At 39.4% G+C, this 288,358-nt stretch overlaps 4 protein-coding genes across 6 annotated transcripts in view; 2 read left to right on the top strand and 2 right to left on the bottom strand.

The window, feature by feature from the left end:
• Nucleotides 1–19,241: 19,241 nt before the first annotated feature.
• DDX10 (DEAD-box helicase 10) lies at nt 19,242–172,623 on the bottom strand. Its single transcript, XM_041487417.1, has 18 exons — nt 172,378–172,623; nt 167,972–168,032; nt 167,603–167,733; nt 165,905–166,063; nt 165,330–165,450; nt 164,007–164,196; nt 161,820–161,946; nt 160,381–160,543; nt 158,970–159,054; nt 146,368–146,469; nt 139,578–139,665; nt 133,995–134,083; nt 124,894–125,365; nt 75,432–75,545; nt 73,060–73,221; nt 60,864–60,920; nt 30,678–30,811; nt 19,242–19,935 (listed from the first exon to the last, which is right to left on the bottom strand). Exons 1-18 carry the CDS (start codon nt 172,561–172,563, stop codon nt 19,746–19,748), a joined length of 2,631 nt encoding a protein of 876 aa, XP_041343351.1. The 5' UTR covers nt 172,564–172,623; the 3' UTR covers nt 19,242–19,745.
• A 52,861-nt stretch (nt 172,624–225,484) lies between these two features.
• EXPH5 (exophilin 5) lies at nt 225,485–238,984 on the top strand. The gene is made up of 4 exons (XM_041487432.1): nt 225,485–225,744; nt 228,354–228,402; nt 229,951–230,077; nt 231,637–238,984. Exons 1-4 carry the CDS (start codon nt 225,692–225,694, stop codon nt 236,949–236,951), a joined length of 5,544 nt encoding a protein of 1,847 aa, XP_041343366.1. The 5' UTR covers nt 225,485–225,691; the 3' UTR covers nt 236,952–238,984.
• A 3,342-nt stretch (nt 238,985–242,326) lies between these two features.
• On the top strand, nt 242,327–257,519 carry POGLUT3 (protein O-glucosyltransferase 3). Of its 3 annotated transcripts, none has more exons than XM_041487306.1 (9): nt 242,597–242,734; nt 247,010–247,104; nt 247,511–247,708; nt 248,085–248,371; nt 249,138–249,354; nt 250,657–250,853; nt 251,801–251,995; nt 253,045–253,149; nt 254,000–257,519. In XM_041487306.1, exons 3-9 carry the CDS (start codon nt 247,612–247,614, stop codon nt 254,123–254,125), a joined length of 1,224 nt encoding a protein of 407 aa, XP_041343240.1. In that variant the 5' UTR covers nt 242,597–242,734; nt 247,010–247,104; nt 247,511–247,611; the 3' UTR covers nt 254,126–257,519. The 3 variants fall into 3 exon arrangements, with proteins under 3 accessions (XP_041343238.1, XP_041343240.1, XP_041343239.1); XM_041487305.1 differs by having other exon boundaries at nt 242,598–242,734; nt 247,007–247,104; XM_041487304.1 differs by lacking the exon at nt 247,010–247,104 and having other exon boundaries at nt 242,327–242,734; nt 254,000–257,518.
• A 13,869-nt stretch (nt 257,520–271,388) lies between these two features.
• ATM (ATM serine/threonine kinase) overlaps nt 271,389–288,358 on the bottom strand; it is a 56,719-nt gene continuing 39,749 nt past the window's right edge. Inside the window, exons 47-63 of the mRNA XM_041487390.1 lie at nt 288,146–288,313; nt 286,480–286,599; nt 284,904–285,121; nt 283,977–284,184; nt 283,280–283,393; nt 282,738–282,896; nt 281,446–281,584; nt 281,004–281,086; nt 279,612–279,752; nt 278,550–278,666; nt 277,178–277,327; nt 276,286–276,451; nt 274,994–275,080; nt 274,802–274,916; nt 273,178–273,241; nt 272,387–272,523; nt 271,389–272,257 (exon numbers count right to left, since the gene is read on the bottom strand). Of these exons, the coding sequence (XP_041343324.1) occupies nt 272,074–272,257; nt 272,387–272,523; nt 273,178–273,241; nt 274,802–274,916; nt 274,994–275,080; nt 276,286–276,451; nt 277,178–277,327; nt 278,550–278,666; nt 279,612–279,752; nt 281,004–281,086; nt 281,446–281,584; nt 282,738–282,896; nt 283,280–283,393; nt 283,977–284,184; nt 284,904–285,121; nt 286,480–286,599; nt 288,146–288,313 (2,370 nt within the window). The 3' untranslated portion in view covers nt 271,389–272,073. The remainder of the gene's footprint in view (nt 272,258–272,386; nt 272,524–273,177; nt 273,242–274,801; nt 274,917–274,993; nt 275,081–276,285; nt 276,452–277,177; nt 277,328–278,549; nt 278,667–279,611; nt 279,753–281,003; nt 281,087–281,445; nt 281,585–282,737; nt 282,897–283,279; nt 283,394–283,976; nt 284,185–284,903; nt 285,122–286,479; nt 286,600–288,145; nt 288,314–288,358) is intronic.

A 288,358-nucleotide genomic window follows, 5' to 3' on the forward strand; every position in this document is an offset into this window, starting at 1 on the left:
ACTCTTCAACACATTTTTTAGCACATGGAGAATTTGCCACCTTCCTCTGCTGGAATTTTGATCATAAGGAGGGTATATCTTGTGGGGCAATTCCTTTTCCCCTGTGCTCCAGACTTGGTCTAGGGCTGAGGTGTTTTAAAATAATTGAGAAGGGGAAAACAGGAATTTAGTGAAAATTTATTTTCTTCTGATAGCTAGTAAGGCAAGAACAAAGGGGGCCTTGCAGGATTATTTTCTATTGAAACCCAGAGTGTGCCACATCCAGTCACAGCCCACTGCTCTTTTGATATGACACAATATGCTATCCAATGGACTGGCAGCAAATACTGGACCACAGGTCAGAGGACATTTTTCCTACTTTTTCCATCAGGAGTAAAATAAGCAAGGAAGCCGCTGGCTGATTCCATGCTACCAAGGGTTGCCCATTTCTCTGGTCATCAGCTATAATTAACAGTGCAGTTATGCAGTTTGCTGTTTTATGCTTCCTGACAGGCTAACATCATTTTATCTGGCGCAGAGGGTGCAAAGTGGGGAATTTAACTGCAGAGCCTTTTGTCAAACAATTGTCATTTCTTCCACGTGCACAGTCTTTGGGATACAGTAAATCCAGTTAAATGAACAGGCAACAGGTTTTCTCTCCATGTAAACCAGAGAATAAATGTAACCAATGCCATCTCTTCTGGTGCTTGCGCACCAAAATTAGAGTTGGTAACCAAAAGCTGAAGAGGGATCTTTACTTCATTAGCACCTGGAAACCTCAGCCAAAGTGCATGTGCCTCATGTGAGCGAGGTCCTCACCAAACAAATAAACACACCTCAGTCTTCAAGCATGCACAGCTTAGACAGCTGGACTGGGAACAGAAAGTAGATGGTGTAGTCTGGGACCAGAAAGTGGATGTCAAATACTTTCTATTTTGTTATGCCTCCATAAACTCTCTGATTGCTCCTGTTGTATTGATTTCTTGCTCATTAAACATGAAGGATATAATTTTCAAACATGTGCCTTTATCTAAGGTTCCCAAGTCCCATTTATAAAGGGGATTTTTGAGATACTTGTGGCAGACAGCTGTTTGCCCAAGGCACTGAGACACTTTGAACATTTCTACCTAGACACTTTCTTAACCCAAGAGGTGCCACACTGACCTTGCAGCCTTCCTCTTCTTCACCCTACCACTGGCCCTCAGGTTTTGATCAGAGAAGACCAGGCTCAGGTTCACAGCGCCACAAGTACCAGCAGAGAAGTCCAGCTCAGAGCTACTAACAGAGGAGAGCATTCAAACCCTGCCTGAGGCCACAAGGGTTGGTGGTAACCTGGGGTCTGGAGGGCTGCAGCAAAACCAGAAGTGATGCTCAGACAGCTCAGGCTCTTGCTGACCTTCCCTTGGCTTACTGGAGCAGGGCTCCTCTCACCTGGGGAGAACACTTCTCAGACAATGCCTCCTCTGAAATAGTCATTGGCACTATTTCTCCTGGACACCTGATTACTCCTGTTTGCCCACCAGCACAGTAAGGAGCTGTGTTAAGCCTTGTTGCCTAATGCATTTTTTTTTAGTGCAATACGCTTATGGCCTTGCACCCTTCTACTCTTTTAATACCCAAAAGATGTCAGGGCAGAGCACCAGCACAAAACAAAAAGATCCTAGCAGGGCAAACAGAAGCTGAACATCCCTGGAGCCCTTTTCTCTGCTTCTGTAGGAGAAACCAAGCAAACTCTTCCTCATCCATGCCCTTTGCGCCATTACGCAGGCAGCCTGGCTCACCAGAATGGGTCACACTTACACCTGTGCAGTCATGCTCTAAAATCTTGGGCACCACTGTGTCCAAAAAGTGGGGAAAGAAACCTGTCAGATCCTTGTGCATAAAGTCAGCTATAGGATGAAATGGTCAAGTGAACTACAGCCACCCTGTGGAGCATTTATGATAATCAGGAGGGAGTCTAGTTCTGCTCTGAAGTTGCACAGCGTCATTACTGTCACAGGCACATGCAGTGGGAACAAGCAAGGGGATGAAAGTACACATAATCTCCATTTCCCATTGCTCCCCGTGGCTCAGGAATCCTCAGAGAGCTGCCCTGCACTGCGCTTTGTAGGAATCAAAAGAGCTATCTCATTCTTAACCCATATGCCACAGCTTGGCTCTTGCATACATCGTGGTGTTATCTGTCTCCTTGTAGAAGGACAGAGATAACATCCTCCTCCAGCTCATCAGCACCCGTGTGTCCCCAGATAAATTAACTACAGCAGCCACTTTTGGTTTTCTCAAACAAATTAAGATTTTGTTCTTAAACTAGGCTAAAGGAAGAACATGTACAACATAGGGACAGAGAGATTATGGGCTTCATTCTCAGGCTGCTTATTGCTGCTCTGCTCCAATGTCATTTCAAAGGATTTTCTCTCAATTTCCAACAACATGACAGTGATCAGAATCTCAATGTGTCCCAGTTCTCCTCCTGGAGAAGGTCAATGAGCTTCTGTCCTAACCTCTGCTACATAAGAAAGAAGATGATAGTTCACTCCTGTGATGATAAATTGTTCCTACAGAGTCATTCAGGGTTTGAGCCTTAGAGTCAGATCTGGCATTAATTTCCTCAGATACAGAGCATGACCCTCACCCTTATTGTTGTGCAAACATGAGACCTCTATTTGGTAGAGACAATGCAGTGCTTAAATATTTGAAATTCACTTCTAAATAAGGCTGCCTAAAGCTTAAAAATTGCCATGCTTTCCTGTTAGTTCAATAGCATAAGGAAATGCTCCTGGGATAAATGGAGTGGTTTGTGTCTCTAGGAACTAGATAAGCAAGATATTTATGGTGACTGTTGTCCTGGAGTGCTGAGGTCACTGCTCACTGCAGCTGTTGTGAGGTGTTTTTCACCTCTCTATGGGTAGGCTTTTGCCTGCTGCCTTTTCTTGAACAGTGAGGCTTGGCAATCTCCATCCTTGGAGATGTCTGAAACTCAACTGGACTGAGCAACCTAACCTAAGTGGAACCACTTCAAGAAGGGGATAAGACTAGATGATCTACAGAGGCCTCTTTTAAATTACTTTGTGATTTGTTCACCAGCATGTGGAACAAGAGTTGCCAGTTCTTTAATTTGCCAATGCCCAGTTAACCGGTCATTTATTGACCCCAAAGTCAGGTAGTTTTCTTTACCTGACTCAATATCATGGGTGTAAGTGAAAAAAGGTAAATCAAAGAGTTTTTTCAGGGAAGACACACTGCACAGCACATGAAGCAAACCATACATATCAGTATTACTGAAATTAGAAACAATAAGGCTCATAGAAGAAAGAAAATTATGGACTATGAAAATGGATTCCATCTGCCAAACCCAATAATTTTGTTGGACACATTACCTGCAGCACTAGACACTGTTCCCAGTTTTGCCAAAAGGCAAAACTTCACCTGAGCCAGAGCACTGGGTCAGCACTGTACAAAGTACCACGGGTCGATCAGTAAAGGGCAGCCTGCCTCCAGGTGAATGCTGAGCTACAAATGATGAAATGCTATGAGTTCTGCATTGTTGTTTCCACCTTTGCAGAGCTGTGCTCTGTGTCCTTGTACTCAGATTGATTCACCTCATCTAACTTCAGGTATCTCAAATCAGTCACCTGTTTGTCCAGGCTCTACCTGTACCAACTGAAGAGTGAAATACCTTCAGATTCCTCCCTCAGTTTGGCTGAAGTTTCCCACTGATGGTGCCTGCCTCTCACCCTTCACCCTCCCCATTTCTGCACTGGGTGTGGGAGGTGTGTGCTCACCCTGCCCCCTGTACTGGTCACTTCTTGTGCAGCTTCTGTCTGGCACACAGAGGAGCCTTTGTCCCTGGCTGGACACAGCAGGACACAGCACTGCCAGGACCACGAGCAGTGACCAGACCCACAGCACTGCCAGCTCTGTCAGCAGCAGGAGCACAAACCCCCAGGAGAGGCAGCAGGAGACCCAGCGCGGGGGGAGGCACACACCCAGCATCCCACAGCCCCCGGGCCTGCACACTTCTGCTGTAGAAGTGAGAGCCAGCTAAAGCTTTACTGGCAAAAGGACTGGTCTAATTCTATTTGATGTTCAATTACTTTGCTCTTAAAAAAAAAAAAAATAATAAAGCTGGAGTAGAAGACATTTTGGTGTTCAGCCTGAAATGGTGCTTTATCATAAATTCCCTGCACAGTACCAGAAATGTGGGATCTGCACTTTGAATAAATATTTAACACCTAAAATGGGGACTCCAACTTTAATCAGAGACCACACTTGGGAATAAATTGTCATTGCTTTTAAATTGCTGCAGTTTAGCTATAGCAGGTTATATACAGCAGTTATATAAAGCTATATACAAGAAACAGTTTCTATGCCACCACACCAGGAGCAGAGTATGAGTTATACAACACTTAAACTGAGACACTCTGTCCAAGGGAAACCATATTGCTCATTCTGGGATTTCATATTGGACATTTATACCCTGGGTAAGAAAATGGAAATACATATATTCATGGAAATATGTATTTGTAGTCTTATACTCTTATTCAAACAGAACATAAAAATGTGCAAAGTATTTTTAAAGCCAAATTAGAATTGAATTGCCTTAACTGTTCTGTTTCTCTGAAAAACCCAAACATATCCATGATACTGTGGGGTTTCAAATGTTCCAATTCATCTACTGCTTTTAATTGAGGATATGCCAAAGTAGCCATAGTGTCTGTTATTTAAAGAGCACTGGTAACTGGTAATGAATACCAACATCATGGTCACTGAATCTGGATCCTTTCATGACCATAACTCCCCAAAAAACCTCCTTTCATACTCTCTTACGCATGTGGGAAAATAACCAGTGGGAGGGAAAAGCCAAAACAGCTGTGATGTTGCATCACAACAGTGTTCTGCATCACAGAACTCCCACCTGTGTTGGCAGTCCTACCTGCCAACCTGCCCCAGCACCATTTCTCCTGGAAAACTTCAAGGAGGAGAGAAAGAAACGAGTAAATATTCTTCCCTCTCTCTCCTAACAGAAAACAGGCACTAACTGAGGGCACAGTGCTAGTGGGTGCTCAGCAGCTCTGGAGTGAAGAAATCCCTCAAGCCATTTCCAGCGAGGGAGATGGAGGCATGATTTAGTCACACCTGCCCCCATTCCAGGGACAGAGCCCCACAGCACCCAAAGCCACCTCACTGGGACTGGCCGGGGGACCTGCTCACCTCCAGGCTCTCCTCTGGCAGAGGCTTCCTCTGAGTCCCATCAGCCAAGGAGGATGGAGCCATTTGGGAGTGCCTCTGGTAACATATTCCAGCTCAGGAGCTACAAGCATAAGAGGAGCCCCAGGTCTCAGAGGACTTTGGAAAGGCACTGGGAAAGGAATGATAGTATCAGCTTCCTGAAGATTTACCAAAAGAGAGCGTTGCCAGGAAAAAACATAAATGCAGTTTCACAAACAAATTCCTTGCCCAGACAAACAGAACCAAAATCTTTTCTTAATGGCTTTTTGCTGTTGGGCAGAAACAGAAAATCTTTCTGTAAATATTGAGGAGATTATCTCTCCTCTTGCAGCTGCTCAATTGTCAGAGTGATGAGATTACATATGAGAGGGAGAAGAGGTTAAGTATTAGCAGCAACTAAGGAGCAATATCTCAGGAGGATGCTGCAGCTACCTGCCAGAGTATGGACTGATGCCAGTTCTCAGTGATGTCCTGTGCAAGACAGTTCTGCTCTTTCAGACTCCCTCTCCAACAGTAACTCCTGGAGGCACAACTGGAATTTATCAAAATCAAGAGGGCTGCAGCAGAAGCAACCCTGAAATGAGGATAAGCTCAGCTCCTAGGAAGGTAACCAAGCCTGCAGGAGCCAGTGAGCACTTCCTTTGGTGCCTGCTAAGCACCAGAGTGTGCCCTTATTAGAGCAGTAAGAGGTGCAGAAGATCTCCCTGGGAGCCTGGAATTACCTGCTGCAGGTAAGCTGACTGGAAACAGAGACGCCCATCCAGGCTCAGAGACACTTGCAGGCTCCCCAGTCTGCTCCAGGTGCTGCTTGACCCAGCACAGCAGCACGGCACGAGGGTACCAAATGGAACGAAGGAATCCCAGCAAAGCTGGCGTGGTGCACAGCTCAGGGTGTCCCAGGGAGCAGGGGAAGCGCGGGCAGTGGCCAGGATGCTGCGGGCAGGCGCTGGCAGCTGGGCAGAGGCAGCTGCTGCACAGCCACTGCAGACACTGACAGAGCTCTGCAGAGCAAAAAGCTCATCCGAAGGCAGGTGGGGAGAAATGAGAACAGGAATCAATTACAGAAAAACAGATAGAGCTCATACCTGCCACAAATGAAAGAAAATTGAAAAACAGTCACAGCCTTCAATAGTAATAAAAAGAAAATGGTTTGGTCTCTGGATGAGAGGCTGAGAGCAGACCTTGCAGAAGCACACAAGGATAAAGCAGGGCTGCTTGACTTTGCTCTTTGCAGGAGAATGGACATGATGTGGGTAAAGCTCACCTGCAATTTTCAATTAAATCCTTTAACCTTGTCATCAAGAACACCTCCCCTCTAGAGAAATCAAATAAAAGCTGTGACATGATAAACTGAAAATACTGGGAATTCTTTGCCAGAGTCATCCAAAGTACTGGAAAAAATTTGGAAAGATAATTCTTCACATAGCAAATTGGGAGGCAGATGTATAAAAGATCAGACAGCACAAAATTAGTGTTTGGATCCATCTGATGAGATGCAGATGTCTACACCTGAGCTAATCATCCCAGGTGCTCTGTGTGTTCACTGCTGAGTTTTCATGGCAACAGGTTCCTCCTGTCACTCTCTCTTTCCCTGCCCTGTGAGCAGTGCATAGAGGAGATTACATATATGAGTTATGGGGAAAAAAATTGATGTTTTATTTTATAAGGTGAGAAACACAATCATATCAGAGAAGCTGTACTGTGAGATGCCACGAGTGGAAGAGTTTAGGTTTCCTGATTCACTTGTACTCCTTTGTGGGACTTTAATAACTCCTTCTTCCGAGTTTCCAGACAAGGCTGCACATGGCACATGCACACACACGAGTCTGTGCTGGTTAGAGGGTGATGGACACTGAATAATTAAAGTGCTGCAACCTCTCTCCAGATACCTCACTGGCTGACAGACAGACAGACAGAGGTGTGTGTACGTGACAGAGCACAAAGGGATTACACACATCTAGGTCTTCGCTCCTTCTGGTCTCGGCTTCTTGGCAGTTTCCTCAAGTAGTCTATGTCTGTAGCCAAGTTTTAATCACTGTTAAATCACACCATATGACTTGTGCTTTGGAGCACTTTGTCAACATCAAAAATAAATATTATTCCCCCAAGGAATCCAGCTGGCCTCTAATTAGCTTTCAGAATATATCAATTAAAGTATAATGTGCTGTCCAGTGATGAAAGCCTCTGTCTCACCAGCTACTGGAAGATCAATACAACTGTATTATATGAAATATCCACCAATTTATTTTAATGGCAAATGAATCAATATGGCAATTTTAATGGGACCGATCACCAAATAAATATTATCAGTCCTGAAGAAGTCCCAAAACCAAACAACATCAGTTGTATAGATTCAAGCAATATTTTTCTTTCTGGTGCTTATTATTGAAGAAAAATTACACTTGTCTTAGCAGCAGAAAAAGCACTAATGTATATAATCACTGTCCTGAGCTTCAATCTATGCAATACATGGCAAAGCTGTCTATTTTTCTGAGAAACTCTCTTCCAGTGCTACTTTGAGGCCAAAGAGATCTGTTTGTAATACCAGGGGGAAAAAAGGAAAATTACAAAAGTTTGCATAACTAACCCTAATGACAATCCCTTCGCATCTGCCCCACTTCCCTCCAGAAGTAACCATACTTCTGATAAGAGAGTGACTATTAAAGCTCACTTCTTTAGAATTCCATGTGCTTCATGGCCACCTGAGCAGCATTTGAAACTCCTTGAAGCCAGCTTTGCAGCATTTGCACTTTGTTTTGAGGCTCACCTGGGTCTGTTCCAGATGTCTGTTCCTGTCATAGCAGGCATGAGCTCAGCACAGAAGAGCCTTGCTCTCAGAGCGACACCGTCCAGGACACACAATTAGGGATCAGCCAAGAGGTTGTTGCCCCATAAAAATATCCCACAGAAATGTATCTACCACTAAAGGAAAATCCTGGAAAAATCTCTCATCAGCCCCAAAAATGGATCACGAGTCAGCTCAGCTAAACTGAGTCAAAACACTGCAGCAGCGAGTTGGCTGTGTCAGGGCCTGTTATCACCTGCTATGAAGTACTTGTCAAACCAAAAGAAAAGCTGAGACAACAGCAGATTTCTCATATTTCTGGTAAGAACACATTTGCATTACTGCTAGCAATGAAGGATCATTAGTATGAAGTGTTTGAATACATGCTGAGAAACAGCAACAAGTGCACAGGCAGGGCAGGAACATCACAGATCACAGAAATCAGAGGGCTTCAGAGTGTGCAAATCCCAGCATCCACTACAGGGCATCCCCTTCCCCATCTCTCCTTGCTCCCTGGTCATCTGTTCTCCCTCCAAGCCGTTTTGATTTCAGTCCCTTCATCTCCTGCATGGAAGACTCCAGGTTTTTCCTAATGTTTCACATTAACATATTGAGCGGAAAAACCCATGTCTGGTCTAAAATGACACAGCTCCATTTTGGGAGATGATGGTGGATGCCAGTACACTTCTGGGTGGAGAAGAAACAACACATAAGTCTCCTGGCCTGGGCAAACAGGGACTATTACCTTGTCAATATTTTCAAAGGCTGTTCTTTGCAGCCTGTTCCTCAGAGGTTGGAAATACCCCTCTGGGACATGGCCATCAGTGCCACCTGCCCTGCAACTTTCATCTAGGTGGAGAATGAGCCCAGAAACAGCCTGACTGAATTCATGTCTTCTGTTTGGCAGAGCCTCTCTTATGTTTAATAAATAAAAATTAAGACCAGCAGCAGAATGGGGATTAGGATGGGTTTTTCACACCTGAGCTCAGGTTTTTCAAAGGCAAAAATCAATCCCTTGTCTCATTCCAAGAGTTTCTGCATCCTTGTCTTGCCAGGCACCAGCTTCAATGATAAACCTGCTGTTTGCTCCAAGAGAGAAAGAAAAATTAACTTGGATTGAGCTCATTCAACTACATTCAACTCTAATGTAGGCTGCTACTCCCTACAGTAGCTTCAGAGCAAGGTCCTGCTAGGAATATTTTCAGACCATGAGCTAATCTGCTTCATAACCAAAGAAACTTTCTTTTTCTCTCCTGAATATAAGGCACTTTTGAATAGCTTCTCATTTCTAACATTACTATGAGTTATAACCCCTCTGTGACTCCATGTAATTACTTTTGCAGTTGAATCGCATATGTATCAAGTGTAAGTTCCTGAAAGAGTAACAAATACGGAAACTGTTCCTAAACAAAAGGTACAGGCTGGTAAATTTAACCAGTCAAGTTGCATTTCTAAGGGTACAGTTACAGTCAACATGTGCCAGAAAACAGCCAAGTACTTTTTCCTCATTTAAAAACCCTTTCTTTCTACCAAATTCAGAAAATCACTTTGACAGGTTACCAATAAGTGATGAGAAAGGAATCAATGGTGTCCCTAATGATTTACAGGTTATTTTGGTCACTGGCCATATATTGCTGAATTCTTGCAAGGCATTGAGAAACTTCAAAGGATTTCAGCACACAGCTTGACCTGAGCACACACACCTCCTAATTCATTTTACACAGCAAACAGTTTCCTCCCTAACAGCTCTCAAACAGCCTGTCACAACCTGGCTGATGCTGCTGCTCAGATCAATACATTAAACTGAGAAGTGTTATTCAAGCAGAATGTGGTTTATAAAATAAAATTCTTGTAATGAAAGCTGAAATCCTGCTCCCTCCTCCATCTGGGTCTTCCCACCATTGCTGATACAACTGAACCCCTGCCAAGAAAACAAAATCAGTTCCCCAAAGCTGCCCCCTAGACATCCTCACTGGCTGGTTTTTCACTAAAATGTTTTGCTAAATATAGATCCTTGTAGGCAGCTCAAACCAGTAAGTGCTGCTCCTCGTGAGCACAGGTGACAGGTCACAAGCTGGGAGATCATTTCTACAGAGTTGGGGTCAAAAGTGAGGTCTTTTTTTCAGCAACATCAGCCCTGAGGCCACCTCTGCTCTTAACAAATCAGCAGGAATTTTATCACCGACCTTGAGGCACAGAAAGTACCGAGCATTTCAGAGGCAACCCAGTCCCTTTCAGATGCCCCAAGCAGTAGTTAAAGCACTATTTAAATACACAGAGAGTTCCTCCTTCATCCTGCAGGTTCAAACAAGGCTAGGCTGATACCAGCACTTCTCCATGCATGATGTGCCCAAGAAGGAATTACCAGCAGACTCTCCCAAGGCAAGACCTGATGTCTTCTTTAGGAACAAAAGCCAGAGGCAGCTGCAGGCTGTGCACCTAAAAGACCACTACACAAAGACCTGTGTTCTCTTCCCAGCTCTGTCTCTAGCTCAACATTCACCTGGGGGCAACAGCCCTGCCCATACCATCCTTAAAACCCTCAGCAGAGACACAGAGTGCACTTTCCTTAGCCACAGCTGAATCCCAGATTGGCATTAGCAACAGCTGAATCCTAGACTGGCAAATAGCAGCTGAAACACCTATTTTTAACTGAAATGATGTGGCAACCATTTTCTTAATGATGTGGCAACTCAATTAAACACATTTCATAAAGTGAAAACTTTCTCTTCTTTCTCCAAGTGAGTTGCTGCTCATTTCCATTCTCAGCAGTCTTTCTCACACTGTGCATAACATCAGCCTCTTAAGAATGCAGATCATTTTCTTGAGGCTTGTCCAGGAGTCTCAGCATCCATGTAGGGCATCACTTATCCAAGAGCACCTGTTGCAGCAGGGATACACCGTGGAGTTGCAAAATAAAACCAGGATGTTCTCTTAACAGTTCTCACAGTGGACCAGAGATCACCCAAGGACAGCGGCCCTGCTGGAGGGAACACTGTGTGTTAGGGAGCACATCTACTCCTCTGCCCATTAGCTGCTGCGTCACTGAGTCTTACACACTTTTCAGATGACATATGATGGGCAACAGTGAGAGCTGGCAGTGAAGAGGGGACACGTTTCTCACTTCAAGCACACATGAACCATGATGAGCCTGCAAAGTTTTATGTTGTTATAAATTGAACACACGGATAACCAAAGCCACTCTCCACAGATGGCAAATTAACCCTTTGCAGACAGACCATGAGCTGCCTGGAGACTGACCCTGTCACTGAAGCATGCAAGGACTACGGTGGGAGAAGACTTTCCCCTGGTGAAAGGAGAATTCACATCCCTGACCTGGGAGGCAGTGACCCCACATTTCAGAAAAGGTCACCCTTGCACAGGCACACAAATACAGAGCACTGCAGAAGTCTGTAGCACCATCCTCTGCCCTGCACAGCTCCAGCCATCCTCAGAGGGACCCCTCAGCCTGGCTTGGATGGTTGCACTTGGACAGGGACACAGCAGTTCCTCGGGGAACAAATCCAGACAGCCGAGAGAAGCCAGGGCAGTGGCAAACACGCTGGGGAGGGTGGACAGGCAGCCACCAGCCCCTCACTAGGGAGGACCATAGGCAATTTTTTGGGCTGTCACTGAGCAGACATTTCCTGTCAAATGTGCAGTAATGCTCAATAACACGTAGAAGATTAGAAAATAGGGAGGTAGGGGGCTGAGAAGAGGGGAGGGGGTATTTTAGAAGACTTAACATAGGGGATCAAACACTGAGCTTTGCATTTCCCTAATAAAACACTCAGCATGTGATTTTGTGGTGCTGCTTGTTCCAGCAGAATCTGTGCCTGCTGCAGCCACATACATTAACTGAACCCAGAATGAATGCTAACATCTCTGCAGAGCTAAATAGACAAGCTCATATTTTCACTTAGTGGAGAAAAACTGCCCCTCTTAATGCTTTATGACTTGAGTGACAGAAAGGAAATTTCAGTGCCTGTGCCAGCAGACAGGAATAGATGGGGAAAATAATGAATATTTACAATACAGAGGAGAGTATTTAGGTGAGGTATTGAATATTAAACAGAAAAGTGAGTGGAATTGTTGTTAAATGCATAAAATCTTATATTAGCACAGAGGGAGTTGTATTTTGAAAATTCAAAATAATTCTGAATAGCTAATTCAATGAAAGAGCTTTTGCAAATGGCATAGCTGGACAATCCCACTCATCAAAAAACCAGAGAGGATTTGATTGGATTTTGGAAAAGACTAAGCGACCATACTGGCACTGGTCACCATGGCAGCCCTGTGGGATAATTGCACCCACAGCTACAGCCACCCCAGGGCAGGCAATCCCTGCCAGCCAGGAGAGGAACGTCCCCATGGCCAAACCTATTCAAGCCATCTCTTAGGGGCCCAGTCAGGTTTCTGCAGGAGGTGACAGAGGCCACCTCCCACCCCAACATCTCCCTGCTTCCAGCTTCCCTCTCCTGGGTGTTTCCTTACTTTTTGTCCCCACAAGGGTTCTCCCAGTGCTTGAGATTTTCCTGTGCTGTTTGTCTGTGTGCAGACCCCATACTGCTGCCAACACCACTGGCAGGAGCTTGGGCATCTTCCTGGTGCTGTCCCTCGGCAGAGCAGTGCTACTGCCAAGGTCCCACCACAGTAGGATTGTGGCAGCTGGGCTGAAGGTGGCCAAGATTTGCACTCCTTTGCTTCCACATCAAACAGAGATGTGAAAACTACAACCTCAGATGCTTGGCAGGAGAAAAAAAAAAAAAAAAAAAAAAGAGAGAGCTGAATGCAGAATTTCACTCTCCCTTGATTCTATTTAGCAAGTTTATGGAGGAGAGCTGTTCTTTTAGCCAAGGGAATTCTGCATCACAAACAGATTGGCATTGTTTATGCTGAAATTGGGTGCTGAAGAAGCAAATCAGTTTGCAAAAAAAATGTATCAGCATCTACAAGAAACAACAGAAAGAGTAAATGGGCTTAATTAGTCATTAGACAAGGAACTGGATTAGCGTGTTCTTACATATATTTAAGAAATACAAGCTCTTAATCCTACCCAGTGCACTTTATTCCTTGTGCTGGATAACTCATCTTTACAAAGAGGACTCTTTGAACAGCTGTGTGGGTCAAGGACCATCTCTCCCAGGAGCCACAGCCACTGAGCAGATGCTGGACACGAGCTTAGCCCGAGGGAAGGCAGCAGCGGAACTCTCCCCTGCACACCCAGCTTCCCCTGCACGCTGCTCCTTGGCAATCCACTTCACTGCCTCTCTGCTAGGCATTGCAACAGGAAAACAAATTATAGAGCTAAAAAAATAAATCAAAAAAAAAAAAAAAAAAAAAAAAAAAAAAAAAAGCTGTCAGTGAGAGGCTCGGAAAAAAGGCTGCTGGGCCAGCCCCTGACAGCTGACATCCTCATGTCACCTCTTCACTGCCTTACAGTGTGGCACATGGGTTTGCCAAGGGACATCAGCCAGAGCACTGTGCTTCTGCCTGGCACTGCTTCTCCCCTGCGACAGGCAGGGAAAGGTTTTGGCAAGAGAATGCCAAAGCCAAGCTTGGTAGCTCCCCACAATGTTCTTTTGAATGTTCTTATTTTCCTGATGGGAGGATGGAGAGATTTACAAAGGAAAAGTCCAAAAATAGCCAGATAAAGAGAAGTATCATTCTTTATCTCTAAGAGGACAAAAAGGGCTCATGTGCACTGCCCTGTGCATTCCAGACAGCGTTAGAGTGAAACAGGATGATTGCTGCTCACTGTAACCTTACTGCTAATTCAATATTCTGATCCTCAACCATGTCCCAGGTCTTCACCAACCAACAATCCCCACGGGTCAGGGCTACTGAGGACAAGCTTAGCGCCATCCATGCAGAAATTTCGCCATTTACCATTACCTGGGATTTGAGAGCAGGACATCTGGTTTCTCTTTGGAAACAGGGTCCATCTGCAAGCTGACTTGCCATCATTCGAGTGTGTGATATTGAGTGGGGTGACACCAATCATTTACTTAATTCCCAGTATTTCTCTGCTTTCTCTGCACACACTAATGAGCATTTCAGTCAAATCAATCAGGTTATGCTTGCACAGACACTCTGGGTGTTTGATTAAAGAAAAAACCCTAAATTTCTGAGGAACAGGCACAGGGTAACACTCACATGGGGAATCACATCTCCCAGCTGGATGATTATTCGCTTTCTGGTGGCAAAAAGTGTCTCCATTGCAAGGGTCCTCGTGGCAGCCTCTTCCCACCCATGAGGAGCTTTTATTGGCAAGCAGGGCACCAGTTGGAAGCACGCTGGCACCTTCCTGAGTGCAACTGAGAGTGCACTGGAGTAAACTCCCCTCATTGCTAGGGAAAGGATTCACATCTACTTTAAGAAGTAGAAAAAGTCCTCTCAAAACCAAATTCCACAAAGGACTGGTAGCCTCTTCAAATAGATGGGAACTGTACAAGGGAAATGGCATAAAAAGCCTGTAACCTGCTGAAGTGTGATTTCTTAAGACATTTGTAATGACTAGCAAGCCCAAGTTAGTTTCTAAACCATATTCATTAGCTTCCACTGAGCTTTCACTGAGCTTAAAAACAAGTTGCATTTCAGTACAATCAAATGCATTTGGTGGGAAGGATCACATGAGTATGGCCATTAACCATCCAGACCAGAGGAACTGTTTCACTTCCTTAGGAAGTGAAATGTATATATGATGAACTTGCAAAAAACTGAGCTATATTCAATTTCACCTTAAGTGTGACAAGCTCAAGCACATCAACATGCTTAACAGCAAGTTCAATTTATAGCAAGTTCAGTTTACAGCCTGTACTTACACATAGCTTTTTTTTTTTGTAGAAGCTTAGGTTTATCATCAGAGGGACAAGCTGTGCATGACAGAGAGGACTCCTCTAGTCCCAGAGAGGCCATAGCCAGGAATGTTATCTTCCTCCAGAACCCCATACGTGATTAGGAGAACAACGCTCATTAGTTTCTTCTTAACAGTTCTCTGTTTTTCTGAAATCTCAGCACAGCTACATCTCAGCACGAAAGGATTTCAAAAACTGCTCAACAAAACTAATTTAGTTTAATTAAACTTATCTACATTTTATAGACAAAGCACATCTCAGACAATGTGCAAAACTTACAGATAGTATTGACCCAAGAGATTCCACTCCTGGGTAAAGCTGCTAGCTGATAGCCCAGTGTAATTTAAGCAATCATTTTTACATGACTGAATCTGATTAATAGTTTTCTTTGTGAAAAATGGCTTCTGGCCAGACATGGACAAAAATAGACAATGAACAAGGCAAGGCATTCTTGGAACAGATCAACTCCTCTCTACTGATTTAATCGTAGCAATACCTCCTAACAGACCTGAAAAGAATGTTCTTCTGCATTAGGCTTTCTAATTCCTTGATGGTTTTGACTGACTGATTTGCCTTTGAAGTTGGGGGAGCATTTCATTATAAAAGTGTGCACTACTTTATTATAAAATATCCACATGGTATATACACTAACACCTTGATAGCAATTTTTTTGACTTACAAAGATTATGGCAATGCATTTTTTTTCATCTACTTCCACCTTTAAAGATAAAATTTGCAAATCTTTCTGAAAATAAACCATCAATTTGGAAGGATAAGACTAAATTCAGAGGAGCTACAAACACTAGAGAAGAGAGCAGTGTAACAAACAAATCGAATGGAATGTGGTCCAAAAGTGAAGGTGATAGTCTTTTCTCACTAGAACTGTTTATTGCAAATTGATGTCTCTTGGAGCTACCTTAACTGTGTTCTGGATCTTGTAGCTCGAAGCATGCTGGGTGCAAGGTTTGGCTCCACTCTGCACAGGGTCCCTATCAAATTAGCAACAGAAGTGGCTGCTGCCCAAGTGTTACTGTCCTTCAGCTGCCTGTCACAAGCCTTCTGCCCAGCTCTCAAAATGAGCAGCATAAGGAGTCATCTCTTCCAGCACAGAACCAACCAGCTTATTTTAAACCTCAGGTTATTTGCTACAGGAAGGTCCCAGCTGGGGCAGTGACCTGCAGCATAAAGGCAGTAGCACCCTGAGCCACAGTGGCCATTTCTGCAGCAGCTGCAGCCTACCACTGCTCAGCATCCCTGCCCCAAGTCATACTCCATCTCTCACAGGATATCAGCATCAATCAGGTCAAACTAGAGAGCAACACGATAAAGAAAAATACCCATTAGCAGCCTTTACTAAGAGACATTTTCTTCTTGTATTTAGTATCAGTTTAGTCATATATATCCAGGATTACAGGAACCCACAGGGTCACTTCAGTATCTTTAGATCTTGTACTATGTTTTATAGTCTGAAATTAATGTTCTCTACCACAGTTCCCTGATTTTTAATGTGTTGCTTCAGGCATTTCTCTCTCTTTATGAGTATGGCCAGACGGCAGGACACACCAATCAATGCTCCAGCTGAACTCAGTCAGTGGCAGGAGGAATTATTTTTTATTTCCATTCATATAATATTTAAGGAAAAATTCCCATGTAAAATGTTTAATATTAATTTGCAATCCCTTATGTTAGCGCCTAAATTTCTAATACTCTTCACATAATTTAATGTGCAGCATCAATAAGGTTAAGGTCTTTACAAAGTGAACACTGAACATAAACTTCTATGATGCTGAGGTGAACACTACCTCTGCTATGACACACTTTATGTGCCTCATGAAAAAACTGCAAGCTGGGGGTCTTCAGTAGCTAGTACATCTAGTGTCAGTCTATTTAACTGATCTAAAAAACCCAAACTCTTCCATGCTCTCCTTTTATCTGACTTCCAGTTTTCATCCAAAGAGGCTTGAAACAAATTGCAATAAATTATCTGGCAAACAAAAGTCTTCGTTATTTTGTACACAACAAAGAGAAAAACTGATTCTGAATAAAAGCTAACTAAACTATGACATTACATAAAAGCCTAATGTATATCTTGAGAATTAGCTACATGTAATAGATCTTAATACTAGACCCAGCTATAAATCAACATGCTAGAACCATTCTAGCAGCAGAAGGACATCAACCACTATTAATATAATACAAAAAAGCAAACTGGTCTGAAAATGCATTAATTAAAAAGACTTCCTGCTTGGCAGTTTAAGAATGTCTCCTGGCCAATGGCCTTGGAAAATACTCAGCAACTTACTCAGACTCCTCCATAAGTTCTGAAGGAGTCTCCAAAGGGGATTTTCCACAGGCTGCAACCTACGGGTGTGAAGAAGCCTGAAACCCATCCTAGCAGACAGTGCAACACCTGAAGGTTACAATTCTGCACAGAAGGCAGCTCAGATGCCAAGTGGGAGGCGGCTCTTGGTAAATCACAAGTCATTTAGGAGTTGTAGATCAACTACATAAAAGTTATCAAGGAAGCCTTTGGCTATGATTTCCCCGCTTCCACTTCTCCTGTGTAAGGCTGGGACTATAATGTTTATGAAGTACAACCTTGCAAAAGCCTGGGATTTATTCTGATGCTACAGTGGCATGCCTGGGACCAGGAGAAAAGGAAATAGATGATGGGCAGCATGCCCAGCCAGCCCTGCTCCACCTGCCCATTAGCCCTGGACACACATACCAGGTTTTTTGGCATCAGATTGAGAGGCCCCCACATGTGAACTGAAATAAGCTCCCTGGAAAACATCCTTCAGTCAAGTCAGTCCTGAGACTGGTATTTGTTTTGTCTATTTGTGCTTCTTTTCTTAGACCAGAAAAACACAGCTAAAAGCAGGGCTGGTGAGGAGCCCCTTAAAGCAGACCTACAGCTGATTGGGATGATAACCTAGAACCACAGCTGCTTCCCAAAAATGCTGAATGCTGGACTTTTTGTCTTACCATTTCCAGCATATGCACCAGTTACCTGGTCTTACGTATACTCGTGGCATGAAGCATCTGCCTTAAGCCCCTTCCCTCTTCTTTTCCACATGGCTTCATCCTCTATATACACACCACACCCTCAAGGACAGACACATTTGAAGTAGATGGGCAAATTCACAAGGATTCAAGAAACACTGGCTCTATATCAAACAACACGAATACATTAGAAACTTCATTATACAGAAATACAAAAGTAAAAGCACTTGAAAAATTATTTTTAGGCAGACAAAAAATCATCACAAGAAGTGCACCACAATACTTACAACATGTATAATTTAAATTTTAGTCTTACTGTTTAGTAGGTAAGAACAGTAGGTAAGTGGTCTCTCTCCCACTTCGGCACTCAAGTAAGAATATTCTAGTCAGAAAGAGTTAAGTCTTTTGGTTTTTTACTTGCTTGCCTCAACAACAACTGTTCATGTTTCTTAGATCAAAGCTTTGATTTGAGAGACATCAGGTGATGTACAAGACAACAGACCACCACCAAGTGCACACACTATGGATCTCTGATCATCTCCAGGAAGTACACACCACTGTATGTACCGTCGTCCACACCCAAATCATCTTTGAGCAGCTTTCTGCTGCTGGAGCGCTCTGCACTGCAGTTTTCTGTCTTCCTCCACAGCTACAGGAGCAGGAACTCTGCTATCCCAGCACAGACAGGTATTTTGCTGAGGCTGCTCATTACATTCACTGCAGCCATTCACACGATGGCACATGGGACACATGCACCAGTCACAGCAGCACCACGGCAGATCCTTCTTCATTAACAGATTCGTCAGTGATGCTGGTCCCAGATCACAACATTTTCCAGGCCCGCTGGGGCACTGTAAACTAAACAAACACTGTGCATCAGCTGCCAAGCAGGTCCCATCTTTCATGTTTAGCTGTTTGTGAAACTCAGTCATTTCTTCTCATTCCACATTGTCAGGAAGGAGCAGATGGCAGATGTGCTCTGCCTATAATATTGTTTTTATGATACCCTGCCTGCTGGCAGAACAGTAGAAGAAACATTTGGAAGCAAGAATTTGCAGTATATTTTCAGTTTTGGGTAACTGAGCTAAAAGATAGCATAGAGTATAGGGAGAGGAGGAAAGTGTTGTACTGAATAGGTGATGATAGATTCCTGTGACAAAAAAAGAGTGTTATTGACAAAAAAAGGAGTATTTAATATGTTCATATGGAAAGACCAGATACAACCATGAGACAATGTGTTCTCACTCATATGGGATTCAAAGACAAGACTCAGTTTTAGCTTCTAAATGTTGTTTCCTGAATTGCCTAACACCAGTGACAGAATCATAACAGAAGTGATACCTGAAGGATAAATATAAGCTTTCGTAACAAAGCTGAAAGAGACACAGTTAAGTTTACATCAAGGCTCTAGAAATTTTATTAAAATATTCTTAAAATATGTGCCTTATACACAGAAGAAAGTACATACTTTGTTTTTAAGTAATATGATCTGAGCTGCCAACAGTATTTCTTCCTTAAAAATTTTAGTACACATATATCTTCCAGAATAACAAACCTGGCATGGTCAAGAAAGGAACATCCTGTTTGCATTTAAAGCAAGATGAAAATAAAAGAAGGTAATTGTTTCAAAACTGGGAGATTTAAAATTACGAACATGCTACTGCAAAATGACACCTGGAGATTCAGGTTGAAAAGTTCATTTAGAAAGCCTTATAAATCAAACTAAATATTGTCTATAACCTATGAGCCAGTCTAAGGCAATCCCATTGCACGTTGAACTCATTTATCTACATTCACGGGGATCCAGCTGCCCAGATGCCAAATTAATTTTGTGTGAACTACTGACAAAATTGTGGAAATGTCCCAGAGAAGAAAACCTGCAGAAAAAGTAATTAGTTGTGACTGTTGAGCAGATGCAGTACAAGCTCTTCATCCTCTGCCAGAGAAAGCCCAGTATCTAACGGCAAACAGGGGTCCTCCTCTTGGCTGAAATGCATCTTTTTTCTTTTCAGTGGCATTTCTTCTGCTGTGGCACTGTTGCTATAGCTTCTCTTCTTTCTTCCAGTCTTCTCCTCAAGTTCACTGCAGAAAAAAATCAATTAGTCTTTTTAACAACTGTGGTAATCAATATCATCATGTAATCTAACAATTCCTTTTAAACAAGGCAAATTTGTGTCAAGATAAGGGCAAACAAAATTACAATTCAAAAGGGTGAAGCAATGGAAGCTGATGAACTCTGAATGTCTAAATCAGAGCTGCCCTCAGACAGAGGTGGTGGTGGATGTTCTGCTGTCTTAATTGATCAGGATATTGCTGTAAGTCTTATCTAATATTTGCTGCCTAATACAGCAACAGACAACTTGACAGAACTGATTTTGTGATGTGTCAGTGAACCTTGACATGCATTCAAGATCTTGCCTACAATAAATATGTACCAAAAATAAAAATATAAAAACTGTCCTTTCATTGGAAAATCCTACACTTAATACAGTTTGGATCTGGGACTATCTCACTTGATCACTCTCTCCCCTTCTTTCATACATTTCCCTTGGAAGCTACTAAACACCTCTTTGCCATGAGAGGAGGAGGAGGAAAAGCCCAAACCCAGTAATTTTCCCTGGTGAATTCCTATTTATTTTGCTGGGTTTTTTTTTTTTTTTTTTAAATACTTGAATGAACTCCTTTTGCAGCCTTCAATCTGGATGAAACAGCTCCCAATCTGTTTTATCACCCTGGGTTCTACCACATGGCCATATGACAACAATGGGAGAAAAGACAAGAGCTTTCATGTATCTTCATGTGGTTTTTGTCCAAAACATAGGAAAAAATACTATACATCTTCTTATCTAACTTTAAAACAATCTAATAAAATCTATTCTAAGATCTATCTATGAACCAGATTGTGAAGAGCTGGTTGTTGTGTGCTGTAGGGTAGCATTCATACCCCAAAACCAGTAAGATGCAAACCTCCACATCCCAAATCATTCCATCCAAACAAGCTAACTGGAACAAAACAACATTCTCAGCTTCTCATGTTTGTATTTCTTAAAATATAATAAAAATTGAAATGGAACGTCAGAAATGGAGTTAAGGCTTTTCTAAAAAAGCTGGTTAAAATTCAGATTTTCAATTAAAATTTGTCAAATTTCTACTCCAAAAACTCAGTTTCAGCAAGAAGCTGAAAAAAAAAAAGTCTCAACAATAAATGTTTTTTCTCTATAATTTTTACAATTGCTTAAGTGTAAATGTAATGCTTGTGAACTGTTCCATCCAGAAATACTGTTTAGACATTTAACAATTAGAAACAGCAGTTACAATAAATAGCTCTAATTGGGGAATACTGTCCTTAGAATCAACACAGCAAAGGAGCCCAATGCCCAATTCAACCCACCTTCAGCTGCCCACCTTATTTTTTGTCATTAACAGGATTAACAGTCTGTGAAATGCTGCTTTCACCACTCACTGGAAACCAGGCTAACCCAAACATTAACCCCAAACACGGCCGTTTCCAGCAAGTTCCCAAATGCTCTCTGAGAGGGATCAGCAGCACAATGCAGCTTGTATACTGTGCTTTCTGGCTGCCCCTCCATAAAGATGAAGGAATTATTATAGGAGATCTGATGGCCTTGTGCTGGTGGGCTGCACAAGTATGACCTGCTTCCCTCTCTCATCCCACCCACCTTTCATAGAAGCAAGGTGCCACCTCCTGCCTACTCATTACAGCCCAGAGGAAGGGGGGAAATCCTGTAAGAAACACCCTGCATTCCCACAATTAAGGCAAATGAAATACCCTACCTTTATATTGTTCTTCTCTGCCTACCCAAGAGAAAAGAAGAAAAGAATGTAAAGAAATGTGGTCTAGTGAAAAGGGTCCTTGGCCATGGCAGGGACTGCTGGACCTAGATGATCCAGAAGGTCCCTTCCAACTGAAAACATTCAGTGATTCCACGAAGAGATGATGACTGCTCCAAATACTCACTCTTCCTGTAATTCACAGGATATAACAACTTTGCTGGCTTTGAGCTGTCATTTGCATGGGGGTGGCTTTTCAGGCCTCGCTACCAACATGCTATTCCTTTTCTGGGAATAGGACTCTTACATTTCTCTCTGTAGTGCTTAAGATATTCCATAAATGCTGAATCTATACTGACAGGATATGAAAACATACTGAAGCAGAAAGAATTAACACGTTTCCAAGCAGACAGTGTGGGTCTGGGCTGGAGTTTCATGGTGTTCACTTTGACCAAGACATCTGTAGGGGTTCACTTTAAAAGCTCAAGAAAGTCCTCATTAAGTAAAAGCATTTTAGCTTGTTTGCAAAAGAGCCAATTATTTCCAGTCTTTGAATGGACTCTGAAGCTCAGTTTGCATTCATAATTGACTAATGCTTCATCTAGGACATTAGTTAAAAACATCTTAGCAATTAAAATATTGCAGAAACCTCACAAGCCATGCATTTCTACCTACAAGCTATGAAACAGCAGACTTTAAACACCAAAAAATATCATCACTTCTGGAGTTTCAGAGACCCATAGGCCTAGATATCTCTAAGGTAAAACATTTAAATATAAAATACGTTCAGAAAGAACTGAACTGTGAGATTCCTCAGCTTTTTCCACAAACAAAGCACATCAACACAATTATGAATAATTATCATCATAAATTTTGTGGGATGATTCTGCTGAGTCAAGCTGCTCCTTACTGTTATTGAAGGATTGTGCAGCTTGATTAGCAGTGTAGACAGAAGATGCATCTACACACAGGCAAGTGTATTTTCACACTAATTTGACCCCAGCTGGGCTGTGAACTGGAGAAGTGAATAAAGAGGAATGTATAACACAGGAAGCAGCAGCAGCAAAAGCAACAAGCAATGAAGAGAGCAAAATAGTTGTGTTTTCATGACGCAAGAAAAGTGGACGGGAAACAGTATTTGATAATGACAGCTTTGGAAAGTAAACAGAGAATCACGTGAAACGTGTGAATAAGATGTTCCTAATTTTGAGATGCAGAAGGGAGACAGACTGACTGTCCACAGAATGATTTGGGTTAGAAAGGGACCTCTGAAGAACAGCAAGTCCAACCCCCATCCGTGTTCCTCCAGGATGGATTTTTACCAGCACTGGTTCGGGTGGTGAGGAAAGGGGCTCTGAAGGAGCAGTCAGAGTTGTAGCTTTTACAAAAGGTGATAGTGGCAATTTTATAAGGGAGATGAAAAATGTGTGGCATCACGATGCTCAGAGATATCCTGTGCTCATTCAGGGTGCTTTTCCTTAGCTGTATGGACAGAAAGCTCTTTGGAGGAGCTGTAACAGGTGTAACTCTCAGCTCCACATGTGAAAGGACTCAGTGTGCAAAAGCAACTGTAAGGGAATAACTTCTGCACTTACTGTCAAATGAATTCCTCCTCAGTCTCCATTAACTGAAGGCCTGTCACCCTGCAGAGCCAGTCCTTTTATTGTTTCCATGGACATAAATGGCCCCTCATTCCTCACAAACACAAAAACTGATGTACTACCAGCTAGTGTTCACAAATAACCAACACAAAGTTATGCTAAGGTAAATTATTTTCTAGCTGAACAACTCATTTAGAAAGCAACCCCCAATTCAGATCCAAACCAAGGCCAGTGCATCCTTTTGTCTTCTACATTTCAAAAGTGGCATGTGAATCTGGCTTACAATTCCTTCCTTTTACCACCTCGTAAAATTAAGCTTTTCAGCTGCCTGAACAGTCCATGCAGTCTGAGGCTGCCTGATGAAAGGATTCACTTTGTGTTTACACAGGTGAGGAGCTATCAATAGCCAACTTATCAACAGGCACAGTAATTTCTGTGGCCACCATTTGCTCAGCTGTAACACCTAAGATGCTATCGTTTGAGAGAAAATATTTATTACTCAAACATTAAAGTACAGTTTATGAATCCTGTTCCTAAAACAAACACCAGTGTGTCTGAATGGCATCTGGGAAACGGGGCCTAACTATGACCCTGACAGCTATACACAAAAAAACTGATTTTAAACTACCACAAAATAAACTCACAAGTATGTTTTCAGGTAATACCAGGGAAAAACAGAAAGCTTTAACTGTTAGTATTTAACTTGCTTCTGGGTTTTAAGCAATGTCTTAACAAGCTGCAACATTTAGATTTTAAATGCTTGAGAATCAGCCATTTGAAACGTGCAGTCATACAGCCAAGTAGCTGTTGTTTAAACAATGTGGTTCTGGCAAGATCTCTAGACAGGCTCTGCTTCACTTAACATTTATCAGAGGATGCTTTGGAGCACACGTTTACCAGCATTCCTCTGGAAACAAACCACCCTTGCTGCTGAACTGCAGGCCATGAGTCAAGTTTCCAGGCTGCAATAAAGCACACAAGCTCTTTTCAAAGAAATGTACAGGAACAATGAATGAATCTGCTAGTAAAATACAGTTCAGAAAGTAAGGAATAAGTTATCCCATAAATATTGGCATTCTGCTAATCAAACATGCTGTGCCCAAAACTTTTTCCATGTAATAAATTTTAATTCACAAGGCCATGGCAGCAATCCTAATGAAGATTAATTACTGCAGTCCCTTCCATAAAGCCCAGTGCAGCTTCTTCCTTACTTGCTGTCAGAATGCTACAGCACATAAAAATGGTAATTAAAATATATTGTGCTGTGTTATTTTCTAGAGCTGGACAGGCTGGATGAATGGGACGAGGACATCTCCAGGAGGTTCAGCAAGGCCAAGGTCAGGTCCTGCACTTGGGTCACAACTACCCCAGGCACTGCTGCAGGGTGGGGGCAGTGCCTGGGAAGTTGCCTGTTGGAAAAGGACCTAGGGGTGCTCGTCAACAGTGGCTAAGCATGATCCAGTGTGTCGCCAAGAAGGCCGATGGCATCCTGGCCTGGATCAGCCCTGGTGTGGCAGCAGGAGCAGGGCAGTGACCGTCCCCCTGTACTCAGCACTGCTGAGGCCACAGCTCCAATCCTGTGCTCAGCTCTGGGCCCCTCACTGCAGGAAAGACATTGAGGGGCTGGAGCGTGTCCAGGGAAGGGCAACCATGCAGTCTGAGGCTGCCTGATGAAAGGATTCACTTTGTGTTTACACAGGTGAGGAGCTATCAATAGCCAACTTATCAACAGGCACAGTTATTTCTGTGGCCACCATTTGCTCAGCTGTAACACCTAAGATGCTATCGTTTGAGAGAAAATATTTATTACTCAAACATTAAAGTACAGTTTATGAATCCTGTTCCTAAAACAAACACCAGTGTGTCTGAATGGCATCTGGGAAACGGGGCCTAACTATGACCCTGACAGCTATACACAAAAAAACTGATTTTAAACTACCACAAAATAAACTCACAAGTATGTTTTCAGGTAATACCAGGGAAAAACAGAAAGCTTTAACTGTTAGTATTTAACTTGCTTCTGGGTTTTAAGCAATGTCTTAACAAGCTGCAACATTTAGATTTTAAATGCTTGAGAATCAGCCATTTGAAACGTGCAGTCATACAGCCAAGTAGCTGTTGTTTAAACAATGTGGTTCTGGCAAGATCTCTAGACAGGCTCTGCTTCACTTAACATTTATCAGAGGATGCTTTGGAGCACACGTTTACCAGCATTCCTCTGGAAACAAACCACCCTTGCTGCTGAACTGCAGGCCATGAGTCAAGTTTCCAGGCTGCAATAAAGCACACAAGCTCTTTTCAAAGAAATGTACAGGAACAATGAATGAATCTGCTAGTAAAATACAGTTCAGAAAGTAAGGAATAAGTTATCCCATAAATATTGGCATTCTGCTAATCAAACATGCTGTGCCCAAAACTTTTTCCATGTAATAAATTTTAATTCACAAGGCCATGGCAGCAATCCTAATGAAGATTAATTACTGCAGTCCCTTCCATAAAGCCCAGTGCAGCTTCTTCCTTACTTGCTGTCAGAATGCTACAGCACATAAAAATGGTAATTAAAATATATTGTGCTGTGTTATTTTCTAGAGCTGGACAGGCTGGATGAATGGGACGAGGACATCTCCAGGAGGTTCAGCAAGGCCAAGGTCAGGTCCTGCACTTGGGTCACAACTACCCCAGGCAGTGCTGCAGGCTGGGGGCAGTGCCTGGGAAGCTGCCTGGTGGAAAAGGACCTAGGGGTGCTCGTCAACAGTGGCTAAGCATGATCCAGTGTGTGCCCAGGTCGCCAAGAAGGCCGATGGCATCCTGGCCTGGATCAGCCCTGGTGTGGCAGCAGGAGCAGGGCAGTGACCGTCCCCCTGTACTCAGCACTGCTGAGGCCACAGCTCCAATCCTGTGCTCAGCTCTGGGCCCCTCACTGCAGGAAAGACATTGAGGGGCTGGAGCGTGTCCAGGGAAGGGCAACGGAGCTGGGGAAGGGTCTGGAGCACAAGTGCTGTGAGGAGCAGCTGAGGGAGCTGGGGGTGCTCAGCCTGGAGAAAAGGAGGCTCAGGGGAACCTCATCACTCTCTGCAGCTGCCTGACAGGAGGGTGCGGCCAGGTGGGGTCAGGCTCTTCTCCCAGGTAGCAAGTGGCAGGGACAAGAGGAAACAGCCTCAAGGTGCACCAGTAGAGGTTTAGATTGGATAACAGGAAATATTTCTTCACCAAAAGACCTGCTGTCAAGTCATGGAACAGGTTGCCCAGGGAGGTGGTGAAGCCACCATTCCTGGAAGTATTTAAAAGACTTGTACATGTGGCACTGAGGGACATGGTTTAGTGGGACTTGGCAGTGCTGGGTTAACAGTTTGATCTTAAAGGTCTTTTTCACCCTAAATGATTCTATGATTCTCTTACTGGCCACTCCACTGATATAAATCAAAACACCTCTAAAATTGAATATATAAGCCTCTATCTAACTGTCCAATTTTGCAGCTAATCAGAATGACCAAGGCTTTTAAACTGAGACCTTTTATAATGTCTCTCCTATGGTACTTTTCTGGCCATCACAACATTTAGTTCTGGCCTTCACAAAGTCACAGATATAACCTGAATAATCCATTTTAGAAGGAGCCCCATGATTTGCTCATGAATTCATGAGCAATGATCATCTCAAAAGACAATGTAATGTCAACCTCATCAAGGATGACCTAAAACTTAGCAGGTCAACAACAGCATCCTGTTGTAAGAGGAGGCTGTAAGAAACTGCAATTTGCCCATAATTTTCATAAATAAAGGAAAGCACACAACAAAGCAGCACTGACTACTAACTTGCACACTTGTCACCTGGTGACTGTCCATAAAGTCACAAACAAAACAGTACCATAACTAAGACATTTCCCTCATGTCCAAGATTTTCTCCATGATGATCTAGGAGTTAATGTGATCAGTCACACCCATTAAAGATTTAAAGATAATAATGAGGTCAATTTGCTCTTCCTCAACACTTTTATTTAAAGAGGTTGAAGAATTAGAAATACCAAAACCTCAATCTGACTGCAAAATGAATATTTAAGAAATCCAGCTACTTTTCTTTCGTCCTGTTCTATATTCTTAGATTTTTCACCTCATTAACAATTTACATTTGATAGCCTTAAACCAAATATGATGAATGTTGCTAGATATACAAAAATTAATCTCATATTACATGCTTGAAGTCATTAATTACTCTGCTTATAGAGGTATGGCTGGAAGGGAATTTTTATGCAAAGGCAAATTTAACTCATGATTTGTACAGCTCTCCCAGTTTAAAAAAATTCTGTGGGAAGACAGAGAGAAGATTAACAATGGTTTTCACTTCTGAAACCATGGACAGATACTTTCTTTTTTAAGACTCTTGAAGGAAGACACCCTAGATCTCAAACTTACTATGAATTATCCCTTTTAGAAGCTTTTTCCTCCCTTTAAAGCAAGGAGCAGCTAGTGTAGCTCAACATATTTCCATTTTAATCCAACACTTTGAGCAAAATCTCTGGATTTTGGAAATATAAAACACAATAGAGTTGTGTTTTCTAATCTCAAAGTCCAATTTGACTGTCCGCTACTCTCAGCTGATTTGTTTTTGTTAAAAAAAATCATCTACATTTCCCAGCCCCAAAAGCAACTTATCATACAATTCAATAGCAATTCTAAGAGAGCTGCATGAGGCACAACTGTTGATTTAACATCCTCAAATTAATTTCCTTCACTGTATCTTGCTCTTTCTCAAAAGTGTTCTACAGGGTGCTCAGAGCAGCTCACCAGACATACCCACATTGAGCACCAAAGCTGACTTTGGAGCAGCTGCAAACAGCCTTTCTGTTTCTAAGGGTGCCTGAGGTGTGTTGGAAGGCAGCACCATTGGTGACTCCAGTGACAGTGCAGCATGTGATGGATAATCCTGTGCTGGCCATGGCCTGCCCAGGGAGTATCAGTCATGTTGGTACAGGCTAAATGGATTTGGGCACAGTGCGGGCATGAGTATTGGCATGAGATTGTCCACAACTGCTGCGACTTCACATGGTGCCAACTAAAGCTCTTCTGGGAAATGTCTCAGTATTTTGGTGCAGTAAGACAGGCCAAGGACTGTTTCCAGTAAGCAGTGTTGACGAAACCACATTCCTTCAATGTGTGTAGTGGTCTGTTCTCCAGCTCCAAAGGCAGCTTTGATAATCAGTGTAGGTATGTTAGAGATACACTAAAGGAAACCTCCCTGGTTTCCTTCGGTGTATGCTCTTTCTTTCCTAATCTACTCCACAGGAAGGGAAGATTATCAAGGACCTTGACTTTCTTTGAGTCCTTGCTCTCCTTAAGAGCACATGACCTTACTCTAGGGGGGCCAGATCAGCCACTGATCCAACAAAAGTCTGCACTTACTCCCACTGCCAAAAATCTGTCCATCTCTGTCAACTTTTATTCTTAAAATGCAGCTAATCTTGAGTCTAGCTGACATTCTGAGGAAAGGATCAATACAAAACGTGATGTATGAATACATACTCCCCTCACACAAAGAAGGAGCGATTCACTGCTGCTCAAAAAAAGCAATGCTTTTCCCCATCCTTGTCAGTTCTATTGGCATTCACTGGTGAACAGGCTCTCCAGAGGACATGGCCAGCAGCCTGTTAACTTAGGGCTATGTAGGCCTTAAATCCATGTCCCACACCCAGTCCTGTATACTGACTCCACAACACACTGTGACACACAGGTAAGGACAATCTAGACCCTAGGATTCACCGATTCAATGTGAAAAGCAAGAGCTTTATGAACTTAGACATCTGTGCTCCCATTTAGGTTTCAAGACCATCCTTCTCAATCTGTTACATGATACAGCGTTTGTTAGAAAGACACAAGTGACCTTCTTATTGCAGTGAACCACACAGGACTTCATGTGGTATCCCTTCATCTTCCCACAGTATGCTGGCATCAATTACAGATCCTCATTCCCACCCTGTGCTTTTCTACTAAACTACATGAAACAAATTATTCTGGTTCATACAATTATAAACACTGATTTGAATTAACTGAATTGATTATGATACATTTACTTCTACTCAGAGTCCACTTCACTTGAGTCTTGAAGAGTCTGAACAATATTGAATCATAGAACTTATCAAGTTTTACCATACACAAATTTATTTAATACATCACAGGTGCAAAAGGATCATGAAATCCTTAAAGTACTTCAACATTTTTCCTTCCACACAGAAAGAACCTGCCTTGTGACAGAAGAGAAATGCATTTCTGAAACAGGACAGACCCACCACTGGCCAAGGCTGAGCCCATCAGTGTTAGTGGGAGTGCCTCTGGGATAGCATAGTTAAGATGGGGAGAAAAAACAGTGCAAAAGCAGCCAGAGAGAGCAGTGAGAATACATGAAAGGAACAGCCCTGCAGACCCCCGGGTCAGTACAGAAGGAGGGGCTGGAGGTGCTCCAGGTGCCAGAGCTGAGATTCCCCCACAGCCCATGGAGCCCCACAAGGCTGTGATCCCTTGGGAAGCCTGCACTGGAGCAGGCTCCTGGCAGGATCGGTGGCCCTGTGGAGAGAGGAGCCCATGCTGGAGCTCATCCACATTTGCTGGCAGGACTTGAGTCCTCCCTGGAGGAACCTGTCCTGAAGGACTGTATGCCATGGAAGAGACCTATACTGGAGTAGTTCACAAAGAATTGCAGCCTACAGGAAAGAGTTGAAGAAGACTGTGGAAGAAGCCCCCTGTGGGAGAGACCCCACATGGAAGCACGGAAAGGATCCTCTCCTGAGGAGAAAGGAGTGGCAGAAACAACATGTGATGAACTGACTGCAACCTCCATTCCCCATCCTTCTGTGCTGCTGAGGATGAGGATGTAGAAGAAATTGTAAGTTAATCCTGAGAAGAAGAGAGACGTGGGGAAAAGGTGTTTTAAGATTTGGGTTTATTTCTCATTACCCTACTGCCATGTGATTGGCAATAAATAAATTCATTTCTTCACAAGTCAAGTCTGCTTCACCCACGACAGTAGCTGGTGAGGCATCTCTCCTGGTGTTATTTCAACCCCTGAGCTGTTCACTACATTTTCTCTCCCCTGCCCAGCAGAGGAGGTCAGTGATAGAGTGGGTTTGGTGGGCACTGGGCATCCAGAGAGGGTAAACCCACCACAGAAACACATGAAACCTCCAGTATATTAGACAAGATTTTTTCATGTGAAACAGTCTCACCCAGATCCCTTCAATATGGACTCAAAAATCATTCTTATACAACTCCACAAAAGAAAATAATAGTCCTTATCTCAGATTTCTGTTCAGCACCTAACACACAAATGTTTATAAGTCAAATACTAAATCCCATGGACTGTAAGACAAATTCCTAACACGTAAACAAAACAGTTTATTAAAAAAACATCATTTTAAAATGAACATGGAAGATGGTGCATACCTATAGCTGTCTTCACTTTCTGAATCCTGCTCTGCATCAGAGTCTTTGTATTTATCAGGATCTGGAAGAGTGCTTGGATCAAACTCTTCTTCACTTCCACTGTGATCAAGAAAGGCCACTGTTTCCTCTTCAGCCTGTGAGGTGACAAATGGAGAGTTACATGACAAGCAAACCAGTCCATGTTACTTGTCATAACCCCATTAATAGGGAGGCTGTAACAAAAACCAGTGCCCCCAAGCAGTCAAACACCACCAGTATTATAGCCAGGAAAAGAGAATAATTTCTGTCATCATCAGTACTCTCCTCCAAGGCTGTTTGTTAAAGGTTGAAGAGAAGAAACATTATTAAAAAAGGAAGCACAAGGATTTATGTTCAAATTCTACTTTCCAATATTGTAATCTTAAATCTACGAAATCTAGGAGAGATCTGGGCAGGCAGCAACTAATCAACAGCCATCTGAGTGCAAGTGTCTAAGCAGCTTTACTGTCCCTCAGAAACACACTGGCAAAAAGATACTCACAGGTGGACACATAAATCACTGCTGTTAGGTGAATTTAATTAAATAGTCTGATTTAAAACTCATCCGGATGTCCTCGCAGTTAAAAACCAAAAAGCTGCTTAACCTGAATTAACTGCTCTAAGGGACTTTCAACCATCCTCTGCAAGAGATCCATGCTCTTCAGGCATCTTCCCAGATCCCCTTATCCCTCCTCTCCGGGACTCAGCTTCCCTCTGTCCCCACAGCACATCTCAGGATGGGCTGATGGCATTGGCAAGCTCCCCAGGGTGCGGCAGTGCCTCACTAATTCTTTAACGAAGAGAGCACAGAAGATGCTGCTCCATAAAAGTACTGGATAATATAAAAAAGCTGGCTAATTTTGTAGACACAGGTTCTGCTCTACTTCATCCTGAACTGATGGTACCACTTTTTGTAAATTTTTGCTAGTAGGCACAAAGCAACCAGATACACTGGAGGGCAAATGCAATTGCAGACAGCAAGCTTTTAGGCATTTCTAAGCAATGTGAACCCCAGATCCATGCATATTTATGCTGGAAAGCAAAAACAAATTCCAAGAAATTATAATTAAAGACATTGCTACCTTTTGTTTATATATCTAATCAACACGCACACAGCTGAGTTTCTAAAACAGTACTCGTTTAAATGATCTTTCATTCTATTAATAACTTCACATCATTATATATTTAAAGTTAATTTTTGTTTTGCTTTTTTGTCATTTCTATCATCAAGTTTTCAAAGAACAGTCTTTATGTGCACGTACCTTCCTGCAATAAAAATAAATTTAAAAGTCAAACAGAAACCATACCAATGGTCTCTTTTATATTGCATGTACAGTGGGTGAAAGGCAATGAGCTGGTGAAGGTAAGATTAGTCACCACTGCAAGAATCCATTCTTGCTTGACTAGCAACACTTCTGCAGTGTACTGAAAGCAAGTAGAAGAAAGGGACAAAAGCCAGATTTGCAATCTGGCAGAGGAAGGCAGAGGAAAAACATATAGAACACACATTTTGTTCTTCACCACTTTAAATACAAATATATATATATATATATATATATATATATATATATATATATATATAGGTGTATAAAATGACTAAAAGCATTGTCAGACTCCAGCACTACAAGCTTCCTAAGGTAACAACCACCAAAAGAAAAGCATGTTGATTCTCAGGAACTTCAGGTACCACTTCACAAGAAAGCCAGTTTTGGTTTTGCAGGGTTTTTGCTTATAAAAAAATGTCTTCAAGCTCATCTCTTAGTACAGTATTATAGACCATTACTAACTCCACAGAAAACTATTCTGAAGGTCACCTTTTTGCTAATGAATTTTCTTATTTGAAAATCGTTCTGCATTAAATTATAGCTTATTTTAATTTCTAACAACATTAAATATTTGCTCTTTACTTGTCCTCCCAATTCACTTACTCTTTTGATATAGCTGGTGCATACCAATCTTATATTGAAAAAGAAAAGAAGAAGAGAAGTAGCATTCAAAGCTGTTGTATGAAACAATGTATTTTTAATATGTATGCATGACACGATGCAACAGAGTTCTGTACTAGTAACATTTATTGGCAGTCATCTTTTAAAACTTGGGCTATTCATTAATATTCTCCATTATGACACACAGACCAAACCCTTGCTTTAATTACACATTCATATTAATTTTGTCCAGCAGAAAATATGCAGAGAAGTGCTAAACATAATGCTTGCTATAGCAAAAGAAATAATTGGCAAAGATGCCTCTTTCACTCATCAGGAATCATGAGGTTGTATTTCTTGTAAGTATCACTGCTTACATATTCATTAAAATATTTCTAAGACCCTGAAAATGTTAAGAGCCTGAGCAGGAACATTTATCATCCACAGCTGAACAACAGAAACTCATTATTTTTCCTCTCTCACTTCAAATTTTTATCAGCCAGTCAGGAAGAAGAAATCTTGTGACTTCACATTACTCACCACAAGAGCTGCAGAAAAGAAGTAAAATCATAGCTCAAAATGACACGTGTAAAAGTTCTTCAGACACAATTAGGATGCAATTTACAGACTCAGGACTAGACTTGTCCTAAGGCAACTGCCATCAAAAGACATTAGAAGAAGAGATTTTGATGGCCTGTACTTCATGTCTAAGGCTGGCTGCAATGTAACACACACTTCGGAGTGTGTATTTATTGTGAAGCTCAATTGTGTGGAAGGAAACTTGCCATGCTTGACATCAAAGACATCAAATCAGGCTAGCCAGGAGAACTGAATTTAGTGGCAATCATCTTTTGATTCTGCTCAGGGATTACAAGCTCTCTCTTTGCACCACACCAGCCCACGTATTTTGTAATTCTAGTTCCACAGAAACCTGCACAAAGACTTTCAGTTTGAACATGACACTGATATGCAGTCATTTTTGCATTCACACAGTCTCCCTCTGAAGAATAGATTCTTCTTATGCAAACTTAACATTTCAGAAAAATTCAGCAAAATTTCTGTACTGCAAGTTTTGGAAATCCTGTTGCCTTCAACATTCCACATTGTACCAAGCCAGCAATCACATCTGACCTTACTGCAGTCATTTTGAAAACATGCACCCCGTGACACAGACAGGACAGGCTCCTCTGGAGCTTTTGCCATCTTTATCAACAGAATATGTCCAATTCACCTTCCGACAAGTTACAAGTCATAATGACAACTTCCCCTTCTCCTGAAGGGGCCTGAATGGCTGATGGAGCTCAGGTAAACGAGTCAAGCAGCCTAAGAGAAACTTAAAATGAACAAACTGATGTACCTCAGACACCCAAGGGACTCAAATGTTCAAAACCACCAGAATGATGTCTCATTTCTACCAAGCAATAGGCACTCAGGTGGCAATTACCTGACTATCATCAGAAGAGAAAAAAAAAAAAAGGAGAACTGAAAAAAACACCATGAAGACCTGTACATAGAAAAATATTGTATTCACCAAGATTTCATTTCTAAAATACGTATCTATTGTGGTAATTAATTTATATCTAATTTAATACGGTTTTGTTCCCTCCAATTAAATTGTCTAGAGTTGCATTTTTGATGTTCAACTCTTTAGGCAATTTATCCGTTTCTAGCAACCAGGTTGAGAGAGGAGAAATAATTGCTTAAGCATTATCAGTTCTGTCAATAGTACTTTACAAAGCACAGTGGGAGAATATTTCCAATTAGCTGGAAACAAAATTCTTAAGGTTTGCTTAGAATTTGACCACACTTAGTTTGAGTCCTTCACACTTACACAATAGTCAGTCCTTTTTGAGCTATGCCACCCTTTAGTTTTTGCTACCACGGCCTCTCCCAATAAGCGATGCCTGTGATTGTAATGCCAAGAAAAGGTAAGTTCTAAACACTGCTGGGAGGTTACCCAACACAGGTGCATAACTTTTCAAAAGTTTAGCACATTATGGCTCATATAAGAGGACATTTAAAAATGAAATATCTTGTAAGACCTGACAGCATTCCAAATTTTCTTCTTTTTGACAATTTTTTAGATAAAAATAGAAGTTGCTTTTGCATCATGTTTATGATGGAAGCCATTAATATATACAGAGCGATTTTATAGCATTTCTTTTAAAATGTGTTACTCTGGATTCACCTGATCACCTCACAGGGTTGGGTTTTTTTCATAGCCTGTACCCCCAACCCATCACACCCCAGCTGATGAATGATTGCTCTGATATTTCATCATCTACATTGCCCCAGAGGAATACAGCTTTTCTGGCAGTTCAAAAATGAAACACAGCCTTTGATGTTGCTAGGGTGTTTGATCCAACAGTTGTTCTGAAGATCAAGACAAAAGCCTCAGTATATACTGAAAACTGACTGGGAGCAGTGAAGCTAACTACGCATGATCTGACAAACACAGAGCTGTCCAAGCTGTGCCAAAACTCAAAGCTCCCTTCTTTACCATGTAAGGTGCATCCATGTTCCATGGCTCTGGCTAGATAGGCTGGTAGCCAAAAACTGGGGAAACCAAGGTTCCAGGTTAGTCAGCCAGACACGATCCTTGCACTAAGATGATCTCACTGATCTTTGGACTCTGGAATGAGTCGGTCATAGCTCCTGGCTTTTACAACACTTCAGAGAATTTGATTCTTGGTTTTCACTAGAAGGGACAGATAACTCTTAGCTTCATCTTCAATCATTCACCATTCCCAATGACTAGCAGTTACAGTCACATTGAGGTTCAATTTCACGCAGTCATTTTTTATTTATTTTAAGCCATCCGAGATCCCAAACAATACAATATGCCTCGTGTAGCCAGCAAAACCTCTTCCCACTGCTCTCACATAATGCACATGAGAATACTTAATTTTCTTTCTTGGCTTTCCTAAATGCCCCACATTTTATGGTCAGTGAATGGGTAAGCCTGTGTTCCAAACTAGCAGACATTGATGCATGTATTCTGACATTCAAATTTCTGTGTAATTATAGCAAAGCAATTTGTGATGGAACTGGCTCCTGCCACAAGCACAGTTCAGAAGCACTGAAAACACAAAACTCATAGATAGTGGTAAGAAGTTTTAAATCTACTCAGAGACCTTTTGTTTTAATGTATTTGGATTTCAATTATAATGGATATGTCTCAGAACTAGACCTTACACTTCTCCTTTTCTAATTTGTTCTTCAACGACACGTGTAGAATACTTATTGTAAAGACAAGTCATTATTAGTCACAATTATCAAGGTGATTTTAGCAACAGGGAAGACTAGTATCAGGATAAAACAACTACACTGTTACCTTAAATGTAATTCATGTTACAGACATGAAAAAATAACAGAAAAGAAACTAAGTTACTAGGTAGGTAGCACTAGAAGCAAAATATACACTGAAATAAGTTGTATTCTGTAAAGTAGCAGTGTAAATAGAAATTACTGAAGTCTGAGAGAATTAAACATGCCAGCATACTTGTCCAAAAGTCTATGGCCATATCAAAAAAAAAAAAAAAAAAAACAAAAAAAAAAAAAACCCAGCTAAACTCCAACTACAAAAAAAAAAAAAAACCAAAAAAAACCAAAAAAAACCCAGCTAAACTCCAACTAGAAAACTACAGTGCAGAACAATGTTTTTGAACTTATATTCTCAACACATAACCCTTGGACTGTCTTTACACTCCTCCTTTCTCTCCAATTTCAGGTTCACAGCAGTCATGGCTGTCACCTCAAATATGCAAAGTAAGTCTCTAGTGTAGTGTCTGTGTTCAAACATTTCAACACATCCACCTTCTCAAGGGAACCGTGGCATATGTCCCGAGATGGTACCTACACGAGAGAATCTTCTCTGTATCACTGTCCAACACTTTTACACAAGCCTGGGGGAGCTGCATCCCTGCTGAGACACAGCAGTATCCCACCACCTGCACTACTCACAGCAGAGACTGCAGACAGGAACCACTCTTTGCTTAGTGACGGGTGTTCTTCAAAAAGGAACAGATCAACAGCAGCACTGACATGAAATAATTAGAAGGGAAGCCTTTTAAGTCACGTAATTCTGTAAACTGGTTAGTTCTGCTCTTTTCTTGAAACAACTGATTTGTATTCAGTACACAACAAAAAGCTACACTGCCATTAAGTGTTTGTCCAACGACACAATTTTTATGCTTTCACTGTACTGCTTAAGTCACGTATTCTAAATGCTTGTACAAAACATGCATCTAAAATAGCATACTTACAGGGAGAAAAATATGAATCAAATTAATTCCAGGCAGTGAAAGTTATATTAACTCGTTCTGGTGGTTTGACATGAACTGAGGAAAAGAAACACAGAAGAGGCGTCGCTGCTCAGGGCACTGACTCAATTGCTCGCTGTGAGAACAAGACCTAGTGTGCCTTTGCTCCAGACCTACGTAGCAGCTGCAACAGTTTCCTATTTGTTCAGATTTCAAAACAACTAACCAGTAAATCAGAAAGAACTACTTGATGCTGCAAAATTGCAGGGTCATTTATTATTAATTACTTCTGTTGTTGTTGAATTCACCTTCTTAAGCCATGAATCTCTTTCTGCAAAAGACAACTACTGGCACAAAAAGTGTAAGCACTACGTAGAAGCCACAAGAGAACAGATGAATCCAGACTGATGCATGACAAGGAAGCAAGCTGCCTGGGGAAGATTTGAACAATGGGCATGACACAGCAGAGACCTGCCCTCTGGTACTTCCACAAGCATTTCTGCAAAGGGGAACTTCAACGAGGAAATTGAAAAAGATTCTGAGGCAGACTGGCAGCCATCCAGCAGCAGACAGAAAATTATAATATCACCTGATAACAATTTTATCTACATGAAAAAGTATGATAGGCATGTCTTAAAAATGACAAGTATGAAGAACATGAAAGATTTATGTGAGGCAAGATCTTTAGGCCAACTAATTGAAAGAAACAAATTTTCAGGTCTAAAATAATGTAAAGAAACTTCAAAGCAATAAATTCAACCCAAATTAAGAATAATTGCTGAGTTAGCGTTACTCGAGGAATTGAGTAAAATGCCAAAATATGTGTGCAGCAGGCTTGGGGAATGCTAGTACAAGGAGAACCTACAGGAGAACTTTCAGGAAGGAGAGAACACATTTGTCATCTGTGGTAAATGAAAAGACAAATGGAGAATTAGGAAGGATTTAGATAAGCACCAGAAAGTGACCATGGCAATGCTAAGGCATAGGCTGAAGTGAGATAAAGTGGTCATACACAGAATGACTGTGAAAGAAGGTAGCAAAGAAGCTCGAACTTTTTTCTTGAGTATTGCCTAATCCATTAAATTCGTCAGCTAAGATTTTAATTTAGGCAGAAAGGTACAGCTGGAGTAGAGAAACTGAAATAAGACTCCCGAGTACAGACATGAATTTGTATTTTTCTCTGTAAGAGAAGTGAAAAAAGCAAAAGGCTGTGCAAAACATCATCACAGAAAGAGACTGAATATTGTGAGATTGCAGAAATTACAAAGGAGGAGCTAGTAGAGAAGAGAGACACCAGAACAGAGTGTGGTCACATCTGCAAACCCCCTAAAACTGGAGTGGATATGGAAAGGCCAAATGAATGACCAACAAGTGAGAGCAAGGCTGATTAATGTATGCTGAGCAGAACTAGAACTGAAACATGTTTACACTGCAAACAAACAGAAGGGCATGAAGAAACGTGGCAGCTCAAAAAGTACAAAAGACCAGTGAAAGTGGGAATCAAAGACAAAGAGGGAAGAATTGTAAAGCAAAAGTGAGAGGGCCTAACAGAGGAAGACTACCAAGAGAAGATCTGATGGAGATGACAGCGATGACAAATGGAGCCAAGGGGGAGAGAAGAGCTGTCCAAATCTATTTTAAAAATGGAAGAGAATAGGAAATGAGGAAAGTAAGAAGGCATGAGAATGGCACAAGAGCTGACTGCATGACTGCAAAGGATGCAGAAAAACAGCCAAGAGGAAGAAGTCCCAGGTGCAGAAGAATGAAATCAATAGCAACAGAACTAAAGAATACATGGTGGAATACGCAAAGGCACCTCTTCTCTTTACCAAAGCCATGAATGTTTCCCAGAAGTATTCAGGAGTTTACATGGCCTCAAAAAGCACGTAACTTTTTGAGTTAAGGTAACCGTAATAAAATATACCAAGGCATGGTAAGGAACAGCAGTGCTTTGCCAATAACCATGGAAGTCTCTCAGCTTCAGAACTCTTCAGCCACGGAGGGGTAATGATCACAACTTGAAAATCATTCTATACAGGTTATGACTGCAAATTTCCCTTCAAACCAACCAAAATATCTGACAGGAAGAAGGGAAGCAGGTCACCCTCATTCCATGGAAGCAATTATTTCTTCCACCACCATTCTGTTTTCTATCAGTCTTTTAGGGCTTCTCATACAAATACAACAGCTTATTAAATGAATGTGGTGAAGATGACTATCTTGTTCTCAGCAAAACCAAAATGTGTGGAACAATGCAGTGAGGGAAAAATTGAAAGCTGAGACAATTTTCCATCAAAAGACCGTGCCTGATTATATCCTATGCAACGGTTCGCTGAAGAACCTAAAGTGTGCTATCTCTCAAACAGTCTTTGGGTTTTGTACTGCTGCCAAAAAGTTTTACCCTATTTCCAATGACTGAGTAACAACTCTTGGATTCAGTAAGAAATACAAGTGGTATACAAATAGTCATCTGTACATGTAATTGACATACCACAGACTTCTAACAGAACTTTTGCTGCTCCCCAAACTTCCACACTTGCAGCAAATCAGTTTCTAACTTGCTGCAAGCATTGAAGGCATCGATACAAATTTTAACCTAGGAAATTGCAATTTTCAGCTCACGTAACTTATTACAACCTAGAGTTGTCATGTGCTAGCCTGTTCATTTCAACAACATCTAAAAAAAATCTTTATACTGCATAAATAATGTACTATATCCATAACAACAGGATGCAGTACGCTGTATGATTGATTACCTTGGCATTTAGCTCCTGTGGGGACAGCTTTTGTGAAACATGGCTCTACCTAACTCCCTGAAAATTACCTTTTGGTAAAAGTATCTGAATGATCAAACTTAGGTATGGTTAGACATAATGTCATGAACATTGCACAGGCAGGTATAACTTTCACTCTTTATACTGTACTAAAGCAATGCTATTTTACATCCATTTCTCAAGGAATCAGAGAGAGCAACATCGGGGGAATCAATTTAAATCCGTGATTTTTTTTTTTTTTAATGCCAGTATTCTGGGGCACAGTTGTTTTACACCGGACTTAACACAAAATGTGTACCACTATTTTATGCTAATCATTTCAATTCCTAGTTTTTCCTTTTGCATAAGCAAATGATAGAAGAGCAATCACTTTTTTGCCAATTTATTATTACTCATTTTTTAACCGCCATTAGTGTCAAGCTGATTCCTATTCTATCTCAAATTGAAACTGATTCCAACCAGAATTTTAATTATTTTCTAAAATATGTATATTATATGCATATTATTTAAAACTTACTAATTAAACAGGATCATCTTAAATACAGCACATACATGTAGGCAAAATTAAACTGATCCAAGCAGATGCCGTATTTTAAGTTTAACATTTATTACATGTTAAACATTCTCTGCTGCTAGCAAAATTTCCTACTTCTAAGCATCGTATCTTACGAGATTTTGGTACGGCTAAAAGACTCAAACCTAATTTACATTCACTGGCTGAAAGAGGATGGTTAGAATAAACAAAGATAACCAGTTCCTCAAATCCTAATATGTTTTTCAAATTTTAATGGCGCCTTGAATTTAACTTATCAAATGTATCAAATAAATAAAGTATTTCAGAATGAGGAAAGGATACAAGTAGTTACGAAAAAGCAGTTAATTTTCCCTGTTACTGACTGTTCTCTAAATCACATCTCTATCTGAAACTTAATCAGCAACTTTATTTCTTGAATAATTTTTTAGATTTTTCTAGCAAATTTTTTCATAGGTCATTCCTTAACGTCTTCATTTTAGCCACCATTTTAAAGTTCTCAAAAATAAAAAATGTACCTAACAATTTAAAATATGTATTTTAATAACTCTTTTTGTTATTGTTATTGAGTCAATTATTTTTATCTATCATGTTATTAATAAATATAACATTATTTTTTCCCCATTCCCCCAAATATTTGCAACATATATAGAATATGTGAAGAAAATGAAAAGAAGAAGGATAAATATTAATCTCTCTGATTTGAAAACAGATCACAACATGCTTAGAAAGCTGTCGGGAGAAGTCATTTTAGCCTAACTTCACTGCTCACTCTGAACTCCAGTGCAAACAGCTGAACTGCTCTACCAACTTCCTGGTGCTACACAATCCACTTGCAATCACCACTTGCCATCCATCAGTAAGCACTGGGGACAGGAACAGCAAACTCAAACAGCAGCCACTGGCTGGAGTGTAGACACTGCCAAGTATAACCCTGCTGGGGTGTTCCATCTCTAGCAGAAACAAATGCTTAAACTTATTTTGCTTAGTATTTCTGAACTACTGAGGGGTCAGGCAGGGCTTCCTGTGGCCACATTAATTCTCCCCTGAGACCCATCCTCAAGGATGAGTTAGAGTCATTGGTCCTTAGTATTTCAGTCTTGATGAAAATCTGAAGGGAGCAACCACAACACACCCCACACACAGTAATTATATTCAAATGCTACTTTCTCCACTAGCTGCGGTGGATGATTTGTATTTGTGTAATCCTTCATTCTTGACCTAATATGAAAGTCAACACTTTTTTTCCTTAGAAACCTTTTGCATCTGTTATAGTAGATAAAGACTGTCAAACAAAAGAACTGTGACTTTTAAAGTGATTTCAGAGACATTGCAGTATTTCTCCACTGAGAAATGGTGGGCCATAAGTGCCTGGTTCTCTTTGCACAGTCACACATCTCTGCAAGGGGAACATTTTATTTTCAAAGTAGGATTTTTGCTTTCCTCGGGACTACAAGTCTTTGCCACGGAGAAGTGTAGGATTTCAGCATTATGGAGTCACTAAAATTATTTTTGCCTCAGAAAAGCAACCTGATTATAAAATCCAATTATTATTTGATTGCACTCACAAACCTATCTCCTCACGCATGTATTTTAAATGGCTTACGCTTCCTTTTTAAGTTCTTGCAAATTCACAAAATTTTGAGGATAAAATTTAATGATCTATTGAAAATAAATAAATAATTTGTTATATCACATTGTACTTGGCATACAGCATTAGCACAGAGAACATTTGCTAGAGGTACTGTTAACTGAATATTCTTGTTACATTATGCATGACTTCCCAAAGCACTGAGTACATAATATCCATCATGAAATTCAGAATATATAACTAAATTTAGAAAGAAGTATATTCAGACCTATGATCAGCATTCTGACATCTCCAGTTATGAGTTTAATTAAACTTGCTTTTGTATTAAGTCTATTTTTATTAAATAAGTACAGAACCCTGCTTTATACATTATGTATAAGTAAAAAAAAAAAAAAAAAGATTAAAAAGTAATTTGTAGATGCCTTTTTTTAAAGGCATAATTAAAGTCACTATTCCATAACTCCTCTTCACAGTTGTGATGAAGAGGTACCACTGCTGAAGGTGATCAGTTTCTTTGAGAGCTTCAGCACCTTGCTGGCAATCCATTTTAGCAGACCAAATACTGCTTCCCGTGACAACAAGCTGATAAATGAGATCAATGGGTAACAGAGGGCACAGATTATTTGTAAATTTTGAAATATCTAAGACAGGCTGTGCTCCCAACCATTCTTTCTTTGAAAGCACCTTGGACAGAAGAGATCTGTGCTCTTTTGTTGTTTAAATGTTTCTAGCTTCACACTAATTAAAATAGAATTTAAATTAGATCACCCCTATTAAATGGTCTGTGATTTAAGACTCAAAAAAAAAAATTAAAATACAAGGATATTTTAACTTCATCTTAAGAAATCTAAAGCCTTAGTCAGACACCACGTGACCCAGTCAGAGGTGTCAGGTTCAAGGCTTCTCTGCTAGGAAGTCCACTGTGTCTCACTGAAGAGGCAGCTACAAGAATCAGCTGAAGTATTATTTAATTTATAATGTAGCAACACTCCAAGAAATATACTAGAGAGCAGTTTTTTTATTAACATCTCATATAAGTAAAATAAATTTAAAACTGTTACCAGCATACAACTATTTTAGTGCAGTTATAATTAATGAAGCTGCCATGACAGCATACATAAAAAATAGTATAATTTGTTAAAAAATTATTCAGGACAACATTTGGATGACTGGAGGCCAGAGCAACACCTTCAACTAAATGCATCTGCATCAAGCCACTTGCTTGACAACTGTGCTTTCTCTTTATTTCTGTGAAGTGCTACCCTGTAGACTGATGGTTGTGCATTCTTTTCAACTGGAGCAGAATTTAAATAGGCAAGGTCACAACTACAGAAGAAATAAACCATTTCAAAGTGCTAGGGCTTTTAACAACAACAAGAAATCACCTACCAGTACACAAAAATAACACCACAATTAACCATTTCAGGTTTTTTCTTGTCTGATTATATATAGAAATGGGAAAAGTGAGAAATTAGAACACCAACTCCAATCATGATTTCAGGTAATTGAGATTAAAGTACAGAATATATGATGCAACTGGTTGTATTTTTTAGTTAAACCACTGAAACACTGAGTATCACATCCAGAGCAATATTTATAAGCAGCACTATGTCAGAAGCACCACTGCATCATCAACATCTTTATCTTTTACTATGTAGAAACAACTCAATTGCTTGAAACAAAATCTAGATAGCACCAAAATTCAACTGACGCAGGAATGGAAGGGACAGACAGGCACTCCATAACCACCTTGCTGCCACATGCTAGAACACTTAGCAGAACTTCACAAGGGAAACCTCAGATCCTGTACAAGTACCAGAAAATACAACTATGAAATAACTCAGAAAGATTTTTCCTAGCTCTCATGAAAGCTAGGAATTTGCAGAGGGACATTTTCAGAGGGTGCTGCTCCTCTAATTACAGAGCAAAACAAAAAGAAATCCTTAATCCTCATGATTCAGACTGAAAGAAACAGATATATAAAATACCTGGTGACAGGTTGAATCCTGAACCCAAGAGCAAAATGTACCCCTGAGGTACGTCCAAAAGACTTTTAAGTTCTCAGCAATATACTCCAGTTTCCAGAGGAAGCAGAAAATCACAAGCAAAATTTAACACTGGAATGTACCACTACTCTATTAATGTGAAAGACAAACAAATAACTTGCTTTTAACTTTAGCCCTAACTTAGTGACCTGATCCTGGAAGTCAAACCAATGTATCTCATCCTGATTCTGTTAAATGCATTTTAGTAACACAGTTTTTGATAGCCTCTCTAACCTCTTAACCATGGAAATAAATGCCATTGGTATTAATCATTTTAATTACTTTTTAAGACCATTTTCAGCTAATGAATCAGTATTGTTGTTCAGAGACAGCTGTATTACTACTATTAAGCTACTTGAAAATATTTTTTGTACAAGAACATATAATACAAGAAGATTTTGATTTGGAAAAAACCCAGCCTGTTGCTGTCCAAATTAATACTTTCTACTTCTTTTGGTAAAAATTAAAGTTTATCATCAGATATTTAAAAAAAAGTAAAACTATATTCAGGCTCTCTTTTCAAAAGCTCTTTAAAAAGAGCTTCCATAAAGTCAAAGCCTTATTTCCAATAGTGCATTAGGACAGAATTTATCATTTTAAATAGCTTTCACAGCTACAAGACAGGACAGATGAATAAACTTACAAAACAGAAACACAATAGCCAAAAATTTAAAAAAAAATCCAGTTGTTCCTCAAACTACTAGATACTGTCTGATGACTATAAAGAATACTCCTATGTAATCTATTCCACTGCCTTCTAAAAACCATTCCCAGAAAAGATGACTCATGAGGATGCTTCACAAACAACAGGAATGCACCAAAATTTCTAGTGGTCTGACTTCCCTGAAGAGTTCCAAAGAATCCTCATCCAAAGGAAGAGTTCAGAACATTTCAGAGAAAACAGTAAAATATAAGTTACGGCCTCTATCCTCTCCTTCATATGTAGTACAGAAGATGCCTCTCTGTATCCCAAGCCTTCAGAGTTTTTCAAGCATTGCAGCAGCCATTTTCTATATCTTTGCAGTTTGACTCTCCAAGTGAAAGTAAAATCTATTACTGACCTTGAGCACCATGTTTTTTTCTATTTTTCTGGATTGAGACTGTGATAAACGAACCTTACTGCTATGGCAGTATTCAGGAATAGTGTCATAAAAACACTGGCAGTCAATTAATGAAAAGCTAAGACAGCTATAAAGTATTCTAACTGGAAAAGATTAACACATTACAAAAAACCTTCTTGTTTTCAAGAAGCCACCATAATCCATACTTAGACTTTTAATTGTAATCTGCACACATCTGACAGTTTATATGGTTCATTGCCAAATAAGTGACAAAGCTGTTAAAATTCTGATGCCCTCAGTGTAACAATATGGCCTGGAAAACACTTTTGGAAATACCACTCAACAGGAAGGTGATGTTACCAGCAAGAGATACAGAGAGCAGTGGAAACCTGACTTACCTACAGTTACTGGAAGAAAAGCTTGTACCATCTTCACATCATGTATACATTGCAATTTCTTTTTAACTCCATCTTTCTATTGTTTCTCTTTTTAATAGCCCTTCAGATAAGAGAGAGGAAGGACTGTCAAGCAAGCAAGCAACTAGCATGACAAAAGTGGGAAAACCTACTCAAATCTCTGCTCCAGCCCCAAGTCAAAAAAAAAGTCTAAGGAATTCACTCAATATGTCCCACTGCTCTTGCCGGCACACGTGAACAGAAATAAATCCTAATTACAGATTGCTGTGAGGAAAAACACGCTGAAAGATCACGAGGCACTTAGTACTAGTCACAAAGTCAGCAAAAGGTAGTATGCAAGGAAAAGCTCTTCAGAATTCAAAGCTAAATGGCAATTTAAAAATTCAGTCCACAAGGACTTACATAACACTATTTTAAATAACACTTGCATTCACCAGCAAGGAGTGTTCTAGAAATACCTTCAGTTAAGACTTATGGAAGACTCATTCAGTTTAGAGGCTCCTTACAGTAAGAAAGCTTTTCTAAGGGCAGCCTGGAAAATATTACTAGAATTACAGAGAATATTTCCTACTCCCTCACTAAGTTAGATGTAGAAGTAGTTTATCACCAGCCTTTGACACAATTTTCCAATAGGCAACTTTTTATCTTTGCTTACAAATACCACACTTAAAGTACATGTATTTTAATTACAGTAAAGTCACATCTGTTGTAGTTGATGGACAAAGACTTCTGTGCTGGCATTTGCAGAATTTTACAGCAGCCTAAAAGCAAAAAGACTGAAAATATTTCTATTGAATGGAGAGGGTAACAGATGAATAGCACTAGCAGCTATAGATCTACCTGATGTTTCAAGCTACCAATTAAGAGCCGGGAAGAGAGCAAAAGGTTCTGGAAAGATGCTGTGTCGCTTTCTTTTATAGTGAAACACATCAGGGCAAAAATATCAGGGCAAGCAGATCATTCTTTTTAATACTGTTTATGACACTATTTCATTCTAGTATTGAGCTTGTGACTCAAATATCTGAAAAATGCTTGAGCTAGAAGTGTCTTTCTGAGGATAGTACTATATTAAGACAACTTCAAACAGGCTACGCATCTTACTGTCAAAGGTAATTTCAGATATCAGTATGCAGAGGGACAAAGCAAAAGTCCTACTCAACATCACCACAAAGCAGAATAAACAAGCAAACAAAAAAAAACAAACTTAAAAATTGCAATTTCTTTCTGTGTGTTTGAAACTATTCTCTTGTGCATATTCTGGAGATACTATTGAAAACAGTTGCAGTTTGCTTTGAGGTCTACATGATATACACTAAGAAAAATTACAGAACTGCTGAACAATTTATGTACAACATAGATTTGTCATTATGGCCAAATCATCTTTGTCCAATAGCACACATCATTAAAAAATACTCTTCTTTTTGGAATACTTCCAGACTTACTAGAAGATGTTTCTAGAGAAGTTGCGGATTCCCCATGGCTGGAAGTGTTCAAGGCAAGGGTGGATGGGGCTCTGAGCAACCTGGTCTAGTGGAAGGTGCCTCTGCCCATGGCAATAGAATTAGAACCAGATGATCTTTGAAGTCCCTTCCAACACAAACCATTCTTTCATTCCATTACTTCAGCAACCAGGGAAAGCCTAACTGCCGCTACCTTCTGAAGAAATAGCTTGCTCTTCCTCCTGGGACCCTGCTGCTCAGGCTGTAGCCAGAAGACACCCAGAATGCATGAAACTAGAAGACTATGGCAGCATTTCTCACACACAGCAAAAGTACAATGTTTATGAGAACTGGTATTTTATCAGTACTATCATTAATATTTTAAATTCAGGCTTAAAATGACACAGGAAACAACAGATTGATCAGTAGAAGTCACTGTACCAGATTAGAGAAGGAACTAAAACTCACTATACAACAACTCACGCTGGCTAGAAAGCTTACTCTGTACTTTGCCTTTCTCTGGAAGTTACTAAAAGAGAACATCAACAAGGATTAAGTGAATCACTCTCCTAGTTCCTACTTGTCAATTAGAAATGCTTTAGCAGATCCATTTAGACCAAAGCTGCTTATCTGCTACCTCAGCCAGGGGCACTCCCTGTGCACCTGTAAAGTCACTTTGATCTACCTCATTTCTCCAGAGGGACTCACAGACCTGCTCCAAAACTGGCATACCATTAACAGTCTGGAAAAGGCCTCACTAGATATTATCCATAAGTGAGCAACGAGTAACTGAGTCAGCCATTATCTTTGTTCTGGCTATCAAGAACCAGAACTGAACAAGATTTTTCTGATTCCTCTTGCTAACATAAAAAGCTAAAAATCAGAAGCAGAAAGAGAATTCTTTAACACAGAAATCCATCCTTATATTCACAGATTTTAAGATGGAAAGCCTCTAGAATAATATAGGTCTCAGATGGCCACAAAATGATCCTTACATTAAGTCAATACCTGCTTATTGAGACAGATCAGAGCCTTGGATTATACAGTAATTTATCTATCTAATATTCTTTTAACCATCTTTTAGGCAGTTTTACAAAGGGATATCTTTCCAGAAGCTTAGAATATTTTGATGCTTTTAGTGACAGAAAAAAATCCCCAAGCACTTCCATATATGCAAGCTGCATTAATCTTTTTAATGCTCTTTATGTTCCTACCAAGAAGCCTTCTAGGAGTTTAATTCACTCAGTCTCTGACAATCAAATGCAGTTAGCAATTTGTAAAACTACAGAATCTGTAAAAATCTGAAAGCAATTTCAACTGAAGACTGGGTTTGAAATGCAATGCCTAATGAATTACACAGGGAATTGTCTTCCAAATGCCTTTCAGAACAAACAATACAGGATATTTTCTTTAGCACCTGAAAAACTAATCTCATTGATTTGTAGTAATGAATTAAGTATGTCAACTCATTTTAAGCAGAGCAAATTAACAGAATTCATATTTCAGTCGGTGAATCAGATATCTAATCTCTTGCTCTCTGTCTACATTTAAGTGTTTTCTAAATGTTTTCAGTATCATTGGCATTATTATGAGAACAGAGACATTAAAAAATAGTTCAAGATGAACTACAGCAGGAACTCACAACAACCCCTCACTGATTACCCAAAAAGTGCTTTCAACCTCTGGCAGTCAGAGCAGCCCAGTCTCAGAAGAGCAATGACTGTCTAATAAACACACATACAGTGAAGCCAGCATGCTGCAAAGTACGGCCCCAGGCTTACTCCTCACCTGTGTCCACATGGCAACTCTGAAAAAGGGAGAACAAATACATGACCTGTCTTTCTGCCATGGTACAGACAAACTCTGCATTCACTGACAACAGAGGGAACTGGATGGAATTCCCTCACAAATACGGTCATAAGAAAATTCCTTTTTGTGATGCAATACTAGGACATCAAAAATCCTTTCACCAACTGTATTATACAGTTGAATACTTCTGATAGGCTTCTAAGAAAACTACCTTCAAAGTAAATAAATAATTTGCCTTCTTGTCTCGAGGCTGAAACAGTGATCTGGTCCTTCTGTCTTGGGACAAATCTGAACAGTCTGCCATATCAACCAATTTTAAAAGACATCTCAATTTTTTACAGCCTTCAAAAAAAATTTTAAATTAATGTTTTTCAGCATGAAACCTTTTGCTTTTCTGTGAACTTTGTTGAGCCACAGTCTGACCTAACAAATACAGCAAACCTAACTGACAGAATTAAGCATAAATGTGTTGCTTGTGAGATCAATCAGACAGATTCCCATCCTCTATTTTTACCTCTTCTAATTTTAGCTCTTTCTTTGTTTTACATTTGTCAGCTGGGTCCCTGTCTTGGGTTTGCATGACAAGGTTTTGGTAGCAGGGGGGAACTACAGTGGTGGCTTCTGAGAGAAGCCAGCAGAAGCTCCCCTCCCTGTTTGACAGAGACAATGCCAGCGAGCTCCAAGAAAGATCCACCACTGGACAAAATCAAGCCCATCAGCAATGGTAGCAGTGCCTCTGGGATAACAGAGTTAAAGGAAGAAAAACTGCACAGCTGCATCTGAAGAGTGAGAAAATGTGAGAAAAACAGCCCTTCAGACATTGAGCACAGAAGGATGGGGAGGAAGTGCCCTGACACCAGAGCAGAGATGTTCCTCCATTCCATGGTGCCAACCATGGTGAGTCCACCTGCAGCCCATGGAGCTCCATGAGGGAGCAGAGACCCACCTGTAGCCTGTGAAGAACACCAGGTCACTGCAGATGGATGCCTGAAGGAGGCTGTAAACCCTGTGGGAAGCCCACACTCCAGGAGGCTCCTGGCAGATGTAGCAGGGCTCTTGGAATGTGGTCAAAGAACTCAAACAATGCTCTGTCTTGCAATCTATCAGTGGTGGGCTGAGAGGAGGCATCACGTTCTGGGTTTGGTATTGAATTATGCTAAAACCAGTCTGTCTCACCAATCCCAAATTCAAACCCTGACAGCAAGCCAATGACTTGGCAGGTAAGTCCCTAAGATGACCTGAAGACATGACTGGCACTCAATCACTTTACACTGTACCAGTCCAGTCCACTTCCGTAAGTTGGGTTCTTTTAACATATTCCTTCTTGGAGTGTGTATGAAGCTCCCTTTGAAGTGGGAATGTCCCTTCACAGATACTCCTTATGGCTGAGTGAAAGAGATCTGCCCACAACTGTTGGTATGGCAAGTTACATCAATCTCTATTTAATGACTGTTTCTTTTGCTAGCTTTAATATAATTGCTTTGACATAGAGCACTGTACTGTACTAAATGGTACTAGTATTTTTAGCTTTTAAACTGTGTAGTAAATAAATCTGATTAAAATATTTTATCTAATCATTTGTCATAATAAATAATTCATTTGACATAAATGTATATGATTTGCCATCTTTAATCCTGCAGGACAGAGTAACTTAAAGCACTGACAGTCTGGGGCTAAGATCAGATCCAGCCTCACCGAGGCTTCTCTCTGCAAAGGAGTTCAGAAAGGAAGGAGGTCCTCTCTGCAACTCGTGACTCTAATAAACTTTGTCTGAATGTCCCCCTCTCACCCACAACAACAGGACCTGAGGCCCCATGGAGAGAGGAGCCCACACTGGAGCAGGTTTGCTGGCAGGACTTGTGGCTCCATGGGGGATCCACACTGCAGCATCCTGCTCCTGAAGGACAACACCCTACGGAAGGGACCCACACTGGAGCACTTTGTGAGGAACTGCAGCCTGGGGAAAGACTCATGCTGGAGAAGTCCATGGAGGACGGTCTCCCCTCGGAGGAAACCCATGCTGGAGCAGGGGAAGAGGGTGAGGAGTCATTCAGCTAAGAAGAAAGGAGCAGCAGAGCCAATGTGTGATGAACTGACCACAGTCACATTAACAGCCCACTCATCCTGCCTGGGGTAGAGAACTCAGGATTGAAGTTAGGCCCAGGAAGTCGGGAGGGGTGGGAAGAAGGTGTCTAAAGATGTTTTAATTTTCTCATGATCCTACTCTGATTTGGTTGGCTATGACTTAAATTAATTCATAAAGACAAAGCTTTGGTTTTATTCATAGAGTTATGCTGTACAGGTACCTAGGAAGGATGAATTTCGTAAATTCTATGCATTTCTTAAGTTAGTAAATACCTTAAATAGTTATAGTGATCCTTAGCTAATGACTACTTTTGTAGATACGTAGTCTGCTAGAATATTAGGTGATGAGAAATTAAAAATGCTAATAACTTTTGGCATTTTTAACAGTAATATAAATTAGCAAAGGCAATGGACTGAGATTATTATGAAACTTAATGATCTTTATGAGCTTTCACCTTAAATAGCCACTCACGTACATCATGTAAATGTACGCTTACTGTGACTGTAATTAATCAATCACCTTCCCTTGTCCACCCAGAATTTTTCTTGCTAAAAATTTCAAAGCCTTGGCAGATTGTCCAAAAAGAATGAAAAGAGGAGAGTAATACACTTGTATAAACCAGGTCTAATCCTATTACATGCTGCTGACTGCCTTACTGACATATGCTCAACTTACCTTATTATCAGTTGTAACAGTTTGCTTTGCAAAGCTGCTTATAAGAAAATTCTACTTTATTTGTAACTATTTTCCTTAAAGTATGAGGAAGGATCAGTTGTCAATCTACCAAAATTCCCACCATGGCAAACTGTGAGAAAGGAAGCAATTCCTCATACACATGCAGCTCCAGCTGTAGGAGCACATCTACACTCTGTGCAAACCTGGGACCTGGACACTGTAGAAGTGGTGCCTCCATAAGAACACTCCAGGACCCCCACCACGGAGAAGACCAGAAGAAAAAGGGCCAGCAGGATGCTGCAGGACCCATATGGTGGTGGCTTTATTTCTACTTATCTCTCTCTTCACCCTCCACTCCTCCCTGTACCTCACACTTACTGTTAAATAAAATCTGTACTCTTGCCTTTGGCATATGGTCTCATTTGCACCTATCATTTGGACAAGGCATCTTTTAAAACTTGAATCCTAGCAACAGCCCAGCAAAATATTACTAAATATTCATTTGAAGGAACATCAGAAAAATATTAAACCTTACAGTATGAAGAAAACAAAGCTAACAAAAAAGCCCCTCAAACTTTTCTCTAAAAATATTGAGCTCATTTCCTAAGGCTTTGCTACTAGACGATGCTATTATCTTTCTTCCTGTTATTCCCCTTTGCTTCTGCTCTTGGTTTCCCCACAGCAGAAAGTAACCAAATAGAAGCAATAGCAGCTTGAAGTTAGCTCCTTCAAAAGAAACAGAAAACAGGATAAGGGAACAGCAACAGATAAGAAACCTCTAAGTCCACAAAAAAATTAATGAAAGACCAGAGGGAAAAAACAAAACAATACAAAAAAGAGTGCAAGGAAACATTAGGCCTTAAAGAAAAGGAACACTGAGGGAACCAATACAGAAAGACCCAGGTCCTAATGGACTCCATATACAAGATGAGCTCCATTTGGGGGAGTATGGGCTTACCAGATTTCCCATGAGGTATTAAATAACCACCTGTTAGTTACTAGCTTGGCATTTCTTATTAACAAACTGCTTGGTTTACCAATGCAGCTGATAGTGTGAAAGAATAGAAAACTTATTAAAATCTCTGCACACTGTGGTAAAACAAGGGATAGTGCACTACTCCTGAACTTACATTATATTCGGCATGGGAGATCTGACAAAATATGTATTATAAACTCCAAATATATATTTGGCACGGAAGAACTGACGAAACACTAAATCTTTAAAAACTTCAGAAAAAAATATATTTGAGAGAACAACCAGAAATTTTTTCTCTCTCTTTTAATGCTCACTTAAGATTCAGCATAAAGGAACTGAAATCCTGGTGACTGCACGACCCCAGAGCATCCTGAAAAAACAACCATCAGAAGAATTTTAAGATGTTGGTAACTGCAGCATTATCAGTCAGAATGCAGATAATGGTTTTCTGATTGCCCAAATCAATTTTCATCACTAGCAGCAATTACAACTGCTATAGCAGACTATGTACAATACTGCAAGTAACACATTCCAAGAACAGAAGGGGGGATGCTGAGAAAACAGAACTGCTAATTTAAAACTAAATACCACTGCATGCTGTATGGAGATGTCATCAAAACATATTTGAAAGATTACCCCTGCTCATCAGCCAATTAACTCTTTCTGAAGTTCACATCTGAGACATGGAGCAAAGTAGAACTCCTGTATCTGAAGTCTGCAATCTAAGAAAGTTTCAAACACATAAGAAAAGCTGCAGAGCAGCTCAGAGTACTACCAGAATAAACCAAGGTAAAAAATAAACAAGTTTGAACTAACTGATACAGCTTACTTGTGAAATGAAATCACTTGCACAGTACTTATACAGATAGAACTGAGGAATGTGAATACACCTGGCTTTTCACAATGGAAAACACCTCTCAATCCACAGAAAACACCCACTTCCCAAATAAAAGCTTTGTGTGAAGGCTGCTGTAAGCCTAAGGTCATTATGTCTGCCTTGGCTGGAGTTTCCCACTTCTTTAGGATTATGAGCAGAGGTGGAAAAGAGCATGAAGATCTCCAGAAGTTCAGTTGCAGCAATTCTTCTGTACTGTGCTGATTATGGCACCAAAGGACTGTGGTGAGGCAAAGGCAAGAAGAACTCCACAGTAATATACAACAATTTGCTGCTTCACTCATGTATGGAACCCAGCAAATGAGCTGGGAGTAACAGCTTTAAATTTTGTGCTTTAGAGGGAGAGAAATTTCAAATACTGGTCACTAAACACTATTAAGGAGTAACATAGAGCAGATAAATTAAGTATCATTACAATTAATTTCATATAGTGGTCTATTTACTAAGAAGAAAATGCTCAAAGAATGGTTTATAACATTTTAGAACAGGTTTATTTGTTGTTGTTTTTTTTTGTTTTTTGTTGTTTTTGTTTTTGTTGGGGTTTTTTTTGTTGTTGTTGTTGTTGTTTGTTTGTTTTTTGTTTGGTTTTTTTGTGTTTTTTTTTTTTTTCCATACTGGTGGGTCTGCTGCTCCAGCACTGTCTATTGCCTCTTATTCCATGGCCAGAGTCAGGGAGGGCCAAAACAATTTTCCATGTGCTGCTCAGACAGAGACTATTGATGAGGTTTTTAAATCAGTGAAGAAACTGAACAAGAAATTTTGGAAGCCAGGAAGAAATTATGCCACTGTGCAAGGCTAGCAGAGCTCTTGACTTGCTTTCCCTGTGCTCCACCACACTGCCACATGCAGGCAGAAACCTGATGGTGGAATCCTGCTCCTAATATCCACAGAGGCAGACAAAGTAAAAATGAAGCAGAGTAACGTATACCTCCTTTGCTCTGAAGAGGGATGGATCTGAAGCAGCAACTCAAGTAAAGATTCACTTCTTTGCTGAGCCCCATCCAAGAGCTTTGGTGGAATGGTGCCAAAGCATTCCTCAATTCTACAACTACCAAGAGTTATTTGTAACTATATGATACAAATAAATGATTAGAAACCCACGTAAGTAATGAGGAAGAGTGAAATGCATACTTACTCAATTTGCAATTTTTATAGCCTAAACTGTTAATAAGAAAACATAAGTGTTTCTTTTCCCCCTAAAAATGCCAATTTATTATTGATTGTGAAATAAATAAAATTGTGTAGTCTTTAACACGCTGAAAGGTCTGAAGCTCAGCAGTTGTCTCCAAAAGCTTTGTTCCAATCAAACTTACACAGACATTCTAAAAACAAAAGATTTCCCCAAAGAACAACAAATTAAGCAGTGTAACATTCCTAGAGTCTACTGGAGAAATTTCATCAGTATTGCCCCAGAAATTTTAAACAATCATTTACAATCAAGTAAGACAATAACCTTTGTCCTCCCTAACATGCCAGAAATTCTGTTACTCTGCTCTTAAAAATCCATATTACATATTTCATCAAAAGCTCCCCTAGAACTGTAAGCCACCAATATTAGAAAAAAAAAAAAAAAAACCAAACAAAAGTTTGAAGAAAAAAGAAGCTTCCTCTCCTCACCATAAATGTGCAAGTGAACACAACAAGAAATAAGGTATAGGTATATCAGACACGGTAATGAAGATGCACTTGTGTTGATCCACTGCGCATCAACCTCATCCCAGCAGACATTCAGGGAATAAGAGAGTATTTGCAAGGTCCACAGTCCCACTACTATGCTTCTGTGCCCGGTCTATGAAAAAATCACCTCAGTGACTGGTAAAACATCAGCTTCTGGCATGTAGAGCAGCAAACTCTCATCACATACCACATATGATTAAAAATAACAGTTGTGAACATTATACTCAAAAAATTCAATTGCTATAGCCATGGTCAATCAGTTTAAATGGTCAATCTGATAAATATGTTTGAAATCTTCACTGTGCTGTTGGATGCAATGAAAAGGTTTACAGCAGCGTGGGTAATTGGCAAATCAGTCCATCAGAATCCTTACTTGTAACTTGTTCAGGGTCACCGCACAGAAATATTGGTTTAATCATATAAATTCTTAATTGCAGAAAAGACAGGACTTATTACAGCTTTACTTAAACCAATTCAATTGTTATATGAACTGGAATCAATGTTATTTTCAAAAAGCAAAATACAGGTAACATTTCCATACAGGCACATAATTCCCATTTTCAAATATTAACTTTAAATATTGTAGAATACCTTGATTTTAAAAAATGTTTCAGCATACAAATAGTTCATAATCAGGAATTCATTTTCCATTTCATGACTTGACTTTGAAATGAAATTCCTAAATTAGTATGTTAAGATGTTGATATCCCAAATTACTCTGTTTATTCACAGAGCTTCTCAAGGAAATTCAAAACACTCACACCTTGTATTGAATAAATAATACAGGTTTTGGATGTGCATATAGAAGGCAAGAGTTAACAGACCAGAATTACTTCTAAACTAAGGTTAATGAGATTGTTTTAAGAAAGAAGTTTGATTTATTAAAAGGGATCAAATTGACATGGTAATTTCAGCTGTAAGCTCCTAACATTAAACATACTGCAAGTTTTTGTAGATGAACATGACTTCATTTTCTGCTGCTCTTTCTGGTTTTCAGAGTCAAAAAGAATTACTGATGAAGAATAAAGTTAAGTCCTTTGCAGTGATTGTCAAACAGCAGTGACAAGACATAACCTGTCCTGAGACTACACCAGCACAACAAAACTCTCTCCTCCTTAAGAACCACAAATTCCACAATCTCAACATCCTCCAGACCATCAGAATGATCTGGCCCTGAAACTCTGCTCCAGCTCCAGAAATCACAGGGAGCTAAAGCAACACCTCCTCAACATCATCCACGAGAGAGTCATGAAAAGTGACCAGAACAATGCATCTTCACCATTAACTACCAGTTATTCCATGAGACTTTCACAAGAAAACTCAGTGACCCCAGTGATCACAGGGATTTGGGAACCTGGATTCACAGGAGACACAGACCAAATACTTCCTTCACTCCTGTAAACCTCTTTTGCACACTGAAATTCACACTGAATCCAGTGTCTCTAGCCTAAGCACAAGCTGTGGGCTAGATCTCAAGAAAAGGGAAATTCAAGGCAGAGACAGAGGTGATATAAAGCCAGTAACTACAGGAATTATCCAAAATGGATGAAGAATTTTCACAATATTCTGAAGTGTATATTTCTATGAGTGGATTATCAGTCACACCTACTCAAGGGATTTGACTTCCCCCTTCCTGTTTAAATTTTCACACATGGTGCAAAGATTTCTTGAGCTACCTTTGGCAAGCGTATCTCAAATTCCATGGGGGGGGGGGCGTGCTGGAGATTAAAACACAATGGTGGGTTTAAGCATTTTTCTGGTTAAAATCTCAAGAGAGGCACAAGGCACAGAAAAGTGAATGCTATATTGAGCATTATAGCTTGCAGTGATGTGATATAGGCTAGAATCAATGCCTGAATCTGCCACATCTTTGAGTGTATGCCCCTTGCTCACTCACATGTATTCTGAAGATATGCTCACAGCAGAAAGACTGTGACTCTGAAATATCTTAAATTACATATATAGTATATATTTTGTAAAATCTCATATGCAAGCACTAATTCCTGTGGGAACAGCAAAATATAGGGAGAGATCAGGAGAGAAAGGGAGGAGAGAAGTTAAAGCATATTTATTATCCTGCTGTTGCTGTTGATCTTTTAATGTTCTATAATTATACAGCAAGCATTCATTCCCGAGAAAAAGCACCCCTGACAACCAAGCTCTTGGATTTCTTCCACAAGTCAGTTTTCCAGCTGGGTAAGAATCCCCATCCTCAATTTTGTTCAGTAAAAATAGGAGAAAACATCTCAGTAAGGAAAATGTGTTCAAGCTGGATTTCTCTAAGTTTTCAGCAGGCTACATTTTTCTTATGGATCTTGGATAAACAGCTTTTGCTCTGCTAGTCAGAGCTTTTTCAGGTTTTTGTTTTGCTTTGGACACCAGCATGGTGGAATCAATGCACCGAACTGTCATGACTGAGCAAGTTTTACCTCCTGACACTGCTTACAGATGACATCCAAATTATTTCTAGCAGACAGCAATCAATGCCTTCTTTTAGGGACCAGGTATCACTTCCTGCACGATGCTGGAAGCTGATATTTGAGGATCAACTAGCACATCAGTGCTGGGCAGGGAACAGCACCTTCTCCTGACTCCTGCTCTGCTCTCCACCACTGAAGTACAGACTGTTTAGATGCTCCCAGAAAATTCCTTTCTCATGAAAACAATTTTTTTTAAAAGAAATTAAAATCTTCCTCACCTCATAATTCTCAACACATCAGTAGTGCTCTAATGCATCAGGGTAGCAAAAGACTAAAATCACTAAAGGAGAAATACAGTCCTGTAAGCTTCATTGCAGCCAACAGTTGCTAGCAGGGCAAGGACCTTTAAATAGTGGTTGAAACCTGAAAGTACTTTAAACAGATTAAGAAATCAGTATGTGTAGATTATAGAAGAAAAAGTGAAAAGCCATGAGCACAGGGATGTCCTGCTTGGGGCCAGGGGCTGGCTTCACCAAGTAACACCCAGCTCCTGTCCTGGGGCAGCTGTCGCTTCCTGCTGCTGCTCAGAGCTTTACTTCTTGCTCAAAAGACTACTTCTTGCCTAATTTTCTCCAGACTCTCTTTAAGTAAACAGTATTGAAATTTGTTGGAGGGTTTGAGGACTATAATTTAATCAGTACTGAGTGAGGACAAAGCATGTGCTTCTTTTCATCTCAGAACACTTCATTTGTACATATCACATCAAATTCTCATAAAATAGGAGATAATTAAACATCTTAAGATTTAAAAAAACTCTGAAACACTAAATTTCCAGTTTTTCTTCAATAAGAATATATGAGAAGACTTCTTTTATCTGTTTTCACAGCCTTTTGCATGAGAAATTAATTAATGGTCATAAATACCTAGAAATACTTTCTCCAAAGCATTCTTTACGAGTCTTTGTTTCTTACTTAGTTTATTTATTGCATGGAGATTTATCCAAGGTGGAGTCAATAACACTGCAGCTACCTACTCATCTAATCTCCTGCTCAGGCACACTCAGCAGAGCATGCCAAAATCTGGTTAGTCAATTCCAGTTGCAGCAAGCCTGGCCTGCCCCAGCACGACAAAGGCTCAGCAAAATATTCCCTGCAATTGCATCTGCAGCACAAGAGGAAAAGAGAGGACATCCTTCTCTCCTGTAATTTTTCTTGTCTTTTTTTTCCCCTAAATTCACAAAGAATTATTATTTAATACTAAGAACCGGAAAATAAATTTCTGGTTTCGTCATGTCAGAACTGGTGGGCTGTGTACTAATGAAAGACAGCAAAATAATACTTTGTAACCCAAGGAGTTTGTAACCTGAGGGAGACGGTTAATAAAACAAACAAGAGGATAAAGCAGATAGATGTGGAAAACAAATTATGACCACAGCTGCTCTGAAGTGACTGGCTACTCATAACTGTTGATCTAGTCCTTTTTTCCAGCTGCTAAACTGCATTAACATGGCTAAAAATACCTTTTCTACTTTTTTTAGCTCTCCTTATTGCTTTCCCTTTCAAGAAAACATTACTAATTACCAAAGGAGTAGTGTATAGCAGAGTAAGTGGGTCACAAGCCATATTATGCAAGCACTAGTGAAAATGTTAACATTTTCTGAACTCCTGATTTAGGCAGCATATATTTTCTAAACTGGTTTACCTTCCAATAATTTCTGTGTTTTACCGTTTTCTCCTTCTTTATTCCCCTGGGTATCTTGTATAAGCTGCTTGAGTCATATCCCACACAGACTATGCAGAACTTTAACTACTATGGCCTCATGTCTAAGATCCTGAGAAGCAGGCAGTGTTCTTAATTAATTCCTCAGACACCCAGCAGACAGAAACTGGCACCTTTATCTACTGTCTACTGCTCCCTTCCACTTCCAGGCGTGAACAGCCCAGGTCCAAGCTGGCAGCCATTCCCAGTGGAAGCATTTTCCCTGAAATGAGCCACACTGAAAATGACAGGACTTGGCTGCACAAGAGTTCTGGCAAGAATAGCCTCTAAACAACAGAAAAAGCCCAAAAGTTTTCATCAAGGAGACATGTCAGCTCCTGAGGCTTGCACCTTATTGCAGAGAGCGAGACAAGTGCTTCCGGAATAAAATGAAGCCAAAGCAATAGCAGCTTTGCACAGCTGGTACCCTCGAGGAGAGCATGTGCCAGTCTCACACCAGACCAGCACTAGGAAATCAGCTTTCCAAATGCAAGTGCTATACAGAAGAGAGGCAAGAGTGTATAAAACTGTGGGGGCTTGGGGCTAAGGCTCCACATTTAACCCATACCATGCCCAGAGACACACAACCCCCACCGCAAAATCATTCCTCAACAGGGATCAACTTCATTCGCTTTCCAAAAGCATTGACACATTCATTCGCTTGGCCAAGAACAGGATAGGAGATGTACTTCAGCAAGCAGATAATTTTGAAAGAAATGGATTTCTTTCCATAGCTACTGAATAACGTTTTATTTCCCTAAAAAGAGGCAAAATTAACAAGCAGTATTCATGAATGTGATTTGATCAATGTTTTCTCCCTTTATTAAGATGTTTGTTAATTATTCATTCCATAATTTTCCTAAAATGCTTGCTAAATGTATTAAAAAGTATGCATCTTTATACATTCAATTACAGGCAGAAAATTTCTATTGCTTGATTGGGGAGTCATGATGCCAACAGCTCTCATAGCTTGCCATCTTTGAAGGCAGAATCATACTTAAAACTGAGCATAACTAGGCTTTTCATCTGAAACTGTAATTACTTTCCACTTCAGAGTTACACAATGCAGCGTCTTCCTACACTTAAGCCTCTCCCAGAGCACAGCCAGCTTGCAAAAATCAGACAAAGAACATTATCGATTTTCTCAAGGGAATAAGATATTTGCCGACTGTCAAGAAGAAACTGTAACTATTCATGTGTAGCAAAAGTAGATGCAGTGTCACACATCACCATGTCCATATTCCAGAAATCACTGCAGCTGAATGAAACCTCAGTTTATTGCAAACCAAGCAACATGAAAAACTAGAACAGCCTCTAGGAAATTAGCAATGTACACACGAAGAAAAGGATAACAAAGGTTTTGTTTGGGGTGAGGGAAAGGAATGAACTTCAATGTAAATACTTGCTGTTTAAAAAAAAGTTCAGCAGAAAAAGGTAGGTGTGACATTTGGCACACAAAAAAAATTAACTCACTGCCTACAAATTATAAACATGACCCAAGTCAGAGAAAAAAACAGCATCAGTACTTCAGCTGAAATTGCAACTCACCTGATATACATAATGAAGAGGATGAAATTCCAAAAGGCTTCCACACATTTTATGTATTTATACACACAAAAACATATATATTCATGCTTTATCAGAATCCTTCTATACCAAGTTATTATAGCCACATCAGTGCAAAGGAGTAAGAAAAGACAAGCAAACAGAAAATGCCTTTTAAAAGGAGTTAATCACAACAATGTTTATTAAAGGAAGGAATGAAACAACTTAAAAACAGTTTCAAACCTCAACCAGTAGCTTGATCAAAACAACAAAACCCCTTACCTGTGCATTCTTATTCCTGGCTTCTCTCCTTGCTGCTTTTTCTTTTAGCCTCTTCTCCTGAAATAAACAAGATGTACAGTTTTAAAGCAAACTCCTTTATTGTTTTTATTTTTTAATATTTTAAGATTAACGTTGAGCCATCTAGGTATTTTTAATGTACATATGTTAGACTGGTGGTATTCACTCTACATGTTATTGAAAACAATAAAGGAAAAATCTGAATGAAATACTATTAATTCTTCTTGCTCTTAAAGGAAATCATAAAACTACAGGAATGATTGAAGCTCGTATTTTATCAAGACTTATTACTCTTAAAGGAATAATGCAGTTAAATAATTTAACAGTTAGTATTTGTCTCTGAAATAAGGTAGTTAAAATGATACTAAGAGATCCAATTCTTCTTATTTCTCAGTGACTTAAAATGAAATCAAATCCACTTAACAAACTAAAATGAAAATTTTCCTAACTTCAGAATTGCTAAAGTAACTGGGGAGTGAAAGCTAAAACATCTTCTCCCTTTCATATTCCATTACCAACAAACACTTTACAAAAGCATTTGCTTAGTAATTGCATCAATTCAGAAACCATAGCAAAGTTCTCTTAACCAAAAAGATTCTGCTACAGGAAAATGACCTAAATGCAGTGATAAAACCATCCAAAGCTGCCTGCTAGATCTGTCAGCATACAGAAGTGCCCAAGATATTTAAGTCAAATGACATTTATTGCTGCTTGTTTGGTTAATTCTTACATCAACTGAAGTATTATCTCTAATTTATACAGTCAGGTCCTTGTAATTGAACATCCCTTAATTCTTTATTTCATGAGCAAAAGACAAATTCAAGTGAGAGCACATCCTCTAGAAAAGCACATAGCTCCCTCTTCTTATCTTAGTGATCCTGATGACATTGGTATTGAAACTCTTTTATGATAGCACAAAAATATTTCTGAAATACAATTCAGTTTCTCTGAGCAATACAGGCCACCCTGGCATCAGCACATTTAGACTCAAGTCCACATAAAAGGAGACATTAACATCAGTCCAGGATCAGCACCTCAACACAGAGAAGTCTGAACTGCAGTTACCTATCAGCTCACTCATGGGAGTAATGAGAAAGCTACAGCTTCAGCAGTCCTGGTGCCATTTCACCACAATGATGCTGCCAAAACATACTGGTAGATATTACACAAAGTTTTCAGAAAAGCAGTGTTTGACTGCAGACATGGGAAAAGGAAAACACAGCCACCAAGATTTTCAAAGTTGGTGTCTAAATTCAGGGCCTTTTGAGACATTTGCCAGGTATGTGCCATTTTCTCTTCTCCCAACTGCCCAAACTACAGAAGTGTTAGCTTTTTTCAAAATCCCTTTCTGAGTAAGTCAGCCTCTTCTCTCCAAATCAAAATGAAACAATTCCCCAATGCTTTCTGCAAAGCTGACTCAAACAACTCAATACATTCAGGGCATTTAATGCATGCTGTGAAACAAAGAAAAAAGAAAAAAAAAAAAGAAAAAACACCCAAACCCACACCACAGATACAACACAGCTGTCTTATTTCAGGTATGTTAAAGTATAGAAAAGAAAAAAAGAGAAGAAAAAAAATACATTTAAGGCCACAAGTGCACCACATGGGACAACAAAAGGCACCAGGACCAAGTACTGTCAGGTCTACATGGAGTTCCTCCAACAAAGCAGACCTATGCATCATGGTCATAACATGATCATCTGTGTTACGATTCCTTCTCTCCCAAGTCAAATTTATATAAGTTTCTGATCACTTTTACTTATGCTTTTCTAATTATTTACTTAAGTTTTCCATTTCCTCCACTCCACGTGGTTTAGCTGCACATCCTCCACTCACTGAGGTAACCATTGGGGTTCTCTCATTTTTCTGCTAAAACTGTGGTAATATTCAAACTTTACCCCTAAAAAACAGAGAGAACACAGGTAGAAAGTAATACACCATATGTTACAAAGCAGCTTTTGACTTGGACAGTCTGGAAAATTTTGGACAGAAAAATTCTGATAGAAAAATGGTGTATGAAATGTCAGCGTTTTAACTACAGCTACAGGCTTGAGCAAATATAGCAGCAAAGTTCCTGCTCAAGGGATTTATAACAGAGCCCTGAGAAGACAGCTATGAAAGCAGAAGATTGACATAAGGACACAGGAGCACACAGGCAGCATTATAAACTGTAGTCTCTAAAGAACGAAGACGACACAAAGAGATTCTGAAGTTAATAGGTCCAGAGACTGAAATAAGGAGCACAAGAGAAAAACAAGACAGAGAAGCAATCACCAGGAGATGCTGTCAAGACCTGCTTTTTTTTTTCCCCAAGCAGGGGGGAGAGAGGGTTTGGATACTTGGCTGTCAAGACCTGCTTTTTTTTTTCCCCAAGCAGGGGGGAGAGAGGGTTTGGATACTTGTCAATGGAAAACAAAAGCAGCTTTTGCAGAGGGTGCATGTATGCTGGCACTGAGCTGGAGCTGGGAGTGCATTTCAGAAGCCGATGTCCTAATCAGGCTGCTCCTGCTGCTTGACACTAACACACTGAACAACACTGGGCATTCACAGGGTCACAGGATCATTCCAACTGGAAAGAACATCAGGGGGTCTCTGGTCCAACCTCCTGCTCACAGAAGAGTCAGCTCTGAGATGAGGTCATGCTGCACAGGGCTTCATCCAGCCATGCCAAAACCCCAAGGCTGGAGACTGCACATCATCTCTGGTCAGCCTATGCCACAGCCTGACTGCCCTCACACAGAAAAATTCCCCATAAATCCATGCTGAATCTCTTGTTTTAACATAAGGCCATTGTCAGAGGTCCATTTAATTTGTAACATGTTAATTTACTAATCTGAATACTCAAGCAAAAAGCCATGTAGAAATTTTAGTGTATTCCACAGATGTATTTACAAACCAGGTTCTGCTCTGACCAAAATATATAAATATAACTCACTGTACATCTAATTTCCACAAACTCACACTGGCTAGTATTATATTCTTCTCATTTAGTTTTTCATTAATAGTATTCTACAGCTCAGAGATCTTCTTAATCAGCTTTTCTTCACTCTTACAAAGCTATTTTAAAAGGATGGTTATAACCTCAGTAATTAAAGGGATGAAAATTTTTAGTCATCAACATGTAATATGGCTAAATCACTTGGCTTTAAAGAAGAGTTGCAAACCTTCTACCCTTTTTGCACTGGAACTGACAAAAGAAACAGCTCTGCCTAAAAGGAGCCCAAACCATGGATAAAGCCATGTCTAATGTATGGAAGAAATACTCACTGTTCTTAACCATGAAGCTAAGAAGTCTGACACTGGCTTCTTTTTACATTTAATCTCCCCTTCCTTCTACTGTTGGGTTTTAAAACAGAAACTCATTTAATTCTTAAAACTCTAACACAAATAAATATTCTAACATTTACATTCTATCTTCTCAACTTGAGACAAAAAAATAATAAACAGTAGCACAGCAGCTCTCTCTAGCTGGTGAGGTCAGGAATATGTGAAAGACACATTAATAGAGAGCTTAAACCCCAAGTTTTTAGTTATAACAAAGATTAAGTCCAGCAATTTTGAGAATTCTTTCCTCCCAAAGGAAATCCCCTCCTCTGTGGACTCTCTTCTCTCTACATTTAAGAGTTTATTTTACATTGTACAGAGGGTTTATATAAAATAAACAATATAAAAAAAAACTGCATTTATTTCTGTTATTTCTATTACGAACAGTTTTGTTTCATACAGTAATTTTTCTTTTAGCTTTTTTGATATGTAAAAAATTTGTACAATAAAAGTCTCCTTTCTTTCTTTTAAAGAACTTATGCATAGGTCAGATTTACATTCAATAAATTCTTTTAGCTGGTGACAAGCTGCTGTTTTTCCACCCTAAAAATTCACTGACCTCTTATATTTCCTTACCTGAAGGCAAATAAAAGTTTCACTCAACAAAACTAATGCATATTACAACATATTTAGCTCTGAGAGCATTAAAAAAGCCTGTGGCAAATCTATTTCCTGGAAAAATTTCATGCTCATCTGAGTTCTCTGAAGTATTTTTATTTAAATACTCAAGAACTCCCTCAGGTTTTGATCCATCATTTTAACACTAGATTTTTAATAACTATTCCTTTACGTACTGATGCCATAATTTGGAGCTACCAACCCATTCTATTTAACAGCTGAGGTAATGGTCTGCCACATGATCTTCACAGGTGACCAAGTTCTGGAACAAATCACTCCATTGCCTGGAAAATCTGGCTTTCATTTGCAAATACATGTTGGTGAATACTGGAACCTTGTCCTGGTATCCAACTATCTCTTGTTATTTTAGTGGGACACAGCTAAATCAGTCAGTTGTGCTGCAGAAAACACAGAGTGGTTCAAAAGTTCAGAGCAGCTCTCATACAGTGGCATTGCCATAGTCAAGAGCTGGTTTCCACCAAAATCTTGAAGACCAAATATGCTCTGAAAACTGACTTAATAAACATGTTTCCCACATTTTTATTCTCCAAGATTTCACACCAAGCTTGAACTGTTTACATGCTCATGGCTCACTGCTATATTTATATTGCTATGTATTGATCCTTACAGAGACTAGAAAACCATCTACATCCAAGCGCTTCTCCAACTAACGTTCCTAACAAACATTCCAAAACAAACTAACATTCCTAACTCAAACATTAAACTGAATAAACTTATTAGTATTTCTTTGAATACTATTTTTTTAAAAAAATCTGGAAATTAAGTACAATTTTGGTAACTATTAAATAAATCTTAATACCTTCAGGAAAAAAGCAGAAGCATTTTTATTGTTTTGTGTTTGTTTTGTTGTGAGGGTTTTTGAATCTTGATGTTTGGTTTTAGAAACCTATTAAATAATCCCTTCGAGCAACAAGGTACATAAGCCTCATCTGTAAAGCTGATGTTTATTTAAAGGTAGGGATACTGAAACACCTAGTAATCACCAATTTAAGGCAACACAGAGTAGGCATCAAAGGCACGTGAAAAACAGTACAGGGACAATCTTAAACATTAAACAAGCACTGGAAAAAGTCTTAGAGGCAGTGGAAAAAATTCTCATTAAAAAGAAGAAAAGAGAAGCCAGCAGAAATTGACCCTTAAAAGGACATTGTTGGAACAAAACCAATACAAGAAACCAGTGGACAAAGATCAAAATGATTCCTTTCTCACTTAGACCTGAACACAGTGAGTAGGTTTTAAGGATATGAAAAGTTTTTCTAGAGCTTTTAAGTGAGTTGGTTTAAATATGTACATGATGATGGATGAGAGGCTGGCCATGAGCTGTCAGTGTGCTCTCACATCCCAGAGAACCAAACGTGTCCTGGGCTGCATCCAAAGCAGCATGGGCAGCAGGGCCAGGGAGGGGATTCTGCCCCTCTGCTCTGCTCAGACCCCACCTGCAGGGCTGCTTCAGCTCTGGGGTCCCAGCACAGGGAGGACAGGGACCTGCTGGAGTTGGTACAGAAGAGGGCAATGAAGGTGATCTGAGGGCTGGAACACCTCTCATATGAAGACAGGCTGAGAGAGTTCTGTGTTCAGCCTGGAGAAGGCTCTGGGAAGACTTAATTGTGACCTTCCAGTCAGTCAGCTGGAAAGGAACTTTTTACAATGGCATGTATTGGGCAGGACAAGGGGTAAAGGCTTTAAATTGAAAGAGATTTAAATCAGTTTAGATTGAAGATTACAAATAAATTCTTTACTGTGAGAGTGGTGGGACTGAACCTACACAAACACATACAGCGCACAATAAAGGCAATACTAATTCAAAATACAGTTACAACAGAATTATATGATGAATGAAGTTAGTTAACAATGTTTAAAAGTAATGCTTACTTTGTGAACTAAAATCTTAACAAGAAGCCAACAGAAGTTACACTGCAAATCATGCTAATACATTCTAGAGAAAAGTAGCAGAAAATGGGCAATGATGCCCTTCATCTCATTTTGTGGCTGCTTTAGCCTTTGAAGGGATGATGCCAGTGGAAAATTCATTATCTATAGAGGCCACAGGCTCCTGAGCAGTAACCCATAAGGAAACACCCAGCTCAAACACAGGTCTGAGAGAAGGCTGAGAAGCCCCACATGTATCTGTGCCTGCTCATGCAGGCACCCAGGATCCTCAGCAAGCAAAGGGTGCAGCTCTGCCAGAAGCTGCAAGGGTGCCTCACAGAGCCTGGCACATAGAGGTCAGCATTTTGGGCAGCTGTTCCAGTACATCCTCCAGCAGGACAAGCAGCCTGGCATGGAAGCTCCCTTACAGCACTAGGGCTGGTAAAGGCCCACTTTAAGGTTATGCCTGAACTACTTCAGCCTCCACACACAGCTGTGTCCTCCTGGCATTCATGTGACTAGTGCGTACACAGACCAGCTGGTTGGAGCCTGGTGTTAGCAACATCAAGGTTGTGGGATCAATTGCCATATGGGCCGTTCACTTCAGAGCTGGATTTAATAGTCCTTGTGGGTCCCTTTCAAGTCAGAATATTCTGTCACCTGTGATCTCATTTTCTTATTTTTCACATCAATAAGATGAGATCAAGAACTCTGATTTTGCTGCAAAACTCTTAGAAAACACCCAAGGACACTTTAAGCTCTAAGTGTAGCCCATTCAGCTGTTGAAGTGAAAGATAAGCAAGCCCTTGCCTCCACTGGCACCACAGGGAGACCAGATGGATGCTGCTGCTAAGGCTGAAACAGGATGCTTGTCAACCCACTCCTCAGCGTCCATCCCCCTTATCTTAATAGCTGTGCATCTGGAGCATAACAGCAGCACAGCCTGCACACAACAGCTATGGAAGAGCTCAGAAAAGCTTTCTAATAAAGTAATACTCCCTGATTTATTTTACGTATCTATCCACCTATACTTTTCTTTGCTGTTCAGCTGAGCACTCCTCTCAGCAGTAACCTCCCTCCCTTTATATTTTGCTCCTATGCTGGCATACTCTTTACATGAGAGAATTTTATCATTCTCACCCAGCACTACATTAAACCAACGGTACACATGGTAATCTGACAAATTCCACCTCAAAGTGCTGGACTATTCAGGTGCTTTATTTAATAAAGAGCATAATCCTGCATTGCAATTTTTTACCCCTTCAGATTACTTCCTTGGAAATATAATGCAACCTTCTTTTAGAATTAATCTAATGACTGAATTCAAACTAAAAATACTGTTTTTCATGGGAGCATTTATCTTCAACCATATTAAACAGCTTGTTTTATATAACATCTATTTTATAAAATAAATTTTTAAAAATCCCTGGGGAGTCTTTTCCATTTTTTGAGTATGATATATGGTATTCAATGATTTACTACAATACACTACAACATTCATAATTATTTTATAAAACTATAAACCATGTTTAAATTGTAACTACTCAGTCATCAACAGAAATCACTTGCAAAAGCAGGGAGGTGGAGCCTAGAGTTCCATTTGGAATGGGGCTGCCAAAGGAAGGAGTAAGTCCTAGGGATTGGACACACTGGTGGTAGGGATACCCTGAACGTAAAAGTGTGGTTTGCAATGATATCCTGTTATGACTGAGACAAAGACAAGAAGGAGAAAAAGTACTAAAGGGAATATGAAATACACTAACCCTAATGAGCAGTAAGGCAGACAGTAGCAAAAAATGTGAACTCATAAGTCACTGACAGAAACACTAAAGGAACCACACAAGCACAACTTTGGGAAGGTTCACAGAACTTTCTAACTGTTAAGAAAAAGAGAAAACAGGTTACCTATGTTTATCAGCCTCATGGGAAAGAGCAAACTGAAAACTGAGTATTTGAAAGGCACTATGAGACTGAGCAGAAAGACCAGCATATGGAAAATCCCAAGGGCAGTGACTACACAGGGGCCCTATGATGTAGGTATGAAATTAGATATATTTAGGATCCACTCTACTATTTAATGTATTAAATAGTGAGTGTGCTTATCAATCAAAGGAGTGAGATCTCCTTAGTCCTGCTGGTAAACATCAGCCCTTAAGAGCCAAGAAGAAGAAATAAGCTTGTGCTGCCTGTGCTGTGCATGTTAATGTGAGTGCAGCCTCTCTTCTCTCTGTGGATATCCACAGAGTGTGCCTTGCGTAAAAAAAAAAAAAAAAAAGCGCTATTTTGGAGATGTTTTGATTTCAAGAAGTTCACTTTTTTTTTTTTCCCCAGAGACCTCCTATCTTCAAGATTACACTGCAGAAACCATAAGAAAGGGATTCTCAATTGAAGACTACCTATAAAAGTACAAGCTTTATGAAAACACTGCTTTTTCTACATCCACTCATTATCTCATTATCAAATCAAAACCTGAACCCACCTGTAGATAAAAAAACCCGGATCAAATAACATCTGCATTTATAGCCTTCTGTAAATTGTTTTGTTATTGTAAGTCACCATTTCAAAGCCAATGTAGAGACTTCAGGAATTAACACACATTCAGCTCGAGGGGACTTTATGATTACATCTACATAACTGAGTATCAGACTGCTACATTTGATTTATACAGAATGAAAATGCATTTGTCTCTAGTGGTCTGCTAATCTTTATAATTTTAATAGATTTAGCATGTTTCAAAACTTGATTTAAAGAAAAAAAACCCTGACTGCTACACACACAGGGAAACTACACCAGGTATCAGCTGGAGTAGGGAAGAAACGGAATTAAGGAGAAAAAATATGAAACAAGATTTATTTGAAACTTGATATAAATGAAGAAACAGAAGAAAGTTAAGTTGATGCAAATGTTAAGCAAAAGCAGAAAGGAAAGATTCAGCCACGGCTTTTTCAAAATCTAGGAAAAAGAGTTGTAGAAGAATTCAGCAGCTGAGGCAGATTTGATTGTCACATCTGATATTGGAACATGTCAAATGGACAAGTATCTTCAGCAGTCTGCTTGCAAGAAGGAAATTTAAACAAAGATGGGAATTAAACAATTAGCATTACTGCAGAAAGGACAGGTCAGATAACTGAGTTCATGTTACGACATGATGTATTTTGGCTCACAGTGAAGCACAGAGGATTTAAAAAGAAGCAATGACAGTCACAAGTGATGGATTTAGGACTTGGTATAAATGGTTCTGCTGAATGCCAGCAAAGGGATATATAAGATGGGATTAAAGTATGTGACTTTAAAAAGCTCCTCTTTCAATGACACAAGAAAGGGCACGAAGAACATCCACACTTACACAAAATCCAAAGTCATGAAAATAGTCTCCTGATCTTTTTACTGCTCTCACATCCTTTACTGGTAATACACTTGAATATTTATCTTTTAGGTTTCACCCTCTCCCTCCAAACGAGGGTAAGAAATAACTTAGACCACTTGCTTGTCAGGCTCACATGAACAATCAAACTTTTAATAGCAAATACAATCATCAGGCACTGATCAGGCTTCTGCAGCATAGTCATGACACACAGACTTGCATAGTTCTTCTTTCATACCACTGAGATGTAAGCCAAAGATTCAAACTCAACTAGTATCTGCTGCTGAGTGATTATCTTTTGGGAAGGGAAATCTTATGAGGTGGGAGAATTTTTAAATACCATCTGGAAGTCACTGTGAAAATGGCCATGTAACCTACTTTTATTGTGAGGCAGTTAAATTTTCCCCTGGCATTCTGTCGTTAATGAAGGACAGACGACTTGTCCCATCAACAACACAATAAATTCCAAAAACATCAGTGAAAAAACAATGGCTGAAATAGCAAAAATAATGTTTATCTATGACACTTACCCATGATTTCTGAATTATGCCATAGAACTTCCCCCTACAGTGTGAATTTTAAAAATTACACATTTTCTGGTAATGAAAAAAATTGAGTAATATCTTCTCCACCTAGTAACTATGTAGCTTCATCATGAATCACTGGAAGAAGGCATCTTCTGATCACAGGACCAGTTTAAGATGACCCAAAAAGAAGGAGGTATACCTGTCTTTCCTTGGATGAGACAAAAGAGCAGGGCTCAGCATATTTTCCCTATAATTACTACTCCAGCTGTTTCCTAAGCAGCAACAGTTGACTGGCAAGAATCCCAAACATAAATGGATGACTTAGTAATAAGGAAAAGCAAGAGAATCAATCTGTATGTCAGCCTTACCTTACATAGCCTGTATTAATTAATACATGAATTAGTATCCTGAATGCCTTTTGTAGCGAGGAGAGAGATTCATTTTTAACCACAAAGGTTACTGAGACAATGGGAAGGCAAAAGAAGTTCTACCAGAGTAAAACCTATTACCTTCCTGCCCCTTCTTTCTTTGCAAGTTTCATCTCATTTAAATTTGGACGTTAATATTCTAAATTGTTATAAGACTATTCAAAAAATTAAATTACAATCAGGTAATTGAATACTTAATTATGTACAGAGAATTTACATGTGGAGTATTTTTCATCTCAAACCGTAAAGTTTCAAACAAAAAAATCTGAACAATGTCCAGATGTATGTCAGTCATGCAATGACTGAATGGCAGCCCTTAATACTAGACAATCATTTCACAGGATGTCAAACAGAAGTCTTCCTTTTTATTTAATATATTTCCTTCTTTTTAATATACTATCATTTATTTATTTTATTTCATTTCTTAAAGGATAATAGGTGGAGTGTGAAAAATACTCATGCACTAATCTCCAAGAACCTCCACATATGACACTTTCCATAACTAAAAAAACCCCAACGACATTGATGTGGCCAGTCTGTTAATTTTGTCTGTCTCAGTTTTGAAAAGAGGCATTCTCTTTTCATAGTATCTCCACAATTGAAGTATTTTTCTTCAATGCAGGGAAATGTCTGGTCAACATCATTTGTTCTCCCCAACACTATAACAATGAAGCTGTGTTAACAGACCAAGAGATGAAGTATTTTATCACTGAAGTCTGATGTCAAACCTACAAGGGTGTTACTCAAAGTGTAAGAATCTGCTAATGAATAAGAGATTGATTGCAAAGTCATAGAATCAGTCTCTCCTTCCCTGTTCATTAAGTGCATCCTTGAAATCTGATTGCATTGTTTTCTGTAAACTTGACTATTATTTCACTTAGAGCACAGCAAACATGATTTCTTTTCACCTCCTATCAAGTGGAACCCTTTGCTAAAAATGATGTGAGATTTTTTGCATTTGTCAAATGACTGCAACAGGACTAGAGGAGCAGACTCAAATTAAATGTGTGAAGTATGCTTTGACATCAGCTAGGATACTTCATAGCTGAAACATGACTTGAAGCTTTCACAAATTCCTTCCAAATTATGTTGTTCAAATTCAAACCCTCACAAACACTGGAAGATCTTGCACTAACCACTTACAATCAGTGGAAAGTCAAACTCAAGTCAGCATTTACAGAACAGGACAATAAAACAACGCTTTCTAACACTTTGGACATTTGAAGCTTTGAGTATAAATCAGGCTTTTAACAACACCTGTTCCTGGAATCTTGCATGTATCTATTATCTGGAGAATGGCATACCCATTTCACAATCACTAACAGAATGACCCCTGAGCTCACAGACATACAGCTGTGTTCTATATGACAGGTACACAGCAAGGTCAGAAAACCCTCCTTTGGTCTATAACAAATAATAGAGAAGTAGCTGGAAAACCTGTGCTCTGCAAACCTTTTAAATGTTTTTAAACACCAGAGAGAAGCCAGACTGCAGATACTGATCATTTCAAGTCACAGCCAAAATCATACCATGTAGTTTGAGTAATCCATGAAGTAAATTCTGATAGCCCTAAGCACACTGACACAAAAAGTTAACACTTCGGCCTAGCAGAAATGTGACACTAAATGTTGAGCAAATGGTAGTCTGAAGACATTTCAGAGATACTCTTTCACTGCCAGCAGGTTTTAGAGCATATATGCCTAAAAACACCTTTTTTTTGGTGAAACAAACACTTCTGGTGAACACTGCTTAAAAAAAAATACTCCTACTAAATTCACCAAACTTTAAAGTTGTAAATAAAATTCCACTGTTACCAACACTTAATGCTGAATAAGGCTTTGTGCTACCCAGCTACTCACATTAAAACAGTTTTCCTGTGAGCAGTGTCGTCCTGAAGAAAACTGAATAAATTAAATGAACTTGTACTACACTTATTTCACAATGTATTTAAGTATTTTTCCTCACTGAGCAATCCACAGCACAGTACTTCTGTACTTCAGTAATTGTGGTAGAAATCAACTTACCCTATGTTTTTCCTTTACTTTCTTCCTGTATTCTTCTTTGTCAAATTTGTCTTCTTCACGCAAGATTTCTTTTGCTTTATCTAAGTTGATACCACTGGCATCATCTTCCTCATCTGCCTGCGCCAAACTGGATTTCTGCACAGGTGGCCACTGCTGCACTAACTGAATTAGAGATGCCAGAAAGAAAAATAATGGTTACAGTCATTTTTTCCACATCATACTTTTGGTGCCTCAAATATTCCAATACATTATTTTTCCACACCAAATAAAAAAAGTCATCTGCAAAGGAAACAAAGTAACAAACCTTATTTAACACCACATTCAGTTTAAAATCATTATTTTAAAGTAATGTCTCCACTATATCACATTTGTTTAGTGAACTCACTTCAGTCTCTTCTCTTATTTTGTCCTCTTTCCTGATTAGAACAAGTAATTTCTAATGCTGCCATTCATTTGGGGAGAAAAAAACTACCTGCTCTCAAGAAATTTCTCTCAGAAAAAAATGTGAGTAAATCTAAACAGCGCCTTTCATGTACACAATCAACATTCCAACATATTAACCAAGACAAAAATTAGACAAGCCTTTATTCCAGAGTACAAAAAAAAAAAAAAAAAAAAAAAAAAAAAAAGAAGAAAAGCATGACTGCAGGTTCATGTTTTGAGGGAAGCAAGGAGAACAGACATGGAAGGGTTTTTTGATTATTCTACTAAGACTGTATTCAAAATGTTTGATGATTCATGCTGATGAAATGTTTGATGGATGACACACTGAACACATCCAGCTTCCCTTAAATATCTGAAACTCTGGATTCAAGACAAAGACTACACTTTCACCAAAAAATATCCCCATCTACCTTACAACCTAGTAGCTTGTACCTCGTAGTATGAGCACACACCTTCAAGGGAAAGCCTTTGCAAAATCATTCTTGCTCATGGATTGATAGAGTACTAAGTCTTGAAAGTAAAGTACACGGCAGAAAATACAGAATGCCTTTCAGTACAAATGCAAAACCAAACAGATTTAGGACTCCCTAACGCACACAGGATGTTTATTTAACAGGTAGAGATAAATCCAATCCATTGTTTCACATCCTTTTGTAAAATTGAGTTCGTGTAGTTGTATTTTCTAGAAATACACATTTTTAGAGGACTTTATCAGAGAAGCATGTGGAATAGGACAGTAAAATTTCAATGCACAATTTTAAACATCTCGGGGGAAAAAAAAGCAAGAACAACATCCACAGATGCAAATTTTGTGTTTCCTTAAATGTCACCCCTTTTCTATTGTACTTCTTCTCAAACTACAATCTTTGTGATTGTTTTTTTCTCCATTCTTCCCCCTTTTTGCTTAATTGCAGAGATACCTAAAACATTTGCATATTAATTTTAAGTTGAGATAACAGCTTCTGAATATCTAAAAATATCTGTCATTGTTTTCAGTCAATGGGGCAACCTATAAAACCTTTTACATTCTGTCTAATGTTAGTAATTATGCATATGGCTACTCCCTTCAACTGCAAAATAAAATGCTTTATTTTGTCAGAAAAAAAGCAAATTATATACTTGTAAAAGTGACCTCTCTTTCAGTTTATGCCTTACTGAAATTATCATAAAGAGGGAAAAAAAACACCCTACTTTTTGTCTTACTGCTGGAAATGGAAAAACAACATGCACAGCATCTGAAGCTGTGAAATCAAATTATAGAAAAGTTCATGGAATGTGGACACTTGCTAGTGAGGTTATTCCCACAGGGAAACTCTGGAGTGACTAGCATCCACAATAGCTCTTTTCAGTTAAAGTCAATATTTTTCTATCGTTCTATTAAAAGAACACATCAAATAACTGGCAAATTTCCAAGCACTGTTACATCAGCACCAGTAGGCCAAAATTTGGTACTTCCTTTGCTTTTCTAACAAAACTTTTAATCTAGAAATACTGAATGCTGGGAAGAAAACCAGGGTCTTCTTTTAATTCCAGTATATTAACTCAGGACTTTGGGGAGCTTTGGCAAACAGCTACAGGAAAATCATTTTACATTTCTGTAAGAAAAAAAACCAAGCTCTTGATACCACCTGAAATTGAAGATAATAGGCAGAAAAGAGATACAGTTCTGTACATCCACTTACAGCTCTCATACAAGGATCTTGCACATACAAAGATGAAAAGAGGTCAGTGCTCAACATTTCTCTTTTTCTCACCAGAACTGAATTCTAAATGGAAGCTGAACTCTTTTGCAAAATGTAAGCCAATTACAAATACCCCACATTTTTTAGAAGTGTGTCTTTTTATACAGATATAAAGTACGTTGTTGACTTTATAGAAACTACAACTTCAATTCCCACCAAAATGCAATTACTTTTAAGTGATCTTACCTCTCCATCTTCAGTAAAAACTATTTTTGTGTTAACTTTAAATTTCTTCTTCAAGATTTTTTTGGCTTCTTGGGTCTTAGTTGCTTTTTTCTTCATCTTTAATTTTGATGTGGTCTGCATAAAAGAAAGTAAGTTTTCTTATGAGTTTTTACTAGTCATAGAGTATATACTTCAGACTTTCTTAAAAGTAATTAGATATATTAAAATTTAGTTCCTAAAACATGAGTAAGACTAATTTTCAGTAAAAATCAGCCAGCGAATATTTTCACAAAAGCGCTTTAAGCAGGATGGATCATCAGAAATTAATTTACTCTAATAAAAATTTAGCATAATTTAAATCCTGCCAGTGCCAGGACACCTGGCTCATTCAAATCTCACTAACCTTTTAAAGACAAGGACACTAGATTCACCAGCTTATGCTGCTAGCAAGCCTCATCAGACAAGAAATACAGTATAACTGACTTGAAGCCAGTAACTACAAATGATCAGATACCAATTTCATCTCACTTGTCATCACATTGTCCCAGGCACCACAGTAAACCAGTCTGAGCTATCTGTGTGCCAATGAATGCCACAAGTGGCCATGTAAGAATGCTCCTACTTCGTAACTTTTGTCTCTTGCAGAACATACAGGAGGTGCTTAGAATTAAATACCATTTAAATTTCACAAAAGTTACTAGCATCATAAAAGAAAGTAATGGAAAAAAGTGGTGAAGACTCCAGAGCAACTAATGAATGAATCCACAAAAATTGTGGAAATCCACAGATGGCCCATCTTTGTTTCCCCAAGGCACTCATCTAGCAGCAACATCGTGGAACTAAAGCATATGGAGATTCACCACCCCCAACTCTTCTTCCAAGAAATCTCCTTTCAAGAACAAAGGCTGAATGTGTTCTAACATCTAGCAGGGCACAATACACAGAGGACATTTTGAGCAGTAACTGACATTACAAAACTATTTTACAGCAAAAACATTCTGAAGGAATACGTGGAGACTCCTTAGGAGAAGGCTCACAACTCATTCATCATTCCATAAAGACTGCAATCTCTCCACTACTCAGAAAAAAGTGCCTGAAAAAGTCACTAAACTGTCTCAACTTCTAATACATAACAGAAAGCAGTCAAAGCAACAAGAAAAAAAAAAAAGGAAAAACCAAACTTTTTCTCACTTTCATTTTTTATTTTGGTAATTTTAATCAGTTCCCACATTCTATACAAAATCCACTATAAAAAGAAGCAAAAAAACATTAACTCATAAAGTCGCTGTAATTCTGGTCAGCACACTAATGCACTGAAATATGAACTATAAAAGAGAAAAATTACAGTCCTTCTAACAGGAAAAATGGCTTGTGACAGCTACCGTGCTGAGATATCAAGTAATGACCATATCTGTTATAGAAAACAGTAACAGTAGCAGCACTTTTGTCCTCAGTATTGTCAAATGATTTTTGCTGCACTGTGAAGCTACCACAGGTTAGGTGCATCTGTAACAGCTCAGAAAGCTGGGCTCATTACTGCTGCTTACCCTATAAACAAATTGTTTCAGAAGCTGCATTAGCATAAAACCCTCACCTCAAATACAGACTCTACTTAGTAGAAGAACAGGAGCTGTCCAGAGGAAGAACTTAAAGAGAGATGTACTTCAAGGTGGTGGGAAAATACTATTCACTACCACAGCATTTTCTTTCAGCAGATGCTTTTGGCTTTCTTTTTTTAATAAACAGTCCTTTATTTCTGCACTGCCAAAATTATTGGTACCAGCATAATATGCTACTATAAAAAAATTACTGCAAGACTGAAATTGGTACACCAGTATTTTGCAAAATTGTATTTAACTGTGAATTTCAGCTGCTTACATTTCTTAGAAAGTATTTTCCCAGCTAAGAAGCACAAATATCCAATCAGCTGTCTTTACATGCACATGTAGGCAACGTTTCCAGTTGTACCTTGTTTCCCCCCTCCTTCCTCTGAGTTTGATACAGTCAAGTTCCATGGGAAAAAAATGGGATAGCACAAAATTTCTATCTATGAACAAATAGAAGGAACAAGAGGAGGAGAAGCAAAAAATAGGAAGCTAAATTCCCTCACTAAAGACTCAAAAAGCATAGTGTAGGATCAGTGGGTGAATCTGGCAGATTTACAATATTCCTTGTGTAGCATTACACAAAGGGATCAAAACTTTTTAAAACTTACAGAAAAAAGCATGAGTATAAAACACTACATACTCTCTAGATAATTAAACTGTGGTTTTTATTAGGACACTGGATTGGGTTTGCATGGCCAGCTTTTGGTACCAGGTGGGCTGCAAGGGTGGCTTCCGTTAGAAGCTGCCAGAAGCTTTCCCCATGTCCAGCAGGGTCAATGCCAGCTGGCTCCAAGATGAACGTGCTGCCAGCCAAGGGCCCACCAGAAGTGATGGTAAAGCCTCTGTGATAACGTATTCAAGAAGAGGAAAAAAAAGTCATGGCACAGATGTAACTGCAGCCAGAGGAGAGGGCAGTGAGAACACGTGAGAGGAGCAGCCCTGCACACACAAGGTCAGGGCACAAGGAGGGGCTGGAGGGGCTCCAGGCACTGAGCTGAGATTCCCCTGCAGCCCATGGCACAGACCACGGGGAGGCAGCTGTGCCCCTGCAGCCCATGGAGAACCATGGGATGCAGAAATCCACCTGGAGCCTGTGGAGCAGATCCACACCAGAGCAGGTGGATGCCTGACAGAGGGCTGTGATCTCATGGGATACCTGTGCTGGAGCAGGCTGCTGGCAGGGACCTGCAGACCCGTGGATAGAGGAGCCCACGCTGGAGCAGGTTTCCTGGTAGGACTTGTGACCCGTGCTGGAGCAGCCTGTCCTTGAAGGACTGACCCACACTGCAGCAGTTCACAGAGAACTGCTGCCTATGGGATGGATTCACATTGGACAAGCTTATGGAAAACTATCTCCCATGGGAGGGACCCCACAAAGGAGCAAAGGAAGGACTCCTTTCCCTAAGCAGTGGCAGGAACAATATGTGATGAACTGACCACAACCCCCATTCCCTGTCTCTGTGCCACTGGGGAGGAGGAGATACAGCTGAGAAGGAGGGATACAGGGAAGGTGTTTTAAAGGTCTGATATTACTACTCATTATCCTGCTCCGATTTTGTTAACAATAACTTGAATTAATAGCTCTAATTTAAGTTTTGCCTGTGATGATATTTGTTGGGCGATCTCTCCTGGTCCTTATCTCAATCCATGAACCATTCATTATATTTTCTCTTCCCTGTCCAGCTGTAGAAGGGTGTGATAGAGAGGTTTCGGTGGGTGGCAGGCATCCAGTCAGAGTCAACCCACTACACTGGCAGTTTAGCTTTCTGAGCACACTTCAAAGTTGATGGCTATCAAGGCTCCTTCAGCCTCAGAGACACTCCCCTGACTGACTCATAGTTTAAGACCAGATGGGCTCAGATATCAAAAGAGATATCAAAACATTTTCATCACAGATGTAGGCACAATTTTCCAAACTTGACTTCAGTATTACATGACTTACATAACTTACATGACTTCAGTATTCCACAGTAGAAGAAGGGATCTTTGGTGTGTTAGGGCAGTGGTTTCTGACATAGCTTTCCTGTTCCAAGGGTGAGGCTACATAGTCCAGGGTAAGAGTCAGGAACATCAGTCATGGAGTACATAGAGTCCTGGGGCTACCATGGGATCCCATACATGCTGCTTTAGTTCCCTTCTGGGGATCTCCCTCATATTCTTCTGAAGTCCCTACATAATCCTAAAGTGTCCCTCTTCTGTCACTTAATTCTCCCCCTCTATGTGTCTCCAGTAGCATCTTTCAGAGGATCTATTCCCCACACTCTTAAGAGCCTCTTGCCCTACTTCCTGCTGCTTTATATTGAATATACCTGTGCCAGATGTTTCTCCACATGGCTTAAGTCTTGATGCAGGATGGATTGTTTAAATCCAGCTGAGCTCATGGCCTCCTCAACAATCCATGACACCCTGTGACCCCCTCACCCAAATTTCTAATGCCACTGCCTGTCTTTGCTTTGACCTCATATTTGAACAGCTACGTTGAAACATCTATTTCCCATGGAGCAAGAGTCTGATTCATCTATCTTAAAAGTGAAACACCACTGGATATGAGACCTCAGGCTTTCCTAATCTTCAGTGCTAACCCTTAGTTCCCCGTGTATTCAAGCCACTCTGCTTACTCATTTCCCATTTTCATCTTTCATACTGGGAGATACCCGAGCATGGACAAGCAGCAGGATGACATTCTCTACAGCTTCATCTCTTTTCTTCACTAAGAGTTCACCACAGTAGCAGGCACCACCAACTGCTGCAGGTTGCCAGAAGATCCCTGCCATCTGTTAACCTTAAGTTCTGCCGAGAATACAAAGGTAGCAGGAGTCCTGACTCCTCTCTGCCCAGTTAGCACTGGAATCTGGGGTCACAGGCTGTGCAGGCAGAAGCACCATCACATCAGCAGATAAAATGAATGGAGGGTTTCTGCTGACAACTAGACCCTGCTTCTAGTGCCAGAGCAATCCATGGCCTGGGCATTTTAAAGTGAGCTGAGAGGGCACAGCTGCTGTCCACATTTTTCAGCTCACTGCAGGTCCTGCTTAACTACTATTTACCTCAGTAAATCCCTTTCTAAAGCTAAATTATTCCATCAGATCCAAACAAAACAGCATGTGTGGTCTGAGCACAGGTTTTCACTTTGCTGTTAAGATACCAAAGGAATTCTGCATTTGAACTGAACAGTTTAAGCACCAGCTGGTGCACGCACCCCTCTCTGTCAATGAGAAGAGGCTGCCTGCTGCTCATCAGGTACATTCTGCCCTATGCCAAATACAACAGGCCTTCAAATCTCATCTTTTCTTCTATAAATATGTGGCAACAGTTAAACTGACCAAACAAACCCAGGGCAACAATTAGCCTCTTTAAAATGATATATAACACTTAAACATTACAAATTAAGAGTCACTCAAGTTTATAAAAAATCCATAAAATGTAGAAAATTCAGCTGCAGAATTGGGGGATTTTCCACTGTTACTAATCTAAAGCCGAAATCTGTTTTTCCTTTTGTACATGCCAAATGGCTTGCTGGATTATTTAATGAGTAACAATAAAACCTAGCTCTTACAGGCACAGAAAATTCAAACATTTTGATATAGAATCAGTAACAATACAGCTAATATGGAATTTCTTTTCCATTTTTTTCCAAAAAGGAGGTGGCTTTTGATTTCTGGCTTAAAACATCTGATATTCTTAAGCTGAAATCAACAATATGTTTTCTAAATGAAGATACTGACAAGTTTAAGAAATAAGATTTACTCTTTTTCCAATTATAATATTTTTCTGAAGAGACAGAACGCAGAAACACAGCCATCTGTATATTTTGCGATTGTAATATTTTTTCTTATTAATACAATTTTAAAGTCAATAGATAGATTTGAGCATGTAGTCCTCAGTAACTCAGGATCTAACAACAAACCACGACAAAACACATGTACTTTGACCTTTGGAGTGTTTCTCATCATCGACCTAAAGTTACTTTGTTTCTAACTACAATTTTCTTTTTAATTTCACCTCAACACACCTCTGAAAGCAACCACAGAATAATACTCACTACAAAAGCTGTCTAAAGACAGGACTACGTTATTGTGGCAGGGTAAAATATCAGTAGGAAAGAAAAAAGTTAGAATCAATTTTCCAGTCCAGCAAGTTAAAACAAGCATTACTGCATAAAATATCAGTAGGAAAGAAAAAAGTTAGTATTAAATGTTAAAAATTAGGAAGTTTAAGTTCACAGACACTATCCAAACAACTTGCACAGCACTGGTAGAAGTCACTGAGGACAGCTTTCACCACAGCAGTTGTAAAAATCTGGAAATAGGTAGACATACTCCAAAGAAAAAAACAACACTCCTTACATGTTTTCTGTTTGCTTCTCTATGAACTCTTATAGCACGTTAATCAAGCACGAAGATCAAAACGATCTTAAGTTTCTCAAGTGGTGGCTTAATTTAAAAGGCTGGATTGATGTGGGTTTTGTTGGTTTGAGGTGGTTTTTTCTTCAGGGTGTTAGCGTGTTTGCTAACACCCTGAAGTTATTTTGGTTTTTTTTCAACTAGTATCATGCAAGATTTCAAGCAAGATACAGTAAAAGCAAGAAGCTGAAGTTATTGGTTGGTAATTCTTTACATAATGCCACAGTTTGATCAGGGAAATTCTAGACAGCTAAATTACTTACTACATCTATTAATTATTTCCTTTCTAAACCTAGTGACATAATGTTGATTTTAAAAAGAGACCATTTTACAGGAGAGAAAAACATACATCAACAACTGCATATGGCTTTTACAGTAACAGTTATGAAGGAAAGATCCAGGTCGGTATTCAAAAGAAAAACAGCACTCTTATCACAAAGAATAGCAGAGACATGAATCATTTCAAAATCACAGCAACAGGAGAAACAAAAGTTGTGTAAATAACAAAACATTCTAATAACCACTATTCAGCACTGCTAACCGCATGTCGTGACTTAACCTCAGCCAGCAACAACCACAATGCAGCCACGCACTCACTCCCCCTGCAACAGCATGGGGGAGAAAATCAAGAAGTATAAAAATGAAAAAGCTCCTGGGTTGAGATAAAGACAATTTAATAGCTAAAGCAGAGGCTATGCATGCAAGCAAAGCAAACAAAAGAATTCATTCACCACCTCCCACGGGCAGGCAGGGGTTCGGCCATCTCCAGGAGAGCAGGGCTCCACCATGCATAATGGTGCCTCGGGACAACGAACATCATCACTCTGAACATCCCAACCCCTTCCTTCTTCTTCTCCCAGCTTTATATGCTGTGCATGATGCCAGAAGGTCTGGAATGTCCCTTGGATCAGCTGGGGCCAGCTGTCCCAGCTGTGTCCCCTCTCAGCTCCTTGTGCACCCTCAGCCTCCTCACTGGTGGGATGGGGTAAGGAGCAGAAAAACCTTGGCTTGGTGAAAGCCCTACTCAGCAGGAATGAAAACATCTCTGTATTACCCACAGTTTCCAGCTCAAATCCAAAACACAGCCACATACTCAGTATTATGAGGAAAATCAACTCTATCCCAGCCAAACCCAGCACATCACATTACAGACCAAGACCACCAGACCAGCAGCTCACCACACTACTGTGTTCCAGTTAAAATTGCCTTTCAGATCAAAGAAAGAGACACAGATAAATAAACCACAGCAAAGACAGACCTGTACTATGGCAACCACACTCTTACACGATGGTTTTGATTACTGTTAGCACAAGAGATTACATCTGAATCCGAGTTTCATTACGGTTTTGTGTTTGGGTGCAAGGGTTTGGTGAGAATTGATTTCTTATTACACAATATACTACTATTCTACAAAACACATTAAATTAAGTCAGGAAAGTTGAAAATAAATAAATTTAAGATTAAAAATTCAGTGCTTAACATAAAATGCAGGAGGTAGGATCAGAAAACCTTGCCACTTGCTACAACAACTGGAATATTCTGCGATATATATTTATTTACATTATGATCTTGGTACTGTGTTTAGACAGGAATTTGCTTTAATTCCTTCTATTTTAAAAAGGTATTTATTTAGGATATTGTTTTTACTTGTATATAGACTATGACAGCAGAAAAGAAGGAGAAACAGGCACCAGTAAATGGGTCCCTGTCCAGTATTTATCTCTAACCACAGACAAGAGCCAAGCTTAGGTACAGAAATCTTTATTAAACAGTTCTCTAGTGATAAATCTAACTCCCATTTCTGATGCCCCAGAGCAGCATTTCTCTAAAATACTTCTAAAACACAGAAAACAACTAAAATAATCTCCCACTGAATTGTTACACTATTCCTAGGAATGCATATTCCATGTGATACAGGACTCTTCATTCCAGCAGCTGGTATCAAGACTTAAAAATGGGAGTTTTGGCAAAGGATAAACAGAGATGGAGGATGAAGTTTCTATAACAAGTAGGTAAAAAGAGCAAATATTAAGAAAAATATGTTGATATTACAACATTTACTGTAACTTACTGAACTTATTTTGTCAATTAGGACTTAAAATCATAACTACTTATACAATGGTAAAGGCACAACATTTTCAACAAAAACTATTCTTTCAGGATATTGGGGATTCCGTCAGCAGCTCTACACTTCCAACTATGAATTTAGATGAGAGAAAGGAATTTTCTTCCACACACTCCCATACCTCTGCATTCATTTTCAGAAGTTTAATTCTGCTTTTCTCATTTCTTCACAGGTACTTTAGAAATGCCTGATTACAGTTCCTAATGCTGAAATACAATTCCTGCGTCCTCACAGCTACAAAATTTAAACCAAATCATGAGTATTTTTAAGTCCATTTTCGTCCCTACATTCATGAGAAAACTTTCAGGCTTTCATGTTCTATACTGAATAATAGAATGTTCATGTTTTACCCTGATATAAAATCCCAGAATACCAGAAGGAACCATGAATGAGCAGCATTGCACAATCAATTTTTCATGCCTTTTTTTTTCCCTATCTTACCCTCTCCCTCTGCTTTTTTCTTTTTATTTTTATATTACATATTTCCAACTCCTCCACAGAACAGGAAATGTTTTGGTGAAGAGCCAAGCTCCCCCCAGCCCACAAAACAAACATTTGATTTACAGACTATAAATTATGTAATTGTAAACACAACTCTATCTGTATATGCCAACAAACAGTTTTTGTCATTCATCTGCAAAACCACTGCAGCTCAGTGTCCAAATCTTTAAGTATAAGACTATTATACATGAAATATAGGCTAAACCCCCACTCTGTATTTATTATCATATGACCTAATATGAAAAAATCCACTGCTTGAGAAATCTGTGAGTTAAAATAATTAGATAATATCTCACTCTGAAAGATATCTCTATTTAATGCACTGGAACACAAAACTTTTCAGTATAGCTCTTGCATTAGGCTGAAAACCTCCATTATCTGGGAGCATAAGCAGCAACAACATCCCTGTCTAAAGCATTCGCCCTTTAGCAACACATGGCCATCACTTCTCATGCAGCTTATTTAACTGAGGTGTAATAGAGAACACGGAATCATTCACGTATTTCTAGGCAAAAACTAAATTAAGTTATAATCTAAAGTATTCGTGACTGAATGAAGATAAAGACATTCCAGAATACTGTCATTCAAAACCAAACACATTAACACAGCTTTTGTTAATATTCAGCATCTGGGCTGGTATAAAAATGTATTTCCAAAGAAACATGTGTAAGTCAAGATACTCTAATAACTCAGACTGCCTCAGACAGTAAATATCAAAGCAGTATACAATAATGATTAATCCCATTAGTAACTGCAGTGCCAGATCAAGGCACAAAATGCCTTCATTCCACTCCTCTCTGCCATTAGAAGGTATGTACCCTTACAACAAAATCTTCTTTTGACAAAATCCAAAATGAGCACACCAATGCTCCAGGACCTCTACAGCCAAGAGAAGCAGATGCAACATCAACTAACAAGCAAATTCCATAATTTTGTTGACTGCTATTTACCCTCAGAGCTTCCATTTTTGCGAGCAAGAAAAGGCTATCATGAAGATGCTATTTCCAGCACAACTTGGCAAATTAGGAGAGCATGATCATGTATTTGATATTGGCCAAAATTACAAATTACTTCAAACCTAGGCATCTCCTGTCTGTCACTTCCAAAAAAAGCCCTAAATCAAACAAAACCACACTCAACCCAAGCCCCATACCACGTTAAGGTGGAGTTGAGGAGCTAAGAAAACTGCACTTTCTTTGCAACTTTTGTTCTATTACAGATCTCCAACAATGTTGATGTTGAGATATTTTCAAAATTTTCAGCGGGTGAAAGATTCTGCTTATTCATCCTCTACATGAAAGGCCCACACTCAAAATGGGAATGAGGGGAGACAAGTAGAAGTGGAAAGGGAAGGCTGCCCTTCCCTTAAAGATGAAAAGAATCCTGAAGTCCTGAGGTGTGCTGAGTACATGTGCTAGGTTCTGGAACTTAACAGATATTTAGTTTTGCTGAAAATTGCTCCTTCTCTCAAAGTCCACACTTAATACCTTACTGCAAGACAGTTAAATTGAAATATTCTGAGAAATGTAATCATTGGATGATAGAGCCAGAAGGCAATGCTAAGCTGACATTTAATGAACTGATTAATTTGGGGCTTTTTTAGTTAAATAAAGATCGTTGCGTTTAATGTGACTGTTCTAGGAGTTAGGACACAGTTATTCTAAGGAAAAAGAGGAAAAAATACTTTTCTGCATAATCATTAAGGCAGCCAAGGCTTAAATAAATGTCAAAACACAGTTAAAATTATGGCTTAAAAATACTCTGCAGAAGAAACTTAGATCAAAAGGTGGGATGAGAAGACCAAACTTTCCTGCTGTTCTTCTTTAAGGCTGAATACATTTTACTGTGTGTGATGAGCGTGACCTTCCTTTCTCCCTGAAAAGCCACAGGCCTGGCCCCAGGAACACAGCAGCAGTCAAGGCTGAAGCTTCTTAAGGCATTTTGTTTGCTACATTCTCCTGATCTGTCATCAGAAAGTAACAAAAGCATTACTTTGCAGAGAAATACATTATCTCAACTCCTTCTCTCCCTCCTTTGCACAAGCTAAAACCACAACCTATGCCCATTTAATTGCCACCCACAAAAACATTCTGCACAGGCTGTGACCACAAATAGCAGATGTTTTGAGAAACTGCAGATGTTTTGAGAAAAAACACTGAGTTTTGATTATTAGAGCAGTGTGTATTTTTCAGCAGTAATTAGTGTGATAACCATTACTGCCTTTAAGAGAGCTTTATTTCCTCTTCTGATTGACCCAGATGTCACATCCTCCTCCCCTTCCCCTTCAGATGCCCCTGGAGGCGATGCTCCTCTCTGGGCACAGGAGCAGACACAAGTAAAGTTATTCCCCTGCGACCACCCAGACACAGCACTACTGCAGAGAGCAAGAAGAGCCAACACTGCTGGGCGGTCTGAGAGGGTTTATATGGTTGATGCTTTGCGTGAGGAGACGCGAATCTTGACTCTATGTTTCAGAAGGCTGGTTTATTATATTATGATATATATTATATTAAAATACTGTATTAAAAATATACTAAAAGAATAGAGCGAAAAGGATTCATCAGAAGGCTAGTAAGAACAGGAATGGAATAGAATAACAAAGGCTTGTGACTCTCCGAGAGTGCGAGCCAGCTGACTGTGATTGGCCATTAATTAGAAACAACCAACATGTACCAATCACAGATGCACTTGTTGCATTCCACAGCAGCACATAATTATTGTTCACATTTCTTTCCTGAGGTTCTTCAGCTTCTCAGAAGAAAAATCCTAGCAAAGGATTTTTCATAAAACATCATAGCTACAGGTTTATCTTTGAGACAGGGCTTGGTTGAATTTTGCTCCCAGACAAGCAGAGCAGAGCCCAAGTGCACCAGGGCCTCCTCAATAACCCTAGAGGAAAACACCAGGGGACCGGAGGGAAGAACGGGGGATCAGCTGAGGGAGCTGCTCGCTGCTGCCAAGAGATCCAAGAAGAGCAGAGCTGGTTTCTCTCAACCAAATGTCCGTCAAGGATAATCTGAACAGACTAATTCTTCACAACTAAAGGCAGACGCAGAAACCACAATAATAACCAGGAAAGATATTTCATATCTATTACTTCTCTTCTTTAAAGAAGGTTGAGTATTTTGACATCTTTTTCTATGTATTCAATACAGACTCAAAATGCTGCCAGAAGTGGCCCTGCAGTTCTTTTACACAACTCCAAAGCTGCCCTTCACTAGCACTGGTCATTCCCCCAAGAGAAAAGCTGCTGCTCCAAGGATTTAAAACTGGCAGAAAGCTGGCACTGAGACTAGAAGGGCAAAGGCAACTGAGCTTCCATCAAAGAGGATATGAAAACTGTCCACTCATTTGGAAGAAAAAAAATAACCCAAATTCAGGCATTAAATGATCAGGTAATCCCCATTAACACAGAATCACACCAGTAGTGTGATTTTTTTTTTTTTTTTAATGAATCTTTCTAACTGGAAGTACCAGTTGATTTAGAAGTGGAAACAACAATACTTACAAGAAAAAGTGAAGGGCAAGGAAATCAGGCTACTCCAGCCCATGACAGGTCCTCAGACTGAACACAAAAGGATGCAAAGCAGAAAAGCAAGTTTTAGAGAAATGATGGATTACAAAAATGAAATGGAAATTGAAATAAGAAATACCTTACTGCACAAGAATGCCAAAGGCACATTTGCCTTTTTAGACAAAGGCAATATAACGGGAGGAAGCAATTTAACTCTCTGTGGAGCATTTTAAAGAATTCATGTTAAAAAGTAATAACTAAAGTTTAAAAAATGATCAAAGAAAGAGAGGTCAAGGATTAGAACTGCTGCAGTGATCTGTGCTGAAAGACAAATTACCAGGGTGCTACTGATTCTCCTCAGTCAGGCCCATGGTTCCTGCTCTGTGTGCACCCCTGGTTTCTCAGGCCAAATCAAGATCAATTAGTTTACGACAGTTTTTCTGAGAGTGGAACAAACATCTGTCATTAATAATACACAATATCTTAAAGTTTATGGCAGTCAATTAATTGTACTCCAACACTGAGTCTCTCCTCCTGAGCTGCATGTACAATTTTGCTACCAGCTTTTAGGATAACTTATTTTCTGTTTATCCTATCTGAGCCATAATACTTATATTTTAAAGAAGAAAGTCAAGCTGAAATTAAATCAGTAATTATTTCTAGAGAAACACACTGGACTTTAGAAATGTTTAAAAATTAAAATAATCTACTTGTATTGTTGTTTCATCATCATAAATTAACTTTTTAGGACATTACACACTCTTCTTCTCCCTTAAATTTAACTGCACTAGTTTTGAATAAATGTGGATTTTATATTCTGCATAGACAGAAAAATAAGACTGCAGGGATAACACATGAAAAAAATGCCTTGTTATTCACCAAAATAGATAGCTTAGACCTAGACATTTCTTGTGCTTACTGAAAATCCATAGAAATTTTACAATGAAGTTTCACAAACCAGAGTCAATGGAAATGCATCACTGATTTTAGCAAAAAATGCTCTGAACCCACCAAAGTGAAGACACATGGCAGTGATCAGTCATCCCTGCCTCTCCCTCATTGTAACACCAAGGCCAGCACTGCAGGAAAGCTGCATGAAAGCACAAGCAGAGAGAACAGGAATGGCATTATGACTGGAGCTCTAAGCACCAGATCACTGACAAGAAAAGGTTCAACAGCTGGAGATGGAAGATATTTCTGCCATCCAAAGAGAAGTCTTGATTCTTCCCACTGAGAGTGCAGCGAAATGTAGTGAAGCCTGGTGCAGGACACACTGTGTTCCAAGGTCAAAAGCTGGACCAATCCAATCTAAGTAATACCAACTAAACAACACATTCCCATTCCTGAAGCCTTTTCATGAGCGCTGACAAATAAGCTGCAATTTGCTCATTTTCAGGCTTAATTCCCATCCTTGCAATTCACAGAACATGGTCTCCTGAGAAATTTCTCTAAATTAAGAAATCTCTGTTGAAAGATTATCTCTTGGCTGGACTTCATTTCTGGAACACCAAAGAATTATCCCATCTGAGCATTAGCTAAACTCCTGGGCGCACACACAAATTGCTACGCTGCCTGAAGTGAGAAGTAAGCTGGAGCCACCAGGCACACCAAACAAAACAGCCTAAAGCCAGCATAGTGGGGACACAGCAGCTCATGTTAGCACAGCTGGGCCGCTGCAATGAAGTCATGAACCCCACCCCAGTTTGCCCCACACTCATTCTCACTCCAGCCAGATGGAAGAGCTCACCTTGCTCACCTGGAACAACTTCACACACACTACTTCAAGCAAACTGGTGTCGCAAAAAACCACAAGTTTGAAAATGTAAATTTAAATGGACGAAAGAAAAGGAAGAAAAAAATGTGTTTAGGACTATGAATCTGTCATCACTACTTAAAAAAATACAGGGTAGCTGCTGACAGGTCTCCATTAAAAATAAATTTAGATAGCTAGTTTCAGAAATAAGGGAAACATTAATCTCTTTCAAAAAACAGTTTCTGAAGCGGTTTCAGAGAATGCATGGGTCATGTGCGGCAGATGACATTTGTTCAGTTAAGAATAATCTGCCTGAAAGTTGACATTTCTAGGATGGTGAGAAATATTTCCCATTTTAACTGCAAGTGTTTTCACTCTGTGCCAAGAGCTACCCAGTGACCACAGCTGGAAGAAACCCAAATGCTGCTTCACTTACCCAGAATGTCAAGGCAGCTGGAGAGTTTTAACAGCACAGCAAAAGTTAGGAAAAGCAAGAAAACCAAGAATAGTAGATTGACTGCCAATGTGGAAACTGGATTTCAAACACTGACACATCTTATTCTAGATTAAACAAAAACATCCTCTTAAAATCTTTCAGCAGAAGAAAGATTCTACATAAGAAACCACTACTGAGTGGGAAGATAACCATGTACTTCACATTGCTAGTGACCTTTTTCTGTTCAAAACAGTAATCCAATACGGAACCAAATAAAGACATAACAGAGCAATTTCGATCCCTTTTCTCCAGAGCAAGTATTTTCTCAAACTCTGTAACAGTGATAGTGTAAGAGAATACGGTAGTTGCAGACAAATCAGATTGTAAGAACACACAAATTTACCCTCTGCACAAACCACTCAATTTAAAACAACAAAGTACATTACTTTGAGATAATGCTTTTTTTTCATATGCATTTCTCACATAGATTGATTTCCAAGACGATGAAAGTTCATATATAAATATATATGTAAGTAATTTTTCCTACTAAATCTACAGAAACAGATGTTATCCCTTTGTATTGCTGCATTTGATTGCTTTGATTTTTCTCAAAAGAGAGAAGATACTGAGCAGATATGACTTACTCATAACTCTGGTAGGGGAAAAACTTCTGAAATGCTTTTACAAGCACTTTTTACAATGCTTCCATGCTTGAACAATACAGCTTTTTTATGTTGCAGTAATATTTTATCATGCATTCAATAGATTTTATTCCTGTAGCCATTTACAGAAATGTGGGTAAGATTCTTTTTATCTACCATTTTCAGCTGCTTTGAGGAAAAAAACATAAAAAAGCATATCCAAGTTTAGGCTAACACAGACAGGCAGAATATGAGAGACCATATGGATAAAATGTCTTCTCTTTCAGTCTAGTGTGGAACGCTGGCTTATGCTTTGTCTAACATGGAGCTTTTTTTACACTGATTTGCTTAAATGTGAAAAAAAGCTGCTGAGGGTATTCAGTGGTCAATAACCAGGAGAAGACAAGAAGCCTGATAAGAAGTTCACACTACATTGAAACAGCCAGTTTGTTCCAAGGACATATTTATAATACATTTTCTATCAGTTTAGCAGCTTGCAGAAGAGAAGTGCCATAATTTATTATCTTATTTATCTACTTTGCTGTTTAGAACATCAGTAGGTTTCAGTATTTAGTAGAGCTATGGGAAAAATAATGAGTCAGCTATGAGCCATCAGTGCAAAGAAATCAATGTCTTAGCTAGAATAAAACTGGAATGTTTAGTAATCAAAACTACCTACTACACAGAGACAGTCCAGCAGCAAATATTTCTTCTCAATAAATTTTATACCTACATTTAATATATGCAAAAAAAATCATTAATATTCGAAGCCATCTGCTTATTTATTTACACTGCTTTAATAAAATCCTCTCACTGCTTAAAAGAGAATATATGCAACAAAAAAGTCATGCATTTTTATTTTTTTTTAAATCATCCAGTAGGCTGCTTTTTTAAAAAAGAAGGAAGTATTTCTCTTCCTCCTGGGAAAAAAAGCAATAATGAAAATGGCAGGAGATATTTCCCATTAAAAACATCTTGACTTTGAATAATCCAATTGAAAATGTGAGCACACTTCCCAGAGCACAAACTCGCTCCTTGTCAATGAACATTTGCTTAGCCAGACTTTACTTCTTCCTCTTTTCATGGACTGCTCCCTTACAAGGACTGTGGTCCCGACAGAGACCTTTTTCTTTTATCTTTTTGAAATTTGGGGCTATTAAGTCCTTCACTTGCAAAATTGTAACATTCAGTTTTTCAAAGAAGCCACCATGAGTTTGTTTTCTGGCATGTGATTTACAAAAATTATCACAAGGGTGTTAAAATTCTGTAAGGATAGTATGATTTTCAACTGTTTGGTTGGTTTGAGAAATAAACTCAATTTTAATGGGAATCAGACATGAGACTTTCAAACCTTCTGAAAATGTTATCTAGAAAACAACTACATTTCTAAAAAGATAGGAAACAGAAGGAAATAAAATTATTATTTTTCTTCCAAAGGTGAACTTGCAAAAAAAACCCTACTTAGAATTTTAAGATCTGCAGTACAAAACTATTTTCATCATTACTACGTTCCAGCTTCAGGTCACGCTGCTCCTCCAGCTATAAACAACTCTTACTGACGTAAGCCAAGACAAAACCACAGCGGTGAGCAGCGGACTGACCAGCAGGTCCCTACATGACAGTTATGAATTCTGCCATCTGGATTATTTATTATGAGGTCAGTTTAGTCCAAGACATTACCAGGACATTTCAGATGAGATCCTGTAAAAAACTGCAATCATGTCCCTTCCATATATAAGGGAACACTGATTCACCAATTCTTTTGGCTAAATGTTTCCTGTAGCAGAAGTTTAACAGCTATACAGCAAAGTGCTTCATTAGTGGGTTGGCCCATTCACTCCACATAATCCAGCAGTCACTGTTCCATGTTAGTTTTCAGCTGCAAAGGAGTTGTTTTCACTATGAAGATACTGCTACAATGCAGTACAAATATCAATGGGGCCAACATATTACAAAGATCTCCTTCTTCCTCCAAACATTCTATGGAGCAAGGAGGCAGAAATTCTGCAGAGAGCAGAGCTCTACTTTACAGACTTGAGTGCTTTTCTTAAGTAAGTGCACAACACAAGACACTCTCAAACAAAGCAAACAGCAAGAGCAGAGAAGCACACACAGAAACAAAAAGGAAACCATTTTCTCCTTACTACCTCTGCAAACCAAGAGGGTGATTTTAATCAGGAGGTAAAACATCAGGGACTTTGAATCAAGTTCTGAAATCACTGAATCCTAGAATCACAAAATAGTTAGAGTTGGAAGGACCTTAAAGGTCATCTAGTCCAATCTGCCTGAAATAAGCAGAAACCTTCCACTACATCAGGTTGTTCAGAGCTCCATCCAAGCCTGACCTTCAAAGCTTACAGGAATGAGGCATCTACCAAGTCCCCAGGCAACCTATTTGAGTGTTTTACCACATTCATTGTAAAAATGTTTTTCTTTGTACTTAATCTAAAGCATTATCTTCCTTCTCCACCACAGAAGTAACCTTGGATGACTGGCCTACACAAGCGAAAATTGTCATTACATCCTTATGGTCAGTCTTACCCACCCTTCAAGATGTGCTCTCTATCAGTTTTCACCTGAACTTCCTCAAAATGCACCAGCTCTTTGTTAAACACTCTCTTCCCTAGAAACCTTCATACTCTTTTCATGCCCTCGCCTAGTGTATCCTCACCATGAAAAGGTGGTGTGATGCTGGACTGCAACACCAGTTGTATCTCAAACAGCAGAATTTACCAGAATCAGTCTTTCCACACAACTATCTTGATTCCTTACTATTTTTGTACCTTTCAGATTCAAAATCAAGCATTCCTTAGGTAAATTGAGTCAAGTTAGCCTACCAGGGCTTAAAGGATGATTTAGGCAAGAAAAACTAAACACTGCATAGATTTAAAACAAATTCACATGAATACTGCAATTTGGGTAAAACTTGGGAACACCACATACAAGAGAAAAGTGTTCTTGTTTATGTACCTAACACTCCATTGCAAGATTGGAAAAAACATTACCTGATTACTACTAGAGATCAACATTCACTGATACCCCCTTATCAACTGTAATTCCAGCAAGATCCCAAGCACCCATAAATCAGGGTGTTGAACGCACATGAAAGCTGAGGAACAATTCTTTGTCACTATAATAATGATAGTAATGTTTACCAGCCAACACTGATCCCTATGACACAGTCCATATAACTATATATGGACATGCACTGCTACATCCTGAAGGTAAAATGAAAAAAAAGTGCACTAAACAAAAAAATGGTATTACAAAATTTCTCTCTGTAGCTGGGCAGATGGTAAATGGCAACTGCAGCTTATTACAAGCCCCATAACAGTCTTCATCACCTTGTGTTTCCCCATCTGTCATTTGTGCCCACCTGTTTTCTCACCTTAAACCAGCAGCTCTGCTACAGTATAGATGTTGTATGTTAAGTGCCTAGTGCAGCCTTTAATTAGAGATTTTATAACCTATGCTAAACAAAATATAGATCACATTTAATCAGGACTGTGCATAGACCATTTAAAATGCATATTATTAACATCCACAAATCATGTGTTTGGGTTTTTTTTTAATTTAGTTAGTAAAGGAAATAGGTATTTAGTGGTCCCTTGCTTTCAAATGCAAGTCTTTTACATTACATTGTAGAAGAGGAACTACAAGATAGACTACTGTTTTAATTATTTTGCCTCTTCACTTTCTTCAGCACCACTTAGCGCTCAGTTTCCCTCATTCCATAAACATCAGGGATTAGTGTTGGTGTTGGCTCACAGAACTCAGAAACCAGTTACCTGAATGTATTTTGGAGCTGAAATGTTTCATTACATTCTACTGGACTCAGCCCAAAGTATGTGTGGACAGAAGATTCCCTTAACTCCTAAGACAGAAAAGTCTCCAATGCTACAGTAATGGAAGGCCCAGTGAAGTATGAGGGGTTTATTTTTATCCTGTTGCTTCCTCCTTGTCAGTGCTGCAATTAGAGTAAGTGCTCATCGCCCACAGTTTCTCCACCATTATTTGGCAGTAGTTGCAGTCTGCAGAGAAAATTCTCATTTACTGTGCCACTGGGTGAGCACCTCCGTAAAGCAGCACATCTCCTTTGTGTCCCAACCTCCTTTACTGTTTACAAGCCCTCATTAGTCGTGTCCTGGATGCTGTGCTATATGAGAAAACACGACATCAAATACTGAACCTTTACATCCAAATCAGACACTGCCTTATTGCTGAGCCACTACCAAATCTCTACTCTACTAAAATATCACTCTAAATTAGTGACATACTAAGACAGATGAAAGCAAGCAATAAATCTCATAGAAAGCATTTGGTCAGTCGTTTTAATAAGCAGTTAAATAGGAAACTGCAAATGTTAAGCCTTTATATCAGTCTTTTTTTTCAAACGCAAACTGCTCACCTCTGAGTGAGGCAGAGTCAATGGTGAAAAATCCATTACTGTCTTTGCCTGTACATCATTTAATGAAAGTTGAGATAGTGGGACTATTTACTCTAATACCTTAGATTTCTTTCAAATTATATCTGTAAAGCTATTTTTATTCTAACTGCAAATTTAATATCCTATTATTCCCCTTCTCTGTAAATTTCTGTTAAAGCAATAAATACTTCAGAAATACAAAAGCTTAAAAAATCCAGGGTATTGTTTCTTTTGGAGCCTCCAGCAATGTATTTCCTAAATAAATAGATACTTCAATAAGGTTTTCATTGACCCATAATGTTTCTGAAAAATAATATATTCATGAAGGCAGAAATGCAAATTTCAGCAAATTGAGGTTACATAACACAGTAAATAAAAAGCACACCAGACAAACAGCAACTTCTGAGAATAAAAGCCATCTGAAAAAAAAGCAACTAAAAAGCATTAATCTAAACAAGCATATTCTGAAATTTCTTTTCATTCTCTAAAAATCAATTTACCCCAAAACATGCATTTGCTTGTTTGCTACTTCTTTAAATACTATTTGTAGTGTTATTATTTCTCAGACTCATTATTTTTTACATTCTTTTAAGCAGGAGTTTACCCCACTGAAACAGGGAAAAGATACATAGTGATAGGAGAGATGAAAAATAAAAAGAAAATAAAATCAATTTAATAGAGTCCAATCAGAAAGGGAACCAAATTAAGATGTAGCACCACAGAGCAGCAGAGCAGCTCAGAAGATATCAAAACTTCCACAGAAACGTAATGTGGCAAGAAGAGAAAAAAGAACAGGAAAAAATTCTCTTTTTCCAAAAGCAACACAGTAGTACAGAGCTGAACTATAACACAACCTTTACTGAAAGACTTTCCAGTTTTATATACAGGAAGGTTATTAAAAAAAAAAAGCTAGGCTGGAGGTAAACAAATGAGCAAACAAACATGAGAAGCACCCAAAAGGTTAAAGGCACATCAGTTGAGGCAGAAGTACAGAGTACAAGGAGGCACACCACAGGAGACAAAGTTAAATATTTCTTCATTCATTTCCAACACAGAGATTCATGATCTGTTAAAAGCAGATTTGAATGTTTACATGAGTGTGTACCACCAATGATCATCAAGATGCTTGCTTGTTTATAGCAACTACAATGGTTGTTTCTCATGGTTTTACTTGCATAGTCTGACAAAACAGAAAATAGGTCTATGAGATCAAATAAACTTTTTCATGAGTAAATAACAAACAAAAACAGCTCAAAATTCCTACAGAGTTTGGGATTAAGTATATTATGCTATTTCATGGCTGTGTGAAATAAAGATTGATTACTGATTTATCACAAAAACTAAGATATGATAATTTTCCTACTGAATGTTCTTTTCTTGTTACTTGGGGGTTTTTATTAATATCCTTGGCCACTAATGATCAATAATGCCTGATATTACACAGACCTGAAAAAAATCTCATTTTCTGCTCCCCAGGTGCTACAGAAAGCTCAAAGGAAAAGCAAGGCATACTCCTGTTGAAATATGCTAAAGAAAGAAGACCCAAATAAAAATGGAATCAAAATCTGTAAGTTTGCACTTTAGGAAAGCAGTTTTTTTGGGAATTGCAAATTCTACCCACAGAGTTAAATATGGCCTGAAGTCCCTGGAGATGGTATTTCATCCTCTCCATTGTCTCTGGACCTCTGTACACTTCCCAGATGTGGACTATTAGTGTCACCAACTCCAGCAACTACTGCCTGAGCTACAACTCTGAGCATGAAAAATTCAAGCTCCAAAAGGGCTGGCTGAGAAATGAAGCAACTGGAGACCAGCTGGAGGACACGTCAGCTTCATTAGAGAAGATGGTTTACCAGCAAGTGTAAAATTCTTAAAAGTATAAATTTAAGCAAAACCAAGCCTGTAGGACTATAGAGATTCCTGAATAGATAACCATTACAAGACAACTTACCAGGAACCCTGCAAGTAGCCAAAACAAGGATCCAAGTGGGAAAATAACATCATACAAGCCAGCTACGAGGACTGAAATCAAAACTGATTCCTACAACTGCACATACAGTAAAAAAAATTATAGTGGAGTTGTTATGCAGGTAGAATATAGGATTACAGAATATTAGAATGTGCTTTCAAAACAATACAGCACAGCCACATACAGAGCCCAGGAAAAATAAGAGCAACTATCACCCGCTGACTCAGTGGGATGAAAGGATCTGAAACCACATTTGGTGGAAACAGAAACAAAATACTATAAAATACAAAACAGGACAAGATTCAGCATGGGTTGACCAAAGATGCCAGGCCAAACCCATACTCTTCAGCTATCAAAGAAATTGTTTTAAGAATAGAAATGCATAAAATACTTTTGTTCAATAAAGTTTTTGATACACCACCACATGGAAAATCACTACTTAAACTGAAGAGACACTGGTGTAATTTAGCCACAAGTCATCTAGCTGTACTGAAGATAGCACAGAGGTGTTACTGCAAGCTTAAGAGCAGGACTGTAGAGGAGTTTTCACATCCCTTAAGCACAGCCTATAAAGGCTTGTAGGCGGCACAAGCAAATGACAGTATAAGCAGCCTATGACTGAACTTCCTGAAACAATACCAGCAGTTGCTACTGTAAGATTTGAGACTCCCTAAACATAATGTAAGAGAAAAAAGAAAAAACCAAAAATCATCTGTGGAAAGGTATAGAAACCTGAACAGTTGGAAGGACGAAAGAACTGCTGACAAAATGAAGTCCTACCAACTTGTTTGTAGTAGAAAAGCACAAAAAAGAGGGAAATTGTACAAGGTGAGGAGCTGAACCTGCCTGGCAGGTTGATGCTCATCTTCAGACTTTCACCTGGGGATTATCTGCCTCCAGGTAGGATTACTTGCCTCCAGTCTTGCTCAGTGAATTCCTGCCAAGAGGTTATGCCCAGCCTGGCTTTTCCTGGCACAGCCCAGCACCCTCTTGCAGCTGCTTCCCTAAGAGGAGTCAGCATCTGCATCCCACTGGCTTGCAGCTCAGCTGCCCACCACCCACATCCATCACTCCAGCAACTGAAATATTGGTCGTGGCACTACTCCTCAAAATTCAAATTACTTGCTTTTGCACAAAGACTGTGTTATAATTGTATTTGATGAGGAACAAGATCAGAGAGGCAGCAGCAGCTGGAAAGACCAGGAAAAACTATTATAGGATGAAAAACTGCAGTATAAGAGGGCAGACCCCCTTATACACTGATAAAGCGTTAATTTATGTAAGAGTGAAAGACACTTTTCACAAAGTGGGTTGTTAACAGGAACTGCCAAAAATTTCAGTTAAGATTTATAATGCTCCACACATTCCCAAGAAATTTTGTAGCAGGGGTGAATAAGTGGGTTAGAAAAATCTGTCAACAGCAAACTTACTGAGAATAGTCACAGTGGTACTGAACTTGAAAACAGAATGATGTACTGAATAACAGAAAACACAAATCAATGCAGAAAAATGGCTATATAGCACTATTCACATACTAATGAACTTTACCTATAACTCCCCTTAAAGATCTCAAATTACTGTGCATAAATTTTCAAACATGAGCTAACCATTTACATGCAATCAAAAACGAAAATAAATCAAGAACAAAACAGAAAACCAACCAATATCTTTATTCATGATACACTGCATTCTGATAGCTACATCTGCTCCAATCATCTCGCCTCAGAGACATGGACACTTTTCAAGAGATACAGAATAAAGCAACACAGATAATCAGAAGTTGCTGGTACAGAGCAACCATAAACAAATCCTATATATTAAGTAGACCACAGGGATCACAGTAAGATTATAAATTCTCTAAAAAAATGCTCACTCACACAATTTAGAGTCAAAAAATATGCCCCTAAAATTTAAAAAGTAAGAAATCTCTGTTGTTTAGATTTAAAAATAAAGCCTGCACAGGAACAGGTAGATATAATTTACACATAAAATAAAAAACAATTATGTTGTAAAGCAGAAAAACAAGATTATGTTGATTCTATATGGAAACATAGAAACCTGAATCCTGAAAGCTGAGTCCATTCCAAGACTGTAATCCTACAAAAATTTCCAAGATGACAAAATGATTTTAGATTGCAAGAGCCCATAACAAATACGCTGAAAATCCATGAACTTCAACCAAAACACAGGAAGGAGTTAAAAGAAGTGACAAGAAGGGAAAAAGTTTGAAGGACTGTTTAGTGATAAGGTGACAGAGAATTCAGTGTGACTTTCCAGAGCAGAAATAACAGTTATATTCAGGAAGAGAGATAAGGATGTGAAGACTTGACAGACCCAGTATTGTTTCAACACAGATCTGATACTAGAATCTTCTTGCCTTCTAGCTGTATTCTAGAAATAAACCTTTTTTGTACAGTAAATTTAATCTGTAGAACTACTAAATTCAAACGATGCTATTTTCAAAACTGCATCAGATAGCTAGTAACATATGGAATGTTGTGTTGCTGTCCACAACCAGAGGTTTGATTACTCCCTTCCCTTCGGAGGTGTATCTATAGTTCATGAAGGAGAGACGTGACATCATCTGCTCTATACTCCCTGGAAAACCTGTGGCAGAATATAGTGCTAAAGAAGACCTTAAGGAGCTCTCCAGATTCTTATTACTGCAAATATTGTGTTGTCTGTAGCTACTGGCTGCAGAAACTCTTTCTGCTTTTTTCCTAATCACCAGCAATGACAAATAGTCCTGCATAAAAGATCAAATGCTTGACCCGACTGGATAGTTTTATTTGAGCCTAACAAATTCTCAAGTAAGATACTGAAAACAACTGCTTAGCTCTCAGAATCTCATCACTGGCCAACCTTGCAGATGATTGCCATTTGGCTGATACCACCAGACAGTGTCAGCTACATTCTTGGAAAGTCACACACACAGCTGAAGAAGTATAATCATTTCATATTGCTGTGGATGCTTAGATTCCATGAAATACACTGGTGTGGATTGTTCAAAGTTATCTGTATATTGTAAGCCGCACTTCTGTATGCACTGATTGCTGCTGGGCATGCTGTGAAATAATTTTTCATTTGTGATCCCAGTCTTTTGTCTTAAGAGCCCTGAAGAACAGAATTTCAACTGAATATCTAAGAGGAGCTTTGGGTATTCAAATCATACATTTGAAGACTCATAAGCAAATTAGAGCAAACAATTATAAATCTTTGTCTCCTTTAAAGTAGAAGTCACATTTCAGTAGCATCTCAAGATCAAAAATGAGAACTGTATTACTAAGTGCATAAACGTGTAGTGAAAAGACACTGACCTTGTAAGAGAGAACAGTATGCTTAGGAGACACTATATCCCAGAGCCTGAAGTAATCTCATAAGGCAAGGACTAATGAAGAAATTCCCCCAAAGCCTGTCTAAGCACAGAGCACTCCTTTGCTTGCAGGGAAAGGGAGACAACTTGGTCCTGGGGAAGACAGCTACAACACAGAGCTGAAGAGGACAACATTCAGAGCTGGTTTCAGTGCGAAATAGATGTTATCAAGTGTACACTGCCCATCAGTGATACTGGGACATCCCTCTATCCTGAATGCCTTCCTTAATCACTGCCAGGACTCTACTGGTTACAGACTGTAAGTGTATCAGACTACTGACATAAAAATTGTTCACTGTAGGTACGTGTATGCATGTTTGTGGGCATCAATATACACATACTCCTCTAATTTATATTCTGCTAAGAATGAAGGAAGTTGATATGGCACATCATGGCATTTTGCACTGAATAAACACCAGTGATAACAAGTAGAGAGGACAAAAGCAAAAAAAATTATGTACTAAAAAAAGTAAGACCTAAAGTAAACCAAAAAATAGACCATCAGCATTACAGAGTGTGTCTGATCATTCCTACCGCTTTTGTTTTGGTGGGCACACTACAGCAGTCTCAGAGCACATGAAATGGTTTCAATTTGGATGAAACAAGACTTTCAGATGCCCTCAGGAGTGCACCTTACATGCCCTGACTGCCTATGGGCAGGAATAGACTGGATGAGCCCCAGCGTGAAACCCCTTACGAGTGTGCTGTAAACACGGAGTTCACTCTGCAGATCCACCCTTACTGCATTACACTGCTTGCATCTGCAGCCACAGATTATTCTGTTCTTCCACTCTACCAGAAAGAAATAAGACAACAGATTTCACAGATTTTTAATGTCTTGCCAGTTCATACGTCCCCACTTGTCCCCTCACAGTGCTGGCTTGGTATTCAGTCTTCGGCAGAACGCCGCCCGCCTACGTGCTGTCACATATGGGAGAAAGTGTTAACATAGTGATCTATATTTTAGTGGAAACAATCATTTAAGGGCTGGAGACCACTGAAAGCATCACACAGTATTTGCTATCAAAATTCGCGCACACGCCAAAAAAAGCTTTGCAACCTGCTGACAAAGTTTATTCTTCCAACTGCAACGCTAGTTCCCACGAAACTAATCCATAATAACTTAGCTCATCACAAAATCCACCCCATGCACATGAATTAGTACTCCTGAAGTATCTGATATTAGATACCAAATAAAATAGGATCAGAGGATTTTGGAGAACCAAAGACAACATATTAGAGATGGAATTTATTCATACAACAATAGGCTGCCCAGGGAGGTCATGCAGTGTTCCTCTCTCGAGACATGAGAAATTCCAAACCCACCTGGATGTGTTCCTGTGTAACCTGCTCTAGATGACCCTGCCTTGGCAGAGGGATTGAACTAGATGATCTCCAGAGGTCTCTTCCAACCCTAACAATTCCATGATGAATGAAACACATGGGTGTTACTGGGGTGCCCTGCCAGAAAGGTTGACAGTGATATATCTAGAATTAACCAAACTATGTTAAGACATGACCTTATTAGATCTCAATTAAGAAGCTTCCTAACACAGTAGATAATTCCCAAGAAAACAAAGCTATCCTGGAATAAGTGGAGAGCAAGCATGAATGCTCCAAAATGGTCTTAAAGACTGGAAGTTTAAAGATGATATTTTTCCTGATACAAAGTGAGAAGAGTACTCCAGATTATTAAAACTCCTGGTGTGATTTTTATGGGCACAGTGTGCTTTGTCAGAGTTCTACTCTTCCATTTATATTTTGCCTATATAAAACATGTCATATAGTCAGAAAAAAATAATTCCAATTAAATATTTTGAAGCTTAATCAGATTATACATGAGCATCCTGTAACAGAGAACAGCCAGGCAAGCACTGGCATCCAGAATCTGTTTATACAACCAGTATCTCAGAAAGATCCCTCAGCTTTCATAACATATATATATATAAAAAATACATACATGCATGTATGGATTTCAGTACTAATCATCTCCTCTTTATAAATTGCAAGAAGAAGAAGATAAAGAAAATATAAAGAATCCATTTTTCTTTTAAATTCATTAAAAGCCCCAGACTGAAGAGGGAAAACCAAGAATGTATATAGAAGGTCCACAGCTTTTCCTTCAGCTTATAGTCTTTTTAAACATCAATAACTTCTATTCAAAACAATTTCCTTGAAAGAAGGCACATTTTCATCTAATTAAGAAAACATACCAACTAGCTTTAGTACAGTTAAAACTTCCAAACATTTAATTTAATTTAATTTTAGCTAGGTTTTCAATATTTATGAGTGGAAAAGGTCCTAAATTAAATACATACTATACTACTCAGGCAGCAACTTGCTTACAGCAACACTGGTTCAGGGGGGCAAGCTAGTATTTGTTTTCATTTATGCAAAAGATTTTTCTGCTACTTCTTAAATAGATAAAAGCAATTTAAATAAACTGTCCCACTCATGTCTCTAGGGTCATTACTGGGGAGAGGACAAGGTTTAAAAACGAGAATGGCATTTTAAGACAGTAGTTCTTGGTCTGCAATGAACTTAAGGGTCTGGGAATTTCTCTAAGGACCCACCCTGGCTTCACCATTTAAATTCTACTAAAATAAAGGCATCATTTACAGGAACAGAAATTTCACTAGGTGCTCTGAAAATACAATCAAACCTGTGTGATTCTACAGTAGCTCTAAGTATCTCTCTGTAACACTGAAGTACCACTTGAAAAAATCCTCAGAACAAATACAGCAGCACTTAAAAAGCACAATTTGCCTTCAAAGCTAAGTACAGTATAAGGCTCTTGACTTGGTTCTTAAGTTTGTTGACTCAACGCAGGGACAGGTAAGTGTTCTACAGAATCAACACACCACTGACCCAGCAAAACACTTTGTTCTAATTGTTCTGCGGAGTAAAGGAAATCGAAGCAGACTAAGTTACACTGTTTAACATCAACAAAGGAAAGACTCATCATAAGCAGAATGAAAAATGTCTTCAGCCCCATGTTTTAATGGTATACCATTCCTTCAAGTAAATCAGTAGGCAAAATTAACCTCACAGATTTATCATCAGTACTTCAGGTTTTGCCAACCACCCTTCTACAGTCATGTGTGTCACTTTACAGAATAAGCAATTCATTCCAGCTTGGTCCTGAAATCCATGCAATCTCAGGAAATCCTAAGAAAATCCCCTTTTTTAAAAAACTTCATTTGCACAAAAATATTTCAAAGCACTGTATTAACAAAGAAGAAAGGATGTACAGACTCTTAGAAGACTCTATAAAGACTCTTTTAAAAAGTGTCAACATTTACCTTACTGATCCTTTTAATTAACCAGCTTCAAAACAACTTTGAAATTTAACTACTCCTATCCTTCCTGAATCTCTTTGAAAGAACGGAAGTAATTTCTTTTGCTCTTTTCATTTAAAAATACAACTATTTTAGGGGCAGCCCAATAATTCTGAAGGCTTTGGGAAGACTTTTTTTTTTAATATACTCACCACTTTGCCACAGTCTCCTGAAGACAGCACAGTATTAAAGCCATGGGAAAAAAATTGACAACAGAATCACAGAATCACTAGGTTGGAAGAGCCCTTCAAGATCATTGAGTCCAACCCAAGCCCTAACACCTCAACTAAACCATGGCACTGAGTGCCACATCCAGTCTTTTTTTAAACACATCCAGGGATGGTGACCCCCAGGCAGACCATTCCAGAACTTTATCACCCTTTCTGTGAAAAACTTTTTCCTAATATCCAACCTATATTTCCCTTGGCACAGCTTCAGACTGTGTCCTCTGGTCCTGTCAGTTGCTGCCTGGAGAAAAGACCAACCCCACCTGACTACAACCACCCTTCAGGAAGTTGTAGAGAGTGATAAGGTCACCTCTGAGTCTCCTTTTCTCCAGGCTAAACAACCCCAGCTCTCTGGTCCTTAACTTTTAACTCTACAAACTCAACTCCAGCATTTGCACCTATATCTAAACCAGTATGCACGGTTGTCTGCACCAGTTTGAATTTCTACTACAAAGTGGACACTCAGTCAAGTCAAGAAAACACTCAAGAAAAAAAGAGCAACTCTGTAATCCTAAAACCCACCCCAGAACCCTTCTGAAAACAGCAGCAATATTTGTTTTTTGCCTGCATCCCTGCAATAGAGGAGATGAAGGATTAAACAACTCCAGAGCAAGCCTGTGTGTCAGGTTTGCTCCCTTTTTCTTGTCAGACCCCTGATGACTGGGGATAGTGGTGTCTCAGCTCAGGACAGTCTGAGGTTGACTGTGCTGCCTGCCATGTTCATGCCACAATAATGTATACAGCACTTCAATCATCAGCTCGAGAGTTTTTGCCAAGTGCAACCATGTGGTTTTTGGCTTATCAAAGTACGCTGCTTTATCCTGAAGTGCCAAACCAGAAATCAAAAGCTGACTATCGAGCATGTGAGGCATCCAGCACTGATGGCTGTGCTGCAGCCTGAAGTCATTCCACTGAACAGCAGATGCCTAGGTGCCCTCACTACATTTTTGGATAGTCCTGATAGTGTACATGCCTGTCCATAAGGAGTATTACCAGTCTGCCACATAACCTCATCAAAAGAGTCAGGAAGGACTTCAAAAGATGATCTGGTCCAACCTCTTCTCATGGGAAAGAGAACGAACATGAGATTATCTAGCAGACTGTCCAGCCATGTCTTGAAAACATCCAGCTGTGGGGGATATTGTTCCAGGGACTGCTTGACCACCAAACTGATTGTTCTCAAAATACTTTTGAAAATATTTTACCTTGATACTGTACAGCCCTGAAAACTCCAGCAGAAATCAAGCAAATGCCTAAAAGAATGACAGCCTTTGTCCCAACAATGCTTCCGTTTAAGACAGCAGGCAAACCTCAGCTAGGCTGGCACACTGGCAGAGTCGAGAGCTCCTCCTGCTGCAAGAATTTCCATGCTGAAACCAAAATAGTCTCAAATGACAAACTACAATCCTGTTGACTGCACTGCAACATCTAATCAAAGCTGCCAGCTTCACTGGCACGGAACTGAAAACTTGCTGCAACAATAACCTGATCTGTTAATTCTAGGCATAAAAGCACCACATTTTTAAACCAGAAAGTACTCAACAAATATACATTGTACTTGCTAAACATTTCTGTGACCCTTATACAAATATTTCACAATGCGTGGAAAGACCAAAGATAATTGCAGTTTGAGCCATTATCACGAAGTCAATACCTACTACTGCTGTTCCATAATACTAAAGAGCTTTCGTTAATTTAAGTTTCAAGAAATAGCCAAAGTCTAAGAAGTTATGCACACTTGCAAGCTGGATAAACATGTAAAATATATCATGGAATATATCAGTAAAACTACCCCCAAATGCCGAGTCCTAATTTTCCATGTCATTTTAATTACATAGCATTAATAAAATAATAGTCTCAAACCGAGGAACACAATCCAGTGTTGACTTTGAATAACACTGTCTATTCTGCAAATTAAAACCTGCTTTTTAAGCTATGACAAATATTTTTACAGAATAATGAAGAGGCTTAATACAGTACAAATATTCTCTCTTTTCTTCTCTAGACCTCACTTTTCTACACCAGTCAACATTTTTAAAAACTACTTGTACCAAAAACACTTTTACACATTTGTGTAAAGAGACAACAAAAATTGAACATTTGCTCCTGAAGTGTCCTAGACAAACACTAAAGCTGTATTCGGAGCACATATTGGCATTCCCATTATCTGGGATACACTCATTTTGCATCTCAGAACAAAGAGGGAGGATTCTGATATACTTATTCTGTACCTCTGCTTATCAACAAGTAATTTTTAGTTTTGGGAGACAGAATCACACAAACTTTGGCCAACCATACCACAGCATCACCCTCTTGAACAGTACAAGTCCACACAATGTGAGGACTTGTATAGGGAAAACATAAATGCTATAAAAATTTAAAGAAAAGTTAACTTTTATCTTTTCATACACTTTTACCAAATCAAGTTACTCTACAAGCCCCTTTTTAAATAGACAGCATAGAGAAGCTTTCTATTTTACAAGGATGATGTAGTGAACTTTTTCAATATGCCACTCCAAGAAACATCACAGACCACAAAAGTGGTTTTTTTCTCCACACAAATTTGAGTGGCTCCAATAAATGTTTGTTGTAAAACAGATTTAAACAAGCCAGTGCAAATAACATATGTTCAATTTCATTGTGATTCATTTTGTCTCGTTTCATGCAGAAAAACAAGCATCTGTATACTTTTAGCTTAAAACAGATAGTCACATGGAATTTATATTGTGCTCATTAATCTTTCTGCCTGCATTTAAATCTCTGAAATTACCTTATTCTTCAAACAACTGTACCGGTCTAGCTTGATTTTTCCATTCACTCCAGACAACATATAAGACTGGGCACTCACTGCTCACAGAAGGATTCACATTCTTCTGTACCTTCCTGACTCTGCTGTGGCACAGCCACAAACCATTCCACCTTTACCTTTTGCTGGAATCCTACTTAGTATCTAATTTTTAAATGGATCAACTGTCAGCACTGAAAACAGCATTAGAAATTATTGTTATTCCCCTTGAGAATACCACTTAATAGGCTTATGCAAATTATGTAACTTTTATTTACTGCCCTAGACAAACCTAAAGGGAACAGGTTGTCAGTAACAGCTTTGTTCCCCAGTCACATGCTCAGCCCAATCATCAGGGATGGCTGAGCGCTGCACTTAGATTGTCATTCAAGAAATAATAAAGGATCTCTTGGGACACATTGCCAAGACAAGTATACTCATGGAGTCTTCATAAACTATGAAATTACAAACTCCATTATTTCCTAAAAATCTGAACAAGCAAAGTGCTTTAAAACTTTTGGGTTATTTGAAGTACATCTTCACATTCAAGTGAATGCAAGGAAATGCACTCATAGCTGCTTCAAGCTGGCTGCTACCACAGCCATTGAGGAGAACTTCTGAAGTGAGAATAATCACGCTTTTGGTATTGCTGTATTTAGATATCACCTTTAAACTTTCCTGTTTCAGATGCAAGTACCAATTCTATTTCAAAATCATGGGACCCTGGTCAAATGAGCTGAACAAGGCTAAGATGCAAGTCCAGGCACCAAGAATAAACACCTCCTGAGAAAGTCCTGAGTCCTTTTTGGGCAGTTGACTCTGTTTATAGAGAGAGAGAGAGAGGAGCTTTCAATTTTCAAGCTACTCACATACAGGCACACTTTGAGTGCTAAAGATTCTAGCAAAAGTCAGTGCACATGCAGCAGTCTGCCAGCCTCACCATTTAAGCACATAAGATCAGACTGGTTTTCCAGTTTCTGAGTATTCCAGATGCCAAGACCAATGTATTATTTTTATTTCCTATATAAGTTGCAGTACTGCAGCCTTTGTCACAGAGCTGATTTATGAACCTGATTTATAGAACCACAGAATCATTTAGTTTGGAAATGACCTTGAACATTGAGTGCAACCATTAACCCAGTACTGACAGGTCCACCACTAAACCATGTCCCCAGGCACCACATTGAAACATCTTCTAAATACCTCCAGGGACAGCAACTCCACCATTTCCTTGAGCAGCCTGCTCCAATGCTTAACAATCCTTTCCAGGAAGAATTTTTTCCTAATATCTAAACTCAACCTCCACTGGTGCAATTTGAGGCCACTGCCTCTTGTCCATGGGCAGGACACCTTTCACTAGACCAGCTTGCTCAGAGGCCCCCTCAGTGCAGCCTTGAACACATCCAGGATGGGGCAGCCACAACTTCTCTGGAAAACCTGTTCCACTGTCTCACCACCTTGATGGCAAAGATTTTTTCTCTTAATATCTAATCTAAGCCTGTCCTCTTTCCTGTCACTACATGCTATTGTAAATAGTCTCTCTGCAGCTTTCTTGCAGGCCCTCTTTAGGTACCACAAGCCCACAGTTAGGGCATCCCATGCCTTCTCTTCTCCAAGCTGAGCAAACTCAGTTCTCTCAGCCTTTCCTCACAGGAAAGGTGCTTCACTCCTCTAATCATCTGTGAATGCACTTAGAGAAATAACCATCCAAGCATAAGCACATCCATTAAATACCTTGCAAAAGGGCCAGAAGGATTTGCAGACCTGCTCTAAGCCACGCAGAAAGGCCTCTAACACTTCTTAAAGAAAATCTTCTCTCCTTCTCAAGCGATTATCTTTTTTCACCTCTGTGTCTACCCAAAAAATTTCATCCATCTTAACCCATGTATCACAATGCCTTTAAAAACACTGAAAAAAAAAGTAGTAACCCCTTTTGTAGCTTCAAGAACTGAACAGTTCATCTCCCAAAAAACCACACTTATTCAATGCAGCACCTGGATGCACTCAGTTTGCCAATACCTGTGTGGAGAGTAAGGGATGCTGCTGTTGTCTCAGTGTTTCGTCATTCTGTGCTGAATAACCATTTAAAAAAAATATTTTATGCACCTCCCCCCCAGACATTATCAAAAATTGTCTCTACAGCTGTCTACAACTTGTCACTCTGCCTACAGCAGTCAGCTGTCAAATGCAGGTCTGGGACAGCTGGCACATTACTCTGACTACACAGCTGGGATTAGCAACACTTCTTGATTGAAGCTCAAGAGGGAGTTCTTGGATAGGGTTTTGTTGTTGTTTGTTTGAAGATTCTTTCAAGTAAAGTTTTAAGTGCTTTCATCAACAACCCATCTATCAGAACAACCTAATTAGTCTAGACCCAGTGATGTCTGTTATGCACGCAGCTAGCCACCAAAGCTTTCCAATACAAGCACAACCCATTCAGATCTTAGAATTCATTTAATCATTAACAATTTGGGGGGTTGCCAACTCAATATTAAAAGCGACAGATGTTCATAAAGTAATGTCTAACAACTGCAGCAGCTTTCTGATAAAACAAAAAGTAGGTTTTCACTGCCTTAACTGCCATTAGCATATCCAACACAAAGTATGGAATACAGTAAAAAGGTGAAATATTAACAATTCACATATTTTTCATTAGCTCATGTCCCCAAAGTACTAAAGAATTCTAATTGTAAGCTCCCATTTCTGTTTGAGTATCAGTATGGTTTTGTCTTCTCTCTTGAAGTCTATTATCCTTACATACTTCTTATATCATTACTGTATATGCCTTTTGGTTATCAATACGTTCTCTGAAATTGGCCTTGAACAAAACAGAACAAAAAACTCAAATTCATTCCTTCCCTGTGAGTAATTAGAGCTAATGCTTAGCAACAGGTAGGTGACTTCTGCGGCTCCTGGCACACAGTGGGGATCTGCCGAAGTTCCAGCTACTAACCATAACCACATACACTGAAGGAAATCACGTTGGTCGAATGGCCTAAAAGGGATGAGTTGGATTTCTTCAAGTCTAGCCACTCACTACTCCATACCCACGTCTCAAGGACGTACACCTGAAGGTAAGGTGGACTGCTCATGTTACAATAATTTCTACAGAGTGGTTCAGGAACTCCTACCACTGTTTGGAATGAATAGGAAACCTTTGCATTCAGCCTTGCTTATGTGTAAAAATGAGCTCAATATGGTAATCAACTCTCTTTCCTAAAAAGCTGATGACGAACATTCAGACTAAATACAAGACTGGCAAAATCCACAGATTTATCTTTCTGCACAAAGAAGACTGACTGGTGAGAAATTCTCTCTCCCATGTCAGCTAATTCCTGCATTTGTGACAGAGTCAGCACTAACAAAAACAACATAAAGGCAGTATGAAAGAAGGGGACACAAAGCGAGGCAAAGCTCGTGCACAAAAATAGGTTTATTCTATAACCACCAACAAGAGCAGTTTAAGGCTATCTGTTAGCCCCTGTCTGAACATAGGAAAACAGCAGAAGTTTGTCCAAGGACAGTTAATCTCAGTCATAAGTCATTGATTTAGGCAAGAGAGAAAGATTTCAGAGAACTCCAAAGATAAAACAAAGTTTTTCCTTGTTATCTACAAAAATAGTAAATAAAAAGGTAAGTTTAAAAAGCCTGAATGCACTGTTCAAACTCACATTTTAGATTACCATGAGACCTTTCACCTTCAACAGTTTTCTGTCATTTTGCAAATGCAAAGACCCAGCTCACAAATACCAGACATTAAAGTACACAGAACTGCTCAATGAATTTTAAGTAACCTATGTGTAAACAAAAAAAAATATTTTTACACAGCATAAAAATTAAGCTCATAGAATTTTCACAGAGTAAACAAACCAAATAGAGGAAAACAAACACGTTACAGCTTTATAGTTAGAAATAAGCTGGTTTCTCCCATCACCTTAAATGTCCTTTACCACTATATAAGCTCTCATGACTGAAGAACTTGAGTCACCATACATTAATATCATCATGCTCAAATACAGAGCTATACTTGTGAAAAACTTCAAGTCACCCCTATCTTAACAACTGGTTTGTTCTTGTGTTGAGCCACTTCATTGAACATTCTCAAGGTAAACCTTGGCCAGCGACATCTATAAAGGCAGTATTGAGCTCTCAGAGCTTCGCACCTCTTTCCATATGTATACACAGCTTTCAGCAACATATGGCACTTTTTGTGTGAATCACAAATGCCTGCCCACCACATGTCAAGAAGGATGGAATTCTAAGGGAATTGATGCAAAAGTGTAAAATAATTAAGAATATGGAGTTTGGGTTCACTCCTGAAACAGATTTAGTAATTGTGGCTTTCGGAAATTAAAGACTAACTATTTCACTAATTTTGTGGCAACATTTTTAGCCTAGTGTGGTGCTTTTGACTGGAGTAGAATTCATTTTTGCCACAGTAGGTAGTACGGGGTTATTTTTTGGATTTGTACTGGAAACAGTGCTGGCAACACAGGGATGTTTTAGTTGCTGCTGAGCACAGTTTGCAGAGAGTTAAGGCCTTTCCTGCCTCCCACCCCACCCCACCAGTGAGTGGGTTGGGAGTGCACAAGGAGTTGGGAGGGGAAACAGCCAGGACAGCTGACCCCAAGTGACCACAGACATATTCCAAACCAGACAGCATCATGTTCAGTATATAAAGCTGAGGGACCAAGAAGGAAGAGGGAACAATTTGCAGCTATGGTCTTTGTCTTCCCAAGTCACTGGTATGCATTATGGGATCCTGCTCTCCTGGAGATGGCTGAACACCTGCCTGCCCGTGAGGAGTGGTAAATTAATTCCTTGGTTTGCTTTGCTGGCAAACACAGCTTTTGTTTTACCTGTTAGACTATCTTCTATCTCAACACAGGAGGTTTTTTCACTTTAACTCTTCTGATTCTCTCCTCTATTCCACCAAGGTGGAGTGGGCAAATGTCTATGAGGTATTTAATTGCCAGTTGGGGTTAAAGCATAAAATCAATAACTCCGTTTTAGAAGTTAGAATAGTTAATACAAGCATTAACCTCCCATATATGTATTGAACATCCATATGAATTTATATTTAATCTTGCTAAAAATACTTTAATGTAGATTTGAGTCTTCCTGCTGCAAAAATAAGAACAAATTTAGTTGGAAATTTGTCTTTTAGAAGCACTGCATTGCTTTGATGATTAACTGAAAGCAAGAGCTAATGATTCTTTAGTTGTAAAATCCTTAGACACAGTTATATGTGCAGAAAAACTGGATTTGCTTTTTTCTTTTTTTTTTTTCACCTAGCTTCCTTATTACCTTCAGACTTGAGAGAGAGGAAGCAGCATTACAAGTACTTTTCCTCCACTTTCAGTGCTAACTCCTTACCATTAACGCCCCTTTATCTCACTGTGTACCTTCAGAGTTACCACATAACCCATCAGGAATTAGGTAACAAAGTCACCTCTTCAGGAGAGAAGGAACACCGCAGCATTTTGTTCCTGAAAAAAGCTAAAGCAGCAGACAGAGCTGAGACACAGGGAAGAACAGACGTCTCCTGTCAGGGTAGCTCAACCCCTTTAGTGCCAGAGGGCAAGCAGCAGTTTCAGCCCTTAGAGCCCGAGCCCTGAGTCACTGGGCAAAGCCCCAGCCCTGCCCTGAGCCTCTCACTGCAGCAGGAGCCTGCAGCCAGGACAGCACAGCTCCTGCAGCCCATCCCCGCCACCTCCCACCACTTGCTGCATCAGCCTGGGAGCCAGCATCTCACACGAGCAAGGAAATGTGCCCTTTTCTAGATCCCCTCCTAAGATCCAGACAGGCAGAAAATCGTAACGTAAAATAAAATCTTTTCCAATGTACTTCACATCCTTTCTTCAAGAAAATATCTGAGGAACTGCCTGGCTCTAGATACTATAGCCCAGAAGCTCCAACACCAGAGAATATAATGTGAGGCAAAGAAAATCAGAGATGCCTGAACTGACACATAGGCAAGGAATTAATCTAGCTGAAGACCTATGGGAGCAGGACAAGTGCAATCAGTTTTCAACTACATCCATTACCTCCCATCCCAACACCAGCACAGTGCGGATACCACAACAGCTCTATCCATGCCAGAGACCACAGCACTCATTCTGCACTAAGATGAGCATGTAACAACAGTATAATTTGAAATACCTTTTAACTATTATTTCTCTAACTAAAGAAAAAAATGAAAACAAGATGCCAGCATTTACATTTCAATGAGATGCTCGCGCTTGATAAAAGACTTAAGCTAAAATTACATTCCAATTCTCTGATCTTTTTCCACTAGAAGAATTTAATGTTTCTCATACCACTATTTACCAGTTAGTCTCTTTTCAATTTACCCAGTAAATATTCCATTATAACCATCTTGGTTTTAATCACTAGCAGCTATTCTATATTATATCATTAAATGTTTTAGAAGAGTATTGTTGGTTGAAAGTGCTTCAAAAGTGTTCACAGGAAAAATAAAATATGAATGTTATTTTTCCAAGCGCAAAAGAAGATTAGCAATAACAAAGAAATTTCAAGATGGATTATCTTCAATGACCCACGGAAAAATTAATCTGCACTAAAAAGAATAAAATACTTCTTGAAAATGTGGAGAAGTCAAAGTAATTTATGTTTTAAATTTCCCATGTTAAAAAGAGATTGTGAAAGTAGAGCCACAAGAACAAAACTCGTTAATGAAAACATAACATTTTCTTGGCTTACAGTACATGCTGATCTTACAATCAAAGAGAGAAAAATTACCTGCAGATGTGGTACATAAAATTTTCTCTTTCTTTTAAGGCTTTCCTTGTTAAGATAATTATAATACTTGAACTAGCAAGGAGCAGAAATTTGACTCAAGTTCACTCAGTCAAAACATAGATCCTTCAACTCCCACACCGCCCTTTCCACACCTAAGGAACTATGGGAGGCCATCCAAATTACTTGTGCTAACATTCAGCAATAAATTGTCCATAAACTAGAAACTGCCTTAATTTGCATTTGCACACTGCATTTTCAATTTATATCATGTCATTCACCTCCTCCATAACATTATCACATTTTCTTCTCACATTCTTCTCTATGCTAAAATAAAGTCTCTCTTGTAGGCCAAAGGAGTATTTGCTAAAATATCTTTATTCTCCACTGCTGTCCTCTTATTATGTCCCCTGTTGTATTTATTCTTCAATCCCATACCCACCTCTTCAATACAACATGAACATATGAGTTAAACCACTGGAAAAAGTAACTAGTTGTGGCAGATTTTACATCTCTCCATCTCTTCAGAACTAAAAAGGATGCCTTTTGAAAGGTACACTTATGCAAAATTCAATTTTTGCATTCAATACAGAAGTGACTGAGTAAAACAACACGGCTGTAATATCCAGGGAAGTCAGAGCAGATGACCACTTCCTATAAAATGCAACTACTATAGCACCAAAAACTTGTAGAAAAATAAACCACATATTAGTAGAATAGTCAATATTCAAAACTGTGGTAGTGAGCAACACACTAACATATATTCAAATATGACTGCAAAAGAGGTGGTATAAGTTTTTATGAAAAGTGAAGTTAAGAGAGAGAGGAACTTGCAGACAGTATCCTGTGGGCTCCCCAGGGGTCAGGTTCTAAAGATGCCTCATGGATTTGTCACACCGTACAAAACTACTGCCTTTCAGCTCAGGTTTCTCACCTTATTCTCCTTTCTCCCTTCAATTCCCTCTTGAAATTGGTCCCAATAGCTTCTGTGACAGCTGCTTACAAAGCTTTCCTTCACAATGTGCCTCCACCTTCAAACGCTGTTTCTAAACTGATGTAAGAGCTGCATGTGCTAGAAACTCCCACTCAGAATGTGTTCCAAAGCTGGAGGTGAGTATTTCTTTTCAATCCACTGGTCAACATACACACAAAATTTTAACTTTAGTTTGCAATTATGCTTCCCATCTGCGTGTCAAGTAAGTCTCGAATTTGAACCTGAAGTGGAAACCTCAAGAAACAGGACATGAAAAAACACAGTGAAGACCTGTCTTGCAAATACAGTACTCATCTGTGAGCCAGGACATGTAAACCATCACAGAACTCCTTGGAAGTTGCTCTCTTCCCATGCTCAATCTCACACAAAGCTGCCATCACAGGAAATGACAGCAACAGTTCACACTGAGTTCTTTAGCAGAAATGATGTGATTCTAGGTCAGCAGGCTATTCTCAAAATACGCAATCTGATGAATTACCCATTCCTGCAAGCCCACAGTGAGTTCCTGTAGTTGGAATATAACAGAATCAGCAGAACATGTGCTTATTGCTTTACAAGCATGTAAATAGCTGTGGCTGAACTACATTTTGGTATTCAGTACACCTCAATGCAAACAAGTCTCAGATGCAGCTGCCAATACACATTTTAGTATTACCAGCTTGTTGTTCTCTTGCCTTCCATTAAAACAAAAGAAACTTGGAACTAACACTGGGATTTGTGACCTCACCACACGGACCCCGGCTTTGCATTAGTGCAATGTGAAGTAGCCAAATGCAAGAATATCACCGTCAAGTACAGACACCAAACTCAGACTAGAATTGTATGTATTTACAACAGAGGAATAGTGACTGCAAAAACAGTATTTTTCCCAGAAGTAAGAGGTACCTGTATTACATGTATATGCATACAGACCTGGGGACAAAGAAACACACACTGTCATTTTATGCTCTGTAAGGTATGGTCTCCGTTGCAAAGCTGCTGGAAAGCTGCTACCACACAGCTGGTGTTTTGTAACTCTCCCACTCTGACTCAGGTAAGAGTCAACAAAAATAAAACGTCAACTAATATTAATTTTGCTCAATGTGGACATTATGGAAACAAGAAAGGCAATTCCAGCAACTCCAGTTTAATATGAACAGTGTCAGTACTAACTACTCTTTTACATGTGTATTGTCTTGTGTTCCCTTCCCGGAGAACTCACAGTAAGATCTGCATTGCACAAGTACCTCAAACACACTCCTCTTCTACTCTGCTAGCAGGTAAACTAATTTCAAAAACCACAATACTAGTGGTTTCATGGCTTGACATTGGCTTTTTTCTCCAGTGGCCCACATGCACAGCCTCTCTGCAAAAAGCATTGTCAATATTACCACAGAAAAATACCATGAAAGACAGTTTTAAAAAATGCTTTGTGGTCTTGGTCACACAGGGTACAAATCTGAGGGAAACTACACTGCCATTTAGTTCCTCAAAAAGCTACATGTGTCATTTTGTTTTCCCACTCAAGGTCACCCACCTATGTTTTTCAGAGGGATTTACTAATGCATATCATTTTCTTCAGGCATGTTTACCAGGCATCTCTCTTTGCAAGCACAACCCCGTTACTTCACAGAGGTCCACACAGAACATATGGGTCATAAGGAGCAGGCAAAGCAGTTTATCTTGATACACTGAGCATCAGCTAGATGAAGATTTCTAGCAAGAGGAACAAACACACATTTAGCTCAGGTAAAGGAGGGAAAACACTCTGAATTGAAATACATGGAAAACTACCACAGGAATAGTGTGGTAACGAAGAATGAGAAGACCTCTAAGATTACCCCACCAGGCTAGCCCAAAGACATTTATACTTAATTTGTTTTTTACTGAAATAAAGCTAGAGGCTGCAGTCTTAATTGGTTTAATTTCCTTTCACTCATTCAAAGTAATGCTCATTTCAGAGAATTTTATCCCCAGAGGATGCAGCTGCTGCTTTATCCAAAATGAGGAGCAGAGAGACCAGGCTGCAGAAAGTGAAAGACTCCATCCCAAATGGGATACCAACAGTACAACTCCTCACAGCTGGGATAAACCACAGCCTCATGGAAACATGGAGTATCTGCTCCATGCAACTAAGCAGAATTCCTAGCTTCTGGTCAATCAGCAGGTGGCTATTCCAAAACAGCATGCACATTTTTCCTTTTTAAAATAGCCATTAAATTACGATCTGCAGAATGTCAGTGACAATGTAATTAATTACTCCAGGACTCACTTTGGTTAATAGCTGATGAATCATCACCCACAAAGTTTATTTTCAAATTACCAAATGATTCCATCTGAAAATTACACAGCTCAGCCACAAATTTAGGAATATGCCTCAAAATATTGTTTAAAATGTGCATGGGTAGTTTGTTAAGCAATGCTTACAGTAGCAAATGTCTGTATCAGAGAAGCCACTCTACAATAAAGAATAATTCTCAAAATTTTAACTTTGCTGACAGATAGTCAGAAGATTCCAGATACATACTGAATAGTTGGTCTGCATTATTGCTATTTCAGGAAGCAGCATTCCTTTAAAAATTAGTGTTATGTAATTTCTAGTAGTATTTCACAATTTTAGCATTCAACTTGTAGAACACTTATCCAAAATTATGTCATAGTTATAAATATTTCCAATGGCATCACTCAGCAACCGTTCAGGACTAATGATTTTAAAGGAAACAGTGACATTTTAATAGTTTACAAATCCTATGGATTTAGAGAATACTGGTCAAAACTTGGCAGATTTAATGCAGAGTATTTTGCTCATTCATCCTTATCTATGAAACTGCTGCAATATATTAAACAAGGCTATAAATCCGTGAAAATGAACAATTAAAACTGAGGGTATTAGTGCAGGCTTGAGTAACCTACTAGAAGTATTAAATTAGTAATTAGTAAGATTTTAGTGAAATATTTCAAGTCGTACTAGTCATACTCTAATACTTCTTGACCAATGCAAGACCACGCATCTCTCTCAGTTATTTCAGGTCTACTCAAGTGAGAGATAAAGCACACACCTCATTTCAGCCTGAATTCACACCAGATGCTGAAACCTGAGCATGCAAATAATAGGCCAGCCTGCTCAGAGCACTCTGTACAGAGTGAATCATCAATAACCTGAAAAGATTACAGAATCACGGAATTTCCTGAGTTGGAAGGGACCCTCAAGGATCAGAGTCCAACTCCTGGCCCTGCAAAGGACCATGCCCAAGAGTCACATCACATGTCTCAAGAGTGCTCTCCAAATGCTCCTTGAGCTCTGTCAGGCTGATGCTGTGACCGCTTCCCTGGGGAGCCTGTTCCAGTGCCCAAACACCCTCTGAGTGAAGAACCTTACCCCAGTAACAAACCTAAACCTCACCCTGAGGCAGATTCAGGCCATTCACTGGTTGCCACAGACAAGAGATCAGTGTCTGCCCCTTCCTTCCCCTCACAAGGAAGCTGCAGATGCAATGGGGTCTCCTCTCAGTCTCCTCCAAGATGAACACATCCAGTGATTTCAACCACTCCTCATATGACTCAACCTCTCCTCAAGGCCCTTCACCTTCATTGCCCTCCTTTGGATACTCTCCCACAGTTTAATGTCTTTTTTATGTGGTGGCACCCAGAACTGCCCCAGCACTGCAGGTGAGGCTGCCCCAGAGCAGAGCAGAGCAGGACAATCCCCTCCCCTGCCCGGCTGGCCGTGCTGTGCCTGATGCCCCCAGGACAGGGCTGGCCCTCCTGGCTGCCAGGGCACTGCTGGCTCATGTTCAACTTGTCACAGACCAGGACCCCCAGTCCCTCTCTGCAGCACTGTTCTCCAGCATCTCATTCCTCAGTCTGTCTGTACATCCAGGGTTGCCCAATCCCAGGTACAGAATCCAGAACTTTCCCTTGTGGAACACTATTGCCCAGCCCTCTGACTTGTTGAGGTCTCTCTACATGGCCTCTCTGCCTTGGAGAGATTCAGCAGCTCCTTCCAGTTTTGCACCATCTGGGATGCACGCTTAGTATACCTTCCAGTCCAGGTTCAAAACTCATATTGTTACACACAAGTTTCAAAGTACTTCTATGAAGTCAGCCACAGAAACACGCTGCCAAACAGCCTCCTGTCCTTAGGGCAGTAAATGATGTGGGTACTTCAGCAAGTCCCACAGAGTCAAGGCAACTTGTGAGGCTGCTTCAGGCAGCACATGGAATTAAGGGGATTAACTCATGGCTTCAGTAGCTGAAACAAAGAGGTGGCACTGCCTAGTTCAGAACTGTGCTACAGCAGCTACATCCCTTGATCTAGATGGCAAGCAGTACATTTCAGCCAGCTGGAAAAGCCACTGACTTGTGAACAAGTACCTTCAGACCTGGGAAAGCCCTTCCTGGCTCAAATCAGGCTCCTTTCAAATATCTTTTATATAAATGTTCAAAGCGGGTTTCCTACTCATCTACCATCTTTCTACACCTCATTCCTACTTACAAGAGTAACAAATGCCAAGAGGATGGATTGTGGGCATCAAAACTACCATTGTTCACTGTGGTTCAAAAGCACCCCAACGTGTTACATTTTCCACAGAAACAAAGCCCAGCACATCAGAATTATGTACTCCATCACCTATGACACAGGAAGCTAGTATCTGTGACAGGGGCAGATATATAAAACAAAATTCATAAATATTCATAAAAACTCCATCTTTTTATCCAGGTTTTCAACATCATTAAAGTATTTAGGATGAGAGTCTTGAACAGGTATCCTTTAAGGGCTATATAGCAGCCATTTATTTCAAATGCACCATTTACCAGTAATTCTGAGACTTCCACTTGTAGATTTTTTTAATTAACCCAAGCATCACAGGGATTAGCACAAATACCTGGAGTGCTGTCTTATAGGTATGAGAAACCTAAAAACTCAGAGGGATTTTTTCATAAACTACAGAAGTTCTTAGTAAGCTGGTAAAAATGCAATTGAAATAGAAATCTTCAGAGGGAAATTTGAAGATGGATGTGGAGCCAACTGAGGAGTGCTAAAGCAGCTAACCTGAGAAAGCAGTGAAGAAAGTCTAAACCAATGACTAATCTACAGAGCTGGAGTTTATGCAGGTAATGGGTATTTACAAGAGACTGCCTGAAAAGCCTCTATTGCACAGTTTAATCTAGCAAGCAAGTCATAAGTGCTCTACACAAAAATAGTAGAGCCAGGAGAAGGAACTTTTTTGCAAATCCAAAAAGTAGAAGTTGTTCAAGAAGACAAGTAAATGGGTTTGCTCTGTCCTTTTTGTAGCTCACCGAAGGAGTCCTGACTAACAGGACTTTTAAAAACTACATAGAACGTAAAACTGGACATCATAAACATACTTAAAAAAAAAAGTCTTAGTTGTACTGAAGTTACTGAAATTGCTTTGAAAGAAAATGTGATTTCTTTCAAACTTTCTATGCACTTCATAGAATGTCTTCTGTGATGAATGCTCTGCATAAAGAGGCTTGATGTACCATCAGCAGGTTTCATCTCCATTCATGGGTGATAACTTTTCCTAACATTGGAATCTTGAAGCCCTTAGGCTAATATATAAATGCAGGCCTAGTTCACTTGTATGCAAATATTTTGTTCTTCATATAAATTATTACTTGCTGTAATTCAACCAGAAATACATAAGCACTCTGTTACTGGGCTGAGAACCTAAAGCACTTACATTCTTTAGGAAGGAGACTTTATGGTATGTAATGTATCACAGTACTGACTTTTATTTAACTTACAAATAAGTAACTTCTCTATTTTCTCTGCCAGACTGCTCACTTTGCAACATGTCTCCAAGGAATAATGCTCTCTTCAGAGCCAGCAGGCTGCCCAGAGCAGCTTTCTTCTCTTGGACACAACACACCGCTACAGCAGGAGCAAAGCAGGCTACCTCTAAGGGAAATGCCACTGCCAGAGCCAGCCAGCTTGTTTCCTTGCTTCTTCCATCCTTTGGGGATTTTTTACCTTGCTGCCCCTGAAAAGCTTCAAGGAGACAAAATCAACTGCTTAAAATATATTAATATGAAAACATAAGAATAATAGCTAGTAAGAGATGGTGAGAAGAACTAGATGTTTCATGTCAAAAAAAGCAGTATATAAACATAAGAGTGGTGAAAAGTTCTCTCATAACACCTAACAGGAGGAAAGAAATCCCATTCAGAGAGAAAAGACAATGTAAGAGAAGCAATCTAGATAAATCACAACTCTGAAAATTAATCTTGATTTCCGTGAAGTGTATCAGGCTTTCTTCTCAACATCACAGAAGAAAATTCCAGGGGACTATGTCCTCATTTTGGTGCACATTATATGACGTTTCCTTGATCTATGTCATACGCAAAGTCCACCTTACAAGGAGCTACCACCCTCAGTTTCTTGGTACAGACTCACCCATCATCACTATTTAGGAAGATTTATCTTTGTCTCATTCTTTCCTGCTTTTATCAATATGTACATATCCAGGCCATGATATGCCAGTTTACAGTGTTGTTTCATGTGTTGGAGAAGTTAAGAAATTTTCACTGTAAGTAATAATAATAATGGATTGCAAGGCAAGCCAGATAGCTCAGACAGAATCACAGCATATAAAATAATTTCCTTCCATAGCCACAATATTCAAACAGCATGCTCTTCAAGAGCCAGACTAACTCCAAGGAATCTGCAAGTACTATTCAAGGCAGCCCCCTGTATGCTTTTGCTTGTTCCAGTGTTCCAAGCAACGATTGTTGAATACACCTGAGAAGTTTTAGGAGTCCATAAAAAAGGGATGGAGAAGCAGGGAGTAAGCTAGAGCAATCCTAAGAACTCAGTAATGTAGTATTTTCCACACTAAAACAGAAAATTCAAGAGCAGAAGAAAAGTCTGACTATGCAATATGTTTGACAAGTTGACTAAAATTAAAAGTATAAACAAAACCAATAAAAAATATCATGGGTTTAACCTTAGTTCTCAAAATAAATAACGATAGAAGTTGAACAAGTATAGCCTTTGAATTGCCAAATGCAAAAAGCAATTTCATAAAATTAGCATTAGAAACAAAGTTTGTAACCAGGGAGTACTTACAGTCTTTGCAACATCAATACTGCTAATACTGTTAAATGCACTTTAAAAGAATAATTTCCATAATGTTAACACAACAGCTAAATACTGCCTATCTGCTAATGGCTCTATGCATATAGCTGACCTTCTTTTTATGCATAAGAACACTGTACTTATCTAAATAAGTCCCATGAGTTAGACCACCAGCTAAAAATCCTGACATATCAAAGTAATATTCATAAATAGAGCAGCCAGTAACTATCTCTTAAAAAAATGAGCTAGGAAGCTCACAACAAAATTGCAATATCTGCCAAGGTCTTTCAACTTATTCAAGGTTTCTCCTTTTATACAGCAATGCAGAAAACAGATTTTTCTTTCATATGTGTTATCACAAAATGACAGAGACTAAGTACACATGCAGCCAAGGGACACACACCAAGAAAGGGAAAGAGTGAAATTGAGCCACAAGTCACACTGTTAGGAGGATTAACACTGGATGTGTCACACTTCACACCATAACCTCTTCTACAGTTAGGCTGGGTACCATGTACATTCAACAAAAACAAACTGTTCTACAAAAATCCCCCAAATCCCCTTCGAGTCCATCATCAGTTTAAATAACACCTGCTGTTTTAGGCCCGTTCCTTTCCCTTGGTACAAAGATGGATGAGCCGACCCCACTTGTAACAAAAGGTCAGGGCTCTACAGCAGAGCCAGCCTAACACTTCCCCTCGCTCCTTCTTCCATTGGACGGACTAGGGTAGAGACAAGGATGAGGAAGCAATGGCGTCTCTAACAACAGCAATTCAAAAACTGAACTAAACCTAATGTTTCCATTTACAAAAAATGTCCTGGAGCTCAATAATCACTGCAGGACTGCTTTGGAACTGCTTTTAGGATGAGAAGCCTAAAACAGGAATAGTGAAATTGCACAATCAATTATACACATTAAAAGCATAAATGCAAACTGAATTCAATCTTTGTGGGCATATTCATAAACCCCAAATAAGATAACCACATGCCAGTGTTTGCAAAGGACTCCTATATTTTTTAGCACACAGAACAGATTTTCTAAAAAATGCTCCTAACTAATGCAGCTGAGTATACACTCTCTGTTCATACTTGAGACTCTGCAGCATTTCCTGCTACTAATTAATGCAGCAAACTGGTTCCTGAGTCCTTCCTAGAAGGACACTGCAACACACAGCACCAGGAAAACTGCATTCACACTGCTCAGTGCTTCTCACATCCCAGATTACTAATGCTTTAAATATTAACTGATCCATCTTAATGGAGTAATAACCACTTCAGAACATCTATCCAAGAAATAAAGAAATGGAAAAAAGACATAAAAGCTGTGGCACATTATCAATTTTGTCTTAACACTCAGAAAAAGAGGTGCTGACTTATGTCAAATAAAAAATGCACAACACCCAAGTCTTTTAATGTAATTTCTACTATGTTGCATTTCTATAACAAAACCTTAAAAGTTAATTTGGTTAGTGACAGAAACCTTTATTCTCTTATTCTTACTAAAACCAGAATCCTTACATTTAAAGCATTCCACAATTTATCAGTAATTTTCACAGTATCATATGGTAATAAACCCACACTACTGCATGCATTGATCAAGTTAAGCAGAGTATGCTCTGCATTTTGACTTTCTAAAAACCATGTATTTCACTACTATAGGCATTTCTGCAGGAGTTTATTTAAATATAATTTAAGTTTTTAATGACACAGATCTTGAAACTTTCCATTTTTTTTTTTTATTCTCAGCTGCTTAGAAGAGAAACTTAGTATTTTCTTATTATGCCCTCATGTACCAGACCTTTTAGGTGGTACAAGGTCTTCTGCACTTGTACACCAAACATGAACTACTAACCCTTACAGCAGTTATTCCACATTGTATCACGGAAAATAATGACTGAGTTACCTGAACATAAACTAACGTATAAATGTTTAATGCTGGAAAACTCTTGAAAGGTTAGCCACTGAGGTTACAAATTACTTTCTAAATCACTTATACTTTTCATAAAATTTCTTCTGTTCTTTCTTTTACCTCAAACCTTCACCTTTTACTACTTCCTGAAAAAAACCTTGCAACATATTAAAAACAGCATGAAATTGTTTGTGTATTTCAGCATGCAAAATTGTAGAAGCAATAAGAAAGCTGTAACACGATCATTCTTTAAATAAGGCACAGATGTTTTACTCTGCTTTGCTTTTAAAACACAAAGTTCTTTTCTACACAAAACTGAAATTTATTAATAAATATAAGCTACTGGCGGGCAGTGGCCAGAACCATTCAGGCTGAGGATAATAGGAACAGAAAGTTAACTCTGTTTCCACAGTTCTCAGATGAAACTGCAACCTGTGTCAGACTCCTCACAGTGGGGAGGAGAGTGCAGGCAGCAGTCAGATCACTGTGCAACTGCTCATCTTTGACAATGACAGCTGATAAAACCAGCTCATACTTCACTACATACCAAAGGAAAGATGCTGCTTATTAATGCAGCTAGTAGGATGATCAGCTTAAAGGTCATGGTAAGTGCCCTGTGTTGTTAAGTAATAGCCCAGAAAAAGAAAGATTTAAAATACCAACTGGAAAAATAAATACTTCGCTTAACAGGAAGCTGCCCTTGAATGCATCTAAGTTCAGAAGAAAACCTTGCCAAACCAGATGGTTATTTTGCTTGTATCTTTTTACTACAGAAATACAGTTGCTAGATAGCAATGGATATATCAAAAAAAAATAAAATCCCAATATGCATATACCAAATCTGCTTTACAGAAATTACAAAAAAAAAAAAAAAAAAAAAAAAAAAAAAAAAAAAAAAAAAAAAAAAAAAGAAAAACACAAAAAAAAAATCCACAACAAAACTTCCCCTTCCTATAACACTGTATTTAAAGATTAAAAGAAAGAAATATTTCTCAGAATACCAAGGACAAAGAAATCGCAATTATAAAGCTACTTGCCAAGGAAATGAAAGATTTACATGAATACTTTCCATAAACCTTTATAGCCATGCCTTACAAGAAACATGTGCACTTCCTCTCTCTCTTTGATACCGACTCAATTCTAATAGGAATGGTCCTGTTGAAAGTAAAAGTTATTGTTTGAAGGTTACATTCTTGTAAAGATCATTCTGCTATGATTTCTGTTGGGAAGTGGCTCATTGTGTATTGCAATTCAGTTCCCAGTGCTATAAACCGTGGTTCAGCATCAAAATTATGACTGAAAGAGGCAGCTATTTAGAGAGGTACGAGCAAATTAGGAAGGGATAAGAATTAAAACTGTCAAAATTTCCTAGGTTTTCGAGTCACATTATTCATAAATTAAAGTGAATACAAGGATATTCGTTATGCAGGTAAAACTATGCTAACAGCATAAAACGATAAAAGCTCAGTCACACCACTGATCTTTTGGGAGTATTTATGACCTCTGATACATATGCACAACACGTCTGACTTCAAACGAGTATTCTGCTAAGAGCAGAATTTCCTCTTTTCCTCTCCTCCTTCCCTGGAGCAAGTCCAATAAAAAATTATTAAGATTCATGAGCCTTACTATAAAGCACACTTACCGGTGCTGGATTATCTTTAGTTTCCACACCAAAAACATCCCGTTGTTTCACTGTCAGCAAATCTAGACCTTCAGTATTGTCCTCATCATCATCATCATCGTCATCATCTTCAAAGAACTGCATGGAGTCTGACTTGGGTCCCCTGTTAGGTACAAGAACTTCTTTTTCCTCCTCAGACACCTCTTTGGATTCATCCTCAGACTCACCACTATCCTCAGCATTTCCACTGGAAACAGAACATTCCTCAGCTTCTTTTCTTCTCTGCTTCTCCTTTGTTTTGATAACTGAAGTTTTTGCACTGAAATTAGTTCCACGTTTCTCCACTGTTTCCTCATTTACCAAGGTGAGGGCATTCTCATTTTGCTCTGTCTCCTCCAGGTGGTCTGTCCCATTGGCTACCTCATTCGCACACAGCTGCTTCCGAACTCTTTGAAGGAATCTCACACGAGGTGCCATTGCAAGACCAAGAGACCTAAAACATGGAATTAAATTTAATAATGAAAATTAATTAAATATAATTTAATAAAATTATTAAATATAATTTAATAATGAAAATAAATTTAAAAGGCAGATACACAAAATTTGACTAAATTAGAAGCCCTCATTGATGGCTCAAGTGATTCAATTTCAATTATCATTCATATTGATACATTTTGATCAACACATTTAGAAAAGTCTAAAATACCAGTGAACACTGGAAGAGGAAGCAAGACGAACTAACTGAGAACACTCAATAACAATTACAAGCCTCCCAGGAAGGAAAGCAAACAAAGAAGCTGGCAAGTTGCAGATAAGAGCCAATTAACTATCTATGATTCGCAGTAAAACATGGTGGAAGAAACACCAATGTAAGCTGGTATTGAAAATACATGGATTTCATGTCAAAGACTGAGATAACACTGATCTGTGAAGCGTCCTTCACTGCTAGAAGTACACCCAGAACATTATCCTCCTGACCTCACAGTGATTGAGATCAGGAGAACAAACATGGTACGGGTGAATGACTAACTGCAGAAAAAGCTAGGGGAGGGACACTTCTCCCTAGAAGGCAATTTCACCTGCTTCTACCTCTCTACAGGAAGGCTTTATCTCCATGGAATATGTAACTAACAGTGCCAGCAAAGCTATTATTTTACCCAGTTATTCATGACAATTCAAATTTATACTAATAAGCATTACATGAAAGGGCAAAAATTGCAGAGAAAGCAAAAATCCTGTCTAGCAGAAATAGTGGAGAGAGCTGCATGGGAACAGATATCCTGACTCCAACAGCCCACCTGATTTCAGTGAACTTTGTAACTGTCCACTGTTATTGCACCTGACCCTGCCAAATACAAATTAAAAAAAAAAAAAAGGCAACTCTTTCAGAGTTCATGAGCCATTTCATTAGGTGAATAAAAAATGTCAAGGGACACTGGTACTGGTGCAATAAACACATAAAGAATCCATGATACAGAACCAAAAGTAGTACCTGGTGCTTGTACATACACTTAACAAAGGAATAAAGGATTTAACCAAATACAGTGGCTATAAATACACACAGGCACTCACACCTGTAAAAGACCAGCCTCTTTCAATTCAAAACATGCACAGCTATACACCACCTCTCCTCTTAATAATGTGCAAGTAGATAGCATAATTTCTTCTTTTCACTACACAGTCTCTGAAAGGAACCCAGGTTACAGCACAGGAGAAATATCTAATCCATACTACCCAGCAGAAATGTCATTATAAACAGCTGATGAAGCACCCAAAAGATACTGCAGATCAGCAAGAGTGCACTGTAGGCTCTGAAGAGCCTTGAACTTTTAATGACAGCCAATGGGAAAGGCTACTCAAAAGGAGTGCCCTGCTTAAACAAACAGCTTAAACAAACAAACAAAAAAAAAATTGTAATCATACCTGTGGTTAAACAGGGCACTTTTGGTACCAGCCACAGGCTGGGTTTGTTCGACACAAACCCAAACAGCAATCCACAATGTTAGGATAAAGAACAAATCTTCCAACAAATACAGTTTATTTTTAATGTAAAAATTTTGGTTTAGTGTTTCTGATAATTCAGCACTGTTCTATGTGCAATTAACAACAATAACAAAGGAAATAGAATTTTATTTAAAATTTTCAAAGGAAGTTTTTATCTAATGTATTTTGCACATTTACTGACAGTGCAGAGGATAACTCAACACCGTTGGGAACTGAAATTGGAGCAACTAGCGATTTTAAACTTGTTTTACTGTTTGACAGCAAACACTAATTACCTTTGCAATGAAATGATGTGTTAAAGTTTGGCCTATTGACTAACTGTAATGGAAATAACCAAACAGCAGATGTAATGCTTCACTGCAGCAGCTGGAAGCCATTCAGACCTGGAAATGGGCCTTAACACCAGGCACAGTAAAACACACATCAAGAGATTGCTGCATTCAGTCTCTTCAGCAAGGAGATCGAAGTTGCAAAAATCAAATCCTTTGGAAGACAAATGCTTTTTTGCTTTTCCAGATTTCACATTATTCTACATAAAGTATTGCTGTCAAGTGTTGAGAAAGCAACGCAAGCAGCAATACTGTATGGCAACTACACAATCAGTGCTCACTTCTCTTTCTCAAGCAGACAGGCACAAGGTACATAAGGTTGAAAATTCTGATTTTATCAGAGTTTTTCTTCTACATCTCCAGTGAGAGCAACAAAGATCAGGAATACACATGCATATAAAAGTCTGACAAGGTGAAAAACTATTCTCTGTTCAGCAAAAGTTACAAAACAGAAAGAGCAGCCCATGATGTGGCCAAGACTTCACATCACAGATTTTTTTTTCATTCAAGTATGAAATTCCACTTGCCAGACTTCTGTACTGCACTGATGTCTTACTTTAATAATTGAATAAAATTAATTGTCAGTTAGTCTTGGCAATTTTTTCTACACTGCTTAGCAAGCCTACCAAAAAAAGACTAGTGCTATCAGAATTCAAATTACTTCCAAAAGAATACAGACCTCAGGCAGAAGGGAGAGAGAAGGTCAAATTTATTTGGTAAGACAGTAATAGTAGATAAGCTTAGAAAAATCGTATTAAATAATCCCCCAAAACTTCTGATTACATAACTTCTCAAAGAAGTCATTGTTTTGTAATGTCTGTTTTGGCTCATTACTGCCTCTTTTTCATAGTATATTCCAAATGGAGAAAAATCTGGGACAATCAGTCTGGACATTCTACTGCTGCTAAAAGTTTCCCCATATTTTAAGATTAGACAGTTTCTTTAGAAACTATTTCTTAATTATTGACCAAATCTATAGTTCAGTCATACTGAAACAACTCAATGTATGAACCAGCCTTTCTTTTCATAAACTATAAAGGGCATTATTAGTTCTCAATAATTCATTAGATGCCACTCAGACCACAATCCTACTATGAATGAAGTTGCAGCTATTTTTTTTCCTGTAGTGGTAGTGCTACCATTTCACACACTCATCTGGAATAAGAAATGTGCAGGGTTTTCTGATAAAGACAGACAAAAAACAGGTAAGTTATTTAGTGAGATTTCATAAATCCTAACAGACAACTAAAAACACACTAAAACCACAGTGTAGTCCTCAGACCATGGTAGCCTTTAAATGGCAACAATTCATCTGACAAACCAAACAATCATCCTGTTTCATATTTTGGTGTGAAATGAATGACTCCTTAAGAGCAAGCTCTTCTAGAAAGACATTTGAACTCAGTTTCTAAAGGCAGTACTGAAACCAAGGGAGTGTTTTGCTGCTATAAATCAAAGTACAGCTGACAGTTCTATTCCTCAGCTGAAATCAAGGTGGCCAGACATCAGCATTCCCTAACACTGATTAGGGAACGCATAGAAGTAACTACACAGATGACCTATAATGCTCACGTACTTTGTTAATTTAGTAACAAGTTCACAAGGACTTTCAGGAAATAAATTAAAAGAGTAAAACTGCAAAGAAATAACACTGTATGACTTTAATGAGAACAACACTTTTGTTTCCAGTGAATAATGAAGATCAAGCGTCAATTAACTTTTTTTATTTAAATGAATTTAAATGAACAGTGTAACAGACTTAAAATACTGTCTCTTCTAAGGTTTGTTAATTATGCTTATACAAAGACCTGGAGTGTGTTTACATTAACATGGTAACTTTACTTTGCCTCCACTGGGATGAGAGAAAAACTTGACATCTCTCAACTCTTTTGAAAGACCAAATCTTAGACACATGAAGCAATATCTATCTTTGCAAAAAACAAATGTAAGACCAGTAAAATCTTAAAATTTTAAGTTTGAAAAATGCTCCTAATTTGCTCCTAGAAGATGACTAGTCCTTTTTAAAACATGAGCCAGCTGTAAAGAACTGCTTCAGAACAATTTTACACAAGTTACTGATTCAGTCTGATATTCACTTAGTACATTTACTAAATATAAGGCATATTCCATTAGTGAACTACTTCAGAATGATATGAACACATAAAAACAGCACAGAGATTACTTTTACTGTAAAACAAGTTCAGACAAAGACTTAAAATAGGTTGGAAAAGGTTAAATACTCCCAGAAGCTATTTCAAGAGAATAAAAATGTATTACTTGCCTAGCAATATATGCTACATCCACATTTAACATTTAAAATATTATCAGCAGAGAGGATGAGCAACCATTTGAAAACAGAGAAATCCCATCAACTGACAAGACACAAATCTGAACTCACAGGCTTTCCAGATGGTCTGATTAGTAGCCAAAACAAACAGAGAAATTGTGTTTGCTGTGCTATTTACTTTACCAGTGCCCTGGGTTGACTATATGATGCTTTTATCCCCAATCATCCATTCTCTTTATGCTGGATAACAAGTTTTGCACCTTTAAGACTTGCTCCAGATGAGTGAAGGGGAGAGGGAAGAAGCGCGCAGTTTGTTTTCAGACACTGCACTCACTCCTCCACATTCCCCCTCCTGGACTGTGCTGTCTGAGGATGGACAGACAGCAGGATAGAGCTCTCCTTTGTTTTAGTTAGTTTTAGCTAGATGAGGCAAAGAAGTTCCCTGGACTATGGGGTTTTTTTCCCTTTTCTTGGACCTGTTCAAGCCTGCTCTGGACTGAACACCCAGAGGAGCACCGGCAGCTCCACCTGTGGCTGGGCCTGGGCCGCAGCATTTCCAGCCCGGAGGGACTGATCAGAGACTGAGTGAGCCGAGCTGCAGCCTGGGGAGGGGACTGTTCTGAGCTTGTCATCTCTTTTGGAGCAGCAAGAGGTTTTATTGTTTAATATTGTTTAGGTTTTATTGTTTTATAAACAGTTTTTTCCACTTTTCTCCAAGGAGTTATTTTTCCCAAACGGTCGGGGGAGGGGCCAGTTGAATCTGCTTTTCTAGAGAAGCCCCTTTGGGGGCTCTCTTCCAAATTTGCCCTGAACCAGGACAAATACACCAGCCAGCTTTACTCCTCTCCATTAAGAAGTTTAAATGCCTGGCACTCTATTAATAATAAGGAGGGCCAAGCTATTCAAGATTTAATGGATCAGGACCTAATAGAAGGAGAACAAAGAGGATGTCATGGTTGCAATCTAATCATTCAAAAGACCAAGATGTAGTCTTCCTTACAAAAGGAAAAGGAACCTCCACATTGCAGTTCCAAACCCTGGTGGTGCTCCTTGGTACCTGAGCCACCCTGACATCTGCTCAGAGGGCAACACAGCAGAGCACAAGCAACAGGTTTTCTAGAGTGCATTAAAAACCCTTTCTCCAAGTTAGCTGGCTTAGCCACTTCTGACAGGCACTCTACTGGAACTGCTACTCATGCATATGCAAGTACATTCACTTCCAAGGTGAGTGAAGGTCAATAGCCAGCTTGGCTGCAGAATGAGCAAAGATAGCTCCAGATCCTAGAAGAAATGAGGATGATGACTAAGAGGATAATGACCCTGGACTTTGAGAGAGGAGACTGCAGCTTCTTTGAAACCTGTAGGCAAAAGTTTACAGAAGTAGTTACAGAAGCTCAGGAAGGGACAGCTGGATCTCAGGTGTCTGAGGGGGAGCTCAATGAGGAACACTCAAACTCTGCAAATGACTGGAGGGAATGCTGGGGTCTGTATGAGCAATAGCACACAAGGCTGACATTAACCAGGTAACAGCATGAGAAATAGTAAGTCTGCTTACAGGTGCATGAAGACTGGAAACAACAGGGGAAAAGTAATTAGGAGTTATCTTTTTAGTTAGGAGATTAGCATGTAGAAAAGTAAGTATAAGGACAGCCAGAAGGAAGGCCAAGAAACAACAAGACATGCAAAGACTGCAATGGGCACTGCCTGAGGACAAGACAGACAGCCCTGAGCAAAATAAAACCTTCTGCCCTGACCATGACCAGTAGGGGTCATGCCAGGGGTGGTGATGAGAGTGCAGTGGATGCTTTCCCTGGTTAGTGAAAGGACAGACAGATGTGGACAGATGCATCATGTATTCTGCTATCACCCATTTCAGTCCTGACAGCACCTGCAGCTACCTACTGCTTTTCAATACTGATCTGAAAGCAATACTTGCAGAACTATCTGGATACTAAGGAGTGTGTATCTGACATTTTCCCAATAATTTGGCTTCAGCTTGTTTTATTTATTCTCTATGTACCAATACAGGGAGAAACAGGAATATAAGCTGCATTTCTCCTGAAAGACATGACGACAGTCACAAAGGAAATTACCTTCCCTGGCAGCCCCTTAGAACTGTGACTAACCTGTCCATCCAGCACACTCACCTGTTAAGATCTGCCCCTGGAGAACAGTGTATAGATATATGTATGTGTTAGCATCTAGCAACATAAAGTGCCTGAGAAAGAAAATATTTCAAAACACTGCCTCCTCTCCAGGAGACCAGACTACATAATTATTCCTTTTCACCCTGTTGCTTGTTTACATTTTCTTACGCTTTCAAAGCTGTCCTTTGCAATCAAAAGACAGATTTCTCTTTTTAATGCAAGCGTTGAGCTTCTCCTTCATCAGAATTAAAGGCTGCCTATGTTAACACAAGGCCTACACAAGTCTTCCTCCAGCAAATTATTCTTGATAGCAATTTATAATGAGAGAATACTGGAGAGAATAGTAAAGAACCATAGCTTAAAGGTGATCAATTGCTAGAATATATGTGTGTGTGTGTGTGTGTACGCATACATTTTTTATATATTTGTTTTATATATCTTATATATATATATATATATATGATCTTATATAACATATAAAAATGAAAAATACTTGCTTTTCTGCAGACTCAATCAACAGAGCTTAAGAGAATCTCAGTGCACAGACATGCAAAGCAGGAGAGCAACAGGGATTGTGGGCAACAGCCTGCAATGCAAACCTGACAGGGGCATTAAGCAGCCTATTTGCTCTGCAGGATTTTTAGTGGAGCAACATCTATCAAGCTAGCAGTAAATCTCCATGGAAAGGCTGAAGTACTTTACAGAAAATGCACATAAAAGGTAAAGGGAAGAAAGGATTCTCATTTCAGGTTTTGCCGTAAGTTTGCATGCAGAATGGAAACCAAGGTCGATTCTGGATGCGAAATTCAAACATACCAGACTTTGAGGGACTTTCATATAAATGAAGATGACTGATCCATGTATCAGTGGCTGTGCACTGAACTGCAGGGTGTATTTTAGTTAGACTAGCAGTCTGGAGAGTGGGGAAGAAGAGTTCCAACAAACTAGAACAGAATCTCCAAATTATCTCCCAGATTTATTATCTTCTGACTTTTTGATTATACTGCCACATATTTCCCAGCCTTGACTAAACCTCTCCTACTCTCTCCAAACAACTGACTGGTTTCCTGCATTTTATTACAGGAATGACATTAGTAGCTTTCCAAAGCTGAGACTCAGAATTATTTTCAGGAAGGTCCAAATCCAGGCACACAGACCTGAGAAGAATAGAACTGTAGACTACTCTGTCTACAGATACTAGAGGGCACACACCATGCTGAAATCCAGAAAGAGGCACTGGGATTATGAAAATTCAGCATTACCACCATCTGCTAGTCTGTTTCTAACACTGGCTGAATCTGTGTGGTTATCCCTTTAGCCCTAATTTTCTGCCACTATTCCTTACATTCATAGCACAGGAAGACCTACAACAGATTTTAAAGATTCTGAGAAACCACACAAGAGGTATTGCATGTAGCAAAAATTTTTGAGCTTATGCTAGTTCTCCTTTTTCAAAATGTCTCAGTCCATGAAGTTAAAAAGCATCTTTTATAATAGGCTTATGTATCTTAAAAAGCATAATCACATTAAAGGCAGCACAGCACAGGAAGACCAGGTGTTCCAGAGTCTAGTAATTTGTCACACTTTAGTTCATTATACCACGTGCTAGCAAATTAGCCTTCTCTGTATGAAATTCCACACATATCAAATTAATTTACTGTGAACCTTTGAAGACCTTGCTACTCCCTTACGACTACCCTGTTGCACCCATGAGATTTCAAAAACTTCACATCTTAAAACAATTTCAAGGGGCTGTCATCTGTACAGTCAACCTGTCAAAATTAATTTCCCTCCCATACAAAATATGGAATGATTCACATACATGTATAAAAATAGACATAGCAAAATAGATGCTATTCAGTCTAGTGCAGATGCTTCATCTTTACCAAATGCACTGAATCTTATGAAAAGTAATTGATGGCCAACAAGAAATGTCCAAATCATACTCAAAATGAGACTGCAATATGTAGTCTTTAGATACCTCCAATTTCTTTTTAAATAATACACTTTACAGACTGGTATTTAGCTATGAGGCTGAAGGGCAAATCTGGGGAGGGAAAAAACGCCAAAACATTATTCTCCATCCTTTTACTTCAGAAGTTATGTCTTCTAGTGTATATAGCAAATGTACCTTCTGCCCTAAGTTATTTCTCTGTACAGCATATATTGCTTTTACACATAATTTCCATTTAGAATGTTCTTGAAAATATGCAAAATCTCAGCATGAATATGAAACAAAATACACTAGAAGACTAGAAGTCAAATTCTGTGTGTTAACACAATCAAAAACAGCTATTTAAAAACTGCAAAACGTCTCACTATACAGCTTTCATATTTTAAGTTGACCATACTTACAGAGCATATTCTGCTAGAGGCAATTTGAAAACATCAAATACTTCCTTGTTCTTCATTAAGTAAACTGAACGCAAGTAGGATACAAAACACTGAAAGAAAAATGGAAGTATTCAACAAAAAAAAGACACCATTCAATTACCAACACAAGAAACAAACATCGTATTGTTGCTCTAAACACAAAATAGAATTTCACTATTAGGTAGTCTAACATCGATTTCAGACTGATATTTTAAAGTACTCATCAGACAAAATTTATCACGACTACAGAACTGAAGCAACTTCAAGTACTCAAATATTTCATTACATTCACATTGATTGAATTGACTGAATTTCCCAACAGTACATCATGTTATATTTTCCTAGAAAGAAAATATGACAGATTAGTCAGAAGGAAACATCACTGATTCAATTTAATTTTTTTTCTCCTAACTTTTCTGAATGTTGTTATGCTATTCTGACATCTAAATTATGCAGAACTTCAAACAGACTTTGTTGCTATCAATCGGAGCTGTCCTGACTTAATCTTAGCCATGAGCAGGAAGTTATTTAACTCAATATAGCTGCACTTCACAGTGGTCTAAGATGATTCATATTACCTTACATTTACCATCAGCTCATCACATGCACACAGTCAATGAATGCAACTCAGCTGCCCAAGACAAATTCACTATACAACACCTACTAAGAGCAGTCCAAGGCTGAAGTATCAATTAATCACAGACTTTCTCCAAAAAAACCCGACGCACTGCATAAGAGAATAACTTAATCTTGTACTGCATTTGCCTGTCGTCCCTCCCAAAAGGAAGCATTCTTCTCATGCTTCTTTTACGTAGTCTAGTTCCACCTAGCAGTGGCAGCAAAATACTGAAATATTTCAAGTATCAAAAAAGATCCTTGGATTTCTGTTGTTCATAACCTTATTTTTAACACATGCCAGAACTCCCACCATGAGGCTTAAACCATCAAACACTAATAACAACAGCAAGTTAAGCTCACAGAGTTACATTCAAGCATCCTATAATCACACTCTTGTTCTGTTATGTACAGGCACCTACTGGAGAAAACTACTGTATTAATAATTCATGTGGAATTTAAAAAAATCTGTTTCTTGTTAAGCTCAGATAGTGGAGCAAACACCAAACAGTCAGGAGCATTGATGTCTTATGGGGATTCTTTAAATACTTGTAAGAGAAAAAACACTTCAAAAAGTAAAATGAAAGATAAGGTGGTAAGCTAAGCAATGTCAAACTCATTCTTTTCTCCTGAGTAAGCAGAAATAAAAACTATTGATTGTAAGGTATGTAGAGCTTAGAAATATATTTTGCAAGCTGCCCATTAATTCACTATAAAACTAAATTTTCATTTGCTTGTTTTTCCTGATGCTGAGGATTTTTTGGGTAAAGTTTCCTTCCTGATTATGCCTTTCAATTAATTTCAGCTGTGGAAAGTGTGAGCTCAATTCAGCTGCTACCAAGATTGAGATGTGGAATACTTACATCAAACACTTCTTCACTCACATTGAATTATTAATCATTTTACAAAGGTAATTAGAATGTTTAGGAAAAGGCTTCAAATTTGACAGATCTCATTAATCTACTGTTGTCTAGCAAGTGACAAAAATCAGTGAAGGCCTCTTTTTTCTCTGCAGTGACAGATGAAAAAAAAAGTAGATTAAAAAAGAAGTATCCTTCCTGTGAATCCTGAAAAGATTTGCAGATCTGAATATTTACATGAGTCACTCCTTGAAAATTGAAATCTCATTATGTCTGTTGGATAACTGATAAAGTCATCCACTTACCTTACTAGCATAGATTTGGTACACATGGTCTAGAAATTAACAAACTCTACAGGGCAGAAAGAACACATTTTTTGCATGCTTTTCAAGCCCTACAGTAACTAAGAATGAAAGACCAAATAAATGCATAGAAGAGTTGTTCTACTTTACAAGAAGAGAAACCAAGCTATTTACTCTGATTTTTTTAATTTATTTCAGTGTGTTGACTTCAACCTCTGTATAAAACTCTGTCATCTCAGTTGGATCTTATGCGGTTATCCTGAGACTTCCTCAGCCTGCACACACACACACTGGAACTGACTAAACACAAGTTTAGTCAGTCTGAATTTTTTCCCTGCTATTTTACAATTGCTGTTGTCCCCTGTCATATCTGCTGTTTGATATGACTTTCAAGGCTTTTTTTAAATAACCGAAAACTGCAAAAATATTATATGTAGTAATTTCTATGAAGATGTTATGGTTGGGCATCACTAACATTTACAGTTCTATTGCAATAGTAGCTACAGGTCTCCAAAAGCAGCAGAGATTATTGTACAAGTACTGGAAATACATAAGGGAAAAGTACCATGTTCTAGGAATTTACTACCTCTAAATTTTGATTTACTGATCTATTTCCTGGATAACTGCTGTAAGTATTAAAATGCACACAATTCAACTGATGTGCTGTTTTGACAGTAACTCAAAAGTAATAGGGTGTGGCTGGAATTACAGGCTGTAACACCCTGCACATCTCTCTGGGTGTGATGAAGAATTTAATGGACAGACATCGCTTCGGTGCCACAGTAACATTCAAACTAGCAAGAAAAAAAAGATTATTTTTTTAAACCATTTTCCAGAAGTGGCTGAACTGACATATTGAATATTAAAATTACAAAAAATGCCAAAAGGCAGCATCAGTCCATGAGAAGAACTGCAAAGGTTTCAAAGGAGCCCCGATCTGATTCAAACTGTCTTTCCAAGCAATAGCAGGGGAGCTGTGTCCTACTAAATGAACCGTGAAGTTTGTTGAAGCAATTAGTAATCAAGAACTTTCTATTTTGAAAAAAAAGTAAAGGCACCTTGAAGTAAATCAACAAGCTTAGAGGATACAACTTCAGCCTCATACCCTCAACACATGATGGTAGACTACCAACCTATCCAAACTTCTGTGCACAGCTGTACTGTTTCCCTGCTATCTCATCCATTCAGGTTGGGAATTTATTTCTTACACTACAAATGTCAAGAATTTGGCAGCTTGCAACAGACAGGCTAGACATCATTGCATCCATTTTATTGTTTTATTCACATTGACATCTAAGACTACTTGGGCACATCTGCATAGTATGTCTGAACATAGTTAAACCTTATTAAGGAGGGACACTTCTGTGATAAATTATTTGTTCATACTTCAAGTTTTTCAAAAATGGAATGTATTTACAGCTTGCCTGCAAGAATGACACTTCTCTGCTATCCATAAATTAAAAGCTGCAACAAAAATGGCCTCAAAGGGTAATTATATGGCAATTAAAATTTGTCAAAACTAATTTAAGTTTGTATCTGCAATACTGACAGACAGTCCATGTTTGATTTTATTCTTGGGCTATTTTGAAATTTTATCATTCCTCTGCTCATTTCAGAATGATCCTTCTCTGCCTTTTAAGAGATATTAAAAAGCCAAAGGCAGAAACAGAGGTTTGTTGGTGTTTTCATTCCAAGTAAGATGATGCTGGATTACTCCTACTCTCATCCTCCGCCAGCCAGCTGCTCTGTCACTTCTGACATAAATTGGTGTAACTGCAACTTCCCGTGGCAGCTGGAGGTGAACGTGACACCAGTGCCTCTGGTTTGTGCAGCGCCAGGATGAAGCTTACACTGACGTTCCACACTGCTTCAAGTAATGCTTTATGCACTACAAAAACCTGGAATACCTAAAGACAAAAATAGTTTTTAAAAGCATTCCCTTGGAACATTGCCTTAGACATTTTACTCACAAAGCTCCCACTGAGCTCCTCAGGCACTTTGATTTAAATCTCCTTGTTTAGGAAAGTAAGAATGGCATTCCTTTGACTCACTAAGTGTCCCTGCTGCAGGCCTCCAAGATAGGTCACATCACATAGCTTACCTCTGCAGCACAAAGAAACCACCATTCATCCATCCATCCCAAAGGGATTTTAAGGTATCTGTGCCAAGAGGCATTGTAGAAGTGCTCATTCCACCCTATCAGCTATAAAATAAAGTTCAGGCAGAGTAACTCGCAGAGGACACCTATAGCTAGGTGAGATGAATCTCAAGAGTTTTAAATATTTCAACTTGATTCATTTTACATCCCAGTTCAACAGAAAGCTTAAAGCTCTTGGTTTTTCTACGTTTTCACAATCCTCTTCACATTTTACCCTACCACTCAGGTGTAGCAGTATACCTTCAAGTGTCATTAATGCCCACACTAGCTCATACAAATAAAAAGTTATAAACACTAATCCAGAATCTCTGCAATCATGTATTTCTCAGGCTTTGGCATTTTGGGATTTCTCACCATGTGGCCTTTGGTGGTATCTTTTAATTTGACCTATATATCTAAGAAAAAGTGACATGAAAGATTTGCCTATTATTCTTCCAACTGTGTTTTCCTACATCTCAACTTCAGCTTTTGATTTAGTATAGTTTTGAAGAGACTTGATCCGACTACGGAATTCACAGGCTACTGATACATACAGTTCAAAAACAAAAACAAAACTAAACCCCAACAAACCAACCAGCCTCAGAAAACCAACACTGTGCGATGCTTCAATAAAAAAAGTAGCAAGCTCCATTCCAAAGAGTTCATGGCCTAAAAATATTATAAAACCAGGGAAAAGTCAGCAAACATGTTCAGTGATAGCAAGAGGCAGTGCAATTTCCAGAAATGTTTCACAGGCTACCTTTCATGGAAAGTATCTTTTACAACCAAGCTCATTCTCATCCAGGAACCTACTTAGTTGTTTGAAGGGTCCCTACCTTCCCCAAACATGATAAACACATGGTGAAATGCACATATTCTCTGTCCGTGAAGTCTCCCAGCGTTAACAAGCACAGCAAAGAAATCCCATTCATAAACCCATTCACATAATTCTCCATCTCACCCAGAAGAGCTATTCTAAGCTCTTTTGCTGATCATTCAAATTCAAACAAAAGCTAAAATGCTTTATTCAATGCATTGGATTTTACCCTGAGAAAGGACAAATTGTCACAGACATTCAGGATATATGACAATAAAAATTGATCAAGGGGGGGCATGTTGAGGCCTACATGGTTTCATATTTTTAACTTTTCAAGTCAAGTAATGTGATCTGCTATTTTTAAGTCACCTTTTTATTATTAGCATTATTTTGACTTTTTTTGTACCAGCTTTCCAAGAAACTCAAAGTAGCTGAAGTCAAGAAGAAACTTCAGAGACCATCTAGTGCAAGCACTGCTCAAATCAAGGTCAGCTAGGGCAGGCTGCTGAGGAAGAAACCCAGTTTTTAATACCAGCATTTGGAGACTGCACAGCCTTGCTGTTCCAGAGTTCAACCACTCTCACAAGAAAGGCTTCTTCTGGGTTTAAATGGAGCTTTTTGCACAGATATTTGTGCCTGTTGCCTCCTCTTCTGTCACTGGACATCACTCAGAAGACTCTGGTTCTCTCTAATTTATGCTTCTCTCCTAATACAAGTGCTCAGTTATCTCTGGTGGTTCTTCAGTGCCAAACACTGCTTCTAGGGCATGTCTGAGCAGGTCAGTTATTCAAACTGCCGTTCTATTCAACCAACACATTGTAGCAGATGACTTACCCTCTGAGCTTTCTCTTTTAACTCCTGATCTTGAGCTAAGAATGCTTGCAGCCTCTTCTGAATGTCTGTAAGTTTTTCAGGATTAATTCTAATAAAATTAAAAAAATAAAAAAAACCAAGCTTTAATTATTAGAACATTCCAAAATAAGCACCCATTAGGATCTCAGGAGCATCTTCACATCTTTTGCATTGTTTTAACATGCACAGAGCTATTACTATTGAAATAGCACAGAATGGAACCATATTAAGGATGAAGATTACACTCCTCAAACAAATAATGCAGAAAAGACAAATGGCAACTGTTTTAGACACTTTTCAAGGAAGGTGGTGAAACTTATTCCAAAGCAAAGCAGAAATCAGCAGAAAAGAACTTCTTGATTTTATAAAAATACTGCAAAAATACAGTAACAGCATAATCAATTATAGTACTATTTTATACTGAAATAAAAGTCTTCATAAGGAAATTGTCAGCATTTTTAAAAGCTTAAATAAGATTAATTGTGCCAGGAATACTGAAATTGAAGTACTTCATAGAAAAAATAGCCAGGTGAGCAATAATAAAGGACAGTGAGATTAAACAGATTTAAGAGCTTCTCAAGTAAATAAAGAATATTGACTGCACTGTAGAAATTGCCATTAAACCTACTAAAATATTATCTGGTCCTCTCCCAGATTCTGAATTTTTAAACTTATTCCAGTGATACCTACATTACTGCAGATTTATTTGCCCAAATCTCATCTACTTTTGAGCTGCTACTGCCACCCCAGTGTACCATAAAACCCAGCAAACATGGTGGGAGGCTATTCTTACTAAATATGAAAACAGATATCAAGCTTCATTCCCTTCCAATTTCAATTTCTTCACTGTATTCAGATACAGCCAGGGGAAAACTACAGTATACACAAGTACTATTAGCTACAGTTTTAGTGAAAGGCCAAAAAACATGAGTTTCAGTTTCCAGACAACACATAACTGGCTGTAAAAATTTAAAAACATAAGACAGAAAAAAAATAAGCATAAAAAATTGAGTGGGGGAAAAACTGATCAACAAATCTCTGAAATACGTTACAAAAAGTAAAGAAGGGATAGCATGAGTTATAAAACAATTAATATGAACACCAGTAGTAAGACAGTCCAGAAAAGCGTTGGATTGCTGCTAAGTTATGGGAAAGCTATTAAGAGATGACCTCAAAGCCCTAAAACTAGCCAGTGCCTTTTTTCCTTGTCTTCACTCCAAGTGGCAGCTTTAATCAGTCAGATAACAGCTACAGCGAAGTGCAAGCTCACACCAGAATCACAAATCATGGGAGACCAAGTGCTCCAATAAATCAGATGGGTCAAAAGAAATTTGCTCCATAGCAACTAGAGAAAGTGAAAGCACTTGGAGTCACAGTTGTATCTAATCTTAACGACACATCGAGATGAAGGAAAAAAAATCCTATCAAAAAAGGCCGTGTAAATACAGTGCTCATATTCAAAGGGGGCAAAAAGGAAGTTAAACAATTAACTTTTTCTTGATACCAAAAAAACCCTAATCTGTAAGGACCTAAAGAAAATAAGCAAAATCACAACAGCTAACACAGCTTAGTCAGAAGGAAAATATGATTAATCAGTTTGATTATCCTCCATAGCAGCATTAGCAGGTTTTAAGAATGGGAAAGAAACAGTAGATGCCTTATTTGGTATCAGGAAAGCATCTGACAGTTGTACATTCTCATAAAATAAGGAAACATGGTCTATGTGAAATCTTTAAGTAATGAAAAAATGGCCTTGGAGCACTTCTCAAAGAGTAGCTGCGACTGCCAACTATTCCCTGCTGCCACTGTCAAACTCAAAATGCTTATGAAGTTCCGATTTTCACCTGGACATCCTATTACTCATTATTTTCTATGACTTGATTATTGTAGGAATATGATTCACTATTCATAAGAGACTATGTGTCATTGAGGCTCCAAGCATAACAGACAACAATTCGAGACAAAATACAGCCACATTTTGTAGACTGCATCTAAATTTTGAGTGATTTGATTGAAATTTGCAAGAAAAGTGTTCGAAAAAGACAAAACCCCAAAAAACAACAAGACACTTCACATTTAAAAGAATGGCTAGATAATGTAGTATAAATCTAAGCAATGTCAACTAAGAACATGGTACCCCAGACACATTTTGAGTTTATGTGTTTGTTAATGAATGAGCAAATTTGCAGCACAGACTACCATAAAAAGAGAAGCAGTACTGAATTCTCTCTTCTCCAACACTGTATCATATCACAGTCATCCACTATCATCTTCCTCTCATGCTGAGATTCAAAAAATGTGAAAGCTGGCCACTGTTAAATTGGATTTTGGCTTTAATGAGTTTGTGTTATTTCTGTCTGAACAAATAAAACTCTTTAAAATAAATTGTATACATGTGACTTAGGAAAAGCAAACCTAAATGCTAAACACTGAAATTAGTTATAATTCATAAGCTTGCCTAAATGGCTAAGAACCAACGAGCTAAAACCAACTACGCAAAGGCTAGAAGGGGATTTTATAACATTGTCTGCCATTTTAAGTAGGCTGGTTTTTTCTTACTCTGTGATCACATCTCTTACCTTTAAGGAGCAGTACAACTTTCTGAAGCTACAGTTTCCCTACCAGTTGCATAAATGGCCATACTTTACTGTGCCATGATGTAAACATGAGCCCAGCTTGCCTGGCCTTATGTACTGATCAGACAGCAATCTCCAAATTTTCTGGTTGATACATATTTTGATTTCCTCTCATTTTCCCTGGTTTATATACCAGGATACAAGCACTGTTTTAACTAGGCATTGTCCTTTCCCCACTCTTCTCCAAAACAGATTTTAAGGAAAAAAGATCAGCAACCACCTAAAAGACCCTGCTGCACTGATGCAGCAAAACAGTTTCCAGATTTCCACGCAGCTTCCAAGCAGAAGCAGCAGGTTTTGCTCTGTGCTCTCAGTGTGGAATGTGGTTACACCAGACAACCTGAAGGCTGGAGGAAGGGGGAAGGACTGGCACCTAAGGAAGGCTCACCCAGCATATCACACAGAGGTGTAGAACCACACAGAATAGTGACACCAGGGCATATTGTCTTACAGTAACTATGGCAACTGGGAGGCAGTGAGTTTTAACAGATCCCCTATATTAATACTACCAACGTGTGGAATACACATCCAAATATTATCCACTGTGAGAAAGAAAACAGAAGGGAAAAAAGGTGTTTTGTTGTTGTTATTGCTGTTTTCCACAGAAAACGCCTTTTTTGCCATAAAATTAAAGAAAGCAATACTACATCATGGGTATCTATATACTTGCACATCCTTTGGTAAAATTTTCTAGACATAAAATCTGTTACGGTAACCCCTGAGGAAGCAGCTCTTATCTTTTCACCCAACAAAGTCGAAGGCAACAAAGAAACCTCAAAATACTATCAAAAATAATTTAAGTTTAGAGCTTGCATGGAAAACTTGGAGATTATAGACTCCTTTAAAAAATGTACAAACCATTTAATACTTTCTGAGTACCATTTTGCCATACTTAAATGCTCTAAGATATTGTATTTATTATTGCATATTTTGCACTTTCTCTTGCTCTTTTTGAACAATGAAGAAGTTATGTACTGTTAAAAGCACTACCTATAAATTGGCAGCTTGTGTTAATTACAAGGAACTAGTTTACTGAAAACCTCTCCTGGCAGCTTAGATCTAAAACTGAAAATTAAGGAAAGAGCCTAAACCCCAGTCCTTTGAACAGGTATCAAGGAAAGTTCTTCCTTTCTCTACTTTCAAATTATGGAACTGTTTTAAAAGGTCTGTCTATATTAAATAAAACAACATCAAAAATAGTATGCAAATCAAAAAATACAAAACAAGTAAAGTAACAGCATTCTTACAACCACTGTACCAGGCAATTGGTTAATAAGAACAGCCAAACAAACACCTGAATATACAACGTTTTAGAAACAGGCTTTAGAAAAAAAGCTTTCAGAATGAATTTCTGAAACTTGAACAGTTAAACTCTGTTGGCAGTGAGCAATGCTCATTATCTTCTAATTACCAAGTTAGAATTCTTAAGAATCTATAATTAGGTGAATAAGCACAAACAACAGGAGAAGACTTCACCACAAGATCTGGAACATGATCCACGGGTTCATGCAACTTCTTAACCAATTTATAAACTGAAAAAACACACTGGGGTTGTATTAATTGGGAAACTGGCTGGAAGTAAACAGCATGAGAAAATCTGTAGTTAAAAACTTTTGGAATTAAATTGGTTTGCAATCCACAAGTAATTACAAGAATAACTTTTTAAGGATTTCAGTTAGCCTTTTACAAGGACAATGCTACATCTTTTAAATCACAACACACTAGGCAGACAATTCTAAGGGAAAGTATTCCCCTTCATTATGATATTATAAATTCTATTAAAGTTTATTTTGCAGATTGAAAAACTGGATCTTGGGGCAGGCTGTTAAAATATGTTATCAATCAAAACCCTTGACTTTTCTAATAATGATTCCAATTACGAATATTTCTTAAATGTATTTATAATACGTATGTCCTAGTGGCTTGGTACAAGAATGAATTTCTGGAGTATTATTTAAAAAAAAAAAAAAAAGAAAAGAAAGAAGCAGAGTTTTCCATCTAAGTAACATCAGATTAAGAACAATATGTTAAGAGATGCAGCCATTAACATCTCTACAGAGACCCACCTAACTTGGATTATAAATATAATGTGCATTTATTGGGGGTGAAATATTTGCCCTATTAAAATTGTATTATTATCCCTGTACAAAAACAAGGATTTCTATTTACATGGACAAATGCAGCCTGAAGAGATTATTTGACCACTTCCTTTGATAAGCTGTTCAAAAAATTAACACTATTACTTACAAAGTTAAAAGCTTAGCTGACAAAGAAATGGGAAAGGGGAAATATTTATAATGTGCATGAGATCAGACATTTATTTACTGAATATAAAAGAAAGATAAATTACTTCAATAACTATCATTTTAAGAAGGAAAAAGTTGAAGTTGGGAAAGAGAGAATTTACTGCAGTGGTTATACAAGAGATCGTTTTAAAGCACTATGATGCTTAAGTGAAAAAAAGAAAGTCAGACTTCAGTTCCTTTACTGGTATTACCCACATTCAGTTGGTGAGGTTTTGTTTGGGTTGTCATTAAGTAGTTGTTGGACTTCATTCTAGTCCTTATTTCACTCTTTTAGCAAAAATTGTTTATGTTTGAAGTTCATTCACATCCTACATGATTTGACACATGTTTAACCAGAAAAGGTGGGTTTATTTCACCAGCTGCTGTATACTCAGTTTGTTACACAGAAATAGCAGTTACAAGTACAGTTCAGAAGAGCTTTTGAAATGGCATATCCTATACAACAAAAATATCTAAAAAATAAAACTAAACCATACATCCAGAAAGTGCTATATGCATTCTTTCTGTTCTCTGAAGAAATGTCAGCCTGTAAATTTTGAGCAAACCTGAAGCTTAAGCAGTGAGGTGTAAATAACCACCTAAGGTTTCATCCTAATTTGATTTCTTCTCAAAAACAATTGTTCTACACAGAAATTCGGTATAGTTAATTCCCTTCTTTGCTTAGATATCTGTATCTTCACATGCAATCCATAGCTTTTCAAAGTAAAACAGGCCTAGCTTTGCTCATATCCACTCATACAGAAACTTGTATTTTCTACCTTGTCATCCTTCTCTGATTTCTTTTCTCTCTGCTGTACAATTTTTAGCATGGTGTGACCTGAACTTAAGTGTTAAAAATGGAGTCAGGCTGATATCACATTTTCTGGCTTCTTTTCAATTCTTCCATATTTCCTTCACATTCCCTTTTCTCTCTTAATTCAACATCAGACTGACAGGCTCAGAAAATAATAAAATCCTTCCTACCTATAGCTGCTAAATAAGAAACTAACATCATTTTTTTTGTGGTCGTCTTTTCTTCTAATATTTTTACAGTTAGGGTTTTTATGTTTTCTACATATCCATTACTCTGCATTTAACTGAAAATGGAAATGTGTTTGTTTTTTTTTTTTATTTTTACCTGGTATTGTTATATGCAACTTCTTCAAAGTCAGTTCTATTTGTACAGACAGCATAGCTCCTTACAGCTTTCCCTTGAAACCCTCTTTTTAGTATGTAAAATGACCATCTTTTACTTCCTGTCCTTCAACTAACTGATTCAGAAAGGTCATGACAAGTTGGAGAAATAGTCCAGAACTAAAGAAAAAACAGATAAGAGAAACAAAAATGATAACAGCAATAAAAACATACAGGGACAGATTAAAGAAATTGTAATTGTTTAATCTGCAAAAGAGAAAGAGAGCATTATCATGTTCAATTACATAAAAAGAAGCTGCAGAGAGTAAGAGAATACATCACTTTCCATATATTCTTGGCACAAGACAAAAGAAATATTTCATTTAAATTACTTACAAGTCTTATCAGAAACTTGAAGAAAAAAATGTTAATGGTAGTAACTGTCGAGTACGGATGAGGTCTCTTTGGGAAGCTGTGAATATATTAATTGGCATCTGATAAGAATGATTTGTGCAGCTCATCCTGCCTTTGGGTACAGCAATAAAATAGGTAACCTCTCAAGGTCTTTTCCTTCTACAACACTATCAAAACTAACTCATTTCCCTGATTTGTCCAGCTTCAGGCAATTAAAGCACTTTATCAAGATTGTCATAGACTCATCACACGTTACTCTTGCAGAAAGAAGGTTTAGTAACAGGCAGGCCGTTAGCCACTTACTTGATTTCACTGATAGGTACTTTCCTCTGTGCCAGCTGTTCCACCATCCCTTTTTCTTCTGAAGGAAGCAATACCAACAAAGCTTCACCACCTTCTTTGTACCTGATCAAAAGGGGAAAAAAAAGAAACAAGCAAACATAAAATTTGTTTTTGCTGATGTTTTCAACAGCCAGTGAGAATTTACATTTGATTCCTTATAAGCAGTCCAAAAAACAATCAAAACCTCTCACTTAACAAAGGAAAAAGAAGAGGCAAACCAGTTAAGTGACTTGCCAATATCCCTACTTGAGCTGATTTTAAAACACACCTGGAGTTCTAAACATCTGGGGTTAAAACATGGATTCAGACCTGCCTATCTTTTCCTCCCTCGGTTTGAAGTATTAGTGGCAAACAAACAGCACTTGATCAAAGTGTACTTTGACTATAGGACTAGAAAAATCCAGCTACTTGCATTCAGCATTTTGCAATAGGTAGGTTGCATACTCTGCAAGCCAAAGACAGGGAAAGGTTATAAAAGGGTAAATGCCTTCGTCTCAAATAACAACCCCTTCTTACAGGTTCAGTAAAAGCTAACAGGTCACAGTGACATCACAGAAAGAAAAGCATAAAAATAGGAGCTCTTTCATTTATAGAAGCAGTTTCCAGATGCAAAAGAAAAGACACAATCAGACTGATCCCATAAGAACGTATCTAGCACTCGCTCTTCAGTGCACTTAACAGCTGTATCAAATGTAGAAGAGCTGGTAATTACTCAAGATACATGGTTAGCAAAGACATTAAAAAATCAGCTCATTTATGCTTAATGCATCTTCTTGAGCATTTTCTCTTTGTGCAAGAAAATATCAGTTCCTGCTTTTGGCACATTTACTGACTTCAGGACGTTCATGTAGAAAAAAGTACCCAACAGCGTTACTAAACAAACAACACAATGTGTTTAAGTTCTGATGAGCTTGCAGGCAACTAAGTCTGTATCTACTGTAGCATATACACTGTTTCCTTGTTTATGTTTACAAATACTTCCTAAGAGTACGGATTGATAAGAAAATACTGCACAGTCCTTCATAACAAAAAAAAAAAAAATCCATTCTGAATTCTGAATTTCAGAAATATGCCAGAATTGGACAGAATTCAACTCATAACCAACTGATGAGACCAATGTGTAGGACAAAGCAAAACAAGACTGGTAAGTTGCTCTGTAGAGCAGCTTTAAAATCCCTTCTTTAGGGAGGCCAGGGAGCACAGAAGGATGTTGTCAGGCACACCAAACATGAATCATACCATTATAACTGATAAAAATCATTTCTAGTGGAATACAGGGAGCACACATTTCTTCAAGGATAAACAGTTATCACTTGGCAAAAACAGTACTGCAGAATTGTTTGAAAACTATAAACACTATCTGTCACAGCACAGTAAGCAATGCAAGTAGAAACAAAATCTGCAGTTAAAACAGTCTGACAGCTTTTATTACAGCTTTCTGCTTTCATTTGATGAATTTGAAAAATCACAACAAAATGCTCTTGGATGCCTGGGATTTTTTTTTTTTTCTTCAATGCTATGTATGATGGGTTTGGATACCAACTTCTGAAGATCATCTATAAATGTCTAGTAAATGTTTACATCATGAAATTTTAAGCTTTACATTCTAGATTTTGAAATTTTACATGTAAATAAAAGTGATATAAGAGCAAACTTTTGGTTACATGCCAACATCATGTAAATTTACTGATTATACATGGATTGATAAAGAGTACTTTGGTACTGTACAAAAACTATAATGATTTAAATCCATTTCATTAGTAGACCTACAACGTTCTCAAAACAAAAAATATCAGCTTATACAATCTTTCAAAAAAAGAATTCTAAAGCAATACATATGTTTGTCTTAATTTGTTATCTTTGCCAAGCACGTTGTCCCAGCTGACTTAACATCCCATGCAATGTTTGCACTCTTTATACAATAACTAAGGTTGGGAAGAACTTGCTTACATGGACCAAGTGCACCTTTCACAAAAGTTCTATATACCTCAACCCCAACCAAGTTACAGATTATATACCTGCAAGGTGGGTACCTGTTGGATACTGCCACTACCTGAACAAGCAATGAAATCCTGGAAAGCCACTGAACCTTAGAGGACTTTGTATTTTACTGTAAAAACTGATGATCATACTATCAAGGCAGCCAATTACTCACCAAAAGAACCTGAGCTCTCAGAGCACTGTTGGAAAGAAGGACAAAAATATTCTCTTTTATCTCCCAGACAGGAAGACAGATAATATTGCTGCCAATACCAGTCTCACCAATTTAAGAGTACAGAATAAGGCAGTTCTGCTTTTCTTTCCAAAGCAGAGGATATGAAAGGATAGGACTCCAACAAGGGCCCCATGAATGATCTGATATCTGCAAAAAGTGTCTGTTAAATCTCTTAACAATCTTTGCATTTGTCAAGAAAAGTCTTGATTGCACTGTATAAACGTACAAATAATGTTTTCAGATTTCTTAAAGTTAGCCAAAGGTATGGATTTGTGTAGTTTTGTTGCTGGTGGTATTTCTTACCCCAGAGTGCCTGACTTGTCATTATGAAATTGTTTCTTTATCATATCTATTTTATTCAGTGTGCAAAACACTGTGAAAAGCCAGTGTCATATAAATCAAGAAGAAATACTCAAAGGGCAGAGAGTGCAGATATCCTCTCTACAAGCCACAAAACCAACATCTGCAATGATACAGTAGAGGAAAAACCATTCTATGCTTGTTTTGTTTTTATAGCTTTCCAGCAGTATCCACGAGACCACTCTGAAACAGGATGCACGATCAGATAAACCTTCACTCTGACCCTTAAAAGTTGATTTTGTATTATTAGTGCTAAATTCATTGTATGCTGAGTCAGTAATTGCTTCATAAAGTACAAATCCTAAAGGCACATTCCATAGGTAATTCACCAAAAAAAGCCAAGCATTATATCTGGTATCTGTGGATACCAACTATTTCAATGTTTACATTAAGTCTTGCAAAGCCCTTATGTAGACAAAGTAGTACCACAGCTAAGTAAAGAAACAATCACATGAAAATATAGAGATGGAAAAAGAGGAAGTTTTCAAGCACCTCTACTTTCTCATCTTTTGCTACCTATTAAGGGGGAAAAAAAGCAACATAAAAAAATTTCTCAGAGCTAAGTCTTCAGAAGTTCTAAAGGACTGAAATACATCTAGTAACTACTGATGCAGTGCAATCCTTTCCCATACATGTATTGGAAACACTCTCTTTTAAATGCCAATAGTTTAAATATATTTGAAATTAAGGAGGAACAGTCTTTGCCCATTTTATACCACAATCATGACTTAATTAAAACAAATAGTTTAATAACAACACTGTTCTCCAGAGCTAAACACAAAAATGAAAACATCACAGAATTGATAAAGCTAAAAACCAAAGGATCTTAAATACCCTCTGGGAAGGTTTGTATCTGTTCACTGAATGTTCAGTTAAAGAAAGCAAAACACAGCCTATAAAAAAGGAGGTTTAGTTGGGCAAAGTATTATCTTCTTTCCCCAAAAAAAACCCCAAACTCATAATGTGCTAATCAGAAAAAATTTGTGTTGAAGATCATCTCAAGGAGAGAGGCTTCAATGGAAAATTTAACTTTTCCAAAGTGTTCCTTCTGCGTATTTCATACTAAAATCTTCCATACTGGCAAACTCAGGAAAGGACAAGCTACTAAAAACTGGCATGAACACTAACAAGAACAGTAAGACCTGTTCAAAATTTGTTTCCATTACAATGCCTAAAACACAGGAGAAAAGAACAACCCTTACTATCCTACAGGAATAAAAGTTCTCCACTAAAGCAAACAAAGGAACATCTCTGTAATTATTTTCAGCACACAGATAAAATGTTTAAACCTTTACAGATGATAAAGCAATGAAGTAACAACCTTGGTTACTGTAATTCTTCAGCAGGATGAAGACTGCACTGACTTCTGCAGATGAGACAATATTAGAAGTTCTCCCTATTCTTGCCGACTGCAGCTTCCAAGTTGTCCATCATCACCAAAACCAAACATCTGTCCTAAAATGCTAATTTACTCTGGTGATTTATTATCCAATAAGTATGCACTTTGACTCTGCTGAAGAAAAGTAAATTAAAAACCTGAAAGTAATCAAACTTTCTTGGACTGTGTAATAATTGATGATATCCTGTCATGTCTTCAAGGTGATCAAGAAACCAGAGAAGGGACTCATCTTTGCACTGTGATCTTAACAGTCTCTAAGGATATATGATTTATTCCAAGTCCATGGAAAATTGCATCTTACTTGCAGAAAGTCTTCAGGGAAAAAAAAAAAATCACTTCTAGTTCATATCTGCTTTGTTTTCTAGAGTCTACTGACTTCAATATGTTTGAAAAAGGCAAACAACTTCTCTGCAACTCAATCACGACTTACAAGCAGGAAGCTGTGAAAATCATCATTAGTGCTATAAAGCAAAGGGTTATATTTACAGTGACTGCAGATGAGAAAAAGAAAGATGCCTACAATCAAGAGCAAGTGCCAAAGGCAGACAAAAAGGAAGTGGAATAAATTACTTACAACAGTGTGGTAGTGGCTAATTACAAGTTGAGAAAAATGGTTTTAAAATGTTCACAACACCATTTCCTTAGCAAAGAAACACAAAGCATTGCCAAATAGCTTCACTTGATTAAAAAAAAAAAAAAAAAAAAACAACAAAAACAAAAACCCCCAAACACTAAAATTAAGAGGATAGTTTATGCAGCATGACAGAATCTATCTTAAACTTCTAAAAATCACCCTGAGCCAACAGCTGGTATCAAACATGAAGAAATAGAATGGCAATAGTCCAATGAAGACAGGATGAGAAAAAAATGGTTTTCATGCAGGCCAAATAGATACTCAATTGTTGGCTAATTTTAACCTATCTTAACCCATCCTTGATCAGATCCAGGCAATGGCTGCATATACCCCTAGGCATTAAAGCAAACATTACCATTATCACAAAGGCAATAAATGAAAATATACTGATTGTTAATCAATTCCACCTGGCCAAGCAGCTAGAATTGAGCTTGTCCTAACTAATTCAGAGTACTTCTACATCCTTGCCATGACCATTGTAACATACAGTTCAGTCATTTTAATTCTCAGGGACATATGAGTTGTGGTCATAACAGAATAAAACAGGAATGGGAACCATCTCATGATGGTCATCAGACACCAGTGTTCTGCTCTAAAAGCAAATATCCAGTAGGAAAAAAGTCATGAAAAGGGAACCGTAAGGATAAGGTGCATGGATATGCAGACTTTACAGGAAACGTTATACAGGTTGTCTCAAACAGATGTATTACAACATGTTTCCCTAACGTTTGTATTTCAGAAGATATAAGTTGATGCCAAATTTCCAGAGTTAAAGGCAGTATTTCTGCTTTGCTTGGCAAGAAAAAATCATCTATTTTAAAAACTGGCAAAGGAGAAAACAGAGGATGAGATAATCATAAGATTTGGAGGAGGAGGGTCACAGATATAAAGATACTTGCATAACAGTTTCCTGAACTGGAGTATTTCCCATCACAGAAAATGCATTATACAGGAAGTGATAATGTTTTTGAAGATATTTACCACACATGAACATGCAGGAAAAATAAGTATAATTTTTTTTATACTTTGGACATCACACATTTACCACTATACTCAAAAACAAGTATTTTGTGGGTTTGTTTGTTTTTTTAATCTGTAACTTGAATAGAACTTTACCAGGCTGACTAGGTTAAAGATCTAATTTTAGCCTAACTGGGCTAGCATGGATAGCATCAACATATGTTGTCATCTTATCTGTCCAAAGACATAGAAGGAAGTAAGGTATCATTGCAAAACTTGTGAGCTTAAATCAAAGCCCATTTCCAAAAGTATTGCATTCCAAGCCAACAAGCCACCTTCGAATACTTTAGCATTGCAGAAACTCTCCACAGTAAACCTTTTCAGAGAAAGGAAATTGGGCACTAGGGATGCCAGATCAACTGCTCAGCAGCCTCATTCTCATCCAGACCAAATCTGCTAGAGATTTTCCAGAAGCGAGTAAGAGACTGCTCTCCTCAAAACACTTAAGTCAGTAAGTTAAGCATTTAGAACAGCATCAAAACCAATCCCAATAAATGTGCCTGATTCTGCTTGTGCATGATGATACACTCTAATTATATATTTTCACTCTTCTTCTAATGGACCCTTTGTTTCTCATACTTGCAAAACTATAAATACAAAACTACCAAATAATTACTTCCACTGTGAAGCCAAGTTACTCACATGTAAGGCAATCATTTATTCACTACACACCATTCACAACCTTCTCAGAACAGAAATAATCTGGACAACTTGATTTTGCAAAAATAATGCTCCTTAAATCTTTGCATGTAATTTTCGTTTCAATAAACAATCAAGAACAAGACAATTTCATCATGCAGAAAAACTGGTGAGCAAAATACAAAAAGCAGCACAGACTCCTGTTTCTCTAGCAAAGATTTGCCCCTGCAAAGACTGAAAGAAAAGCAGTGAATTATTAGCTAATAACCTAACAATCATGCTTAATACAAGATGGATTAGGAAAAAAGAGTCAAGTTCTACTATTTCTAGTATGTAATTTATATTTAGATTTGAAACTGTTTTCAGTTTTTTTTTAAAACAACTACAGAAGTGAAGGAAAAACCATTCAATTGATGTAGGCATTTGTCTGTGTTACACTGCTCCAGTATACAAAAAAGTGCAAGACATCTATAAAAATATATCCAAAACATATCAGAATAGATAGTTTTATTCTGAGCAGATCTGTTTCAATCTGATACACATAACAAATAAATATGTTCACCCACACACCATCCTTTAACAAAGAGAAACTAATATCCAAATCTACCCCCAAGGGCTTCTACAGAAATACAATAATTTATACTTTGTTTTAAAACTCAACCATTAACTCTGACTATATAAGCTACTCTTTCTACACATATTTCTTAAACAAAGTAACAGTTTTAGGTTTCCAACACCAGGCTCAATTCATGAAAAATTTTATTTCCAATCATAATACCTTCTGGGCCTTGTGACATAATGAGGACTGGTGAAATCTAAGCTTCAAACCAAGAAAACAGTATTTTTCCAGGCAGGAATAGGAAGAGTTTTATCTGCCATTTATTATAACTTCTACACTGCCAGGCTTCTTTCATAATACAGATTTGCTGGTTTTTTAAATGACAAATGAGCACAGAAAATAAATGCGTACTGGAATTTCTATCCCATCTACATGATCAATGGCCTCTTTCTGTAATATGCATTTCTGCTTAAAACAACAAATCTTTAATAAGAGATCTGTGTGCACTGCAATCTGAAACTGCGCTGTACAGCAAGTCCTACCAAAGCCGCCCAACAAAAGTTACAGGAGACCAGAAAGTGTCTTGACTATTCACAGCTGACCCAATGCAGCAGACAGCCAGTGTTCACTGTAAAGTCCTCAGTTCACCCAGGAAAAGGAGCTTCTTCCCATGGATTGTGAACAGTCCGACATCCCACAGAGCATTTAAACAACAAAATGTGAACTGGCTTCCTCTTTTTGTTTTGCTTTAGATCACTTCTACTCTCCATTGAATAGACCATAGTTCAGCATCCCCAAAAAATTACCAGTAAATTTTGCTATGAAGTCAGAGATTAATTGGTTCAGTTGATATCTTCTTTTCCACTGACCATTTAATATCCTTTTTCTGTCTGGAAAGTAGCCCACTTATACCTACTGGCAAGTTCAGAGAACCATCTGTGTTCTACTCTCCCCACAGAACCACAGTCCCCTTCATTCAGTCATACTGGGTGAGTGTCCCTGCTTGCCAGTCTTAGTCACAAGAAATAATGAACAAGAATCATCATTGGTTCTTGTGGCTCAGCAATCTTATCAAGTTAGTCTTAGAATAAACTGATCTCAAAAGGCCTTGGGAGGTTGTTGACTCCTCCAGCCTACACTAGAAGCAATCCATTACCCACAGCAGCTGTGTCCACTCTGCTGAGTTAAAATACATGTGCTTATTTATTTTGTTATTCCAGCTAACAGCACAGCTTCACGTCAGCAGGTAATAACCTTGGCCACTTAATTGTTCAGTGCACAGGAACATTCCTACCATTCCATCAGGAAGCAAATTTTAGCAGATAACACAGTGCCAGTCAGTACAAATGCAGCATCAGAGCCCACTGTCAAGAATGTAGCTAGGATACAGCGTTTAATTTTAGAGAATTTAATAAAGTGAATTCCAAGTTAAATGTGGTGTCAACAATGTCTTGTGACCTCCACTGGCAGCTATTTTTACTTAACTTGAGGTAGGATGATGACTTGACTGCAATATAATATGAGATGGTCTTAATACAGTATTTATTTTTAAACAACTTCAAAGTGTTTCAGTGGGTCTTAAAACAAAAATAGAAAAATAATCAAAACAAGGAGTTGTCATCTTGGCTGTCCTCATTATTCAGGACCCAAGACACATATCCCTGAAATTTTTCCCAGTTAAAAAAAGAAATAAAAATCAAGCTTCCACAATTGAAAAATATACTATTAAGTCACTCGCATTTTTAAATGCTTTATTGTCACATTACTCTTAAGGCTTATTAGTCTCACTTTCACACATATAATGTGCAATTACTTAAGGAGCGCCCCAGTGAGCACTACTGAGCTTCAAAGCTTATACTACATGACAGTGTAAGATCATTCTACCGCCCTGCCCTTTTCACCTGTCCATAATTTGTCAGGGATCTGTGTTCTCCGGTACTCAAAAAGAATCAAAATACACATTCTTCTTAAACGTCTTTAGTCATACCTCTTTTGGTCTAATCATCATACCAGCCACTACAAAAATGGCAGGTAACAGAGTATTCTGCTTTGGGAAGATGGAGTTTTACTGCTCCATTTGTTTTCAGAAATATAATTTGCTAAAAGAAAATAAGCATGCCTGCATGCACACTGTTTATTGACAACAACAAAATTACAATTACTTTCCTAAGTCAGTGTAAGCACCTAAGAAAGCTAGCCAACTAGACTGGATTAAATACCATCAGAAATCTGAACCAGTCAGACCTAAATCATACATAGCTCCAGACATACCACAGATAAAAACTGCAGAACAAGAATACTTATTCTGTTTAACATTCCAGTGCCAGTGCCTTTAAAAAAAAGACTCCTGACATGAAAATCACTAAACTCAAGCAGCAGTTTTTAATAGTCGCTTCTCAAGCAAAAAAAAAAAAAAAAAAAAAAAATTAAACATTAAGTGGAGGGATAAATGCAATGTCAGGAAAGAAAGAAAATAATTACTGAGACTTGCCAGAATATAGGTACGTCCAAAATTGAAGGTAGTTATGCATTAACAAAAAGATAAAATAAACTTTTTGGTGTCTTGTCTCACCAATGCAATCATGACTGGAAGAAAAATATCCCCATAGACTTTTTTAATGCCCCACAACTTAGACATTATGTTTGGAAAAACAGCTGGGGAAAAAAATGAGCATCAGGGTGCCTCAAAAATTATTATCTTCTGCTGTCCCCTAGTGGCACTGTACCTTCTTTCACAAAATTCATCAAAGAATACTTTCAACTGTAGGCTTCATAGGTTACAGAACAGAAGGCATCAATAGAAATTAAAAGCCAGAAGAAATTAGTTTTGCAGGCAATTGCTACAAGCAGCTTTTATTCAGAGTTTTTGAAACTAAATCCCACAGGAAACACTGTAATCTAGTGTTTTAAACCACAGACTTTTCTAAGAAATTGTGTGGCAAGAATAACACCAAAGTATTTATTGGACTGCCCATGATATTGTCAGTATTTTAGAACATCTGTCGGTGAACTATTTAAGACTTTGAAAGCAACTGGAAGAAACAGCTTCTAGTTACTCTAATCGTAGCATACCTATCAAGTTTATTAAAAAAAACCCCACTCAATATATGTCAGTTCTACTACAAAGCAAAAGCATTATTGGATTATACCCAGATTTTCTTGGTCTTCCTTAACCATAAATCAAAAATGCAGGAGTTGCAATTTATGTTCTTCAGCAGAGTAAAATGTAAATGAAATGTTTCTTAGGGAACACAGTGGCCTTATCCACTTAAAACTGTCACCTCTTGTCTTAGATCAAGCTTTGCAAAATTGTAAGATGTATGTGTTCCCACACATACATGGAAAACCAGCCCCTTCCCCAACATATTTTCTCTCCTTTCATATTTACTTTCATATCACAAAATAATTTGACTTCAAAAGTAAACAGTATTTGGCATCCCAGTTTTAATTACAGTTTAACACAGCCCTTTAATTAGATGAGATATTTAATTTAGCTTTCATTCCATGCAATTATATTCTCATAACCCATGAAAATTTGTAATTATCTCTAACCTCATTAATGAGGACTACTAAATTGCAGTTCAGTTCATTTTTATCAAGTTTCCAGAAGAAACACGAGCTTCTCATATGAAGTGTAGCTACTGAAAACAAAAAAAGCTTTCTACTCAACACAGACTTCAATGAGAAGTACATTCTCAATTACCCACATCAAAAACTGCATTAGCATATTTACTTATTGCACAGTATTTACTTAAAATTATTAGACATCTCCCTTGTTTTATTTTCAAAGATTTATTTAATGCTATTAAGATTCCTAAACAAGTTTCCTTCCAGGACTTTTTTACCTTAAGGATGGAGACAGCCTGTATGTTTCTTCAAAATGAATATCCAGTATAGGCAGAACCTGCTGATCCTTGCATGAGATTAGGAAACAGAAAATATCCATGAAGCTTTTCCTACGGAAAAGCTTTCTTTTCCACTGTCAGTCAACACCCTCCAGCTCACACAACTTGCTCAGATGTACTCCCAATTTCCATAAGGTCTCCCCACTGAAAAACTGACTTAGAAGGAAACGTAATCTACATCCCAGTAAGGCGTCCAGCACAGCCCACAGTCCCTGAGACAGACACCCTGCCCCAATTTTCTGTCCAAATCTGTCCCTCGAGCAATCACAGAAGGCTGTACTTAAGAGGCCACTGAAGACAGACCCTTAAGGTAAGGTCGCCAGGCTAAAGTCCTCTCAGAAGACATTTGAATAAAAGCATTCTGACAAAGAGGAGTTCTTTGACTTGGCACCTCTTTAGAGCTGTTTCCCCATGCTAAACTTAGTTAAAATTGCTCTTCTCAGCTCCTAATGAGAATTGGGAAAAGGCCTGAGGATTACAACTCCAGGGAGGTGCTTTACTGAGTGACACAGCTCAGAAAGAGCTCAACCAGTATCCTAAACCCTGCCAATTAAACATTGTGCCAAATACATTGTTTTGCTTCCATGATGACAGTATGCCATAAAGACAAAATTACAAGCCTTCCATGGAAGCCACACAGGATTAAAAAAACACAGAAAGAGAAAAAAGAAAATATTACAGAACTCTAACCACGCCTATATGCTTTTCTCTCAATTGGTATGCATAAGATTACATCTAAATTTTAAATTAGCAAAATAGCTATGTGTTTTATCTAATTATATACAACACTTACGGACTTTGTTCACTGACAGGTTTTTTTCAAAGTCATTTAAAAAATTTATCATTCCCTTCTACCATAGAAGACCAGAAAACTGAGAGCAGAGAGACAGAATGGGGCAGAAATATTTCCAATTACAATGAAAACATGGCTAAAACATCTACATTTTGAAAGAGTGCTGGAAGTGCTCTTTGTGCCCATGGTACAGTCACCAAAATTTACAGCCTTCTGATCTAGGAACGCAGATCTCAAATTCTTATAGTGTTGAAATCCTATTCTAAGCAACTGCTCTGTCATTAGGTTTGACAGCTGCCTATATTGCAAGCTGTACTACTAACAAATTAAATTAGAGACAAGATATAATGCTAGGCCTCACATTTCATCCTTCAGATAATTGCATGAGGTTTTTGATCTCCCGAATTATATGCAGCAACAGCTTCTGTTTCACTTAAAATCTACTTCAGAGATGAAGGACCTGGTTTACAACAGTGTATCTGGGTAACTCCATTCCATCATAAAGGCTTAGCCACAAATATTTTAACTAAAGCTATGCTTAAGTATATAATTCCACAAAATACTCAGAAAATTAAAAATTTAACCTGTAATTAACATTTGATTCCTTCCTCCCAAATTAAAATAAGAAGAACTAGCTCCATTCTTTTGAAGAGTCTTCACAAAGAAATTGGATCCACAGTCTAAAACATTATTTATCTGCAAATGTCAGTAGCAAAACAAGCTTTTCCACCCACAAACACATGCAACTCATCCTTTGAGGTAATCCTGCCAAGGGAAGAAGGTTTTCCATTTCCTCTATTAATCATCCCTAATCAGATGGAATAATAAGGGATATTTTTGTCGGCTGTAACAACTCTCTGAAGCTCATTAAGAAATTATTAAGTCAAATCATTACTCCTAACTAATCAAAAGGGCCTTTTAGTGATTTTTCTTTCTAATTTATATCTTAATGTTTTTCAAGTGAGTCTTTAGCCAGTGATCTGTCCCTACAGAGATCTTGTTTTAAACATTAAAATACTAATGAAAAGTAAAAACAAACCTGGCTGTCCTTCCCACTCTGTGGATATACGTGTTTGCATCTTCTGGACAATCAAACTGAATGACCCAATTCACTGCTGGAAAATCTGTGTAAAGAAAAAAATACAAAAAGTAAGTTCACTGGACTCAAAACCCCCCTATGCAAGAGCATTAATTCCAGTAAGAACCATCACTTGGACCCATTTACAGACATTAGGTGCAACCTCTGAAATGTTGCATGCATTAGCATACATAAACAATCATTCTCTTCATCAAAGAAAGTTACATTAATTGTATGTTCACTTCCTAAATTATGACAGTGCAATGAATGGAACATAATTTCACACTTGACAAGAATAGACATGCTTTGTGTCACACAGATGATAAAACACTCTATGGTTAACAATTATACAACAATACCTGACCCACTTTTAATCCTCACTGTTAATATGCTACGCCAGTGGGGTCTGAAGTTAGCTGTGGTGAGACTGCATCACTTCAGCTGTCACATACAAAAATACAATAGCCCCTCTTAAAAATGGGAGGAGGTGACCAAGCCTGACAAAAGCCAACCTTGACTGTGAATGGTATTAATAATAAGCATTTTCTAACTGCTGCACCTCACTCAGCAGCAGCATGCTTTGCACTGAAACCAAACCTGCAGCTATACTGTATTCCAGAATTATACCTACACTCTAAACAAAACTAATCATACACAAATTAGATTTCAGCAGTATGGAAGGTACGAGAACCAGTCACTGGGGAGATTTCAGCAGTATGGAAGGTATGAGAACCAGTCACTGGGGAGATTTCAGCAGTATGGAAGGTACGAGAACCAGTTTTTATTCCTGACTTCTGCTTGTAAAGCACCTTCTTTCTTTTTGTAACATACTGACAAAACCTCACATTTTGGACAACAGAGTTTGCTATCTCAAGGAATGACTGGACTCCTGAAAAGTCTTGTGTGCCTCCAAGAACTAAAAGGAAAAAAATTTTACGCTAATTTATTTTTCTGTCTTCTTATCAATACAATCCTATAATGCCACTCATCTATCAGACATGAAAATTTCAGGTTTCCATTTCCACGTACCAGTAGGTTAGCAATTTTTCATATCCTGTGAAATAACCCACAGGATACAAGCATATCAGAAATACTTAAAAACTGCTGGAATCTTGCCTTACAACATGTAGTAAACAAACACATCACTGATATATCACTGTTTACCTACCACATATTTCTCTGGGATAAAAAGAAAATCTAAGAACAGACGAAATGGGCTGCTTCAGTAAAGAAAGCAGAACTCTAAGAAGCATCTCTATTTTGAGCTCCTAAGCAAACTACAGCTTCATTTTTCAAAAACTGGGTCAGTCTTCAAAGTATAAAGTCTTATAAAACCTCAACAGGTTTAGCTGCAGCTCCTACGGGTACCTACCCAGGCCACGAGCTGCGATATCTGTAGCGAAAAGCACTGCTGCCTTTTTCCGAACAAAACAAGTGTAGACTTCCATTCTCTTCATCTGCTGCTGCTTGCCATGGAGGGCCAGGACAGGAAGACCAGGCTGAAGCTTACAGAACACTCTGAACAGATACTGAACCTACCCAACAAATCAAGGGAGAGAAGAATCACCATGCACTGTTAAACATTTTAAGATCATATACAGTGTATACAGCAAAGGAAATTGTACATCAAATTAAATAAAGTTTTCTCCGCATCAGAGAAAAAAGATGTTGAGACCTTGTTACACAACCAGGTCGAAAGACAAAAACAACTGTGGAAAAAGACTGCCATGCCTTTTGATGGCATTTCCTAAATGAAACCAGAGTAGGTAACAGCAAGAACAATTTGGGACGTTAGTACGCCGGCAGTACACAAGGGACCAAAGTATGAAAGTCCACCAGAAGCACTTCTTTCAGACTGTACTGGAGGGGTGTTGTGTTTTATATCTGCAACTCAAATCAGCCTACAGTCTCAGTTTACTATTTCAAATGTCAACATGTTCTCTTGTAAAATCAGCCTGTTTACTCTTACCTACAGTACCCATGATGCAGCACTGTTTTACAGCAGGCAGCTACCTAATATCTTTTTAAGAAAGTAGTTACATAAATTGTGTATATTGCAAAACAGCTGCAGCTCCAAGAATTTCTTTACAGCACAGCTGACTACTTCAATGTACTCACCAGTCAGCTGCAGAACAACAAAAACATTGCAACCAACCTCTTGCACAGGTGAAAGGATTGCAATGAATATTTACTAGGCCATTGCAAAATGGTCTATTGTAAAATACTATCCTTGTATTACACTAGCAAGCAATTTTTGCACTGTAAAATAATTGATACATGCAGTAGTTATAGGTACAAATACCTGTGCCAAAGAAAGACCTGCAAATAGCTTCAACAGAGTGGTCCCAGGACACTTATACAAGCAGGTATTTAAAGGATTACTTGCTATGTAAGAAAAACTTTTGCCAGTACTATTTCACAATCACACCTTCTCAAACAGGCACATTTAAAAGCTTGTAAGGAGAGCAAGAACAATTACTGAAATACTTTGTAAGCTAGCTATGAAACATGTCAAAAGACAGAATTGAAGTAGCTGGACATTAACTTTTAGCATTCATTTTTAACAGACCGTCAAAATGGCTGAGAACACTCAGGTCTCCAGAACCTTCCTGCATTGAGCCTGGGTCACTGAACTGCCTCAAAGCCAGGTCCTGAATGACATGCAGCAGTAGGTGATGTTTTGTTCCTCCAACTTCCTGTTGCAAATTAGTCCACAATCTCACCTCTCTGATGCATTAATATCTATATGAATATCTTCATTTTATCAGCTTTTAAATTCTGGGGCAGAAGGAGGGAAATAAAAAAACATACCTCTTTACAGCTTGCAAAAAACACAATGCTCTTCTTTTTCAAATGAGTTCTCAGGAAAGAGTATAGCATGTTTACTTTTTGCTGAAGCTCACAGACAACATAGTTCTGATCCAAAGTTGCTGGGGTACTAAAGAAGGAAAAAAAAAACCAAAACCACATTAAAAAAGTACATTTATATAAATCACAGAAATGCCTCACCTTTCTTTCAAGCCAAGAGTGTCTTATACACACTCAGAAAAAGGAGAAAAGAAAAGGAATCAGGCTGGAAAACTCCCACTTCGAGAAACAAGTCTTATCAGCTTCATTTGAAAGCTACATCAATTCCCTTATTAAAAGCCAGTGGGGAGGGACAGATGACTTTTGACATTACTTCTAAATTCATTTACTTCCAGCAAGGCAAACTTTCCATGTCTAAGCAGCGACATTCAAATTGCCTTGATTTAAAATGCAATTTTGTCTATTAGTCCTATTAAAGCATCATTTGTGCTTAAGGCAATGTCAAAGCAAAGTCTAATCATGCACAAAAAGAGAGCATTGATGTACTTCTGCTGATTGCACTGAGATGCAAAGTGACTTTCTAAAGCTCTGAACTGTCATCTGAACTCACATTTCTGTTCTTAAAAGCAGAAATAAAACAAAAAAAATTATTTGGGATATTTGCCCTTGAAACACATCTAAATGCTCATCTCTTACAGTCCCTCTACTTCACCCTAAACAGACTGTGTGAATTCAAAATTACCTTTCTAAAGGTGGTCACTTGGGAGGATGAAATTACAAGAGACTCCTCCAGTTTTTATTCTGCTATTTAATTTGAATTACGCCACAGCACTTTTTGCTTTCTACATCCTTCAGAGGAAATTGCTTTTATAAGGCAATAACCTAAGGCAGTAAACTCTAAAACAAATTAATACCTGCCTTTCTTTTAATTTGGTTTGTTATCTAATTGCATTCTCCCAATACTTAAAAAAATTAAATGTACTTTAAAATAGACTTCACCAAACTTGGGAGATCTGTGAAACAGATACTTGCCAAAATGAAGACTCCATACAAGGCTTGTACATTCTCTTCTGATAAGAGGGTATTAACCACACTTTTGCTTTCTGGCAATCATGTTTATTTGAGATGCCTTTGACAGTACTACTGATTTAAAAAGGTATTTTAAGTACAATACAAAGATAATCAAATCAAATAGTAAAAACTTCTTCAAGATTCAATGTGGTTCTGCCATGCATTTTCCTGATGATTTCTTGTTTGCTCCTAGGAAAGCCATTTTTATCTCTGTGCTTCACCTTTGTCCTGCATCTTACATATGGAAATATGCATATTTCATAGAAGAGCAGAAAAAGAATCATCCATGCTCATAAGTAACTTGACACTCATATGATCGAGCCCACAGAAATGCAAAATAACATTCTTCATTTGGATTTCAAAAGAAAATTATGTGCCAAAAAGCAACATTCATTTAGTGATACATTACATTTTCTGAGCATGGCACACCACATACTTCCCTTCCAGCAAGGGCCTCCCATCCTACTCCAAACTGTAGGGCAGGACAAATCTATCTTGTGCACACAGGGCCAGAGCCCTAAACATGCACAGAAAACGCAGCACATCAGGAAGCCATGGGAATTACTGCACGTCAACTAACAGCACGTGCTTTCTTTTGGGCTCCTAATACTGAATACACAAACAAGACTGCCATTCTGCACTTTCCCATGTGGAAAGCACGTCCTTGGAAAGCTGGATTTACAAATGGCACACAAACTGTATCTGTGCTGGTTTTGCACAGTAAGCACACACATACGGGAGGCAAGGATGCCGAATAGCAGAAAAGGAGTTACTCAGAACAGAGTGCTGCTAGACCCAGCACACTGGCTATAATCCACTCTGCAGCTTCCTCCTGAGGAAAAAAATTTCCAGGCTAAGAAGCCTAAGGAGTCAAGACAAGCACAGGTTCAGTCTCCCTGTAGTGATTCAGTCAGAACTAGCCCCCTTATTTGGAAATTCCTTGCTTTCAGGAAGGCACACAGCAGCATCAGACACTGATCCAGCGATGGATGCACAACACAACCTCTGATTCAGGGTTGTGAACTGTCACAGTAGCAGTTCAGGGAACTGTCACAGTAGCAGTAGCAGGGATCACTATCTAACCCACCCCAGGGGAAAAAAAAAACAATCCCAACATACCTGAATTTGGCTTTCTCATGAACCCAAACATATTCTGGATCTTTCAGACTCAGCCGTGCAAGATCCTTCACAGATTTTGTTTGTGTTGCAGAAAAAAGCAAGGTCTGGCGTTTCTTAGGTAGATTTTCTATGATTGCATTCATTGTATCAGCAAACCCCATGTCTAGAATTCTGTCAGCTTCATCAAGAACTGGATTGAAAGATAAATTTGAGAACAAACTGCTTTTAGATTTACTTATTAAAAAACTCTACATTAAATCCACATAGCACAAAATTCTATCTGTACTTAAAATGCAGAGATTAAATTAACTACTGTACATTACAGGGGTCTCTTTAGATATCCCTGTATTTCATAAAACGTATTTTTAAAAATACTTGCAACAGAAATCATGGTATTTCCCATAATCTATGCACTACAGCCCTCAGTTTCATGTGCAGATGCAAAAAGATCAGCATCTCAAGTGAACAGTTCGGCAATTTGCAAACAACTCTCTGTCCTTTTACTGAAATAGAAGCACAGAACGTAAAACAGTGTTGTAGTATTTGTGACAGAGCAAAACACTCCTGTACCTAAGCTGAATTTACCATTGAAATATGGGGTATAAACCGAGTACCATGGAGACAAAGCTTTAAAAAAGCCTACATTTAATGCAATTCTTGTCTAACTGCCATGAATTGTACTAAGTGTAGCAAGCGTAATTTCACATTTTATCAGCTTCATTAGCTTCTTAATTGCTTCTAAGTTCCTCAAGCTACACTAAAGATTATGCAGTTCTTAGAAGCAGGCAAACCTTTTCATTACACTGGAAATTTTTGTTCAGGCTGGAAAGATGAAAACAAACAATGTTAACAATGCAAACAAAAGAATAAAAGGAGTGGAAATCTGTCTTAAAACACAAAGAAAATGTTTTCTAGAACTGGTCCAAAATACACACACTGAAATGGATATGCTATATAGCTAGTTGATTACCATGTCAGGAAAGACGCAAGAGCCATAGCCAGAAAGGTAAGTTTAGCATTAGTAAAGACAAATGTTAAAGATTATACAGGGCACTACATTGGGGTTTGGGTTCCTTACTAAATCCCCTGCTTGTTTGTTCTTATCATCCTAGGGATGGCATGCTCAGCAACTGCTTCAGAGAAAATACACACAAGAAAGGGGTTTTGCTGTTTTCTAATTTAATTTGAACTTGTGCAAGTTCAAATGCCATTTCATCTACATTAACATGAGAAGAATAAACTTTTTATGCAAGGAAGTGCTGCACACAATCATGAGCTGTTACAATATATTCCCGAGTACTTTCAAGTACTTAAAAAACTTACTCAACATTTGCAGATCAGATGCATAGAAATATGATGTTTCATCCATGTGTTGTAAAAGCCGTCCTGGAGTGCAAATTAGCATATTTATGTGGTGGATTCTTTCAGACTCTTCCTTCAGATCCTGAAATTGAGTTAATTCATCTCAGCTCTAGTTGTTCAGACTAGAAGTCCAGTACCAGAGACAGTCAGGCCAGTTTAACCTATTAACAGCTCTTAGAAAGAATAAACAAGGAGCAGCTTTCCTCTTCCCACAGCTATATCACCATTTCCTCAGTAGGCTCACATCTCTGGCTTGAGGAAAAGGTATTTCAGAGTAATCTAAATTAACAGGATAGTCCTGGAAGACTTGGCAGGAAGGTCCATCCAGTCATGGACACTGCAAAGACTTTAAATATACCTCAAAAAGCTTCAGAAAAGACACAGAATACACTTAAGAAAATAGTGGGTCACTGATAGGTTCCCATTAACCACTCTCCTCCTTGACTCTTCAAGCCCAGGGTTTCCTTCCTTAACTAGCACTTAATAAAGCACTCAACTATGCTTCCATACAGCAAACTCCAAGAGAGGACACACACCTTTCCTCCAATGATAAGGCCAGCTGAGAACTCATGATTCTTCCCCACTTTACGCAGAACCTTGAAGGTTTGATATGCCAGCTCCCGGGTAGGCGAGATTATCAAAACCCCCAGGCCATCAGCTGAAGTCCACTGCTGGCGATAGAGGAGTTCCAAAGCCTGAAAGAAGTGACCATGTTATCACCACAAAAATCTCAGAAGGAAAATGTCCAATAAGTTGGTATCAAAGTTCATTTAAAAAAAAGACAAAGCCACGTTAATTAAAATAATGACATGAAGAAACATCAGTGCACACTTTGCATAGTTGATGATATATAAATTCTAACTGATGGTAATGATACTTGCTGTTAAGCAAAATTCTCCAGTACCAAACTAAGACAGACAGTAATAGGTGGGAAATCATAAACACTTCACTGCACAATTAATCCTACTCTGCTAAATTCTGGAAATTAGGCCATTTATATGATAATAGGAATCAGTACAGAAAAATATGAGAAATTTCCCTGCTCTTGAGGTTTTGTGGGAACCAGGAACAGAATGAGCACCTGGAAGAACGTTAATTATTGAAGCTTTAAGTCTGGCTTATAGACTTGAAGCAGTATTATCCACACATTACATACAGAGCATTCCAACTCAGGTTGCCATACAGTTCATACCAGGATTATACCCCCTCTTATGAATTCATGCTGCAGAAACACTCTATTAGTCAGCTAATCCTAACACAAGGACCTTACAGGTATGAATATCTGAAGCCTTCTGAAATACTGAGAGCTGGTAACCATACTTGCACAATTAATTTTTTTCTACTCCTCAGCTCTTCAGCTCCTCTCTTAGCCCTCTTCTCTAAAAGGGTTTTAAAATAAGGTTTATAAAATTAAGTACGTCTACTCTAAATAATAGAGTAATCTCACTTGTTTCTTAAATTCACAAGACTTTTGAAGCCACCAACATTTTTTTTTATTCTCTACTACTAAGATTTTTTTAAAGCAGCATAAAGTATAAATCTTCTTTACTACAGAGGTTTTCAAAGCACCTACTACTGTTCTCACAGTGTTCAACACAGAGTAACTCCACAAAAAAAAAATTTAAACCCTTTGGGGTTTGTATACTTATATGGGCACTTTAAGCACACATCTCAGCTGAAGAAATGAAATGCACATCATGATGCTTTGAGTAAAACTGTCAGACATGTACATGCATTACAGGGATTTTCATCCTACTTTTCTGCTTGCACCTAGAAGTGATTTCCAAGGAGTTGACAGGAAGTCCACAATCACTACAGTTACCTTTGTTATATAAGGTCCAAATGTTAACATTTTAAAGGAGTGAAAACCAGTCATTAAAAAAATCTAAGGAACTGAAAATCACCATTCTGTTTCATACACTTAGTTTTCAAATGCCAGAAAAATTGGACAACTAGAGTTGCACTAGGAAAACATCCTTGAGAGAAAAACAAAGCACTTTCTAAATCACACAGGGTCTACTAATGTAAGGATCACAGAATATTCCTGGCATCAAAAATACACTTCCTTCATAAGCTCAAGAAGCTTTATTCAATTCCTAAGTATCTTGGCCTTCCTGAAACAGATCAGCTGGATTTTAACCTTTCTCTCAGGAACTACTAATGTAAGCTGACTGACATCAGTATTTCAGAGATAACTTGGTTTGAGTAGAAATAGAAGGATGTAAATTACTTACTGGAACAATAAAAGCCAACGTTTTGCCTGATCCAGTCTTTGCAGCTCCAAGTACATCTTTACCTTGTAAAGCCAAACCTATGGTTTGCCTCTGTATCTCTGTTACCACACGATACTGAGATTCCTGCAGTCCTAGTGTTTGCAGGGTGGGAAGAGAAGAGAGAGTGTGGGATGGGAAGAGGAACAAAAAAAAAGAAAAAAAGCTATTCAATTTTGTCTGACCCACAACTGCATTGCTCTGTTTAGAAAATGCTATACATGGCAATACTTACCTAAAACTTAGTTTAAAAAAAAAAAATGTTCAGATGCAGATGAACAAGGTATTCCCTTTTACCTATATTATTTTTCCAAAGAAAAGTTCTATACTCACCTTTTAGGGTTTTCTTTGACAAAGGAAAATCTGAAAATCTTTGGATTTCACTTGCATTTATCTGAAACAAAACAATTTTAATCAATGCTCACAATCCAACCGTAAGAGAGGAACTGAATAGCATTCTACAAATTGGTGTTAACATAAATATATTGTTCAGTATGACCTGATTCAAGTTAGCTAGTCAGGCAATTTATACTAGGTTTGACATAATCTAAACCTGGATTTACCATAAACTATTCAGTAAGTAATTATACACCTGAATAATGCAGGCTAATAGCACAATTTAAAGCTCAGATCACCATGAAATCATTGAGAAATTTAGACTGAAGAGGACCTCACGAGGCCCCTGGTCTCCACCTTACTAGAGTCCAGATGTCCTTTTCAAATCCCAGCAGGGATCTACCGGGAACATATGCTCACCCTTGCTACAGGGTGTATTTGGGTACTCAGAGCTGCAGCAATATTACATCTACCTGACTGGGAAGAGAAGAGTTCACCTGTGTCCTGAAGCTCAGCAGATTCACCAACCTCTAGCACTCAGTGTATTTAATTTTTTAGAACTGTCCTACAGGGTTAAAAAAAAATACTAAAAAAAGTAGTTGATTGTCGTGGCACCTACTAACTTAGTTCTCTGTATGCACCCATATTTGAGAGCTGTTAATTACACACACACACACACACACACAGAGCCCTTCCTAAAAAGTGTTGCTCAATGATTTGCAAAAATGAAGTGTCAAGTAGAGCTCTTGGAACAACTGTAGTATTTTCAAGGCTGTTGCAGCAGATGTGAACAGCTTTCACTGGCAAGCTTCACAGCTAATAGTAGCAGGACAAAAAACCCACAAAACTCAAGAAAAAAAAAACAGAACCTACTGAATTTATAAAGCCTGAAAAAGAAGCTAGACTACACAGCTTTGAATGCATGCTGACTAAAATCCATAAACTGAGATTTCTAAATGTCAAACTTGGAGCTTACAACTCATGCATTTCTAATAGGTGTTGTTTATCTCTAACAAACTGCTGAACAGAAGTCTCCCAAATCAGGGACCAAGCAAAATAGTCTTCAGACCCTCTGACATCTTGTGTTAACAATTCCAGAGAAGGCTTCAGATAAAGAGCTACTGAGCTGTCAGACCAGCCTTGTATCTCCTTCAAGTACCGAGCCTTTTACAAGCCCTGCCTGTAAAGTGATAGAAAACTGAGAGGTTATAGCTATTTAGAGCATCTAAATCACAACAGCACTCTTTTCAGCATAGTTTTCTCCAGTAAAATCAAGACAAGCAACTTAACACATGACTTTAATCTCTATAAATAAAAGGTAAGAACAGGTAAAAGATAATAATGCCCTTATTAAAACCTGGTTTTGACACATTTCAAGGCCAAGCACTCGTAAGGTAGATTTCAAGCTTTCACTGTGTCCTAAAAGAGCAATTAAATCTTTGCCATACATTATTTTGGAGGAGAGAAAAAATCCTACCAGAATCACCATAAAAAAGGTCTTTTTTTTGACTTTCATAAAATTGGAATTCTTGACAAGTATTTCCAAATTCAGTTGGTAATTCCCAGTCTTACTATTTTGCATGCTAAACATTTACAACTCAGTGATGTATACTGTTTCTGGTTAATTTTAGATACGAGACTCTCTGCATAGAAAAACAGTAGGCCTACAGGAGGGAAAAGCGTTTTACTAACATCAAAAAAGAATTCATGCAATTGATTACGTGCAACTAAATGGATAGGTTTTAACAGGTTTGTGATACATCAAACAGGTTATTGCAGCAATCTGAAATTGTTCTAAATAATTAAAGTATTTCAGAAGTCAACTTCTTTTTAACTCTAGATGACTCAGTAAGAACAGATGTATTAATCAAAAAAGAAGACAAATATTGTTCCACTCTTCTACCTTAAACTTCTCTAAATCAATTTAAAAATCATTACAAGCGTAAGCCTAGCATTTTCAAAGATGTCCAAGGGAAAAAAGTGAGAACACTATTAAAAGAGCAAGGAATGTTGGGAAATGCCATGTCACAACACCTTCCTGTATTACTTCTCTGCCCTACATACTTGCAGGAGCTGAATAATGTTATGTTGTAGTACCCTTAAACTCCGAAGGTACTGATATATTTTCAAGTCATGTTCAAATGAAAGGCATAAGAAGGACTGATATCTGAGGTAGATCTTCTGATAGCTGTATTCCACATCTGCATGCACCAGTGGAAAACACCACCAACTTCTACTTAGTTTTTTTCCCTGTCCAAAGCTACTATCTCTGCTTATCTGCTGGGAACCCATAACTGTGAGCTCTCTCCAATCACCTCCAGATGAGAGCAGCCAGCTCATTTCAAATAATTCAAACACTATTCTGATCTAACTCAACTAATTTGATACCAAGCAGACTGGAACGGATTTTTCACAAACAGCTCCCCAGCACATCAGTTAGGTTGTTAATGCTTTTCATGAGCACAACTGTTTGGAAAAGACCATGTCCATCAACAGCCCAACAGTCAGGCAACAAAGTCACTGAATCAAAAGAAAGCAGCTCATCTGTGAACATATAACACAGAAAATGGTCCCATTATATGGACACATTGAAACTAAATCTCACATTTTCCATCTATGCTGCCACATGCTTGCCATCACATGTCAACAAATGAAAAAAAAATCCAGTAACAAAGTATAGTGGTTGAGTCTTCATTATTAATTCTGTCTTGCTTATCCACTTATCCAATGCAGTCATTCTCACACATGAAATCAGGGACAGGAGGTCAAGCTGGATCATCTTGCCTCCACCAACCATTCTACCACTATTCCATGCACACATAAATCTAACCCACACACAGCCTGTGTGCCAGAGACCCCAGCCATGGCTCTTCACAGAGAGGAGCTCACCCAAAAGCTTCCTACTTCCCTTGTCCCTAAGGGATCTGCATCATGCAGAACTCACTGGAGACCACTGATGATCCAAGCACATGGCACTTCTTCACAATTCCCACTCCTACTTTAACCAGATCCAGGGTAATATGGAAGAAACACTGGAGACCCAGGGGAAAACCTTGTCAGGGACCAGAAAAGACTATCTGAAGGACTGAAGACAGAAAGTTAGGTGGGCATTCAACCGTATGTTCACAGGCAAGAGAATCCTGGAGCAAAAGGACAGTAAAGCCGCAGCAGAGGCGAGACCAAGAGCCCCCACAACTATCCTAAGACAAGCATACATTTACTCACTCTTAAGTCTGATGGAAACATGCCTGAACCTTACAAGCCTCTTTTCTTCAACACCCAAAAACACACATAAACACAACCTTCCACTATCCAATCCCCACCTATGCTGCCCCAAGCTGCACAATACAACACAACTATGACCCATGCCCTGAAACAGACACATGTGTAGTCACATTAGTGACACGGAAACATCCGTAGACATTCACATAGCCAAGGCTAGGAGTAGAGGAACATGCCATTTGTTTTCACACAGCAAAGCAAATGATCCAGTGAAGCTCAAGAATACTAACTCGCTGAATCTTAACTAATGGACCTAACATGACCTCTTTACGATAACAGATGTGTTTCTTCTATACCTCTTGTCATTACTGTCTGCTCAATCAAATTACAACCACCAAATAGTCATTACCATCAGCTGTGCCGAGCGCTGCGTAACCAAGTACAACTGCCCTGCAAACTCACAAAAGCTGGCAGGAGGCAGAGCAGCACCACAGGCAGCACGCATCTAACCCGTTATTCACAATTACAGTGCTTCCACTTATCAGTGTGTTTCCAAAGCCGACTATCTGTCGCAGGAATTCAGGGGGCTCTGAGAGACAAAACCAACACCACTCACTTCAGGTCTCGCATTCAAACATCTATTTCCTGACTCGAGGCTAAACATCACATTCATTCATACTGATAGCTTGCCCGTCGTGCTATGGAGACAACCGTGCGCTATGTCCAACACGGAGATACCCACGTTGCCTGGTGAGAAGGGCCAAGCGCCCCTGGTTACAACCTGCTCCAGCCTCCCCCTCGCTGCCATCCCAGCCACACACTCCCCTGCCCGAGGGTCCCACTGCCCCCGGCTCCACAGCCTGTCCAGTTACCCTCACCAAAACCCCTGGAACTGCGCCTGCTGGCCCCTCCTGCTCTGCCTGGGGAAAAACAACAGAGCCTCATCCCGACCTCGTGACAGCAAGAGCTCGCCGCACAGCAGTGCCGCCCGACACACCTCTTACCTACGGGCACCTCCAACAGCCCTGCCGACCAGGGGGCTTCCCACCGCTGCCCAGAACCTGCAGATACCATCCCCCCTCCCTGTTCTATCCATACACACGCCACACGAGGAGAGGAGCCCCTTTTTCACAGACCGCCGCGCCCCCCCGCACAGCCCCTGGCTCCCGGCCCGGCCGTACCTCGGGGTAGCGCTGCACCAGGCGGCCGATGTTCTCCCGCTCCACCTGCCACTCGGGCTTCTTCCTTTCCTTGCGCTGCAGCCGCAGCCTCTTCGTCCGCCGGGTGTATTTCTTCTTCCAGCGCTCGAAGCTGCGCACGGGGTCCATGGCGGCCGCTGCGGCCCCACCGCCGCCGGGCCGGCCCATGCTGCCCCGCCGCCCCGCGTGGGTCGCGCTCGGCCGGGCCGGGGCGGGGCCGGGCGCAGCCGGAGCGCGTCACTGGGGCCGCGCCGCCGGGAGACACCGCCCCGGCCCGGGCTCCGCCGCCGGCAGGGTGGACAGTGTGGGATGTAACTCAACGAAATGAGTTCGTGCTGCTGCAAGGAAATTGAGCTGTGATAGAGATTATAAACCGGAAAGGAAAAAAAAAAAAAAAAAAGCCTTAATAGAAACGGGATATGTGATTAGTGCTGGCATAAATTTTGTCCTCAGCAGTGTGATGGTGTGGGGGAATCACAAAACCATGGAATGGATTCGGTTGGAAAGGACCTTAAAGGTTATCCAGTTGCAGCCTCCCTGCCGTGGGCAGGGGCGCACCGCTCACTACACCAGGTTGTTCAAAGCCCCATCCAACCTGGCCTCGGACACTTCCAGGGATTGGGCATCCACAGCTTCTCTGGGCAGCCTATTCCCGTGCCTCACTGCGCTGACAGTGAAGAACTTCTTCCAAGTGTCTGATTTGAACCTGCCCTCTTTTAGTTTGAATCCGTTCACCCTTGTTTTATCACTACTTGCTCTTCTGAAAAGTCCCTCTCCAGCTTTCTCGCAGGCCCCCACCAGGTACCGGAAGGCTACAGCTAAGTCACCCCAAAGCTTTCTCTTTTCCAGACTGAACAATCCCAATTCTCTCAGCCTTTCTTCATAGGAGAGGTTCTCCATCCCTCTGACCATCCCAGTGTCCCTCTGTACTCGCTCCAGCAGGTCCCCGTCCTCCCCGTGCTGGGACCCCAGAGCTGAAGCAGCCCTGCAGGTGGGGTCTGAGCAGAGCAGAGGGGCAGAATCCCCTCCCTGGCCCTGGATGCAGCCCAGGACACGTTTGGCTCTCTGGGATGTGAGAGGACGCTGACAGCTCATGGCCAGCCTCGCATCCATCAGCATCACCCAATCCTTCTCAGCAGGGCTGCTCTCCATCTGTTTCCAGCCTGTGCTCATACTGGTATTTGCCCAGACCTATGTGGAGCACCTTACACTTGGTGCATTTAATTCTCATGAAAGTCACACAGGCCCAGGTCTCAAACTTGTCCAGCTCCCTCTGGATGGCATCCCATCCCTGAAGTGTGTCAGCCACACCGCTCAGCTTGGTGTCATAAGCCCCTTTTTAGATACTGGAAAGCTATTATTAGGTCTCCCTGGAGCCTTCTCTTCTCCAGGCTAAACAGCTCTCTCACCTGTCTTCATAGGAGAGGTGCTCTGTCACTCTGATCATCTTTCATGGCCTCCTCTGAACTCATTCCAAGAGGTCCATGTCTTTCCTGTACTGAGGACCCCAGAGCTAGAGTGAGTACTCTGGAGCTGGAATCAGGAGGAAGAGTTCCATGGCAAGACTGTTAATGTTTTATTTGCTCATTCGTTACAGGGAAAAACTGACAAATTTGGAAAAATCAAAACTCAGCTGAAAGACATAGAGTGGGGCTCGTGTTTAAGGTGCTGGGTTTAAGCTCTGACATTGCTTTGACCCTTCATAATACAGCTGTAGTCAGTCTTAATGGCCTTGGCTCAGCGCCTTGAACTATGCCAAGGGTTGGCAGAAAGTTACAGGGAAAACCACAAACAGACAGAGTTGTTTTACACTGCATGGTGTAAGGCTGGTGTCTATAGGAGGCACATATCTCTCAACCAACTAGATCTAACCAACCAGCAGATTTATATTACGCTATCTTTACGTTCACCAGTTTTTAACCCCTCCCAACAGGAAGGTTTGCATTGCTCTGCAGTTGGTCAGCGGTCAGAAACAATTCGCTGAGTGAGCTTTAGCCCTTCATCAGCACACGGAATTAAAAACAAAAACAGGCTGTGGAATTATTGTGCCACATCAGGAAGAGAAAATTACAAACATATTTATGCAATGGCATAAGACGGAAGTAAACACCTTGATGAGGGGAACAGTGAAAGACTCCCAAAATAATTGCTGTCTCTGATGAGGGTTTGGAATTCCAGAAAGCCAAGGGAAAAGGGAGTGTCTCTTAATTAGCTCCACTTTTGTCGTACATATGTTGAGCGTATCACTGAAAGATGTTTTCCCTCCTCCCTGAGATCAGGGAAACCTATGATCATAAAAATGTTTGGTTTCCCTTTAAAGTCCATGCAGTTACTAATTTCAGGAGGGAATGGAAAAATCCCCCTTGAATATGCCCCAGGGAGATCTCTCCTCCCAGGTACAGCTTTGAATGCAATGTTTTTTTCTGGGGGGTTATTGCTGTCCAGATGAATAAGTAAGTATACTGAAGGTTTTATTCTTGAAACAAAAACGGTTTCATCCAAAACTGCCTGATAAAAAGCTGCTTGTAGGAGATGCTGATCCACCGTGAATGATGTGCTTTGAGGGATGGCTCATGTTTCCTACAGTTACAGCACATTACTGTGACATACAAAACAAAGTCCCAGGCTAGCACAGTCAGACTTTCACAGGGCTCAGCTGCCAGTTTAAGCATTTTATGTCTGCCTGTAAGAGAAAAACAAACAAGCAAAACCCCTCCTGTGTAGAATTCATCTGTCCCAGCACTGGAGTAAGTTTACTCTTTTCCTTAGTAAAGGTACAGTAGAAGTGTTGTGTTTGAACATGCTGTCTTTGCCCACCTGGTCTGTGTTTTGCCTGCAGGGCTCATCTCTTTCATAACAGAGCAGCAGCAGTAGTCTGTGAGTCATGACAGACATAAATCCTCAATGAAAAAAAAAAAGTAAAATCATATCTTCCCATCCTTCTCCTAAAACAACTTTTTATTCTACTGTCATGAATGCTTTGGAAAGGTTCTGAAAAGCATGAAAGCATGCTGATGCTTTTTAATAATTAATTTGCTCATTAGCCAAGAGGTCCATATACCAAAAAAGGAAAACAGAAAATCAAAAGGGCCTTGTCCTGTGTCCCACAGTACCAGGTAAAATGCTGGATGGAGCTCCAGGCTGGAGGTCTGGGTGCTTGCAAGGGCTCTGAAACCACCCTGCTATTTTCTCTGCTATCCTCTCACCCTGAGGGGCTTGCCTGAGAAACAGCCAGGAGTTTGTAAAAGTTTCCCTTTTGTACAGGAACAAACTCTATAAACTCTCTATTAGAAACTGTAAAATTTCTAAGACATTTGAAACTTCAATTGTCTTGTAATAGTACTATCCCTAAAACTGTGGCAAAACCAGAGGTCCTTCTGAGAGAGATTAAGAGAAGTGATAAATGATGGAAATAAATTATTCAATCACAGATGTTTTCTTGTAATTTGCAGAAATGAAGGGAGTATAGGTATAACAATAACAGTAACAAGGCCCTGTACATGACCACAGAGAAGAAGGCAGCAATTTTTCACTTTAAACAAGACCTATTTCAGGAGCAGTCATTCTCTATAGATTTCACTTTCATGTATATTCCATCTTTCCTACTCATCAGTACAAACATCTGTGTGTTTCGAAAGAATTCCTTATGGTGAGGAGGACAAGGGGCACCAAGTATCAAGGTCAGGGCCCTGAGGGCACTCAGAGACCATAATGGCCCTGACCAGCCTCACCTCAGTCCTCCTCCTACACCCTGGCACAGCTCCACCCTGCAGCTTCAGGCCCTGTCTGAGTTATGTCACATGTCATGTTGGTCCCCAGCTCAGCCATGGCCATGCCTGTCCTTGGCCATAGATCCCAGTGGCTGGGACCCAGAGCTGCAGAATGACTTCCTGGCTTGCCCTCGGTCCTGCTTTTTCACTGTGGACAGGCGCAGTCATCAGTGACTCTATCTGACCCTGCTTATGGCCACCAGACCTCATCCTGGTCCTCATCCTTATCTTGTCCCTGACCAGGAATTGATTTTTCCAGCTTGACCTTGGACCTTTTCAGATGTGTTTGATGAGTTGGACTCTTGGTTGACCACAGCTGCCAGTTCCCTCACTCAGGGGCTGGTTACCAGGCTGAGGTCCTGGCCCTTAGGGAGCAGCCAGTCCTGGCCCTGCCCTGACAATCAAGCCCTCGTTGCTTTGTCTGGGCTCATCCTGAATGGTGACAGTGGTTCACAATCTCTGGTATTCTTGATATTCTCTCTTGAGAAAACCTCAGGGCCAAGCTGAGTTGTACCATATGGCTATAGCTCTGTGTTTCATGGGGCTTTCTTGACATCCCATGGATTTAGAACAGTTGGCCCAACACCCAGATGTTGCCAATTCTCCATTCTTACCTATATTCTTTCTTGCATTTCGTGGTTGGTCATAATCTGTTGCAAGTGCATCACTCCCTCCACTTCTGCTATACTATTTCTCCTGGTGCCTCATGCAGCCACACAGACTCTCATTCACATACCACATACCCCAGTTAAATATTTCCTCTGCAAATCTCTACAGGAATTTAAGATAAGCTGATTTTATTTGATAATAATTTTTTTTTATTATCACTGTATGTGTTTAAGTTAAACTTTGGCATTCACATTAAATCCTTGATCATTTTATACTAACATGCTTACTTTCCATTTTTCTACACAATTTTGATCATATACCTAAAGAAGTAGTCAGCAAACCAGAGGAAGTGACCCCAAAAGGACCATTTGTCAGTGAAATACCACTAGAGCCCTTCTCAATAAAACAACCACGTGCTAGGAGAATTTCCTCAATGGCTCTCAATACCCTTATCTTCCAAAGCTTACTGCTGTGCTTCAGGAGATTTGAGGGAAAGCACATGAGAATATTCTGCCTGAGTGTCTCTGAATGAGACATCCACAGTGAAAGGGTGGATCTTCCATGTAATATTTGCACTGCTACGATGTAGATTCAGAGCAGTTTGGAAAAAGTATGGAAATGGCAGTCAGATTTGTAGTTATTTTTAACAGAGGTAATGTTTCTATCAGACATTATGATGAAATTTTATCTGTTCAAAGGATGCAGAATATGACATAGAAAAATTATAATCTCACTTGGAAAAAGAAAAATCACTTTAAAATGAGCATTATTAGGTGTGATGGACAGAATTGTTCAGAGAAGAAGTGGGTGTTAGAGTAGATGTCAGGGCCCTGAGGGCACTATTGGACCTTATTGTCCCTGCTAAGCTTCCCCCAGGGTCTCTCCCAACTCCTGCCCATGGTCTTTCCCAACAATGAAACAAATATGAATTTGTAGATTAATTTCTTCTTGGGGAACTGATAAAACAGAAATGCTTTTACCAAGCATATAAATAACAGGAATTTGGGTTTAGGTAGACTCCAAAAGCTAAAGATGCCATAACTAGAATGGCATAAACACATAACTCCTGGAATGTCAGAGGACTTTATGTTTTCTTTAGGACTGCTAATATTCATGGTTTAGTTTGCAGGGCCCATAGAATGATCTTTTTGTCAATGAAAGCCCAACTGGACATTGGAAAAGCTGTGATGTAGACTCTGGCCAACAAGAACAATTCCATGGACAAGAAGAAAAGCTCTCACTCAGATTGTCAGACAAGATAATCTATAAAACAGAAAGCAATTTTAAAAATTAATTATTTACTGTGTCATACTTTCAGTCTTTAAATTAAATCATCTGCCTCTTCAAAATGTTATGATACATAGATTCTTTTAATAAAAACACAAGATGAATATTAAAACAAACACAAAATCAAAACATTTTTCCTTTAAGTCAACAAATATCTTTTTATTGAAAATTATAAGCATGACCAATCTTGCAAGAAATATATGATGGGATTTGCTGGAACTTGTTTTTTCTCGCAGAGCTGTTAAACACGCCCAGGCTTCCCAGACCCCATCACTGCACCCCTTCCCACAGTTTGCCCTGCAGCACTTCGCCCTTCTCCGGGCTGCTGGTGCCAGGCCCACGGTGGTGTCTGGGTGGCTCTGAGCCACTAGGGGCCGTGACAGACCTGGAGAAATAAAAATGAGTAATAAACTGGGATCACAACAGACACACCACCCTGAGAAGGACCATGAGATAATCAAGGCTGCCTTTTCGTGGCAGCTGGGATCGCTGTACTGTCCCAGGGCACAGGCAGGTATTCCAGTGCAGGGAACTCCATAAATATGCATTTCATCTTGAACACACTTGACAGTTCTTTCACAACTGAGCTGATTTCCTGACTGAGATGCAGACTTGACAAATGAAATTACAAAAGATGAGTTAACCTTTCAGATGATCACACATTTTGGAAGAATGCCATTCCCCAAACAGAATAGTACACTCTGTGTTGCTACTGAAGTTTAATATAAAAATGACATGTTTACATGTTGTCTTTTAATTATCAAGGCACTCTGTAGAAAAAAAGCATTTTTATTTACTACAGTTCTTGGCCTTTCTGTATTTCAGGATAATTTCAGGAGACAATTAATGTATTGTTTTTCCCAGGTTATTAGCATAGTGCAATGTATTTGGTTTGTCAGATATGTAAAAAAAGGCACAGCACCTTTATGCAACAGCCACTTATGTCTTATTATCCTTGTTTTTATGTGCTTGATTATTCTAGCATTTGGAGAAAGAGTCATAGTTTATTATTTTGATCCTCTAGTTTATTCACCAGGTGTATTGCTCAACTCTGAAGTGTACATTTCCTTCCTAGTTATAATTATTTAATAACACCTCTTTTTGTGGCTGGGAAGTGTAAGCCACCCAGCCTGCCTTATCTATCTGCACGTTTCTGACTGTAGAAGTTAAATTTGTTTCAAAAGTTTAGACTCATTAGACTGATATTTTATAATAATGGGTCATGAGACAAATTTGAGAGAAGAGATATAGGCTGGAAGTCAGTGACAGAGAGGCAATGTGGGAAGTCAAAGGAAACTGAAGATAAACTACCCTGGTAGTGCCTATTTATGCTGCCAGAGGTGAGACTGGACCCATGCCCATGTCCCTACCTTTCAGCCATTGCTGCTGACAATCCCTGTACTTGTAGTAGTCCTGTGTGGACTTGTATGGGCAACAGCTGCATGAACTGTAAAGCTGTCAAACCAAATTCCTCCCTTATATAACTGCAAAGTCTCATAAAAAATAAATTTATCTTCATGCTTTATTATTTCAGTTGCATTAGATTTCTCAAGTAGAAGGTGCTGACAAGACTCAGATGAAAAGAATACTGTCGCTATAGCATGAGTAGCCATGTAACCTCCAAACTCCAGAGTGACTGCAGCATTCTAAAAACTAGAGACAGAAAAACTAGAGACAGTGCTAAATCTCCTCATCTTCATAATCACAAATGCAAGGAAAGGGCAGAAGGGCTTCTTTCAGGATGTGGTGATGAAGCTGTGCAGATTTTTCTACAGTTCCCTACCAAAGGCCAGTTCTTGATGATGGGGTAAAGACATGTGCCTGAATAGCTGGATTTCTAAATCCTACAGTAACATTTCTGTATTTCCTTTGGTTGTAAGAACATGGGGAAAAGCAAAACCAGAAACTATGTTAAGAAAAAATAATGTTTTTCATGGGAGATTCTGGCTACTTTTGTTTGGCAAATGAACATAATGATTTAAAATTTTAAACAAACAAATCTCAGGTGTGGGATTCAGCTCCAGATCACAGATATGTGTATACATATAGGCATCTGAATGGAGGGGCTTGGTTCAATTGCTTAGTTGCCATCTGAGGTGCTGTAAGGCATCCTGCCTGCGCCCCAGCTGCTTCTCCAGAGGGGCACAGATCTCCCATATACCCCACGTTATATCTGCCAGCCTTTTGCTTCTATATCCTAGAACACTGAATGCTTATGTTCAATCCCACTGGAAACTGTACAGCTATTTGACTCATTTTGAAAGAGCCATATGAATCCCCCTCCAGAATCCATTAGCTGAATTGACTGGATTTCCACCCACTGTAATGGGAACATGACATGTAGACAGGAAATGAAAGTGCCTACAAGCTAGAGCTGACTGCCCCCCCATCCCTCCCCAAAGACTTTAATGTTCACCAAATGTAAAGACTCGATAAAAGGCGTGTGAAGACATGGACATAAAAAGCTTCACTGAGCTTCTCAGCAGTTTAGTGTTCCAGTTTCGCTTCATTTAGCAATCCTCTAAATCACCATCAATAACAACACTCAGGAAACAGGTTTCAGCAAATGTGGTTGATTCACAGGCAAACTTAAAGCCTAAAAAATTCTAACAGATCTTTCAGTGGCTACTCTTTGGATCCAGTTCAGAAAATGTTTGGTATTTAATAAAATTAGCATCTCTGTTTCAGACTTAAATTAGACAGGTTCAACAACTCATAAAAACAAACACAGAACCCATAAAAGCTCTACACAGCTCTTGCCACATTCAGGAGCTTGACAGTCACAGCCACCCAGTCTAAGCTAACAGGCTCTGCCACTCAATGAGGCTTGGCAGAAAAAACTTCCTACCGCAGAAATCAGATTCATGGCTTCCAGAGAGGACATGGCTTGGCCTTGTACCTTGGATCACCACAATCTTGTGTGTCTGGCTGAGCTAGGTGACCACCACAGGACCAGCTCTGCTTGCCCTGCTGAGGCACTGTGGGATTGTGCCTTGCCCGGGAGGAGGACACTGTCCTCACCTGCCTCACTCTCACTCTGCACTCCTGGCTCACTGTTCCACAGTATGTTCTATTGTGTCAAAGGATTTTCTGTGAAGACTGTAGATTAACTAGCTAGGTAATAAAACAACAGTTAAAATTCAATGCAATCAAAGATGAAATCATACATGAAGAAAACTGTTCCAACTTTATATGTACCAATGATGGCTGCCTAGCTGATTTTTTACTAATAAAATTTGGGTGTTACGAGGAAACTGTTTCTATCATAAGATTCTTATTTAGGCATTTTTATCTGTCTAGCTAGAAGCTATCCTGTGAGGCACAAATAGGAGTGACTGAAAGCAAAAGCAATAAAAGCCCCAGTGCTCTGTCGTGTGTGTGAGTGCTGTCCAGCTGGATGGCTGCATGTAGAGATTTAAGGGTAACAGTGCTCAACTTTCTGCCCCAGACACTAAACAGTCTGTGAAGAATTTATACTGCTGTGTCACTCAGAAAATTTCAAAGGGAGCACACCATGCCCTGGTTTTCCTCATCTGACACAGAGGAAAACTGCATGCATTCATTCACATCAGCCTCTCTCAGTCAGTTTGGAGTTTCCAAAGCATCCAGCCTTGTGACATCAGGGAAACAGTAGCACTTTGACTGCACAGAAAGGGTAAATGAAGCAGAGAACATCTCAGTAGCTTAGCCTCTCTGAGAAGAAGCCCCAGAACACTTGCTTCCTTTTAAATACAACAATCTAAATACTGCAAAAACTTGAAATCTAGTGCTCGTTGGAGTTTGGCTGTAGATGTACACCAGGCTTAGGATTTATTCTGATTGCAATGCTCCAGACATGGGAAGAAGGTAGCTCCTTTAGGGATAAATGAAATTGTAACGAGCACATCTAATGACATTGAGTGTTCACAGAAGCACATCCTGGCAAGAATGTTTTCTTTCACCTGGCATTGCCTCCCTGCTTGGCATAATATGGACAGGTTCAGAAGAAAACAATATGGATTCAAATTTGGATTCACAAAAAGCTTCTGGTTTTTCCTATCATTTATTATTGTTATTCTCTTTCAATGTAAATCTGTGCTTACTGCCTGTTGGGCCACAAAAATTGGCATAATATAGATCAGCATAATATGGCATATTATGATATTGAATGACATACAAAGATAGCAAGAGACATGCTTGAAAAGAAACCAGAGATCAGACGAGAAAAGCCAGTATACACAGTGAGGAATTTCAGTTAATTTTAGTAAAAAGGAAGAGGCATTTGAGTTACTATTTATGTTCTTACAGAAAAGAATAAAAGGTTTATTTTCCTTATTGCTGAATTCTTTTAAGGACTGCAGAGCGAGTGAACTTGTACAAAGAATCCAGACCAATACCTTTAACTTACTGACAACAATTTATGTGTGTGTTTTGCTTTGTTTTCCCTTCAGTCACCTCTCAAAAGCAATAACAACCGAAACCACCCATTCATCACCTTCTCTTTGATCTTCACTCTTGATAACAACTCTTTTGCATCTTCATTCAAATCACTCCACCCCATTCCTTGCAGTAATATTAAAGAGAAACTTCCTGTTTCTGGATGCCTTTCTGCAATAAATCCAATTACTGCAGCTCTAGGGAGGGGTTCAGTTGGCAACAAATGCAGCAGGAAAAGCAGTTTGATGTTACAGATGGATTTTTAAAAGCTGTTCTGAGTCCTCAAGATTCTGAGGCAGGCAAGGCAACTGCTGTATGTTAGAATATGCAGGTAACTGCATTTTCTAAGGTCCCCCAAGATCCTTCTACACGAAGGACGTGACTGAAGGACGAAAACAATCAGTGTCAGTAGACAGTATTGGAAAAATATGCTTTGCAAAATAAAGACCTCAGAGATACATTGTAATTCATGGAGAACATGAATGTCAATTCAAATTTTGAAAAATAGTGAAAAATAAGCCACTGAAAAACATTCTCTTTCTAGATAGCCAGAAAACCCTTTGTAAATCACAGAATCACACAATCACAGCATAAGCTGAGTTGGAAGGGACCCAAATCATTGAGTCCAACTCTGGCCCTGCACAGCACTATTACCAAGAGTCACACCACGTGTCTCAGTGTGCTGTCCAAACACTTCTTGAGCTCTGTCAGGCTGGTGCTGTGACCACTTCCCTGGGGAACCTGTTCCAGTGCCCAAACACCCTCTGGGGGAAGAACCTGTCCCTGACAGCCAATCTGAACCTCCCCTGACACAGCTTTGGGCCGTTCCCTTGGGTCCTGGCACTGCTCACCACAGAGAACAGATCAGTGCCTGCCCCTCCTCGTCCCCTCAGGAGGAAACTGCAGACTCCGATGACATGCCCTTCAGTCTCCTCCAAGCTGAACACATCCAGTGACCTCAGCCACTCCTCTTATGGTTTCCCCTCAAAGATCTTCTCCATCCTTGTTGCTCTCCTTTGGACACTCTCCCACAGTTTAATGTCTTTTTTATATGGTGGCACCCAGAACTGCCCCAGCACTGCAGGTGAGGCTGCCCCAGAGCAGAGCAGCGTCTCTCTACATGGCCTCCCTGCCTTGGAGGGAGTCAGCAACTCCTCCCAATTAATCCTGTGATAAACATATCAAATTGCATCTTTAAAAGGAATTACAGGCTATCTCTACTGTCCAAAGCATATATCCAAGGAGTTCAGGTAAATGGTTCCTTGCAGTATCTGGTTTCAAGTCCTGCTTGCACACCAAACTATGGGATTCAATGCATTTCCCTGATTTTTGGCAGCTGGGCATCACGCTGCAAAGGAGTGTTGGAGGAGCATGGGTTCACAGAGACTCTTTTGCACTCCTGCCAGGAAACAGCTGTATCAGAGTATTAAATCTCTTGTGAACAGCTAAGTTTACTATGAGCTGCAGATTTTTAAAGGTCTCCACTGTATATTTATGACCATTTCTGTTGTCTCTAGCAGCTTAAATCTCCAAGCAGCATTCACAGTGTATTACTTTTGAAGTATCTCAATAGTCTCATTTGACATTCCTGTATTGAGTTAACTTCTTCTTGTTAAAGAGAGAAAAGCTGCCCTGGAAACCTTGAAGCTTGATCTCTTGCATATTCTGAGGTCTAGGATTTACCTTAACAATGTGTAAATTTTGCTCCAAAAATGGTTTAGATTGACATCAAAATAAATTTCTTAGGTTTACTTCATGATTTTCTTCAGAAGCAGGAGACCATTATCTGAACATAAGTTCATGTTTTATTATCCTGTTCATTTAACCAGTTCATTTTGCCTCTGCAGGATGTAAATACAGAAAGAAAGAAAGAAGAAAAGAAAAATTTTTTAAAAAAGCAAAAAGATGAAAGAAAGAAAAAAGAAAGGAGGCAGAACAGATTATGACAGGAGTTTCACAGTGCACAGTAAAGACATAAAAGATGTGTTTGTCATATACATCTACATGCCTTTACAGACGTCTCTTCTGACTCAAGGTCTGATTTTGGGACTTACAAAGAGATGAGAACTGGTAATATATACATTCCTCTCTTCTCCTGAGTTTCAAAATAAACATAGACACTTTTTTCTTTCTGAGGCAATGGGTCCTTCAAAGGCAGTGGCATATGCTGGCTTGCTTTTAAATAATTTTACAATTATTTATGCACTTATTTAGTAATTTGTCATTTTTATATTCCAAGAGCTTCAGCTTAGAGCAATAAAGTTGCTCTGTGTTTTCTAAGACACCACAGTAGTTTTTTATCTCATTTGCCATTTCTAATATCCATAGTACAGCTACATACTAGGATATGGAGATTGGTATATTGAAGCTCTACATCTGTTGAAGTGTCATCATTCATGAATGTCTGCCTTGATGTCCCATTTAGTGAGATAAATTTATTTCATTACTGTTCTGCAAAGGCTTCCATGTGTAGTGGTGACAGAGAAACAAACTCTTCCTACAGACACACATAAACATTATGGAAAAAAATTCACTAGCAATTTGACTTGAAGAACACTGAATAAAGATATTCAAATCCTCGAGAAACTCAGTAAACATATGCAGTTGCACTGGAAATACAGGGTTTATCTCCTTATCAGGAAGACAGTTAGGAAGAGTGGGTGAAACAGTAATATTCAGGGGACTGACAACTAGACAGAAGATAAGAAAAATCCTCAATGGCTCCATTGCCTTGTACTTTGAAGAGTAGCTTAGGTTATCACTGCATGAATACAATACACTGGTACTGTTATTAACAATGCTTGCAATTGACAGTCACTTTGCACTGGAACAAGATCTTCTTTCATCAAGTTACTAACAAATTATTGAGAGTAAGCATATGGTTAAGTAGATCTCCATTTAACAAGCTACTCAGCCAGCTTGCAAATCTCAGTATACATAAACTACTTGTACCCTTAACTCAGGCAGTTAGAGAGTGTTCAGGATTATTTTGTTGGATTATTTTCACTGGAAGGAAAACACCTGCTTTATCTCTGCATAGTCTGGCTGTGCAAATCATCTACCCAAAGTCCTGTTTCTTAAATACAATAATAATACACAATAGCAGGAGGGTAACCTCCATATTTAGAAGCCTAAGCTCCTTTTCCAGATAGGTCTGAGTTCAAAATTTTTGATACTTGTTGAATTACAAGTATAGATTTTATTGGTGTATTCTTGTAGTGGAATATAGGCATGAAAACAATTTGATGTTTACTATTTTTTGTTAAATGAGAAGCATGTCATTCAAAGAGAGCAATGACAGAGAATTATATGTCATTAAGTATATTAATTTAAAATCCAGTAAAAGATTTGAAGTGGGCTGTAAGCCAGTGATGAAGACTTGCTCTTTCTTTTGGGTTCTCCTTCAGGTCACAGTTCTAGAGGTCTCTAATGCTCCTTCTGATTTCCTCATCGCTTTCATACACCTGTGTTCTGTGATTCTCATGCAACTAAATCAACTCCCTAAGAGTCACTCTGGTCTGCCCATCCACTAGAGTGGAGCTAAAGCGTCACACAACTAGGTCAGTACTTTACCTTCATGACACAAATCAATGACCTCATCAAAAGTATTTTCCCAGTTCAAAGTTACTCCAAGTATGTTGCTGGGTCAACTAGTAGTCTTTGTTACATTAGGCATTGCCTCTGTATGAGTGATATCTGCAGCTGTCTCATCCTTTTCATCAGTTTCTCCGACTCTCCTTCCTATTCACTAATGCCAGTGATTATTGGGTCTGGATGCTGCAAGTTCCAATTTAAAATTTTGCTTTAACATCAGACTACACTTAGTTGGCATCTTCCTAATCTCTTAATCTCTCCACACATTTGCCTTCCTCATAGCCTGTTTTGTTCCACCCTCAGCCCTCATTGTTGCTTCCACCCTCACCTTGCACCAGCAAGGTATCACCACAGCCCACGCTGGAGCCATAATTAGGTTTCCCAGGTAAGAAGGTCATTTGGTAGGTCCTTTCCTGGTTCCCTCTTTTGTCATTTTCTGGGCATGGAGCCAGGACCTGGGCGTTTTGCCAGCACACATGCTGCTCTTCCACCCCACCCTGGACCTCATGTGTTCTTGCCTGCCTCACCTCTGGAGTCATGCCTGGGGCCACACCCTTCTCTACACCTCTGCTGTGGGGCCAGTCCTGGTCCTGGCCACAACACCTCTGCTGGCCCTACCTGGACTGGAATCCTCCACACACCCTTGGCCCTGTGCTTCCCTACCAGCTTCCTCCATGCATATTCCTAGCAGTGAAACACAGCTTGGGTCCATCAAGGTATAGTGCTCGATGCGTTGAATTTTGAATGCAAATAAAACAGATGCACAGATACATTTATAACTCACTCTGCTTGAGACAAGGAGAGAACGCGGCCTGCATCAACCAGACATCCAAAAGTTAGGGATTTTTAATTGATTTGTAGGTTTACAGTGATTCACCATCCCCCAGACATATCAGGCTCCTCCATGTGTCTGCTGGCATAGAGGCTCCTCTCCTCTCGCAACAGCAGCTCTTGCAGCAGCAGAACGTGATCAGCCCTTGCACTGCGTCTGGCTGGGATTGAGTTAACATTCTTCACAGCCTACTGTGTTTCCTCTTTGGGACTGAGACAGTGTTAGTAACACACCAGAGTTTTGGATGTTGCTGCTCACTGTTTGTAAAGCCCCAAGGTTGCTTTTTTTTTTTTCTTTTTTGCCTCTATTCTGCCCCACCAGCAAATAATCTGTGGGTACACAGGAAGCTGGGAGGGAACACAACCAGGACAGATGACCCAGATTGACTGAAGGAATTTTCCATGCCATACAACATTGTGCTCGACTATTAAATCAATGGGGAAGAGAGATGTTTGTGGTTAAAGCATTTGTCATTACAAGTAACTGTTACATGTGGTGAGGTCCTGCTTCCCAGGAAGTAGCTGGACACCTTCCACCAATGGGAAGTAGTGAATTAATTCTTTATTCTGCTTTGCTTCCATAAATAGCTTTTCTTCATCTAGTAAACTCTTTATCTCAACCCAAGTTTTCAGCTTTCACACGTACAAGTCTCTCCCCAATATCTCTTGGGAGAAGTGAGCAACAGACTAGGTCTAGGTTCAAGGTCAGCCACTACAGCACACAAACTACTTTTGCCTCGGCTGACAAAGTCTTTTTGTTATCCTAAATGAATACAGATCTGTTCTTTGCCACCAGGGCTGATGGAAAACAGGTACACGTGTCCCCGTCTGGACATGGAGGAAGAACTGGTTTTGCCTCTCACCTTGAATGAGGAGGTGTTTGAATGAAAAAGCATTTCTGGTACTCTGATTTAATCATGCATGGCAAGGGTTAATTACAAAGGCAAATTGTTATTTTTCCCTCCTTTTTGAGCATCTTTTACCAAGCATCACAATGCCAAGGAAATTAAGGAGAGAGGAAAATTTTTTGCTGTTCTGGGTAGCAGGAATCAGCTCCTCCTCAGAAACTGTCTGCTTTTACATTACCAATCTTCTCATCCCCATCCCCTGGACAGCATATCCAGCTCCTAACAAGATCATGACATTTAAGATCACACAAAATGTAGACACTATTACCAGAAGCTGTCCATACATGGGAGAGAAGGGTGATAGGCAGCTCCTAACTGCCTCCATATTAATTATTTGTCCAGCTGCTGGCAGCTGCTGCTGTTGTTGACTAATAGTGTGTCACCCAGGTGATGCAAGGTGTCACTTTTCAATGTGCTGCAGCACTTGGGTAGTCCATTCTGCCAGATTATGGTAGTCCATTCTATAAGTGCCATTTGCTATTTCCTGGGGCAGCAACTGATCCCCAAAACAAGCTGTCAGGTGTCCCAGTGTTGCAAAATGTGGCATATGTAAATTTTTTCTTAAGAAAGTATGTTCTTTGATGTTTGATGTTTGTGTAATTTCAGGCCTAATAACAAGTAAGGAAATCTAATCCATGAAACAGATAGCAGCTAACAAGCTCTAAGGGATGTCTGGGTGTTGGAAGGACAAATTAGTTGTTGGTAGGACTGCATTGTTAAGGTTTAGGGCTTGACAAGCTTCAATAATCTCAGATCCAGGGGGGGTTACTAAAACATAGGAAGAAGAGTGTACCACTGATACTGGACACAAAAAATGCAGAATCTGTGGGCCACCAGGAAATTTGGCAGAACGGACAAGATAAGGAAAAAATAAATCCAACTCAGCAACTGTGCTGAATCAGCCTCAGCTGGGGAAAGGTTATTCTGGTAGTGGGAGACTGGCCCTGACTCGGGGCTCACTGACTCCCAAAGCCCACAGCTCAAGAGAAGAGAATGATTGGGAATCATTAACCAATAGAAGATTAGCACCACTATATAAGGATCTTTATACTGCAATGGGTCTGATATACAAGGGCCTGCAGGGTAGGCAAGTAATTGCAAAATTAGCCCATGAGAGCAGATAGAATTTCCATTCTATATATGGCACAAAATCATTGTTGTGCAATTCCACTGATTTGGTAATGTCTGTTGCCATGCCGACACTGTGGCAATATTTCCACCATCAAACCCACACAAGTACATAAATGTGATTGTTTACTGAACATGTACATCTCATAAATCCCTTTGCCTTTAAAGCCAAGCCATTACTAAAGGCTGTGCCATGCTGGTTCTGTAGTTTTCTTTTGCTCTTAAGAAAGAAGCTTCTATGTAGATTTTGTAAGCTTGTAAATAAAATGAGAAGTTAAAACTGATTAAGTTGCTTTGACATCTCTTGTGCCATCAAAATTACTTTTACTAGCATTTTTGGGCTAGTAATTAAAGTAATCAGACTCATCCTATCTTTATAGTGTTATAAAACTTGTGTGTGATTCTTTCATCTGATGAAATAGACCAGTATAAGGCAAAATTTATGGATGGTATTACAGGAAAATGAGAACATATATAAATTTTTCAGCATGTCGCTGGTGACTGTACCAAAAAATACCAGAAAATGCTGCAGTTATATCAACATAACTTGACTATACACTTGAATATAACTATAATTTATGTGTGTGTGTGTGTGTAGCCTCTAATGCCTTCCCTGTGGAGTATTGATACAATTTCTCAGTTTTTCATTATTCCTCATGAAAAAATTTGTAATGGATTCCATAGCACAGTCACTTTTTAAAGCACAGAAACTTCACATTCTTTTCAGTGTGAAATACAAAGTCTGTATGGTTCATTTAAAAAGTGGCAAATTGCAAGAAAACTACCAATGTAGTTACTTCAATTGGAACAGGGAAAACTTCTTAATTCTGCATCCCTTCAGGACCCAGGGTTTTACTTGTTCTGCACCAAATCTTTTTAAATACAGGTTGGCAAAATTAGAACAATTGAAGCACAGATTTACCCAGAAGGAGAGTACCAAAGAGGCTGAAGTTTCCTGGTAACATTACAAGCTATCATCTCCAGTGCTCCCCACTAAAGAGCTCTGCAGAGCACACAGTTCTCCCTTACAGGCTTACACAGACCAACTATTCATAAGTGGCTGGATTAGGTGCCACAATAAAGGTTGTTGTGTGGATGAAAGCTAGGAATGGCACAGCAGAGCTAGTTTACAGGAGTGCTGCTTGTTTAGCAGAAAATCTCATATCACAAGAATGGGGTAGGCTAAATAAAAGAAAAAACATTCAATTTTGCATCAGTGTTTCTAATGTATTGAAGTTGCTTCTATTTCCCCACCTACTTAAATCCTCTTCATTTACTGCCAGGTGTGCTGGAGAGAGTCCTTTGCTTTCAGCCCCTCTGTACTGATCCATTTCTTTTAATTTAATTCTGTTATTAATATGCAGAGTTGCTACTTCATTTTTAGTATGTTTAAAATCCTTCCAAGCTGACTTCTTTTGTCTTTGCAAATGTTCTGGTTTTGTTTGGTAATGTTCTGTCTTCTCAAACATGTGTTACTCTGAAGCAGATTTACAGGTAGAAATAGAAACTGAATTACATAATAGATGTGTAGTGTTTAACTCCAGGGTTTGTAAATCTCACTCAGGTGCTAGCTCCTTCCTTTCACAGACTTCCCTCCCTCTCCTCCTTCAACACCTCTGTACCACTTGCACATCAAATCAATGAACTGTGAAGGCAATTCGGTATTTAGCAGGAATTCATCAAGGCGAAAAGAGAACACAAATCCTCTGGCTTTATCTCTCCCAGCTCCTGTGTTACACTTCATGGTCACAGTCATGTAATACACGCCCCCTCAGTTCCCCACATGAAGATCAGGACTGGAACCACACCCCGGCCACACAGTAACTTTTCAATTGTTTCATTTGGATAGCCATTCATTTCCATCTCTGACAGTAGGGCCCAAATGTTTATATCAGATTTTCAAACTACAACTCCATTGCACTCTGTGTTATAAATAGTACAATCAGCCTATTGTTACCTGGGGTGCAGCACTGAGGAGCTCTGCAAAAGAGACAGTGTAAAACAAGCTTCAGAGATGTCACTTAAACAGAGCAATAACATCCTGCTGGACTTTATTTAATATATTCCTGGTATTAATTAAAGAGCTAATAATCCTGTGGAAAGTAAAAACATATGTATTTCCTGATGTTACTTGAATTAGAATTGTTAAAGACAGTTATCACTAAGGATTTATCTATACTGCTTATATATTTAACTTATAAGATGAAAGGGGAAAAACTAATTTACAAAAAAATCCTGTTCAAAATATAACCTGTATTTATAGAATATCATTTCTCATTAAGCATTAAGTATCCATTTCTCCTTGAATTTAATTAAGTATAGTTGATTAGAGAGTGAACAGCAGTAATTGACAAGACTCATTAAATTCCCCTTAAAACATACAGCTATGGACTTCAGTGGGAGTTAAATCAAACCCTAAATTAAGAGCCAGATTGCTTCAAGATTAAAACAACTTGTTTCAAAGCCTGGGGACAGCTTGTTCAATTTTATACTGTATTGGTATTCTTCTTTTATTAAGTGCACAAACAGGTGGGATGAGATTCCTCTCACCTCACTTTAGATGTATACAGTTTACAATTCGGAGGTAGTCATGCCAGACTCCCTTTATACTCAATAGAGAGAAACAGCCTCTCTTAAGGCATGATTCATCTGACCTATTTAAATGTCTACTTTAGAATAAGATAAATTGTGTAGTATAACCATTTGGTGTTCTTCATTGAAAATAAAAGTAATTAGGCTAATTCATTTAAAGGGAGCTGTCTGCAGCACTAGTGTTTATATTTAGTAAAATGATTACTTTCTTTGGCAGATGTAGGTATTTAGACTCATCATCAATGTGTGTAGATGAGGATAAGTTAGGCAGTGGTACACTGAAGCACAAGTGTGTATTTTACCTGGTCCTTCAGATGGAACTTAATTGCTATACACAAAGCAAAGGTAAAACATTTTTTTACTCAATAATGGTCTTTATTCTTCTGATCTGCTATATCAAAAGTAACTGATATTTAAAAGAAGGATGTGAATGAACTACTCCTTCCCCTCCACTGGTAGGGGTATTTATGCAAACACATGAAGGAAGGTAAAGTAAATGAAGGATTTTGCCTAATTCTTGTGATTCTCTTGCAATAAAAGCACTCTTGGAGTTAAGTGCTAAAAATGACACAGAATTATCTGTGATATAATTAACTTCAAGATAATCTGCTGCTTTGCTGGAATGAAAGGCATTTTCATGCCACAATTTATATTAATTTCCCCTGGCATATTCACAGAGGCATTCTGATTTAGCTGTATCATACTTGCTGTACCTTGTTCTCTGAGAGAGAGCATGTAAATAAAGCCAGAGTTTTCTCTGGGGCATTAATAATTGTACTTGTTTCAGGGTTTAAACAGAGTATGATATGATTTTAGCTCAAAAACAATTTTACTAAAGATATCATTAAGATTTTTTCTGATGCAACTTTATTATAGATTTTAAGACTTTTCAATTGTGTTTCATTTATTTTCATTTTCTTACTTAAATGAAAATTGAAGTAATATTTTTTATAAAATTTATTACCTTTCTTCTCCACCCAGCACTGGCAATCATTAAATTCTAAGGACACTAATCATGGTTGCTGGTGGTGACTCTCTCTGATAATCTGATTATTAGTCTGTAGTAAGAGATGACCTGATATATACCATGAAACAAACTTCCTCACAATGGATTACATTTATATCTTGCAGTCAATACACAGAAGCATTTTCTGTCTCTGATGATTTTTGAGTTAAATGTAACATATATGCTATAAACCACTTGCAATCACAGAAGCATAAAGTAATCTAGATGGACTCTAGGACCATCAACCTATCAGGCTGAAACCCCTCTCAGTGCCTTCCCCAGTTTTACACATCTGCAACTTTCCTAGACAACCTGGATCAGCCATGACTCCATCACTGGAAGTGTTCAAGGTCAGGCAGGGCGAAGTTTTGAGCAACTTGAGTTAGTGAACAATAATGTCCCTGCCCACGGCTGGGGGAGATGGACCAAATGATCTTTAAAAGTCCCTTTCAACCCAGATAAATCCAGGAATTTTTTTTAAAATCATGGTGAATTAGAACTTTTTTGGGGAATTTATGTCCATTTTTACTTGTCCTTTTGTGTTGCACCTCCAAGGAGATCTGTAACCATCCACCAAAAAGTTGCACACGAGTAAATTTTCCTAACTTTTTCTTCAGACTGAACAAACCCATTTACCTCACCTCTGCTCATGTGTCACAGGCTACAGCCCTCTGGTCAGTCTTATGCTCCTCTACTGGACTTGTCCCTGTATGCTGATATTTCTTGTATTTGGGAGCACAGAACTGGACACAACATTCCAGACACAGCCTCTTGAGTTCACAAGGAAGTCACTTTCCCTGGCCTGCTGGCTACACCCTTAATAAAGCAGGCCAGCATGCAGTTAGACTTTGTTGCTGCAAGGGCACAGTGCTGGCTCATCTTTGGGTTGTTCACCATGACCCCCAGGTCCTTTCCCGAAGGACTCTGTTCTAGCCTGTCAAATTGTACTGTGGCATTGTATCTTAGAGCTTTAGATGAGGCTTTACTTGCCTTTTTTAAATGGCCTTTTTGTTTGGTTGGTTAGTTTTTTTAATTTGCCTTTTGAACTTCAAGAAGTTTCTGTCAGGCTATTTCTCTAGCCTGTTGAGATCCCCCTGAATAACTGCCCTGCCCTCCAGCATGCCACCTTTTCCTGACCATTTAATGGCACCTGCTAATGAGGATGCATTCCATTTTATCATTCAGGTCATGAGTGAAGTAGTTAAATACCACCAGGGTCACAATCTGATGTGGAAGAATACCACAGATAACTGGCTACCAGTTAGACTTTCAGCTACTAAACAGAACTCTTTGAGCTTGATGGTTTAATCATTTGTTTCATCAACCTTGTAGAAAATCCATCCTGTCCATATCTCTCAAACATGGTTACAAAGATACAACCAAACATGGTTTTGATAGTTTTGCTAAAGTCAAAATAGCCAATATCAATGGCTTGCCTTTCATCCCAAATCAGTCATCACTGAAGGCAGCCAGGTGTCTGTGGTAAAGCCATGCTGGCTGCTCTAAAATTGTATTAGGGTTTTGGGGTTATTTTTTTTGTTTGGTTTTTTTTTGTTTGTTTGGGGTTTTTTTTTTTTTTTGGGTTTTTTTTGTTTGTTTGGGGTTTTTTTTTTTTTTTGGGTTTTTTTTGTTTGTTTGGGGTTTTTTTTTTTTTTTTGTTTTTTTTTTTTTTGTTTTGTTTTTTGGTGGTTTTTTTTTGGTTTTTTTTTGTGTGGAAAAACAAATGTATCACCCTATACAACTATAGCAAATCTATAGTTCCAGGGACTATAGATTGCATGATGCTGTCCTGCTTTAACCCCATCCGCCAAGTAAGCTGACTCCCAGAGGCACAGAATCAGAAGAGTAAAAGTGAAAAAAGTTGTGGGTTGAGATAAAAACGGTTTAATGAAACAGAAGAAGAAGTAAATAATAATAGTGTTAATTACCATAATAATAGGAATTAGAATATGCAAAACAAGTGATACACAATGCAGTTGCTCTCCACTTACCATGTGATGCCAGCCATTTCCCAAGAGCAGCCCCTGGCCAGCTTTTGCCCTAATTTATATACAGCATGATGCCATGTGGTACTGAATATCCCTTTGGTCTTTAGGGGCAGCTGCCTTGGTTCTGTCTCCTCCCAACTTCTTGTGCCCCGCCAGCCTTCTTGCTGGCAGGGCATGAGAAGCTGAAAAGTCCTTTACTTGATAGAAACACTACTTAGAAACCAAAAGACATCAATGTGTTATCATATTAAATCCAAAGCACCACAAGATACCAGCTAGTAAGAGAAAATTATCTATCTATCCCAGCCAAAACCAGGCCAGATGCAGCAGTCAGATTTGGGGTAGCTTTTATGTAACAGCACATGCACAGGGAAGCACAGGGACATTTGAGTATGTCTTCACTGTCATATGAGATTTCACTTGAATTTGCGTGCCTTGCATATGTTTCTCATGTTCTGGTTCACATAAACCTGAATCTAGCATAAGCATGAAAACTGGTTTGATAAGAAATTAAGGTACAACAGAGAAATTTTCAGTTTTAATTTAGTTCCTAAAAGCAGTTTGGATGCACAAATGCACAGCTCATTTGAATTGGTCTATTCCCAATCCTATAAAGTTGTCCCATCATACAGAGAATTCTTGTCTATCCATCTGTATGCCCTCATATCTTGAGACCACTCTGCTTCAAATCTGACACCCCTCTTTCAGCTGCTGCTGGTAAACTGCAAAAGTTTTAGGACTCTGATGATGAAGAACAGTTTGGTATCAAGAGGGGATCTGTTGGCTCCTAAGGTTACATCTTCTAGTAGTAAATATCCAAAAACTATTTGAGGACAGACACTCCAACAAAATCTGACGGCAGCTGGTCATGATCACATTAGCAGAACAGCTAGACATAAATGAAGAGGAATCCTCAGGAACATTTTTTTCTAAGACAAGGAGCCCTCCACAGCCACATGCAACACATACTCCTGATTACAGCCATGGATGTGGAATCAGAATGATGGCCCCTCGTTCTTATACTTGAAGAAACACCAAAGTTAATTCCTTTCCACCATTTCTATAATACATAGAAATATAGAATATACAGAACTCCATATTCTAATTCCCTCATTTATATGGAAGATATATATGAATTCATAATTGGAATATATATGCAGAAATCTATGTTCATATGGTATAGGAATATATAATGTAATCTATGTTCCATACAGAATTCTATATTCATATATAAGCTGTAGGAAAACTATGGAGTTTTTCCCTTTTCTAATAAATTACAATATTTGGGTTCCTTCTCTGATGTTTTCACAAGTTATGCATATCATAAAGACCTTGAATACAAATAGTAATAGTCAGCTCAGAGTCCACTGCTTACTGGTGAAAGCTGCTTTTATGTGAAGCCGGGATTTTTTTCCACAATATTTCCTAGTCATTCTGTCTTACAAAAGCCTCTTGTGGTCCCTCTCAGTATCCCTTTGTCCTTATTACCTGAATGTCTTCATATCACAAACTTTACCACCACACCGGCAAACTTGCTCACCTCACTGCTCATTTATTTTCCAGGTCACCTAAGAGTGTGCACAGAGCTTTGGGAAAATAATGGTTACCAGTGGTTGTGACCAGTTGTTACCACTGACCTTGCACTATAATAAGTAACCTGTTCTCTTACCCTCTATTTCCCAAGTTGTAACCTGTTATTGACCCATAAAATGACTTTTTATTTAATCTCATAATACTAAGTTTCCTTGGAACCTTTTGAAGATGGTACTATGAAAGGTCTTTAAAAGTGCAAGCAGATTACATCAGCTTGGCTTTGTCCAAGTATTTGCTGCCATTCTTCAAAAAGAGCACTGTCATGTAAGAGTTTTGTTTTTAGAAGTCATACTGAGTCTTCCATAGTGCTTCTTTTATATAGCATTCATTGATCTGCCTTACAGACTCTCTGATGAGCTTCTTGATGTGCTGAAGAAGGGTTTAGTCCTCATTTAGAGATCTTCAGCAAGTTGTTCCTCCCAGATACTTTTTTTTCTTTTTTCTCTTTTTTTTAAATATGTTATCAGCCAGGATTTATGAATTGTTCTATTTTCCTCATTTGGATATGACTACAGTGTTTTAAAGGTTGCCTTCTTACTTCTGATGACATCTCTTCCTTATTGTTTAGTCATGCCTGGTTCTTTGTACCTTTACTCAATCCTGTCTTAACAGGTTGCATGCTCTGGCATATGACCTAAATATATTAAATGTATAATCCTGCTGTGTCCCAGGTATTGGCCTCTGGTGATTATGTTTATGCACATATTAGTTAAGCAGGAAGAGAAGGTTGCCTAGTTTCTGCCAAGAGGGCAGATGTTACATGAAGTACTAGCCAACCTATGGCTCTGACAGTCAAGACATCAGACCTCTAAAAAAGCAGAAACCCTGCATAATTTTAACCAAACATGTTCACCCTCCCATTCCAAGCAGTGGCTTTATACTCCAGAGCTGTAAAGTGGTTTTATACTCCAGAGTTGTAAAGGTAACAATCTGTTTCATATGCCTCTCTGGGCTGCAGCCCTCTGCAGAAAAACCCTACAAGCCCAATCTGTCTTGCCCTGTGAGGGATCCCACTCACAATATTCTCTACAATATTCTCTTCTCTCCCATCCAGAGAAAGTGAGTACTACAAATTAAATTAGGGATCAACTGAATTCTAAAAATAAGGGAGGAAGAAGTACAGTCAGTCGTAAGGAAAAAGCAAAACTAAGGGGCGTCATGGATTCATTTTCCAAATTAGCAGCATATACACAGAGGGTAGTGCCATGAAGTGCCAGTGTCAGACTGAAGCCACCATTTCAGAGATCTCTCTCATGACCACCTTTCCTTGCTGCTATGCAATGCTAATATGCTTTTGGGACATTTCTCTTACCTTTCTTCTGGTAGGCAGAAACCAGATCATATTTTGATGTCCTTATGTCATTCTAAGGGATCAACAAGTCTATTTCAGCAGAAACAACCCTGCGCAGGAAACAAATTGAGAAGTCCATATTGGCAATGTGTGGAGCAGGAAGGCCTTGGAGCAAGAGGCAGCAGCAGCAAGCAGTACTTGTAAGGTGAGGTAATGTGCTGTGTGGGCAGAGCAGAGTTTAAAAGTGGGGGAAGGGAGCAGCCCACACTCCAGGGATGAGGAGGAAAAAGAAGCAGGTGAATGACAGACTCAGCATGAGGAAGTGCTTGAGGAGATTGTGAAAAGGAGCAGTCTGTAGCCACACAGGCTGCAAGATGTGACTTGGGAACGCAGTGTACCTTGAAGACTGGCTGTCCCTGTGGGAGCAGATCTGCTTCCTGTGGCATTTACAGGGTGGTCAGTGATGGTCTGCACCCCACAGCCTGCTCAGCCTGGTCTTGGCTCCCTCCTTGCCTCACAAGAGGCCATGTAGCACACAAACAGCTACAAAAACACAAATAGCATTTGGATGTTGATGTCCAGGCAATCTTCAAACTGCAGTGCTTCACAGCTGAAATGCCTAAATGAAAGGTCAAAGCTCTTTCGAAGGGGGAATTGAGGGCCCAGTGAAAGATCCTGGAGGACATCCAGTGCTCAGTGGAGATGCTGACCTGTGGCAGTGGGAACCATACACTGCAAGCCTCCATGTCCCTGAAACTCAGATGGATCTCCAGATGTTAACACACATCAATAAGCAATGACTATTAGAATAAATGCAGGTATAAACAATGGGCTTGTTAAACAGAGGAGAGGCTCTGCTTTTGTCCTTACGAGTAGTATGATCCGAGTATTTTTCACCTAGCCTAGTGTTAGAAATATTTATTTCAAAAACAATAAGCAGATCTAGTACATTTTAAATGGAAGACGCTTCATATTTATTCTTTGCCTTGTCACAAAGCCATTCTCACTTAACGCAGGGAGTTAATTAAACCAGCCTTCACTAATCTGGCTGACAATTTAGACAGTAATTAGTGCAACAGGAACAGACAAGACCTTACAGTTCTTTCAAGCCTCAAGGCTGATACGAGCCTCAAGGCCAATTACTACAAGATTTAACCAACCCTTCTGCACATTCCTCTCAATTCCTTGGTACAGACCAACTTTTGCAATCAATCCTTCTGGCTTTCCAGAACCCTGCACTTTTAATTCCTCCACTGAGAATAAGTGAAGTTAGCAACACCCATTAGTACAGCAGTATTTGTGAAACACAATTTTTGAAGAATTTGCCCTGTAATTAAAGTATATGTGTCAGCATCCTCTTTAGTGGCATCGGCAATTAACATTACTAATGATGTCTGCAGCCTCTCATATGCTATTTTGGACCTCTGTTTCAGGTTTTTAAACCGGAAAACACTACTTATTCACAAGAAACACTTCTGTATCTTCCTGGAACAGCTGTTAACTAAAAACCATGGAAAAAATTTAAAGCATGTATCTTATCTTAGGTTTATCAAGCAGAAATTAAAGCACATAAGGTGCTAGGGACTCTAAATACAGGAATACAGGCAGTGTTTTCTTGTCATCATGATCCATATATAGAAAAGACACAAATTGTAAGAGAGTTGGAGTAATGAAAAGACATTTGGAAAAGTGGTTATTTTTCAAAAAATAAATTTCTGGTAAAAGACTCCATAGATAGGAGCTGTTTCTAATCCTGGTCCAACACACACTTTGTAATCGTTATGTGATGTGACCAAAGATTCTGTGTAAAATTAAGGTCTTATTATTATATAAATGGCTATGCCCAAATCTCTAAATATTCTGAATAAAAGCCATTGAAACAGTTATCATTGTGAAGTCTTGCAGCATCACTGTAAAGCCATTAGTGTATGTACTTGTCACTCTTCTAACAATCATTGCTTTGTACACACAAAAAAAAAAATTCTTTGTTATTACCTGAAAGGCTATACATTCTTATACATTAAATGAATATCTTGTCCCTGTTTCCCTCTGCAATAAAAAAATGCCAACAAATATTTTAATGATGGGAAGAAAAATGCACCAATTAATCTGATTTGTAGAAATTAAGAAAAAGAATGGCAGAAACTTAGAAATACTAGTCCATTCTTGACTTACATGCAGGATAGATACAATTATAGATAGTCACCAAATTTATGAGGAAATGCCACCCTTTATTTGTAAGAACTGTAATACATAACTTCCTTTGCAAAGCCGTAAGAAAATGCACAGCCTTTCTATTTATTTTGAATGTATGTATTTATTTTTCACCATAGAATCACAGAATGGTTTAGTTTGGAAGGGACTTTTAAACGTCATCTAGTCCAATCTCCTGCAACAAGCAGTGACAACTTGTAAGTTTGCGCAAGAAGTAAAAAGACCACAACTCACCAATAAGATGCAACATTGTTTTTAAGGCAAGTGTGGGCATTGATGAGCTTTATTGCAAAGCATGTACAGATAAAAATGTTACCATGTTCTGCCCCAACTCTGAATGATGCAGAAGCACAAGCATGATGCATGATGCAGAAGCACAGTGAGCAACTGCTTCCCATCCTGCAGGTGCCAATCAGAAAGAGAGAGTGATGTCTAATTCACTGCCTGGGAGAGTCCCCGGGAGAACTCCACACACTGAGCTTCTGCTGGTGAAACAGTCACTCTGCTATGCTCAATGCATCAGAATGGGAAGAACAGGACATTTAGAGGGAAGTTCTCCTCCTGCTCTAGGGACAGCTGTGGCTCTTGCACCTTTAGAAACAACTTAGAAATGCTTGAACTTTACCCAGTAGTGTCTCCTATACACTATTAAAAATTCTCTGTGTTTTCTCTGTTGGAGACACACCCTCTCATCATACTTCTTCATAGTTTGCTCTTTTACATTTTCATCAATTGTCTCACAGCCTTGCTTTTGTTTGGTTACCAGGAATCATGTAAGTTTCTCTTTGGGTCAGACAAATGATGCCAGAAGCTCTGTCAAAACAAAGAACCTCCTGCAACCTGTTATTCCCGCTGTGCTCTAAGGCCCTTTTTCCACTTGCACCACTCAACTCCCTAGTGGGGAAACATTCTCCTGCAGCCCCACGTCAGCCTACTGCAGACTGGGACAGTGGCTGTGTGCATCACAGCCCAGCTCCTGCTGCACACTGCCCTGCATTTTTCCACTGACTTGTTTTGCCATAATAAAAATTGTGTTTTCTTTCATAGAATCAGAGAATATTAGGGGATTGGAAGGAGCCTTAAAGATTGTCTAGTCTCAACACCCCTCCCCCTCCCCCAGCCATGGGAAGGGACACCTCCCACTAGACAAAGTTGCTCAAGGCCTTGTCCAACCTGGCCTTGAACACTGCCAGGACTGGGGCATCCACGAGCACCCTGAGCAACCTGTTCAAATATCTCACCACTCTCACAGTTAAAAAATGTTGTTCCTAATATCTAACCTAAATTTCACTTCTTTCAGTTTGTACTGATTACTCCTTGTCCTACCACTACAGTTCCTAATGAAGAGTCTCCCCTCCCTGACTTCCCTATAGGCCCCTTTCATATGTTGAAAAGCTGTTACAAGGTCGGCACAACAAATCTTCTCTTCCAGGCTGAAGAGCCCCAATTTTCTCAACCTGAAATAATTCACCATAATTTTCCTTCTCCATCTTCAGTTCAGCCCTGAATAAAGCTCTTATCCGATGGAAAAATTTCAAAGGACATTTTACGAAGTTTTCAACTAATACAGCAAACTAGTCAGACACATACATAGGAGAGATACAGCAATTCATGTTGCTCTCACCAACACAGAGCTGAGTTGCATTAGAGCTGTTAGGAGTCAGGATGAAATTACTTCCTAGATGTTATTATAACTCCCAGATCAAGAACAAGAATAGTTCCGTATTATTTCTTCAGGAAACCTTAAAGGAGAGTAAATAGGAAACACTGTCCCGTTGTTCCCTCGTGGAAAAGTTGCCGCTTTGCATCCACTCCGCAAAACTACGGGCATGTCCTCCTGCAGCAGCGGACCGCGGCGTGCTACACGGAGGAGCTGCCGGGAGCCGAGCGGCGCCCGGGCGGAGCGCCGGGGCCGCGCTCGGGTGCCGCGGGGAACCGGGCAGAGACGTGGCGGGGCTTGCCCGGCGGGAACCGCGCCGTCAGCGCCAGGAGGAACCGCAGCGGCCCCGCCGTGCGGGCGTGTGCTCCCTGGGCAGTGCCACAGCGCACACCGCGCCGAGCGCTCAGCGCATCACCCGACTCAACCGGGGGACACGAGCACGGGGCGAGCGGCCCCTCCAACACCAACGCCCACTCCGGTTCCGGCTCCGGCTTCGGCCCCGACGGCGCTGCCGCCTCCCCGCTCCTCCCAGCCCTGCCCTGCCCTGCCCTGCCCTGCCCCGCCCCGCCGGGCTGCGCTGCGATCGCTGCCGAGGGTGTTACCCAGCCCGGGCCAGGGCGGTTCCGAGCGCTCGCCGCGCCGGCTGTCGCCGGTCAGGGACACGCGAGTCCCGCGGTGCCGGCGTGCGCGGTCCGCCCGGCGTTCGGCCATGCTGGTGCGGCTGCACGCAGCGCGGGGGTCAGCGCTGCCCGCCCGCCTCCGCCCGCCCGCCCGCCGATAAGCCAAGCCATGACCGCAGCGCCCCAGGGGCCAGATCTCAGTTTTCTGAACGAGGAGGAAGCCAGGGCGATTTTCCAGGTGCTGCAGAGGGACGCGGAGCTCCGGCGGGCAGAGAAGGACAGAGTCAGGTACCGGCTTTCACCCCCGTCCCGCCGGTGCCCATCGCGCCCGTGCGGAGGTGGAGGGCGCGGAACGGGGTTTGCGGAGGGCGCACGGCCCCAGCCCGGCGGCGCGGGGAGACGCTCATCCCGACGGGGAGAGCGGGAAAGGAGGTGGGGAGCGGGAAAGGGGGTGGCGGGGGCGCCCCGCGGGAAAGGGTCTGCGGCGGCCAAGGCGTCGTGGGGCTGCAGTGCTGCGCGGCAGGGAGAGCTGAGCTGCTGAGCTGCCCGCGGCCGGGGCAGCGGGGAGCGCCAGTGGCTCCCGCCAGCGCTGGCTGCCGCCGGAGCCGTCCGGCCGGGCACCTGGATGAAGCATCGGGACGTTTGGGAAATGTGTGTTGTGACAGAGACGGCTCTGAGTCACGGCTGCGGCTCCCCGTGGCACCTCTCCTTCCCCGGGGAGGAGGAGGAGGCCGTTTCTGTGCTTCACCGTGCCGCTGGCATGGGGTGTGGGCTAAACACCGGTACCCGGGAGACCACGGCGACGGGGAAGTTGTGCCGGACCTTGCAGGGAAACGTAGCAACTCTGCGGCTTTCGAGTCGATCCTAGCAACTTTTGGAAAAAAAGCCAGGCGCTCACCTGCCTGAAAGGTAGTTCACAAGACTCCTGAAAGTGACTTAATTGAATTCTCTCTGCCTTATCAAGATATAGGACACCTCGACCTTGTTTCTAGCTGGTATTTCCCCTTTGTGCAATCATCAAAGCTATTTGTGTTGATAGTGAAAGCAAAGGTCGAGGAATTAATAGAAATTATGCTGGGAAATGAGCCGTTTATTATTAAAGGTTATAATTTCTTCCCGCAGGTATGAATTTTGGCACCTTGTTAAGTGAGAGGCAGTGTCCTGTCAGATTTGCAAGTGGGCACTTTTCACAAGTAATGCTTTCATGTAAGATACAGAGGGAATGTTAATGAGTAACATTTGCGTCAAGTGGATTTTTGTACTGTGTATTTCTTATTTCACTAAAGTGGATTTTATGATGAGCATGGTTAAATATTATGTGTCAACAATGACTTACATCTAAAACTTGTCTTGGTTTTCCGTGGCATGTGCACCTGGACTGAGCTAAGTTTCGCAATTTCTTTCTTCCATAATTTGGTATTACTTTTCTTTTTCTGATTAATTTCTGTTTCAAGTGTCTTATTATCACCCTCCCAAAAAGGAGAAATGTTTTGATGTAAATAATGAATTACATAGCTGGAGGGCTCTAAGTTTAAAACTCTAAAGTTTTTGGGACTAAAGCTGAAGCAAATGCATTGAAACTTCCAATACTGTAGAAAGCCTTGTGAAGCCTTTTGAGCTCAAGGCTTTCTTTCACCTGCCCCCAAATTTGTATTTGTTTCTTTGTCTGTGCACTTAGGACTTTGTCAATAGAAAATATTATTTATGTGAAAGTTGTCAAAATAAACATGGTATAACAGGATGTTTCTGGTGATGCTTTACTGAGATGTAGTCTGTTTAAATCTCAGCTGAAGAGGCATTCAAAAGTTGAGCAGAAGGTAGGTGAAGTATTTATGACCAAGGTGCCATGCTGAAAATCTAGGTTAAACCCTGGATCTGTCAAAGGTATGTGTCCTTGGGCAGGTTTCCTAATCTCTCCTGGACCTAATAAAAGTACTTTCTTCCTTACTCCACTTGTCTACCTGGTCTTATTTAGACTGTAAGCTCTTCAGGCCAGAAGACTCTCATCAGGAGCAGACAGGTTCCAGTCTGTGTGGTGTTGCCCTGTGCTACTATAATCAAAGTAATAACAGTGATCACCCTGCAGGACCAAATCTTGCAGTTCCTATATGACCACAGTGAGCTTCAGAGGCTCTAAACAAAATTGCATTTGTTCCCCTTTGTCCTATATGCCTGCCTCCTTGTCATTCTTATTACTATTATTTTGATAATTAACTTCACAGACATTTTTGCAGTATAAAAGTTTTAAAAGAATGCCTAAGAACTGTGGCAGCCCACTCTTAGGATATTTTCATAGTGTGATTTTGAAGCTATTTGACTGATGCTGTCAATCAAACAAGGCATATAGGAGACGCTGTGGAATGGAAAGAACAATTTCATTAAGACTACTCTTTTTGCACAAAGTTAGTGAAGTGAGTTGCCCTTCAAACTGTTCTTGAGCATGGTTTTGGAAAGAGCTAGTTGGAGCTGGGCAGGGCCAGGGAGCAAATCAATAACAACCAGTGGTCAGTAACAAATTGGTAAAGTGTTTTCAGTGACCATCTGTATTTACAATATTGCATGTTCCTGTATAGAGCAATCTAGACTGACAGAGGGAATGAACCATTTGCTGGCAGACCAAAGTCAGGTTCTAATGACTGTGCTGATCTTGTCCATACTGTTTGATGTCAGACAAGCAAGCACCTAGCTGTCCACCAGTCTCTTAAAAGATCAATGAAAAATTGAAAGTCATTCCCACTTACAACAACTCTAGAACACAAAAAGCAGGAACAAGCTACATTTGTTATATTGAAAAATATTAACACCAGTTAATTTTGAAAGATGAAATAAGAAATAAAATCAAAATATTAATTCTGGCATTCTCTGTGGTTAAATGCAACTTCATCAAATGTATTGAGCTTGCAATTATTTCCTGACAAGTACATTTCTTTTCTTGTTGCTTACCTGCCCTGGGTAGAACTGGATCTCTCTTCATCCAGTCAGCCCTTGCCTTTGTGAAATGAAGTGTATAATGGGGAGATTTTCTGGGGAAAGGTTGCTTTATACAGCCTCTCTTGTCTCCCTTTCTCTTTGTACCCTTTGTGTAGAGCAGGAACGTGTGAGTTGGGTTGTCAATTGTGCACATTTGTGTAGCTCTCAGCTCGGCTTGGTGCTTCCCCTCCTGTTGCTCCTGATGCCCCAGCACATTCTCTGGGTACAGTTGGCCCTTCCTTGGCTCCCTTGGAAGCCTTCGGACCTCTAAGCCTGGCCTGGGACACCTGTCAGTGTAGCTTTGGCTTTTATACAGAAATGACCTGTATGTCCTGCTGGACCTTAATTTATTCTTGCTATGGGCAGGGAGCAGAGCTGAGTCCCGGCCTGCTGGTTCCCAGGACTGCATTTTTTGGCCGGTTCTCTCCTTCCAGTGCCCTCTCGTGGCTCCTCTCAGCAGTACCTTTGAGCAACCACCCCAAACCAGCCGTACCTGCCGCCTTCTCCTTGAAACAAGTTCAGAGAAGCAGCAACAGTCAGCTTTGGTATAACTCACTGCTATATGGCTGCTCACTGCTATATACACTGAAAATATTTCAGAAACTTATTAATCACGTATATAATAATTTAAAAGAAAAAAAAAACTTATTAGTTTTGAACTTAGGTAACACTTGCCTTCAGATTTCTTTGCTCATCCAATTCAGTTTCATTCATAATACCAATTCAAAGAAAATTTCATTTATCATGTTAGTGTAAAGAGAGATGGAATTTAGGGTTTTTATATCAATATACATGGGTTATTCCCTTATAGTATTTGCAGTATTGAGGCAGAAATCCAACTCAAGTCATTAAATGCTTCTTAATAAGCCTGGTTAGTGAAACCGATGATTTTACAGATGCTTGTGGAAGGAGGTGCCTTGTCACAAATACAACAGTTACAGTTAGATGCCCAGGAGAATGCAGGGAAGAATGCAGCATGTTCTCAGTGCAGTATCATGTTCAGAGGCTCCCCAACAATTCCATTTCTATAAGAGTGCACTGAATGCTTGCACAGTTATTAATATCATAGATCAAATTTTCTGTTTGTAATGAAATAGGCCTGAAAATCACAACATTAAAACATTTAAGATACTATTTGACTAATGGTTTCAAGACTTCAGAGTGCACCCAGCTCATCTTCTTAAGCTTTGTTCTGCAGCTGCTGGGGACAGAAATGAAAAAAAGAACTGACAGCTAACACTTGCACAGAGAGCTCCAGGTCCCACAGGCTAAACAAACCTGAAGGTGCTTCTCTTTTCTGTCCTTTACTGATGAAGCAAATGGGCAGGGTGAAGAGAGGCTGACTGCCTTCCATCTCTTCAGGACAGCACTTCAGAGCCTGGCAGGTGGCAGAGGAACTGGCAGTCCCTGTAGGAAGTCAGCAGCATTAGGGCATGAAGCTATGGGATACAGAGGTGGAGCTAATGCCTTTTATCTCCAAGGCAGCTCCTCCCTCTGCAGAGTGTGGAGAGGCAGACAGTGCCCAAGCAGGTGTCATTCCAGTCAACTTTGCATCTCTGATGTCTCATAGTGTCTGAACACCGGGTGTTGAGATGCACCTCCATCCCTGGAACTGCATCAAGGCCCAGAGAAAGCAGCTGAGATGAGAAGAGCCAGGAGACATGGAGCCAGCTACTTAAAAGAGGCAGCAGGTAGGGGGATGTGGCACGGGAACAGGTAGCTGGTACAGTTGCAGGTTGTCTAGAAAGTGAAGAGTTGGAAGACAGAGTAGAAGAGTTATGGATAAATAGAAAATGCATGTAAAAGGGCACAAAAGCTCTGTATTCTTTAATAATTTTATTTAGGAGACTTGGCTGTTTTATGTACTCCTATTACAACTGTATGCAATAGTTTTGTGCTGATTTTGTACATTAATCCTTGAGAAAAAGGAAAATACTGTTATCTTCACTTACAAAAGAGATATTGAAAATAACTGAGAGACCGAGTCACAGAATAGGGAAATGAACCTACCTCCCCTAAGAGCAATTTACTTTCTAGATCATATTTTGAGAACTAACTATGCATTATTTAAGATTTTTTTAAAATTTTTTTTTCAGTAGGAAGAATGGCAAAAAAATAATTGCCAGCTCTAGAACATATCTGGCACATCAGCCACTGTCTATGAACAGGAACTGAAAAAAAGAGGAAAGGGAAATGGAGCTTGTGGGAGAGGAGAGCACTTATTCCATTTGGTTTAATTTGTTTTGCTCTTTCCCAGGTTGGTTTATGCTTTTGGGGGGGGGGGGGTTTAGTAGATTTATTTTGCAGATGATTATGAGAATAGACAGCAGCAAAACAAAGGTTTATTTTAATTTACCTTCAAATTTGAAGATGAAAAGCATATTAAATTAATTGGGAGGTACAGTCAGCACCACTCTTGCTGACCCATTAACAACATTTGAGTGTTGTGGGAAAGATGAGTCCCCTCCTTAGACTGTTCTAGACAGTGTCTAAATTAAATCATTTGGACATAGTTACTTGTTACAGGCACACAGCTGTTCTTACTGCCTCACGCAGATCATTTACTGAGTTCATCTGTTGCAAGTAATTCCTTACTGTATTCTCCTGACCACCATTTATTCTCACAGGTCTGGCAATAGGAGGTGGGAATAAAATCCTGTGTTGGAAATGTATTTTTTTACCTTCTTCTCTTGGGAAAACATTTGTTGCAGAAGTGCAGACATACTCAGTTTTGTATGTATATGGGCATATTCGTACTTGGTGCTTCAATTATATTGTCTTGCTTACAGTTTGATGGGTCTGCCATTGCAAACTTTATTTTGTTATATTCACAGAAGTAGTCCTCTTTACCTTCTTGGAGACCAAGATTAACTTCTTGGGTGCTAGAGATATAGATTTAGGGCTCAACTTCTCATAATTACAAAGAATTTTTAAAATCAGCTCCAAAGTACATGAGCTGCATGGGTGAGGAGAGCAGACAGGATACCAGGACAGCATTACTTGGGTATATTGTTGTTCCAGTGGAGCTCCCTTCCTGAACAAAGCATTAATAAAGAAATTCTTTCATAAGAGATACTCCACCCAGGAATGTTTCAGGGCGCAAGTGTTCTACTGTGTCTTGATGTGGAGGAGATACTATTATTACTTACCACTGATACTGTGCCACCGGTGTGTTTAGTGGTTTGTAAACACCAATGAAAATAGGTCTTTGAAGCCCTGAAGGGCTAATATGTTAAAGAAGTGCCAGTAGAAGCAAAAAGGGCAGGGAAGACTGGGATTTAAAAACCTTTACTTGCTTTGGTAAACAATTACTATCATAAGAATCCCATTTTGAGACTTCTCTTGTTTGGGTGGGAGTACTGTAGCCAAATGCAGCTGGTAAGTTGCATACCAAGTTTTTTCCTCATTGTATTTTTCAATAGTCCTATCTTGTGGTGGGATCTAACTAGACCAAAGTCTGTGATGTAACTCCAGTTTTATACCTACAAAGCAGAATCTGGACCAGCCTTGCTGCCAGCTCACTGGTCTTGTCCTTTCATAGTGAACTAATCTCAGTGTCAATCCTTTCCTCTAAAGATTTGCACTTGGTGTTTGATGTGTGTGGGGGCAGAAGGAAGAACCTTTTGAGGTGTGTGACGTTTGAAAGAGCCTGCCTCTAGGGCACTGAATGTATTTCTTCTTTTTTCAGGTTGCTGGGTCCATGGTGGCTCCCCACAGGGCTGGCAGGGCAGGGCCTGGCCACCAGGGCCTGTCCCCGGTGACACAGACGGGCACCGCAGCCATCGCTGTGGTGGCATGGCAGGGCCGGGGCCGGCCTGAGGGGCTGAGTCACGCTCAGGGTTGGGGTCGGGCCTGCTCCACCACAGTCCGGTGCTCACAAGGCAGGGCTGGAATGATGGTGCAGGACCTTGGTCAAGCTGCGAAGTCATGTCACCAGGCCTGGTGACAGTGACTGGGGTCAGCCATGGCCCCGTGATGGCCAGGCAGCCAGGGGTGAGGAGTCTGGGCTTGAGGCCGAGTTGGCTGCCAGCCTAGGGGTCGAGGCAGAGGCTGCGCACAGGCTGAGCTGGGGATGCAGCCGGGGCTGTAAGTGCAGCACGGCCCAGAGGGACAGCCTGCGCTGACAGGCAGCTCCTGGGGAAGGAGGGAGGGCTCCCCCCTGCTGAGGCCTCTGGCTGTGGTCTTCGGACATCTTTATCTAAGGACATCCAGCTCTGCTCTTCCCAAGCTGGTCCAGGGCCCAGGCAGCCAAACCAGCAGCAGGAAGGACATTCTCAGGGCACCTTCACCCGTGCTCATTCCAACACAGGCCTTGTGCCTGGTCTTGCAGACTGCTGAGACTAATGTTTGCATTTTCAAGCGACCAAACAGTGTAAAAGTGAAAATCACGAAGATTATTATTTTTTTTATTGAGCTCACTTTCTGATGTCACTAGGGCTGCCAAAAATAAGATGGTGTTGAAACTGATGAGATTTAAGCAAAGACTTACTGTTAAGTCATAGGCAGACATTTTCCAAGTCCAAGCTTAATGGTAAAAGTAGAATTCATTGAACTCTGTCTATATAGATAAATTGACCAGCCTTCAAGAATAAATAGGTCGGACACAGCAGAGCAAGCAAGCACTAACTATTGAGTAGACAGTCAATATGGGGAGTTATTCTGGAATAACTAATTCAGAATGCAGATGCAGAACAGTCCAATTTTTTAGGTTTTCCATGGATTTGTGACCCAATTGCAGTCTTGTGCACCTTGTAGAAAGTCTGCACACTTCCCAGGTTTGACCTTTCCCACAGTAATGTCTCTGTATTCTCAACACCCTCTGTCTTCTCCACAATTCAAGTTAAGTTAATAATTGGCATTAATTGAAAATTGCCATTAGGGGGAAGAAGACAGCTTTCCATACTAGGCTAGCAGAGAGTCATTGAGGTGCCTGTATGATGAGAAGAGAATGATTTTCTCATGCTGACAACTTCTACACACTGTGTCCCAACACCTTCAAGTCCTTGCGTGTATTTCAGAAATAATAAATTGGTTATGCCAGTAATTCAAAAAAGTGTTTTGCAGAAACACATCTGATTCATGTTCAGAATGGCTGGCTATCTCCCCATGCTACTGGCACAGCTGTGCTCCGATGATGTGCTCAGGTGACGTGTGTCACATAGGCCTGTCAAAGGCTGCAGCACCTGCTTTCCCTATTGAAGCCCAAGGCACTGGAGTTTTGCTGGATTTGGTCCCTGATGTGCTTCAAACTCCCGCATCCATCCAGACATGCAGCACTTGCACCTCCTGCAGATGTGGCCCTCAGCCTGGCCCACAGCTGGGGGCAAAGCTACTTGGGCTGTGTGTCAGGACTCCAGCTGATGTTCACTGATTTCTGTCAGATACTGTTTTGATGGCATTTGAAAATTGTGGTGACTATCCATCTCTTTTTCTTCTCTTAAATTTAGGTTTGTGTATACTGAATTTAATTGTCCTTTAAAATATTTTTTTCTCTCTAAATCTAGTTTTCAAATCAAATGGTATCTGGCCCACTGGAGTTTTGAATTTTGGGCACAGAGACCCCATTTTCTTTTCTGTTCCAGAAATTTAACATAGGACTATCTAAACTAAGGCCTGACCTCTGTTTGGTCTTTCCTGTACTTGTTTTAAATTGACAAATTAGGTATTTCTTTGGAGCTTACAGTCTGAAAAAATTCACTACTTAAGTATGTAATGCAAGAAATTCAGGTAATAAAGCAGGTAGGGAAAAATGGGATTTGTTCTAGGACATGTGCATCTAAAAGATCACACGAAATGCATTTCTAATCCTTCTTTGCAGCTAAATTATTATGTTTACACTGTTAACTATAATAAACTGCATTCAAATGTCTGCATTTTAAACTCTTAACTGAAACTATCTTCTTTTTCTCAGTCTTACCTCAGAAATAAATAAATCCATATACTGGTACCATATTAACTGTGAACAAACACATCAAAACCACAAAAGCCAAGAGTAAATGATGAAAAGTACAGTATGTTTACACTTTATAGCACATAAATTACATCGAATTTACTTTGTTGCTGGAATAATCAAGGAACTGTAACACTTCTACTGGCCATATCTTTGGATTTTTAGATCAGCAGGGGTTTGAGTGCGGAAAACTGCAGTGAGGAAAAGCTGCAGCACTGTGTCTGGGGTGCTCTGCAGTCTCTTTCTCCATAATAGACTTGTGTGTTCTTAAAGACGTATTTATATGTGTCTCTTTGTGTGTTCTTTAATATACGTAAAATTATACACATGTAAATACAATATTTTAAAGTATTATTATACTATAATATTTCCATTTCCAGTGGAAGAGTTGTGATAAATTATGAGAGTCTAAGGTACTATAGCAGAAGATCTCTGTGTAAGTATGTATTACACACATGTATATAAGCATTACATTTCCAGATGAAAAACACCCACTGCGTCAACTTTTAAAGCTTTCATTAATTCTTATGACCTATTTCCTTAATTTAAAGCAATGTAAATGAGGCTTTTGTAGTGTTACAGTAACACATAAACTGTGTGCAGGTACACCGACCTGTCTTACTTCTGTTGGCCAGAACTGTGAACTCTGCTCCATGTGAGACTCTGCACAATTATCTGAGATTGCAGAGGTGTATTTTGAGAGCCCTAGGTTTCAGGCTTAGCTCTGTACAAGCAAATGTCTAATCCTTTTTGGAGCCTCTCAGTTTTAGAACTCTGTCCAGCCCCATGGGCCATCATATACAAACCTGCTTGTAGAGATGAGGATTTGCTCTTAATTTGAAACCAACTCCCCTCCTACAGAGTGCTCACCTAGCCTGTGTTTTGTTTCTTGTTTTGGTTTTTTTTCCTTATATTATTTGTTAGGAAAGGTTTTTCATAACGAAAGTCAAACAATAACATGAGGAATAGTGTCTGCATTTTATGTCTTTGTAAGGCAGTTAACTTTACAGTACATGACTGAACTGTAAATTACTTGCAATAGACGACTGTCTCTTTGCATGCTATCAATATTTATAAAAGTTCATTGTAATCAACTAGCAGCTCTGCCCTGGCAGAGTAAATATGTCTCTGTTAATCATTAGCTTCAGATTTATTGAGAGACCTGATTCTCTGCCTTTCAACCCATCATGTGGTACACGTGGTATACATCTTACATTTCCATGTAAGATTTCTGGGGAAGAAATTCAGAAGCTCACAACTTATTCGTGGCATGCAGTGGTTTTGGACTGAGACTACATCTGTGGCTGCAAATAAATCAGAATCTTTACATGGAGAATTATATCCATTGCCTCTATTAGCATGTATTAATATTAATAGAAATTCCTATAAATGAAGTAATCTCATTAGAGACATTAATTACTACCATTCAGAAGCTATGTGACACACTTTAAAGATGATAAGTGGCTTTTCTTTCCGTTGCATCATGAGTTTGTTTTGTCATTACCATACAATATTGGTAGGTAGCTTGCAATGTAACACCCTTTTTTCTAGACTGTCATTTGTAGCCTACAGAGACATTGTAACTAATCGATAAAACATTCACAGAATAGAGCTTTCCCCTCTATTGCAAGTGTTGTGAAAGGAAGGGCAGAGAGTCAGCCCAAGCTGGAGAGTCACCAACAGCTGTGACATTCCTAGTGGTATTCCACCTCATTCACTCTTAGTGACCAGCTGCCCAAAGGACTAAAAGCTTTCATTTTCTATGTATAACTGCTAAATGATCTGTACTTACAGACTTTTCTGTTTGTTCCAGCAGGGCTGAAATGATGTTTTCACTGTAAACCCGGGGGAGCTGCTAAAGAAATAGTTGCATGTTAAAAGTAATGTCTTGAGGCATTGTTACACCTTGAGATGCATGATTAATCACCCTCAGCTGCCATGATCTCAGTTTTCAATGCTCTGTTTTGAAAACTTAACTTTTTGAAGGCAGTCATTGAGCTTCTCATTTCAGAGCTTTAACTGAGAGCTTCTGAATCCTGAGCTGCCAGAACAGAGAGGAGTTATGTAGTCAGCATGAGAATTAACCTTTGTTCTTGCCCTTACAACATTTCCTAGTTTTCCATTTCAAAGGAAAGTGTTGGTTCTATGCTCTTGCTCAGGAAAGCAGACAAAAGTTTCAAGGAGAAAGGAGTGTTGGACTTGATGAAGGCAGCTAGTGTAAGTCAGTATATTAATTTCACATAGTTTAATATGAGAAGCTGTTTTGTAGAAAACAGGTGACTTTTGGTCACTGTACAAAGGGTGCTGAAATTAAAGAATTGTAGGCACAAAAGTCATTGTGGTTTATAGAGTAGAAGTATTTGATGATGTCCATTGGGAGTCCAATGTTTTGTGTATGCTCATAGCCTCACTGTCTTTGTGGATTGTGCATAATGAATGCACACAATGCCACTGGATTAGGCTATCTCAAAGCAGGTGATCAGCTTTAATTTAAAAGAATAATATTTTTAATAGAGATAGTGTAATAATGTCAGATTTTGAGACTCATTCTACTTTTTAATGAAGAAGAGGAGAGATGGAAGTGGAAAGGGTTTTCCCCATGAGCAGAAAAGGTAGAACTTTAGTAAGGGCAGAAAAGATGTTCTATCTGTAACTCACATATTCCCTGTATTCCTGACACACACAGCAGACCTTAATGTATGAGTCTGATACCTGTTCTGAAAAAAACTGTTCTAAGGACAAAATTATATTTCTGTTTGCAGGTATCTGTTTATGTAGCCCTACTTGCTGTTTAAAGGATATTTCTGACTGCATATCAAATTCATGTGCAGAAGTGGTATCTTTGTGTTTTAAGTACTTCTGCCTATTAAATGTACAGTCTGGGAGGAAAAATTAGAGGAGATTAATTGCTTTTCACTTCCTTCTGCCTTTTGTCTCTTGGTTTTGTACATTACTGGAATATAAAAATTTAGGGATAATTATCAGCTGGCAATGTCATGCAACCATTAAAGTGAAATTGAAAACATGCTATACAGTTCAGTGCTGGGCACCCCTGGCCTTCAGGTGAATATTTCTTGGCACTTCCAGTTGCTTCTTTCCACGCAGGGTTGTCACCACTAGGGGACTCTCCCTCCCGCAGCCTGACCTGGTGTCTGTTCAGGAGAGTTGAAGTCCTTCCATTACATTTATTGGTGTTTGGGTCCTGGTCAGTCACAGACACTCCTTATGCTGCATTGTTGTGCCACATCCTCTGTGCCCATGCACATCTTTAGTTCTATTGGTAACATACCCAGACAAATACATCTGAGGGCAACTTAGTGGGTTAATGGGTATTATAAAATGAATACATAATCACAAAAATGACAGAAGGATGAAAAGGATGAACATGTAGATAACTATTATTTCAGGGGAAGAGAAAATTAAATTTGACCTAGCAGGTTAGAGTCAAGCATTATTGATTGGCAACACATTTTTTACATCAAAATAGAGGAGACCTTGACTTTTTTGAGAATTACTGCAGAAATGCTTAATTTTACAAATATCAAATAAAAAAATCAGTGAATTTTCAGTTAGGTCTTTTTACATTGTCTTGTAGTATGCACAACCAAAACATGGGAGTCTTTTTTCCTCTGTGATTCATCTACTTGTGCATGTCTTACATGTAATAATGAGGCTGACTTGGTTCATTTTTATTAGCCAAAGAGTCAGCAGTAAGAAAGAAAAATAAACAAAACATGCTTTAACATGAGTAAAAGTATACTAGCTACTAAGAATAAAGACTGCCTTAGAAAACAGACCTGTTGTGTGTCTGACGTGCTAGGAAAGAGTGTGTTGACTCATTGTTTTTCTTCCTGGTAGAATTAACCTGCCACAGGAGCTTCTCTGGCACCTTGGAAACCAAAATGATGTTGTTGTTATTGCTATTATACGTTTCTAGGAAATGACAGATAATAATTTTTTTCAAATTATTTCAGCTGCGGTAGTCTTTGCCTTGGTCAGTAATACTTATTTTCTCTTTTTTTGTCTAAATAAGATGATAACTTGGAAGTATGTCTTTAAATTGTTTTCATAAAATTAAAAGGAACTATAAGTAAGAAAATATACTTGCATATACATTTGTCCTGGTTTGGGACAAATTTGGAAGGGAACTTCCAAAGGGATGTTCTCTAAAGGGCAAAATTCAGCAGCTCTTCCCCCCGCCTGTTAGTGATAAACCTCCTTTGAGAAAAGTAGAAAAGTCTGTTTATTTACCAAGCAAAGTATTCACAAACATGAGAAAATGAAATATATTAAACAATGGAACCTCTTGTTGTTCTGAAGAGATGGCACATTTAGAGAGAGTCCTTTGTAGTTCCGAGTCCTTTTCGTGGGTGTGTCCTGGGCTTTCTCTCAACCTCTCCAGGCTCAGGTCTGGTGTCCCGGCCTCAGTGCAGCTTGGGGGACCCGTGGATGATAGTCTTGGTGTTCCCGGACCGAGCAATGGCTGAACAGTTCCAAAAAACCCCTTCTGGCTTCAGCTAATGAGAGGAAAAACCAGCGAAAACAGCAAGGAAAAACTCCCCGTCTGTCTGCAGAGCAGAGAACTCCCAGAGCACTGCTTACCTCTGTGTTTTGAATACAGCCACCAAAAAAATTCCACCACTTTTCCTTCTCCCCCACTTTGCTCTTCAGATCCAGTTTTAAAGGTGCAGAACTTATTTCTGGGCTAAACAGTGGGGATACAATCCAGCATCATAAAGTTGCCCCAGGACAGTGTTTTAGAGCTACTTGTGGCTGTGACAACAGACAGAGTTTTCTAGAAAAATAGCTGGTCATAGAAGTGATAGAGTTGTACAGTTCACCAGTGCAGTGTAATGTACAAAGTGGTGGGAAGGGGGTAAGTTGAAGTTAAAAAAAAATTAGGAAACAACAGGTTCTTCAGGCATTGATTTTTAATTGACATATAGCCTTTTCTTCCTGACAAAGAAAGGAATATGAACAGAGAAAAGAGAAAAGCTTGGTTTAGGTTACTGCAAGTTATCTGCCCTGCTGTATTTTTTATCTAATGCTTTCAACAATATTTTTTTTCTGCAATCCTTTCAGTCTTGTATTTTCAGACACTGAGAGCTTTGATCCAATGAGTGAATTTGATCTGTTTATTCTTCACCTGGTGCAATTCCTCATTCTTTGTAGTTGCTGCTTATCTTATGAGGTGTGTGGTAAGAGTCCTTTAGGGCCAAATCCTGCTCTGCTAAATTCAATAGGAATAATAATTTCTGCTTTAGCAAAAATGGGATTGAATCCTCTGTCCTCTGCAAACAAGTGCTGTCCCCAAATGTCCTATTTGGCAACCCAGTTTCTACTACCTTGAACACGTGTTCCTCTTTATATGCAGAGTGAAGATGGTGAGGAAAATGCCTTTCCTCTTACAGTAGCAATTAAAGCTCCTCATTATCCTAACAGGAAGTGGCAGGGGAGACTACACATCTATTGGCAGTATTTATGATAACCCACATGAAAGTCTAGAGCATACAAACATTTAGGGTAACTTTTCCCTGGAGATGTCTGTAAGAAATACTGGGACATCCTTGTGCCAATAAGGAAGAGATGTTTTTAAAAACAGTGCAAAGAAGTTGCTCCTGAGTGATTCATTGGTTTAGACGCTGTGTAGAATAATAGATGGGAAAAGATAATGAGCCTGGCAGGTCATTTAGGGTTGCTGCCTGCACTGGTTTGTGGAGCAGTCTCCTGTAAGTAATCCTGGGAATGGATTTCCCTTCAATCCCACAATAGTTTATAGATACTTTTCCCAGTCACAATCCTGTTGTCTCCTCTCAAAAGGTAGTGGTTCCAAGTGTACAAAATAGCTGTAGGCAAATGAGGAGTAAGGATGTATGGAGCAGAGTGGGGAGCAGGATTGGTACATTTGGTTTAGAGGGTAATAGGTGTTTTGACACTCCTAAGGTGCAGTGTCTCAACACATAATGTGCTATCCAAGTAACAGTAGTGCTGCCTCAGAGGCAGGTTCATTGCAATACTGAGCGCAGATACCATCTCCTGCTGTAATTGTTTCTTGAGTCGGGCTTTCCTTCTGGCTCACAGCTGGTGTTCATTAGTGTCGTGAGGGGGCAAGTAAACTTGACAGAGCAGGTATGTAGGGAAATGATGTGGTTTGGCTGGGACTCATCGCACAGGAGAAATACTTAACACTCGTGCAATACTGCAACTACATATCGTGCATCATACTCATTAACTATTATTCGTTACTCAAATAACTACATACATAGGGTTCCATATATTGGCCTGTGTGTGTGTACAAATATAAATATGCACAGACAGTTTAAAGGATTTATTTGATTAGTTGGGCATGACAGCACAATTCCAAAGCAGCATATTCACAGATAACGACTACATATAATGCCAAGCATGCACCAGTACAGACTTTACAGTGTTTAAGCAGTGCAGTCAGAGTTTGTTCAAGAATTTAACTCTGTTTCTCAGTGCAAGGCGCCTTCGTGCAGTGCCTGGTTATGGTCGATTATAGAGTGATTGTGGGGTTTGTATATTTCCCTTTGCTCTGGAATGCGTAAATGTGCGCCAAACAGCTGTTTCTCTCTCCGTCCTGTCGCTTCCCGGCCGCGGGCGCTCGGCTGGCGGCGTTGCCGCGGGACGCGCCGGGAGCGGCGCTGGGCGGTGCTGCCGCCGGCCGCCGCCGGGGGGCGCCAGGGCCCCGCCCGCCGGCTGCCCCGGGAGCGGCGATCCCGGCGCCTCTTCCCGCGGGAGAAGCGGTTCGGCCCGGTGGGTCCTGAAAGCACGCAGGGATGGATCGTGACAGATGCTCTCCGCTTTCGGGACTTCAGCAGAGCTGCCCTGGGGTTGTTTCCCGGGCAGTCGCTGTGGCTGCAGCTACTCCCCAAGCAGCTCATGCCTTCCTCTCTGTGCTTTTACTCCTCCCAGTATCTTGGGTCCCCTTTGGTAAGGACGCAGGAGTGAGGTCATGGAGTTGGCTCCTGAGAGCACATTGTTCATCCCCTCCTGTTTCACATCAGTGCTAGGCTGCGTTCCAGGCTGCACAATGCATTTACGGTGTTTAGTCACTCCCGTGGTGCGGTAACATCTGCGATGATTAACATTTTTGCCTTTGTAATAAGTTTATTTGGAATGGCTAGTACTTGTGCATGTGGCTGTGTAATCTTCTTCAAGGGAAATGCTCATTTCCCAAAAATGTCTCCCTCCAGCCTTCCTGTCCATCAGATGCCACCAGATGCATAGTAGAGACTAGTATGGACAATGAATTCCATAAATTCCAGATGAAAATATATCCATTTCCAGACTAGCTGTTTAATTTTGTTTTGTGAAGTAGTATGGTCTCAGATGAGTTTTTATTTAAATTGATAACTGAAGCAACTTGTGTTCTCTGAGAGCATCTGAATTCCTGGACACAGATTTTTACCACTGATTAAGGAGGCAGATTTACATTAAAGCCTTGCTCAAACATTGGTATTACATCTCCAGGCTGTGCACGAAGTCTTGTTTTGTTGCCATCAGAATCAGTTGGGGGTGTGGATTTGCTGTATTTGCATCTATACTTTCGACAATAGTGTAATGTAATTTGAAAACAAGTAACTTTGCATGTCCCTTGCACTATTCCCACTCCTTTGCAACTGTACCTTGTTCTTTTCTGTCCAGCTAAACAATTCCTTCCTATGACCTCTTGGTCTAAAATCTGAACTTGCTTCTAAGTATCTTCTTCAGTTGCAGCCACATGTGTGTAGCTTGCTCAGGCTGCACCTCAGTGTGCCAGAACATTCATATTCATTATTAGTTGCCTCCATCCATATTGAACACAGGCAGAATCACTATGCATCAAGGAAAGAGGAAAATGTGATAAACTTGTTGAACATGTTTCATGAATATCTATTAGCTGAATTCTCAATTTACTGTTCTCCTTTGCATGGAAAATATGCAGTGGACACCTCATTGTCAGGGCGTCAGTGATCTACACCTAGAAAATAAAAATAATCTTGTTATTACTTCTATTTAAATGAATGAATAAATATCTCAAAATTTGCTTTATTTAGAGTGTTATTTATTCTAATTTGATTATTGGATCAACTTAATCTTACTTTCAATTAGTTTTAGAATGCGTATGAATTGCCTTATTCTTGCAAGGAAAAAAGATGCACTTCCTCAAGAAAGAGAATAATGCAAGCATATGAGTCATCCACTCAACCTGGTCCCAGAATCTCATTTGTTAAACAATAGAATGTTGCTGTCACTAAAACTTTTATGTGATTGCTGTGAATGTATCATGTCTCATTGTCTTTGTAAAAGTCATTATATGTAGAGATATACTGTAAATATTTTAATGAAAAACAGGGAGAGTTCCTAATGATGGCTCTGTAATATCTAAAATGGCTTTTTTTTTTTTTTTTTTCCTTTTTAGTAAACTTCTGAAGAGAAGGAAGTCTGAAAAAGGGCTGCAGGGAGTGACTGGAGAATGGTTTGAAGAAATAAAAAGAAGAAAATTTCAGAATTACATTGATGTCAATAGAATGTTAAAACCACCATTAGAGCATCAGCTAAGGAAGAGCAAAAACATCAGTGAGTTGATTTGTCCATTTCCTTATCCATATAATAATGGTCACCAAACCAATGTCTTAAGGCATGTCAGAGTGTAAGAGTTAAGGAGTTTCTGAAATTGCACTGACCTTCTTCTCATATCATAGTTTTACTAAAGATGTATTTTCAAAATGGGTATGTTTCTTTGAGCAGGTTCTGTTAAAAGCAGAGCTGGGATTCACAACAGAAAATCCCTGATATTTTTATGCCGTAGTTAGAATTGTAGTATGGTCCAGGTTGGAATGATATCAGAAGATCTTCAGGTCCAGTTTCTCATAGGAAGGGGAACCTGGATGAGATTATTTGGCACCGTTTGCAGTCACATCTTATAAAGTGATGGGGACTCTACTATGGCCCTGAGGAGGCTGTTCCAGTGAATAATTGTTCTCACTGTAAAATATGCCTTTATTAATCAAAATGAAATTGCTATCATTATAATAAATATAGTGGTAGTTTCCCAATCAAAACAGCAATGTCTGCATTGTACAAAAAGGTTGTGGTTTAACCCCAGCTGGCAGCAAAGCACTACACAGCCACTCACTCACTCCCCCACCATGGGAGGGGGTGAGAATTGGAGGGCTAAAAGTGAATTGAGGGTACGACAGTTGATAGATAAAGCAAAAGCCATGCACACAAGCAAAGCAAAGGAAAGCATTCATTCACCACTCCCCACAGTCAGGCAGGTGTTCAGCATCTTCAGGGCTCCATCACATTTAATTGTGACTTGAGGAGACAAATGCTGTCACTGTGAATGTCCCCCCCGTTTCCCTCTTCTTCCCCTAGATTTTATATGGTGGGTATGATGCTGTATATCCATGTGTGATGCTGGGATATCCCTCAGGTATGCTGGCCCCAGCTGTGTCCCCTCCTGCCTTCTTGTACACCCCCAATCCACTCATTGATGGGATGGGCTGAGAAGCAGAAAAGCCTTGGCTCTGTGTAAGCCCTGCTCAGCAGTAAGGAAACCATCCCTGAATTACCAACACTGTTCTCAGCACAAATCCAGAACATAACCCCATATTAGCTACTATGGAAATAATTAATTGTCACAGCCAAACCCAGCACATTCTTTTCTCCTTATTCCATGCCATTTACATCACTCTCAAGTCCCACACTCTTCAGAATATCACCATTAACCACCCCACTGCCTTCACCTTGCCTCTGCTCCAGCTTAGACTTACACATATACTGCAGTGTCTCAGGGGTATACCTGCTCCAAGTAGACAAACAGTCTCTCCAGGGATACAGCTGCTGTGGTATGGACTTATCCACAGCCCCAGTCCATCTGAGGTGCACTTTTTCTGGCATGGCCTCCTCCATGGAGGATGCCTTCACAATGCCTTCAGAAATGCACCTACTCCAAGGTGGCTTTACCCGTGGCTGCAGTCCCTGCAGGGGAGTACTTGCTCTGTCGTGGGCTTATCCATGGCCACACACTTTGAGGTTCTCCAGCATGACCACATGCACAGCCACAGATTCTTTGAGGTGTATACCTTCTATGGACTTATTCTTGGTCACAATGCCTTCAGAGGTACACCATAACCATGGCACATAACCATTCCACCAAGGAGCACTAGGCTCTAATTTACAGCCTGGCAAGCAAGCCCCATGGCAAGCACTGGAGCCTGTCAATTAATGGCTGAAGAGCAAGAACAGTGACAAATTCAGTCTAGCACATTCTACTGAGATCTGGTGTTATCTCAAACACTTCCAGCCTTACACTAGGTATCTTAAAGAACTCTTGTGGTTTAACTCCAGCCATCACCTAAGCACCACCCAGTGGCTCATTCACCTGACCCCCGTCAGGATGGGCAGGAGGCTGAGAGAACTCATGAGTTGAGATGAAGACAGTTTCATAGATAAAGGATAAACCTTGCACATGAGAAGCAAACCAAATAATTAAGTCACCACTTTCTGCAGGCTGGCAGGTGTTCAGCTGTCCCCAGGAAAGCTGGGCTCCATCACGCACAATGGTTGCTTGGGAACACAAACACTGTCACTCTGAACATCCTCCCTTCCTTCTTTTCCCCTCAGCTTTCTGTGCTGAGCACGGTGCTGTATGGTCTGGAATGTCCCTTGGCTCAGCTGGGGTCAGCTGTCCCAGCTGTGCCCCCTCCCAACTCCTTGTGCACACTGAGCCTACTTGCTTGTAGGGTGGGGTGAGAGGCAGGAAAGGCCTTAACTCTGTGTAAGTGCTGCTCAGCAGTGACTGAAACATCCCTGTGTTACTGACACTGCTTCCAGCACAAATCCAGAACACAGCCCATGCAAGCAGCTATGGAAAAAAATTAACTATACCAGCCAAAACCAGCACAAAAAAATTTGGTTTTGCCTAGTTTTCTTAAGAAACTGAAAGCACCTTAATGACATGTGGAATAGTAGATGAGTTTGGGTGAGAAAGGTTTTATCATACCTGTGGAAAACTTTTCCTGGTAACACTAGGCTAAAGGCGTGATAGTGCTTATTATCAGGGTGAGTGTCAAAGCCTGAAAAGTTGGCCTGACCAGGAAGCAATTTCTTGAGACCTCATTTCACAGGTTCTGATGCCCATCCAAAATCAACATGCACAAGAAACATGGTGTCTCTATAAAAAGCATGGTGCTCTGTACTGTCTTTCATCTTCCATCCAGATAGTTCTCACGCATAATATATGCTTTTATTCCATTCACACTTCTTCATGTTTTTCATTTACCTCCTCCTATTTGTGCTTCATAGCAACTGGAAGTAGAGTCATGTATTTTGAAAGAAAAGTGAAACCTTAAACATTTTCCTCATACTATCGACCTGCACAGAACAGATCTCCATCTTTCCTGACCTTTTATCCCCAACATCCCCTCTAGTCCTCAGCTACCTACTATTTTTCTCTTTCAGAGATGGTCTAATTGACTAAACTCTGTGTAATTGTTCTCTGGCATTTAACTTTGAAAGCACCTGTTTCTATTTCAGATCTGAAGAAGGGCTTGTGTGCCTCAGAGGCTTGTCTGATATTTCCAACTGTATAAGTTGACTAAATAAAAAATCCTACTTCTACCTGCAAGCCTTGCTGTGTCTACATCCCTAGACCATCCTGGCTATGGCAGTGCTATTAGGACTCTCTTGATGTCACCTGCATTGTCAAGTCAATGCCACCAAGAGATTAGGCTCTGAAAGGGCAAAGAACGAGGCTTTTGAAGTACAGAGATTGTCACTGGAGGGAAAGCCATGTACACACACAAGATTTAAATCACATGACATGAGTTATGCACTTCATTTTGGACAATGTCTAAAATGATGCCCCTTACTATTGTTACAAATGACACTTTGCCCTAATTTCTGGGTTTGCTTTCTCCTACAGTCATTGGATAAGCCATTTTCAGGCTACTGTATTGTTTCAGGTATGTGTTGCTTTAAATGGAAAAAAAAATAATGCCTTATTCCTGAGTGACATCTTGTTTCCTTATGTCCTCCAGTTCACTGTGGTGTGGTGCAGATCCTGCCCTTTCTTTCCCTTTTCTCTAAGTGATACTCATCCTCATCTTCCCACCAAATGCCAGCTGCTTTTTACAAGCAGACTGAGTTTATGTTCTATTTGAAGAAAACAAGTCATAACCTTTCCAAATAAATCATTCACGGTATCTTGCACTGAAAATACAGATGTGGTATGCAATTTGTAGCAGAAAAAAAAAGGTACTCCCTGTGGCCACAGGAATCCCATTGTAAGGAAATCTATGATACAGAGGACATGTTAGTCTGAGTTGGTGTTATGTAGTTACATTACAGTTAGGTCATTGTATATTCTGGGTTGTCACATTTATATTTCTTACAAACATAAAAAGAAAGTGAGTAATGATTGTGGGTGCCTCAATTTTCAAATGTTTGATTTGCCTGCATTTTAAAACAGATATGATTTTCAAGAAATTGAGTTCTGATTACTTTGTGAAAATCAGCCTCATGTATCTCACATGCATCACCCAAAACAAATAATACATTTTGAAACTTTAGACCTGTTTATCTTTCTGTCTTCTAGTTAGTCATTATAAACCAGTATGTCACATTGTCTGTCCAAAAATGTCAAAACTGGATTTACCTGACATAAAAGGTAAGCAAAAGAAAATTGTTTATGAAGACATGACATTTATGTATGTTTTAATACTATCGTTATTAAGAACTCAAAACAAATCTCCTTTTTATCACATTTTTAGATAATAAAGAAATAAACATGTCGTCCCGCACAAATCCTCAAGCACAAAAGAACACTTCAGCTTCCTTTCTGGGGTTCAGATCACCTTTTGCTTGGCTTTCCTCCTTTAGAAGATCAAGGAAAACCCAGACTCAGAAGGAACCACGGTGAGCTATAATCAGAACATACATTATTTCCAGCTTTAAAAAAGTATATTAATTGTTCTGTGGTTTAAAACAAAGTTATAAAATTTTAGAAAATGTTGTTAAATTATTTTTCCAGTCTCTTGCTTTTTACGTCATTGGGATTTTACTTGGTCCTGTAATGAGAGATTATCTGTATTGTGTCAGAAGAAGGAGGACTAAGTCACAAGTAGGAGGTAGACTCTCTTGGCTAAACTTATTTTGCTCAGGTTTTGCATAAAGACTTAAAGTATATGAAAGACTGTAGACTTAGGAGCAGCTGCATCCTGTTTCATTCCCTCTCAAGAGGACACGGTGTAAGGTGCATGGGGATCTGGTGTCCTATGGCTGTGATACAATAGGAAAGCACAGCTTTCCCAAGTCATGGCAGAGAGTACTGGCCCCAGGCAGCTCTGCTGCATCAGTTCCCACCATTTCTAGCCCAGAGGCAGCTTAGAGGCAGTCCTGCAGCTTTAGCTCCAGCCAGGCAAACCAGATGGCTCTTGGTCCTTTTGCCTTCCGTTCTTTGTCAGTGCTTTGGATTCAGTACTTGGGTTTGCTTTGGTTTACTTTGGTTTTTGAATCTGAACCAAAGTTGGTCTCATACGCAGCTCTGGAGCTGCTGTTTGAAGAGCATCCTTCTCCTTTGCCATTCCCAGGGCTGATGCTGCTGTTCAGAGGAAAAGGGGTGGGGGAAGCTACAGTCAGGCTGGTTAGGCTGCCTGATCTCTCTAACTTTTGTCCTGTGTGGCCGTATGTCAGCAACAGGTGAATGAAGTCTTACTATTCTTGTGTGCATCTTAGGGTAATGCTTGGGACTGGCAATCACAGCCAGAGCTGCATTGTGCAGTGCTGTGCAATCTAAGTATAAAGGTGCAAGATCTTTGGTTAAAAAAGCTCAGTGAGTCTCAGACTGGTATTCTGGTCTGTGCCTGGGGCTCCCTGCTGGCATGTTAGTAAGACAAGGAACAGCTGTAATAAACAATGACAGGGAATGCAAGCCTCTAAAGAAATTATGATTAGTCAGATACATAGGTTTTGTAACAGAGCAGCTTGCTATTGTGGAGTGTTTGTATCAAAGCAGGAGATTTAAGGAGAGGTTTAAGTAGAGGCTGTCTAGGTTAGCTTTGTGGATTTTCACTAGTAACAATTCTCTTACATAACAACACAACATAGAAAAAGAATATGCAGTGTTAACACTGCTCCATACCTGTCATCTTCTCCTTCCTCTTTCTTGTGACCTGGTAATGTCCCTTATCCTGGAACACAGAAATGCTGGGCCAGTCTTCCCTGAAGAATAAAGGGACACTTGTGTAACTGAGAATCAGATTTCAAGGGTGCTTTACCCTGGTGCACAGTGAGGTAGCCAATGCACACATGAAGGTCGAGGCTTTGCTGTAGAACCTAAGCACTGAAATGTAGAACCTAAGCACTTAAATTTCTTAATTTAAGAAGGCAAAAAACCCCAAACTGTGCCTACTCATTAGATCAGCTTTTCTTGTGTGTGTTTATCTGTCTTTTCCATGGAAAATCTATCGTATCTGAGGCTCAGATGCCTTTGATTTCTGACCAAGCATAACTTGAAAAATAAACAAGTCAATCCTGACGTGTAACTGAGCTGATTGCTACATTTTCTAGTCACGCCTCTCTGTTGAAAACTTCCCCCACCCTCTTCTAGGTGTTGCCGTGGCATGTGGTTTGCTTTATGCATAGGCAAAGCACTGAAACAGTCTGCCTCTCACCAGGTAGAGTTATTTTGGAGAGCTAGTGAAACACTATAGGACGCAGCACTGTAAATCCTTAAGTAAGCCTAAATGGCAGAAGCTTTTCAAGGCTAAACATTAATGTCTGGTTAGAGGGTCCTTTCGGTTCTGGAGAGACAGTTTCGGCAGCTGCGGTGGTGTTCTACTGTGAGAATAAATGATGGATGCTGCAGGAAGGAGTGCGCTCACATGGACATACAGAAGATGCTAATAAAAGGTTTGTAACTGTAGTCTGAAGGCAGTTTGATCACTTTCGGTTCAAAGGTGTCAGTGTTCTTGAATTCATCCTTACTATTTTCTATGTATGTAAGTGTGATTCATCCTGGATAAAAATGCTGTTTAATTGTGTTTTCAGCATATGTGAGTTATGCGTTTGGTTTTTAGTTGGCTTCTTACGTAGTACTGGTAAGAATGGTATTGAAGAAAGTGGATTATACTGACATTAGACAGCTTGGTGGTAGCCTGGGGAAGACAGGTGCCTTTCCTCTGTGGAAATACTAATTCACAGCAGATTTTAAGTCATGGATTTTCATTATTGTTACCAGTAGTGATAGTCATCTTTTACTTTTAATCTTCCATTTGATTGTCATTAAAAAGATACATATGTATGTAAGTGGAAAAGTAGAACATATAATTTCTCATTTTCCATACTGAGGAGTATTTTCCAGATGGCAAATATTTCTGAACTTGGACATCATTTTTGCTTCTTTCCTGTTTATGAATAATAGACAATATTTACAAATATGTGTATATGCATTGTGTGCAAAATAATATAAACATTGCTCAGTGTCATTTACCAAAAAAGAAACTGAATTACTGTTTCCTAAAATTAAGCAATATTTCTCTGAAAGTAAGAAAAACTTTAATTTTGAAATGCTGGAAAATTTAAAACAGTTCATAGAAACTAATAAGGCAGTTTGGGAAATAGAAAGATTGGCATAAAGAAAATATTAAAATAACCTTGTCAGTGTAAGTTAGCAGGGAGAAAAATAAAGCAGGATGCAATGAGCAGTTATTTCTGAGAGAACAGTGACAATAAAGACACAGATGAATTTAGAATAGTGCCAGAGGTGCAAATGAAAATTTAAATTTTGCCTAGACTATCAGAAGACGTTTCTAACTAATATGACTACTTCACGTAGGTTCATTGCAAGGAGCAATTAATACAACATCAAGTGGGGAGAGCTTTGCGCTCTTGGGCTTTGCCAAAGAGTTGCTTTGCACAGTAAAGCTGAAGAAGAAAGCTTCTAACAAAGCTTTTGCATTTTCGTTATGCACATAAGTAAAAGTAAGGTAACTTGCTAAGCCACAGGATTTTACTGAACTTAATTTTCAGGAAATCATTGTAAAAGCTCTGAAATGTAAGTTTCGTTCTTAATTTGTTTTAGAAGCATTAAAACACAACTTTATTTAAGTTTAAAGGAAAAGCTACATACATTTCTGAGTTCTGGTTCTGTAAACTTCATTCAAAGGGGGAGGAAGCCCCCTGATTTAATGGCTGTTTTTATTCAGAGCTCCGAGGAAAAATTAGGAATTTTAGATTCAGACTGTCTAGCCGAATCCTAAGCCCGCTGAAATTAACAGTCTTGTTTGGTTTCAGTTGGACCCCATGTCAGAGAGGAGTCCTGGTTTTACAGTTCACAATTACAGAAGCAAAAACAAATTGCACCTTTCAACTGTTCTTCCCTGCCTGCAAGCACATTGCAAACAAATGACAAAGCACTTCAGGAGGAAAGGCTGGGCCACAAAGAACTTGCCAACAAGCCGGTTTATACTTGCTGTTGAAGCACAATAAAGTAGTCTGCCTGAGCACTTTAAGGGAGGCTTTAAGAGCCTAAGAACAAGGTCATTCAAAAAGACTTTGAGACAAACAGGACTGAGCAGAACCATCTTTCCCTACTTCATTTTCTCCCAAGAATTAACTTCCTGGGAAAAAAACAGTTTCTGAGATGAGGAAGAATTGGCAATCAGCACAGGCTGAACAACATTTCCTTCAGGGCTTTTGAAGGGACTGGGTTTGCTTAGTTGTAAAACAAGGATCTGCAGACTTGAATAGACTCAGTGACGTCTAGTCCTGTTCTTGTTTCTTTCGTTTATTTTGTATTTGTCTGCAAGTCACCCCATCAAACAGAATACTTTTTTTGTTTGGGGCTTCTCGGCTTGTTCTAACCACTGCATTACTCACGGACGCTAGAGCCAGTTCTCTGCCAAGCCCTTGCAGCCTTAAATAGCTTAGAAAAGCAGATGAGCCTTCTAACATGTCTTAAAAATTGGTAAATAAAGGCTGTTTTGGGTGAATAGCAGCAGGTTCCAAAGTTCACACCAAAACCAATCTGCTGTCTGTCTCTCCTCCTTTGCAGGGACAGAGCACAGCTCTGCATCTGAGTAGGGTGAAACGGAAGAGAAAAACAATAGACTTGCAGATGCAAACCAGTCAGAACTTAACAAGTATATAACTTAGGCTATGACGAGTACCTACTAAATTATTGTTGTTTGGAAAAAGAATGAATACCATCTTACCATAATGCTGGATTGAAACAGCTCTGTTGCAGACACTGAGTTGTCAGTAGGTTGAGTTCATTTTTGGCTGTGCAGTTATGAAGTTTGCAAGCTGACAAGGCCAAACTGAATGGTACATTTTCTGAGCACTTTATTTTTGCAGGATATTGGCAGTGGGGAGGTAAGGATGGATTCTTCATAGAGCAAGTTTTTTTTTCAGATGCTTCTCAATAGTTGTTAAAATGAGAAGCTGCTGGATATTTGCTACCTGATGAAATTACAGCAAGTTCCTTTTCAAAACCAACATTTAAATCCCTCTGCCTACAGATATGACAGTTCTGCTAGCCCACCCTCAAAAGTGGAAGAAATGGCAACGGTAAGTAGCTTATCCATTTCTTGTCTGCAATGTTTGTGCAATTTTTCAAAAAGTAGTCCCCTTGGTATAGGCTGTTGCTTTAACATATGTTTAAATAGTATTCTTGCACTTCTTGCTTTAAATGCTGAGTAAAATTTTGCGTTGTGAACTTGTTCCATGCAGTAGACTGAGCTTGTCTGTTAAATTCCAAAGCTTTCCTAGCTAGGACATCTAGCTCTGCTGGATTCAGTTCTCTCATAACGATAGAATAATTGCATGGATATTTTCCCAGGTCAGGACCTTCACATATCTTGGCAACTGTAACCAACCTGTAAATAGATCAAAACTCCCACTAAACAATAATCTAGTATTTACTTTGTTTCATTTCATTTGTACAAGGATGAAAAAGAGTAGCTGGCCTGGGCAGGCAGTAATCTAGAACTTCTTGTGCAACATTTCCATGCACAGAGTTACCATGTAAATGTAAATTTTGAAGTAGGAATTTCTTTTTTTTTTTTTTTGGGTGGATGGATGGATGGATGGATGGATGGATGGATGGATGGATGGATGGATGTTCCATTTTGTAAGCACAAGCTCATTTTAAGGATAAAACAGATTTATTTCTGATGTAATTTAAGTGCATGCTGTTGAAATATCAGATTTTCTTCCAATGATTATATTTTCTATCTTAATTATTTTTTTTATGCTGTATTACTAAAATGTTTTTCCTCATCTTCAACTGGTGGCATAACCAAGGTATACAGTGTATAATCAAAGGCACAGAGGATGTACACCTCCCTTCTCTCATATTTCAAAAATAAAGGGATAATATATTTTAATATATGACTGAGCAAAGATCTTATCAGGGAATCCTGTCTGTTATAGAAACATATTATATAAAGATATATTATAGATAGATGAGTAAAATATTATTAATATGATGAACAAAAAAAGTAGTAGGGTGGGGTTTTTTTGAAAAAAGGAGGAAAAGTTTCAGCTAAAATAATTCAGCAGTTAAATAGTTGTCTGCACTTCCACCACCTGAGACTGTAAGCTTAGAGAAAAATGGGTGGGACAGAACCTCTCAGTTTAACATGTAATCCAAACACAGATGGAGAATAGGATGACATTTTTCCCACTTTTACCACTAAGTGCTGTCTTCCTATAAGAAAATGGACTGTAGTGTTAAATTATTAAATCTCTGTTGGGAGGTCAGTGGGTGAATTTTAAAATACACTGGTTAAGGAAGAAGTAATTGTGGAAAACTAAATTGAGAGATACAATGCAATAAGGATGCATTAGGATAAAACAAGTTAACTATTCCCTTATCCAAAACATGCTACAGGATGAGGACAAGATGAGTAATTCTCCTTATTATATGTGTAGAAGTCTATAAACTGCATGCAATTTTACAACCCTCAGTTGTGTATTTTAATAATACTTTATTTAATGGACTGACAGAGTTTACTCACCTCTGGAATTTGTGACACAGTTTGCGATGTGATATGTGAAATGTGATTTGAACCCACATGTAGAACTGAAACCAGATTACCTTACAATTTTTAACAGGCTGAAATGTGTAATTCCCCAATGCCAGCTGAAACAAGTGGTCGTTCTTTTGATACAAACCAAAATGAAACAATGGAGAAAAGTACACTGGAATGGAATGAACAGCTAGAGAAGGAGATTTTCAGTGGTAAGTGTGTGTCCTTATTTCAGTATTGCTTGATAGTATTGTTACCAGAAGTGACTGTGGTTTAAAAGAATTTTCTGCAAAAGCACAGCCTGTAAAAAATGGCTCATTTCTAGCAGAGTGGCTACTTTTTCTTGTCTTTGTCTGACAGCAGAATGTCTACTCCAACACTGATTTCAGGAGATGTCAGTGATCACTCTTAGAGTGCATTTCATCTCATACTGGTACAGTTCAGAAGAATCCCATGTAACTGTGCACAGCTCTCTCTGCTGTTTCTGCCAGGAGCCCGTAGTGCACCCCTCAGATGCAGACACAGGGTTACATGAGAATTCCATCCCAGGTTCCTGCATGCATAATTTTGGTCAGGATGAATTATTTGGATGGTTTTATAAACTGTAAAGCCACAAACTACAGAAGTAAGAGGCATTATGGCATTCAGTGAGTTTTCTGGGAGCCTTTTTATACCCCCAGTCAAGAGTTGCATGTTCTTTTTCAGCTTGGCTCATGTCCTCCCAATGGAAGACTCAGAAACAACTCCTCTTTTGCTTGTTCTAAGCTGGGTTTCTCAGGAGTCTTCTATTTTGTGTGCTGAAGCTAAACTTAGGAAAAATGGAGAATTTTAGTACCTTTGGATCATATTTACTTCCAACTGTACACATTTATCAACGCTTTCTTAATGCTTTTGTAGTGTTAGCACAGGTCTATAATGACTGACCACTCAGTCTTATGTATTTAAGTGGATTAGGAAGTTCTGTAACAAAACAATCATATCCATTGTATATTATTTGTAGTATTTTGAAAATAGCAGAATATAATTAGCAAAGGCATAATTGCTTTTGACAATAAAAATAGTTTTAATACATTGCTATCAGTCTTCTGACTGAATATCTCGGTTAATTGAGCTACATAGTGTTTAATTCCAGTTCATGAGGTTGCCTATATATATTTATATAAATACATATTTGTTGCTAGATTGAATCACAGCTTCCTAACTATTTAATTACCCTTTCTTATCCAGAAAAAGCCATTTTCAGTGCTCATACAATTCAGAAGAGAACTTTTTTTATGAATGAAATAAAAATGGACATGCCAGACTATTGAATATGCTTGGTTGATGGTTTGCAGGATCCTGTTTTCTTATAGTTATGTCATAACTGTGCTTTGTGAACACACAGAAAGGTCTGTGTTTGCCTAGTGAATTATTTTCAGGGATTTTTTTGCTTACAGATTCGTTTACACACACACATACACACACATACAGTGAGTGAGGACTCAGACTTCAAATTGTTTTGTTTTTCTTTTAAATAGCATAAAGAATAACATTTACATAAAGAGCAGTCATGGAGGAGAGCATTTTTTTTCTTGTAGTCATAATGGGTGACTACTGAAAAGTCCTATGGAGGAAGAATGTGTGGTTTAGGAAGGGTTTTGAATGCTGAGAAGCTGACTCCTTTTAAAGCCAGTTCTGATTATTAATGTAGTACATGAAACATTTTAACATAAGCAGTCAGAAGATTATTAAAGAAAACAAAACCAAGTATCTTTTTTTTTTCCCTGTGCAGTTCTAAGTGATCTGGATGACCAGCTGGCCCAGGAACAAACCCAAGACCCTTTGGACAGGATTGTTTCTACAAGCAGTGCATCAAATGTCCAAAGTAGTAGCGCATTCCCTATTTCAAAGAGGCAGACTGTTAGTAGGGGGCAACAGAGAAATGACTGGAGTGACATGCCTAGCACATTTTTCCCAGATGGAATGAGAACACTAAGGGCCAAAGATGAACACAAAATTTTCATCAGACCAAGGAAGTTACACAGTGCATATATAAACTGGCACCAAACAGCCTTTCAGGAAGATTGCAGTTATGGTGATGCAGCCGATGGAAATCCTCGTCTGCACCGCAGGAGGCTCTCTGCCGTTTCTTTCGGGCGCTCTTCGGAAGGGAGCTTATATCCCCCCTCCATAACACACAACAGCGGATTTAGGCACAAGGCTTGTATGAACAGGGATACAGCTGGCAGAAGTTACTCTGTGTGTTCCCTTCGGAGATGTCCATCATCAGTATCTTCTGATCAGCTCTCAGCATCTAGTTTACAGCATCCATTGGCAAGAGAGAGCAAGAATGGTTTTGTACCAAGGTTTGGTCGACAGAACCCAAAGAGAATTCCTCTGTCTTCCATTGTATGGAACAACACACCAGACTCTTCAGAACAAACTCCAGAAACAATGTTTAGAACTCAATCACTTATGGAGTTTCATGCTACAGACCATGGTAGATATCCCAGCTCTTTACAAGAAACTAAGAAATACCCAAGTTACCACTCAAAACACCACTACAGAAGATCTATTTCAAGCAGTAATTGCTTTAGTAGAGTTAGTTGCCCTGACAAAGCTACTTCTCCGTTGCCCTTTGACAACTGGGAAAACTATCCTTTATACAAATCAGAAAATAATCTCTCTAGATCCTACTATGGAGACACCTCTCCTCATAGGAGGTTGTATGCAAACCAAAAAAATTCTTATGGAAGAAAAGACAACTATCCTTCTTGGGCTGATATTCCTCAGTGTTACAGTGATGATGTGTTTATTTCCCCTGATGCCAGCTTTGAAACATTTATGGCTAATTTAAATGACCAGCAGTGGGCACATGCAAAGAATGCCAAGTTTGGTTCACAGCGCCTGCAGAATGATTTTCACATGTACTCTCCAGAAAATACAAGTATCAAAAGGATGACAAGAAGTGCAAACAGAAATTTTTCAGAACTCACTGAGGGCTGTCAGCCTTGGCTAAGTTGTACCTCTTCTGTTTCTTCATCTGGTATCAGAACTGATGAGTCAGTCTTTCCCAATTCAAAGGACCAACCAGAACCTACAAGACTGAACAGGAATTCAGTTGTCGTTACCCAAAGGAGTAAAAAGCCAGACTTTACACACCTGGAAAAGGCTGAAGGTGTGAAACAGCCAGACGAAGACACGCTGTTACCATCAGTTCCTCAACAAGCAGATACAAGCTACATCAATGCACGGAGTTTTTCCCCTAACAGCCCTGCTTCTGCCATGTGGCAAAGAGATGTATCTGTCTTTAATACAATGACATCAAAGAGACAAGCCCAAGCCACTGCCAGAGGAGATACTGCAAAAATTTATACATCAAATGGTGATAAAAGAAATGTAGAAATGAAGGAAAATGATTGCCCACCCAATAGTCTGTTCAGTCAGCCTCCCTGTATTTTGCCAGCTGATGGGAGCAGGAAGGAACCTTTTTTTCCAAGTCAGAAAGAATGGGAACATAATCTGCATTATGCAGCACAAAGAGAGAGCACCAAACAGGATAGCTGGAATGCAGAAGCCCTTCACAAAGCTACTCCAAAGAGACAGTCCGCACTACTGAATGTTACTTCTGCTCTATCCACTGAAAAATTAACAAACTGTCAAGGCATGTTGTCCTGTCCTCCTGAGCTCTCATCTAGTTTCTCACAAAACTCTCCACAAGCACTTTCTCATAAAGACAATGCTAAATGCTTAGGAACACTAACTAGCTCTTCGGTAAATAGCACTGTTACTGAGTCTCAAGCAGAAGCGGGGAAAACAGCTGACATGAGGAGGACAAGTGTTAGCAAAGAGATTTCACAGAAAACACTGCAAAATGCAAGCACTTTAGTTACTAAGGACTGTAATGGGCAAGTTACTACTAGTTCTCCACGAAATGGAAATTCTGGAAATATTTATATGCATGGCTTTGATGGAGAACCCAATACCTCTGAAAACAGTTTAAGTTATTTTTGCCTAGAAAACGGAACTGAAAAAATGAGGAGTATTTCACCTTGTATCAGAAGGTTTCACAAGCAAGACAGCTCGCCAAGACATAGCAGTAGCTGTAGCATTACTGGGTCCCCTGGCAGAAACAGCTCCAAATCTTCTGACCCCCTTGTTATTTATTACACTTTGCCTAGAAAATCAGCTAGCATTGCTGGTAGTATTATGTCAGAGACACCCATCTCTTTACCTAGAGAAAGCAGAACAACATACGATGGTTTAAGGTCTGAAACTCTGCATAGAGCTGCCACCTCTTATTCTAATCAAAGAGATGTGTCTTGTTTAGACCCAAAATGTTCCTTTATAACATCAGCATCATTAAATGCTGCCACAAGTAACAAAGACTACCACAGTCCTTTAACCAAAAATAGTAATGATTCAGTAAGTAGCAGTACATCAGTTGATCTGACAGACAGATGTAAACATCTAAGCAGAAGAGAATCCTCTGTGTTTTCAGATTATAAGGAAGGGGGAAATTTTTTGCAGAAATATAAAACCACAAGCACATTTACAGTTTGTGTTGATGAAGATCATGTCAAGTATCATGAACTAGTTTCAATTTATTACACACTACCACGGAGGCATTCAAAAACATTTTGTAGCCTCTTTAGAGATAATTCAGAGGATGCAGATTTACCTTGTCCCAAAGAAACTGTTCAGTCACCAAGAATACAAAACAAGAAAAATGAAGGTCATGTGAGTTTAGCAAATGTTTTTTTCCCTACTACTTCAGAAAAAGAGGTGTCTTCATATTCTTCTGACCAAGTATCTTCAGTTCTGGTCACACCTCAGAATTTAAGAACTGTTGTTGATAGTGAAGAAGATAATTCTCATTTATCCCCTAGCTCTGAGAAGTCAGTGAGTGTGGTACCTAACAAGAAAGATAATTCAGCATGTCTTCCATTAGCAGAAAATGTACTTTCTGATGTGGTGACAAAAGAAATTTCTTTTGGTGGCCCACAATCCACTGCAATAGTGGCTAAGTCAGGTAAGGCCATTTCTGATGCTTCAAGCAGCCAAAAGGCAGAAATACATGTAAAAGAAAAGAAGGAAATTTTACAAAGAGCAACACCACTAATGTCCACTTTATCAACCCCTCCCAAGCCAGCCAGACATTTAGAGAAGCCTTTATATTCTAATTCAATGAATAAAAATATTGTACAGAAGGGAAGCTCTGAAACTTGCTCTCAGCCCCCAAAAGTGAACAAGAAAAATCTGAACAGTTTATTCCTCCGCTCCAGAGAGAAGAGTTCTCTTGGAAGGAGTGGTAACACAGAGCATGCTGATGTGCCACTTCCTCCTGTGGAAGATATGTACAGGGATAGTGCCCAAGTTAAACAGAGAGTAGATGTCCTACGCCGAACTGCCCCTATGTGTAATAATAAATTTAGTGGGCTGCAGTTAAGGGCTGACAGTTCAAGAAAAAAAGAGAATGGTTCAAACTTCTGTAGCAAAGTGCTTCCAGAGTCTCCAAGCAAAACATCTGAGGTAAGCACTGCTTCCAGTGCTGATCCATTTCTTCAGCTAGACAAAGTGGCTAGCACAGATACAGATGAAGTAAAGAATTCGAAAATTAAAAAAGAGCAAAACTCACAGAGTTCTCATATGGGTGAAGTTTACAGTGGTTTTCAGGAATCAGAGAGGCATAATGAGGGCAATCTGAACATGAAAGATAAAGTGCCCAGGGTTACACAAGATCAGAACATAACACAGAGTGCAGAAGAGGAGAGCAAGCTTCTCTCTGACTGCACAAGAGACAAAGTCAAAGATATAGAAAAAAGGAAAAACAGACCTTCAATTAAAAATAAATTGGCAGCTGTTTACAAAACAAGTCGTAAATTTTCAAGTAAAAATTTACCCCCCAAACCACACATAAGTAACATTTTTTCACAGAATGATGGAAGTGCTACTTCTTTAGAGGTCAGCATGTCCCTTGACTCATTGATTTCAGCAGATTCCCACCAGCCATTCCTGGAGTTGGACAATGAAAATCAGAATCACGGTCTGAACTCTGCCAAGAATACTCCAAGACCAAGAACAGCTGATAATAAGAAGCCTGAAAATCAGAATGATCCTTCTTCGCTTGTTAACGGCAAAAGAAGGCCTTTTACAAGTTCATATACACACAAGGAAGCCATCAGTCCTCAAAAAACTGCAGTGAAAGTGGAGAATAGGCCAAGACTCACAACCCTATATCCAGATAAAGGAGTAACCACAAGAAATAAGAATTCCCAAACACTTGATGTCGGATTAGAAAGCAAAAGCCAGCCCCTTGCTCCCAGTGCTACTACCTCATACCCACTGGATGAAGAGAAAGGAAGAGCTAGCAGTCATACCTGTGCTCCTCCCTCGCTACTTTTAACTGACAAAAACTCCAACACCTATGTAAATAGCTGCTTGCAGGCAGACACATGTCCAGAGCAAAACCTGACTTCCCAGACAGTGCTTGGTCAGCGTCAAAATACCTCTCAGCCTGCTGCCTTAGAAAACGCTAACCTCAATAGCTATCAGTTGCGCAAGAGCCGTGCGAAAAGTCAGCGTGAGCGGCACCTCTCTGAGGGCATTTGTGCTCGAGATTCCCTTGAGACCTCTGCCTCAGGAAGCAATATTCTACCCAAAGACGGCATACACGGGAAGAGATTTAAATCTTACTCAGAGCTGTTGTCTTGTGATGAGAATGAAAACTGGGCGTCAGACGATGAGAAATGTTACAGCACTAGAAATTTAATGTATCCATCTGTGGAATTTGGTATATTTGGCAAAGAGCAACAACTGGCTTTCCTGGAAAATATCAAGAGGTCACTTACAGAAGGGCGATTATGGAGACCATGTCTACTTAATAACCCTGGTGCTTTCAGAGATACAGAGAGCTCTTCTATAAACAGGGCTGAGCTTCTAAGCTCAAGTTCTGCTGGGAGCAAAATGTCATCAGCTGCCTCATCCCCCCGAGAGCTGACTGATACCTACGGGGAAGACCCAGCTGCCTACTCGGACTCAGACAGTGATACCACCACTGATGATGAATATTATCTAGATGAGATAGATAAAGAATCAGAGCTATGAAGGGACTGTGGTACTAAGAGGGCACAATAGCGTGGTAGTTTCTGGGCAGGCAAAAACATGTCAAATACACTGGGCCCGTTCTTGTGCTGCTGTAAATTGGTACAGCTTCCTTAATTTCAAGGGAGTTAGTATGGTGTATTAGCTGAGCATTTGATTTTTGTATTAAATGTGTGGCTTCACCTTTTCTGTTTCTCTTAGCAGGGAAAAACAATGTTAAAAAATCCCTTCCCCAAAATATACAAGGTAAACAGCTGTGGAGCATTGGGCAGTGTAAGTCCAGGGATGGCTTTCCTCTGAGTCAGCAAGCAGTAGTTAGGTTCCTGCCAGCTACGCAGTGCTGGAATGGATAAATTCTAGCTTGAGCTGCTTTTTCTTACAGAACTTAACAGAAAACCAAGAAGTTACTTTGCTGATAATTTGTTGTTTCTCCAATCTTCCTCATTATCAAACATGATAATGCTAATCCTTCCCACTAAACAAATATCCTTACAAAATGAAACCTCTTAAATCTTTACAGCATATTCTGCATTAATGTTCTTTTCCTGCATTCCTGGGAAGCATAGCAACAATGTCCCTGGTGGCATTTGTTCTGCTGTGCTGTTGAGGCAGATTCCACACCAGGACTTTTCAGCATTGCAAGAGCAGTGAGCAATGTGAGTTGCAGAAGTACTTCTAGTGTAGGAGAAAAAGCTCAACATAGGGCACGTCACTGAGAAACTTACCAAAAGAAAGAAAGCTGAGCATGGAAATCTGCTGTCCAGACATGGAAGATTCATAACCAGCACAGCTTTGGTTACAGTTGACATGACTGGCTAGATTTCTGGTCTTAGAAACAAGTTAATTTGGATTAAAAGACATACACTTTTAACAATTCAAAATATAAAAATATTTAGCTTGTTGGTTTCCTGTATTAACCTTACAGGTTGAATCTTTAGTTGTCCTAGCAGTGGGAAAATAACCAAAACAGTTTGTGAGGTCCTGGAGTTCTGCAGCTGCCTCTGCTTGGCTGCTCTTGGCATGAGGCACCTGCAGCCACTGGGCTCCTTCAGGGCAGCAGCCTGAGAGAGCACTTGGCTGGGGCACCGCTGCACCGTACAGACTGGGCGCTTTTTACATGCAAAGTAAATAAAAACTGTAAGAAAGGTGCTTTGCCCTTTGTTAAACTACAATCCCCTTTTGGTATTTTTCAGCTGTTTCTGCTGTGACCACAGTACTCTTTATCCTCTAAACTGAATGGGTGTAAACATGTTCCATTGGCTCTTCTTCAGCCACAACAACAATGTAGTATTATTACTCAGTAGCCAAAACTTGTCCCTGGCCATAAAATTTCTAAATAAGCTTTGTTCTCTTTTTATGAAAAATCAGAAGTGGCTCACTGAGCCAGAAGATATATTTTAAAATAATTATACATTTTCTTCTGCTTTATTTCTAATTTCATATATGGTCTGAAATGATGGTCCATATTTTTATATGCTTTTTAATCCAATAAAATTTCTGTAGGACATAATTATATTTTTCTAACTTGAAGGACAGTATATTGGTATTTTAAAATAATATATTTTTCACAAAGCAAGCAATGCTTGTATCATTGTCTCCTCCACAAGAAACTAAAAGACGAAAATATTACAGTAGGTAAGAGGTATCCTTATTTTTTCATACTGTAAGCTTCGTTAAAGAAGTGGGTCTGTAGTTCAAATCTGTACTGATATATAAGTATCATTACTTTTTGCTGGGGTAACTTGTCTTTTGTTGTACATAGAAGGACTAACATAAACTGTATATTTATAGAAGAACTGATCTCTACCACATGCCTGTTTCACAAGAATAAAACCATATGCTGACATAGGCAATGCTGGAAGGAGATGACTACTGTATAATTGCAGTCTTGTAAAAAGTGGTATTCTAAAGAGAAATTATGTTTTTCTGTAAATGTCTCTATTCTCGGTATGTACAGGATTCTGTAGAGTAAGACAATAAAACCAGCTGAGTATCTGCGCGGAATTTCTGCTGTTGTACATTTCTGCAAAATAAATTAATCAAAAAATTTGCAATACCAGCCTACATAAGGTAAAGAATAATAAAAGAAATGTGTACAAAGGAAGTAAATGGTCATACAGTTTTTCTTGACTAGATGTGGATGGTTTAGAGCATTTTTATTTGTAATTATTTTCTAACCATTCAACAGCAGTTGGATTAAGTGCTCACCTTGCAGACATAATTTTTTTTCATTTGCTATACTGTGTATGACAGGAAATCAGGTGGCTTGATTTAATGTAAGCAAGTAAAAACTGCTTTTGATTGTAAATTAGTTGTGGAAGACTGCAGCCTGTTGAGGCTACATTTACACTGAATAACAGTATTCTAACATTCAACTGCATGAAAACATAGGGAGAAATACCTTTTGAATAGCAATCAGCTCCATTCAGTTTAGCAGAGCCAAATTTTGACACTTCCACTCTTCCAAGATTTTCTTTGGCAAAAATTAATTCTATAAATATTGATAATTTTCCGGATCTTCACATTTCAAACTATTTGTTTGAAATAAATTCTGCATTTACATGAAAAAAATTATTGGTAGTGTATTTGTTTTTCACATGCTGCGAATGCAGTAGACTATTAAAAAAAAAATCTAGTATCTTAATGTGGTTGCCAACATCATCAGGGTGCTGATGGCCAGCAGAGCCATGGATTGAGGGGCAGGCAGCCTTGGTCCATCTTGCAGCTGTAGCCAGCACCCATATCAGCTGCTAGGCTCAGGCAGGATGTGCTGCCTTCTCTTGTCCTGCCAGCTGACAAGTCTCCAGCACACAAAATAGTTTTCCATCCATAGTAGAATCTTTACAGTAGATCTATTAAACCCTTAGAAAGCCATATGCCTGCAGCTTGCCTTGAGGTGCCAGTACTTCACGTAGGGGCCAAGGGTAGTGTTTGATGAGTAGTTTTACAAGGTGATGAGCTCCACGTGAAGATCCCTTCAGCTGCAATTGGGCCTGAGTGAAACCTGGCTGCCACGTGCCATGTAATAGTGTGAGACTAATCACAGTCTTTCAGCCTTAATTACTACAGCCAGTATTTGTGGTACCTGAGCAGTCCTTCAGCCTGGTTTCAGGAGGAAAACATGGTTTATGAACCAAGGTGGTTTTTTCTGTCTAGACCTCTGTCCACCCAGTAGGTCATGCATGTACCCAGATGATCTTAGAGCATTCTACCATCTTGATGACATTTGAAAGAAGGGACAGAAATTTCATGGTTTCATTAAAGGATAAGTCAGGGTGGGTGTGACCTCAGAAGGTCTATGGTCCAGCTTCCTGCTCACAGCAGATTGGCTTCGAGATCAGGGCTGGCTTTTTAAGTCTTCATCCATTTGAGGCTTGAAAATCTCTGAAGATGGAGACTGGACAATCTCTCTAGGCAACCTGTGCGTCAGCCTATAACAGGGAGATGTTACAGGGTGACCATCTCTTCTTTCAACTCATGCCACTTGTCTTTCATCCTTCTGACCTGCACTGTATCATGATCTTCCTGGGGGCTTCTGTGAGGTCCACCCCCTTATTGAAGGTATCTCTTTAACAGGCTTAACAAGTCCAGCTGCCCCAGTTTCTCCTCACAGGGCCGGTGCTCCAGCTCTGCCATCTCAGTGGCTTCCCCTGGATTTGATCCAGTTTATTGATGTCTTGTACTGGGGAGCGCAAGGCTGGATGCAGGATCTAGATGTGGTCTAACAAGTACTGAGTGGAGGTGGATAATGATTCCCCTTGACCTCTGGCTCTGCCCTTGTTCCTTCAGCCCAGGCTGCTGTTGGCCACTGTTGCTGCCATTGACGGCCCATGTCCCTCCATGCGCACCAGGATCCCCAGGGCCGTTCCCTCAGAGCTGGTCCCAGCCCATACCAGAACAGGGGTGGCTCCTTCCCAGGGACAGGGGCCCAAGAGCACCATCAGGCCCTGATCCCCCCACCTCCTCAGGGCTCCCCCTGCTCTCCCTGCCCATGGACACCACTTCAGGCCAGCCTGGGGCCATCAGTCCCTGCCCCACTGATGGCATAGGTCATTGGTCTCCATCTGTCCTCTGCTCTCCCTGCTGAGACTGGCCCACTCTGCAGGCTGACAATCCCAGGATAGGCAGCTACCCCAAAGTGTTGTCTGACCCCGATTCCCCTCACAGGGACTGATCCTGATCTGCACATTGATGTCCCCGCCTGACCTCAGCCCTGCCCTGTACCCTGCAACACTACACAAGTTTTCCCTCACCTGTTGGGAGTATCAGACATGGTATGTCAGTGGAGATTTGTGGATATCTGAAGTGAGGGAATTGAAGAGACTAAAGACAAAAGCAAGGAGGAAACCAGACTTGATAATTCCCCCTTCAAGGAACCTGTTTTTCATGGTCTGTATGCACAGAGACTTGAAGTTCATGTTATTCAAAACCAGGCAGAATTCATTTGTGCTCTCATTGCTTTGCATGTGAAAATCCAGGCTTGCCCAGGAGCTTGATTTAATTCTCTTACCGCATTGTAAGCCCTCCCATCTACTCATGCCTCGAAATACTTCCTAGTAGCAGCAAATGGTAAAAACAATAAAACCACCTTAGGAGACAAATCATTGGAGTTTTACCCTCTTTACTCATAACCCAACATTTTAAATCCATGAAATTATTTTGTTGTTACATTTTCTAGAGGATAATACTGTGATCCCTTTTCCCCCTTCACCAAGCATCACAGCAATGATGAGGGCCACCAGCAGCATCTCACCCACAGGCCTCAGGAGCACCTGGGCATGGGTGCGTGTCTGAGCCTGCTCTCTGGGACAGGCAGCTGAGCCCAGTGACAAGGTCCCTGCTCTGTCCTTCGCTTTAAATGCAATTGCTATGGGAAATCTTAAAAACTCTGAGGAATTTTAAATTGTCAGGTTTTTGGGGTTTTTTTTTCTTTTTACAGCAATCTCTGTACATCACCTGACACAAGGCAGTAACAAAAAGCTATAGAGAAAGACGATTTTCTCCTCTCTAAACTGCAGGCCAGCTGTTCGGGTGCCGGCTGAGCTGTGTCCTGAACCGCAGCTAACGTGTTCTTTGAGGGGGGCCGACACACCCCCCGATCCCTGCTCCTCAGCGCGTCCCGCAAAGCGCGCACAGGCAGGGAAGAAAAACCCCTCAGGACAGGCAACCGCAGACCAGCGGCTCCGAGCCCGCTCTCACAGTGCTGTATTTCCCGCGGCTCCGGGGAAGCGCACGGCTCCCAACCCGCTCCCGTGCCCGAGCCCCGCGGGCAGAGCACGCTCCCGCCGCCAGCACGGTCCGGCCCACACGGGCTGGACTGGGCTCTCACCCCCCCGACCTCCCTGGGGACATCGCAGGACGGCCCGGAGGAGGAGGAGAACCAGGAAAGGCAGACACGGATTCATCCGCCCGGAGAAAGCCCGACCCTCTGCCTGCCTCCCTCGGGCTCTACCCGGCGCCGTCGGGCCGCCCCGCGGGGCGGGGAGCGGGCGGGGGCCGCGCAGGGCCCGAGGAGGCCCCGGAGCCCTCCGAGCGGCTGCGGTGGGGCCGCGGGGCCATGGGGGGCCGCGGGCTGCTGCCGCTGCCGGTGCTGCTGGTGCTGCTGCTGGGCGCCGCGGGGCTGCTGCTGCGGCCGGCGGAGTCTGCGGAGCCGGCGGATCCCGTCAGCGCCGAGCGGAGCCTGGCGTGGGGCCCCGGGCTGGAAGCGGGGCTCACCGTGCCCGTGCGGTACTTCTACATCCAGGCGGTCAGCGCGGCCGGACGCAACTTCTCCCGCTCCCCGCCAGGTACCGTTCGTGTGCTCCGGCGTGGGCAGGGGCGCGGAATGGAGACCCTACCCCGGGCTGAGGTTTCTCCGCAGAACCTGGCTGGAGGTGCCCAGCCCTTCCCCTCTTCCCCTCCTCCTTGCTTCCTTGCTTCCTTTCCCCGTTCTGAGCGGCGGCTGTGCCATCACTGCTCCCGGGCTGCCCTCCGCGCCCGGGACGCGCAGGATGGCGAGAGAAGCACATGGTCTGAGCCTCCTTTCTTCTGGTGCTGCCCAGTGCCTCCTCTGCCCACTCAGTAGTCTGCTCTAAACAGTATGGCATTTACAGCAAAGAACCGTAAGCTCAGAAGGAACCAGTGTTCCTGCAGCTAGTGGATGTAAAATCCCGGTACACAGCTGGGAAGCGGTAACGTAATTATTTTTACTGCCGCACACACACCAGTTGCTTAAAATTTCTGTCTCAGTCAGCAGAGCCCTCTGGGCTCTGTTATCCTACTGCTGTTCCGTTAAGGAGTAATTTTCATTTGTTGTTTGCTAAGCACAAACCATCCCAAACACTCCTCCTAAGGGTGGGAGTTGGGTTTGTTCTTGCAGGCCAGTGGTATGATGCCAGTCAGCTGTTTGCTGCTGCAAAGTTAACTCCACACACTCTGTGTTAATAGTTTAAATTTGGAATAATAATTACTTTTGTGTCAGAGATTCCTTAATGAAGATAACCCTGAGATATCCCCAGAGGAAATCTTGTTTTGCTAATTTACATAGGGTAGAAGCTACTTAATTTGCAGTGTATTATTTACTGTTCACAGAGATGATACTGAGGGGGCATCCCAGGTATGCATGGCCTCTCCATGTCTTGTTAGTTAGAAAGCTGCTGCTTGCAGAATTAAGGAGTAGCCGTATGTTACACAGGGTATGTCTTCAGTCTGACAGGAGCATGGATATTTCAGATATTTCTGGTGTGGGCTTTCTCCATCTGCTGTTGCAGCTTGGTGCTGGATGTCAGCGCGGTTTTCCAGAATGTGACTGCATGCTCGCTGCCAGTGGGACGGAGGCTGATAGCAGCTGCACAGGGAGAGCCCTGGGTTCAAACAACAGGTTGCTAAAGGTGGAAAGGTGTGAAGTTCAATTGGATTCTGATGCTAGTGTAAGTCCTCCAAGATAAACTGGGAGGACATGGGTACTGAGAACCTAGTTTTGATTGCAGTGTGTTTGTGTGTGTGTGTTCGTATTTATGCTAATAAATTCAGTGTCCCAGGAAAGTTTCCAAGTCCCAGTGCCATCTGGCATGGAGTGTTCTCCATTCATCCCGTGACCTGCTGTGGCCTCCAGTCAGACAGAGCATGCGTGCTGCCAGCAGGGAAGAGCTGTTGCCTTGACCTGTGCTAACTGCTGTCCCATGCCAGGAATTGTTTAGGAGGGTGCCAAGGATCCTTAAAAAAATTAGTGGTAGAGTTCATCATGTTCCAGTGCATGAGCACTGTTTAAAGTATTCGTAGAGACCCTAGCTATAAACTTCTGTTCTGTAATGATTTAAAATGTTCAAATCTGTAAAATGTCATTAAGAATTACAATTAACAATATTCATTCAGGCACTGCTCTCCAACATAAACTAAAAACAACTCAAAATATACCTGTTGAGTTAGCAAAAAACCAACATTATCGCCCCCATTGCAAAACAGGAACACTGTGATCAGAGCAGCAGAGCTACAGTTAAGGCATCACATTTGTGAAATGTGTCAAAATCTATTAAATTGGTTTTTGTTTGCATTAGAATTTCAGTCAAGTGAGTCAGGACTTACTGGGATCCATTATTAAACTTGTATAGCATAATTAGTAGATTTTAAATCCAGAATTGTTTTCTGAATATCTAGTCTGTTCACCAAAATTGATATGCGCCGTTGCACATTACACTGGAATTTCAACCCAGAGGCTGTAACTGTTTTGACCTGCCTTTGCAGGAAGATGTCGAATGATGCAGAATTCATTCTTTCCCTAGAAAAATTATTTCAAAGATTAAGAAAATCCCTGCTGAAAATACAGAACTTTCTTTTAGTGTAAACTGCATATATTTTTTCCTTTGGCTACTTGGATAAGTCTTATCCTTCTTTTCTGCTAGGTCTTATCCTAGGTTTAACAACTGCCAACCATGTCTTTATATACTATTGACCGTGATAAAATCAGCTGTTAACTGTTGTTTAGATTATACTGTGCTAATAAATATTTTTCAAGCCCTCCCAGGTATCCTTGCAGGTTTCACCAAATGCTTTCAAAGAGCAGGGCATGCTTGTTCCAGCTCTCGGTCCAGTGCTGCAGACAGAGTTGTACATTTCAGTTCAGTCACCTTCATACCTGGGCACTGCAGGGCCTCCCTTTGGGTCTTTGGTTACCATCATCCCTGGGCTTTTGTGATGCTCACGGACGAGACCTGTATTTCTTTGTTACTGGACATATATTCTTGCATCCAGCTCTCTGAAAGTATAGGCTAATAATTCGTGTGTCCCTTTAGTGAGTGGCAGACTAAAGGGACAATTCATGATTTTGTGATTTCCATCTGTGAAAGTAACTGGCAACAATTCTGGTAAAACAGTTGAATCAAAAAAAATCTTCTTTTCAGATCTTTTAATTTCTCTTCAGCATACATGTCAGAAATAGGGTGACTAGGGTTTTTTGTTCTTCTCTAGCAATTTGCCTAAATTCATTATTGTTACTTTTTCTCTCTTTCTCTCCATTTTGTCACTTTTTCCTCCATGTGTGGTGTACCTCTTTGGCAAGCTGCACAGAAGAAAAAGAATGTGTAAAGCAGGTGTCATTATCTGGATTTCTTAAAGTATCCCATTTTGACTATGTCTGTATTTTAGTGTCTCTTCAGTCCTGGGAAATTATTTTGTACCTAAAATGTTGTCCCAGACATGTTTTCAGGGTAACAGAGGAGTACTAGTGGTGCTGATTCAACAGGGATGCATTTTTCTTTTGTAATTCCTTTGGACTGAGAGAAACAAAAAAAACATGAGTGAAAGTACCATGGTAACTTCCTCCAAATAAAAAATAAAAATCAGCAAAAAGCTGTCATGATTAAATATACAGTAGAGGCCTTGGCCCCATTACACAATGAATGTTGTAAATTACAAAAAAGAGGTCTGTTTTCTCCAATGAATTATTTGTACTTACATGAGATACTCAGTCTCATTTTTCTTCCCCTTCACTTTCAGTGGTGTTAGCTTTTCCCCAGAAAGCTTTGTTATCAGTCACTTCCCTTATCAAATTATTCCTATGTCTAAATACCACCAACTAAATCTACCATGTTCTTTGGGTAGATCAAGGGCTCCTCATTTCTAGAGCAGAGACCTCATCTCTGGTCATTTATCCAGCAGGATAAAAGACCCATTTAGTTACTTCCTGTAGGAGAGGACAAGGATATAAAATTCAGTAATATCTGACTCCTGATTTAACAATATTCATTCATTTTTATTTTTAAGCTGAAAACTTACTTTTCTTCAGTGAGAGATCACTATACCCAGTAAAAATGCTGTTTAATAAAATGGGTACAAGGAGACAATGACGTGATACCAACAGGAAACAGTTTTCTTTGTGAACCTCATGACGTGCTCTGGATGTGAATACTTCTTCATCCAAATAATACTAGGTGATATTCATAGGGAGAGGGTACTTGGTTGAAGTCACATACTTTGAAGCAAATTTTAAATGGTGGTTGTGACTTGCAGTGACGTTTAGAGGCAGAGATGTTAATTCCTTCGGGAGAGTAATTTAATCTGAATATTCTTGCACAGTATTTCACTTGAATCAAATTTAAAGACTCAGTGATCTAAGGAAGACATGATTAATCATTAAAAGACTGGTCCTTACCATATCTGTGCATTTATCTGTGGATGCAAAATATAGAGTTAATTTTGACATCTCAACCATTTAGTGCTGTTGGGACATATTCAGATTTTAGTAACCTCTTGATTTTATCTGGATTTTTTTCATTTTCATTTATTTCTGTATACTACTTGGTGGTAGCATTCATTGTATTTCTTTGGTTCACAATGCTTAGACTGTTACACTTTATAAATAATTTGTCCTCCTCCTTTTTTTTAAATTAATGAAGTTGACAATGACCACTTGTGATAGAACTAAAGACTATAACAGATTTATGTTTATGCATACTCATATTGTCCATAAATTATTCCATATCTTAGTGCATTAATGATGAAATGCTAGTAGTCTTTAAGCACAGGTCAGACAGATGTCCAGGGAACATCTCTACTATCATTCTCTTATCCCTGCTTTTCAGTAGCTGGGACTTTAAATGTGCAAGACAGTCAGCAGCAGCCCAAAGCTGAACAATTTGTATGTGACTCCTGCATGCTGCAACTGCCTTTCCACAAGCTGGCAAGTATTCTTTTCTCCTGTTACTTTAACTTGGTTTCCTGTCTTTCTTACTCTAGAGGAGATTATTGTTCCTCAGAGCACTAACTGGAAAACTTAGAATAAAACCTAATCTTAGCTTCAAAATACTGTTAGCCTTTCCTTCTGTCTTATAATCAAATATTTAACTTTTTATCTGCACCTGCAGGTTTTCCATTTAGAGGTGTGCAATGACTAAGAATATTTGGTAGGATGATATTTCATCACTGGAACCTAGTTTTACCAACTTGGTATAAATAAAAAATTGTAGTGAAAAATAAATTAAATTCTGTGGTCTTAATTCAGTGGTGTTTGCTCCTTATCTGTATTTACTAGATGTAATACCAATAGCTTAAAGTGATTTTGTCTGGTTTTATTTTCTTCTTGCCAGGAAAAACACAGTTTAAAGTGGTAATTAAAGCACTTTCTCCAAAAGAAGTCACCAGAATTTACGCGCCTCGGCCTTTGGATAGAAATGATGGTACATTCCTTATGCGGTATCGGATGTATGCAAGTGTCACAAAAGGCTTAAAAATTGAGATACTTTATGGTGATCAGCATGTGGCTCAATCACCTTATATTTTGAAAGGTAAGGGTATTTTTTGATGTAATGTAATGTGTCAAAGTTCTGAATTAGGATATATTTGAAACTGCAGTATCTGGGCTGTGGTAGCTGTGGACAGCTCAAACAGTTCTGAATCTCCATGTGCGTGGCAGGTTGACAGAAATGGAGCTTCATTTAGCAGAATAATTTCACCCTAATAATACAAAGTCTTGTATTTCTGAAAAGAGAAGAATGTTGCTGTTTTCTCAGTTACACTGCAGAATTCCAGAAATTATAGGAAGGATGATTTCTCATGAAAACTGTAGAAAACATGGTATAAAAATGCCAAGCCACTGTAATATATAAATTACGTGTGCTGTAGAATCATGAATACAGACGCTGGGTGCTTTGTTTTCTACAGAACCAGTTTATCATGAGTACTGTGACTGTCCTGTAGAAGACCCTGAGGTCTGGCAGGACATGATGTCCTGTCCATCCCAAGAGCCTCAGATTACAAAAGACTTCATTTCATTTCCCACCATTGACCTGCAGCGAATGCTTAAGGAAATCCCAGCAAAGTTCAGCCAAACAAGAGGTGCTATTGTTCATTACACTATCCTGGATAATCACATCTACCGGCGCTCCTTAGGGAAGTACACAGACTTCAAGATGTTCTCCGATGAAATGTTCCTGTCGCTGGCCAGGAAGGTATCGGTTTGGATCATGTCAGACTATTAAGGCAATATCACAGAACCGCAGAGTGGTTGGGGTGGGAAGGGACCTCTGGAGAACATCTAGTCCAACTCCCTTGCTGAAGCAGGTTCACCTAGAACTGGTTGCACAGGATCATCTCCGGGGTGGGTTTTGAATATCCCCAGCCTGTCTGGGCAGTCTGTTCCATGGCCCCATCATCCTCACAGTAAGGAAGTTTTCCCTCATATTCAGATGGCACTTCCTGTGTTTAGGTGTACGCCTGTTTCCCCTTGTCCTGTTGCTGAGCACCATTGGAAAGAGTCTGGCCTCATCCTCTTGACAGCTGCCCTTGAGATATTTGTGAGCATTGACAAGATCCCCTCTCAGTCGTCTCTTGTCCAGGCTAAGCATAATTAAATATGGCAGTACTGCAATTGTTGTTCTATCTTCACAGGTATAATTCTTGAAGTAAGATCTGACGTTCCATCAAGACGACATTGGGTGTTAGGAGTAATGTGTGGGGGCTGGTCCTAGCAGTAATGAAAATGCTTGGAAAGCTCCAAGGGCTAAGGCCCAACTGGGAGCTGTTTTGGGCCTCTGGGTGTTCCTTTCAAACTTGCTTGCTGGGCAGAAGCTTAGAATTCAGACATTAAGCACAGCTAAATCTATGAACTATCCAGTAGGTGCACTGAGTCTGAGTGACATGGCAGAACTGAGGAATAGATCTAAGAGTGACAGACAGCTTCTCTTTGTTATTATCCTTTCTTGGGTACACATCTAGGTTCGTCTTCCTGACGTGGAGTTTTATCTCAATGTTGGAGACTGGCCAGTTGAGCATCGGAAAGCTAATGACACCCCTGGGCCTGTACCTGTCATCTCCTGGTGTGGCTCTGTGGATTCCAGAGATATCATCCTGCCAACGTATGATGTAACCCACTCGACTCTGGAAACCCTGCGTGGAGTCACCAATGACCTCCTTTCCATTCAAGGAAATACAGGTGAATTAGAAACTGGATTTAAAAAGAATTTTGTGATTTCCATAGAAGAAACAAGTTGCATTCAAATAACGTGTTGAAGTCTTCACTTAAAAGTGCCCTGGCACATCTCTGAATACAAGCTTAGTCTTTACAGATTGCAAACACTTTTCAACACTGCCACTAAGCAGGTGTATCATTTAGAACCAAAATTTAATAAGTCCAGTTTGCAATAAATGTGAATTTTACTTTAAAGGTATCCAGAAGATGCCTACTGTGACCTGGCAAAAGAATGACTAAATGTAATTAAAAGGCCTTTCTTCTCAGTAAAGGGCTCAAATGTGTTTCTTCTAATCAAACAGTAACCAGTTTCCTGACTGTGTTGTGGCCCAGTGTTCTGTTTACAAAAAATTAATTTGAATCCTGAAAGAAGTAAGCTGATACTGTGCTGCAGCCTCTTTCAAATTAGAAAACATTGCCTATATGAAAAAATACCTCAGAGTGAGACCTCTTGAATTGCTTTTCTGGCTTTGGAAGAGGAGAGACAGCTTTACAGGTGTCTTCCTGTCCCTCAGAAAATTAAAGAATACTCAGGGATCCAACAAATGGCATAAGCAATACCTAAGGAGTAAAACTGTTCCTCTTTTCTTTATTAGTTTTTAAATTAAATCTTTCAATTAAATGATCAGTTAGAGTCATTGTTTGTTTACTGGTTTCGTACAGCTGCTTTTCCAATTAGGAGACAGTGAGAGACTACTCCATTTAGTAGGTCCTTTAGGGAAATTTTCAGCAGAAAGAAGAAAGGTGAGGAAGGGCATGGTTAATGCAGTAAGCAGAGATTAAGTCTTTCAGACTCTTGCTAAGTGTTTAGAGGACAACATAGGCATTTATTTTCTTTTTTAAGGCATCACTAAGTGGTTCTTCAAGGACCTACTAAACTGGGTAACAGAGGTGGATTTTACTAAAGAAATTAGGTTATTGTGGCAGGCTTTATGGATGGAGAATTGCTTTAATTATTAGTATATTCCTTACATGTTTTATTATAATGCCTTAGGTAGCTTTCAAGATAGTTGAAGTTATTGAAATACAAAATTGTTGAGTGGGAAAGCAATTCTCCAATTTTCCTTGTATGAGTTTCTCATCCCAAAATTCAAACCAGAATTAGGAGTTTAACCCTGTGATGAATAAGTGGTTATGGGAAATCATGCCTGTCCTACCATGTCTCCGAGTGTAATGCCACTGTCCAACAAAGTTCCTTATTTGCCTTGAACAGATCCTGAACATTTCACTGCTGTTTGCTTTTGCCTTATCACTCACTGCTCATAGGCCCCTTCTGGGAAAACAAAACTGAGCGGGCTTTGTTCAGAGGTCGAGACAGCCGAGAAGAACGTCTCCATCTTGTCAAGTTATCCAAGGAAAATCCAGAACTACTAGATGCTGGAATAACTGGATATTTCTTCTTCAGAGAAAAAGAAAAAGAGCTGGGGAAGGCTCAGCTGATGGGTTTCTTTGACTTCTTTAAGGTAGCAATCAAATTATAGTGTTGGATTAATTTTGTTGTCAAGTTCTTACCAACTGAAAAGACAAAGCTTACTTTTATTAATTCTTTTCAGTAAACAAAACAGTTAGGCTGCTGTAGGAGCACAGGTCCATGCAGACTAGATAAACCACCTGTAATCAATGTCCTAGTGTGACATACTTGTAGAGAAAGACCTTTAGAGATGTTTTAATAGACTGAGAAATAGGATTTCTCACCATCAGGGTTTCTTTGATTTGGGGTAAATATGAAAACAATGAACACATGTTATATCCATTGCAAGTACACTATGGATGTCAGAAAGAGTCTTTGTAGTAACAAATTAGAAAAATAGATGAGTGGTTTTGTTGTACTTTAACATACAAGTTCTACTGCAAGAAAGATATAAAAAAATAAAGGGGGCAGAGTCCTGTATAAAGCCATTATAATATATAGCAATTGAAATTCAGTTCTGAAGTTCAGTATTTGAGAAATGCTGTAACAGCCAAGAACATCTGCCAAAGCAGTACATTAATGGTTATTTCTAGTATAATGTTTCAGCTTATTTTATATAATAATATGTTGCAGGTTATTCTATATAATAATGTTAAGTCCGAATAAATTTACTCTGTTTGAATTGAAGTATAGATGAGTTTTATTTCCTTCCCTGCTGTAGCCCCTGCTCTGTCCCAAGACACTTCACTGGGACACCCATCAGGCATCTCATGTGACACAAAAGTTCTTGACTGTCAGCCTCGTGTTGAAAACAAATCCTTTTTCTATTATGTTATCCAGAAGACCATGAAACCACATGTGCTTAACGCTGAAACGAGTTTGAAGATGAAAATGAATAAACATGATACTTCTTGCCTGTTAAAATAGTAATTTACACAGTCATTGTTCCCATTCTGATACAAAACATTTCACCTCTTTTCCTCTCTCTTCACGCTGTAGTACAAATACCAAGTGAATGTAGATGGCACCGTAGCAGCTTACAGGTTTCCGTACCTCCTGCTGGGAGACAGCCTGGTATTGAAGCAAGATTCCCAGTACTATGAACACTTTTATATTGGATTAAAACCTTGGAAACATTATGTTCCAGTTAAGAGAAACTTAGAGGACTTGCTAGAGAAAATAAAATGGGCTAAGGTAAGTTCCATTATTGATTCAAGTTCAAAGTGATGAACAAACAAGTAAACAATTTATCTTAATAGTATCTTCGTATATTCTTTTGTATTTACACACGCACACACACACATATATATATATTGCATGAACTCTATTGAGATCCTGGAATAAAGGAAGTACATTTTGTTGTTAGTATAAAATGGGAAGGCCTTATTTGAAATAACCATCTCTATTTAGCCAGTACTTAAGTGTTCATTTTAAGTATGGGCAGAAGAGTTCATGAGTCAGAGCCTTAGCATACTGACTAAAGTAATTGTGAAAGAAAAACCAGATTCCTAGATAGTACTTAATTAATGCTGTAGCCTTTTTTAGGTTCTGACTTGGGCAGAAGTTACTGCATGTTCTGTTTGAATGTACAAAATATTGCTGCTCTCTGTAACATGCTCAGAGTGAGAGGCTGGGATCCTGCAAGCAAACAGATACAATTCTGTGATTGAAAACACCATTCGTGCTTTAAGTCAAAGTGCTGTTGAGGTTGAAAAAGCACAGGAGGAGTTTATCTTCTGAGAGTACTGTAATTCTACCTAAGGAATCAGAGGAGGATACCAAAAGCTTTGAAACATAGACTTAAAAAGCTTGAGAATAAAAGTACATGAATTCATGCAGTTATTTTTGAAAAGAAGACATTGAATTCCATTGCCTTGGACAGGACAAGAGCTGTGGTTTTGTCCTCCATAAAACTAAGTAGGTCTGGGAGGTATTGGAACTGATTTTGAAGAGGCCTGTGGCTTGGACAAAAAGGTAGAGCAGTAATCAACTGAGTTTTCAAAATTGTACAGTTAGTCATGAAAGTTGTTATTGATAGCCCTAAGGCAGCAGTAGTGGCAATAAAAGCAATCCAGTATTTTTAAACAAATCTGCAATTTTAATCATGCATTTGCAATCTACCAGTAATTGCAGTTAATTTTGTAGATTTGAATAGCCCATTTAATAAAACTTCTAATGCTAGTCAGGCTTTGAGTAACTCACTGATTGCTCTGTTACTCATTTGTTTCATCTGAATTTTCCAGAAAAATGATGAGGAAGCAAGAAAAATTGCTAAAGAAGGACAACTAATGGCAAGAGAATTACTTCAGCCTCACAGGTTTTACTGCTACTATTATAAAGTGCTCCAGGTGAGTATAATAGATCACTTTATTACTCTCCCCCCAGCTGCTGCTGTTGCTACAAATTTCATATTCAGTCATTACTTAAATCAGTAGCACACATGGTACATATTATTCATAGGAGAGCAGTGTGAAAGCTTTGCTAAGCCCTGCTTCTTCATTAAAGAAGCTACCTGATGTAGTAGTTATTTTACAGAATCAGGAATTTTTTTTTGCCCCCATCCTCAATCAGCCCTGTTTTCATTGTCACTTGGTATTTGGTTTCCAGTAGATCTCTGTAGGAGATAATCTGTATGTCCAGTTTTCTTCCTTTTTCCCTTCACACTTCTCACACTTACATCGTGAGCTACTCCACTACAGAACAATGAATATATGGAAAAGAAGTTCCAGAAGTGTGACTAGTAGAGTGTAGGGGATGAAGCAGGCCCAGTAGTCATTTCTTCCTTAGAAAATGCAAATCCCTAGTGAATGAAGTTTCTCTTCTCTGAAAGTATCTTTTTCCTGTACTGCTGTGCAGTTAGATGCCAGCTTCACCAGCCACAAGTTAACACAAAGTTTGGAACTCTTCAGTGTACAAAAATGACATTTATATGCTATCTGCATGAAGTGATTGGGGACAAATGATGACAGTATTCAAGTTACCATTATAATAGGCAGAAACATGAAAGGAGGTTTTCAGAGGCAATGTAGCCCATTAGTAGGCATGTTACAAAGACACCTTGTGCAGAGGCTGTGAACAATGGCATATCCATATACCTGGATAAAGGTAGGCTTCTAGTGGAAGGGAGGAGGAAAATTCTGCTTCATGAATTATATGTTGATGCTTATAGCATTCTTAAATGTTGTTTACATATTTCAGAAATATGCCGAACGCCAAGCCAGCAAACCTGAAATACGGGATGGAATGGAACTTGTACCTCAGCCTGATGACAGGGACTCAGTGTGCAGTTGCCACAGGAAAAAGCCTTTAAGGGAAGATCTATAACTGTACTGGATGGAGAAAATTACCCACTTAAAATGCAAGAATAGGAATTAAGCTGTGAAATCTAAGACTCTTATGCAGTAGCAGGCATTCTTAGTTATGTATTCTTCTTGTATTTTCATACCCTTTTTCCTGCTCATTCTGATCTACAATGTCGGTTCTCACAGTTTTGGCTCCATGACCACCACCAGACAGACACTGAGCCTGCAGTGAGGAGTGTCTGGGGGATTTGTTTGATGTACTGCATCATCAGGAAGCAGAGCACAGAGCTGCTCGTGTTCCAGATGGGACCTATTTACTGAAGTTTTGTGAGGAACTAGTCACCACAAAAGATCTTGCCATGAGTCAGTGCAAGTTATTCTAAAGGAGCATTTGTGATACGTTGAAACAGTGTTATGATTTCTTCATAAAGTTTACCTCAGTGTTAGATTTTTTTTTCTTGTATACAAAACAATTTTTGAAGTAGACAAAATGAATATTTGAGATTTACAGATATCAGATCTGGTCATGCTTTCAGATTATTTTGTGGTTTATGACAGGTGACAGACAACATGATGTAACACCAGTTTTAGAGGGAAATGGAGAGCAGGGGGAGAGATTAGAGAAATAAGTTTATAATCATCATGGCTGTGAATCACCAGAATTAAATGCTGCTTTAAAAAAGTCTCTGTAGGTATCACAACCACAGTGCTTTGAGTGCCAAGTCACCACTGTGAAGACCTGTTCCCTGCCTGTGACTGTCTGTAAATGTAGGCACAGATCCACAGAAGGACTTGGGAATTTCAGGCCATGGAAACACTGGTGTCTTAGTTCAACAGTACCTTCCACAGTATTCTGGACTACGTGAAATCTGAAATTTGTTAGCAGAGTTTTAAACCACCTAGGTTTAATTCTTGTGTAATAGTCTAGGGGTTAGAGTCCATGTAAAACAATTGGGAAGCTGGTTGTCCTCCTTGTTTTAATTCAAAGCCATTTTTTCCAGAGGGTGCCTTAGCTCCAGACTGGAGAAGAGGTTTTCAGGTCTTCTGCTGAAGTTCATGTACAGCCATGAAGCTAGCAATGCAAAATTCACAAGGGCAGAAGGATCTGGTCATAGCTTTGCGATAAAGTCTGCCTTTGGATGGGGTAGAAGAAGAATCCTAGTCCTGGATGCAACTCCAAATACCTCTGTTGATTTTTGCTCAAGTTTGTCCACTTCAAAATGCATAAATAGTCCTGGAAGGAGACACCAATACCAAGACCAGTGCCCACAAGCACCCATTTCTGTGTTTTCATCTTGGCTAATGCAGCCTGCTTGAGCAGGTCCTGACTCACTACAGTCAAATAAAAGCTTTCATGGATACCAAATTCTCCCTACACTAAAAAGAATGCAGATGTCTTCAAGACAGTGGACTTGTCTTATTGATTTGGTGCACAAAATTTAGTGCTCTATACATCATGCAGGCTTCATTCTTGGTTCTACACTGGAAATTAGGTAAATTTTTCGCATTAGAACAGGAAGAAAGGCAGTATGCTAAATATGGAAAGAACCTTGTCTTTCTAAAGAGGTTAATGCAACTATCCGTCATCTATTACATTATGCCAGTTAAGAAAAAACCTGTGTCATGTTGCTCTTAACCCATAATCCTCTTCGTTCTGGTTCTAACACTCACATTTATAGTGGTTGCATTTTTATTTAGCATGAAAACCAGTCCTAGAACTTCAGGCTATAAATACATGTGTTCAACTCATCTGACATAAAATTTTCTAGATCAAAGTTCAGGAACAGGTTTGCATTGCTGAAGCTGACACTTAAGACTGAGTATGTGCTCTCCTTTTGTTCCATGTGTACGGTCATTTTTACTGTATTACATGATCTTATTTTGGGAAATTACCCATTATGCCATGTGCTTTTTATATTTACTGGTGTTTATGGAGGTGGTGCTCTCAGCAAAGGCAAGTAAGCATAAAAGATGGTTGAACTACAAAGTATTCCACGTATTTCAAATCAAGGGTTCCAAAGTGATTCATTTGTATTTTTTAAAATAGGAGAGAATAGGGGAGTCATGACACATACTTTATGGTTCTTTGGAAATACGTATGTAGGAAAACTTGCCTAGCTTGAAACAGAAGTCTTCCAAACTGAAAGAAGAATCAGATAAAATTTAAATTATGAATATAAATACATGTGAATATTTTATCCCTCCTTTCTTCCCTCATAAAAAGGGAAAGATACTATTCTTAATTCTTCTCTGCCAAAAACATCCTTACTTTTGTAATAAGCATCATTTCAAAGCAAGACTAAGTTTTTCAACAGAGTGCCTTACTGATGCTTTTATAGCTCACAGGCAAGAAATATCCTGAAAAATATGACTGCACTCATCTTCTTGCTGTAATTTAAAAAATAGTAGAGAGATGGTGGAACTTTTACTATAAGTCCATAGTAATTTGAGAGAATCTGGTTCAGTTTATAACTATAGCTCTTCTAAAAGTAAAAGAAGGTAAGGCAAAAATCTCTTCTTTCTGTTGGTGCTACTATATGCAATTTAAATTGTAATGAAGAACAATCATAACAAATGCTCCACCAGGCCAGAAAAGATGTCAGATCTGTTTTAAGTTTGCTGAGAGGATGACACCCATCAGCCTGGTGTGTTACAGGAAATGCTAAATATTGAGTAAAACCTGGTTTTGCATGTGAAGTGTAATACATACATTAAATAGATTTTTTAAATGGCATACATAGACTGGACTTTGTTTTATTCCGTGGTAGTTCTTCAACAGCAACTGTTCAAAGGTATAAATCTTTTGTTGGTGGTAATTTTGGAAAACTGCTACCATACCACAGTGCTAAATTTTGCTATAGTATTTCACTTTTTAAATAGAGAGTAAAACCTGTCCTGTTTTTGTCAGGGATTTACCAGTGATGACAGAGACAGGTTTATCTGTTTGAAATAGTATGTCCTAAAGCCCAGGGCCAATGTTTTCAAATACAGGAATCTGCAGAGAAGGGGTTTGACTTGCAGAAATGTTGGGAAGACAGTCTTTACCTAAGATTCTTTATTTTCAGATTTCTTCAACCTTAACAGTGAACCTTCATATAGTGAACACTGCTTTTACATCATATGTATGTCCTTATATATTTAGGCACCCACATTTGGAAATACCCAACCTCAATTTTGTCTTGAAATGAGAACTAGTAAATCCTAATCTGTTGAACATAAAGGAGATACAGTTTCATTTATAGACTGTATTTTTTTACATTTACCTCAAGATCACCAATGTACTGGTTTCGTGACAGAATTGTGCCAGGCCTGCCTTGTAGATTCATAATTAAAAAAAGCCTATAATCAAAGCTTGTCTGATGGAATGTTAGATTCAAGCATCCATGCTGGGAAGCATACGCCCGACATTTATTACATTACAAAGTAAATTATTTAGTTAGGGAGGAGAGCTGACAGGGAAAACATACATCACCTGTTGGAGCACGTCTGAGAAGCCTGCAAAGAAACTATAATAAGGAAAAGAAGCATTATATAAACCTACGATATTATCAGCTCCTTTAGCACTGCAGTTTTGCAAAAAATTTGTCTGTAAGGGTGGTGATGAAGTGCAAGATTTTATAGTAATATTATTCAGAGGATTTAATGGCTAGAATTTTCTTGTCTGTGAGAAGTTTTATAGGATTTTAATGAGACTATGTAAGTACTAATGCTTGAGTTTTGGGCGCAGTGCTTCTGTGTTGAGTTGTTAATAGGAAAATCTATACTGCAAACAGTTATGGCACTAAGTCTAGGTTTTGCTGTGAGAATAAGGGGAAAAGGATTATTTGCATGTTTGTTTAAAGCAATTTTAAACATGTGTAGCACATCCCTTAATTCAGGCCCATCATGTGAGCAGAGATAAGCAGGAGTGTACTAGCAGGAGTGTGGCCAGCAGGTCAAGGCAGGTGTTTCTTCCCACCTGCTTGACAGTTGTGAAACTGCAGCTGGAGTCCCATTTTCAGTTTTGGACTCCCCTGTACAAGAAATACATTGACACCCAACATGGACCACCAGGGTGATAAAGGCAGTGGGGCACTTGGTGTGTGAGGACAAGCTGAGTGAGCAGGGTTAGGTCAGCCTTAGAAAGAGAAGACTTCTCAGAGGGACACAGCAGAAATCCTAACAGACACAAGCTGCATCATGAGAAATTCCAATTAGATAAGGGAAAAAGAATCCAAAACTGCTATCCCCAAGGAGATGTGGTCTGTGTGACCTCCAGATGTTCATTATTCTATGAACTGCTTTTCAGTCACACAGCAAGCATTTATCTAGTCACATAGCAGCAGGATGAGCCCAGCTCTTGAGTGTCTCCAAGAGTCAATGTAGCCTTTTTGTGCTGATGCTTTTGATATACTATTTGTGGTTATGTCTCCCTTGATAATACTGACAAAGTTTTGCACGTATTTCTGTGTTGGCTTGTAAGGCTATAAAGTTATATATTAATATTAATTATACTTTTATAATATTAATATGTATCATATAATAATTTACCTTACTAATACACATTATCACAATATATCCTAGTCATGCAGTACACAGAAGATTTGACAGAAGTGAGATACGTTGATTTGGCATTACAGGCCTGGACTGAAAGTGCAAGACCCACTCTTTCAACAAGCTGCATATATACTTTACAGGTATGAGACAATTGTAGAATATTGTGAATACAGTTATGAACCATCAAAGGAATTGATTTTAAGCAGCCAATGAGAATATTAATGTATTTAATAAGTTATACATGTGTTTAAATGCCATACTCTGTAGGCCACTAGTGAATGAGCGTGGCATATTCCCATCTCACTCCCAACACTAAAAAATCAGTCAGGATCCCTCTGTACCACAGGTTTGCAGTATAGTGTGGAGAGGCTCAAGTCAGCTCAGCAGAATGCCAGAAGGGCCTACCCATCAGGATATGTGAAACATGATAAAAACCCTGCTGAAAACCCACAAAGTACATTATCCTGGATGGAACCTGACTGAAAGATGATCAGCTCAAGTTGCACTTGTCAGACTCAACTTCCCCTGGAGCTTATGTGACTCAAAGAGGTCGTTTACCATTAGCAGATGATTTTGCCTGTCTTTGGGTCAACAGTAGCCACACTTTCAGTTATTCTCTGTCTCCCAAAATGCCCAGCCAAGCTGTTTCACCACTCCAGCTGCAGAGATCTGCCATCTCATGGCTGATACCCACGATAAACTAAAATGGTTGCTACCACATTAATATCCTGCCAGTCCAACACCTGATTTCATCTTGTGTGTTACTCTCACCAAATTTTTCACTGTTGCAATAGAAAGGTATTTGAGTATCTTATTGATTTTTACATGGAAATCTGCTCTCAGAGTGAAAATAGGTTAGAATGAAAACTCGGTTTGCTTCCAAATGATGAATTTTTTTTGCTCAGGACCATCAGCTTTTACCTCAGGAAGTAGGTAGTTTTGTCAGCACAGTTCATTTCATTTGATGAATGAAAAAAAGAAACATTATTATCCCAAACTAAACAAAAACCACTCTGCAGGTAAAAGTTGTTCCTCTTTTTGGAAAAGATGCCTGTTACAGATACATTGGTATGTTGTTTGTAATGAAGGCAAAGCATGAACTGAACTTTATAAGCAAAATAAGTTTGAAGGGATATTTCAGGAACAAACTATTCTGTGTTACTGTACACCAGTAGTGATCTCCAGGATTAGATCATTCAAAACAGTGAAAATTAGAGCCTGGATTATACAGTAAGATTTTATTTGCTAAAACATAAGAAACAGAAGAGTCAAGAAGACATTATACCTCTGACATAAGCACTCAAGCAAAATCATGTAGTGAAGAGATTCAGCTCACTCTGCCAAATGTTCTGAAGTTTATTTAGGCTTTTTGGCAAGGTGAGTTATTTGGAAAATGTCAGGAATGTATGTTACTGATAGAAGCTGCATCTCTGCCAGTGAATTCTGTTTTCTTCTGCCTTAGGAACAAAGGAACTTTAAATGTGGACTAGCCCTCACTGACAAACTCCAGCATGCCTTTTCACACTACAACCATTCCATATTATTTAGACCTTGGTATTTCCTCTATTCCCTGAAAGATTTATTTGTATCTGTAAGGTAACCAACAGTCAGACTGATCCCAAGCTTCCTGTAACTGAACCTGAAATGTAGGTGTGAATTTTAAATACCTGATTTGTACTAAATTAACTTTTGACTCTTTAAAAACACCAAGCATTTAAAGATCACTTAGATTATGACTTTCTAACAATTGTAAATATTTGGCAATACTTAAATACAGGTAGTACATAGATCAGATGCAGAATAATTCTCAGTATTTCTTGTGAAATAGTTTCCAAATTCTCATTACCTGTGGGATGGCAAATTTCCCTGTGATAAAATGTTGTCTCAAATCAAAATATTCCCAAAGATCCAGAAAAACTGTGACTTTTTCCTGAACATTCATAATATTATATGTATAGTGAATTGTTCACTGGAACTGTTAATAGCTATTGCTTTACTCTTTTGCAAGATGTATACATTATAAAGATATATATAAAATATATTTCTCTCATTGCAGTTCCATCCCAGTCACATAAACGCACACTATCAATTGGATCTTTTATTTCAAAATGGAGAGACATCCACAAACTCAAGCCTTTTCTTGAATCTGGTGATGATTTAACTACCCTCATATGCAATAGATGTTTTCTCCATTCCAGTCCCAAGTCAGTATTACCCCAAAGCCAAACAATTCTTCTGCTCAGAAGTCAGCACCTTCAACCTTCTCAAGCAGCTATGGTCCACTGTCAAATGTGTTTGCTGTATTTAATATCAAGTTACACCCTGCCTTCATGACATGCAGTAATGTGTAATTGTTGTCAAACTGGATCTGTTAAGTAGGTTACTGGGTGCAGTTGTCACCAGTTCCTTGATGGATTATCTTGTTAAGGAGGCCATTAAAAAAATCACTTTTGATGGGGAATACACATTATGTTCACATAGAAACGCCAGGCTCTGGTCCCATTAGAGTAAACAACATTGGGTTTTTGCTGAGTGCATTCGGATTTGTAACAATAGATAAGGTCTTGAAGGCTACCTGATCTAATGAAAAAATTAAGGGAAAAGCACCTACTGTTTGTAGACAAATGAAAAATTAGCTTGCTTATCTTTAGGGTTAAGACAGAGGACATGTAAATCCAGCTAAGCAGTTTCCTATTTCTAAGAACTTGATAGCTTAAGAATTTGTCCCCTCAATCAATGCCCTTGAACCACTCCATCTTTTGTCAAGAGTAGCTAAAACCCTAAAGCAAATAAGAAATTATATGTTTAAATGGCAAAGCTATGGAGATGAAATTTATTTCCTTGTCAGTTAGATTTATTTCTCTTGGTTACACCATCAAGTAAAATTTTAACAACCTCTGCCCAGATATGAAGAGCCCAATGAATGTGGGTGATGAACTGTCATTTTCAGGGCAACGGAGGTAACATCAACACCCACTGAACTCAAATTGGCCCGTGAAAATTGCATCGTATCAGATTGTAGTCTCCTACTTATTTCTGAGAACTAAATGGTCTGTTCCTGAAAAATTCTTAATTCTATAGAAAAAGAGAAAATATGTTATGATACTGGTCACTTAAGTAACCCAATTTAATAAGAAAAAATCCAGACATTTTCTGGGGCTTCTCACTTAAAATGGTCTGGCTTTTACTGCAAAACTGTTTAACAACCATATTATTAATTTTGGACTTCTTGAAGTGGATCACCATACTACATTATCCCAAGTTAATAAATGGTTAAAATTTTCCATACTCACCAACTGCACGGGAAATAAGCATTTTCTGATTAAATAAATATATTCTGATAGTGCTCAAAGACTTAGAAGAGGTTGCCTGAAAATAAGACAGAATGAAACCAAGCTAAGGCTCCCTTTCACACAAAATATTGTATATTGAGTTGAATTGAAACCTATAAAGTTTCTCCTCTTTCCCTTCTTGAAAAAAAATCGTCAGTTCATGAAGGATCAGTAGTTCACTAGTTGCTGAGACAGATTTTCCTTTGGGAAAGAAAGCAAGCAAAGCAAACAAATCATGAGTTACAAAACTAGTGTTTCACTTCCCAGGAACACTTGCTCCCGTCATGGAGCCAGCAGGTATTCCCTTGGCTGATATCTCAAGGTCTGAGAGCCATGAGAGCTTTCCTGGCACTTCCCCAGGATCAAGCATTCACTCACAGCAGGGAAATCAGCTCCTGTATTTTCAGTGAAACCAGTGCTTATTACGGGGTCCTCTCTGTTTTTCCATGGAACAATGCCATATATTTATAGTTACAGCTGCCTTATTTGTATAATATTGCACCTACATTTGTATTCTCCCTATATTGTCAGACTAATACTTGTCTGGATTTAGCTTTGCATTTTAATTTAATGTTAAATTACATGTAATTGCCTTCTGTAATAAATTTTAATTTGGAGTACTGATGGGGATGAGGGCCTCTGGCAAGAGCTGTCTCTTACAACTGGCCTGAGTAGTTTCAAAAGCTATCTTGTGAGTGTAGTTTGGCCTGCTTTCAAGCAGACTTTCTATTACTTTCACAGCTTTTTGATCGCTGTTTCAAAGTCTTTGTCTTTGAAATCAAGTTGCAATATCATCAGCAAATCTAGGGTGTGTTTTCTCTTGTGCTTTATGTCCTCTTCGTCAATCAAGGATTTTGAAATTCTTTGTTATATAAAAGGCAACAGGTTTTGTGGAACAGTATCTCCTGGCTTAATCAGTACAGGCATTCACCTCTTTTATTTACCTGATTTTATCCATCTAGCTGATCTAACAGCACTAACCATATATAAGAGGTTTATTTTAAAATAAAAAAACTTTAGGGTTTGGTTTGTTTGAGGGTTTTTTTGCCTGTGATAAATTAAATAACACAGGATAATATGCTACATGATAAGAAGGATTAAAAAAATAAAATGAAATAAATTTTCATCTTTCTCCAATACATTTAAAAATTCCTGTTAGCTGGGGCTGGATCTACAGTGTGACCATGATAGTTATCTCTCAGGTCTTCACATTATTGACAAAGGAAGTCAAAGTAATACACATGCTGCTACCATATCTAACAGGTCACAGGCTACCCAGAAATCAACATATTTATTTGCTTATCTGGTAATCTCTGATTTAAGAAACAGAGATTCTGCTTACTTACCAAACTAATGGACATTACATAAAAATACAAATGGACACACACATCCATTTTAAAATGGATCTGTTGGGAGATTCAACTGCATGTCTACAACTGTCATTGAAATCGGTGACAAAATCTATTTTGTTGGCAGTAGGTATTGTTTTCTTGTATTATTCTTTAAGTAATTGGATATTCTGACAGGGAAGATACCAATGCTCTCCTTCCTGAATATTCTTGATACAACTTTAATTTAAATTCTAGAACTATTCAGTAAAAGAAATATCATACTAAGCAAATATAAAATTTTTGAAAAAATGATTGAGAGTCACTCCCTGGCAGCCACCAGACACCCTGGGCCTGGAGCAGACAGGGCTTGCTGTGGGAGTGCCAGCTCCCTGTGACTCACCCCCTCCTCCTGCCTTGATCCTCAAAGAAAAAGGTGGATTTCTCTGCTCATTCCCAGCTGGTGGGAAGCACATTTGTCAAGCATGACAGGAGTTTCAGCTTATGTTGCAGCTTACACCTGAGCGTCAGGCTGAGGAGAAAAGCACTGTGGAAAGATACGTGGATGCAGAAATCTAAATGGGGGTAGTTTCATTGCTCAGGGGTGGCTTGCTGTGATCTGCTTGAAAGCTGCCACTTGGAAGGGACCCACAAGGATCATCGAGTGCAGCTCCTGGCCTTGCACACACACCCCATGAGTCACACCGTGTGCCTGAGAGCCCAAAATCGTGTATCCAACCACAAGGATGATCACAGAACTATTCCAAACTTTCGCTGGTATCCTGTTCACCTCTCATCTCCTTTCTGCTCTCTCATGGTACCCAAGTCTGTTTTCTGGGCCAGCTCTTATGAAAGGCTAGTCACAAACCCGCTCCTTCCTGCTTTGCCTTTTGTTATTCCTGCTTTTTTCCTTATGTGCCCATCTTTTGGTTTTAATTCAGGATCATGTACTTACAGAGGTCACTTCCAGAAGTGAGGACCTGTCCTGCATGCTTGCTTGTCCATCAGATGACTCTAATTCATCAATCATACACATATCCTCTCTTGTTACTTAAAAAGGAGGAGGAAAAGAATTCTTCAAGGGTCACAAGTAGTTACTTATAGCTAGAAAAGAATTAGCTTAGAAAAGGATGTGGATATGATGAGCTAACTTCATTTAAAAAGAAAGTTGTGTAGGACTAAAACATTATTTTTCAGAGTGTCTCTGTAAATTCTAAGCTGGAGAAAAAGAGCTGAGTTTCACCCAGTGGTTATTTTCAGGAAAAAATAAATTTAGGGATCTAGATGCTCTATTTCAACCTGCTTTCTATGTCATGAATTTGGGACTGTACTTTATGCCAATACACACTTCTCTCTTAAAAGCTTTTTCTAAAATCTTATTCTAATATAAACTATTTCTTCTAAAAACGTGTTCAATTTCTCTTACATGAATATGATTTATTAGACCATTTCAAGTTCTGATATTATCTAAGGTTGGACCAGGAAAATCTGTTCACAGCTTTTTTCCCCAATGGTAAGTTAGAAATATCTTTTTTTGTGTATTTGCACTTCTCTGCAGGGTGCCCATATATTCCTTTACAACAAAGAACCTGCAGGTGTTAGAGGAACAGATCTTCCTCTTCTGGTGAGGAGCATTTCGCCCCAGGAGATGAGGGCTGTACGAGTCAGGGAGTGCAATGCAAAGTAAGGTACATTCCACTGGTGAGTGGCCTGCTGGGTTCCACCACTGGCTGTCTCACTGCTTTATAGTTGTGGCATAGGGTTGTAAAATAAGGCTCATTACAGTAATTTAAATCAGACAGTTATTTTTGATTGCCCCCAGTCTTTTCTGGGTCCCACAGTTATGGATGCACTGTGAGGTTGAAAACAACTGAAACTGTGATCCAAGGGAAAACAAAGCTGAACATCAAAGTGAAGACAAAACTAAAGGGAAGGAAGAACAGAAGAAACTAAGCACACAGAAGGCAGCTGTCTTTTAAAAGAGTTAATTGTGGTGGACTGGAATTCATTTCTTACAAGCCACTTGAAAGCTGCTTGATAATTATGAAAATATTTATAGGCCAAGTTGACTTCCTTTGCTTATTCTTGGGAGACTGAAGATGCTGTATTCTTTAGGCAGCTTTGCCTGCCTGCTGGAAACCTCACCATGCTTTGCAAGTTTTCTAGTTTCTCTACTAAAGGGCCTAAACCTGATCAAGAGCCTGTTTCTGCAAGTACTGCCAAGTAATTGAAGCAGAATATTCACAGTAAAATACTTCCTGACCTAATTTCTCTGTAGGATGCAAGCATTACAGATCATTATCTTTCCTTGCAGACAGAGTTGCTAGGTGTTGCATCAGACACTGTCATCAAAATCAGGCTAGGTACTGTGAGCATCACTTTACCATATGGGGAATTCTCTGTGGTATTCATTCTGGATACACAAAATTGCCACTGTGTGAAAGCAGTAAGAACATTTGCATTCACTAAATGTGTTCAGCAAAGCAAGTCAAAGTGGATAAAACTAGATTCCTAAATCCTCAGTCTCTGCAGTGCTAACCACTTTAAGTCAATGTTATTGACTTAGGGATTTGTAGGGCTTCTGCTTTTACTAAACAACAGCTTTTTTTTTTTTTTTTTTTTTTTTTCCCAGCTCAGTCTTAGTTTTTCTGTTGATTTCAGCCACACCTGATTCTTATGGCAGACTCTTAGTGGCCAGATTTATTCCACCTGTCTTTGGTCCCCTGGCAGAGTATACATTAGGAAGAGTTGTTCAAGGTTCTTCTGTAGTCAGCAGGAAGAAACTGGGATCTCTGCAGGGCAATTAATATCTTGGCTGTTGTAAAATTGCTCTGGGGAAGAACCTTTCCAGCTCTGGCAGCTACAGAGGGAGTCTGCGGAGTGTAGGCTTCTGACTTGGTGCTACAGGGAGACTTGAAAAATGGTATGAAGTGTGCTTAAATACTCTTTTATGGGAAATATCTTAGTACATATCTCTGCTTTGGTTTAGGCATAAAATACTTGTCTCTTGATTTTTGGTGTTTAAATAACATGAAAAATCATAGTCCTATGTATGTCTAATGCTTTTGGGGTATTTAGCTAAGCATTATGGCTGAAGTTTGTTGCCCAGATGTCAGGCATTTTTACTAAATTTCTGCTTTTCTTCTATAATGATTTGATTTCTGTCTCAAACCTCTTCCTCCTTTTTTAACTTTGGGTTATGCACACAATATCATTAGTATACCTTAATTCCATTGTACACAAGGAAAATGAAGCATTAGGCACATTTATACTTCGGAATTACTCTAAGGATTTAACTGGTTTTACTGTGTTTTATTGTTGGCATAGGGTTTTGTTAGCAAGATTGCAACACCACTGTGTGTGCACTTAATTATTCTAGAGGTAAGTTTATTTTGGTTTTGACTGTACTTTTTGGAGTGAAACAATTCATCAGTGGCTGCAAATGCAGTCCTTTGCAGCAGTTTCTTGCTGTTCAACACTTCCAATATTAGGAAATAATGTCTTGTTAAAAAAAAAAAAAAACAACTGGCAAAGGCCACACATCAATACATGGGTGTGGTATCATGAATCTTTAATACAAACCAGCTGTTTTTCTTGAATCTGAAAGGATAAATCACTTTCAAATCACAGAAAATTGAGCAACTCTACAACATGGAAGTGGTTTCTAAGTGGATGATAATGCATTTTCAGTAAATTCTAGTTACCTCATAGAGAGACTTGGAAGACCAATATCAAAATAATGAGTTATTAATAAATTGGATATGTTAAATGCATTGTGACAGCCACCAGTAAAAGTAAATTGCTTATTTTATATAGAGAACATGTTGTAACAGCCTCCTCCTCCAGTTAAGAAATCCATTAAACTCCTTGGTATATAGTCAATTGGATCACTCCTGTACTGAGATACTCATATTTCCAATAAAGAGTAACTAGAAAATGCAACAGAAATGTCAAAATATTTTTAATACAATCATATTAGTTTCTTTAAATGGTTTTATGGACATGCAAATTCTTGAAGCATTATTTAACTTTAAAAGCTTCAAGCACGTCTATAATTAAGAGATGAGTAGTTCTTTCATAACAACAAGCTATAGAAAGACCCCCTCAGCTACAACTGTAATGCAGATGCTGTAATGAAACCAGAAAACAATGAGTGAAGCAGGGGAGGGACAGCATGAGAGCCACATTCAGTAAGGGCTTTTGAAATTAAAAAAAAAACAAGCGTGTGCAACCATTAGAACAAAGACTCCAAAAATAGTGTAGGAGTTAGAAGGAAAGTAGTTGAGAAGAACAGTGGGAAACAGGGAGCCCACAAGCTGACTTCCGTGTTTTACATAAAGTAAAACTGGTAATTTGGAACTGAATGATGACAGGACACTTTTGCTTTAAGTAATTGTTGCATGTCCTGAGGAGAGGCAGAGGCTCAAAGGTTTGTGTTTATCTTTCTGTACATAATGTCTGCCTTAACACAATACCTTGTGTATTGTCAGTGCTTTACGAGACCTTGGGTGTAAATGACAGGATTAAGGTGAACAGATAAGGGATAATTATAATGAGATGTGTGTCACATGGAGGTTTGCACTCACAGTGGTTTTCACAGACCTAAATAAATTGATTTAAAACTGGTTTTAATTACACTGGTAGGACAGCTGTGTGCTGATAGGGGATCAGTTTCTGTGTTTTGACATAGCCAAGGGGCTCTTAGTGTGTATGATCTACTCATGCATTATGCAATGCATAGGTGTGTTAACATAATCAACTGATTAAAGTAGTGAGGCAAGTCTAAAAACCAAAACAAAATCATATAAAGACCCAGATTCTCCTTTCCTTTAATTGAGATGATTGAAATAGTTTGATATAATTTAGGACTCACTGCTGTCTAGAAAAAAAATCCACCAACGAACTTATTTTGTGAGGAATAATTTTGTATTTCAAACTATAAAACAAAATGAAGTGGAAATTATTAAGTAAAAAAAAAAAAAAAGACTCAAACCCCAGAGCATTGATATCAGATATGTCTTGTAATTACAGAAACTACTTTGTTAGATGTGCCATCTTAAGGAGATTTAATTCGCTTATATCTCCATTCCTGCAGCACAAATAGAACTGTCTCTAGCTTTGATTTTATTTGGTTTTTTTTGAGTTAGTGTTATAAGGATTTGTAGCAGATGTATGTAGAGTAATTTTAAAGATATAAATTATATATTTACTTGCATTTCCACTCTTGTTTAGACTTCTAGGTTATTAAGTCACAATATGATCTATATCCACACCATAACTTCAGTGGAACAGAGGCTTATCTCCCTTTCCAGAAAGAGAAACAGATTTCATATCAGGACCAGATGTAACACCAGTAAGTTCACTTTTTCTCTGAGAAAGGATTTGTGTCCATTAGAAAAAGGTCTAAGTAGTCATTTTTCTAGTATTTGTTTATATCTTCTCTACTCCATTGTGATGTGGAGTTGTAATTTCAGCAGAAAAACTGACTAAACAAGCACTGCCTGACTGAAAAAGAAAATGTCAGCCGCTTTTATAGCGGACTCTGCTGTTTATAAACACCAATACCAATGTCCTGCTCAAAATGCATTGCAATAATTTAGTTTTTCAGAAGGCATCACTTCAGAGCACAGCACAAGGCTTCTGCACAGTAGATTGCTGAATTAATGTGCTCAAACTTTATACTAAAAGCTGAAATAGTTGTTACAAACTGATCCTTTATTTTTAGCTCTTATTACCAGGATTTTTTAATCTTTAACCTGTTTCAGCAACATTTACTTAAAGTACATTTTGCCTGTAAAGCAATCCAATCTAAACTGTGATTGTTCTCTCTCTCTCTGTCCCAGGCTGTTTGCTTTACTTCTGGCAGTTCACAACACAGCAGTTCCTCAGGAGAGGATGTTGTGAGGGGATGTTTTGTCACAGACAGTATTTCTTTTAGGGAAGATGAGGCAAAACCACAGGGCTTGTCTGCAGCATCAGCCCTAAGCCCTGAAGAACCATGGCATTCACCTTGGATTTTGCTTAACTAAAATCTCTGCCTTTTTTGCTAAATTATAAAGGGGTGAGGGAGCACAAGGGCCATGGGTCAGGCAAGCTGGATCCCCACTGCCCCACACTGCTCAGTCGTCACCTACTTTTCTCAGCTTTAGCTCGTCAGAGAGCTCGTTTCAGAAATGCTGCAAAGAGACAGCGGATAGCAGTGCCTGGGGTTTGGCTCAGCACTGTTTATACACACTGCTCTGCGGGTGCAGAGTCTGGTGGGAAAAGGAAATACAAACCAATGTGAAGACAGAGTAAGAGATACTCAGCAAGCTTGGTTAGACATTGCTTCGTTTTTTATGTCTGATTAGAGTAACTGACTTTACTTTTAGTTTTTGAGCAAGGTGATGTTACTTTCCAATTAAAGACTTGCATAAAATGTGAGCTATTTCAGGTATCTTGGCAAACTTTGTGGAATGAAAATCTTAATCAAGGAGCACTGGTCTAGTCCTGACGTGCCAGCTGTCTGAACACAGGTCAGGGCACTCCAAGAGTCTCTCCTCCATGAAAACACTTGTTTTGGGAGCTGTCCATGAGAGGTACTCATTTAAACAAAATGTCTTGATTATTGGTAAGTGGTATTCAGAACTTTCATGGCATGTTTGAGAGCTTGGAAGCAGGGCTGGAGACTTGAAGAAAAAAATGTAACTCTCTGCCTAACAATGATTGATTGTGTTGATAATATTTATGATATGTGATCTTGCTGGTAAGAAGTTAAATTCCCTAAAAAGAACAGGACAGTGGGTTGGGAAGGTATGCTGAGCAATGTGCACAAACTTCAGCTACTCTACAACTATGTGATTTCAGGTTTTTTTTTGGTTGGATGGGCCCAAATCCAACAGTAGTGTCCAGGCAAAGGCAAGCTCAGGGATACAATGACTGGAAGGTGTCTGGAAATTCCAGGTGAGTCATGAGAAGCACAACTGCCTTATTAGTTGTTTATTTTATATAGTCTGAACTCTGTATGGAGCACTTCTTGGATAAAGTTCCCAAAGCCACTATTTTCTCTGCAGTGGCTTGAGAAACACCTACAACTAAACATTTGGTCTTCTAGAAATCAGAATCTATCTCTGTGGGAAATCTCAAGGACTCTCTACCACAGAGATAGTTTGGGGAAAGCATATGTGGAGGCAAAGGTGGGTTTTTATGGAAGTGTTAACAACTGATGAGAATCTAAAAGATCTCTATCTAGATGGAAAGAAATCACATAAAAGCAAGATCTGCTCTCCCTTTACTGATGATATAATGTACAAAAGTACTAAAACGATTAATAAGAGACAGTTACAATTTTTGGGTGCAGATAGATATGGAATACACTAACATTACAGATCACCCCAGGACAGTCTCTGGTGAAGAAAAATACTTAAAGGACTTTTTGTTTAGTCATTTCCTACCTGCCACTGCTTGATAGGACATTTCTCCCTTTCCTAAGTGCCCTTTAAATTTCACATACAGACCATGGGCTCTGTCAGTTACTTTAATTTTCAGAGAACAAACACATCATTGGACAATATTTCCTCCCCACAAAAAAATCCAGGATGTGCTTTTGTTTACAAGGATCAACAGAAATTTATGTCAGCTGCATGAAAACATACTACAAAAGACTCATTTTGCCATATAAACAATATCTTATAGCATAAAAGTTGTGGGAACACTGTACAAATAAAAACCCATTAAATGCTGTTGTAACAGGAGTTCTTCATTTATACTGCTGTAAAAATATTGCATGAAATGTGAACTAAGATAATGTAAGGGTACACCAACCTTTATTCCTATTTTGAAATATAAAGATGATTTGGGAAGATTTACTAGCTATGCAAGTTAGACCATAATTTGAATGGATTCTCTGATTATCCATATTCACTGGCTACCTGATTTTTTACTTTCAAGAAGGAGCAATGTCTTCTGTAAAACCACATGCACTCAGAATGAGATTTTTGTGCCCAGAATACAACTTCAGTGTTTCTGAGAGGTGTTTACTGCAGATACAGTGACTGTCTGCTTTACAGGCATTTCCAATACACTAAGTTTCACTGTATGGTCAAGGAAGTCAGAGCAACAAAAGCTAAATATTTTTTATTGTTTTATACTATTAGAGTAATATAAAGTACCAGCATAATTTAATTTATAACAGGAAAAAAAGCAGCATATTTTATTTGACCTAAAGTCGTCATTTATATACAGAAGTGTCCATTTAACTAAGCTTAAAAACCCCAACACCCCTTGATTCATTACATATGTGGTTCTCTGGTTTTCTTTTCTTTCACTGTGAAATTAAAGTATAAACCCCTTTTGGAAATGTAGTTTAGCTGGTTATATCATGAATCCTTTGGATTGGGTTTTTGGATCATCCATTCTACCCAGTCATGCTACCACTACCAGATATGAGAGTCCTGCATTTTAGCAGATTCACAGCAGTGATGAATTTCATGTTTTAAGAACACAACATATCCAGTCTGCCCAAGCAAAGTCCTCGTGGGTCACAAGGAACATCAAAGCAGTGCTTGGTGGTTTAGACTGTAGGATGAACCTAAGCAGAATAAAAAAATGTTTCTCAGTAACAGGTTATTGAAAAAAACCCTGAACCATCCACCAAATGCTAATATGGGTAAGGCATCATGGTATATGGCTCTTGATATAAATGTTGTGAAATACCAGTTTGAAATGTTGAAATGCTTGGTGCAAAAAAAAAAAAAAAAAAGGTTTCTTCTAAAAGCATGCTGGATCCTTCTAAGTCACACCCAGGCTTTCCATCCGTGATAGAGACGGCTCAGATTTTTAGGGTCCATGGCCTGTTGTATGAGGAGGTTCACCTGCCCTCCCACACTGAGCACTGTTCCCTCCTCAACACCTTTCAGCTTCTCCTGAAGTCTCATCAGAACACGCTCGGCCACCTTGTTAAAACTCTGGTCGTCACTGCTGGCAGAATAAAAAAAGAAAAACAGGTGCTCTAGGTATGGATGCTGAACAACGTGAACAACAGCCAGCGAGAAAACCATAAAGCAAGGCAACAGTGCAGAAAGAGGAGGGTAAGAAAAAATCTTGCACCTGGTTTTTCTTTTAGGTTCTTGTGGTTCAGTACCAAGTGTAGAGCTCATGTCAGCCTCATCCTCTGGCCTCTGCTGCAAATACAAAGCTTTCAAGGGGTTCATGGTCCAGTCGAAAAGAGGATCATAGAGCAGCACCTACACAGTAAACAAACCTCCTTTTAATTTCAGCTAATTACAGCTAGTTCAGTACCCTAGCACTGTTGGAAATGCTCACACTAACCACAATATTAGGAGAGTGAGTGTTTTGCTTTGTTTTTATTTTTTTAAAAATAATAGAATTGGGCTAAATTGGTTGGCAAATAATCCAGCAACAAAACTGCCTCTGAGCACTTGCAAGTGTTGGTGTTGTTCATACTTCACAAAGTTTTGCCATCAGTCCCACCTCAGCAGTGAATTTTTTAATACACTGCTAGCACTAAAGGGAATTATTAACTTTTAATGCACAGTATAACCTGCTTTCAAAAATCAGTTTCATCCTCTTCTTTGTGACTTATGCAAAGAAGATTTAATTCAATCAATATTACTCCTGCTGAGAATGCTGCACTATGGCTAGAAGCACAGAGGTGTTGAAGAGGGAGAACTGCCTGAAGGAAACACTTTCCATAGAAAATGCAAACTGGTTACAACTTTATCAAAGATTACATGAATTAACAAATCTGACCAACACCACTGTGTTCTAATTCAGTACAAAACACCCTAAAAGAGCATTTGGTGCTGTGATGCATACAAAGACTAGAAACTGAAGACATTCTGGCAGGTTACTATCCAAAGGCATGAAAAAATGCTTACCTCTACAATAGTCAGCAAAGCTTCTTGAGAATTTCTCATAACAGCCATTGTTTTCTCACAGCATCTAGAAAATATTTTACAGTATTTTAGGTTATTTTTGGTAAAATGAAATGGTATTTTTGTAATTTAAATAATGGATATTTGTGCTCTACTTAAACTTTAATTTCTAACATAGGAGTAAACTTCTCTGATATTTTTACCTGGGGGAGAAAAAAAAAGAGAAATTTAGACGTGTAAAACCAAGAGAAGACTCTGCAGTTCACTGATTATTATTTCTCTGTGGAAAGACATTTCTTGTTTTACTGCCTGAAATATTTTGATGTGCAGGATTGATCACTGAGTTGACACTGCCTATTAGGGTACGCCACAATGGCAGCATTGCTTGGTTGGGTGAAAACACAGGCTGGAGTGCTCTGGAACACACTGGAGGATCTTGGTAGGGCTGTTTTCCATGAAATGAGCAGATCCAGTAGCCAGACTATAAGCAATTTCTGAAATCTTCCCAATGAGTTTTGATACAGAAGTGGTTACCTGCATTCATACCCAAGCAAACTAAGCTCCTGGAAGGAATGCCAAACTATCCTATGGGACAGAGCATTGGGCCTCCTGTCTACTGCAGGATGAGAATACACACACCAAATTTAACCAAATGCATTCACAGCCAAGGGCCTGTTTACCACTCACACCTGAAGTGGTAAGTACAAATCAGGCTGGCTGAGGCAGAAACAGCATCTGCACCAGTGCCTTTGAAACTCTTATTTACTTCAGCTGGAGCCCAACAAGTCATGTTTTTCTGTACCATGGTTTCAGAAGCAATACCAAACTGTGAGTTTGACAGCATCATCTTTAGACTAGAAGTGGCAGTGACTGCTCCTTCATGGGACAAAGGTGTACTAGGAACTACTTAATTAGCCTTAATTGCTGCCTTAGAAAGACAACACCTACACTATGTGCTTTTTTAAAGACATGAAATTTGGGGGTTGCAAGCATTACTTCATGATCATCATCAAAGTCTGGAATGAGAAAGGTCCTGCTATTTAGGAATCCCTTGGGTGATTCATGGAAGGTAGCAGGGAGGTTGTCTGAAAGTCAACTCATTTGGGATTCTTCTGTTTTGCAGTCCAGATCTATTATGTGATTTAGATTTTGCACTTGCAAAGTAATATAAAATATACCATTCAAAAGGGAAAAAATACTCCAAATATCACACATAAAACTAAACAGAAATTAGAGTCAAAACAAATTGGTTCACAGACATTTAACAGCTCCAAATATACAGTATAGCCCTGAAAGAAATGCAGAGTTCTGAAGGAAAAAAAAAAATCATTCTGAATCAACACTTAGCTGTGGAGCCTTTGGAAACACTGAGCCCTCCCTGAATTCCTCAAGAGGTGACAATAAACCATTGGCAAGTGAACAGTATGAAACACTGGGCAACAAAAATGAGCTTGCAGCTGGTTATATAAATACAAGCACAGGAATTACAGGTCAGTATTTAGGTTTGGGTGTTACCAGCAGAAATCTGAGTCCCCTCTCAAGCATCAGAACTATTTAACATGTGACAATCACAAAACTGGAAGTACTCTGCTGCCTCCTCACCCCTGTGCAGTTCAGGAGCACTCACCTTCTGAAGACCCCTTCCACGCCGGTGATACCCATTCCGTCCACAATGTCCCTGGTTAACCTAAATGGAACAGTCTCTGGTGTGGGAAGGATTTTGCCTTGCTCAAAAGCAACCCCTAAATAAAAGGATAATAAAAGTCAAAAAAAAAAAAAAGTTAAAGAAAAATCAAGGTTCTCTCGTTGTCCTACTTACCCAGATCTATATGCACCAGTTCTGCTGTTTGTTCATCTATCAAGATATTCTGAACATGTCTGTCTCCAAGTCCAAGAATGTAGCCAACTGAAACAAAAATGTAAGTGCTGAAACAATGTCATGAAAACCACAAAGCCTAAGAAAGATTACTGTGAGAATATTTCTTCTCCCATATATAGTGTTGCCTAAGGAAAGAGCAAATACCATTTCACAAACCCAAAAATAAAATGTTGACTGAATGAAATTGCAAAAAGATTATTCTCATACAGATGTGCATTGTTGCATCTGCTCCACAGATTTCTTCCCCGTTTCTACTTGTAGATCAAAGATTATCAAATAATATTGCATCTTTCAAAAAAATTAAAAATTAAAAGCAAGTGCATAATAAAATCAGGTTTTGTTATTATTAGTATCATTAGCAAACCCCCCCCCCCCAATAAAACAACTGTTGTCTAAGTCAGTTTTAAAAACCTCCAGTGATCCAAATTATAAGCTCTTTCATGTAAGCCTATTTCAGTGCTTTGCTGTCCTTAAATGTAGAAAAACTCCAAACTACATTTCCCTTACTGCAATTTACACCTTTTACTGTTTGTGTTAGCTGATGGACATGGACAGCAGTAGTATTTCCTACAAAAATGTTTCCTCTGAATTGTACTAAACTGCGGATTTACTTCTTTTTTTTTCGGTAAAAAGGCAGTGCACAAACATGTTACCTTGTAAAATGGGATCTACTGCAATGTCTAAAATCTACTAACAAATGTCTTCCAGGGACTCAGTGCAGAACTGAGTAATCCAGAAAAAAATCCACAGTACTTACACATTTAAGTACTTCTTTTTCTTTATTATGACAGGAAAAACAAGGGCTTAATAATGAAGCTTAATTAACCATTTCAGCCATAGATAATAATGCCAGTACAAAGACAGTAAAAGACTGAGCTTTTCAATGCAGCTAAAGCATTAGAGGCTACACGTGAAATGAATAACATTTTAAACCAAAACAACAGAAATAAAGTCAGGTTAAAAAACCCAAACTACCAGAATCTAATAAAACAAACCACTATATAAACACAGAAACACAGAATTTCATTCCTCCTTCTGCAGCAAAAATGGGGGTGTGGAGGAACAAAACAGAAATCTTAATTACAAAAATAGTGCTGATGTTCTTGCTGGCCTTTTTTGACCCCTACTAGGCCTTTTCTGACATGTGACAAAAGCAGGACAGCCACTAGGTTTGAAATGGTATAAAGTCTTTTGTTGTGTAGCCTAAAAAGCCACTGTAAATAATCCAATACCTATAGAAGATGTAGCCACACTGCGAGTGTATGCCAATCGTTTTTCAAACCACACAGCTGGGTCCAGGAATTTCTCCATGCAGAAATACCGGAACACAGGTTGAAAATTCTCACAGACTTCCATGAAGATTCTGTATTTCTCTTCAGAATGTTCCTTTTGGGCATCCTTTAAACACATAAGAAACATTTTACCCATACCAACTGCTTCAGAAGGAAATGACCTCTTCTTTCTTTTCTACCCACCTCCCCTCCATCAAATGCTGTTATCACTTCTTTCTCTTTCTGAGCGAAGAATTATTGTCTTTTATTGCAGCAATTATTAATGCCCCTAACAATCTGTCTTACTAAACAATTCTATTTTTATACACAACTCAGAGGCTAAAAAAACATAGGAAAAACCACTCCTATTTTCACCTTGATGCAGCAGGTGCATGTATTTTATAGGCACGTGCAGGTAAATGCATCTTGTTGGGAGAGAATTCCTTTCTTTGCACTCTGTTCTGGTACCTCTGCTTATCTGATGGCTTCATGTCACTGTGAGAAAGTCATTCTCACTCATTCCCATGGAAATGCTCCACCAAGCATAAAAATATACTTTTATCCTGTTACTACTATAGCAATTAGAAAGGAAATAGATTCTTGCACAATCATGGGTATATAAAGTAACAGGTATACTTGACTGCAATTTCGTAAACTTATGGTGAGGTGATCTGTGGAACTGAACTGAAAGTCTGAATATCTATTCATTCCATGCCACTGGTCATAGTCATTATTAGATATACCAAAAGTATAGTACATAGTTCTCCATAAATTCCACCCCACTCCCCCCAGTAAATATTATGAATCAGCTTTTTTTTGTGTGTGTGGTTTTTTTAAAGTTATTTGGACTCACCGAAATTATTTTATGACACTTATAACTGGAGTAATCCTTTGGCCTGTATCTCTTGTGAGCTCCTTCTTCAGCATTCACAAGGAACTCTCCGATGGGAGTTGTTCCTGAGCACCACTCCAGAACTCCACTTCTCTGGGACAGGGGAACCACCTGGAAAAGCAAACCCATGGAGGGGAGGTTATACATGGGGGAAGGCTATGCACACTGAACTGCAGAGTTAAGTGAATACACAGCCTGCAGAGCATGGGTGCACATTTCTGTTTGTTTAAAAATACAAAGAAGTCCAAACCATGCAGCTGACACCACAATATATCTTCTAATACACACATATATATATATAAAAATCCACACACATCTTTTATCCCTAATAATTGCAATTTTTTTTCCTAGCCCAGTGAACCTTCTACTAGACATGTCAGCACAACCTAATGATAGCTACTGCCTGTTTCCTTCAATTTTTTTTTCTTATGGAAGTCTCTTTATTTCATAATGAAATAAATTCTATTCTATTCTATTCTATTCTATTCTATTCTATTCTATTCTTCCCTGGTGTCACTCATTTTTACATACATAGAAACCTGAGTCTTACTTGAAAATTATTAAAAAAAAAAAAGTGACTTTAACTCCACCTGAGAATTCTTAAAACTACACTAGCAATTTAGATAAGCACCTTTAGAGACTCCAGAGTGCACATTTCTCATTTGTGAACGGGAAGAGCTTATACTTTCAGAGTACTTATTCAGAGGTCACCTTCACAGCTATTATTATAATTCCAAGTATATAAAAGAGAAGGAAGAAGGAGAAGTTCCTGTTTAAATACCCTTTCTGCATTCACAATAAGAATTTATTGCAATTCTTATTCCCAATTCCGATTCCAAAACAATTCGGAATCGTATTCCCAATTCCAAAAAAACCAGTACAAATTCCACAGGAAAGACCCTAGATGGGACTTCTGAATTCAATTGTAAGGAATATTGCAAGACGAGAATTAATTATTAATTAAGGAATATCACAGGCAAATAAATGAGAATTCATAAACAAACTTGTATGTTCAAGTTTAATGACTAGCAACTTACAGTTTAATGACAGTGTATTACCTAATTTCTTTTCAATTACAAGTTCATATAAAGAAATCTTTGAAGAGTATTTAAATATATATTAGGCATCAATAAATTTATTTTAATGATTTGAAAAAACTTAAATTGGAATAAATATATTGTTTATTCCATACCTTAAAACACAGTGACTATTTTAATAGCCCATAAATAAAAATACTTTTATACTGCATTTGGTATGAGAATGCAAAGAGAAGAAGGAGGAAATATGCTTTATTTCTCTGCCATCACAGAGAAAATTTATGGTTCAGGGTTACCTTGTATCTTCGGATATTTAATTTCCTCTTTCTTGTTTCAGTGTTTTGCTGGAGCAATGTATTGCACATCTGGAAAACTTGCTGCATGACAGCATCTTGTCTCAGGTCATCACGCCCCTTCAGCATAAACACAAAAAGCAGATGAAAAACACTTCTCAGCATCCATTTCTTGCTCAGCAAGTAAAAAAATTATTTTAAAAATTGCACAAAACACAAATTACCTTTCCACAATAATCACTTTCAATAAAATGTAACTAACAGTAGTTTTTTCCTCTGTATTTGGTTTTCTGTTAGCTGCTTAAACAGAACCATCATTAACTTATATCATCATTTTTTTTAAGATGTTATTTGATTCAGGTTTCAATCAACCTACGTGTCTTATGGTTCTCTTTTTAAAAACAGGTATTTGCTTCACCATTATTTAGCAAGCCAGCACACAGAAGCAGCATCAGTTGGCACTGCAGTTCTGATTGCTGGATGCAGATCTAGTGATTCATGCTTCTCTTTAAAGCTTTCAAAACTAACCCATAATTAGCAGCAAAACAGAATTCTCCCAGCAACTGCTCAATGTTTGCATTCAAAGAGAGAAGGAAATCAGCTGAGTCTAAGGAGAAATAAAGTTTTTTATAGATCTTTACTTCTATGTGCATGCTTTTGATTGTCTCTGAATTGCAAACACTTTTTTATATGGGGAATAAGAAAGGACGTGTTTAACACAATATGTTGGTTCTTATTTACAGAACACTTCAGGTCACCAGCTGAGACATGGCCAGGCAAGTCTGGTAGCTGTCAGGTAAGCTACTAGATATTAATTACATGCACTGATGAAAAAATAATTACAAACATATTTAATATAATTACTTATTATTTATATTATATTACTTATTAATACTTCACAATTTCGTTTATTAGAGCATTCCTCAACTGAGAAAACTGACAGTGAAGTGTGAAAGGTCTGCTCACGGTACAGAAACTATACATGAGAAAACTGACAGGAGACCTTAAAAAAAAATTTCCAGCATGCTAAGTCTCTGAGATGTCATTACAACTGACAGAACCTACCTTAACCAGCTGCCTCCTTTCTTTACCATCTGATCCTACACAATCTATTATTTTAGGCAGATTTATGCCTCCTGCTAAACGAAATTCTCGCTTGAATGAACTTATTGTCACCAAATTTTCATACTGTCCTGTGGGATCCACCTGAAATTAAAAATATGGTTAAAATGAATGTAAATATTACCTCCATTTCACTCAGACAAAGCAGCAATAAGTTGCTTGCAAATCTCATTAGCAGACTATATGGTAAATATTAATATGAGCACTCCATCACCTACAAAGTTAATACCACAAAGGCTATGAAAACATGCTGAGCAAAGGAGTTTTTTTATTCCTCCTTGTTCACCTCATTGGTAGAGGGGACGTGGTACTGCAGACTTCCACTAAACAAGCTGTGACACAGTGTTAGCCTGTCCCAGCTAGCACTGTCCCAAGCAACTGCTCACATTTCGCTGGGGAGCATTAGGCTCAAACTAATCTAAGGACCAAATGTACAATCCCAAACCTGCTGCAGGGTACAGGATCTGTACCTCAGGCACCCCTTGCATCCTCATGCCCCAGAGCAATGCCGCCCCAGGAGGCTACATCACAGACCTGCAGCCATTCAGTCAGTCTGTACTGGAGGAGAAGAAAGGCAAAGAAAAGAACGATCCAGTTGTACAAAGGAGCAACACCTGGGGCCAACTGCAGCCCTACAAACAGATGATATTTACCACGGGTGGCAACTTCTGGTTTCTGAAGTCAAATAACTTAAAGCAGTCCCTTTACTTATTCAGCTTTATAGACATAGCCTGAGGGATTTCAACATGAGGAATTCTGGCCTTGCAACATTTAAAATTAGATGCTGGTCAAAAAAGCAACTCTATGCTCCTGAAACTGCAGTTTCCCAGGTGGAGTGTGTGGTATCAAAAGGTGAGTGCCTGTGCACCCACCCAGCCAATGGGAATGGATCATTGCCCATTACTGAATGGTAAAAGCATGGGAACAGCAGAAGAGGCACACCTGTTAATTCTCACACCTTCTGTGACATTCAATTGCCTCCCTGAAACTCTGAGCTAACACCTACAACACAGGAGATTCACACTCCCAAACCCCCTGTGTGAGTTAGGCAGCTCACTATGATATCACCTTTTGATAATGAGAGACTACTCAGAGGTAACAGTGGCAAAGCTGTCTTTGTACAATAAACCACTATCCAGCACACATAATGCCTGGGATCAAGGTCTTCTAAGGAAACCATCTCACCCTGCACCTCCCACCTGACAAGGAAGTATCTCCATAGGTGGACCTGTAAAAACCACGGGAATTAGATGAAGAGATGACTGCCATTGCAAAAGCCTGAAGATGATTCTATGATGATGGTATTACAGTGTATATTTTTTCAACTTCAGTCACCTTAATTTCCATGGTAGGAACAGCAACATCCTCCAAGTTCCTCAGTTTAATGATTGGCTGGTCAGCTGGAATACTTATTCCTTCTGTAATTAAGAGGAATTAATATTTTTAAATTCAGAGCTATAAAATACACCTGAATTGACAAAACCCAGCTTACATTGCTTTTGGGACCCAAAACCTCACTGCATACTTTTACTGAGCTGATGAAGATGACCACAGGACAACTGGTGATTTCTGGAGTTTCATACTAAGGGTCTGAGCCCTACAGTGCAAGTAATTACTATGACTTTTAATCCAGACTGCATTCTGTATCTATCAAAAATAGGACACAATGCTAGTACTTCTTTTAACTAAGCATCAGTATTTAAAAAACACTTTTTAATCTGAGAAAATAAACCCTGTCTTCATTATTAAAACAAAACCCAGTTTTCCTAAGACTTACTTCTTTCAGATTTCCACACAGTAGAATCTAAATTTGCTAATGTGATGTAAGCATCACAAAGTGCTTCCATGTCTCTAACCATAGGAGCTCTTCTTTTCCTTACAATATTAATTATTGTGCGGGCAGCTTCCATTCTGTCCTAAAAAAACCCAAGGAAAACAAACATCAGACCATGTAAACTACATTTTTTAATATTAAAGATGCATCACAACATGCAGTCAATTAAGTACAATTGAGACATGTCCTATGAAAACAAAGCAAACTACAGCAATGGACAGCCCTTTGTGAGATGACCTGAAATAATTATAAGAAAAAATTCTGTGCTGTCTGATCTGAGATGAGTAATATAAAATATTATTGGCAATGGAGAGGGAGCAAACCTGTCCAGGCAAAGTGCAAAAGACAAGCAAAAGCTCCTCACAATAAAGGACAGGCAGGTTTTTTAAGATGTTCTTCCACCATCTGCCTGCTTCTGTTACTTCCTCCAGCTGAAGAAAAAAATCTTGTATGCAAAAGACAGAAACCTGTCCATGCATTCCTTCTGTGCCTGGCTCTGAGAGACTTACTTTAGCATAATCCCAATCCAAAAGGGGGGAATCACAAAAGAACTACAGATGTAAGAGAAAGGCAAAAAAAAAGCCACATAAAAATGTGGTGAAAAAATGTATCAGTGTGGGGGGTAAGAGGACAATGACAACCAAACATGTCAGACCTACAATGATGGGGGAAAGAAGGGGCAACACTTTAGATGTGAGATGATTCCAAAGAGAGGTTAAACAAAAATTAAGCAAAGCCAACATTACCATGAAATCACAGTTCAGTATTACCTATCAGCAGGGCTTTTAACATACCAAGGACCAAAAGATATACTGCACAAGGCACACTTAGATGGAACACGTTACCACCCAAAGCAGAAAAAATTCCCAGTTTCATTATGTACTTTCAACAATGAAGCCACTGAAGTCTTTCTTGCATCTAAAATGCCTTTTACAGAATGACACATCAGGGACTTTTATCACAAGAGTCTGCAATGATCAGGGCTATTTGTGGCACAAAACGTTAACTGTATTTTGCTCAACCCTGGAATGATTTCTTTCAATAATAACTACCTATGTATACACAAAAGGGGTTTTTTAATTATCAAAAGTACTGTTTCCCTCCTACTGCTTCATAACAAAAGTCTCCTAATGAGCTCTACACTAAATATCCCTTTATGTGTTTTGGGTTTTTTCATTTTTTAACAAAATTAAAGAATTGAATGTGATTAATAGAAAAGAAGTTTCTGTAGTCACCACATCAAGCTGGGAGATCTCTTTTGGTGCATTTTTAATTAACTTATTTCTTCTTATTGCATCTGGTTTTGTGAGGAGTTCATCTTTGTTAGCATTAGCCAAAGCTAATATTATGAACAAAGTATGATGTGGATGATCCAGTGAAATTCGAGACATTAGCTGCCAACAAAAGAAAAGGATCCCATTATTGAAAACAGTATAGAAGAAAAAAAATCCAGTACTTAATTAACATTATTATTTCTTTTGAACTTCTAAGGTTCCTAAGATGAAATAAAAGACAGTATTTCCACAACTGAAAAAATATTCAAAGTAGATTTCTATAATACTCTGATACTACAAGAAAATCAATAAAGTTAAGAAATGAAAGAAATCCCCAATCCTCTTCCCCCACCATACTGATTTGGCATCACTCATTTTTAATACCCTCTTATCACCGATGTAACTTGTTTAGCTGTAACTGCTCAGAGTAAGGTGGATATTCCTTAGAAGTAGGGACTATCAAGCCAGTCAAGGTATCTTTAGATAAGAAAAGCAAAAATTACATTATTCAGAACTTCATGAAATCCTAAACCACCCATCATCTTAGTTCCCATTCGAGCAGCCAGCTGGTACATCAGAGGCAAGAACTTGTATGAAGGGATCTTCTGTGCATTTTTCTGTAGGAGAGAAAAGTCAGTTAGAGAGCTGTGCTAAACTAAACTAGCTCTACTAAACCTAACAAAAACTGCAATAAAAATAATAATTTAAAACTAAGAATTATCATGGCTCTCTGATCAAGCAGCAATTCAGAGAGCATCACATCATCTTGGCCCATGTCTCCTAAATGTTGCAAGTCCTTCATAGGAGTACTATTTTCTATTCTACCTTTCATGGCTTTTAACCTGAAAGTATACATAATATAAAAAGGAATAATGTATCCAAGGATGTTGAAGATGGGTAGATTCCAAGGTATGTGAAGAACAAGGGGATCACAGTAAACGATATGAGATATGTTTAATCATACAGACTTGTCAAATTAAAATGCTAATTAAACTTAAATTTAAATGCTAATTAAAGTTAAATTAAAATGCATTGAGAACTACAGGTCTGATGAAAAACTAATTGATAAGCAATGACAACTGAAAAAATAAAGTTTTCAGGAAAAGTTAAGGAGCTACGTAATTAATCTTCTAGAAATACTGGAGAAGATGGATATTTATTTGCCAAAGCATTAGGAAAAAAAATGGAGCAAACATATACCTTCATCATTTCATTGACTCTGTCAACTCCAGAATTTTCAAGCCAGAGGGAACAGAGTCGGAATATCCACATATCATGTTCTTCTCCACTTAGTAAACAGCTGATGTAGTTCTCCACTGCTTTACACAAGAAGCGTTTACGGTCCTCGGTCAGGGCTTGTATTGCCCCTTCATCCAGCTCAAGTTCTCGCTGAACCTTCACTGTGTATCTACATGAACACATGTCATGTTTAAACAACAAATTATTTCTTAATCAGCTTACAGCAAGGACTTCCCTAGGTCTCTCAATTACTGATTTAACATTTTTAAAGTTGTTTTGTGTGTACAAGCACAGTAAAATAAATAACTAAGAAACTGTATTGTGGGAAGCTGTATGTGCACAGACCCGCTGCTGTAAGTAAACTTCCTGTCTTCTCTCTTCTTGATTTAATCTCAAAATCGGTATAAATGTGAAACGATCCAGTACAGATCATTTGCGTAATGACTTCAGTTTCCAGCAGCTGAAGTTCAGCCTATTCTGCTCACTTGCTGTTGCTCTTAGTAAATCCTTAAGAACTCTGTATTAAATCTAATTCTACTCTCTCACTAAATGTGAAATAGAGAAAAATGCCAACTCATTTGTTTACACTATGTAACCTTTTTGTCACATAAACTGAACAGATCCAGGGAATACACATGAATTCCAGGCCATGATCATCCACACTGTGTCCTTGGCTTAGTTTTGGCCCACACTATCCAGCACACGCCCAGACCATGCTGAGGCACAGTTCAGAAACCATTCACAACAAGCACTGTGCATGTGGCCACTGCTTTGTGAAGAAGGCAAAATGGAGCTGTAGAGAGGTGACCCACGCTGCACCCGTTGCCCAGAGAGTAGAGCTGGAGCCTGTGACAGCTCCATAGTATCCAGTCTCCATTTAATGCTCACCTGTTGGTCTGAACCCTACGCTCCCTGATGAGACCAACCTCCTCCTTGGCCTTCTTCAGCAACGCCTGCTTGTTTTCAAACTCTGAGGATTTCATGTAATTCTCAATTCGCTGGTACTGATTGTCAGAGAAACGAGCCAAGGAGAGGAAAGCCTTCATCTTTCCTTTCTTCAGCTCATCACTGCTGTCGCCACTGTGGCTTGCAGCAATTTCCACAGCCTAAAGGAGAAGTTACAATAATGGTAAGATCAATAATCAGATAAATAGTGCTGCATAAAACTTGATGAAACTCTATTCTCACAGAAAAACAGAACGGTTGATGCTCACTGGGACTTCTGGAGCTCATCCCTGCTCAGGCAGGGTCATCTGCTTGAATAGATTATTTAATATTGCCTGTGATGGAATAAATATGCACACAAAATGAATCTAACAGGCTGAATATTTTTCTCCTAAGTGAATTTAATCTTGGAGAAATGTTTCAGTGCAAACAGTCAAAAAAGATTATCCTGTATGAAACAGCTTTCATAGCCATACAGCAATTTTCCATGCTTACTTATCTTTTACAGTAACTAGGCATGAATTTTTAAAATCATCTTACTGCCTTGTATCACAAGATGGTGAGAAAAAAATGGAAGACGGTCCAAAAAGTGCCAAAAGTAAAGGAAATTATATAAGAAAGTCATGGATTCAAATCATCAGAGTGAAGAAAGCACACAGAGAGCAACAGAGAAAGGCAACTATGTCGAGTTTCACAAATTAGCGTGAAATAAAGAAATGCGAAGTGGGCAAATATTAATACAAACATTTCTACTGACTAGAAGTTTAAAACCAAAAAATTACAGCACTTTGAAACACTAGACCAAGACTTTGCAGCATCTCAGGGATGACCTTATCACTGTCTAGAGCTGCCTGAAAGGAGGGTGTAGCCAGGTGGGAGGTCAGGCTCTTCTCCCAGGTAACAAGCGGTAGGACAAGAGGACATAAGCTTAACCTTAAGCTGCACCAGGGGAGGCTCAGGTTGGACATCAGGAAGAATTTCTCCACAGAAAGGGTGATCAGACACAGAATGGGCTGCCCAGGGAGGTGTTGGAGTCACAATCCCTGGAGGTGTTTAAGGAAAGATGGGATGCGGCACTCGGTGCCATGGTCTGGTTGACATGGAGGTGTTGGGTCACAGGTTGGACTCCATGGTCCCAGAGTTGTTTTCCAGCCTGATTGATTCTGTGTTTCTGCGAAATACAATGGCTGTACTGAAAAGCTGGTGAGTGAATAATTGTCCTGAGAAGGAAGAGGTAGGGCTAGGGAAGAGGAAAGGAGAACTAGACTAGTAGTTATAATCACTGTACTTCTGAGCCAATACAAGATGTTTTACTGTGATTTCTACAAAGCCATATTCTGAACATTTAGCAAGATTACAGTGTTACACAACACAATGTGAAACCATAATATTTATATAAGAAACCATATTTTCAATACAGAAGACTAAAGACTGCACTGAAAAATCTACTTGACATTTTCACACTGTATTTTAACACAGCATTATCTCACAGATTGTACATTTCAAAGACTGGAGGCACCTTTTCTAAGTATTTCTGCATGATGACTGTAGGGTTTTCCAAGCATGTTTCTGCTAACCAGGTTCCACAGAGCCTCAGGCACTCTGTATACATCAGTTTCAGGTGAGGATCATTCTCGACCTTTGGAAAAGCAAGTTTTGGGAAAAAAAAATTAAAGAGAAGGAGGCATCAAATAAAAACATCTTTTACATATGAGGTACGAAATTTCTAAAGCCTTTAAAACCTGAATAGAATTCAATCACTGGGGCCTATTACACATAATGTATCTACAGACTCATTTTCCATCCACATCTACAGTAGTCAATAACCTTAAATCACATTCACATTCTACATAAGGCAAAAGGAGAGTGCACATTTTAAAATACCTGATAGTTTGAACAATCAGAAGCAGAATAAATCAATGATGCAATGCAATAAAAATTTAAAAAAATATTTATAAATATCCCCACTTAGTCTGAAGTAATAGACAACTACGTAAGTAACAATCAGGAACCACAAAAACCATGTGTGATCATTAAATTCTTCACACAGACTTCTACATGGAAACTGGATTAAAGTGTTTTGAGAAGATGATGGAGCACATTTCCAAAGGACTCTTCTCCAGACTGGATGTTCACCTTTAACTGCAGAGTAGGATAAGTTTGCAAAATACTTCTAATATAAGATACATATGAAAGACCATGTGACCAAGATGGCAACACTGACTGTGAAATACATATGTGAACATCATAGGCTGTGAAAACACAAATTCTCCTTACATGGACAGGGCAAATGTAAGGAAGGGCCTTCCAAAATTTCTGGAGGGCCTCCTCAATTGATTCATGGAGAGATTACAAAAATCAAAAGAGTAGCAACTCTTGATTTTGCCCTGGTATGTATGGAGAACTTGGCCCAAATTAATACAGCTTTTCTGAGGTGTGATATTCCTTAAGAATGGATGGATTCAAAGCAAATGGATTCAAAGTAAATGGCTTATCCTCTAGAAATTCTCAAAGAATGCCATCACAGGTAAATGTAAAGGTATGGACATAAAGGCATTTTTACCACAGTGGTACATGAAATTAAGTTTATCAAGTACTTCTAGACCATATTTTAACAAACACCATCCTGAGGAATCCATAAAGGCTGGATTGATGGGCCAAGGCCAGCTGTATGAGGTTCAACAAGGTAAGTGCCAGGTCACAACAACCCCAGGCAGTGTCTGGGAAGCTGCCTGGCGGCTGGTCTCTGTTCTCTCAGGCTACAAGTAGTAGGACAAGAGGAAACGGCCTCAAATTGCACCAGGGGAGATTTAGGTTGGATATTAATCACTAAAAGGATTGTCAAGCATTGGAACAGGCTGCCCAAAGAAGTGGTGGACTCACCATCCCTGTTTAAAATGGATTTGAAAGGCATGTACATGTGGTGCTTACGGACATGGTTTAGTGTTGGACTATGAATAATGAATTCTTATATTTGCCAATCTTACAGACTCTCTTTGAAAACCCCTAACAAGAGTTGCTAACACAGTTTTTTTTCTTTCAGACATTCTGAGAGTACAACCCAGATTTAGTATTTAATATTGCAGAGGGGCTTTTAATTTTCTTCAGTGGGAAAACTTCTGGAAGTGGAATGAGGATCTTAAATAATTTAATTCCCATAAGTTCAGACACAATGTAACACATACCTGAAACCACTCTGCATCTAATTTTTTTATCATTGTTTTAAGTATATTCAGTGCAAGACTCTCTTCCTTTTTAGCCCAGAAAACCTGAGCTTCTTCAAGCTGCCATTCAGAAACTCCATTTCCAGTTGGATTGTGTTGTTTGATTTGAAACATAGCTCTTTCCGGAAGCTGAAATTGAAAAAATAGTAATGAATAATTCTTTAAGTAAAATAT

Source organism: Pyrgilauda ruficollis, unplaced genomic scaffold, assembly GCF_017590135.1.
Source record: "Pyrgilauda ruficollis isolate IOZ18807 unplaced genomic scaffold, ASM1759013v1 scaffold8, whole genome shotgun sequence".
NCBI classification, from domain to species: domain Eukaryota; kingdom Metazoa; phylum Chordata; class Aves; order Passeriformes; family Passeridae; genus Pyrgilauda; species Pyrgilauda ruficollis.

Bases quoted from the DNA above. Each gene is read 5' to 3' on its own strand.
- DDX10 (XM_041487417.1), bottom strand. From the start codon at position 172,563: ATGGGCCGGCCCGGCGGCGGTGGGGCCGCAGCGGCCGCCATGGACCCC. The intron at 139,666-146,367 runs GTAAGTGGCTAA...TAATTTTATTAG, and splicing joins GTACCTATCAGTGAAATCAA to AATTAATCCTGAAAAACTTA. The intron at 60,921-73,059 runs GTAAGTTGATTT...TGTTTATTTCAG, and splicing joins AAGTAAAGGAAAAACATAGG to GAGAAGAGGCTAAAAGAAAA.
- EXPH5 (XM_041487432.1), top strand. From the start codon at position 225,692: ATGCTGCAGGAAGGAGTGCGCTCACATGGACATACAGAAGATGCTAAT. The intron at 225,745-228,353 runs GTTTGTAACTGT...CTCTGCCTACAG, and splicing joins ACAGAAGATGCTAATAAAAG to ATATGACAGTTCTGCTAGCC. The intron at 228,403-229,950 runs GTAAGTAGCTTA...AATTTTTAACAG, and splicing joins AAGTGGAAGAAATGGCAACG to GCTGAAATGTGTAATTCCCC.
- POGLUT3 (XM_041487304.1), top strand. From the start codon at position 242,506: ATGGGGGGCCGCGGGCTGCTGCCGCTGCCGGTGCTGCTGGTGCTGCTG. The intron at 247,709-248,084 runs GTAAGGGTATTT...TGTTTTCTACAG, and splicing joins ATCACCTTATATTTTGAAAG to AACCAGTTTATCATGAGTAC. The intron at 248,372-249,137 runs GTATCGGTTTGG...GTACACATCTAG, and splicing joins TCCTGTCGCTGGCCAGGAAG to GTTCGTCTTCCTGACGTGGA.